The sequence below is a fragment of the Lissotriton vulgaris genome, chromosome 2_1, assembly GCF_964263255.1.
Source record: "Lissotriton vulgaris chromosome 2_1, aLisVul1.2, whole genome shotgun sequence".
In the NCBI taxonomy this organism is placed as follows: Eukaryota; Metazoa; Chordata; class Amphibia; order Caudata; family Salamandridae; genus Lissotriton; species Lissotriton vulgaris.
In genome coordinates, this window is record NC_141687.1 from 581,930,252 (window position 1) to 582,218,609 (window position 288,358).

At 44.8% G+C, this 288,358-nt stretch overlaps 1 protein-coding gene across 1 annotated transcript; it reads right to left on the minus strand.

Annotated features, from left to right (window-relative positions):
* Positions 1-78,120: 78,120 nt before the first annotated feature.
* Positions 78,121-191,845, minus strand: LOC147730776 (uncharacterized). Its single transcript, XM_086954113.1, has 9 exons — positions 189,983-191,845; positions 186,801-189,721; positions 137,025-137,081; positions 129,916-129,972; positions 95,785-95,819; positions 86,414-86,496; positions 78,924-79,238; positions 78,635-78,822; positions 78,121-78,486 (listed from the first exon to the last, which is right to left on the minus strand). Exons 2-9 carry the CDS (start codon positions 188,364-188,366, stop codon positions 78,121-78,123), a joined length of 2,667 nt encoding a protein of 888 aa, XP_086810239.1. The 5' UTR covers positions 188,367-189,721; positions 189,983-191,845.
* Positions 191,846-288,358: the final 96,513 nt, after the last annotated feature.

Consider the following 288,358-nt stretch of genomic DNA (forward strand, 5'->3'; position numbering starts at 1 on the left):
TCTTTGAAATTACCTATTTTAACTTCCATCGGTTCTGTAACTGGGGTACTAATTTGTTTACGAGAAACGCCCACTACTTGGTTCGCTTCTCCCGAGAGAGGTAGGTTTGGAACGTCTGCTGTTCTCACAGTAGAACAGGTAGCACCAATGCCCAATAGAAAGGTGACATCATTTCCTTCAACCTTTCCTTCAATGTATGGACCTGACTGATCTACCGGCAAGGATGCGCCAAGTACGCACTCCTTGTCCTCCCCTCTCAGGCACCGTCAGTATAAGTCTTCATTGAGAAACGTATCACTCAAAAGAAATTGTGATGTCGCTGTGTTTCGTCTATCACTTCACTCCCAATTAACTGTTTCTGGACTAAAGCTTGCTTTTTTCCCAGGATCTGGCATAGGTGCAAGGGGCAACTGGGCTTGTGTTACCTGCTGTTTCTGTTTCTGTGGCACCTCATTCTGCATCCGTGGAATTAAATCGTTAGTGGAGACATTACCATTTTGTACTTCCTTACACTCATTTCTCCAACTTACCACACCCGTGACGGGGAAACTTGTTCTTTGCTTCTTCCCTATTAAACTTTCCTCTGGGCCTACCCCCATTTCCTTCACCTTGCGTCTGGTTATTGTTCGCTTGGCTTAACTGTTATGCCCACATTACCTTTTCCTTTAACTCTGATCATTTATGGTCAAGTTAGTCCTCACAATATTTTGCATATTTAAGGATTTCATCGATTTGTTTAGCCTGCCAACAAATTTTGTGGTCTTTAATCCATTGAGAAATTTCTGGCCTTAATCCTGACACAAATCGATAGATGGAATGCGTCATATCCTTCATATCAATGTTGTCTAAGCCGCTATACTGTTTAAAAACTTGTAACAGTCGTTCATAATATGCATGCACAAATTCACTGTTATTCTGAGTTGTTCTATCTATCCTAGTCCAATCAGTTTCCTTTGCAGGCACCTTTCCTTTGAGGTATAGTATTACCTGGTTATATTTTTTCATATAAATACAAATTATATCCCAGTGCCTAGGAGATAAAGAAAGAACAGGAAGAACTCAAAAACCACAATTCATACACATGACATATAATTTATATGTATGGATTCCCATCACTCACCACGCCTGGTGATTAGCTTCATCATTTGGGTATCCTTTTGTAAAGATTGACATTCTTGCTCCATGGATATTAGAGCTCTAGGATGTCAAAAAGGTATATTTACCAAGGTGAGTAGTGTATTTAAGTAGTAGAGTGTATGGGAACAAAAATTGAAAATGCAGTGCAAAACCAATGAAGTGAAAACTAAAATTGATGCGTAGACATACTTTGAATTGTATCAGTGTACGCTACGATCAAAAGTTAAAAACAGTGTTAAGGACCAGTTTTAACAAATAGCCGTCCTCGACAAAAATGGTCAACATGTTTCAACACTCAACGGAAGATGTAAACCACGTGCTATCATCAGGACCTCTATAGATAATGTAGCTACTGCTATAAGTGTAAACTAGACATAGGGTTTTACTCAAACCAGAAAAGGATACAAAGTGAGACAAGGTTCTCACAATCCAGAATTCTCCATAGGTTCACAAGTGATCTGAAAAGATAAATGGAGTCACAAAATGTGCAGTGGAATCCTAGGATAGAGTCCTCCCGTTCATTCTTTGATTAATGTGTGGTAACAAAGTAAACCATCACACTTACGCCTAAAAGAAATGAGCGAATAAGCCCCATCTTACCTCTTGAATATGGAGGACAAGGCCTCACCCCACCTGGCAACAGCTCAGGATAAAAGAGGCACCACTCTAGAAGGAAAAGTACACCAAACTAAAATTCATGCAGTGTAGCATATAACCTTCAACATTAAGAACAGACTAAAATACCCAGGGTATTAGGTAAAGAGCAATCTCCACTCGTGTATCAACACACCCTCTCTCATATTGAACAACACTAACCCTCAATGAGGGTATTTCTTATAGTGTTTGTACATAGATTTAAACTAATTGTATTATGCTATGGTCACAAGTGTTGTAATAGTGACCATCAAACTCTTTTCTTTTCCTTTAAAGTGTCTCAATAAACATCCCTTCAAAGATGGTAATAATGACATGATGCTAATAGTGTCCATTATTCATAAAACGGCAACAAAGCAAATCGCGAGCCATAGGTAATCTTGTGTACCCTTGGTAGCGATAAAACTAACCAAATGATAATTCTTGACAAACCACCAAATGAGTCGTTAGTAATGGTGCAATAGATATAATCTTAGTTATAAACCCCCTTACAGGATAACTTGTGCTTGTAGGCAGGAAATAGCAATACACATTTAAGCATGAGTTAAGTTAATGGTTCGAGTTAACAGAGAGTGTTCCCGCTCTTACCTCTCCGTCGGTACCTCTGACGGTCTTCAGAGCCGTCGGGGAGGTACTGAACGGAGGAAAAAACACTCAATAAATAGATTCCACTTAACTTGGTAGCCTACTGGTGCCTTCCATGTTGATCGGCGTAGTCCCGGTGGACGCGAGAGTTTGTCCTAGATCTCGCGGGACTATGCCGGCAACTACCGAATAACCTGACAATTCATGGGAAATGCAGTCCCCGAACTCGATATTTGGCGCAAGGCTAAATAAAGGAGACTAAAGGGTAGATGGGCCGTGTACATGTAATATCGTACTCCCCCGGCCCTTGTATAAGTTCAGTGTATCAAAGAGCTCCGTTGTGAAATACAAAAAATTAACGAAGCCATATTTTTAACATATGCCTTGACTCGCAAAGTTTACAGTATTTTCAAGGAATAAATATCACACTCTCCGTACAAATGTTTTGGGTAGGCACAGTGAATTCCGGTCAACAACTCTCTGAGCCCAAAAATTAAAGCAACTCTTCTTGACTATTTTGGGACTGTATTGGCAAGATACTCAAAGGACAACAGCACAGCACTAGAGAGCAAACTTAAACAAAACACAAAGTACAGTGACTTAGGGTGTTATAGAGTGGACCAGGGAATAGAATCATTCAATTCTTGTGTATCACTTTTAAGTCTGAAGACCCACTGTTGTTCCCTCAAAAGTAAGAATTTGGAAACATCAGTGACATGTTGTGGGATAAAGGGTTGTTCTAAAATTGTTCAGAGCATGTCCTCTGGTCTATGATTGAGTTCCAAATAGTGGGCTGTGAGACCGGTTGCTTGTTTTTTGCACTTTATAATGCTCATGTGTTCCATGATCCGCAACTTGACTTTACGTACGGTCATGCCCACATAGTTCAAATTGCAGGGGCATGAAATCAGATACACCTCCTTCTCACTATTGCAGTTAGTCAATCTTTTCTGTATCCATGGACGATCCGTACCTATGTCTATTGTCTTAGTTTTTTTGTTATAGGACACACTTTGCATGCACCACATGGATAATGTCCCTGCAGTGCTGGTGTCGCCCAGATGTTATCTTGGGTCAATGGTTCCGAAGTACGAGGTCTTGTGTGTACTAATTTGTCACGTAAATTACTGCTTCTCTTGAATGCAAAGAGAGGTTCTGGTATGTCTTCCCCTCCGACTTTCAGGATTTTCAAGTGTCGACGGATTGATTTCTTCATGTCGTTAGACACTGTACTATAGGTGTTGACGAATGTCAGTCTCGGGGTTGTATCTTGTTTGGTCTTCTTTTCAAGTAAGCTCTCTCGGTTATTATTGCCAGCACGTTTGACTGCTTGTTTGACCAATTTGCTAGGATAGTCTCTATTTATCAAATTAGATGATAAAGTTCTGGCATGCCTGAGATAACTATCCTTTGTAGAACAGTTCCTGCATATACGCAGGAAATGCCCATAGGGTAAGTTGTCCTTGAGAGCTACAGGGTGGTGACTTTTGTAACTCAACAAGGAGTTTTTGGCCATGGGCTCAGTGTAGACTTCTGTCTCAAGGCCAGCAGGGGAGGCAGTAATCAATAAATCCAGGAAGGGCAACTTATATTTGTCCATCTCTAATGTGAATTTAAGGAAATTATTCCTGCTATTTAGCCAAACTAGGAAATCGTTCACACTGGTGGTATCTCCTCTCCAAATAACTAAAATATAATCGATATACCGCCTCCATAGGCGAATGGAATCTCGATGCGGGTTATTGGAATTAAGAACATGTTCCTGTTCGAAACAGTGAACGTACAAATTAGCCATGCTTGGAGCAAAAATGCTTCCCATACTCGTACCAGATGTTTGGTGGTAGATGGTGTTCTCAAATTTAAAGAAATTCTCTTTCATGGTTATCTGTGCGCATGCCATGATGAAATGAGGCGGTGTGATGGAATCAAGGTTTCGCTGTGACAATAGTGTATTCACAGAATCAAGGGTTTCATCCTGTGGATTCGAGGTGTACAATGACTCCACATCAAACGATACGAGAAGATTTGTATATGCGCACAGATAGCCATGAAAGAGAATTTCTTTAAATTTGAGAACACCATCTAGGTCTGGGATTTAAGTCATTCATTCGTGCATTAGGGAACCTGCTCCTCCTTCAGACTTATCCACTCCGGGATATACTAAGGCCAAAGTTTCACCAGCGAACCCCTTTGCTATCAATCAAGCTCAGAAGAACCTGCTACTCCTTCCGTGTGACCCTTTCTAGGTGATATCACACAAGAAGTTTTGCCAGCGAACTCTTTACTATCATTTATTCACACATTTATACAGAAAACCCTAAATAGTGCTTCCAGTTTTACTTAACCATGCACTAATTTCCTCAAGGTAAGTGACCTCACTGCAGTGTGGCTTCCATTTACCACCCACTATTCTGCCCCCAGGGATTCCAGACAAAACATATAACAGGTGCAAACAAATTTTGGTTAATACAAAAAATCAATACAGCATCAACAGAACCAATGAAATTTCAATAATATTTCAATAATATTACATTTGATCGATCAATAGTACAATCATACCCAACTAACCAACTACCGATCTTTAACTAAACCCTAACCATACTACTGCTAGCAAAAGAATATACTGATAGAGCGCGCAGGTCACCCGACTATAATCTTACCATACTCACCTGGGCCCATAAATCAATAACTCAATAATTTGGTCAGGTAACCTTCGCTCTACTACCAGTCTATTTACCTACAAGGTCCTATACCATTGACTTACCAATCCTTGTCGCTGGTACCTGTAACCTATTGGATCAGAGAGTTAGCATAATAGGAAAAATAACATTTGTACGCATATAATAACCACAGACTCGGGAAAGTTTTAAACTCTTTATCTAAATTTTTTTAATGGTCATGATCCAAAGATTAAACACCAGAAGACTCTCAATAATGAAAATCAGAACCAGAATGTAACTATGCAAATGATGTATTAAACTGATTTCGATCATTTAGTAAATAAGGGAAGGTAAGAAAAAGGGAACATGCTAATCAAAACGATTTGAGCATTTATTCAAAGGGAGGGTAAGAAAAAAAGGAACATGCTATATAATCAAACGATTTGAGCAGTTATTTAAAGGGAGGGTAAGAAAGGGAACGAGTTCATCAAAAACGATTTTGCTAAATATTCTAACCATAGGGTGGGTAAGAAAATGGAACATATATCTAACAGCCAGAACCTCGATTGGGTTATCGATTTCACCGACAAAGTGCTTCGCCAGCACCTCAGCTTCCCGGACCCCAATTGAGTCAGCGAATCTTCTGACAGAGTGCTTCGCAGCCCGTCTGCTCTCGATCACCTTTTGAGTGCGTTGGGTCAGTGACAGGTCAGCTATTTGGACAAGTCGGACACATTAACTAACTAAGTCTACTCTAGTTATACTATTTTCCAGGTCTGTGTACCACCCCCCAATGTTGCAAGTGTAAGGATTCCCTATTTTGATTGGACAAAGAATGAGGAGAGGTCATCACACCACACCAAATTTTGATACCTCAGTGTTGAATATTAATTTAACGTTCCAGCCCATCAATATATTTTCACATGACATCTTTATTCCACCCAACAATGGGGAATTTTAACATTGAATACATTGTTAAGGGTCAGCTTCCCAGGCGCATCTTGGCTGTGACTGTCTTTGGCTCTCATTCAATGACAAATGTTTTGAGCTTCTCTCTGGAGCTTGTCATGCGCAGAAGGACTTTCAAAATGAAGTTATAACGTCTCCCAGGCCCAAATTTATCGTTTCATAAAAGAATAGAAAGAAACAGTTTTAGAACACAGAATAAATGAATACACTGTATACCATGTATCTTGTAGAAGCAATGAATTCCAAGAAAAAGGTATTCCAGTTAATTCAGGTAGTGGGTTTATTCCGTACAAATGAGCACGTCCTAATACATCAGCTGTCTGCAGGAACTGCCTGCCAGTGAATCCACAAGTTCGTATTAGAACACAGAACCTAGCAATTCAAATGAGTACAACTACATGCTTAAAGGGAAATACACATTACAACTATACACAGCTTAAAGGGAAATACAAAATGGTATAATTAAATAACAAAGCACATACTACACATCTCTACTCTATACCCATTAATTTTTATTTACCTATAGCATTAGGATTAGGCAGTACGAACAGCTTAGCAAAAGCAGCAGTGCAAGCTTCTCGCATGTGAGAACATAGAGCAGCCATATTAATACTAGTGCGCAGAAGCAAAAATTCCCTCCAAAGCAAAGAATACGTCATGTCACGTGAGTGTCACATACGCATGCGCAGTAGAAACCCTCGCGTAGCAGTTGCCATTTTAGATGCAAGCGTATTACAGTTAGTAAAACACATAAGCAAGCTTCTCTCGGACACCCATTAGAATTGTGTAATGTAATATTAATAGGACAAACATGTTGATTAGTGTTTTAAAGTCATTCGAGGTTCATGAATACAAGCAAGTTGCTTCACGTGCAAATCCTTGCTCCATAAATATAAGGGAGAGCGGGTGAAGGTAGACTATGGCTTCTTGCAAGTGTAGTTCTACACTTAGCATTTAATAATAAATATTTTATTTCAGGCATGCTGGAAATCCTGGATCCGTAGCATGGTTTGAAATGCCTTTACTGATTGTATACTTGTTTCCTTGAATTATACCATAAAGGAAAGACAGAAGATCTTGACGGGTGAGGAACCCACCTTAGGCCGTAATGAAAATGGTAGTTAGTGCACACATTTGGTATACAAAAAACAAATAAATAATACACAATAAAACAATTGTATTCAATACATACTACTAGTGTTTAATACACTTTTTTTAAAGCAATCATACCATAAATTGTATTGCTTCTCATATCTCATTTTTCATATCAATCATATCAAAATTCAATTCACCCACTGTCTATTAGGTACAGGAGAGAAACATTTGCCACGTGCTGTGATTGAATTGAATTAAATGGATAAATTAAGGTTTACATTTAGCAGAGACCCGTAAGCACATCAGCAGATGCTCAGGTGGGGTGCTTGGCACTCAAAAATCTAATCTGATGCATTTTACCTTTCTCCAGAGTGGTTAACACAGGGAGGGGAGACCTGTTTGATACGATGTTGTGATGCTTTGCAATGATTTGTTCCTTACTGGAACCCATAGCCTGACACTGTGTCATAGAGAATGCTACTATGATGTAGTTAAGAATGTTGGTGGTGGGAGGACAATTGGAGGAGAAGAAGTTGAAGGGATGTAAAGTAGAGGTGGAGGCAGGTTTTATCTCAAAGATTTATTTAAGATAAAGGATAAAACAGGTGGAGCCAGGAAGCACAGCTACACAGTAGATTAGACAGGCTTCAACTGCCTTACATAGAATACGAACTTACAAGGAGCAAGGGCATTCTATAGAATGGCTCACACTAACACGAGCCTTAAAGCAAAACACAGGAAATAAAGTGAAAGCACAACATAACACATCCCCCTCCGTCACAATGAAAAACAAAAGGAACCCCAAGGAAAAAATGACAAGAAAAATAAAGGAAGGAAAAAAACCAAAGTGAAAATAGTGAACTACCTAACGTAATCCTTTAGCCAACCAGGCGAGGCTCTCGTCCTATTGGAAACCTTAACAGCAGGTAAAGTGGGTGCTGAAACTGTGTCACTACTAACAGGAGAGGAACTCACACTGGGGAAGGAAGTCACATTACCACACTTGTAATCGGTGTCAACAAAGCTGGGTTCATGTTCAGCATGGCAAGGTTTATGCAAGGACTCATTGATTTGACAGTCAGGAGAACCGGTTACCACTTCCCCCTCCCTTAATTGAGGAAGAGAAACACCAGGCGCAAGTTGGGATTGTAACTCACTACCTTGAAAGTAATCTTCAACCCAATCAAAATCAGTTTGTCTGCCCCTCACAATCTTGCTCTCATCATGATTCTGACAAATATCCAAAGCCACATCTTTCAGGTTCCAAACTTTACCATCACTTAACCTGACCGAGTTCCTAAGAAACTCAAGAACCTGTTTAGGCGAATCAAATTTATTCTCGCCCTTCAAGACTTTGTAAGGTTTCTTAATCCTAACCCAATCTCCAGCTTTTACAATGACATCTTTTACACTATGACGCTGATCATAGTAAGTCTTACTCCTGCCATGCACCAATTCTAAATTTTTCTTGACCTCCACAGGTGACCATTGTTGGACACTGTCTTTGAATAACCAGCTAGGGTTAAACTTGCACCTGGGTAGTCTACCTCTCATCATCACAAAAGGGGAAACTCCTGTACAATTATTCAAAGTCACTTTGTAAGACCACACAGCCTTTTGTATTTCCAATTTCCAATCCAACCCTTTGTAATTAGCTGCTTGCAAGATGCCTTTAATCACTCTATTGAAACGTTCTACTGTTCCATTCCCGCTTGGATTGTACAATGAGGTCGTTTTGTGTGTAATGCCGCACCTCCCAAAATATTCTTTAGCAACCTTGGACAGAAATTGTACTCCATTGTCCGTTAAAACATTCACAGGTAAACCCTCAACTATAAAGATTTTATCTAAAAACTTTAACACAGCCTGAGTATCCACTTTATCGACAAATTTAACTACAGGCCACTTGGTAAACAGATCAATGGCAACCAATCCATATTCCTTCGGGTCCCCTACAGGACCAAATATGTCCACAGCGATGGTTTCCCAAGGCATGCTAGGAATGAGTCCATCACTCATAGCTGTTCTCAAAGTCCTCAAGGATTTGTCTGCGGAACTGCAAACAGGGCAACCTCTGACAAAAGTCTCTACTTCACTGTCGACTTTTGGCCACCAAAACAAACTTTTAACAGATAACTTAGTCCTTACTATACCAAAATGCCCCTCATGACACAACTGTAGGATCTTTTTCCTTAAACCTGAAGGCGGAACAATCCTGTCCCCTCTCAATAAAACCTCTTTCTCAAATGACAACTCAGATCGTACCTCCCAAAATGGCTTCACAGCGCCAGACAAAAATCTTTCTTTTGGCCAACCATGACAAATAAATTTCGAGACTTCTACTAATTCCTTATCTGCATTATGTTCTCTTAACCAATCCTCCCTGCTAATTGCTGGGAACCCAGAATCGTCTAACGTTCCCCCAAGGATCGTCAACACATTCCTCCAGAGGGGAAGGGAGTCTTGCAGACAATCAGCAACAACATTGTCCTTCCCAGGTACATAAGTGATATTGTATATGTATTCTTTCATGCGCATAGAGATCCTTGCCAACCTAGCAGAAGCAGTTGCAGTGCCATCAGTGGATAAAATGTGGACTAACGGTTTGTGATCAGTCCTGATGTGAACCATTTTCCCCCAAACAAATGCACGAAAATGTTCTAAGGCCCATGCGCAAGCCAAGGCTTCTCTCTCTATAATAGGGTATCTGCTTTCAGCTGGTGACAAGGCCCTAGATGCAAATAAGATGATTCTTTTTTTACCATTCTCTCCAACTTGTGACAAGACCGCGCCCAAACCTTTGTCACTTGCATCAGTTGTCAGAAAACAATCCAAATTAGGGTCAAAACTAGACAAGGCGCTCACTTTCTGCAATTCCCACTTGATTTCAGAAAACTCTTTCTCGCATTCTTTAGTCCATTCAAATTTCACATTTTTCTTTAACAAGGACCTAATGTTATATACCTTTGAAGCAAAGTCCTTGATTAACTTGGCACAATACTCTGCCATTCCCAAAAAGGATTTGATTCCCTCCTTAGAATCGGGTGCAGGCGAGGCAACGATGCTCTCTATTAGCGAAGCTTTTGGCCTGACACCCTCTTCACTAATTATATGACCAAGGTATGAGACACTTCTTTCACCAAATTTGCATTTAGACAATTCAACAGTTAAACCAGCAGAATTAAGTGTGTCAAAAACTTTCCATAGCTTTGCGTCATGATCTTCTTTGTCAGTACCAGCAATTAGAACATCGTCCTGAAAAAACACAAATGCCATCCATATCCCCAAACAATTTGTGCATTAAGCGTTGAAACACAGCCGCGGCTGATGCAAGGCCGAAAGGCATCCTTATAAATTGAAAACAACCAAATGGTGTGATGAAGGCTGTTAGATGCCTCGACTCAGGTTCTAAGACTACCTGGTGGTAGGCAGCCGAAAGGTCTATTGTGGAAAACCAAGTCGCTCCCCTTAAGGAAGAAACCATCTCATTAATTTTGGGCAAGGGGAATCATTCAATCACAATGTTTTGGTTAAGATGGCGTAAATCAATACATAAACGGATTTTGCCGTTGGGCTTCCTCGCTACGACTACTGGACTAATCCACTCCGAAGAGTCTACCTCTTCGATAACACCCTTAGCTAATAGACCCTGAATTTCTTTTTTGACTTCGTCTCTTATCAACAGGGGAATAGGCCTAACCTTATGCACTTTGGGTTGTGCATTCCCTTTGAGCAATATTCTATGCTCAAAACCCTTAAGCTTGCCTAACTGTCCACTTACCACCCTGGTGAACTTACTCTTCAATATATCTTCCAACTTGCTGCACTCATCTAAGACTAGCACCTTCTCCTTGCTATTAGGGTCTAAGATGATGTGAAGATTCTTCTGGTCATACCACCCCAGAACAGAGGGTCCCTTTTTGGCTATGTATAACTTGCCTCTGGTCACCCTACCTTTAAAAATGAAAGTGAGCCATCTGAAACCCAATAGGCCAATTCTTTCACCTGTATAACTCACAGGATTAACATCTGAGGCATTTAACTTGTCACCTATTTTCTGTGTAAAATTTTTCTTCCATATCTCTTCGTTGACAATCGTATATGGAGATCCCGAATCTGCATATACATTAACTTTAACACCACCTAAAGAGACTTCACAGATAGGTTTGCCCTCCATAGCTTCATCAGTAATGTTCAACATGTAATTGCCTCTCACATTCTTTACACAACCATCCTCATCCTCACTACTTTCGTTAACACACGCATCCTCATTCCAGATACACTTGACATTAGTACGCCTGCGGCACATTTTGCTAAAGTGGCCTATAAGACCACAAACACTACACTTTTTCCGTAGGGCAGGGCATGACTTATAGTAAGCCATATGTTCTTTGCTACCACAACGGTAACACCTTCTATCTTCCATCTTGTTATCCATTCCTTGATTCCTGACGGGTTGACCGAAGTTCTTGTTTGGGACTTGCTTATTCTGATATTTTGGTGTTCCTTGAATTTTGAAGACAGCAGATGATGCTTTGTCTGAATCCTTAACAGTATCTTTAACTACAGTGGCGCATCTCCCCGACATTTCCGATTTCCTCATTATTGCAAGTACGTTGTCAAGAGGTGCATCGCCATTTACCCAAAGGCGATCTTGAATCGGAGAATTGTCGTTGTGCATAACTAGTTGGTCTCGAATAAGATCGTCATGCAAGTCCCCAAATTTACAATCAATAGCAAGTTTTTTAAGGTCATCAACCCATTCATCGACCAATTCTTCCTTTTTCTGTTTCCTTTGGAAAAATTTGTGCCTCACTACACCTATACACACTTTAGGTGCGAAATATCTGTCCACATCAGCAATGACATTGTCAAAGTCACTTAAATCAGCATTAGCTAACTTCTGCATCCGTGAATACGTTTTTAATCCTTTGGGTCCTAGAGAATGTAGAGGTATTCTTTTCTTTTGCTCAGGTTTCATTTCAGCATTCTCATCAATGGCACAAATGTAATTATTAAAATATTCTTTCCACTCCACCCACTTCATGTCTGGCTGTGAACCAGTAGCCCAAAAGGGTTGTGGGGGACTAATAACAAAACTTTGTTGAGCCATTTCTTCTTCTGAAACACTTTGGGTTTGATCCCCAGAATCCATATATTGAGAGTACGTAAATAGAAGGCTTTTTCAATAGTACCTTTTAAGTAACAAAATACAAATTATAAAAAACAAGTGCCCCGACAGTCTCACCTGTTTATCCTCACCCTCCTTACTTGAATAACGCGCCGCTGAATACTTATGATAAGCGAGTCTGAAGTTGCATGTGCGCTGGTTCTTTTTTTTTTTTTTTTTTTTTTTTAAAGTTGCCTCGGTGACTGAGGAACCACGAAAGATTTCGCGACCAATCCAAAATGGCCGCTATGCAGGGTCACGCAACGTGACCTTGCGCGATTGCGTCATCACGCGATCAAACAAGAATGCGTGACTGACGTGTGGCATTCAGTGGTCGCGCGTCGGAAGATCGTGCATGGAATCCAACTCACGATCAAAAGATGCCGGCATGCGCCAACAACCGAAACCTCAAAGTAAGTCTTCGTCTTATGAATAAAAGGAAATACGAACCAGGCAATTCCTTGATAGATGCAGAAACGTTGACGGTTCAGAGAGGAGGGAAAAAAAAAAAAAATAATAGTCCATGAATGAATCTCGTTTCTTCTCCCGTGAGTGAAAAAAAATAATCTTCACGAAATTGTATATTGTAGGGTCCTGATCCCGATCGTCGCCAATTGTAAAGTAGAGGTGGAGGCAGGTTTTATCTCAAAGATTTATTTAAGATAAAGGATAAAACAGGTGGAGCCAGGAAGCACAGCTACACAGTAGATTAGACAGGCTTCAACTGCCTTACATAGAATACGAACTTACAAGGAGCAAGGGCATGCTATAGAATGGCTCACACTAACACGAGCCTTAAAGCAAAACACAGGAAATAAAGTGAAAGCACAACATAACAAGGGAGCAGTATGTTTCGTTGCTCTCTAATGGGCCGGGCCTGTAATTGTTAAATAAAGAACTTATGGTTTACCGGAACTCTACGATTTATCTATACAAATTTGGCCCTGGCCACAAACTTGTAACCAGATGTGACATTCTATAAAATGATGGTAATGGCTGACACCTGCGATAGACTGATCCTGGAAATTGTGTTCCAGCACTGAACTCTACTGTATTCTACCTCTTGAAAAACATCAGTGAGCTGCTTTGTACCTGTTTTCTATTACTATATAGTGCCCCACCAAGGGCGCATAACGTTGGTTTACTCACAGAGAGCTTTGGGCATCTTTAAAGCGGTCCTCACCATTAGATTCACCATACAGTGACGTGTTCACTACAAGCACAACGGCTGTGGCTAATCAAGACACACTGCTACATCAGCAGAACAAGCGCAACCAGCTTAGCATAACCGTAAACGTTCATACGGTAGCCATCTTTTATTAGGAAGACCTTCATATGTTTACTAGACACTCTCATAGACCGGATATTTTTGACCCCGATATGCATGCCTTTGCCTACTGTTGAATGGACAACACTTATTTATGTACAGCAATGCACACACCTTTGTCTCTTATTGCAAAGATTTCCATTGCGGTTATAGGCCAGACTCTGCCTATCATTACAGCAATAGGCACACCCTGCTCTATTACATATAGAATTTCAACCTTGGATACAGTGCAGCTATAGGCAAGCTTCTTTCTATTGTTGTAACCCTATTTATAATGTGAGTCTCTAAAAGTTTCTTTATTTTAGTGATTTTAAAAATTGCATTAAACTCTATTTTTTTTGTGGTCAATATATTACAGAGAATAAGGCATCTGCTTACTCAATGAATCTTACGCCACCTCAACCGTTTATACCATCTCACATGGAAAATTCTTTAAAATGGCAAAAGTGATGTCGTTTTTCATTAACTATATTTCCATGTTAGATAAAGATGATGACTTTACTCTACAAAAAAAGAAAACATTATTTTACACTCCCCAGGTCCAGTAGCAGTACATCTATAAAATTGGATTGGAAAACAACCTAGACCAGATGGCCAAGGAGACGTATCATGGGTTAGAAGACATGGACGCATATGATGCGCCAACTGTTTGTGTTGGTATAGATAGACATACATTTTACCACAAGATACATTCTTAAGATGAAACCTTTGAACAATTTGTGTCTGCCTGAGAAAAACAGCCTTGACTTGCCATTTTGGGACACTGCATGATGACATTATCAGGGATCAGATAGTCATGCATGCAGCAAATAGTTCCATAAGGATAATTTATGGGCTAAAGGAGAAGTAGCATTACAGGAACTCATTGAGATTGTGAAATTAGCAGAATTATCGAGAAGAAATGCTAAAGCTGTTTTGGGGAACGTAAGAAAGAACTAGGAAGAGAAGGAACTAAAGATGTAGTTTACAAAAATTCAACCTGGAAAGAAAACATATTTTCAGCAAGAAAACAAATTGACTCACAGTAAAACAGATTATAAGAAAAACCAAGCAGAATAAAATACTGTTTTAAAATGTTCTAGACATTGATATAAAGGACATTCTGTAAAGAGCGGAGGAGGCAGTAAATGTTTTAAATAAGGATTTTTTTAGGTTAAATCCAAGGACCCACTGGAGCACAAACCAAAGCGTCTAGATCAGATCAGCTCCAACCGCTTCTCTGATCTAGAACACAGGTAGCACAACATTCCCCATTACATGAGTAACATTCTCATGACACATAGCAATTCTAAAAGTGACACCACAGATAAGGCAAGGAATGAAAGAATAATATTACCACATGTACCTTTTCCACAGATAAACAAAACAAAATAAAAGAAAATAAAACAAAAGGGAGATAAACAAAACAAAACTAATCCAGAACATAATCGTCAAATCTTTAAGGCAACTTAACACATCTTTTAAGAGAAACATGTGAACCTGGAACAGAAGAGCAAGTACCAGCATCATCGTCAGAAGCAGAAATATCCAAAGTAGGATCAAGCTCTGAACCAGTAGTAATATCAAGACCATCACCAGAAGAAACAAACTGTTCCTTAGGTAAAGGACTATGACAGGAATCATCAAACTAGACATCCTCATCTTCCTTTTTATCAAAAAATATTCTTTGCCAGGTTTCAGAACAACAACAGAACTTTTACTCCACCACCCTCTGCCCTTGAGAAAAACAGTAGAATCAGAAACTTTCTCCACAATAAAGGGCGTACTGAACTTGGACATACCTTTGGGTGTGTGAGAGGGACTAACAATCCTAACCCAATCACCAACTTTTATAATCTTGCCCTTACAATGATGAAAATCATCATGATTAGACTTCCCTGACAATCGTGGAGAAGTGATATTATCCCTAGCTTTAATGACAGAAGACTCAAAACTCTCCGTCAAATTGCTTTTGTTTCTCAATTGAGGCAAAAATAAAGATTTCGCTTGTCTGCCTCTCATAAGACAAAAAGGAGAAACCCCAGTGCCACAGTTAGGAGTCAGATGATAACTCCAAATCTTATCTTTCAAATAGTCAAAAACATCCAGATTACTCTCCAAGGCAGCTTGGATCCCCTCTTTAAAAAATCTGTTGGCCCTCTCTACCTGACCATTGGAACGAGGACTCTAAAGAGGAGCCCTCTTAGTAGACACACCAAACTTTTTGAGAAACATTTCCATTTTGTTCGAGATGAACTGAACACCATTGTCAGACCTGATGGAAATAAGAGCCCCTTCAATCCTGAAAACATGGTCCAGGAAACTAATAACGGCATCAGTACTAGGATGCTCTACAAAAGAATAATGTAACCACTTTGAAAAGTCATCAATGAGAACAATCAAAAACCTACTCTCTCTGCCAAGACAATCATAAGGTCCTGAAAAATCAATGGAAAGTCTTTCCCAAGGACCTGCAGGAGCTTCACAAATAGACAAAGGTTCGGTAGAAACCTTCCAGTGCTTGTCAGACCTAACACACACCGCACAGTTATCAATACATTTCTCAACAGAAGTATCTAAACCAGGCCACCAATAGTGACACTTGAGTAATCTCTTGGTACCTGAAACACCAGGATGCCCAGAATGCGCTAAACTGATAATCTTCTCCCTGAGACTACTTGGTAGAACAAACAACTCATTTCTTAACAAAATTCAATTTTCAATAGATAACTCATTCGCCATCTGAGCAAAACTTCTTAACGAAGATTCAATCCTTTAACAACATAAGATTTAACCTTGGTCAACAAATTATCTCTACTAACATGATCATTCCACTCATTCTCATCTATACCAAAGTTGCTTGATTCCACAGCATCCAAAGCAGCCACAACACACTCATGTTGATCCGTGACCTCATCACAAGAATCGTTCAAAGGAGGCAGCCTCGATAAACAGTCTGCAGCAAAATTCTTTCCACCTGGAATATGCTGAATCTCAAAGTTAAACTCTTGTAGTCTCGCTATTAACCGAACCAACCTGGAAGACGCTCTACCACTCCTCACGCCATCCATCATGTAAACCAACGGCTTATGGTCCGTCACCAAAACGAAAGGCCTACCCCACAAAAAATTCTTCAACTTCTCCACAGCCCATACACAGGCTAAAGCATCCTTCTCTATCGTGCTATAATGGACATCAGCACCTGTGATGGCTCTCGAAATAAAAGAAATAACTCTCTCCTTGCCATTAACCATCTGCGTGAAAACAGCTCCCAAACCAACAGTGCTTGCATCCACAGTCACAAAAGACCTCCCTTCAGGATCAAAAGTTTTAAGACCTGGAGCATTAGCAATAAGCTTAATCACCCCCTGAAAAGCTGAATCATAAACATCCATCCAAACAAATCTTGAACCTTTCTTTAAAAGTTGTCTAAGTGGTTCAACAACCAAAGCATATCCTTTAACAAATTTCGCATAATATTCACTTAACCCAAGAAAGGAGTGTAAAGCATCCTTGTCCTGAGGCTTGCTGGCATTCACTTGAGTGCTAATAATATCTTTTTTAGGGAAAATCCCTTCCTGGGTAATCTTATGACCTAAATAGTCAATTTCCTTAACAAGAAACTTACATTTCTCCTTGCTCACCGTCATGCCTTTGCTGCTTAGAATTTTCAAAACCTTTTCCAAGGTGACATTATGCTCATCAATTGACTTAGCAAAGATTAAGATGTCGTCTTGAAAAGACTGAACACCTTCAACTTCACTAAAAAGGTTTTCAATTAGCTTTTTAAAAACACTGGCAGCAGATGCCAGGCCAAAAGGCATCCTCAAAAATCTAAATAACCCAAACGGAGTTATAAACGCCGTCAGATCTCTAGAATCCTGATCCAGAGTAACTTGATGATAGGCTGCCTTCAAGTCAATAATTGAAAAAAAAATTGGCACCATTAACAGCAGCCAACATTTCTTGTATCCTAGGCAAAGGATAAGTTTCCACCACAATGTTTTTATTGAGAGACGGGAGGTCTACACACAGTCTAATTTCTTGATTCTTTTTAAGGGCAATAACGATAGCCGAAACCCATTCTGAGCTATCAGTAGGCTCTATGATACCTTGAGAACAGAGACCATCCAAATGTGATTTGAGCTTGTCCCTCACACCCAGAGGTACCATACGGACTTTATGTTGCACAGGCAAAGCTCCTTTTTTAAGTTTAATTCTGTGAGAGAAACCTTTGACCACACCTACAACATCCTCAAAAACATTTTTATACTTATTCAAAATGGAAGACAAAGGATATTCCAAAGAAACATTGTTGATAGGCATCTCCCTCAATTGAATAGGATGATCAGATCCTGGACATAAATTAATGCCAAGTTTACCAAGATCATACCACCCAACAATATTTTTCCCATCTATTGCAACATAAATTTTGGTACAAATGATACGGGTCTCAAATTTTAGCGAATCTTCAAAGAAACCTAACATTTTGATATCAAAATTACCAAAAACTTTAGGGTTGATATCAGATTTAGCAAGTTTGACACCTTTCCACTTTTGATAAAAGAATACATCCGATAAGATAGTCACGGGCGAACCAGAGTCAGCCATAGCTTCAAAGGCAATATTACCAACATGAACTATCCCTAAAGAAGCTTTGATTGGAAGAGAAATACTACTTATGTGACTATCAAAGGAGTCATCATAAATAGTGATGACCAAATTCTCTAAATCTTCATCAACATAAGAAACATTACTTACAGCGGAACTAGATTTACCTCCCTTCTTTTGAATCCTACAAGAAGATGCAAGATGGCCAATTTTACCACATTTGGTACATTTTCTTTTAAGAGCAGGACAAACTGGACAGTTCGCCAAATGTGCCTTTGACCCACATCTAAAACAACTCAAAACTCTATTAGTTTGAAAATTACTCTTACTATGTGTTTGTACAGCACAAACAGAGGTGTCATTTGTATTTTTGTTTTCATTAGCAGTAATAATCTTTGAAGACTCAATTGATCCTTCAATCCCTTTGGCCACATCAATAACCTCTGCCAGAGTAGGATTACGACAAGCTAGGAGTCGCTCTTGTACTTTTTTAGCTGCACAATTAAACACAAATTGATCCCTTAAAGCAGTATCAACATAGGCACCAAATTCGCAGTTTGCAGCTAACATCCTCAGAGCTGCTATATAATCCTCAACAGATTCATCTGCAAGCTGTTTTCTCTTATGAAAAGAATGCCTTTCAATCATAACGTTAGGTTCATCTTCAAATTGTTTTTCAAGTCTAGCAACAGCTTCAACAAAAACAGTCCATCCATCACCTCCTTCAATTGGTGGTGCAATGGGCATGAGGTTCTTGAAAATTTCAATAGCAGCTGTGCCCAAATAACTGAAAAGAATGGCTTTCTTCCTCTCAGCAGAAAACTTAGGGGCAGATTTATGAGGCCGTTGCGCCTCTTTGCGCCGCAATTGCGTCACTTTATTTGACGCAACTGCAGCGCAAACAATGCGCCCTATTTACAACGTGACGCATCTAGGAGATGCGGCACGTTGTAAAGCACTGCGCCATAAGGAGGCGTTCCTGCGCAGGGGGTGGCGTTCCTGCGCATGAACGCCTCCTGAAAGTGGCTGAGTGAAATCTATGAGATTTCAATCAGTCACTTTCAGGGCAATGCTGCGTCAAAACCCTGTGCCTGCTTGAAGCAGGCGTAGGTCTTGACGCAGCATTGTGCAGATGGTGTAGCCCCGAGCATTGCTGGAGCTGCGTCGCGCTTGCGACGCAACTCCAGCAATGCGCCACATTTCCGGCACAGATGCGTCACGCATCTGTGCCGTTTTTGCACCATGGTGCGCCGCATTATAAATGCGGCGCACCATGGGTGGCGGAGCTGTGGCGCACGTTAACTGGCGCATCCCTGGGGATGCGCCAGTTAACATAAATCTGCCCCTTAGTACCATCAATAGCAACGATGCAATTTTCAAATGTGTCAAACCATTTTTTCCACCTTAGCTTCGGTTTTCCTGGTATTTGTAAAAATATAGAAGGTTGATTGCAGATTTGAGATGAAGCCATTTCAACCACTTATATAAACAAACCAACAAAACGGAAAATTTTATGTGTGCAGATCACAGTAGCGATAAGACAGCAATATGCACTTCTCAAAATAAATAAAGTGTGCACATCACTGAAGTAAATATCAAAATGCACTTCTCAAAATAAATAAAGTGTGCACATCACTGAAGTAAATAGCAATATGCACTTCTCAAAACAAATAAAGTGTGTACATCACTGAAGTAAATAGAGTATTGAAGAAGGAACTCAGCTTACCACACCTTCACTTTTCGATTTTCAAAATTATTATATTTAAGTAAAAGTGAGCGAATCACTGAATTCGCAGGAAATACTCCTTGAAAATGACTAAACCGCCAGTTGTCACTTGAAAGGCGTGGGAAGTAATTTGCTGTCAACACTGCTCGATAAGCACTTACGCTGCTAACACAGAACAGCTGATCATCTGCGCCGAGACACCACTTGTGGTATTTGTTCGCGCTTTATAAATTTAGAAATAAATAAATAAATAAATAAATCTGAAAATCAATTTCAAAATGGTCGTGAACTTGCGTGCTACGTTGCGTTCCATATGCGTTTCAATAGATAGAAAAGTATTCCTGAAATGACCGTGACGTTGCGTGCTCTAAGCGCTGTGTTTCAGCAAAGCAATGCGTTCCAGTAGTCCGTTGTGAATCACGGACGTCATCAGACTGGAAACGTTCAAGAGCGCGAGCAGACCAACTGACCCAGAGGCACTTCGGGGAAAGTGACTCGAAGTCCTTAAATTAATTTAAAACGACAGTACCTTGGAAGTCTCAAGAAAGCACTAACATCAACAGCTTCACGAACTGCTCCAGATAAAGATCGCACCGTAGGTCCGTTTCCTTTAAATTATTTCAAAGAAGATTTAAAAGACGCTTAGCATCACAGTGGGTCCAATTATTTTTTTAAATGTCCTCGTCGCCATTTTAAAGAGCGGAGGAGGATTTATTTAGGTTAAATGCAAGGACCCACTGGAGCACAAACCAAAGCGTCTAGATCAGATCAGCTCCAACCGCTTCTCTGATCTAGAACACAGGTAACACAACATTCCCCATTACATGAGTAACATTCTCATGACACATAGCAATTCTAAAAGTGACACCACAGATAAGGCAAAGAATGAAAGAATAATATTACCACACATTCTACCAATGACAAAAGATGTTGTGCTCGTAACCAAAGGAGCTCAGGATGCAGAATACTGGGACTTTTTCAGAAAGTATGCAGGAAAATGAGTACTAAGAAGGCATCTGTGCAGGTGTGGGAAGATCGTTCAAACTCTGACTCTCTTGATACAGATTGTGCTGATACATAATATGTTTGTTCTATGTACAGATTCAGAAGTGTTGAATGTTCGCATCAACAGAAAGAAACCTAAATGTGAAATAGAGGGGAGTGACCATTACATTCCCTGCAGTTTAAGGGTCACCCTAAACAATAGTAAAAAGTAAATGTAAATGTAAGGTATTTGTAGAGCACACTGCTACCAAGCGGTTTCGTGGCGCTATTACTCATACTGCTGTGGAACCCTTCCTGCCTTTCCCTGTGAAGTGTCCACTCCTGGGCACCCCCAGGGTGAAGCCATGCATCCTAGCACTGTTGGGGCCGTTGTGGAGATTAAGCAAGCTATTGCCCAGAGTTGCAGTGTGAGACTCATGATTGGAAGAGGCACTGAGGCAAGAATATCAGGTCCGAGGAATTTTTTAGCACAAGACCCGCCGAGGTGGGAATCGAACCCTGGTCCCGGGCCAGACCTCTGCATCAAGGTCTCCCACTCTAACCATTGAGCCACACTTCTCTTACAATAGTAAATGAAGTAATTTGGAATGAAAAGTTTTCTCCTAAAAGCTTCACAGGAGAGCCCACTGTTCTTTTAGGGTATATGAAACTAACATTTGAGTTTTAAAAATGTAAAGCTAAAAGTAAATGATATGTTTCACAAACTGGCCCATCAGTTCTGGGTTGGTAGGATAATGGTGATTTAGGTATTGTTCTTCATCCCAGAAGTTCAGAGCCTTTATTAGTGATTTCTAAAGATGACGTAGATGTGAAAAATATCTAAAAATAATTTTCTTATTTTTTTTTATGGTAATCCTCATATTCCATTGTTGGAAGTCTTGATGGGAAACTGGCCGCCTCTATACAGTTGGTCATCCTGGTCCGGCCCTAATTTTGTTGACCACTAGAAATATAGCAAGCCTGATCCCTCAAGTAGCCACTGCTTTCCCAGTTCAACTCAATTTCTCACCGTGATTGGCGCCCTGTGTTACTTTGAAGGCAAGGGAACCATCAGGGCCCCAGATAAATCATAGGAAAACCATTCACTGGTCTTGCCATGCTACTAAGGCCGCCCAGATCTTGTCAAAACTTGTGGGGTCGCATGCCATGTCAGATTTACTTGTAAAAATAATATGTCTTAAACAGCTTGAAAAGGTAGGGGAGATTGGATCCTTCCAGGCTCTACAGATTTCGCGCCTTGCCAAAAGCATGACATAAAAGACAAATCTCGTACGAGGTTCATTTACATTATAGTCCATGCACAACCCAGAAAGAATGGTTCTTGTATTAAATTCCAGAGATGCTTGAAGGACTTCTTCCAAAAATTCCCGAATCTTTATCCAGTACTCTCTTATCTCTAGGCAGTCCACGAACATATGGACATCGTCCGCAGCAGGATATCTACATCTTGGACAGTGATACTCCGAGTTAGAAAATTTAGCTAATTATTTAGGGGTAATATAAGCGTAATATGGGATATCAAACCTTTTCCTGATGAATACCCAATTTTTTAAGGCTGCCCCCAGAATCTTGAGCCTCACTTTTTAAAAAAACTTAGAATCCTCAAATTTAAAAATAAAAAAATCTTATCCCTGAGGAATGTCTTGCAATAATGCTGAAAAAAGAATGTCTTGGGAGGATAAATCAATTTTACCGGCTAATAATCTGAAATTTTTCAAATGAAATGCATGGCAATACACAAATAAGTCTGGGAGAGCCAACCCCCCTGTTCCTAGGCCTCTCCTAAGCTTTTTGCATGATATTCGTGGAGATTTTGAGTTTTTTGATGGCTGGTGTGTGGAAGGATAGTGGGATAGAATTAAACAAGAACGTTATTTTTGGCAGAATGATCATCCTAATTAGATTGACTCTCCCGAAGATGTTTAAAGGGAGAGATGACCATCTCTGAAGTAGGGCACAAACATCCTTAGAGACTCTATCCAGATTGATTTTTGGTATATCCTCAATCTTTTTGGTCAAATGTACCCCCAGATATCTCATTCTAGTCTTTGACCCTAGAGTCTCTACTTCTTGGTTCCACTCCATAATCTCAGTCTTATCTTTATTGATCGTGTACCCTGAGATCTCACCAAACCCTTCTGCCAAATCTATTAATCTTGGCAGTGCTACAGACGGATTTGAAGTGTACATCAATAAATCATACGTGCATAACGCAAATTTTAATTCCAAATTAGAAATCATAAAGTGCTTAATTAATGGATCAGACCTAAGCAAACAAATGAAAGGCTCTGTATATAAATTAAACAAAATAGGCGACAAAGGACAGCCCTGTCTGGTTCCGCGAGCAATGGGTATCCTATCTGTAAGAGACCCATTAACTAAGATCTTAACACTCGGAGCACAACTAGAGAGACCTTATAGCTGTCGTAAAGTTATTTGGAAGTCCAAAACCCGCCAGTGCTTTCCATAGATATGACCAATCTACTTGGTCAAATGCCTTGGCGGCGTTGACCGCTACCAAAGTCAGAGGCAGTTTTTTATCAATTGCTACATCAATAGCAGCGATTACTTGAAAAGTTAACTCGTTGAGTTGTCTATCAGGGATAAAGCCCCTCTGATCACAATGGATGATGGTTTTGGCTACCCTAGCCAGTCTAGCCGCCAATACTCCCGCGAAAATCTTATAGTCCGAATTCAGTAAAGAAATCGGTCTATATGATTCTATCTTTACCGAGTCCTTATTTGGTTTTATTATTAACGTAACGGTGGCTTCCGACCATGAGTTTGAGGCCTCCTCTCCCCTTAAAAGAATTCCATTAAACAGTGTTGTTAGAGCAGAAATTATTTGATCTAGGACTATCCTATAAAACTCTACGGGAAGCCCATCGGGCCGGCAGCTTTTTCTTTAGCCATTTTCAAAATCTGGGTTCTCATCTCGCCCTCTCTGATCTCAGAAGCAAGAAAGGTTCTATCAACCTCGGGCAGAGTCGGGAGCTGTATCTTATTTAGCCAATTCTCCGCACGCTGCATATAATGAACCAGGTTGGCTTTATAAAGATTTTGCATATAAGACTTAGCCTCTTCTCTGATTAAATCATCATCATAGATGGTAAGGCCTGAGCTAGAAAGAAATAGGCTATTAATCTGATTCCTGGTCTTGTCTGCTCGAGATTTCCATGCGAGTAGGCGGCCGCATTTCTCCCCGTATGAGAAATTTTGGAGCTTACTAGCATCCCATCTATCTTTTAATACCTTGTCTATACTTGCTTGATACTCTGCCTGTAAGGTATCCAGCTCTTTTTGTAAGCGGGGTCTAGTGTCTGACTGATCTACTGATGCTTTCTGAAGCTCCTGTTTTTTTAATTTAATATTCAGGAGACGCTCTTCCTTCTTCTCCCTTATCACCTTATTTCTCCTAATCATCAGGGTGCTCAGAGAACCTCTAACAAAGGCATTAAATGTCTCCCAAATTACCTGTTGACTTGTTGAGCCATTATTAAGCCTGAAAAACTCCTCCGACTGTGTTGCTAAATCTTGCCTGACACCTTCTTGAAGTAATAAGGCTCTATCCAGCATACACCTCCTCTGCTGTATCTTCTGTTTAAAATAAATTACAACTTCGACAATTGAGTGATCAGACAAAATAGTGTGAATATAAGATATAGAGTTGACCGCTGAAAAGAGTAATTGGTCCAGGAGAAAGAAATCAATTATAGAATGACTAGCAGCCCGTCCCGACGTTGTCCGGGTATGAATTGCTGCCGGCCAGTAGTATATTGTTTTGTAGGATTTCATTTTGATAGCATTTCTTATCTGTGACAGGCCGGTGAAACGCTCCGATTCACAGTGCACTGCTGATGCACTTAAGAGTGCGCGCGTTCAGTAGTGTGTGAACTCGAGTTTCCCTACTTTATTTTTCCCTGCAATATTATATAGCGCAAACTCGACAACATGGCATGAGCACAATTTACATTACAGAAGAACACATTCATTTGTGGTAGGCACAGGGAGACAAAGCGATTTGCCAGGAATCACAGGATGTTTACCTGATGCCGAGATTCAAACGTAGCTCCTCAGCTCTAAAGTTTGCAATTCTAGAACTTGTGGCGGGAGGTGTGTCTAAAAGTGTATGTCGGTGCTGGCCATCAATGAGAGAGACCTGTGCGTTTTTCAAATGGGTGGTGAAAAAATATGAGTATGTTGCTGGAGATGTGGGCCGCCGTGCCACCAATGTACTTACCGGGGGATGGTAAACACCCATTATTCCGCAACTTTCTTTCCGCATACCATCACTCCGCATACTTTCATTACGAAAGTACCATGACTCCGCAATGCCATTATAACGCCTGGCATTACATTTTATATGCTTTTACCACGCATACATTTACAACCAAATTCGTTGTAAATGCATGAATGGTAAAAGCATGTTTTTTTTAAATGTTTGGATAAGGTAAGTATGGGTATAGGAGTATATGTTTTGGGGTACTGAGGTATATGTTTTGGGGGTTTGGGTATTTTAAGGGTTCAGATATAGTTTTGGGTTATGGGGTACAGGGGTAGTTTTAGGGTTTAGGGATAGGTATGGGTTTTGGGGTACAGGGGTATTTTTAGGGTTCAGGGCTAGGTTTGGGTTTTGGGGTATAGGGGTATTTTTAGGGTTCAGGGGTAGGTTTGGGTTTTGGGGTACAGGAGTATTTTAAGAGTTCAGGGCTAGGTTTGGGTTTAGGGGTACAGGGGTATTTTAGGGTTCAGGGGTAGGTTTGGGTTTTGGGGTACAGTGGTATTTTTAGGGTTCAGTGCTAGGTTTGGGTTTTGGGGTACAGGGGTATTTTTAGGGTTCTGGGGTAGATTTGGGTTTTGGGGTACAGGGGTATTTTAAGGGTTCAGGGCTAGGTTTGGGTTTTGGGGTACAGGGGTATTTTTAGGGTTCAGGGGTAGGTTTGGGTTTTGAGGTACAGTGGTATTTTTAGGGTTCAGGGGTAGGCTTGTGTTTTGAGGTACAGGGGTATTTATAGTGTTCAGGGCTAGGTTTGGGTTTTGGGGTACAGGGTTATTTTTAAGGTTTAGGGATAGGTTTGGGTTTTGGGGTGCAGGGTATATTTATAGGGTTAAGATGGGTTAGTGTTTAAAGGTGTTGGGGTATTTTAAGGTGTAAGGGTGGGTTATGATTATGGGGTGCATGGGTATTTAAAGGGAGCAGGTTGGGATTAGCACACAATATGAGACATGGCAAGAAGGGCGGAATGTACCACACGCCCCCAGCATTCGTCACGCCCCCAGCACACGCCCACAGCACAACGCAGACACGCCCACAAGGGACTACCTTTCTGGCACGGTTCTTTTACCTTTTAAATGTATATGGTGGGCGTCTGCATTGCCTATGTACTTCTGCTGCAACTGCCCTTTCCAATGCTGTATTGGGTTTTGTGATTGGTGCTGTGGTTTCTGAGATTACCCGCCTCAAAGGTTTGGGCTCTCTCTTTATTATATTAGTATGGATGACCGTATCTTCTACTATAAAAGGAATAATCCTTTTTTCCATCATTTTTAGCTCTCCAGATATCTATGAGGTTAAAATCTTTCAGGGTGTTCTTAAGCTCCGTTCGGGACCTTGGGGGGCCGTAAATCTGACCCTAGAAGTTCGATCTAATTTTTCATCAAATATCATATTGAAATCACCCCCAATATTACTGGTCCTACAGTCTCCAGTAAGCTAGCTTTGAGCTTCATATGGGGCCCTGAAGCATCCTGATTGGGCCCGTAGAACACTGCACATGTGAATGGAGTCTGACCTATAGTTAACAATGCCACCAACCATCTCCCAGAGTGGTCTGTCTCAAATTTCACCAGCCTTATCCCAGCGTTAGCTCTGATCAAAATTGCCGACCCCTTGTGTTACCGCTTTGGTCTGAACAGATGGTCTCTTGAACACACCTACACTTTTCAAATGCAGACTTACACTCCTGCATATCTAGATGTGTTTCCTCAAGAAGGCAGATGTGGGCTCCCGACTTATGCAGATACTCGTTTACCCTGTGCATTTTCCTTCTATCCCTCAAACCGCTGACGTTCAAGCTAATGATTTTTATTTTACATGTCATATTAGCCATATGGACCTTTTGGGTACACCGCTGCCCCGCTTCCATAAAAAAACGTATCTTTCTTCACATGTACATGAGGATTATTTTTCCCCTTTTTTCCCCTAACCCCCAACTAACTACTTTCCTCCCATGAGGAACCCCCCCCCCCATACCTATTTTGGCGATCTTGTCGCCTATTTGGGGCCCCGGTGACCGGTCAGGATTTCCCTCCTCTTATAGTTGGTAAGTAGGCACCTAATATAATCTCTAGTGCATTTGTTTTTTTATTTTTTATTTTTACTACGCTCTATTTTTGATTTGATTTTTTTACTTTGTGTTTTCTTCCCGCCCTATCATATTAGCCCCATGCACCTTCTTTTTTTTTTCCTTATTAATTATTTTCCCTTTTTTCTCCTTATCTTTGTCCTTTAACATTTTATCTTGTGACCCCTTCCTCTCTTCCCCTTTATTACTGTTCAATTTTATATTTTTTAGTAAAAAGGAAAAGTAAACTAGAAAAAGATAAAAAAAACATTGTGATGTCAACAATTTTAAGGGGATAAGCAGAGCTCTACTAAGAACTCTCTCTCATTAGAATTAGAAAGGAGTCTTTGAGGAACATGGCGGCAGGCTGATGTCTGCTGCGGGAGCTCTGGTCCAACGGCGGATTTTCCCTACTGGACACGAAAAATAAATGGCACTGAAACGGTGAGCAGATATAGGAGGCCACTTTAATGTCCTTGTGTTCCTCATGCTAACTTCTTTTTTTGTTTTTTACCTTCTTTTGCTAATGTTTTTCCGCCGAGGGAGTGAAGCTTGACTGGCGTCTGTCCTGCAGTAGGACCCTGCGGGAGCCTGGGAAAGCCTCAGAGTGCCGGAGGGAGAGAAGCGATCTACGCGGCGTACGTCTCCAATGGGCACAGTGTCTATCCCGGCGTTTGTCCAGGTTTTTACGGTAGTGAAGGTGAAGGTAGGATTGGTGGAAGCAGTGGCAGCGGTGAGCGGTGTTGACTTTGATTAAAAGCAGCAGCTTCAGCGAGGATGTTGGGCGAGCCTATGGCAGAGGTTGATACTTGCTAAAATCAGCCTCCGTTCACCCCGCAACTCCACACGGTTGGTAGGGGGGGAGCAGGGCGACAGCCCAAGGGCTGCAGTTAGCCCTATATTTACTGTGGATACAGTGTGTGTGGTTGGTTCTGAGTTTTTTTCTGGTGGCAAAGGAGAACTTAAAGGATTTGAGCGCAATATGATCTTAAAAGATAATGCTGTCCCCTGTGTTCATAAGGTCAGAAACATTCCTATGACTATCAGGGGGGCGGTGTCATCTGAATTAGATAAATCAGTCAAAGCAGGTATAATTGAACAACTGAGTCCTCTGACTGGGTTTCTCCGTTAGTCATGGTACGCCTGGCTAACAATAAACTCAGACTATGTGGGAATCTTAGGGATCTTTAAAACATTTTTTTCAAAGATTTATAAACTTTTATTTCTTGCAATAGATTACCATAAACAAATCTTATTAGGTTGTAAGCGTCCCAACAATAATGCATGACACTGGTACAAAAATCAGGGATGGGACAGATCATCCAAACGACATATCTTAGTGCACAGTCCCCCCATTTAGGTGTCAAACGTCTTACAAGAGCACTGTAGAAGTACACATATTAGCACACCAGGCGTGAGAAAAAAGAGGCTAAGATTAGAGCATTTACCATTTTAGAGTATATGGCATATCAGAAGCAATGTGAAATCTTTGATGACACTCCTAGCTCCCCCTCCTCCTCTCCCATCTCCTTTCCCACCAGATAAGTTTGGTACAGACCCCAAATATCCGTAGGCCGACTCTGTGGGGGAAGAATTGTGCTACAGATATCTGATTGTGTGTTGTAGTAGTATCTTTGTGTCAGGCTTTCAGAGATAGAGCTGGGCCACTGGCCCATTGCATTACTGCCCTACATTTAGCAAAAAGAAGCCCAAGTGCTACCAGTTTCCTCACACCCTTGTTCACCTCCCTGACTAAGCCCAGTAGAGCCAGTAATAGGCCAGGTTCCAATGTATAGTCTGTTTATACCCCCAATTCATGATAAATCTTTGCCCACCGCCATGATATCAGGAAATAGCCATGCTGTATGCAGGAAGCCAGCATCTGGTGCATGGTATTGTAGACATTCTGATGAGTCACGCAGACTGTAGCGGTGCAGTGTCTCAGGTGTATAGCACACACCATTAACGTGTCTGAGTTGATCGCCCCTGTCCTGGCACAGCAATATTGACATGATTTGTCATCTATGATCACCTCAAGATATCTCTGCCAATCGACCCGTGTCCCAAGCATTGCCAGCCGCCTGGCATCCTGTGCAAGAGGATAATGTTTAGTGACTAGCTTTACAGGAATAGTATTTTGTATCAATGGCAAAAATGATGGTGTTGTAATCTTCTATGTCAGCTATGGATTGTAGAGCACTGTGCTTAGTGCGTTCTACATTCCCTGATAGCTGATGGTTCCACTCTCTGGCAGTTGTTTACTGACCAGCCTGAGGGTGAGCCACGCATTTCCACTCGGATGATTCATCTTCAATAAACCTAACAATTTACATTACGAAAGAGTCCTGTCAACTTACCACAGATGGCATCTCTAAAGGCTCCTGCATATCGTCCCACAGGAGGCCTCACAGGGCCTGACGAGCTCTAAAGCTCTAAAGTACTGGAGTCCTGTAAGAACTGTCTGGCCAGTCGCCTCTTGGACAACCGACTCCCATCTGTTAACAACTCCATCACTAACGAAGTCTCCCATCTTGTGTATGTCTAGTGAGTGTAGTGCTTTAGTGACCGCCTTCTCCCTCCCCACGGGCAACCATGAGCACCAGTCAAGCAACATATGAGGTGAGTATAACAGGGACCTGCATCACAAGATTCGGGTCCCAGGTGGGGTCTCGAAAAGGGCGGAGAGGTCCTCACTGAGAAGGTGGGAAGGGATATATCCTCTCTATGTATAACTGGCTTAACAAATAGATATCCCTACTGGAACCAAGATGATTCCTAGTGACAAGGAAGAGAGAAGGGGAAGAAACAATGAATGATAAAGGAGGGGGTGTTCTAAAGTGAAGAAGAACACCTTACAGAGTCTACACCTCACTGATTTAATAATCCGACTTGGTTGAAGGGTAGAAAGGGAGGAAGACCCTTTTGTTATTATAGCCCTCACTCACTCCAATAGGGACATGCTTCATCATCTGGCTCACCCTGGCTCATAAAGGTCAGGGTGGGCGGACCGTATTTCAGGATCACTTATAAAGATATTTTGTATGGGGGCTCCTAAAGTATCCTTTTTTGGTGAAGAGAAAGTGAAGGTTAAAACCTGACTATGGTAGGGTGGGAGGATATGATGTTCCTATGACCCTAACTGAACACCAACATGTTTAAGCCCTTGCTACTGGCCTATTTAACGGTCCCGGGCTTTTGTCAGGGTGGGATGCGAAGAGGTCTAAAAGTGCCATCCGCAAGTTAACCTCTGGCCTTGTCCCCCTGAGCCTCAGGAAAAGGCCAGAGGTACCGACGGACAGAGCGGGACCTCCATTTCCTGAGCTGTGGCCAGGAGAGGTGAGGTTTACTCCCAAGAATCTTTGGGAAAGAATACTTTGGAAAAACTGGAAGTACCGACGCAGTGAGTAACTTGCGGACGGCACTGTATCCAGTATTATAATTTGGTAACATTAATTTTGATTCAATTTTGATTTCAAGTACGTCATTGCAGTAGTGTATCCTAATTGGTCCTGATGAAAGCCTGGTAGGGGAGATGGCAGAAACATGTTGACCATGATATCAACTATATAGGACAGTCATTATTTCAGACTGTTATACACTTTTTCTTTTAATCTTAACACCATGATCTGTCCCTAATAAATATTTTCCCACATCATGGTAGCCAATTTTAACTAGCACTTGGTCTGATCTTTGTTTCACATTTTTCTTCACTCAATTTATTTTCCCACACCATTATACCTCTGGGTCAGATCCATCTCGGGTGGTCTTGGAGAATTGGAGAAAAACACACACTACATCATCAGGTGTGTCTCCTTATCTGGACCATGACCTTACTCAGTCCCAGATGATGAGGCTCCGACATATGGGTGGGCTAATGGGATTCATTTCCTTCCTTTCATACACCTGTATGTTCTAACACTCATGCACTTGCCTCTATCTATTTGCTCAGTCTTCAGTGTTAAACACAGACCGCCACCAGCCTTTATTTCTTGTGACTAGTTTAATTGGGGGTGTAGGCTGGTTTACTGGGTCTTTAAATATAGTTTCCCCTCGAACCCTCCCCAACTTTGTTGTGTTACAATGTGAGAACTTCCCATTTAACCCATGGTTGCTTACCCGCCCAGGCTAATCTAATTACAGTGAATGCAAAGTGGTGAAAAACGTTTTCAGCAAGGTAATAGGAATATTCTGAAACAGGATCAAGAATCTGTGCAGAACTACCATTTTAATCTTAGGAATCTTAACAAAAACATACTAATTGATTATTTTCCTTTACCTAAGATTAGTGCAATGTTAGCTGCAATAAAAAATGTAAAGTTGTTCACAACTACAGGTTTGACTTCAGCGTGCAATAAAAAATGTAAAGTTGTTCACAACTACAGGTTTGACTTCAGCGTATCTCCAGGTGCCCTTGAACCCTGAGAGTCACTGTTTATTGGCATTTATAACATCGTTTGGATGCTATCAGTTAATCAGAGTGCGTTTGGGTAAGCCTTTGTGCCTGCATGTTTAAGTTATTCAAGCATATAAAAAACACAATGTTCTTCCAAGATGACATTTTGAATATGGAGAAAACGAAAAAAGAACATGACACTGCAGTCAAGATAGATCTAAAAATTTTACAAGATAAAGGTTTGACAGCCCTTTTTTATGCTATAATGAATGCTCCTACACCAGTTAACAAGGATGACACAAGAGCTTTCTAAGGGCTAGCAGAATTTTATTTGAAGTTCGTTATGAATTCCTTCAGTAAACCATTTCCCATCAGGCAGCTATTAATGAATGGGTTGGAATTTCTGTTGTGCAAAGAATGTCAAGAAGCATATTTGGAGATTAAGCACCTCATATGCGCGGCTCCAACCTTGCAAGCTTTTGACCCTAAGTTAAGATCAGTCATTACAACTGATGCTAGTTGCGAAGGTTTAGGTGCCATGTTGACACAATTTGATGAAACAAACAGTAAACACATTATTGCATTTGATGCGTGCTCCTTATCTCTCACCTAACAGAAATATTCTGTGATTGAAAGAGAAGCACTTGCATGTACATAGGGGTTTGGCGCACTTTAGAGTTTACATTTGGGGCACAAATGTGAGGCTCCGCAGTGCTCACAAACCCATATCAAAGATTTTAATTAATAAAGGGTTGTGTGACGCATCTCCATGCCTATCCAGTTTGTGTATTAGATTACTGGATTACATACTGGATTACAATTACAGTCTGTGTTATGGTGTTAAGAATAGATTTGTCAATTTTTTAAGCAGAATGCCTATAACTGTAAACACTTTACAAGAGGATGATTTACAAAACAGGTGTGTGGCTGAAGTGGAGGACTACACTGATGGGTTCACGTAAGAGGAATGTTGAAAAGCAATGGATGCAGATGTCAAATTGTAAAAGATTATGATATGGATTCAGGAAGGGTGGCCAAGTAAATGTGGACAAGGAGTTTAGAGTTTATTGGAAGCTGAAGCAGAAACTTTCTATGTAGAACCGCAGGGTGTTGCATTGTGGGCAAATAATTCCCCCAGATTGCCTTACGGACAAATTTCTTAATTTATGTCATAAAGGGCAACTAGGGATCGCAAAAACTAAAACTAAGAGTAGGATTAAATACATGTATTGGTGGCCAGGACTTGATGTGGCTATAGAAAGAATGGGGATGTGTTATATGTAATAACTCTGAAAAGTCACTTGTTACACTTAAATCTCCTTTGTGTCCTTTAAAAACTCCTGATAAACCCTGGGAACAAATTGCATTACATATTCTGGGTCCGTTACAGGATGGTACAGTGGTGAAATATTTAATTTCAAGTCACAACACGGAGGCCAATATTATGCAATGTCTTTTATTGCTAGCTGACACAGCAGCAAACATTCTAATCATGTATAAAGTTCAGGTAGAGGCAGCCATCTTCCTTCTTTTATTGCTGCTGCTCACCAGATAAGTAATCCTTATTTTCTCTCCTCTGAATTATTCTTTATAACTGCCTCTAATGTTAACTAGGATTTATTATATGTATAGTAAATATCTTATTTGACTATTCGCGCTATTTTCTGCTGTTTGTATGCCTGCAAAATGGTGGTTTATTCACTCTAGGGTATTTGCACCTTTTCCCTCTCCCCAAACCTTGAACTGCCCTCTCTTCCTATTTTCTCATTCCCCTGTATGCCAAGACTTTTCCCCTATCTTCTGAGATACCAATTTTCATTATGCCTTCGTCGATTAATAGTTCGTCTTTAAAAGATGCACCGGAGCCTCGCTCTGCCACTCATCTTTCAAAGATGCGCAGGGCCTCGCTTTCACTATCGCAGTCCCGCGTGCACTGCTTATATTACAATGCGGCTCACGTGACCCGCTCTGAGGTTTCTGGTGCAAGCCTACATAAACTTTCATAAATAAACCCTCCTTACCTCACCAAAACTCCCTGGGGCACAATATCCATCTCTCTTCCGGTGCGGCCGCTACCTCCAATGCGACCGCACCCGGATGTGTCTAACTCTAGACCAACAAGGAAGTAAGCCTCGTTTTGGTCTATTAAAGTAAAGATCCCTCCAAAAACATCGGGCACATCATCATACCCTTCATTTGAAGCACAAACAATAGTTTCAACTCCGAAGAGAAGAACTCCTGACTGTAGCTGCCCCCTACTGACAAATTTTTAACCAAATAATTTTAAATAGAAATTTTTAACCCTTTATACTCTCTCTATAGTTAACCTGTACCTAACTGAATGTCTGAGCAACAGTTAGACTCATTAGTTGAGAATAGATTAGAAGAACTGGTAAATAGGGCTTTAGGGAAACTGATGGGGTCACTGGATGACACCATCAAAAAAAATGTGAAACCCTCTCCAATAATTAAACTACTAATCAACCCGGATGCTCTTCCTGGCCTGATAAATCCCAGAGACAAAAAGGCCATCAGGTGTCTACCCTCATAAAAAATCTAAATAATCGAAAGGGGTCATTGAGGGTCTACCGGATGACGCTGGTGATGGACTCAGTGCGCTCAACACTGTGGATGGGCATGAAAGATTCCCGATTGTCCCTATATCCAGCTGATCTGATGACGATCAAACATATGAGCCAGAACTAAATATGTCCTGCTCTTCAGAGTTCAACTCTGACTACGAGAACTCGCCCACAACCACAAAAGGAATATCTGACGAGGCATCAAAAGCCTCTGGGTCTAAGATGGGGATTCTGGACCCACTCGGGGACAACATGTTTGATCCCCTCTTAATAAAACATCCCTTATCACCTGAATGAACCCCATCTCAGCATCTGGCTGATTATATTATCTTCTGGTTGAGAAGGGAGATCCTTAAGGAAGTGAGATCCCGCTTACAATCAGCATGCCCCGACCATCCCTCCCCGATAAAATAATCGTGACACCCGAACTCGACCCAAAGGTGGTGTCATTCATAAATAAAGGAGGAAAAGACCCCAAGAGAGGCCTAGACAGAGGCTTGAAGTCCTGCCAAGATAGACTCCTGGACATTACTGGGCCCCCTCACAAAATATTTTGAAATGGCAGAGACGGCTTACCGAAGCAATTCCCAGGTTGACCCAAAATAACTACAAGAGTGGGCACAGAGAGCTGTTTGCCTCCTTGGCAATGCTAATACAGCCCTTTCTAACTAAAGAAGGAAGTGTATCCTCTTGGAATTGGACCCCAAACTGATTGAACTCGCCAGTAAAGAAGAGGGACCTTCTTCCCAGGGCCATCTTTTTGGGGATGAATTCATAAAAGAGATGGTGAAATACGTGGGGATCTTCAGCTCCATACAGAAGTCCCAAAAGGAAATAAGAAAGGTGTTCCAAGATAGAGTTTTTGCAAGGACCGGGCGAACTAGGGGTTGGTTCCCCGGCCGGGGTACATCTTCCTCTAGACCCTACATACCACGAGACAATAGGTCCTTCCAACCAACCTATGGCTCCTGTTCCAACTTCTACCCCCAAAGGCAGAGAGGTTGCTTCCGGAACCCCAGAGGCAACAGGAGACAGAAAAACTTTTCATCGGGTAAGACATATGAAATACCTTTCAGATTCCCCTATAAAGGTGGGAGGGAGACTTGCCCAATTTTGTGGAAATTTGAACTTAGTGACACAAGACCCTTGGGTGCTACAAACGGTCAGGGAATATTGAATAGAATTCATAGACATACCCTTTCAAGACAAAACCCCAAGAGAAATCAGTGTTTCGCAAGAACACTCAAAATTGGTATCAAAGGAGGTATATGACCTATTTGCCAAGTGTGTCATCAAAGAGGCAACTGATCCAGGGGTTGGCTATATTCTCAAGCCTCACGTTCGGACTATCCTCAGCACCTTGGTGCTGCACAAAGGTACTCCATCCGGCAGTGGTCTGGCTCAGGGCAAAAGGCGTAAGGTTAATTATATAAGTAGAGGACATCCTAATAATGGGTCAGTCTAAGGCCACTGTATCCCTGAACACTCAGTGGGTAATAGAGATCTTAGAAAGTCCTGGTTTTGTAGTAAATCTAAAAAAAAGTCATGCTTAACTCCAGCTCAGGACACTCAGTTCCTGGGATTCATCATAGACACCCTGCACACAGAACTACGCTTACCCAAAGAAAAGCTAAAAAAGTTATGCAAAGAAATCAAAAAGGTCTTATCAGAAAAGATTATTACAGTAAAGAGTTTAGCAAGAATCCTGGGTCTCCTATCCTCAACCATCCAGGCAATATTCCCGGGCCCACTCAACTATCAAGCTCTCCAAAGACTAAAAAAACTGTGCATAAGCCAGTCTTACTCTTAAACCTTGTCCCTAGTTCAGGACTCAAGGGAGGAATTAGATGGTGGCTCAAGAACGCGCAAGCCTGGAATGGGAGGGCAATCTTCGGGGAGGAACCCGAAATGGTGATAGATTTAGATGCAAGCCTAGACGGTTGGGGAGCAAGATGCTGAAACTCTACAACAGGGGGACGTTGGTCAGACCATGAGAGGAACATGCACATCAACTGCTTGGAACTCTTAGCAGGCTCCTTTGCAGTCCACAGTTTTACTCAAGAAAATATAAAATTTTGTATAATGCTTCGCATGGACAACATTTCAGCAATTCAATATGTGAGCAAGATTGGAGGTCCACATTCCAAAGACCTAGCAAACCTAGCAAATGACTTTTGGGGTTATTGTTTGAGCAAAGAGATTTCAGTTGTAGGGGAACATATTCCTGGTTTGAGCAATGGAGTAGCAGACTGGTTCTCCAGGAACTTCAGAGACTACAGCAACTGGAAATTGAACAAGGAGATATTCGTACACATCCAACACATAAGGGGTCCTTTCAACATCGATCTCTTTGCAGACAGATTAAATACTCAACGGACACAGTTTTCCAGCTGGAAACCAGACCCTGAAGCATCTGGGGTGGACGCCTTCCTACAAGACTGGAGAGGTCTATGGACATATGCCTTCCCTCCATTTGTTATACTACCCAGATTCCTCTTACAAACTCTCAGATTCAAGGAAACAGTAGGAGTGGTAACTCCTCTTTGGAGATACCCGGCGTCATTCCCTATAATTCTGGAAATGTCAGTAGACCCAGTGCCCCATTTTGAGACCCTACTTCTAGGCCCTCAACAGGAAATCCACCCTCTGATAGAAGAAGGCTACCTCACACTGATGGCATGGAAGATTTCCAGAGACAATGGGAAATCCCTGGCCTTTCGCCAGATGCTTTCAGAGTCTATACCCGAGTCTTGGGCATCCAGCACGAGAAAAGAAAATACACTGGCATGGAATAAATGGATTTGTTGGTGTGTTCAATGGGGTATCAATCTCATTTCAACTGATGTAGTCCATGTAATAAATTACCTATCAGAATTATTTGAGTCAGGTTTGTCTTATAGGATGGTAAACGTATATAGATCAGTCAGTTCTGCCGGTCACTGCCTGATAGATGGACTACCTGTCGGTTAAAATGCTTTGACAAGAAAGATTATGAGACACATGAGGGTCCTCAAACTACCCATACATAAATACACCTCACTTTGGGATGTTAAATTGATCCTTCAAATTTTAGAAAACTGGGGTGACAATCAATATTAGTCACTTAAAAAACTATCTTACAAGCTCACAACTCTCCTATGTCTGGTTTCATTTAGACGTACATCTGATGTTAGGGCTTTAGATGTCACCAGTAAAGCATACCAACCTGAGGGAGTATGCTTCTATATTAAAAGAAGAACCAAGACTCTTTCCTCAACTATTTTCTACCCTTACTTTCTGGAAACCCAACACTGTGTGTGGTGCAATGCTTGAAAGAATATGAAAGGAAAACCCTTAACCTGAGAAACGACGTCACGCAATTACTAATTTCTCATAAAAGACCTCACAAAGCCGTCCCCCCACCACCTTAGCTAGATGGGTGAAAGATGTCATGAATGAAGGGGGTATGGACACCTCTATTTTTGGAACACAGTCGCTTAGAGGTGCCTCAGCATCCAAAGCATTTGTCTTGAGTGGAAGTTTACAGGACATTTTAAGAGCAGACAATTGGTCAAATGAGAGCATGTTCAAAAGTTGTTACTTTAAACCAATGTCTAATCTAATTGATAATGTGTTGAATGCACTTTGAACTCGCATAATATGGGCCTCCATGTCATGTCATAAAATGTAGATATTCCTTGGTCTGCTGAACAGAAAATCTGGATTTTATTAAGGTCACAAAGGCTAAGATTATCCCACCACTGATACCCACCCTGGTAGAGTAACCTATTTTATACTTTCTTTCAGATTAACGAAGTTTGGATCTGGATTCTTTCTTCTCCTGGATACTTTCATCAGGAATTTGCTTAGATTGAAAGTTTATCTTGTTCGCAGCGCAAAAAAAGAAGGAAGATGGCTGCCTCTCCCTGAACTTTATACATGATTAGAATGTTTCCAAAGTTCTAAATTCTTGTTAATTGTTGCTGCTGTGTGAGCTGACAATAAAAGATACTGCATAATCTTAGCCTCCATGTCCTTAATAAAATCCAGATTTTCTGTTCAGCAGACTGAGGAAAATCTACATTGTTCTAACTGATCATTTTGCTAAATGGCCGGAAATAGAGGTGGTATCTAAGGTGGATGCTCATGCACCAGTGACATTTCTTGACAAAACGTTCCTTAGGGTGGGATTGCCGAAGACGATTCTAACAGATAATGGTTCTCACTTTGTTTCCAATGTTTTTAGAACTTATCTAAATAGGAATGGTATGGTAAAGAGAAGTTCCGCATCCAGCCATAAATTACGCTGTGGAGTGCTTTAATAGAGTTTTAAAAAACACTATACAATTGGCCCAGGAGGCGAATTTAAATTGGATAAAAGAAGTTTGGAGAATGCTTTGAGTGTATTGTGTTACACCTTCCAAATCCACTGGGTTCAGTCCATTAGAGATCATGAGAGGTTGGACACCTTTCATGAAGATTAATTTGGGATGGATGTCCAAGTAAGGCTAGGATCAGTGATTGGATGCCAGAGTCTGTAAAACAGAATTTAGTCAAAGCTCAGAGTGGATAGTGCAAGTGCAAAGAAGCAGATATACACCAAGATGACTGAGCCAGACTTAAAAAAACAGGTATACACAAGAATAATGTAGGATATTCTTTCCAGCCAATGCAGGTGGTGAAGGTATTTTGCATCTCTGTTATGTTGAGTGATGGTAAATTATGGCATTTAAGTTGCATCTCTCCTTACAGAGGAGACAAGAGTAATAGGGAAGTGGAAGTCTCTGATAAGGTTTGGCATTCGAAAAGATATGGTGAGTGGTTGGACGATGTCAAGAATATAGTATATAGTGGGTGGTAATAGTGCAGTAGTGGTTGCTGGAGGAAGTTCTACAGTCCCACATGTAGATTCTGCTTCCACACCGACGGATGTTATCCCTGTACCTGAGACCAACATCCATAGCAAGAACATATCTTCTGCCTGTGAGGGTAGTGGAAGATTAGGTAGACCAGGTAGGAGAATCAATAAACCTGTCAGGTTCAAGGATTAAGTGTGTAAATAACTTATTTTAAGCGAGTACATTTACATGTGTCAATTTGTAATACACATTCTAGTTAAAAGTATTTGCATTGTATATTACAGTATATAGTAATATTTTGCTGCAACATTCCTTATGTTATAGTATAGCAAAACCAAAGGGGATGATGGATTGAGTGTTGAACATTGCAAGCACTCAACCCCAGGTTAACTGATCTGGGTTTAATCCATCATCATCCTTTAGCTCACTATCCCATTTCAGACATGGCCATATGCAAATCAGTCTGACCCTGTGTCTCATGGGAACAGTCCAGCCCGAATTGCCAAGCCATATCTTCCCTGGACTGGAAACAAGCATCCTGGGACCGGTTTCTGACTAAACAGCCGTCATCAGCCAGGCTAGCTTGAATCCAGTGGTAAAGTGAGCAAGGGACCCACGTCTGGGCATACCCTGCCAGCTTAGGGCGAACAAAGCAAAACCAAAGGGGATGATGGACAGAGTGTTGAACATTGCAAGCACTTTCCCCCAGTCAACTGATCTGGGTTTAATCCATCATCATTCTTTGGCTCAATCCGCCACCCAAGTTCAGACATGGCCATATGCAAATCAGTCTGACCCTGTGCCTCATGGGAACAGTCCAGCCTAAACTGCCAAGCCATGTCTTCCCTGGACCAGAAACAAGCATCCTTCGATCTGTTGCCATCTAATCAGCCGTCATCAGCCAGGCTAGCTTAAATCCAGTGGAGTTTGTTCCAGGTTTTGGCCGTTACGTAGGGGAAGGATCTGCCAACCACTCTTTCTCTTGGGGCGTGGAAGGAGATTCGTTAGTTGAGGTATTGGCGTCCGGTGTTATGGAGGGTTTTGTAGGTGTGTGTGAGCAGTTTGAAGGTCATTCTTTTTTCGACGGGGAGCCAGTGGAGGTCGCAGAGGTGTTGGGTGATGTGGTCATGTCGTGGTATGTCGAGGACGAGTTTGGTGTCGGCATTCTGAATGGTCTGGAGTTTGCGGAGGTGTTTTTGGTTGATTCCGGTATAGAGAGTGTTTCCGTAGTCCAGTGAGCTGATGATGAATGCGTGGGTGATGGTCTTCCTGGAGTCTGGGGAGATCCATTTGAAGGTCTTGCGGAGTATGCAGAGGGTGTTAAAGCATGTGGTGGACATGGCGTTGATCTGTCAACGCCATGTCCACCACATGCATGTCCACCCATGGTGAGTCAAGAGTGGAGTATGATGCCGAATTTGCAAGCCTGGTCCATAGTGGTGGGTGGGCGTGTGAGGGTGGGGGGCCACCAGGTGTTATCCCATGTGCAGGGGTGGAGCGGAGGATGAGGATTTCTGTTTTCTCTGAGTTGAGCTTAAGGCAGCTGCTGCTCATCCAAGTTGCGATGTCCTTCATCCCTTCTTGGATACTGCGCCTGGTGATGTAAGGTTCCTTGGTGGGGGAGAGGATGAGCTGGGTGTTGTCGGCATATGAGACTATGTTGAGTCCGTGATTTCTGACAATGGTTGCAAAGGGGGCCATGTAGACATTGAAGAGCGTGGGCCTGACGGCGTATCTTTGGGGTACTTCAAATCTGAGCTCTGTGGGTTCAGAGAGGAAGGGTGGAAGTCCTATACTTTGTGTTCTGTCTGCAAGGAAAGATTGAATGCAGTCTAATGCTGTTCCTTCGATGCCAGTGTTGTGGAGTCTGGCGGCTAGTGTGCGGTGGGAGATGGTGTTGAAGACTGCTGAGAGGTCTAGGAGAATGAGGGATGTTGTGTGACCTTGGTAGAGGAGGGAGCGGATGTCGTCGGTGGCGGTTATGAGGGTGGTCTCTATGCTGTGGATGCTGCAGAATCCAGATTGAGAGGTGTTGAGGATGTTGTTGGTTTCTATGAAGTGCGTTAGCTGGGTGTTGATGACTTTTGCGATGACTTTGGTGGCGAAGGGGAGAAGAGAGATGGGCCTGAAGATTGTGAGGTCTGTCAGGTCTGCAGAAGGAATATTGAGGAAGGTTTTAATGTTGTCGCATTTTCAGTCATCAAGGAATGTGGTGGTGGTCTTGGGGGAGCAGTTGATCATTTGTCATAATTCGGGTACGATAGCGGGCCAGTGGAAGATGTGCATCCGGCAGGGGTCAGTGGGTGCTCCAAAGTGGATGCTTATCATCGTCTTTGAGTTGTCTTCTGTGGTGAGAGGGATCCAGGTGAGGAGGTCCTGCTGGATGGCGTCACTGGTGGAGGATGTTAGGTTGGTGCCATTGTCTTGCTCGTCAATGTTGTTGTAGAGTGCCTTGATCTTGTGGTGGAAGAAGGAGCTGAGTTTGTTGCAGATGTCTTGGGAGGTAGGGATGTCAGAAGGTTTCGCTGTGGTGTCTGGTGAATTCTTGTATGATGGCGAAGAGTTCTTTGGAGTTGTGGGAGTTGGAGTGGATTCTGTCTTTGATGGAGTTTCTCTTTGATGAATTGAGGAGTTGGTGGTGGGCCATGGTGTTGGCCTTGTTAGCGGAGCGTGCTTCAGGGGTTTCGCTGTTTCTTCATGCTTTCTCCAGTCATCGGCAAGAGTGCTTGGATATTCGGAGGTCCATGGTGAACCAGGTGACTTTCGCGTTGTGTCGTTTGGTGGAGTTCTGAAGGAGGGCGAGAGTGTTGGCACAGTTGCTGATCCATTGGTGGGGGTTGTTTGCTGCTGTGGGGTCATCTGCCATAGTGGGGGGAGGATTGCAGCTGAGGGGTGAGGTTATCTTCAATGATTTTGTTCCAGTTTCTGTGTGGGAGGCGTGGTGTGCGCGTGCGTGGTAAGATTCGAGAAGGATAAATGGACGCAGTGGTGGTCTGTCCAGAGGGGTTCAATGGTGTGACTGAAGCGAATGTTGTTTCTTCCGATGAAAATGAGGTCAAGAGTGTGTACTGCTGTGTGTGTGGGGGTGGAGACAAGTTGCTTCAGTCCAATGTTCGTGAGGTTCTCCAGGAGAGCGGTGGTGTTGGGATCGCTGATGTTGTCCAGTTGGAAGTTCATGTCTCTGAGCAGTATGTAGTCCATGGAGGTGAGTGCGTGGGGAGCGATTTAGTCTGCAATGGCATTGTTGAAAGGGGAGCAGGGTCCGGGCGGTCTGTGGGCGAGTGCTCTGAGGAGCATCATTCTGGGTTTGGGCTGGATCTGGAAGTGGATGTGTTCCATGAGGGGCGAGGCGTCATCTGAGTTGGTAGTTGTTAGTCGGAGGGAGCTTTTGTGGATGATGGCGAGGCCTCATCCTTCTGGGCAGTTGGGGCAGTCTTTCCTCAGGAACTTGTATCTGTCTGGGATGGTGGTTGCGATGTCTGGGGTGGAGCCGGCATTGGTTCAGGTCTCTGTGAGGAAGGTGACGCCAGGCAAGTGAGTTTTGAGGAGGTCCCAGAATTCTATGGCGTGTTTGTGCAGTGAGCATAGGTTGCAGCTCACAGGCTGTGTACGTGGGTCGGGTGCGTTGAGGGTGACTGGCTGGGTATGGAGGTGGGGAAGGTGCGCCGGCACTGTGGGCAAGGGAACGGGCCTTAAGAGTTGCTCAGCATCAAGAGCTGGCAGTTGTTGTTGTATCCAGAGTTGAGTGCATGGATAGTGGTGGGATCGTAGCGGCGGGGGCTCGGGGGACCAGGGTCCCTGGCGCTGGTCACGATTGGGTCGCGTACAAGTGCAAACGGACTTGCCTTTGGCATACCAGCGAAGCAGCTGCACAGAAGCCATTAAGTATGGATGAGGGGGACGGTATCAGCTGGAAGGTGGGAGTGGGAACACTCTGGGGATAGGGGCCACGGGGGCAGCAGCAGCAGTGAAAAAGGAAATGCAAAACAGGAAAACAAAAAGAAAAAGATAGAAAAAAAGGCAAATAGGGCAAAACAGGCAACAGGCAAAACAGGCAAATAACTGGAGCGACAGAGAGAGGCAAAAACAGAAAGAGGAAGACTCTAAGGGTGGGCGGAAGTCGCGTAAGGGACTTTTGCGGAGAGGCACGGAGATTGAACCAATCTCCGTGCCTCTCCGCATATTTCTGTTACGCGACGCCCGCCCGCCGCACTCCTCCCACCTGCTTCCCGTCTCCTGCCCGCCTTATTTATAAGCCTAAAATTAAACTTAAATAAAACTTACCTTATTGCGGCTGCATCCTTGCCCATCGCGGCTTTATTTGGAAACTGCGCATGCGCGGGAGCCTGTGCATGCGCATTCCTTACCAGGACTGCGCATGTGCAGGCTCCTGCGCATGCACAGTTTTCAGATGAAGCCGTGATGGGCAAGGATGCGGCCGCAATACGGTACGTTTTATTAAATTTAGGCTTTTAAATATAATTTAAAAAGGCGGGCGGGAGGCGGGCGGCGGGCAGGTGGCCAACTTCCGTTCCACCCCTGAATGTGTGGAGATTGGCCTCAAATCTCTGCCTTCTTTGCGCAAGGGCAGAAAGGCAAATCTCCCCACATTCTGTGAGCAGAACAGAGAAGGACTCCCACCCCTAGAAGATACACACAGAGCGGATTAGCAGAAGAGCAGGCTCTTTCACTAGACCACCAGGGATGAGGTGCAGGCAGGAGCCTGTGAGTGGAGGAGGGCATCAAACACCTTACCTGGATCACCTGAAGGCGCTGGGGGCAGTGCCTTAACGGTGGAGCTGCACGAGAGGGGAGCAGTTACCCTGGCCAGGAAGTCAGAGGTCTTGCTCACCTTGGTACACAGCAGCCACCATTAAATAGGGGTTGGGGAGGGTGAGCAACTGGGAGGTGGGAGCAGGAACATGCTGGTGGGGAGGGGCAGCTGGTGCAGCAGCAGCTGGGAAAAAGGCAACGCAAAACAGGAAAACAAAGAAAAAGACAGAAAAATGGCAAAAAGGCAAAACAGGCAAATAACAGGAGAGACAGAGAAAGGCAAAAACAGAAAGAAGAAGACACACAAAGAGCGGACTAGCAGAAGAGGAGGTTCTTCCTCACCACCAAGGATGAGGCGCAGGCAGGAGCCTGTGGGTGGAGTTCCTTACCTGGATCACCAGAAGGAGCTGGGGACAGTACCTTAATGGTGGAGCTGCGTGAGGATGGAGCAGTTGCCCTGACCAGGTGGTCAAAGGTCTTGCTTATAGAGTGTGGTAGAGTGGTGTAGACTTTTGTTGAGTAGAGTGGGGTAGAGTGGCGTGGCATAGGGTGTTATAGAGTCGAGGAACCACAGTGGAGTAGAGTGGATTAGCGTAGAGTAGAGTGACATACAGGGGAGTGGCGTGGAGTGTTGTAAAGTGGAGTACAGTGGAGTAAAGTGGAGTGGAGTGTTGCAGAGTGGCCCATTGTAGAGTGGAATGGCATACAGTGAAGTGGAGCAGCATGACATAGAGTGAAAAAAAGAGGGTTGTGGAGTTGAGTGGAGTGGCTGAGAGTAGATTGGTGTAGAGTGTCGTAGAGTGGAGTGTCGTTACAGTGTTGTAGAGTTGAGTGGAGTGGAATAGAGTGGACTGGAGTAGAGTATCATACATTGGAGTGGTGTATAGTGAAGTAGAGTGTCAGAGTGGAGTGTTGCGGAGTGTCATGGAAAATATGGCATAGAGTGGCATAAAATGGATTGGTGTAGAGTGGAGTAGAATGGAGTAGAGTGTCGTAGACTGGACTGGAGTAGGTTGTCATTAAGTGGATGGCATAGAGTGTCAGAGTGGAGTGGCATGGAGTGATTTAGAATAGCACAAAGTGGAGTAGCATAGAGTGGCATAGAGTAGAGTAGAGTCTTGAAGAGTGGAGTAGAGTATTTTAGAGCAATTTTGAGTGGAGTGGTGTAGAATGGCATGGAGAGGAGTGACATAATAGAGTGGAATAGAGGGCAGTGGAGTAATTTAAAGTAGAATGTTGTAAAGTGGAGTAGAGTGTCGTAGAGTAGAATGTAGTGGAGTAGACTAGAGAGGAGTAAAGTGGTGAGGTGTGGCATGAACTGTCATAGAGAGCAGTGCTGTAGAGTGGAGTGGTATATAGTGGAGTTGCATAAGGTGGCCTAGAGTGAAGTAGAGATCATAATGTGGGGTAGTGTGTCACAGAGGAATGTGGTATAGAGAGCATTAATGTGGCATGGAGTGGCATAGTCTGGAGTTACTTAGAGTGGAACAGAGTGTCCTAGAATGTTGTGGTGTGGCGTACAGTGCAGTAGTGTTGTAAAGTGTAGTGGCGTGTTGTAGAGTGGAGTGCAGTAGAGAGTCTTGGAGTGGAATGTTGTGGAGTGGAGTGCCATGGAGTGGAGTAGAGGGTTGTAGCCTGGAGTGAAGTAGAGTGGTGCAGAGTTGAGTAGAGTGTCATAGAGTAGAGTGGAGTACAGTGGGGTAGAGTGGAGAGGTTTAGCAAGAGTGTGTGTGTGTGTGTGTGAGAGTGTGCATGTTTGTGTGTGTGTGTGTATCGAATCTAAATAAGTGAAAGCCAAATCCTTCTAAAGCCATCTGTTTTAAGTGCACAGGACGAATTGGTGTATTGAAATAGTTTTCTTTATTAAGTTACAAGGAAGGGCCCCTGTTATGTGCCTGATCTCTGCAACAGCCTACTTCCAATTTCTCAGACTCTACACCACCAGATTCCAGACGTGGAAAGATACTGTCACTGAAAAACATTACAGGTATCCAGGTAACATAACTCTAAACCTAACACATCTCCCTTCGTAAACAACATTTAACATAAACTACAAAAAATATTATATATTACACGATGCTATGTGCACACATAATCCTCCAGTGCACTTGGTCTTATTCTGGTATAAGGGCTCAGCTCCTTACTGCCTTGTGGCACCTCTCTGCCTTTCTCCCTGCACAATCTCGACCACTCTTTGTCTTCTGCTCCAATGCACACAGCTACCTACCTAGTATTCCACCACTTTCCATCTGGCAATTTGATGATTTTTACCCTTCACTTCTTTCACGATCTTCAGGAAAGATAGTTTGGAACTACACTTTCTCTTCAAACAACCCAAACCAACTCTGACCGACATCCCTTTGGGCAATGACTTGTTTATCTCCTTTATTTTTTCATTGTGTCTTAAACTGTACTTGGTCTGATAATCATCGTCCCTCCTATGCACCCCATCATAGTCGATTCGATTAGCTTTATTCAATTTTTAGGTATAAAATCATAAAAGCACATTGCAATATATATACACCATTACATTTCGTTTCATATCACAGTAAGTAACATTATAGCATAAAAACATTAAAAGAGATCAGGTACCAAATAGATAGTCTGGATATTAATATCCCTCACCCCGGAGCCATTTCAGCCCAGCCAAAGGTTACTCTCTTCCTTAATCTTGTATGGGGGTGGAGTGATTCTCTGGGATAAAATTCAGATAGTCCCCAGGTGTGTATAGGTCCATCTCCTATCTGCGGTTTCCAGGTCTGGAGGTATGGGACAACATTGCTATTTCTAAACTTTATCAACACCAGATCGCCAGATCTCTCTTTTCGAAGCGGTCCTAGCTATCCCACCCTTCTAACACATTGTATTCTACCGTCGATGTCGGAGGGCAGGGGTCTATTCTTTGTTAACCAAAACAGTGCCTTATTTCTTAGCTCCTGTTGACTTTCAGTTTTTCCATTTGTAAGTTCAGGCACTCCAGAAAGGACGCACACAAACGGAGCAGCCTCCGGTGGTAAATGGATGTGATTTGATTTTCGTGGCATATTCCCTGTATTGGAAAGTGTTCCTTTAGATGGTATAGTTACTTTGTTCAGCCCAGTTTCAAGGGAAGAGCTATGAGTTGTTATTAGTTTGGCGGGCACTTTCTGGGTGGGTGGAGTTAGCATACCTTCGACTGCCTGTCGGGGTTGATTAATATACTTTGGGGAGTTGTTAAAGGCACTACAATGTTGCATAAGGGCTGTAAATGATTGGAGCCTGCCATACTTTTTAGGAGTAGCGAGTTTGTCTTGGTCATTTCCTCTATTGCCACAATCCTATCCCCAAGATTGTTCATTCTTTCTATCAGGGGGTGTATCACAGAGTTGATCATAGTTTGTAACTGGGTCAACAGGGTTGGTAAAGTTGGGGGTGCAGGGACTAACAGTTTCACGGGATCCTTGCATGTTTCCGGTGTAAGAGTGATAGGCAGTGGAGGGCTCAAAGACACTTTTTGGTGCTTTACTTGGCTGCCTGTGTGTTTTTCCACGGGTCGTTTTCCTTTACCAGAAAGGTCCGAGAGGGACGTTATAGGGTTCTTGTTGCCTGTAGCAGGTGGACAGATGGAAGTACCCAAGAGATTTCCATGTGGTGGGGACAATGCACTGGACTGTGGGCTTGTGATGTCTGTAAGGCAAATGGATGCATTAATTTGCTCAGATGCCGACTTGACAGCAACATACCTGGATTTGCATAGACTATTAAGTTCCTCCAGGAGTGATAGGTTTTGTAGTGCGGCGACTGACTGTGGGGGGGTGAAATCACTGTTGGAACAGTCAGTAGACAGTCATTTTCGTTCACAGGTTGGTGGGCAGTAGGTGGTGTTGTCTTGGTTAGGTAGTGGACCATCGTCCCCTTAGCCATGTCCCTTGTCAGAGTAGAATTTTTTCGGCCCCCCTTAGATGACATGATGTAAGTAGTAGCGGGCACCTACAGGGACAGGGAATGTCTCAAAAACAAGTTCTTTTACCTCTTTTCCCTGCACGGCCAGTGGGGGTGGCCCGTCCCGGCCACTTCTGACCTATGATGGCCTTAGATGGTCCCGCCCTTGTCCCGGGCTTTTCCCGGCACTGCCCGCGCGCGTCCCGCAGGGCGGGAGGTGTTCCTCGCCGTTGTTTTTGCAATTGCCGTTCCCCTCACGGCATCTCCCCGGTCAGAATGTCAGCTGCCGTTGCCCTCACGGCGGGTAAGTATGCAGATGAGGTGTGCCCCTGAGCGCTCGGCGCTCCTCGCTTATCAGGCGCCTCCGGGCGCGAAGGTGGCGTCAGGGATGCGACTCGGCCGCCGGGGCACCTGGGGGTTGTGGTTCAGACCCCCAATGGCTGTAGGCGATGTGGGAGGCCGCCGTTCCCCTCATGGCGTCTCCCCGGTCAGAATGTCAGCTGCCGTTGCCCTCACGGCGGGTAAGTATGCAGATGAGGTGTCCCCCTGAGCGCTCGGCGCTCCTCGCTTATCAGGCGCCTCCGGGCGCAAAGGTGGCGTCAGGGACACGACTCGGCCGCCGGGGCACCTGGGGGTTGTGGTTCAGACCCCCCAATGGCTCTAGGCGATGTGGGAGGCCGCCGTTCCCCTCACGGCATCTCCCCGGTCAGAATGTCAGCTGCCGTTGCCCTCACAGCGGGTAAGTATTCAGATGAGGTCATCCTTGTGGCTCGGCCTTCCTTTCCGCCGACTGCAGAGGCTCTCTGCTGCTGCCCACGGACGTGGCCTGCCCCTGTAGCGAAGACTACAGACTCAGGGTGAGAGCGCTGCCTCTCTGGTGTTTGCTGGTGGGGTAGGGGGCCCGCGGGCTGTTCCGCCCAGCCCAGAGTGCCGCGTTTTGGGTGCCAACTTTGTGGTGTCTCCCGGTTTGCTGGCTGCCACCGGCGTGAGCACCTGGGCCTGGCAAGGTGAGCAGAGCTCCCCCCGCGGTTCCCTGCCGGCTTTGCCTCTGTCTGGCGGGTGCGCTCTCCTCCCCTCCGGTTACTGATTTGCCTCGTTGTGCGGGCGCTGCCCGCGGACTGCTTTGCCACCACCGGGCCCTGGTGTATTGTTGGGCCCCGGATCACTGTGTTGACGTGCCCGGGCTCAGCCGCTGACTCACACCTGCCCATTCTTGCCCGGGGGGTGCCGTGGGGGCCTGGATTGCCCGCCCCTGTATCCACACACAGGTGCGGTGCTCCTTGAGGTGCCCCGATCTCACTGCTGCTGGGCGCTGTGGCCCCTTCGCGATTCGGAGGACGACGCGGGGGTCGGGCATTCTGCTCCTGCACAAACACAACAACTTTGGCCTCCATGGGTGTGCTGCTCAACGTGGCGCTCCTCCCTTGATGCTGCCGGGTGCTGTGGCCCTCCTGCACTGTGTGGGGGGCCTTCAGTCCCCGGGGCCCACCTGCTATGACTCCCTGTGACTGCTGGTTCCTTCTCAGCCTGGGCTGACCCCTCATGGAATGTGGTACACCCGGCACAAATCCTCCTCACCGGACTCTGTGGCCTGTGGTGGTGTCTTGGGGCAAGCGGGGAGGCCTTTCTGGACCGTCCCCTCAATTGTTTTGATTGCCTGTCTGGCTGCATTTTTTCCAGCCTCCGCTCCCGTGACCTCCCTGGTCTGAGGCTCCGCCTGTAGACTGCCTGTCAAGTACCTGGAGGGGTCTCCGCTTGCTTGTCCACCTGCCAGTCACTGTGGAGACTCTGCTGGTCCCTCTGTCATCTTCTCCACAAGGGTCCACTGCTGCCTCCACTGCTCAGGGGCGGGTCTCTCTGCGGGCTCTGGCGGCCTTGAGTGTGGTGATCCCGGCTGAATCTTCATAGACTCACATTGTCAGTGGCTGGCGGCTGAAGACTTCTGATCTGGGTAAACTGCCTCCTGCCCCGTTTGGGCCGCACTCCCTCCGACTGGGCCCCTCATCATGGGGAAATCGGATTCTAAGCAGCCCAAGATTGCTGTTGACCTATGACGGTCTGCTAGGCAGGACACTGCTGGATCGGAGGGTGCCGGCTTTGCTGCCACCATGGATGCCCTCCTGAATCAAGAGGATGACCTCAAGGCAATCATGCTGGATGTTAAATCTACAGTGACCGGTATTGCGACTCAGCTGGACCAACTCTCTGCCAGCCTGGACACGGTCAAGGCCCGCGTGGACTCCCGCGACAATCGGTTGCGCCACGTCGAGTTCAGGGTGTCAGACGTCGAGTTCAGGGTGTCAGACGCCGAGGATGCAGCCACCCAGGACGGTCAAAAATTACTTCAGATGGACAAGATCCTAGCGGTCATCCGGGAAAAGAATGAGGATTTGGAGGCCCACTTCTGCAGGAGTAACTTCCGCATCACGGGACTTCCGGGGTCCACCAACATTTCCAGGATGGAGGACTTTGTGGAGCAGCTTGCCAGGGAGCTCTTCGGTGATGTCCTCTCCCCGGTGTTTATCGTTGAGGGGGCACACATGTCTCTGGGTCCGCGTCCTGGTCCCGGGCTTCCTCCTCCCCAATCATTGCCAAAATTCTGAATTACCGGGATAGGGATGCCATACTCCGTACTGCATGAGACAAGGGAACCATCAACAACCAAGGCAACACACTTTCCTTTTATTCGGATTATACCCTCACTGTTCAGGCTGCCTGAAGAGAATTCCTCCCCGTCAAGCGCATCCTGCAGAAGCATAAAGTTTCATACTCCCTGGCCTATCCTGCGAAACTGAGAGTCCTTCAGGGCGCCAAGACACTGGTCTTTCCTGATCTGGAAGCTGCCCTGGCTTTTACCAAGAAACTGGACAAGGAGGCCTGCTCCTCCCCTCCTCAATCTCAGCTTGATGACGCTGACCGCCTCAGTGACAACGATTGACTGTGCAGACTTTATTGTTTCAGTAACCTCTTTTTTCCGGAGTGATTCCTGATTTGATTCAAGTGTGGCCACCCTGCTTCATAGTGGGGGTGTTCGCCTAGCCCTGCCATGCCCCCACGGGATGATTCCCTTTTCTCCTGATGTTCCTCCCTCTCCCAGTTGTGGGTCCCTGTAGTGGGGCGGGTGGGTTGCCCAGCCTATTTTGGGGGTTGGAGTGTGTGTGGGGTGTCTGGGTTTTCTGTGTCTGGGTTGGTTCGGTTGGGACGGGGTGGGGGTTTCTCCTTGGGGTTCTTTGCTCCTTTATTCGGACGGTGGCTTTAGTTTGCCACTTTATGCTTGATGTGTTTTATTTTCACTAGTCATGCTCTCGACACTGCACTGTGCACCACGCCTTGTTTTGACTCAAGTCTACTGTTATTCACATGCTATGTTTATGTTGCTCCTTTGATCCTTCTCCCTGCTTGCTGGGTGTCCTCACTGGGTTGGGGATCAAGGGGTGCTGCCTCTGCTCACTACACCTCAGAGCCACTTCCCTCAGTTTGACGCTTGCGCACCTCCTACCGAATTGCCCTTCTGGGGGATGTCCTCACTACATCCGCCTGTAGCACCCACATCTCGCAACTCCTGGGACCACCTCCCCATGACTGACACTGTATGCTGGACTTGGAATGTTTGGGGTCTGAACGATCACCGTAAGGCAAGATTGATTCACTCCCACTTACAGCGACACAGGGTTGAGATTTGCCTCCTACAGGAGACGCACCTGATGCCAAATTCCCTCACTAGACTACGGGCACGCCACTAGGAGGAGTCACACTCCTCTTCCTACTCCTTTTACGCAAGGGGTGTCTCTATTCTCATATGAAGGGGGCTCCCTTGGCACACCGCACATGTACATATCGATCCCGGAGGTCGGTATGTCATACTTTATGGTTCGCTGCTGGCACAGTCCTTTATGATCGGCACGGTATACAACCCCAATTCTGACGACCCAGATTTTGCCCATCACGTGTGGCACCTCATGTCCGCTTGTGGACCTATGGCTGTCGTTTGGGGAGGGGACATCAACGTCTCCCTATCTGCATCACTTGATCGGTCTGGTTCGTACATGTCTTACCCGTGTACCACTTCAGCTCTCCTGTCTATTCTAACAAACAACTCTCTGTACGACGCCTGGAGACACCTTCAGACGGATACACGTGAGGGAACCTGTGTTACAAGGGCTAGGGGCTGTTGGTGAGGCATTGATTTCTGGCTGTTCTCTCCGGACGTCCTGACTTGGCGTATCGACGCCGCTCATATGACACGTACCTTTTCCGACCACGCGCCCGTCCGGCTCCGCGTCCGTCTTTCTCATTCCCCGCAATGGGCATTTACGTGGCGTCTCCCCCAATGCTCTCCGGGACACTGTCTTCTGTGCGGGCATTCAAACTGTCATCACTAATTACTTTGAGTTGAATCAGGGATCTGTAGATTCCGCGTCTGTCCTCTGGGAAGGTTTTAAGGCCGTCATACGGGGTGAATATATTTCCAAGCAGGCGGGTGTTCTTCGTTCCATCCGCTCCACATTATGCAAGCTCAAGAAGGACATAAAAGACCTTGATGATGCTCAAGCAGCACACCCTAGTCTCGATATGCTAGCCCAAATACGTCAGAAACACACAGAGTTCTCAGAGGAGGCGAACCGCGAGCTCTCCTTCTTGGGTAGGGAGGGCCTGGCCCACCATTTTGGTGAAGGTGACCGCCCGGGACGTTCTTTAGCCAATCTCCTTCGCCCTGCTTCCTTCGTCACGGCTCTAAGTGATGGGGATTCATCCAGAACCACCTCCCCTGAGGAGATTAAGACCTGCTTTCTGGACTTTTATTCACAGTTATACTCTGCCGGCACCTCCCCATCGCGGGAAGACTTTGATCAATATTTTGAGTCCATCTCGTAGGTCCGGCTTGTAGACTATCACCAGAAATTAGTGGATGGACCTTTCACCGGGGAGGAAATACTTGCCGCCATCAGCAGCCATCCTACCAAAAGGCCCCTGGCCTTGATGGCTTACCTGCCTCATTCTATGAAACGTATGCGGACCTCCTAGAGCCCCACTTGGCTGCTATGTATAACAAATCCTTTGATAATGGTGCTTTCCCCCAGTCTCTCCGTGAAGCCATGATAACGTTGCTTTTCAAACCTGACAAATCGGCTGACCGTCCCGACTCCTACCGCCCCCTCTCTTTAATAAATATTGATAATAAAATTTTCGCTGATCGCCTCCCAACTTTTGTTGCTCATGCCTCTCATTGCTCTTCCGGACCAGTCTGGCTTTATTCCAGGTAGAGCTACCTCGCACAATCTCTGCACAATTTTTTCAGTCCTCCGCCAAATCAATCCCGGCCTCCCTGCTATGGCAGCCTTGCTGGACGCCACAAAGGCGTTTGACACAATGGAATAGCCTTTCCTCTTCTACCTCTTGTCATGCATGGACTTCAGTGAGATGTTCATACGCAAGATCATGCTCCTTTACACCAACCCTTCGGCGCGCCTCCTTATTAATGTCTAGGTTTCTGACCCTATCAGTATCAATCAGGGTATCCGGCAGGGATGCCCACTATCGTCAATGCTTTTTGCCGTTGCGATGGAGCCCCTGATCTCCAGACTCCCTCAGCACCACACCCACAGGGAATCGGTTTCTCGGCCCGTTCTCTCCTCGTATCCATGTACGCAGACGAGGTCACCTTATATGTCCGCAACCCACGGAACAACCTTAGCCCTCTCGTTCAGGAAATCATTCGCTTTGGTGGACTTTCCGGGATTCAAGTAAATTGGAGCAAGTCTGTGTTATTCCCCTTGACCAATGCCACCCTGCAACTCATTCCTGACTTCCCATTTATGTGGGCCTCGGGGCCCACGCACTATCTTGGCATTTGGCTAAGTAGGGATCTGGACGAACTATGGAAATCCAACTTCGGTTGTGCAGTCGATTGGTTGGAATCAGAGATCCAGACCTGGAGCCGGCTTCCTCTTTCTCTGGCAGGTCGTATCGCAATCGCCAAAATGGTGGTTCTGCCGGAATTTCTATATTTGTTCTTGAATGTTCCAATTCCCCTTACCACTCAATTTTTTCGTAAATTGCGCTCCCTCATCATTTCGCTCATCTGGGCAGATAAACAGCCAAGAGTGGCTTACGATATCCTTAATCTCCCCATGTCTGTCAGGGGATAGAGGCTCCTGATTTCAAGATCTATGCCCTGTGCGCTCAGGCCAGCTTCCTACACTTTTGGTTTCATCCCACCCTCTATCTACCCCACGTGGCCGTTGAGACGGACATTGCTTCTCCTTGGCCTTTGTCCACGGCATTGTTTGCACCGGCGGTGCGCCAGCGGGTGGAGGTGGACACAGTCGAGACCTTGCAATGGGCCTAGTCCGGCCTTCGCCAAATCTCTAATCTTCCCCTTATCTCTGCCAATGCAGTGCCAATAGTGAATCACCCGGATTTTCCCCCGCTCCAGGCCCCAGGCATATCTAAACATGTGACGCATTTGGGATTGCAGACTGTTGCAGACCTCTACCCTGGCAACATTTTTTACTCCCCTCCCGCCTCCTCAGACCCGTTGGATACGCTTCTGTATTATCAGCTATGTGCTATTTGTCAGAAGCTGCACTCCACATTTCCTCAGCCTCCCCTCACCATGCAGGCTCTTGACTTTATGTACACATCCCCATCCCCACATAAACTAGTGACCAAACTGTATGCGTTTACTCTAACGTCCACCTCTATTTCTACTGATCGGGAGCGCAAAGCTTGGAGCGCGAATCTGGGTATGGACATTGCACAGGCGGACTGGCTATACTGCTGTAACCAGACAAAGAATCTGTCGCCAAATTATCGGCTCCGTCTAATACATTTTAAGTTTCTGCACAGGCTATACCACACCCCTGCTCAGTTACACAAACTAGGGCTCATCCCAACTGACACTTGCATCCTCTGTGCTGCTCCTGCGGCGGACATCGCACATTTAGCGTGGCTATGCCCTAAGGTCTCTGAATTCTGGCTGGCAGTGTGCTCCATCGTTTCAGACATCACTGGTGCTGTTTTGCACCCGGAACTCCACCCCCCGTGCTTGCTTGGCTATGTTAAATTCTGCCCGGATGCTTCTTGACGCTTAATTGCAATGTTACTAATCTTGGCCAGGCGTAGGGTGGTGATGTGCTGGGGCCGCAGGCCTGCTCCTAGGGTCAAGAGCTGGCTGGAGGACCCCTCTCGGTGTGAGACTCTGTTATCGGAGTTCTGGGACTTACTGCCCGCTAGGTCCTGTTCAGTAGACATTTGGGTCCCCATGATCACTTATCTCCACTCACGTACCCCCCCCCCCCAAGTGGAACTGCCTCACCCGCGCTCCCCGCCGGCCCTGTGCCCGCGGCGGCCGCCGGTGCTGGCCGGTGACTGCTCCCCTCTTCCTTACTGGCCGCGCTGCCTTATGTGGCTTAACATTGCTGTTATGACTGTTATGTTCATGTTTTTTTTCAAGGTGCAGTCAAATTGTACCCTAATGTCTAACTTGATCTATACTGTGTTCATCTGTGCTGCTTTGTTGCACGATGCAATGTGTATATATTTCAGTGCCTCAATAAAGGTTTTTGAAACAAACATTTTTTTTAAAACTTTGCAAGGACCAACTCTTTCCATCCAGACAGGAATCACTGCCATACATAGCACCCTGGCCATCAGCAGACAAAACAAGATCTCCAACATGTGTTGCTGGAAATAGCTAGTTGAATAATATCCCCCAACACACAGTTGAAGCATTCCACTAAACCATTTCCCCATGGATGATAAACAGCTGTTTTGCAATGGTTAATTTCCCATCTTTCGAGAAAAGAGCTGAACTCCAGAGACACAAATTAGGGACCATTGCCTGTTAGGATTACTGCTTGGCACCATTCCTTTTTCAAAATATCATCACAGAAGGCCATTATGTTGCTGGATTTCACTTCAATAACAAATTCCACCTATTTTGAAAAATAATCCATCAAGACAATGCCGTACTTCTCACTTCCTACCAACCCTTCAAATGGCCCACAAATTTCCATCGCCACTTTCTCCCATGCACATTCCGGCAATGCCATAGTGCTGATCTGGGTCACTTGCATAACATGCGACTTTTCACTATACGCCCAAGTAATACAATCTCGGACATGTCTCTAAATCTGCTAATCCATGCCCGGCCACCAGAAATCGACTCTGGCTTCCCTCTTCATTGCAGACCTACCTCCATGTCACTCATAAAGTAACATTAGCAATCTTTTGCTCAACTCAACAGGTACCACCAGTCTTTCATTTCTTCTTACAATGCCATCCACAAATTATACCTCTTACCAGACATGTTTGAACATTTCGGGGCCTTCACCACTCTTCCATCTGCATGCATCGGTAGAGCTGTAATTAACTCACCCAAACTGGCATCTTTCGACACGGTTTCTAACCATTGTACCTTTCCAGTGGCTCCACTGAAATCAGATACTTCAGCTACCATCCACTCATCATCATCCTCAACTTCATTCCCACCTTCAATCAGCTACATGAGCATCCAGTCAGCATTTACATTCCTCACACCCAGCACATATTTCACGGGGAAAACATACTCTTGGAGACGGTACAAACACTTTGCAATGCGGGGTGTGGCTTTTCTTGCCCCGGCCTTGGGAAAAAGTTCAACTAACGGTTGCACACAAACCTTCACTCCCTATACAAATATTCAGAAGTCTTGCACCCCAACCAGCATGCATACGACTCTTTCTCCACAACCAAATACGTTCTCTCCGCACCTTTCAAAGAGCATGAAGCAAATGCCACCACTCTCTCCTTACATTTACTAAGCTGCATTAAAAGTGCCCCAACCCACAATTGCTGGCATCCGTAACAATGATCGTCTTGTCATAAGGGTAAAAATGTTTCAGGGAGCAGCTCTCACAATAGCCTCTCTTACCCTGTCAAAGGCTTATTGGCACTTCTCAGACCAACAAAACTTCACTCTCTTCTTTATTAATTCACGCAAAGCGTGAACAATATTTGTAAAATGGTGAAAAACCTTTGCGTAGAACTCGGCAAGACCAAGGGAAGATATTAATTGATCCCTGTCTTGCGTAGCAGGCACCTTTTCAACCACCTCTGCCAGACTCAGCTTAGATTTCCCACCCTCACAAGACAAAGTGTGTCCTGAATTCTCAACTTCTTGTATGCTAAATTTACACTTTTCCAGCCCTATTGTGAGTATAGCCTCCTCCAACTTCCCCAACACCTCGCTCAAAGTCTCATCATGTTCTTCTTTGTCCTTTCCCTAAACTAGCACATCATCCTGGAACACCAGGACCCTTGATATATCTTTCAACACACCTTGCTTAACCCTTTGGAAAACTGCAGACGCAGAAGCTAAGCCAATGGGCATGGGGATGAGTTGAAATGCTCCTTAAGGTGTTATAAAACATGTCAAGTGTCTGGAGCCCTCCTGTAAGCGTACACGATGGTAAGCATTAGATAGGTTTTGTGTAGTGGAATATCTACCCCCTTTCACCCTTGTCAGCAATTCACCAATCTGGGGCAGAGGATGGAGATCTATCCAAATGCCATGGTTGAGGTCCCTAAGGCCTACACACAGGCGGATTTTACCATTGGGCTTCCTAGCAATTGGAATTCGACTAAGTCATTCTGAGGCTTCAATGGGTTCAATCACCCTTCATCACATAGCCTCCTTTAACTCCTCCTTCAACAAAACCCTTAGAGCCAACAGGACATTTCTCACCTTATGCACTTTAGATATTGCCCCTTCCTTCAACACAATCCGGTGACTGAACTTTTTCAAACAGCCTAACTTTTTTCTGAACATTTTGGGAAACTTCCTGACCCATATGCCTGTATTTTGTGAAATAGTCAACAAAACCTGTTTAGGATGATCGGGATTCAACATCATTCCCAATGCCAGCTGCACTTTCCACCTCAACAAAGATCTGGCCTTCTTCAATACATAAACTATTCCTTGGGCAGATCTGTTTTGGAAATTCATCTAGGTAATTACATATCCTACTAGAGGTAATTTTCCACCCAATTATCTTTCAGGATGTACATCAATAGGCAATAACCTCCCCAATTGTAACCTTTCCCATGTGGTTCTGTCAATCAAAGTGAACAGAGAACATGAATCCGCCCACATTTGCACTGTGTCAGGAATCAGGTCAGTGTTATCTCCCTCATGAAGAGTAGGGAAGATAAGAGCAGGAAAAGAAGAACAAACGTATTAGTGAAACCCACATGGGTAAATATCTGGAGGGAAGTTTAGGAGAAGAATTAGCCTGACAGGTATTCCAAGATGGCCGCTATGTTTACCTTCTATTTGTTAAGTTTTTTAAGTCTCACAATGTTTGAGACAATTTGACATTAGTGCGTGCGTTCTACTGCGCACTTCAATTAGGTTTTGTTACGTGAAGTAAATTTTTTGCTGTTACTCCGCTAACTGAGTTTTTAGAGGTAACGGTGACCATCTAAGTATTAGCGTTTACTTCGGGAGTTTTTAGGAGAACTCCGATTGGCAGTTTACCACTGTTGCTGCCAGAAATATCTGATCAGAGAATCCGACATTCAATACATTAGCGCTACTTCATAAGTTCATAGTAGAACTCCGTTCGGCAGTTCACTACAGTAGCTGCCAGAAACAACTCCTCAGAGTATAGCTCGTTATTTCAATTGCTTCTTAGTGAGCTCCCTTCACTTCAGCTCCACAGTTACGTCGCGCTGAGACATCCTTCTCCTTCTCTGTCGTGGCACTCCAGAGTCACTGCAGCTTGGTTCCAGAAGTTGGCAGAGCACCCTGTAAGAAGTAAGGAAGGCTACAAATACCATGAGGTGACTTTCAGACTTCAAATTAAAGTAAGACTTTCATTTCATCTTAATCAGAAATCTGTCTCTTGGTGAACTAACTGAAGCTCCGCAGTCAGAGCGTTTGCCTCAACAGTTGCTTGCCCATTCCTTCCTGAGCATTTCTCCCTTTCCTTTCCTTCCTTCTTTCGCTGCATTGATCCTTTTTGCACCCTCTTTTCTACAAGTCAGTTACAAGATTCAGCCAAAGGATTCATCATCTGAGAGCAAGGCACCAGCATTTCAAGGAGCATATTGACTATTTACTATTTGAACTGAAAACCTAATTCAAGACTCTGTTGATTCTGTATCCAGTTCTCATTTAAATATTCATTGGATGTTGTTCTAAAATACAAGAGAAAAACTCTCCAACTAGACCCTGGTAGGGAATAGAGTAATTGTGTATTGAGGAGAAGAGCGAATCACGTTATAGACATTGATATGTGTATTTATTGTAGAAGTGATCTATGTCCTGTTTCTTTTCTTCCCTGTGTGCATTAGGAACTCTCCCTCTTGGAGCCAGAATCATTCCTTAAATACAGAACGTCCAATAGAAGGTTCACTCGTGGTAGAGGGTGCCAAAGGTCCTGGAGGAGTCTCTTCTTTCGTCCCATTCCCCTTTCCCCCATACTTGTAAGGATCATTGTGTAACTTGACGGGAAGTACCAGTAGGTGAGCATTGGGCGACAGCATCATTCTGCTTCCATGGAATACAAGGTACTTGACACACCACTTTCCCATTTATGCACACAACACATTTCGGTGGATGATATGCTATCTCCTCAGACTTGGACTCACCTACTACCAGCACCTCTATGCCATTAATATCACTTTCACTTAAATTGTACCGCTGATGTGTCTGTCCATCATCATTATGTTAATATGCGCTGTCCCCAAGTGGGGAGGCGTCTCCCAGTCGCACCCTGTAATGGAATATTCAATAAATTCGTACAAATTGTTTGTTAATTCTAGTTTCGACTAAACTCTTTATTTATCATTGTTCTGTACTTCAATTCATTGAATTGTTACTTTCTTCAGTAACATCCTTTTTGCACATCAATTTGAGCCCAATGCATTTTGGGCATTATCCTTCGTCACAGAACTTATTGAAATCTCTGCTATGACTTTCAAAAATTGAAGTGCTCCAATTTCCCACAGTTTCTTCCTGCACCTTGTTTCTCCCAACACCACCAGGTGCAGGGAGAAACATAGGGAAATTGTAGCACTTCAATTTTCGAAACTCAAGATTTAACAAACTGGGAGCAGGCACTGCAGTGGCTGGCCTGAGTTCTCGCTTTAAGGCTACTTGTGTGGGTGGCACAATTAGTGCTGCAGGCCCAGTAGTAGCATTTGCATTACCATCCCTGGCACACATAGTGCACTTTACTAGATAGGCAAAAATACCAATTATGGACAACCAATTACCATTACACTTTACACAGGGAGCACTTGCACTTTGACACTGATCAGCAGTGGCAAAGTGCCCAAAACATCTAAGTTGCCAATACCATGTCAGAAAAAAGTTATCGGGGTAAAGCAAAAAGTTTAGGGAACTTTAGCCAAAAAGGGCCAAGTCCAACATCTAATGATTATCTTTTGCAAAATAAAATTTACACCCATGTTCAGCTGAAGTGGGCACGACAGAATTTCTGTTGTTGTGGGCTTCGTTTTCAAACTTTGATTGATTCCTTATCATAACCAATGAAATAACAGTGTTAGAATGTTATAATTCTATGCTCTAACTATAACTCTTATCTAGATGTAAGTATTAATATGGCTGAGATACCCGCCACCCCCTCTCAACACAATCCCCAAAGGAGGGAAACCGGAAACAGTTCTTGAAGTTTTTGGAAGAGGGAGGGAGTGACCCTCCCCGGCCGTATTTATTAAAACAAAAAATTAAACGTTAAACAGTTTCATATTAATGTACAATTTCATAACCACATTGCGATGTTTGGCTAACCTTAACAGATTCTCTAATACAGAGGTTCTCCTAGCCGAACTAACAACCTACAAAACATTTTCTTGAAATAATGAAATTGTACATCCTAACGTTTAAGGGCCAACGGCAAGGTCGTAACCGGTGTCAAGATCCCTAACCAGAAATACCCCCCCCACTTGGGAGGGGCGACAGCACTGAGGCGTACCCCAAGTGCAACTACCAATTTCCCTTGACTTGACGGGGGCCCCAATAAACTCGACGCCACTTAAAGGTCGTTCGAGGACTCGTGTGAGTATCTAGAAGGTAGCGTAGACCTCCCCCCAAACCCCACACAACTTACCACATCTGCCGTCGCAGACGTCACTGGCCCCGGGAAATTCCCCAGGAGGGGGCTGTAACCCCTCCTACACAGGAAGGGGCCTTGACCGCCTTTCCTTTCCTTCCGGCGGCCTCTCCTTAGACAGGACCGCCTCCCCGTTGAGGGGCCAAAGGCCACCTCTCCCGAGCGCTCCCATCCGTGTTGGGTGACGCCCACTCATAGGGATCTTCCAATTACTGCTCACCGATCATGACCTTACCGCCCGACCAAAATAAATACGACAATGCTAACTAAACCAACAATACATTGGCCACTATGACCAGAATAAGCATGCTTATAAACGGACACTAAAAACCGAATATCTTTAATCACAAAACATACATAGAATCAACCAACTTTATTACACACTCAATATCAACGTGATAATACCACAACCTGTAAACGAAAATAGAATTATCGATCTATTTTAAATCAACATGCTGTCCTTAGGGGCTGGTGGGTGGGTTCAAAATTGGCTCTTCGTTCCGTCTCGAGCTCACGTGCAGCGAGGAGGTGCAGCTTCAGAGCACAGGAACAAGAGGATGTCTTCCGGTCTTGCGTCCCTTTTTATCCGTCTTCAGTGCGGGCGTAAACCCGCCCCTTCCTGCCCCGAGGGCGTGGCCAGCTGCGTCAGTGTCTAGGCCAGCCCACTCTAGGGCGGGAAAGAGCGCGCCCCGGCTACGCCGCTTCGGGCATACCAGCCGAGACGCGCCTCCCACCCAAAATGGCTTCCCGGGGGGATCGAGGTACTCTGCCATAAGTTCGGGGGGACCGAGTGGTCGCCCCTTTCCATATGGCTGAGATACCCGCCACCCCCTCTCAACACAATCCCCAAAGGAGGGAAACCGGAAACAGTTCTTGAAGTTTTTGGAAGAGGGAGGGAGTGACCCTCCCCGGCCGTATTTATTAAAACAAAAAATTAAACGTTAAACAGTTTCATATTAATGTACAATTTCATAACCACATTGCGATGTTTGGCTAACCTTAACAGATTCTCTAATACAGAGGTTCTGCTAGCCGAACTAACAACCTACAAAACATTTTCTTGAAATAATGAAATTGTACATCCTAACGTTTAAGGGCCAACGGCAAGGTCGTAACCGGTGTCAAGATCCCTAACCAGAAATACCCCCCCCACTTGGGAGGGGCGACAGCACTGAGGCGTACCCCAAGTGCAACTACCAATTTCCCTTGACTTGACGGGGGCCCCAATAAACTCGACGCCACTTAAAGGTCGTTCGAGGACTCGTGTGAGTATCTAGAAGGTAGCGTAGACCTCCCCCCAAACCCCACACAACTTACCACATCTGCCGTCGCAGACGTCACTGGCCCCGGGAAATTCCCCAGGAGGGGGCTGTAACCCCTCCTACACAGGAAGGGGCCTTGACCGCCTTTCCTTTCCTTCCGGCGGCCTCTCCTTAGACAGGACCGCCTCCCCGTTGAGGGGCCAAAGGCCACCTCTCCCGAGCGCTCCCATCCGTGTTGGGTGACGCCCACTCATAGGGATCTTCCAATTACTGCTCACCGATCATGACCTTACCGCCACAGGTCCGGATAGTTGACCGGCTATCCGGACCCCCCACAAAGCTCCTACCTAAAGGTCATGCTTTAACGTTTTTAACCATGCTAAGAAGTCTCCTATGAGTAACTCATTCCCCACCCGAGACAAATGCACACCATCCCCCGAATACATACTGTCATCATTAATACAGCCATGCGAAATAGAATGCAATGTCCCGGAACGGAACAACCTACTCACTTTGTTATTAAGCTTTCTAACAGACTGATTCAAAGCAGGAATAGAAATAGCCCCCCGCCACACCTTTCATGGGATCATATGGGACCACGCAATTGTGCACCCCGGAACTCTCCTCGCCAACCAACTTACAGTGGAAAGCATTGCCTCCAGGAGAAGTCGTCTACCGGTGGTGACCAAATCATTGCCCCCTAAATGCACTATGACTATAGACGGCGGTGACCTCGTCCGCCCTAACAAATCCTCAAAATATGCTTGAAACTGGTCAATACAGAGACCGCCTCTTCCGTAGAAGGACACCCTGTACCCGTATTCCCCAGCTACGTGAATCATGTCACCTGCTTTGAATACGTCCGCGGCACGCCTCACGTATGAGTGGCCCACGACCCACACCTCCTTTTTCACAGCCGGTGATGTCTGACCGCTGGCCCGGTGTTGGGTCGACTGCATAGTCCGCCCCGCCTCGTAGGCTTGCGCAACTGAAAACCAAACAAAAACAAGAGGCGTGAGTACGTCATTACAGCTTTACAACATGTGCAACCGCACATACCTCTTATAACAATTGGAGGACCAACGCCCCACTCGTTTCACTTGTTCAACATTAAGACCCCTGGCTGTAGCTTCCGTAGCAGCCCCTATCCGAAAGGAATGGGTCCCAAACTCGCCCGGGTTCAAGCCCGCAGCGGCAATTGACATCGCAAGCACCCGCTGAAACTGAAACTTCGTCAGTGGGGTGGCGTCCGCGTGTCTCAACAAGGTCCCCCCCCATAATGCCACCCTTCGTGCTAGGTAATCTTCTAAACACTTTACCGGGCACATGGAGGACCCGGGAATCCTGCGTATGATTATGCAGTCACCCATCCCGTCTTGATCGGTCTTGGACCTGACAAAGGAGACCGTCATTGCCTCTCCTCCGATCTGAACGTGTTCTTGGCACAAACCCCCTGTCACATCCTGTTTGTTCCTTGCCACCAGTTCGCTTACTCGCATCGCCCCGTGAAATGCTAGCGTAAAAGCGGCTCGGAACAACACCGCCTCAAACTGAGATGAACATGTGACAGGGAGTGTAGCCAACAACTGGGCCAACCTATCCAAACCTATCGGGCGCCTCTCATCTACTCTGCGACCCTCAAGGCGTTGCCACCCACGCAGCGCTTTCTGTACAACGAAAGACGCTGTCGGGTCCTGGATACTATGAGCCCTGGCAACAAAGGAAATAGCAGCACGATGCCTCTGGGCCGTAGCCACAGATTTCCCAGCCCTTCGTAAGGACATCAGAAAATTCACTACCCATTCCTCGTGGCCCCAAAGCCTCTCTCTATCAGTCCCCAAAAAGGCTAAATAGGACCTAAACGCCCCTTCATATGCTTTCCTCGTCCGTGGTGCTAGACTCTCTCCCACGAGGTGACGAAGTTCGGGGCACCGAGAGACCAGAGAGCTTCGGGGAAGGGTGCCGGCTCTGGGTCCGCTGAGGGAAGGAAACCCGAGAAAGCCTGCATATGAAAACGAGACAGTGCATCAGCCGCCTGATTCAGTACCCCTGGGACATGTTTTGCTCTGAACAGCACATTCAGTTGCATACACAGTAAAACAATTTCTTTGAGCAGTCTTAAAATCAGTTTACATCGTGCTGCCTGACTATTGATGCACTCGACCACGGTCATATTGTCAGACCAAATTATCACAGAGTGATCTTTGAACCCTTCTGGCCAGGTTCTCAGGGCCACCAAAATGGGAAAAAGTTCCAGGAAAGCAATATTACTTGTCAGACCATTGTCATGCCACCATGTCGGCCACCTTTGTGCCGACCATTTTGTGCCGAAGATGGCACCAAAACCTATGCTACCTGCAGAATCTGTCCATAGCCCCAGCTCTTCAGAGGATACGGCTGGTTTGTTCCAGATGACTCGACCATTAAAGTCCGCCAGAAATGCTAACCAAATACGCACGTCCTGGCGGACCTCAGCCGATAGTCTCGTGCGATGATGGCCCTCCTTTAGGCCGACCATAGCTTGGGCGATTGAACGAGAAAAGGGGCGGGCCATCGGTATAACTCTCAGGGCAAAATTCAACTGTCCCACCAACTGCTGTAACTGATGCAGCGTAACTTTAGATCCATTTAGACACACTTGCAGGGCTGCCCTGAACTTCCACACTTTGTCAGGTGGCAAACGAAAACAACCTTCTCTGGAGTCTAACTCGATCCCCAGAAACTCGAGGCAAGTCGCAGGACCCACCGTCTTACCTGGTGCCAATGGCACACCAAACTGCTTCATTAATACACAAAATTCGGCCAAGGCCCGGCCACATTCGAGATCCCCGGCTGCCCCAAGGAACAGAAAATCATCAAGGTAATGCATGACATGTTGGAAACCCGTCTTCTTTGTGAAAACCCATTGTAGAAAACGACTGAATTTCTCGAAATAAGCACAAGATATAGAGCACCCCATCGGCATACACTTATCCATGTAATAATAACCCTGAAACATAAAACCTAGGAGACGCTGATCGTCCGGGTGTACCGGGAGCAACCGGAACGCTGACTCGATATCTGACTTCGCCATCAGCGCCCCGGGCCCCAGGCGATTCAAAATGGCTACGGCCTCATCGAAGGATGCGTACCGCACCGAACACACTTCTGGGTCTATTGCATCGTTTACAGAAAGACCACGTGGAGCTGACAAATTATGAATCAGTCGAAACTCACCCGGGTCCTTCTTGGGGACCACCCCTAAAGGAGAACAAACAAAATTCAGTACCGGGGGTACACTAAATGGGCCGGCGACCCGACCTCGAGTAACCTCTTTCCGGATCTTTTCCTGAACCACGGTCGTATGTTGCAGGACGGAAAGTTGATTTGTACACTTCTCCACGCCCTGAAAGTCCCCTACCGGGATGCGGAAACCATTCGAAAATCCGTTCCGCAGCACCCCAGCAGAAGTACGATCCGGGTATTCACTGAGCCAGGGAATCATCGCCAAGGTATCAATCGGGGTAGGTAAAGGCGCCCCTCGGACTACGTTAGACCTGTTTGGCGCCTCCTCTCCCCCCGTTATCACCCGTTTTGGCTCTGCACGTGGACTCAGGATGGGACGACCCGCACCCACTACATTCATGTTTAAATTTACACGATCCCTGGGGCCTGGTACATTTACCTTTGTTGAAATTGAAGCAGAACCCCCTTTTTCCTGTATTGCCGGCAGGTCTCGAGTAATCGTCGGTACTCGTACCTGACCGAAAGGGCGTCCCCCCATAATGGCGGGAGGATTCGCCAACATTACTTCCTACCAATGGCATTTTCAACATACCTGTCTCCTTCATTTTATCCCATGTCAAAGAATCATAACAATCCCAGGTTAAGCTTTTATTATGCTCTTTTGCCTTTCTAAAAAGATTATCATAACAGAACCAATGGTTACCCTGGTGCGATGTCGAGTACCCCATGATTCTTGACTGATAGGTCGGCAACTCGGAAAGCAACTCGGGCCTACGTTCCCCCAAGATTGACGTAAAAATTCCCCATGCATTGCCCCAATTGCCGATAGTCTCCTTTACTTTAAAGGCGGCCATTTTTGCACGCCAAACACTCGGATGCATAAGATCTTTCTGACCCTTAACATGCTCCACCTCATAATGATCAACAAGCAACGAGAAGATGTTCACGTACTCCCCCGCCCAAATCTTCTCCTTAATTGCCAAAGGCACATGTTGACCCAACCTTTCTCTACGAGAGGGTGCTGACTCATCCCTCGCAATCGGCAATGGCCGCTTACCTGCACCGGACGCTGCATCTGCGGTCGCAATCGTCCCTTGCGGCCTGTCAACAACTGCAACCGGCGCGGACGCCTTGGCTGCATCCCGTTTCTCGCGTAATTGCTTCATCAGCGCCTGGGCCTCGGCAGCCATGGCGCCCTCACTACTGTCGCCCAACCACGCTGCAAGTTGTGCTGCCAGCTCGGGCGGCATATCCTCGTTGGACACCGGGGTGACCACCACAGGAATCGGATTCCCCTCCACTGGTACTGGGGTTGGCGCTTCGAGCGGGGTACAGGGAACCGGGGCGTCTCCCCCAGCTGGTCCCCTCCTTGGCCTCTTGGCTCTTCCTCCCGGAGCTGCTCCAGCCGACGGACGCTCCGGCCCCCCTTCCCCGTCTCTCTCTGCTACCCGCTTCTTCAGTTCAGTCATCTCCTTCATGAGGACCCGAACCATCTGTTCGGTCGTCATTCTCTTTCCGCCTTTCTTGGGCATTTCTCCGACAGAGTATCTGTAAGACAAAAAGAAAGATTGCAACGTTCAAAATTGGCTCTTCGTTCCGTCTCGAGCTCACGTGCAGCGAGGAGGTGCAGCTTCAGAGCACAGGAACAAGAGGATGTCTTCCGGTCTTGCGTCCCTTTTTATCCGTCTTCAGTGCGGGCGTAAACCCGCCCCTGCCTGCCCCGAGGGCGTGGCCAGCCGCGTCAGTGTCTAGGCCAGCCCACTCTAGGGCGGGAAAGAGCGCGCCCCGGCTACGCCGCTTCGGGCATACCAGCCGAGACGCGCCTCCCGCCCAAAATGGCTTCCCGGGGGGATCGAGGTACTCTGCCATAAGTTCGGGGGGACCGAGTGGTCGCCCCTTTCCATACTCCTTGCATAAATTTCATTTTTTCGTATTGAAATGAGTTCCTTGTGAACAAATGTATGTTGGCTGATCATCTATACCCAGTTCACAGGGACATATGGGTCGCTCTTGTTTTTGTTAAAGTAGAGAACCTTTAAGGCCTCAGCTTATGTTAACTTTCACAAAGAAATATGCCAAGTAATACAGTGTAACTAAGAATACATCCGGGACTAACTAGCTAATCAAATTGGCTAGTCGCTGAAGATGAGCTTACAGAATCCTAGATGCACATAAGCAAAACAAAACAACAAACACGATGTACACCAGGCATGCCTATCGCCAATGCAGCAGAACCAAAATATATACTTTCACCTTTGCCACAAAGTACCTTAGAGCGATGGTATAACTTTGTAGGAAGCAATGATAGGTGGTGTGCCCAGCACTGAGTATGGAATTCACATAATATATCTATCTTGATGTACGGCTGTCACTATTTGCAGCTCTCCCCATGTACTCTGGAATTTTTCCTGGTTCAAAATGGAGTGACCCCTACGAGCAGCGTGATTGTTGGAAGATGCCACCACACTTCAACTTAGCCTCCGTAGCTTCCTCTTGTGCTACACCTCCACCTCAGCAACCCCATAGTCAGAGTTGCACGTCAGCACTTAACACTGGAAAGATGATTCCGGACACGGGCCAAAGATCGCGGTCTTCAAAATTCAAATGGCGCAGCCTACCAGCGTTCACTTCAATACCGTGTGATGATGAAAAAGAAAAAAACACACTTGACCAAAATTTGTCTGCAATCTGTGGTCTCAGCTGCACCTAGTACAAGCTCCCCTCATGTTGTACTGGGTTAGCACCTCACCCAGGAAGCACCCACAAAGAAAGGGGAAAAATGGATAGCAAACTATGTATCCTCCACAGCTCCATGAATAAATCCTTAAAAACACACTACACAATAACCAGAGGCAGTAATTCAGTAAAGATTCTGTTAAAACTCCCCTTACAAAGTTATTGTATAACCGACTCTATGTTCAAAAATAAATCTTTACCACATAGCATCCTGCCCATTCCTGATGAAGGATCCCATCCTGTGCCGCAACTTTTAAGTATACAAGACGCAGTGGTATATAGAAATAGTCCTCTTAATTAAGTTACAAGGAACAGCCCCTGGTCTGTTCCTGATCTCTGTAACAGCCTTCTTCGAACTTCTCAGAATACACACCACTGGATTCCAGAAGTGGAAGCATACTGTCATTGCAGAACATCACTAGTATCCAGGTAACATAACTCTAAACCTAACAGTCTGGACAGAGACCAGCAGGCAAAATGAAGCTAGCGCAGCTGTGCATTGACCAATGAAAACAAAAGAAATGAGATTAATAAAGATCGCAACCAATAGTAAGTAATGGATGGGATTGATGGGGCCGGGTTCCCTATTGTCAATATACTCTGGATCCCCCTGTCAATGGCTCGTTTGTACCTGCTTAGAAGTGTAGAGGGAACAAATAGCTCATCACATCAGATTCACAAACACAATAGTTCATCACTCTGAAGAATCACAGACTCCAGGTTCTCGGTTAGAAGGTTTATACCAAAGCCAAAAAACCCTTGACATACAAGCACCTCAAGATGAGGTTGTAGAAATACATTTGAACTAACACACAGCCAAACCTACGGGCGATGTTCAATCTCTGGATTGTGAAAAGAATGACGAATTCCAGAACCAGAATGCAGGCAATGAGTGCCCCCACGCATTCCACAGACAACTTCAGAAAAAGGTGTCAAACAGATAGTTTCAGTTATTTGGGTATCACACTGGGATCACGGTTAGAATGGAAACCACACATGACTTATTTAACCACCAAACATGCACAGTTGGCTGGTGTCCTACTGAGAGAGTTAAAATCCTCAGCCACACAACCAATAGCCCCAGCCCTTAAAATATACGATACAAAAGTTAGGGCCTCAATGCTGCATGGGGCTGAACTGTGGGGGGTTTCTGACGTCACAGCCTTGACTAATGCACAAAACAAATTCTTGCGGTGCCTAACAAGGCTCCCGCAATCTACACCATTGGTACCTTTGTACATGGATCTGGGATGTCGGAAAATACAGGACATATCTAGCTTTAGACCTATCGCATATTGGAGGAGGCTAAGGGGTAACACCCGAGCTTTCTCATTATGCTTTAGCGCTTCTAGAAACCAGAAACATGGATTCAGGGGGTAAAATACTATGGTTCAGACAGGTCAAGTCGCTTTTTAAAGCCCTGGGAATGATGGAATTATGGGAAAATCCTTCAGAAAATATCTTCCCCTCTCAAAAGACCTTAAAAGAGTTGTACTGGGCGTACATAACCCAAAGGGAGTTTCAGAAACATACTGATCCATCACTCACCAGGGCCTTTCTGGAACAAAAACACACTCCTGTTTACGAGCGATATTGGGACCTCATTACCATCCCAAATTATAGGAAACTTTTCCATCAATACAGGGTGGGAACCCTTCCTATCAATACATTTACTAGCAAATGCTCGAGTAACAAAGATCACCATCTGTGTCCTTTTTGTGTAGCCCAATCTGAAAGTCTAGCTAATGTTTTGTTTACATGCCCAGCATACAAAGCCCCGCGCCATAAATGGATTAGACCAATCTGCATACAGAAAGGCATCCAAAGAGGCACTGCGGCACTAAGAATTGTTAAAACAGATTGCATTGATAGCATGGTAATTGCACTTGCAAAATATTTAAAATGGATGTGGTCAATACACCGGGATAAATTGAAATTACTGTAGTCTGCATTATTTTACTTTAATCTGGCTCCAAAACCTAAAAAATTTATGAAAAGTAAAAATGGTACTAAATTTTAATGGATTTTATATTTACACAGTATTTATTTTTTTAAATGGTTGTGTTGTAACACCCTGTACATGGCATCGATTGGATAGATTATTTAATGAATTTTCCCTGTAAACTGTGAACATTGGATATAACAAGTATGAAATGTTGTTTTTTACTTTTTTTATTGTGTTGTCTTTTATGACTAATTGTCGAAATAAAGACTTATTTGACTTGACTTGATTAGTCTTCATTCAAGGTACGTAAGTAAAAACCATAGTCTCTTCCTACACTACCACTAACGTGACATCCCTACTCAGCGCGTGAAGACTTCCTAATAAGTATACTCAAGTTGAATAGGTCAAGTAGCCTAAAGCTACAGAGCTCATTCTTCTCTCTCCATCGATCTCCTCTCCTCTCCTAACTCATCTCCTACCCCAGGGCACTGCTCCTAATTCCAACACCAAAATTATAAGACACACCCATTTCACATCATACAATCGCCTCATCCAGCAGGACACCTCCTCGTAGGTGATTTTCCATTTAGTTTCGATAGTCCCAACCTCTTGCTCGATGACCTTGATTCACAGGCCTTCTCCAGTGAGAAAGAACAATGTACAAATGTATCCGGTCCTCCCTGAGCCTAACTCCCAAAAAAAGTGTTATTCTAACTAACAGCGATGAATTTCTCTACATGCAGCAGAAACATGAGAAAAAAGCCTCCACATACACATAAACATTAAGAGCAAACTCCTTCTAAGAGAGCCGGGGAAATACACATGAGGCCTACTGAAAGTCGGCTAACATAAGAATCACCGTGGAACATCATTAAGGATGCATATATGCAGAAATTAATATGGTACACATTTAAATCAATGCATTACATTTCAGTAAACTACTTCTCATTATTCATTTATAAGCGGGCATTCGAATTTTCTCCATTTAGAACACAATTACCTTGTTAATTTCTCAACATGACACGAAATATCTCTATCACTTCAGTTATCACGTTATTACATTTCACATTCTAACGACCAAATGTTAACACAATAAAAGCATGTGCAAACTACTCCTGATTATGATGAACCCCATACAAATGAAAGAGCGCTCTATCAGGCTCAAAGGGTTCCCTTAGGCAAGCTCTAAAAAGTGACCCACCTTTGCAAATCAAAGAATTTAGAACTTGTATAGACACACTGTATAATGTTTTGCAAGTCATGGGAAGCTGCATTCATTTGTGCTTGATGCAGGCAATTTTTGTGGTAGTATGAATGAATGAATGAAAATGTATTTATATAGCGCCTAGCTACCCGGAGGCCTCGTATCGCTGAAATGAAAAGAAGAACAGAATAGGGTCAGTCCACTGTGCTATAGTAGCAATCCAAACAAATGGGTTTGTAAAAGTTTACGGAAGACCAACAGATTGTTGTTTCCCCGTAGGGCCTGGGGAAGGGAATTCCAGATCTTTGCGGCAGTGAATGAGAAGGAGCGTCCGCCCCATCTTACTTTCCTCATTTTCTTGGTGGCAGCCAAGTGTAAAGAGCTAGAGCGTAAAGTTCTATGGGGAAGATATGGAGTTATTAAAGAATGCATGATCGGTGGACCAGTTTTCCACATGGCCTTGTGTGCAAGACACATAGCCTTAAACTGTATCCTGGCTGAGATCGGAAGCCAGTGGAGTTGCCTCAGTGCTGGTCTTGCAGATTGCCATCGTGGGATTTGAAGGAGCAACCATGCTGCACAGTTCTGGGTTACTTGCAGTTTGTTAATAGTGGCCTGAGGAGCTCTGAGATACAAAACATTCCCATAATCCAGGCGAGACAGTATAAGCGCTTGAGCCATTATCCATAACCATAAGGAAGGAGAGGGATGATTTTGCGTCGCATTCTCATCAATCCGTAACAGGTCGCTGAAAGTGAGGTTGCCTGGTGTGTGAAATTCAGAGAGCTGTCAAGCCACATGCCGAGGCTTTTTATCTGTGGTTTTGGGGAGGGTGCAGGGCCCAGACATGCCGGCCACAAGGAGACAGGGACAGTGGTTGATGTATTGCCCAGCAACATGATTTCTGTTTTGCCTCCATTGAGCCTAAGGTAGGAGCGCTCCATCCATCTGGCCACTGCCTCTAGGCAAGGGGCCAGGGAGCTTGACAACCCCTCAGGGTGGTGTAAAGACACCACTAACTGGTTGTCGCCTGCATAGCTGACAATCTTAATGCCAAACGGATGGACGACCCCCGCCAAAGGCCTCATGTAGATATTAAAGAGCGTGGGGCTCAGGGCCGAGCCTTGTGGAACCCCACAGCGCAGGGGCAGTCTTGAGGACACCACATCCCCCTCGAAAACCTGAAAACAGCGGTCGGGTATCAGGGAAATAAACACACACAAAAAAAACCTGTCAACCAGAACATAAAACAGGCACACAAACAGCTCAAAAAACACGGCTCACGCACTGACATATCAAACCAACCCTTTCCGGCAGTGCCGGATTATTTTATAGACCTGTCTGATCATGGCGCTTTCTTTTCTGGCGCAGTGTGATACGGCTCTGCCTGGTAAAGTGTCTCGCCTAAACCGTCACAGAGTGTTATACGGCCCGGCCGGCCTCCTGTGTACTCATACATTAAACTGTTGCGTGGTATTAGAGGAATCTGCCTAGCATGGACTCTCATGTGAAACCATCATACAGCGTTAGAGGCTTAGCTTATGCGTAGCTTCAAATAGAATGAAAACAATGCTACACGACATTGCCTTGTCTCGTCTCTCGTTTGAAGCTACTGTAGCCTAGCTGCCTGTTCAAGTTAGACTGCTGCATCATGTCATAGGCCGTGCTTGCTCTGCGCTATCATAACAGTACTACAGGTGGTAAGGGCTGCACAGGTGGTTAGGGTCCCCTCATGCGTGCTCTCTAGTTTACACTGCGACACCATGTCATGCTTTTAATGTTGTGAGAATGTCAGAGGCGGCCTCTTCAGACTGCCCCCTGCTCGTGGTGTTACAGTGACAGAAGCTCGTGGACTAAAAAGATGCAGCTGTTGCTTCTCCCCCAGGGGGTTTGTTCTGTTTACCTGCGCTCATTTGCATAAATAATGAGCTGGCAATTAGCTGATTTGCCAACCAGTCCTGCAGCTGTCCCTCGCCACCGAAGAGAGGCCGGCTTCCATCAGCGCAGATTTGGCACCACAGCTGGGCGCAGTGTGAGGGGCCGGAGAAAAACTGGCGCGTGCCCTCTCTCTTGCACGCAGGAGACGAGGGCATGGCCGGTAGTGGAGCGCCGTGGGCTGCAGGTCAGGCGAGAAAAGTGGAGAAGAGAACGAAAATACAGCGAAATAAGAAGAGGCGATAGAGAGAAGCAGGAAAAGGAGAAACCGTCCTGAACACAGTGGTACCGGTGAGCGGAGCTCCCAACAGGCTAGAAACCCTTCAGGGGATGAGGTGGAAAGAGAGGAAAAGATATTAATAAGGAAGAGACGACAATTATAGCAAGACAGGGAAGGAGGGAAGATGGATTTGTGGTTACGAAGGTCAGGTGCCCAATGTCACACATTAGCCCTCCAGCTTGTCTTTTTTTTTAACAGCACTTTGTATGCTGGGGTTTTTGAATAATGGTGACAATATTGAAAGAAAAACTGCACGCCAGAAAGCGCAATTTGCTGTTTGGAAAAAGCATGGACAGGATGAATGAGTCACATTTGACTTGCAGCTATGAGTGGAGGGAAGGAGAGTGGGAAGATAACAAGGGAGATCGAAAATAGGGGGCACAGAGAAAGACTTCGCAGGGGCATTACAGGAGACTGGTTAGAAAGAGTCGCATGGGGAAGAAAATCATTACACTATTTATAAAGTATGTGACTTGCACCCGTTATGTAGGTTTCTGCTTGTTTCTCATGTCTCATTTGTTTTGGATTCTGTGGACCTAGATTGCTGGTATTTTTGGACTTGTTGGTTGTGAGTGTGCTCTCTGCCCCTCAGTGCACGTGCCTTTTCAGCTACAAGATGGGACATAATTGGAGGAGACCAACATGGCATATTTAGTCGATAGGTAAATCTATGTTTAACCTGCACAAAAACCTATGCAAAGTTCATACATGTAAACTGCCTAGGCTGTCCTGTTTTCAATGTTTATTTATTGCAGATTTCAGTGGTGTTTTCACAGTATTTTCCAAACCGTTTGGGATCAGTGCCTATAAGGGTTTATTCAGCTGCCTAACCCCAAAAATAAAATAAAAACCTGTGGTTTTTTTCAGTGTTTCCAAAACATGTTTTTTGCAGTGATCGGTATAAAGCGCACATTTGATTTAAAGGAGAAGTAATGAGTGGTATGTAGCATCTTCTAAATGGCAGTGCATCCAATGGATTTATGTTACACTGTTTTAAGCAACGGAAGTCTATATATTGCACTCTCACCCACACTCATATCTTATTAACCTCTTTCACATCTCTTAATTTCTCACATGAACTCTATCAGGACACTGTATGGTTTATATGACTATTAATGGATATAAAAATGTAGATTTTCCTAGTTATTATGACGGAAAGTCTTAATTTTTATTAAAGACACGGAGGCGAGTGTTATGCTTTCTAATCGTGCATTTATTGCAATAGCAGCCAGAAAGAGAATAAACTACAGTTCCCAGAGGGCCAGGGAACAACTGGGCCATGGGAACGTGAAAAAACAAGAATACAGTAACCAATAAGCATTAAGTAAATAGATAAGAGGCCATACTGACTGCACAGCGTCCTCTTTTTGCTGACGAGCTGGTCAGATAAAGTCATTGAACAAGGGAAAAATAGACATAACAATAGAAACAGCCAGAGTCCAGGAGCAGATATCTTGAATCACAGGGAGCCAAGGCCAAAATCCAACTTGAGCATCTGGAGAAGGATCCGGGAGAGCCGAGGAAGTCCACAAGGGTGAAGCACGAAGACGATGGAGGGAAGACCTCTTATGATGAAGCAGGTGGCAAGGCCGGATTCGCTGTAGGGAGGGAGAACACAAATTAGAAGTGTAGAGGCGGGATAATACTCGCCTCCGTGTCCTTAATAAAATTAAGACTTTCCGTCATAATAACTAGGAAAATCTACATTTTATGACAAGACCGGAGGCTCTTATTATGCTTGTTCAAAGCATATTAATAACATCAGAAGCAACAGAATGAATAGGCTTACAGTAGAACATGCGGAAGATATTGTCATTGGACCAATCAGCTGATCTCAGAATGTCCTCCAAGCGGGAACCGGACCAAAAGGCCTTGGAGGCCATGGCTCCCCTGGCCGAATGCGCTCCGAGAACAGAGACGTCAATACCGGCAAGAGACATAACCCAACTAACCCACCTGGCGAGGGTAGGGGAAGAGACAGGAAGGTGGGGCTTGCAGAAGGAAATAAGCAGTTGGGAGCAAGAGGACGTTCTGAGATTAGCGGTCTTTTGTTCATACACTTTCAAACATTGTCCCACACAAAGTTGAGGTTGATCAGGAAAATAAGGATAAAACACTGAATCCAAGTTGGTTTTTGTTCTCCTGCGAATCTGGAACAGAACACCTGTAGGGGAAAATTGTCTAGAAGAAATATCTAAAGCTCTGACATCAGAAACTCTTTTGATAGAAATCAAACAAAGTAACATAGTTAGCTTGGCAGATAACATTTTGAGAGATAAACTAGAATTAGCAGGCCAATTCATGAACAGTTTAAGAACAACAGAAACATCCCATAAATAGTTATACTTAGCCAACGGAGGTTTAGCACATCGAACACCCTTGAGGAGTCGGCAGATTAGGGGATGGGCACCAACTGGTTTGCCATCGATTTGAACATGGTTGAGGGAAATCGCGGAGCGATAAAGGTTGATGGTACAATAGGCCTTACCTGAGCTGGACTCAGAGGCCAAGAAGTTGATTACAAAACTTAGAGGGGTTGAAAGGGGATCGACATCCCTTGCCAAACACCAGCTTGCCGAAAGAGACCAGGCGGATTTGTATGCTTTAGAGGTGCCAGGGGCCCAGGCCTGATTGATGAAGAGAGCAGCCTCTTGTGAAATGAGGATGTTAGGAGGGAGAGGCCGGAAACTTTCCAGGCCGACAGGGTCAAGGAGTTGTCCAGAATGAGACTGTGATGGAGGCCTTGGGGATTGAGAAGCAGGTCGTCGAAAGAAGGAATCAGAACCGGAAAGTCCGTTGCCATCTCCAACAAGGAGGGAAACCATATTTGGGCCTGCCAAAAGGGGGCAATCAGAACCAGAGAAGTGGACTGGCGTCGAACTTGGGACAGAACCCTGCTGATCATCAGGAAGGGAGGAAAAGCATAATTGAGGTAATGAGACTAGTCCTGGAGGAATGCATCTGTAGCGAGGGCCAGAGGATCCGGCCGCCAACTGAAGAACTGGGGTAATTGACAGTTGAGGCGGGAAGCAAAAAGATCTATAGAGAAAGGACCCCATTTGCGAGAAAGAGAGAGAAAAACTGAGAGACAAAGCTTCCAATCGCTGGAATCGTGGAGAAACCTGGAGTGCCAATCTGCTACCAGATTGAAACATTGTCCATGCGGAGAAGGATGGAACATTTGATTCTGTCTTTGGAAAGGCTTTGGATCGCAAAGGAACCTGCAAGCATCTCTAAACAGTTGATGTGCAACTTGGACTCCTCGGCGGACCATGTACCTCCAGTCGAGATTGGTCCACATCGGGCGCCCCAACCCGACAGGCTTGCATCGGATTCTAATACAAGATCTGGGGCAGTAGCGAAGATAGTGCGCCCGTTTCACGCATCTAAATGGTCTATCCACCATTGAAACTCTGTGCGGGATTCTTGGTCTAGGGCGACAAGATCTGCGTAGGCAAGGCCTTGACGAAGATGCCTAATTTTTAGGCGCTGGAGAGCGCGATAATGGAGGGGACCTGGGAATATGGCCTGGATGGAGGAGGAAAGAAGGCCGACAATCCTGGCCAGAGACCTGAGGGACAGAAGAGATGACTGAAGGACGGAGGCAATCTCCGCTTTGATTCTGGAAACCTTGGAAAGAGGCAGGAGGAGGGAAGCGGCCACCGAGTCCACCAGGAAACCAAGAAACTCCAAGTTCTGAGACGGAGTCAAGGATGACTTCTCCGTGTTGACAAGAAAACCCAAGTCCAGGAGAAGGGATTGAGTCGTTTGAAGATCTGACAGGAGAGAAAGTCTGTCGGAATTCAGGATCAGAATATCGTCTAGGTAGATGATAGGTCTGATTCCGAGAGCGCGGAGAAAGGCAACCACTGGTTTCAACAGCTTTGTGAAACACCATGGAGCGGAAGAAAGACCAAAGGGGAGAGAGGTAAAACAATAGGTCACTCCGGACCACTGAAACTGGAGAAACTTCCAATGGGACTGGTGGATAGGAACTGTGAGATATGCATCCTAAAGGTCCAAACGAACCATCCAATCTTTTGGACGAAGAGTATCTCTTAAATGGAGAATAGTCTCCATTTTGAAGTGACGATAAATTACAAACTCGTTGAACCACTTGAGGTTGACAACAGGACGCAGTTTTTTGTTTTTCTTTTGAACAAGAAAAATGGAGCTTAGAAAGCCGGAGGAGTCGAAGGGAAAAATCTGAATGGCCTGTTTTTGGAGAAGAGAAAGAATCTTGGTAGAGATGAGATTGGCCATATGGGAGGAGAAAACCAGGGGGTGGGAGGGAGGACTGGAGAGGAGGAGAAGAAAACTCTATGAGGTAGCCTTGAACAGTTCTGAGAACCCAAGGGTCTGAACTTATGGTGCGCCATTTTGCCAGAAACAGTTTTAGACGGCCCCCTACAGGAGGGGAAGAAGAAAGGCTTACCTTGTTGGGCGGAGTTGGAGTTACGATAGGTCTTTTGACCTCTACCTCGGAAGCCACGGCCTGGTTGTGGGTAGAACTGAGGCTTGTATTCTTGGGAGGAGTTGAAGGAGCCTCTGGAGCCTTGATTGTAGGGACGGCCGGAAGAGCGACCCCTGCCTCGTCCGGTCCATCCAAAAACACGAGGGGCAAAAACGTTCTTAATAGATTGCTAAGCCTTGTCAAGGGAGGCAAAGGTTGAAACGAGCCTGCTAAGGTCACGGACCAAGTTGTCGCCGAATAGGAGACCATTTGCTTTGGGACCAGGATCCATGGGGGCGAGATTGGCAAGTTTGGGATCCAGCTTAATCAAAAGTCCCTTACGTCGTTCATGGGTAATGGCAGAATTGGCATTGCCTAAGAGACAGAAAGCCCGTTGGGCCCACATGGAGATGTCTTCTGCAGAGAGATCTAAACCTTCAAGGTGGGCGGATTCTGCCATGTCCAAAATACGGGCCAGAGGACCCACCACATCCAATACCTTGTCCTGACAGGAGGACCACGCCTTGTCTACCCCTTTGCGGGGGTCCTTGCCAAACTTGGAGAAGAAGGAGAGGAGGGATTGATCGATAGAAGGAATGGGTGATTTTGTCGGGCAAAGATGGTTTGGGACACTCAGATTTGAGTCTAGACCGCACAGCGGTCTCCAGAGGAAGGCGCAAACGGGCCGAAATATATTCGCTCACATGGTGTGACGGAAGCCATTCAGTTGAATTGGGGTGGCGGATGGAGGAGGGGTCGAACATGGGGAGACCCTCAGAGTCATAAACCGGCTCAAACGTAAAGGCATCAGACTTAGAAAGTTTGGGAGGGGAAGGGGGGTCAGCAATATCAAATACATCAAATAGGTCATCTGTATCAGCCATATCATCGTCTGTGTCCAAGACGGTGGAAATAACCAATTTTTTGATTGGTGACTCTGCGTGCTTAGTCTTTTGCTTTTTCTTGCCTCTGAACCAACAAACCCCTCCTTACTAGGAGGCCTGGGAGGCACAATGTCCTCAGTCACATGCGAGAAAGACTCGCCCATCAACAAAGACGACTTTTTGGAAGCATGCACAGAAGCAGAGCGGTCCACCTTACGTTTTCTGCTATCCCCCGCAGAATGGGCCAGTGCCTTGGACAGAAGGCTTTGCATGGAGTTCTCCATGGACTTAGACATACGTTTCATGGACAATTCCACAGCATTCTCCACAGAATTATTGATAAAATTACTTAAGTCCTGCTTAAATGACCCACTGTCCTCCTTTGAGGGGACTTCCTCTGAGGAACTATCACGTTCCATGAAAACTGTGGAAGGAGACATAATAGAGGCAGGAAAGGGTTAACTGAGAAGGGGAAAGCACTGTGGGCGTGTGCGGGGCGGGCTCGAAACGAGCGTAGGAAGAAAGAGAACACCAAACCGGGCCGAGGCAGGAGCTCCAAAGCTTCGTGAGGAAGACAGCAACGGAGGTAAACATACGTGCGAGCGGCGCGAGGAGACAGAGCCGGATGATACCACCGGCACTGCGAGGGGGGGAGGGGAAACAGCTGACAGACCGAGAGCGGTCAGGAACTGAAGCGTGAGTAGCGGGAAAGGCAAGCGCGCCGCAGCGCGAAGGGAAGAAACGCTGTAAAGCGCAAAACCACAGCAAACAGAATAAAAAAGAATACCACAACAGTAATATAATTAAAACTGTGAGCAAAGATAAGAGAGCACTTATCTGACTGCGAGCAGGAAGAAAAGAGGGAAGCTGCGCAGTCAGTATGGCCTATTAGTGGAGAAGTGTGGCTCAATGGTTAGAGCGGCAGACCTTGATGCAGAGTGCTGGCCAGGGACCAGGGTTCGATTCCCGCCTCGGCGGGATCGGGCTTAAATTCCTCTGACTGGATATTCACGCCTCAGTGCTGAATCTAAGCATGGGCCCCACGCTGCAACTCTGGGCAATAGCTTGCTTAGTCTCCACAACGGCCCCCGATACACAAGGGATGCCTGGTTTCACCATGGGATGCCCAGGAGTGGACACCTCACAAGGAAAAGCCAGGAGGGGTTCCCTTGTGGTAGGAGTACAAGCGCCGGGATACTTACGGGTGACTGTTCGCGCTATACAAATACAACACATTTACATTTACATTATCTATTCACTTGATGCTTATTGGTTACTGCATTCTCGTTTTTTCATGGTCCCATGGCCCAGTTGTTGCCTGGACCTCTGGGAACTGTAGTTTATTCTCTTTCTGGCTGCTATTGCAATAAATACAAGATTAGAAAGCATAATAGGAGCCTCCAGTCTTGTCATAAAATGTAAGAGTGCTGTATTCAAAAGGTGTAACAAAAAAATTCTGGACACTGATGGGGGCCCTTCACCTTCTCTTTTTTGAATAAAATAACATTGTAGGGGCGGTCAACCCAGCCTGTGGTGTTTGGCAGGTGTCCTGCTGTCAATACTGACTTGTTGGGAAAAGGGGCTGATGTATCAAAGTAGTTTACTCATTCTGTGTGTGCAAAAGAGTTAAACAGTGCCAAAAGATCAAATATGATTGTAATATTAGTAGATTCGTTACAGTGTATAAAATAACTAAATCAGACTGTAAACATTCTTCTCAACCCTGCACTTTTTCTCCAAGCACAAAAAACTGGAGGAAACAAAAGGAAGAAGAAACAATATTTTAATGCTATCCCTAAACAACAAAACTCATGGGCAATAATTCTAGACTAGTCTGTCCGCTGTTATCTTGTATAACAAAGCCATATTGTGTCGACCCCTTCAAAAAGAAATAAAAATGGCCCATTCTCTTTCACTTTCTTATCAATGAATGGCATTGGTTGTACGGGTGTGTAGCAGTGCTTATTTGTTTACACTGATGAGGGTAATTTCCTTTTCAGTAGGGTTTCATCAGGTATTATTGGTTTAAACCTACAAAGGGTAGCCCAAAATGTTTGACTCTGGGCCAGTCTCCTAGTAGAACAGGGGCTGGCTACACCTTTTAATTCATAACAAGAAAAACCAGGCTAAAAAACACATACCACCTATACATAATTTCAATCAAATGGGTATCATGACTCACTCCTTGGCAAGGCTATCCTCATTTATCTAGTCATGCCCAACCATATGGGTTAGTCATTGTTAAAAGATAATCAACCACCCAGTTCCGGGTACAGGCCCATTGACCAACAGTCTCAAAATGGGCTTATCAATTATAATAAAGAAAAAATGTGAGGTGGGTAAGAAAGTGCCTTGCATAACCACCATCGATGGAGCTACTGGTTGGTACTCACCAGTTTGCTCACTGTGTCATCAGCAGCACTTTCTTGACAGAAAAAGAACATATCCTAACTCAAAAACTAATCTGAGTAAAAGGTGTGTAAATGAAGGTGGTATCTATCCACCATCTAAGCCCCATAATGTAACAAAAGGGGAACTAAACACCCCAAACATTAAAATAGAGACGTGAACATCTATCCCACATATGTTGAATTTTAAACTAGAATTCACACTCAATTAAAAAGACGGCATATATAGACTATTTTACCTGAACTGCCGACATGTTTCATTGCCCTTACAATTCGCGGCAATTTCATCAGGGCACGGACACATCCCCACCTCGAAAAACGCACTGGACAAGTGGTTGCCAGCTGGACTCCTACCAGCAACTCACTGGGGAGGACCCGATTGATAACTACCCCCACAACTCAGTACAGCCAAGAATAAACACCGCCATGCTGGGTGCTCGCGTTTCACTGCTCGGACAATTTTCCCTTGCCAAGTGAGAGGTATGCCACTGTCTTGCTTATTTCATAACTCATGGTTTATAAGTTTGCTTATGAGACATAGTTCTATTTGTTTGTCTAGTTTGATTTGTTTACAGATTATAGGACGGTGGTTCTGTGAAGATCTGATGCTTCTGTTGGCACCATTGCGAATCAGTTACTCACGCATCTTCTCTTTTGCCCTCCTCCATTTTCCACTGGTTCCTAATTCCGGTGTTAACTTACATTATCTGCATTGGAATGGGTGGATGCTCAGGACGATCAGCTATAAACTTTAAGGAAATACATCTTCTAAAACAAATTCTGACATGCAGTGTGCCTTCACACCACCATTAAAGGCATTTAAAACCATAGCATAAGGGCTGATCAGCAGGACTCTAGCAATGTTAGGCCCAGTTATATAAAGTTTAAATGTGGAACATAAAAGTTGTGCTGCCTTACATGTTTGTGCAGTCACAGTGATCAAGATCACTTTTTATTGCTTTCCTTGTACTTGCTTTCTGTGGTAAAGGCAGTGCAATGATTCAGACAACTCCTTGTACACATAAGGTTTATTCGTACCAAAACAACTCCTATTGCTACTGCACTTGCATCCACCATAACGATGGTTCTCAACTCAGCTTGAAACGGTACCAATACATCTGCCTTGGCAATCTCATTCCTCATTACGGAAAAGGTTGTTTGCTTTGAATCACATCACACAAATTTCCTACCTTTCCTCAGTAATTGCAGCTGCTAAATTGCATTTTTGCACTGTGTAACCACTAAAATTAAATTGGGAACTGTTTTTAGAACTTCTTTTAAAATATACCTTTTTTATCAGTTTTAGAGCGGGCCCGCTGTGCTTTTGGGTCAGCGCTCAAATTTCTTCTTCCTTGGGTATAAAAATCATGCAGCTGCGACGCAGCGGGCGCGCCAAAGACAAGCTTGACTGCGCCCATCCGTGCAACGGCAGAAAACAGCACCAACCATGCTGCTGGATTTGGATTTAACAATGCGGCCAACGTTGGTTATCGATATACGAGCAAACAACTACAGGCCATAGGTGAGTTGGGAGGTGGGGGCGGCGAGTACAAACCGGCAGAGGTGGTTGGACCGGTAGCGGACGTGGCAAGAGGGAATACCCTTATGTGTGGCCTGCTCAATGTAAGATCCTTGCCAAAGCACTATTTGGAGATCCAAATATTGCTGGAAACACATAATATGAATGCTCTTTTTATGACTGAGACATGGATGCTCTCTGGGTCCAATCTAAAGCTGGGGCTGACTTGCCCACCGGGATATAAAGCATTTCATCTGCCACGACTGAGCGGTAGAGGAGGCAGGGTTGGGATTATTTTTAAAGAGAAATGGGACATCACCTCAATGGATATTGATGAGGTGAAGGGCACTGAACTACTAGGATTTGTGCTCAAAGACCTTAAAGGACATGCGCTGACCGGCATAGTTTGTTATAGGCCTCCTGGAGCAGCCAGTGCTCAACAACAGCTGGAGTTAACTGATGTTTTCAGTAATATGGCGCTTACGTACACTAGACTAATGACTTTGTGGGACTTCAATTGGTGGCCTAATGAAAGCTTGGACTCGGGCTATTAAAGTCTACTCCTGGCGTGTGAGAACCTTATCTACAACAATGGGTCACTGAGTCCACGTATAGGGAAGGGCATGTATTGGACTTAATTTTCTCTGGAAAAAAAGTCATAGGAATGGAAAATGTCCTGCTTGTGGGCTGGTCTGACCATTATCTGATTAAATTCTGGCTGTATGACCCTAGGTTGAACATTTCAACCAATAATGTGACAAAGAACTATCAAGGTAGGGACTGGAATGGATTTTTGGAAAGGGCAACATTATCTGTACTCTTCACTGATGGAACTTTTGATGCAGACAAGCAGGTGGATGTGAACCATGCGGTTTTCTGCGACCAGATTAGCGCTAGGCTTGATCAGATAGCGCCTCTAAAAATCGTACAAAAATCAGGTAGAACCTCAACCCCGTGGTACAACAAAAAACTGAGAAATTTGAAAAAGGGCTGTAAGTAGGCTGTGTGGAAGTTGAAGAAGGCATATGCAGATGAGGATAAAAGCGCCTGGAAGGCGACAATAGCTAACTATATGAAAGAAATTTCCACAGCAAAAGCGGAGTACTTTGCAGATACTATGCTGAAGTCACCCAATAGTACTAGGAGTATCTTCAAAATAGTGAATGATATCTCCAGTCCTGATTGTACAAAAAATTAGATTCATCCTACACAATATCGCTGGGAAAGTCTAGCTGCTTTCTTTGAGGATAAGATTAGTAAAATCATCAATGGGCTGCAAGTGGGGAATACGTTTAACAAAGAGGCCAGGCGGTCATCACCGAATCAGAAGGAAGAACAGGTAGGAATGGTTAATTCTGGCACTTTAGATTATTTTGAGATACCTTCGAAGGAGGATTTCAACAAAGTAGCCCTTAGTGTCTCCTACGGCTCTCATTTGTATCCACTACCACATAAAATATGGAAAGCATTGGGTTTAGAACTCTTCCCGATACTCCGGCTGATCTGCAGCTAATCTTTGAGTAGTGGGATAGTACCGACCTACTGGAAACAAGCAATAGTAACACCATTTTTGAAAAACGCCACGCTCGATCCAGCATGCCCAAAAAATTATCGACCCATTTCCCTTATACCCTATCCGGTGAAGATAATAGAGCGACTGGTTAGTAGGACACTCTCCCAGTTTTTAGAAGCTAATAACAAACTAGAGGACGTGTAATTGGCTTCCATCCAGGACACGGGACAGAGACTGCCTTAGTGATTGCCCTGGACAATGTTCGAATGCAAGCGGACAGAGGGCAATCAGCTATACTGATTCTGTTGGACCTGTCCGCCGCATTCGAAACGGTTAACCACGAGGTCTTAGTGGCTAAGCTTACAGGAGTTGGGGTGGAGGGTACTGCATTGAAGTGGTTTCAGTCTTACTTGGCTGATAGATGATTGGCAGTAGCTCTCCCCCCTTACCAATTAGGATTCACCAATATCCAGCCTGGTGTCCCTCAGGGGTCCGCGGTTCGTCCAATTTTGTTCAATACATATATGAGGCTGCTGATTGATGTTATTAGGTCACATATTATTATTATTTTTTTTTAAACCTTTATTTTCATTTTTGCAGCAATACATTTGTGGGGCTACAACCACAGGGGCCAGCCGTCACTAAATGAAACAGAAACTTGGTATTGCATAAATACACAGCTCTTCAGTCGACAGCCCGGGGACCTGGCAGCGATTCAGCATACAGTTCGTGTGAATCATAGGCTATTGCACAGGATGAGGTTAAGGTTTTACATTTTAAATATAAACAATAAATAAACCAAAACTAAGTCACATATTATTGATCTTGTAAACTATGCAGATGACACACAGCTTATCTTGTCATTGGAAGGAAACAACTCCATGTTACTGGAAGATTTCCATGCCTGTATGCAGGACACTGCACAATGGTTAAAAAACAATTATTTACAATTCAATGGCGATAAGACAGAGAACTTGTGCTGTGCAGCTGGGAAAGTTCTGTCTGTACTTCCAATGGGGTTCTGGCCTATTCCTATGGCACCACTGGTAGCCTCTGAGATGGTGTGTAACTTGGAAGTTAGTCTCGATAACAAGCTGAGTCTAGAGACTCAAGTGAACAAAATGGTTGGGAGATACTTCTCTCTTATTAGAGTGCTTCAGAAGGTCCTTCCTCTGTTGCCAACACAGGCCAGAGCACTGATAGTTAGGAGTTTCATCCTGAGCCGACTGGACTATTGCAATGCTTTGCTGCTGGAGTCCCCAAGGTATTTGACTGGGAGACTCGAGAGGATTCAGATAATGGCAGCCAAGTTAGCTCTAGCAAGTTCATGATACTCATCAGCTTCTCAGGCCCACTGGCTTCCAGTACTACAGAGGATACAATTTAAGTCGCTCTGCATTGTTTTTAAAGCCCTGCATGGCCTTAGGCGCACACCATTTCAGAACAAATTTGAATGTTATGCTCACTCCAGCAGTCTTCGTCCCTCTTCAGCTAAACTGGTGAGAGTGCCCAGGCTCAGAAGGAAAAAATCAGGAGGAAGGACCTTTAGTATTGCAGTGGTACAGCGCTGGAATAGGCTTCCAATCGACCTTAGACAGATGGAAAACCTGCTGCAGTTTAGGGAGAAATTAAAGACCTGGCTCTTTCCCAGAGTATAATGCTAGTTCTTACATTTTTACTGGAATTTTGTCCCTCTTTTAGCACCTGTGATCGGTAGGGAACACGTACCTTAGCGCCAGGATACCTGTAGGGTCACAGTGCACTTTATAAGTTCTGATAATAATAACAACAATAACAATTCTCTTTAACCCCTTCGATGCTCATGACGGAACGGTTCCGTCATGAGCGTCGGTTGGCCTGTGCTCATGACGGAACCGTTCCATCATGAGCCCGTTGGCTCATTAGAACCCTCAGCAGAGCTGCGTTAGAATTCGCGCCACGCTGAAGGTGTTAAGGCTCTGTCTTGTGGGCAAAGTCCTTCACACATTTTGAATAGTATTCCACAAGATCTATGAATGATCTGAGGGTATCTCTATCATATGAGATTTTAGAGTTCACAATGGCACTCACCAAATTTACTTTCGGTTTCCTATCATCCCTGGTTATCAAGTAGCATAAATGCTCTGTCTCCTGAACAAAAAACACACACTTTTCTTTACGTGAGGTCAAACCAGCACATCCAATCCGTGTCAACATCTCATTCAACACTTTGTTGGGTTCCGTAACATCTTCACCAAACACCCTAAGAAAGTTGGAAGCATAACAAAAGATGAGTTTACACTAATGTTCCTCTGTGGTTAGACCAGTGTCAGTAATTTTTATAAGTAAAACACACAATAGTGTTGGACCAAGAATTTCAGCGAGAACAGAAACCTCAATAGTATGCGCATCACTGAAGATAAGGTAAAGGATAATTTGAAGCAGGACACGACAAGAACAAAGTGTGCATATCACTGAGTATAACTCAAACTATTCAAATTAAGCTGCCCAAGTGTCCAGGATATGCTAGGCAATAAATGTCCTTAAAACTGAAAACATCCTTGTGAGAAGAGAAGATGACTCCACCTCCACATAACCTCTACTGATAATACTGTTCCAGTCGAGTAAATAGGTCACACCTTCTAACAGCGAGTTGCAGTGCTCCGGCTTGTTGCGCTCAATTGAAGGAGACTGGCTATGTTCTTGTGGGTAAGATGTAATGCCTGAATCGTATTAAACATCTCAGGAAACTGCTTGCACTGGAATTCTTTAGTGCAGACAGGCAGGCAAAGAGTGGAATGCAAGAGACGCGCATTGCTCACTGTGCGACCTTAAAATAATGATGCATCACAGTATCCCTGAAATGCCTGTTCCATGCTGCATGGTCCCAATGAATACTGTGTAATGGTCTAACCAAAATGGCTGTAGTGCCGGCAGGTTGAAAAGGGACCTGGGAGTTAGGTCATTCAATGACCAAGCTATATTGCGCACTTTGCTCTTTTGGTACATACTGGTTATTATCTCTGATTTGGCACTGTATGCTGCTGCTTTTAATGAAGTTTCAGCCCTAGATAGAAATAAAAAAAATCGGGTGGATAAATATGTGAATACCATCCGGGCAGCAATTGGTCTCTCAAATGAGTTTGTTGGTCCCCAGCCCCTGCATACAAAGGACCAAATAAAACTCCAATACTGGTCATGGGTAGAGCAGACTAATTATTTGGTAGCCTAACTGATGTTTTTTTGAACATTAAATCTGTTAAATGTCTTGAGAGCGACTTTGATATTATCAAGGAGCCTGGGGACAGGAAACTGGATAGTCAGTTTCGATACGGCTGTTTACCTATTAATGCTTTTATCAATTCTTGACAGAACAACAACAGCCAGCCTAAGGGCTATCCCTCGCGTTCAAATCGAAACGAAACCATTGGCCATGTATTCTTTGCATGTCCTGCGTATGCAAGACCAAAAAGGAACTGGTTGGCTCCTGTATGTAGTCTGTTGGGGACCCACAGACATTATGAAGCTCTACGTATTATAAAATCAGATGCAACACCATTATTTATGTGTGCAGTCGCTAAATTTCTTGGCCAGTTTTGGGCTATTAGGCGGAGGCTACTGACTACCACCTCAAATGCTATGATTCAAATGTAGGAAAATATTATGACCTGAGGGTGTTTCATTTCCCAAGATAATGTCTACAAAATCTGGTTTTAAGTACTTCTAATGTGTTTTATTGTTCTTACTCTTAATGTATAAGACGCAAAGGGGCCGCAATGAACAATATAGAGTTGTTGGGCTTTACAGAATAACAACTGTAACAATAGTTATTTAAACGATTGCACTTGCACTTTAGTTTTTTTCTTAGCCATTTTTAATAGTGATTTTAAATAGTGAGTTATGTTCCTTGTTGATCTTTTTTGTGTTTATAGGACTGTATTTTAGGAATATTGATTCCTTAGAATCTGGTGTACAGAATTTTTTTTGTACTAATTCTATTTCGACCACTATTGATAAGGAACTTTGGGGGTCAGTCCGCCTGCCCACCATCCTATCGGGAAAGGGGACCGTCTGCAATAAGGACGGGGGTCTTGTGGGGGAAATTAGGATGGGCCTGCCACAGTGGCGGGCGCATCCTGCATTCCTGTCTTTGTGGCGGGCGGTGCACTGCCCGCCACAATGCCAGGAAGGCATGTTGTGCTCTTCCATGCACAACATGTCAGGCACTGCGCGGTGCCTTCCATGTTGTGCATGGAACTGCAAAGGGGTACCATAGGTACCCCCCATGTGCACCCCGGCACCCCAGAGTCCCTGGGGGCCCGCAGCGGACCCCCGCAGTCTATTCCCGCAATACTTTCCATGGCTGCAATGCTGCCATGGAAAGGCATGTTACCGCACCCATGGTAATATGGCTGGCGGCGTCTAACAGACACCGCCACCATATTAAACTCTTTTCCGCCCAGTCAACGAGTTGACCGGGTGGAAAAGCGCCAGACGGTGTTTCTGTCCGCTGCGGTCTTCCCTGCCATAGTAATATGGTGGGGGGGGGGAGAAATGGGTGGAGGGCGGGGTCGGATTTTGGGCAGATCGCCACCGCCATGCGGGCGGTGGCGATCCGCCCATGATCCTAATTTGCCCCTATATGTTTGTACCTTTTATGGTATTATAAGCCGAAATAAAGATTTTATGAATTTATTATCCGAGTATGGGCCACTCAAGTTGAACCCTCACCGAAACACATGCAAGTCTTATATTCTTTCCCTATGAGCGTTAAGAGCGTACCGTCTCATGTGAAATTTACCGCTCTCTGTAGCTTTTTGTTTAAAGTGTTCTGAGTACACAAAACTCTGCTGACCACACAATATTCACCTATCTTACCTGTCGCTGTATCAATTTGACTCGTAGAAGGTAAAATCACAGCAGAACCGGATCAGGTACACACACAAAGTTGGATGGAAATAGCCAAAATCATTGCACCGCTTAGCTTGTGGCTGGGTATGACTCTCTCTGCTCCTTCTAGATACCTGGCACATCTTTCTGCAATTGGTGCCAATAGTGTAATGAGTCAGACCACTCCTTGTACACATAAGGTTTATTCGTACAGAGAGAAATACAAGCCACAGTCGTGCCATTCACAGCTAGCCACCAACTGTCAAATCCCAGAACCCTCAACCTAATTAGAACTCGTCAGTGTCATAATAGAATCAGCCTAGCTAAGGCTGCCTAAGTACATCATAACAGCCAGCAATATGTATACAAGCATACTCGGCTATACCGGGCTAGGATGAAAAGAGAGATATAATCCTTACAACATTTTACCAATGAGCGGAAATCTAATTTGTTGGCAAACAAATATTGTAAACATATATTACACACATTTGTCATAGAAAATATGTGCACATGAAGATAGAAAGAGTTTATTAACAAAATAAAAATAAATTACCTGTGAATCACAGATTCAGTCATCCAGGGATCACCCAGAAAATTGTAATGGAGCAAACTTAGTAGGCAAAGGCAAGGCACAAATTTGTAGCATTCTACCTACAGGCTTTCAGTGAGGAACACATGACTCCTTAAAACAAAGAGAGAGAATATGCAGATGCCTCAGCCTGCTATCATGAGAAAAGTATAAGACAGCCTTCAGTTGTAGCACGAATGTCAACTGTTTCAGCTGAGCAAGCTAATCAGTACCTTCTTGTCTCCAGAGTAAAGATGTTAAATAGAGTCCTGAAAAGTCTTAAACTTTCACTTCTTTGCAGTATAGTCAGCATGAGCAAGAAAAAAAGTCTACACCGGTTACAGCTATGTTAAGGCAATACTGCCATTTAAAACATTTTTTGTAGCAAAGTTGCTAATTTCTGCCTCATGCTGTGGAGACCCAAAACCAGGATTTCCAGGCAGGGTTCTCTACTAGTGTCCGTAACCAGATTTACATCCTCTGACCCCTCTTAGAGCTCTGCCCACAAATGTATGAAGTTTAGTTATTAACGGACAGATGTATCAAGGCTTTTGCGACTCGCAAAGGCCGAAATTCGCAGAATTTCGGCCTTTGCGACTCGCAAACTGCCTTTTAACATGATTTGGTATGTATTAAAAAATCGCAATTTAAGGAATCGCAAAAAATTGCGATTCCTTATTTTGCCATAGCATTTAAGGAATCACAATTTTTGCGATTCCTTAAATGATATGTATGTAACATTTTGAAATTGCAAATTTGTGTTAAGAAATCACAAATTACCACCAACTTGTAGTTGGTGGTAATTTGCGATTTCTTTTAAAAATTCCCTATTTGGCATTTGTGAGGGTGGCATGTGACACACATACAGCCCATTGGGCATGTATGTGTGCCACATGCACACACATTGAAATTTCAGGAGTGCAGCAGGGTGTCTTTGAGACACCCCTGCACCCTTGAAATAATTCTCAAATTGCGATTAGCAAATTGCGAATTTGCAATTTGAGAATTATTGCACTATCATTCCTATGGGCCTCCTGGCCCATAGGAATGCATTGGAAATTATTCTTTATTTGTGAATTCGCAAAATGCGAATTCGCAAATAAAGAATATTAAGGAATCGCTAAAAAATAGCAATTTTGTACATACATTCCATTTTGCGAATTCTAAATAGCGATTCTCAAAAAAATCGCTATTTAGAAATCGCAAAACGGAATCTTGATACATCTGCCCCCAAGTCCATTGGCTTGTTCTGTTCCCTGCTTCCAATGTTCAGCCCATGTACAGAAGCTGCTCACGTCTCATATAGTCTTATTTTTCACAATAACATTTCTCTTGTGAACTTTTGTTTGCACATATTTGCATGCGCCACAATGTTGGATTAGTTTCTCTGAAACTGCTTTGCTCACACATCTAGCTTCACACATTATCACGATGCCTCAAACATCACGTACAAGGCCTCTTTACGCACCAAGTACAAATGTCGTTCTATCTTCATCCATGGGGTGACGAGCTATCTACATATCCATAACAAAACGAATCTAAAACATACATCACAAGGCTGCCTTCAATTATAAATAATGAGCATTTCAATAGATTAGCAGAGGAGGCACTTCAGCTGACACCAAGGGTCCCTGCATGCTGAGACTTCACCACTCAGTGGTCTGACATCTTGTGAGGAGTGGCCAGTTCGTGATCCAGGCGGATTCCTTCATTCTTTCCTACCAGGTAATGAGGTTGGATCGTCCCTATGGTAGATTCTGTCTCTACACCTACAGACACTCTAGGTAAACCAAGAGAAGGATTTGCATAGTAGATTACATAGCCTGATTACTGCTCTGTTTATATGTCTGCATATATACACTGTTTTAGCACCATGGTAGAACTGTGTCTCCTAATAATGCTTTTGGTGCTTGCATCACTTTCATCTCCTTCTTTCTACTAATTATTGCAGCACATGTATTCCATAGAAGAATAATGTTGGTTCAATAAATATATTGAAAATGTCCCAATGTGTGTTCTATTTCTCTGAGCACGAGTGACTGATCAAAAAGTTCTGATCCTTTGCCATGATTCCTGAATGGTCTGGGTTGTCATGTTCAATGGTTTCCAGAAACCATTTGCTACCTAGTAAGGTTAGGAGGGGCTTACGGTGGCACTGTGAGCTAGCTGGTCTCATGGCCAACATTTCCTACGGGGGTATACGGAATCAGTCTAGACACCTCACCCAAAGTTTATGTTGTCCAAACAAACTTGCAGGTCTTACGGATGGAGGACAATGGTCAAGGGTATGGAGGACAAGACAAGTATAATTACTAGACTTTAAATCCTCATGAAAAACCATCATGTACTATGCACTATTTGTGAGGAGAAGAAGAAAAGTAAAAAACATTTTCTTATTCTCTTTTAAAAGGTAAGAAACACTGGGAACCAACCTTTGAAGAAAAGATTCCGATAGACCCAATGGCCCTTTTCACCTAGGTGGTACAATAGGAAGAAAAATGGTTTAATTAGGTTTTTCTCTAGTTGTGAGAAACATGTACCTAATTACAATGGGCAAGATCATAGGTGAGCGTTTAGAGCCAACACAGCTGAATTGGCCTGAGTCACCCTTCTGCTACCGTGAAAAACTGAGACAATAGTGTTTTTTTGGCACCCGCTTAGTCATACGTCTGAGAAACTGCTTAGAAATGAGGAAAGAGCAGCATGGGCACTTTACGTAGTCTCTAACAACCACTTCTGCGTAACCCTTCTAAACTTTTAAAATAACGAATTATGCTCCAATCACAATATTTAAAATCTCACAAATATTTAATAACATATCAGTCACATTGCACTGTTATGTGTTATTTTGCAACGGTAGGCATTCCATGGGTGGTGCCAAGGCATTCCCATGAATCCACCCATGTATTCTGATGCAAATCCATATTCACAAAGTGTTGTGACAAGGGCTTACGCCAAAACGGTGCCCCTTCCTGAGGCTGGTGTAATGAGGAGAATCATCTTTATTTTTCCTCATTAGTTCCTCTGCATGTGGGCTGCATTCTGCAAAGAGAAAAAAACCTCCAAGTATATATTTTGTTGTGGAGGAAGGCCTTCCTGCACAAAAACGATCCTGACCATAACGCTGACACCCTTGCACTATGGCGCATGGGTGCCTACATTGGTACTAGGTATCCCAAAGTGCAGCAGCACAAGGAAACAGAGGAACTGTGTCATTTCTTTAAACACATGGCGCTGTTTCTCAGGTGACAAAGTGCAGCATAACAATTTTGTTTACCACAATGCATTGCAACAATAAGCCTTTTACAGCCTGATTCATCAAGGTGAGTATTTGCTATTCCTTAATAGCGATTATTAAGAAATCGCTGTTAAGGAATAGCAAAATGCTATTCACCAAGAAATCGCTAGATAAATTGCGATTTCTAAGAATTCCTTAATTGCGATTAGCAAATTGCTAATCGCAATTAAGGAATATCTCCCCATTCATTAGCGATTCGCATATTGAAATTGCGATTTCAAGGGTGCAGGGGTGTCCAAAGGACACCCTGTAGCACCCCTTAAATGTATGCTACATTGGTGTTGCGCACACACATGTCCCAAGGACATGTGTGTGTGTAACATGAAACTTAGAAAAATGCATTTAAATGCATTTTTCTAAGTTTCCGCTATTTACCACGAGGTTTGACCTCGCGGTAAATAGCGGGACATTTTTGCGAATTCGCAATTTAAAAATGTTATTCCTCGCAAATATGCGAATTCTTAAATAGCGATTTTTGCATTTGGGATGATGAATCCCAAATGCAAAAATACCGCTCGCAAAGGGCCAGATTTTTGCGACCGGATTTAACAATGATGAATCAGGCTGTTAGTGACCAGTGTACCAAAAAACTAGCTAATCTTCCCCAACAGAAGCAGTCCTTGAATGGACTCAACTTTGCTATGTTTTAGAATTCACACACAGTGGCAGTAGTAGACTTGGAAAACTACAACGGTCTCAGGTTTCTAACCATACTTCTCGCAAACAAACAATGAAAAGATGATGGGATGAATGCTTGCAAACAGTGTAACCACTTTTAATCCCTTGGTGTAAGGTTCCAAACCATCGTTTTCCCCCCACTGTGCCACTCTAGGCAAAGGACATGATTTAGGTTTTAGAGAACTGAGTAAAGGCAGACATGGTGGCGGAGGACATTGTTGTCTTTACTTAGCCTTCCAAATTTAGAGATATCATCAGCTCAGCTGACATATATATTAACTGGCAGAAACCACCGCCATGATGGTTCCTTTCAATGTTCAACAGACGCATCTGTCAAAGACAAACTTCCAAAGCAAGAGGTTTAAAAATGTAAATAACATTTTTTTTTAACTAATGACCATTCAACACCAGTTTTCTCCCATGGTATAGTAGTCATTTTTCTTGTTTTACTGTTCCAGGATATATCTGGTGGTGATAGTAAAAAGAAAAGTCGTCTGAGGTCCCCTCTACATTGAATGGCCAATAGATGGCTTACTCCTTACGGCCCCTACTCTTCCGTGCCATCAAAAGAAGATTTACATTGACAGAGCAAATTTTACTCTATTGGCCTAAAACGTGCAGTCATCCAGACACAAAATCGAGTGGGTGGACATCGACTTTTGCGGAGTGGGTACTCTGTCGCAAAAGAGTTCCTGTCTGTCAAACTGTAAATCTGCCCCAGAGGCCCACCTCGACTGTCTCCCTTTGAAATCTATGGCCTAGTTTTCCCAAAAGTGTCCGTAAGGAATTAGGGGTGTTTGGAGCACAAGACTGAAGAACAGCATTTTTTGCTACAAATTCGGACATTTGTGATCGATTCCGCTGTTTGAAATTGTGACATTTTCTGAGGTATGTTTTTTTGTCACAGTTTAACACGAATGTGCATCAACAACTTAGTGGCAGTCTTTGGGAAAGCACAACCACTATTATACAATAAATCCATATATTAGAATTGTATTAATTCAACAAAGTATGTTAATATTTCTCCTCCATACCATATTGTTGCTTCTTTCCTATGCTGTTGTATTCATTAAAATGCCTACATTTTAAATAACTATTTTGGGGATCATATTGTATTGATTTGTATACCTTACTATGTAGTACCGCTCTTCTTTCCCTGATACACTGTGACTGAGGAACGCCTATGCTTTTGTCTCAAGTTTCCAAGAGTAAGCCCCAGATCACAACATAACCTATTGTCAGTCAATGAAAACCTTTACTTAGGATGCAAACCCATAAAACATAGATACAAAGTTAAATAAATAATACAGATAAGATAAACATAAAAAATGCATAAAACAAAATGCTGCTTTATAAAGTATAAAACTGCAACATATAAAAAGTAAGATCCACTTTAAATATTATTCATCCTGTTACCAATAAGTAGCTATATCTACATTTCCAGACCAGTAACAAATAGGGAGAAACAGCAAAAACTATCTTTCTGGCAGCCACAGCCCGTGGAGGGAGTTTCGTTGGGGCGGAGAGGCGGGTGGGGGAGGAGGAGGGTGGGGGTGCTAAAAAACCGGAATATGGATAATTGGAGGTAAGTAAACAATTTAATTAATAAAACAAATTTTGTAGCGCGCCCTGCATCGCAAAATGCGATGCAGCCCTTGCTACGAAATTAGTTTTATTAATTAAATGTACTATTCGGGGGGTTCGAGGCCAACGGAAGTCCGGGGATCGCTACGCTCCGGGGCCTTACTTAAATATGCAGGGTGGACCGCGGCAGTCCCTGAAGCCTTGGTGGTCCTAGGCAGGGCCTCATTGGTTCTGTATTCACACGGGCTGTACTCATGGTGTTATAAAGTGATACCCTCATAAAACCCTTGCAGTTGTAGAATTATCCAGGCTTCATTTGTGTAATAGTCAGTTCGATTATGTTTCGTAGGTGCACCGCTAAATTACAAGTGTTTGCCCTCATAATCTCCTATAAATAGACCATTTTTCACAGTAAACTTTAGACAAGTATTGTCAGAAAAAGAAGACCTATACACTCAGATATTTATTGGAAAGAACACAAATAAAAAGAAACGTACGTTTATTCGAACAAACAACAGTATAACATAAAATACCTGGGTTGGACTCCTGTGGAAGCAGTGTTCAAAACCTGCAAGACAAAAATGAAATATAAGTATGTGTGAAATGTGGAAGAGGTAAAGAAAGGTAGTTCGAATGAAAGGACGACACTGAGAATGGGAAGGAGTGGGAGTGGGTGGAAGAGACAAGGGGAGGGAGAGTCAAAAGAACAGAGGGAGGAGGAGACAGAGCGTTAAACACTGAGACTGTACCCAGCCTCCTGTTTAACCTCCTGTCATCTGTTTGTCTAGAACGCTGGGGTCCACAGCAAAGAGTGTGATCCAGCAAGTCCTTAAAATGAAACATATGAATGAGGCCAGAGATTACATTATTAGCTACGGGAAAATCGCTTGCCTGCACCTGTGCACCCAGGGTGCTGCACCCCAGCCCCTTCCCCCGCACTGTGCTCAATTGTAGGTCCTGCGCACCGAGGCTTCGCTGCTCACCTGCCACCACCAGGTTGTCCTATGAAGTCCCGGTGCAAGCTCCAAGTCCAGGGTGCCTCTGTAAGGTTGGTACAGCAGGTCCCCGGTTGGGGATGGTGTCTTGATTCCACAATGAAAGGCGTCAGAATTCCCAGGGCATCATCGCGCGGTGAGCTGTAGGGCAGCGCTGCCGCTGGCTCAGGCCTCCAGTACGGTCCAGCAGGTCTTTAAAATGAGACAGAGATGAGACTGAATCAGGTCAGAGATCATTTCATTACGCACTGCAACATCGCTTGTTCGCACCAGCACAGCCAGGGTGTTGCCCCCCACCCCTCCCGCCGCACCCCGCTCAATTGGAGCTCCTGTGCACCCAGGCCCCACCGATCACCTGCTGTCATTGTTGTGTGAGCAAACACTACGGGCAGTAGTGCTCACAATTCAGATGAAGTGGTGATTGCAGGATTGTGTACCCCTCATTGATCCGTTTCGAAGACGACGGGCATTAGGGCTCACAATTTAGAGCCAATGTTGATTGCCAGGATGGTGTACAACTCTTGAATCCCATTTTTTATTGTGCATTGTGATATTCGAGGTAGATGCAGCCATATCACCTGAGGCAGTGTGGAAGAAGTGGGACATGTGGCGTTGTCATTATCCTATTTATACATACGCAAAGTGGGCTGGCCTTGCGAACGCCAGGCCAGTGTAGGGGTGTGAATAATTATTCCAGGGACATGGGCGTTGTTCAGTTGCTGCCTGGCCAGGAAGTGTACTTATGTGTGTTTCTTTTGTGTTGATTTCGCAGAATGCGCAATTTACATTAATGTAGCATGTGTCGGGAGGGCGGCAAGTATCGCTAATGAGATGCCGTTCGAAAAGATTGAATGGCGAACATCACATGTCCTGGTCAGGGTTGTGGATATGCACATACACGCACCTCAATGGTGTTGGGTATTATTGAAAGTGTTGGTATCGCGAAGCATACACATGTGAAAGTGCTCGGTTGGAGGGAGGATCAGCAGTGAGGCTACGTCATACACAATGATAACGCTCATTACAGTCAAGCAATGCATATCAAACATGAATCTAAAAGTCTCACATATCACACACTACTATTCTGGTAAAGCCTGACAACAGAGCGTACAGCAAAGAGAAATCTACACATTGCCGTTTACTGTTTATCACATGTGATCTAGGATGTGCACTCTGCCCGTGGCTTCTGATACTTCTTAGAGCCACCAGTACCCAGGCCGAAAGGGAGCACAATAATGTGCACACACACACACACACACCAGGGGCATCGTGTAACACACATTTGTTTTATGATGTAACGTTTGAGATTCATGGCCATCACACGTGGAAGGCTAATGTATAGACTATGAATATTGATCAAGATGATCGTTGCATGTTGTGTGTAGTATAAGATATGTGTATACAGGAAAAAGTTTTCAAAAAAGCTCTCTAAGCAGAAGAGGTGTCTCTCATCAAACGCCGTAGAGAGAATGACTAAAATGGGTGCGGTCTTCTAACTGTTACAATGGGGAATGTTATAAACAAATCAAATGCTTTGTTTTAAGGTCACATGGCAATCGCGCACCGAGGGCGCAAGGAGGCCGCACTCGACGCAATTTTGACAAAATATATTTATCATTATATAAGTTTGTTACAGTAGAAATATATAAATGTTAAAATATTTTAGATTATTCTTGCTCTCATATACACTTTAAAGTGAGTTAGATATACTTTAGAGACAAAAAAAATTAGGGAATGGCTTACCCGGTGCGACACGGTACGTGTGTGATGTAACACAGGGCCTGGCAGAGTGTACTCGTCGCATACGCAACACGCAGCCGCCGCGACCCCATATTTACATGACGTAACGTGTGGTTTGGTACTGGGTACCCGTCGGATACCAAAGTAGCAGCTGGGGCGACTTCATGCGTACATGATGTTACGCGGGACGTGGTGCCACAAACTCGTCGGATACGAAATTCACATGATTTACGAGTTTAGCAATATGGTGGATCGGATTTGCGTGCTGATGGAGATTGGTACGCAACCGGTATGGGAGTGCAGTTTTCTAAAAAAAAAACAATATATACATATTTTTGGGGGAAGATATAAAACATTACATAATTTTTAAAGTAAAAAAAAAGTATAATAATGTTCCAAAATTTTATTTAAAGTAACAGAAAAAATAAAGGTTTTATAAACATTAAAATATGAAATTAACATTGAAAAAACCTTCAAAATTCACTGAAAAAAAATAGGTTTTACAGACGTTATAGTTTGGAATTAGCATTTTAAAAACCTTTGAAATTCACTGAAAAAAACAGGTTTCAGGGATGTTATAGTTAGTTGGACATTTGACTCATATAAAACCAGAGAAATTTGCCTGTTATAGTTAGTTAAGCTAACTATAACTTGCGCTCCCGCAACGCTCTGCTGATGATGTCAAATATTACATAACTCATGACATGGTCAGTGAGATCACTGATTACATCCCAAGTGGCATCACTGATGACATCACTCATGACATTATCCACATGACCATCCGATGCACATACTGATGATCTAATATAAACTTTGATACACCCATTCTAAAATGCTGAGTACTATTTTTGAAACCATACACACAAGAATGCCATATACTACATAACACCCACTATTTCCTCGGTCTACACACACATCCAGTCACTTATACTTCTAGCTACTCTTCAATACAGGACTGTAATATGCACTCATACATCTATACATGCAGTCAACCTCTGCCACTCCTCCATGGAATTACTCACACACCTAGTCATTAAAGCAAAGAATCAATCACACACCCATTTACTCATGTATACAGTTATACACAACAACTTCGTTATTTTCAGGCATACCACATCACTTATTTATACAGATACTAACACGTATTTACTGTCTTATAAAATCACTGATAGAAGCAGACACTTATTTATACACACACTCTCCAAATAACATAGTCTCACGTATACTCATTTATATACTCCAACACTCACATATAGTGCCTTAAAACATATGTAGTTAGTCACAGATATACTACTGAGACATTCATTCACTCACCAACACACCCATACACACACTAACTCATCCTTGCAGTCCTTCCCAGATGTACTTTTTAATCCATACAACCACTGAATCACCCACTCAGACATCTATGCACAGACTCACACATTCCCCATGCACCCACCCACACAGACACTCAGGGACCCATACAGATACTCAGACAACAAATCAATAACCTTTATAGACACTCATGTAGCTAGTCAGCAACCCATGCAGTTGCTCACACACCAACGGAAAGACTAGTATAGACTTTTACACAGATTAGTTACTAACCGATGTATTCAGTAAGACACGTTCAATCACTCACTTATACAGTCAGTCACGCACGGATCACTGAAATAATATAGACTGCCAAAATATCGACCTGCAAAAATATCATTGCCAAAATATCGACAGACAAAATATCGACTTATTATCTACAAACAGGTAAGTACAAAAATATCGAGTTTAAAATATCGACTGTTAAAAATATAGACTGTCAAAATATCGATTTTTTTATGTCTTTAAAATAAGTTAAAACTATTATAATATTACATATATTTAATATAAGCATTGTTAAAATTATTCAATAAATGTAACATAATTACATAATTAATGTAAATTTAAAAATTAATAATAATAATACATATATATATATATAAATACATGTTATTAATAAAACATATAGAATATATTTACCGTGGCATAGCAAAAGGTTTAAATTTAATGTAACCACTCCAGGGGGTGCTACAGTAGAGAAAGCGTACGCCTGTACCCCAAAAACCCAAAACTGACCCTGAACCCTAAAAATATCCCTGTACCCCAAAAACCCAAAACTGACCCTGAACCCTAAAAATACCCCTTTCCCCAAAAACTGAAAACTGACCCTGAACCCTAAAAATACCCCTTTACCCAAAAACTGAAAACTGACCCTGAACCCTAAAAATACCCCTTTACCCAAAAACTGAAAACTGACCCTGAACCCTAAAATACCCCTTTACCCAAAAACTGAAAACTGACCCTGAACCCTAAAAATACCCCTTTACCCAAGAACTGAAAACTGACCCTGAACCCTAAAAATACCCCTTTACCCAAAAACTGAAAACTGACCCTGAACCCTAAAAATACCCCTTTACCCAAAAACTGAAAACTGACCCTGAACCCTAAAAATACCCCTTTACCCAAAAACGTATTATTTATTTTAAATTAATTACCAATTATATTTTAATTATTTACCAATTATTATTTAATTAACAATTAGATTAAATTTACATAATTAATTAATTATAATAAAATTACTTCCCACCCAATTCCCCTATAAACACACAACCCGCTACAGAAAATAAATTACAAAATATTAATTATTTATCAATTATTTATTTTAAATTAATTACCAATTATATTTTAATTATTTTCAAATTATTATTTAATTAACAATTAGATTAAATGTACATAATTAATTAATTATAATTAAATTACTTCCCACCCTATTCCCCTATAAACCCACAACCCGCTACAGATTTATATTACTCAAATATTATTAAATATTAATAACTTACCTTATTTTCGATATTTTTGTAGTCTATATTTTTTCTAGTCTATATTAGGTCTAGTCTATATTTTTGATTCGATATTTTTGCTATTCTAGTCGATATTAGTCGATATTTTTGTTGTCTATATTTTGTCTAGTCGATATTTTGTCCAGTCTATATTTTTTCATCGATATTTTGTCCAATCGATATTTTGGAATCGATATTATGTCTGTTTACCGTCACGCACATATGAAATTATTCCTTTAGGCATTTGTAAATACATTCATTCTTCAGTACACCTTGGCGTATATATATATAAAACATATTAAACCTTTAAAGTAACGAACATTCACTGGATGATGTCATGAGTGATGTCATCAGTGATGTCATTTGAGATGTCATCAGTGATGTCACTGACCATGTTATGAGTGATGTAATATGTGACATCATAAGCAGTGCATTGTGGGCGCGTGAGTTATAGTTAGCTCAACTATCTATAAAAGGCGAATTTCTCTGGTTTTATATGAGTCAACTATAACTATACCGCCCCTGAAACCTGTGTTTTTTTCAGTGAATGTATGTATATATATTTCCTTTAAAACAATTAATAAAATATTAATTCAACTTTTACTTTATAATTTTATAAATATATAAAAATTTACAAAGAAATATATATATATATATATTTACATACACTTATAACATAAAATCTCATTAAAAAACATTATATTATAAATTAAAACATTAAAATAGTTAATAGTCTTTAAAATTCAATTTTGCACTCCATTGAGTGCAACAGTAGGGAAAGTGTTGGATAGGGGAGGGGAAAAAATTACTATTCCCAATCCATTGAGTGCAACATTAGGGAAAGTATTGGATAGCGGTGGGGTAAAAATTACTATCCACACTCCAGTGGTTGCAACAGTAGGGAAAGTGCTGGATAGCGGAAAGGTAAAACTTACTATTCCCACTCCAGTGAGTGCAACAGCAGGGAAAGTGTTGGAAAGCGGAGAGGTAAAACTTAATATTCCCACTCTATTAAGAATAATAGTAAAGAAAATGTTGGGTAGCAGAGGGGTAAAAAATACTATTCCCACTCCATTGAGTGCAACAATAGGGAAAGTGTTGGGTAACGGAGGGTGAAAATTACTATTCCCGTTCCAGTGGGTGCAACAGTAGGGAAAGTATTGGGTAGCAGAGGGGTAAAACTTACTATTCCCACTCCAGGGAGTGCACCAGTAGAAAAAGTGCTGGATAGCAAAGGGATAAAACGTATTATTCCCACTCCAGTCACTACAATAGTAAAGAAAATGTTGGATAGTGGAGGGGTAACATTTACTGTTCCCACTCCAGTGAGTGTAACAGTAGGAAATGTGTTGGATAGCGAAGGGGTAAAACTTAATATTTCCACTCCAATTGGTGCAACAGTAGGGAAAATGTTGGATAGCAGAGGGGTAGAAATTACTATTCCCACACCAGTGAGTGCAACCGAACGGAACGTGTTGGATAGCTGAGAGATAAAAATGACTATTCCCACTCCAGTGGGTGCAACAGTGGGGAAAGTGTTGGATAGGGGATTGGTAAAAATTACTATTCCCAATCCAGTGGGTGCAACAGTAGAGAAAGTGTTGGATAGCAGAGAGGTAAAAATTATTATTCCCACTCCAGTGAGTGCAACAGTAGGGATAGTGTTGAATAGGGGAGGGGTAAAAATTACTATTCCCACTCCAGTCGGTGCAACAGTAGGGGAAGTGTTGGATAGCGGAGGGGTGAACATTTTTAGTCCCACTTCAGTGAATGCAACAGTAGGGAAGTGTTGGATAGCAGCGGGGTAAAATTGCTATTCCCACTCCAATGAATGCAGCAGTACGAAAAATGTTGGCTAGTGGAGGGTGCGAAAATACTATTCCCACTTCAGTGAGTGCAACAGTAGGGAAAGTGTTGGATAGGGGAGAGGTAAAAATCACTATTCCCACTCCAGTGGGTGCATCAGGAGAGAAAGTGTTGGATAGCGGATGGGTAGAAATTACTATTCCCAGTCCCTTGGGTGCAACAGTAAGGAAAGTGTTGGATAGCGGAGAGGAAAAAATGTCTATTCCCACTCCAGTCGGTGCAACAGTAGGGAAAGTGCTGGATAGCGGAGAGGTCAAAATTACTATTCCCTCTCCAGTGAGTGCAAGAGTAGGGAAAGTGTTGGATAGCGGATGGGTAAAAATTACTATTCCCACTCCAGTGGGTGCAACAGTAGGAAAAGTGTTGGATAGCGGCGGGGTGAAACCTAATATTCCCACTCCAGTCAGTGCAACAGTAGGGAAAGTGTTGGATAGCTGAGGGGTGAACATTACTATTCCTACTCCAGTGGGTGAAACAGTAGGAAAAGTATTGGGTAGCGAAGGGGTCAAACTTACTATTCCCACTCCAGTGAGAGCAACAGTAGGAAAAATGCTGGATAGCAGAGGGAGAAAACGCATTATTCCAACTCCAGTCACTACAATAGTAAAGAAAATATTGGATAGCGGAGGAGTAAAATGTACTGTTCCCACTCCAGTGAGTGCAACCGTAAGGAAAGTGTTGGATAGCTGAGACGTAAAAATTACTATTCCCACTCTAGTCGGTGCAACAGTAGGGGACGTGTTGGTTAACGGAGGGGTGAACATTTCTATTCCCACTCCTGTGAGTGCAACAGTAGGGAAAGTGTTGTATAGCAGAGGGGTAGAAATTACTATTCCCACTCCAATGAGTGTAACAGTAGGAAAAGTGTTGGATAGCAGAGGGTTCGAAAATACTATTCGCACTCCAGTGAGTGCAACAGTAGTGAAAGTGTTGGATAGCGGAGAGGTCAAAATTACTATTCCCACTCCAGTGGGTGCAACAGTAGAGAAAGTGTTGGATAGCGGATGGGTAGAAATTTCTATTCCCACACACTTGGGTGCAACAGTAAGGAAACTATTGGATAGCGGAGAGGTAAAAATTACTATTCCCACTCCAGTCGGTGCAACAGTAGGGAAAGAGTTGGATAGCATATGGGTAAAAACTACTATTCCCACTCCAGTGAGAGCAACAGCAGGGAAAGTGTTGGATAGCGGAGGGGTCAAAATTACTATTCCCACTCCAATGAGTGCAAGAGTAAGAAAAGTGTTGGATAGTGGAGGGGTAGAAAATACTATTCCCCCTCCAGTGAGTGCAACAGTAGGGAAAGTGTTGGATAGCTGAGGGGTGAACATTACTATTCCTACTCCAGTGGGTGCAACAGTAGGGAAAGTGTTGGATAGCGGAGAGGTCAAAATTACTATTCCCTGTCCAGTGGGTGCAACAGTAGAGAAAGTGTTGGATAGCGGATGGGTAAAAAGTACTAATCCCACTCTAGTCGGTGCAACAGTAGGGAAAGTGTTGGATAGGGTAGGGGTAAAAAATGTTATTCCCACTCCAGTCGGTGCGACAGTTGGGAAAGTGTTGGATAGCGGAGGGGTAAAAATTACTATTCCCACTCCAGTGAGTGCAACAGTACGGAAAGTGTTGTATAGCGGAGGGGTAAAACATAATATTCCCACTCCAGTGAGTGCAAAAGTAGGGAAAGTGTTGGATAGCAGAGGGGTAAAAATTACTATTCCCACTTCAGTTTGTGCAACAGTATGGAAAGTGTTGCATAGCGGAGGGGTAACCATTAATATTTCCACTGGAATCAGTTACAAATTAAAAGCAATTAAATTAACAACAACAAAACAAAAGATTTTAAAAACAAAAAATAAAACATATATAAACGTTTTAAATATTACAAAAGATAGAAACAGATTGGAAGTTTAAAAAGATCTAACAAATACCTAGAAAGATTATTTTTAAAACTTCTAAAATAATTGAAAAACAAAAAACTTCTTTTTAATAGAAATTGTTTATGAACAAAAACATTACTTAAATGTATAGTTTTTAGTTCCCACCCTAAAACACCACACAATTCAAAATCCACATAAATTTTGTTTTAAATGTACCTCCATAATTAAAATATTTAATTATCAATTAAACAAATGTAATTAAAAAATTGAACAAATAAAAATGTATTTATTCTCGATATATTACCCCTATAGAAACAAAACACACACACAAAATAACAATAAACACTTACCATAAATAGAAGGAAGAAAGTAACGTTTTTAAGAGGAAGGGTTTAGCACAATATGGGAACCTTTAATCCTTAAAAGCTTGTCTAAAACCTTCAGCCAATACACAGAGTGTGCCCGCTCAGCTGAGGCGGATAGTCCTTCCCACTTCAGACGCTGTAAAAAGTGTGAGTAGGGCTGTCTGAGAAAGTACAACTGAACTACTCAGGTTTGTTAGAACTGGCTATTTCTGGTAGGCTAAGGCTGACGCCAAAGCCAGGCAGAAACCACCATTCTAGTCAGGGCAAGGAAGTCACACGCCAAGATAACTCCTGCTCACCCCCTTGGTAGCTTGGCACAAGCAGTAAGGCTAAACTCGGAGGCAATGTGTAAAGCATTTGCGCCAGCGCACAACAGCAACAACATACTAGGCACACCACAAAAGAGACTCCACACAAGGTTATTATAAAAATAACTTTTGTATTGTAAAAACACATCAGATAAAATCACACATATACATAGTGCCTACTGGCACGGGCAATATTCACATGGGATTATTTACAAGACAGGGCCACATGGGCCACTGTCAGATTCAGATATAGTTCTTCTAGAATAAGAAATAATAAACATAAAATGGTAATCACAAAGATCACAACCAGTATCCACTGGTAACAGGAACCAGGACCTTACTAGGACCACCTGTACTAAAAAGGACAACCACCTAAGAATAACATACATTTAGGGGTACACCAGAACACATTACCCATGATGCATGTACCACATTCAGAGGAGTAATAAAGAGAAACACATGATGCCTAAAACATTCAGAGGTGTTAAGAATAAAGCACATGATGCAATAAAATACATTCAGGGGTGCAGCGCAAGAAGACACATGATGACTAAACATTCAGAGGTGCAGCGCATGGAAAGAAAGACACATGATGCCTAAAAACATTCAGAGGTGCCAGAACAACACAATAGCGCAAAAACACACAGTAGGCAATCACTATTAAAAACATAGGAATCACATTGCGCATAACTTACATATGCCACCACCTGTGGCAGTGCCTAGGCCAACTGGCCTTGATGGGGCAAGGATGCCCTGTGTCCAATGTCAGGGCGCGCTGCCATGCAGCGCCAGTCCAAAAGTACCAAAAGCCTAAACGTGGCAGCTACCCACAAAGTGCTGGGCAGCTGGGGAACAACCAAACTGCGCCAGAGCCCTCACTGGCCCTTAGGCGCCAACTGCGCCACTGCTGGAGCCACACAGGCTCTGGGCATATCGCACATGCAACAGACGTTGGAGCTCTCAGGCTCTAAAAACAATGGTGCCCCCATGAGCCTCACCGGACTCTAACCCTCACACTCGGAGGCAGGAGGGGGCGGGCACCGGCAATGTGCCCCTCTATCTAATGTGGCCCTCTCTGGAGCCAAACAGGCTCTCAAACAAATTAGGGCCCCTCTGAGCCTTTCTGGGCTCATACATGTTGGGGCAACCCACTGCCAGCTGGGGCCGCCCTGACTCAGCCTAGAGCCTCTCGCAGGCTCTGCAACCACGGTGGGGCGACCCACTGCCATTCGGGGCCGCCCTTCCTCAGTGCCTCGACCGGCACCAACCGCAGCCACACTGAGCCCCCCCCCCAGCCCTGCCGACTCACCGGGCTCTCAGGGGCGGGCTCCTCCGGGCGGCGGCTTTTCTTCGCTCGCGGTGGGGGCAGACACCGACAATGTGCCTCGCGCCCCCTCCGCAAGTCTCTGCCTGCCGCTCCTCTCCTCACTCGGGGAGCTTCACAGGCAGTGGGGGCGGGCACCGACAATGTGCCCCGCGCCCCCTCCTTTCTCTCCTCACGATTCACCCGGTCCCCCATCTCAGGACCGGGACGTCCCGCGTCGTCTCTCGGCCGCCATCCTTCCTCTTCTCTCCGCCTCACAGGCTGCGGGGCGGGACTTCCGGCCGGCCGCGCTGCAATTGGCCGGCCGGCCGAGCACTTCCGGGTCGCCGCGGGCAGCGCGGCGGCCCAATTCAGGCAGGCAGGCGGGCAGGCATTAAAAATATCAGCGTGGGCAGCCGAAGTTAAATAAAATTAAAAATAAGTGAGGTGGGCACTCGCAAAGTAAATAATCAAATAAACGGGGTGGCACCCGCCAATCCTCACGCAAAATGCGGGCAACGAAACGCTCGAAATGCAGCCAGGAGCGCTCTCAAGCGCTAGGATCACAGCACAGCGCTCCCAGACGCCAAAGGTCCCCAGAGCAGACCCCTACAGCAAGAAGGGTCCACAGAAAGCGCTCTCTGCAGGAAAATGCAGCTTCTCCATGCTGAAAAGGTCCCAGAGATTTCCAGGAGGCAAAGCAAAGTCCCCCTATCAGCCCAGCCAAGGCAGAGGGGTACCCCAGGAGTCCAGGAAAGTCCATCAGAGGTCCAGGGGATGGGCAGGGCCCAGGGATTCCCCTGAGCCCCAGCAGCAGCATGCCCCTGGCAGATTCAAGTTAGAAACAAGAACATTTTGGAAGGGGACACAGCCCCTTCTTATACAGTGAAAAGTCTTTGAAGTCCTTTGAAGTCCTTTGAAGCAGGCAGTGTGAGAACCAGCTGGAACTGGTTATAGGGAAGTCCCTTCAGTATCAGGGACAGAGGTGACAGTCGCCCAGCGGGAGGTGGAGCCAGCTTTGTAGTTAGGCAGGCACAGCCCTTCACTATCAGGTGCCATCTCCTCCCACTTCCCTGGCAGCAGATGCTGCCTTTCATCCATGGGCTGACTCAGACAACCTCCTGGGCTCTCCAGCCCCTGTCATCCTCAAACCAGACAGTCAATCAACAAGCAGGCCCAGGCACTCTGGACCAGGCTCACCAGCCAATCACACGCCAGCACCAACTTACACAAATATGCCAACTTCCAAAAGTAGTACTTCTAGACTAGACACAGTCATGCCGCATATATCATTTTGCAGCATTCATTCTCACGAGTTCATACATACCAAACTCGCCCCTGCACTCCCTACACATCAGGAACTACCATGGGCATACATATTCCCCATTCATTCCAATGGGAGGGCAGGTCACTCACCATACATACACAGAGAGCTCCAGCACTTTACACTGTACCACAGTGAAAAAGTGCGCAGAGGCCTAAAATCACCAACACCAGGTTCCATAAACAGGCTAGGAAAAAGCAAAAAGTCTAGGGGTGAACCTGCCCAACGGGCCGGGTCCAACACAACCCCCTTCCAGCCAAAACGCAGGGTAGACCAATCACTCCACTGATGGGCTTCCTTGCTTTGGGCGACAAAACACAGACACGGACCCGCACAGCAGGGACACCTTCCGGTTCTACGCCACTCTGAACCCACCTGGTTACCTCCAAACAATAACTCTCTGACACAACTAGGATACCCCACTGGTACTCACTAGTCATCCACAGCCAAGACCATCCAAATATCTCAGGTCCTAACCAATCCACAGGGCGGGGGGCAGTAACCCCTGGCACACAATAGCCATTCTCCACTCTCTCTCTCTCTCAGTGTAGCTACAACTACCACTGATCCAACAACCTAGGGACCATACCCTCAGGCTGACCAAAGGTCACGGGCAAGAATGCCCCACCCTACCTTTACTTCTGGGTTTCCGCACCCTCACAGAGAAGCACTCACCAGAACACAATTCTCCTACCAGATCAGGACCTCACTCCATTACTGGTCTACCACCTGGAAACTATTCCACTTCTGAGGTACAAAGCACACAGCACAGTTCCTCTTCAAGCAGGTGGGGGGACACAGCACACAGCAAAGTCCCCTTTCCTCTACCTTAGTGGAAACAACAAACTGCAGGTGAGCCCCAGAACACACAGCAAGGGCAGCCCCCTCAGTCCCTTCAGCTGATCCACTTTGGCAGAGATTCCTCTTGACCTAGAAGTTTCCTAATCTCCCAACCTAAGATCTAAACCCTCAGGTTGCACCGGGATCAGAAGTAAGGACACCGTCCCTCTGCACCCCCTTCCAGTTCCATGACTACAGGCCCAGTATGTCTCAGGCTAGACAGAGCACCCGCCAGCGGCGTATCAGCGACACACTCTCCTCCAGTACTCCTTCCAGGTCAGGCCGCAACCCCAACCTGGCTTTCCCCCCTCCTTGGGGAACGACCTCCAGAGGCCCCACAAATGGTCGAGCACTCTAGACGGTCAAATGCTCAGTGAGCCAGGACTTCTGCACCCTCCACTAGGAGCGGTACTGCCCAACACTAGGACCGCCGGAGTTGTGGTGACAGACACTCCCCGTCCTCTAGACACAGGAAGATCCTCCTCAAATGACCTGGCGCTCCCTTAGGGAACCCTCCAGGCCATGAGATAGGGTTTCGGGCCAACGTGGGACACACCGTCCCACACTCACTCCGCCTCCACTGAGACAGGGCGTGAGCCCCTACACCCCTACCATCCTACTGGGACCTAGCTGGGTTACACATGAACCTCTTCCCCTTCACAGGATCATCAGATACACAAGCCACTCCTTTTAGAATCACTTCCTAATGCCTCTGCAAGACATCTAGCACACCGCCATACATCCACCTTCTTGTCCAATGCCTCTGCAGGACCTCCTGCACACCACCAGAGGTACACCTCACGTGCAAGCTCCTTAAAAAAACCTCACACCAACTCCTCCAGTTCAAGATACCACTCATCCGCACACTCCCCCTCCAGACTGGTGAGACAGTTCCTCACTACCTCTGACTCACAACCTGTACCCCCCTTACTGAGTACCAGGCACCATACTCTGGGAACTGGGAATGGGACTTCACGCACACTGGACCCATCTAAGCTGCCACCACTGGATCCTACCACACTGGGGAATCCAGACACACACACTACACTCAGGGAACAACCACCCTCCTGAGCTAGCCATTTCTCCTCCACACCCCTTCTCTCTCCTATCTACCCACACACACACATGGGGACAGGAACAGGGATTGGGCACTGGACCCAGCAAGGGATTCCTAAGCTATGGGAACCTCCCCCTCTACTGGCGTCCCACCCTGTCACTTTCTCTCATCTGCCACTAAACATAAAGCTCAGGAACTCATTTGAAAATGACACTCTAGAGGAAAAACAAAAATCAAAAACAATAATCCCAAACATGTGACTATCTGAAAAAAATTGCAGAGTTTTGTAAAGTAGCCAGTTGTCGCTGTGGCACTGCGCAAACACAAGTCCAAATCCGCACCGCTGACCAACAATGTTACAACTGGCTATTTCTGGTAGGCTAAGGCTGACGCCAAAGCCAGGCAGAAACCACCATTCTAGTCAGGGCAAGGAAGTCACACGCCAAGATAACCCCTGCTCACCCCCTTGGTAGTTTGGCACAAGCAGTAAGGCTAAACTCGGAGGCAATGTGTAAAGCATTTGCGCCAGCGCACAACAGCAACAACATACTAGGCACGCCACAAAAGAGAGTCCACACAAGGTTATTATAAAAATAACTTTTGTATTGTAAAAACACATCAGATAAAATCACACATATACATAGTGCCAACATGCGGGCAATATTCACATGGGATTATTTACAAGACAGGGCCACATGGGCCACTGTCAGATTCTGATATAGTACTTCTAGAATAAGAAATAATAAACATATGTTTGATGTTTTGTGGTTTTTATATAGCGCTCTGTCACTCCAGGGAGCATCCTGGTGCTTTATCTTCATTGCTGACCGGTAATATGATGTTTCGACTGTGTTTGGGACGTTTGAGTATAATCAGACCAAAGTTTTACATTTGGATTCTGAGAGTCCGTATATCCAAGTTTTTAAAGATTTTTTGAAAGTCTGTTCTGATGATATTAGACAAAGGTCTGTAGGGAGTGTGTTCCAGGCCTTGGCCCCAAGAACTGCCAATGATTTTCCCCCCTTGGTGGTGAGTTTAAACTTGGGGACAATGATCAAATTGGCTGTGGCTGATCTAAGTTCTCTCGAGGGATAATACCTGTGGAATCTGTCATTTAGGTATTTTGGGCCCTGTTTGTGAAAACACCTAAATGTGATCACAATGATTTTAAATAAGATCCGCTTCTGAATAGGAAGCCAATGCAGCTTGTTCAGGGCAGCTGATGCTGATGATCTTCTGGGCAACCTCAGGACCAATCTCGCTGCCGCGTTTTGAATAGTCTGTAGTTTATGTAAGGTAGATTTTGTTACTCCAGCATACAGACTATTACAGTAGTCAATTTTGGATGTTATTAAGGCAACTGCTACTGTTCGGCGGGTGGGCAATGGTAGATAGTCAAAGAATTTGCGTAACCCTTTCATGATGTTAAAGCAGGCAGCTGCTATTTCTTTGGATTGTTGCTTAAAAGAAAGCAAGTTATCAAATTTTATGCCCAGATTTCGAGTGGCATTGATGGTGTCTGGGGGAGCTTCCGCATCGGGTGGCCAACAGGTGAGTGGGGAAAATAAGTTATTTTTCCCAAATGGTATGATCTCTGTCTTTGCAGAGTGGCATTTCAGATGGTTTTCGTGCATCCACTTAAAGGTTGCCGTCAGACACTCTTTTAGGTCTCGCTCTGCTTTGGCTATATCTTTGTACAGAATCAGGACCAGTTGGGTGTCGTCGGCGTATGCGACCGTATTCACATTGAAGGACGCAATAAGACTGATCAGGGGAGCCATATACAAATTAAATAAGATAGGGCTCAGACTGGAGCCCTGAGGTACCCCTGAGCCAATCTCCTTCTCCTTTGAATAGAATTGTCCTAACCTGATGATTTGTTTTCTGTTTAACAAAAAGTTTGTAAACCAGTTCAACACGGTGCCCCCTATACCTGCCTCTGCTAGGCGATGTAATAATATGGTATGGGACACCGTGTCGAAAGCTGCCGATAAGTCAAGGAGGACAAGGACAGCCCTGCCCCCCTGGTCTAGTGCAGTTCTTATGGTTTCTGTTGTAAATACAGAGCTGATTCAGTAGAATGTTTAGCTCTGAAACCAGCCTGGTTTGGATGTAGAATGTTATTTGTTTCCAGGAACGTTGTTAACTGTCTGTTGACCAGGGTTTCAGTGCATTTACACAATGCAGGGAGTTGGGAGATCGGTCGTAGATTAGTTAGGAGAGATGGGTCATGTAAAGTCTTTTTTTGTAATGGCTTTACAATGGCTGTTTTCCACGCATTGGGGACTTCTCCAGATTGAAGTGAGGCGTTAATGATGTCATTTATCATGGGGCTTACGTCCTCTTTAATAGCCTGGATTAGTGAGTGAGGGCAGGGGTCAAGTGGCGATCCAGCTTTGATTTTTGATAGAACTTTCAGAGTGTCTGCTTTCTCAATCGAGTCAAAAGTATTCCATCTAACTGTTATCCCATGGTTACTTTCTTGCAAATTATGTTCTTTGTTTTCCGTAATAGCAGGGAAATTTTTGGTGATGTTTACAATTTTTTGTTCAAAGTAGTCTGCAATGTCATTACAGAAACTTTGTGATGGTGGTATCTCGTGAGATAGTATTTTTGGGTTTCTAAAACTTGTGACTATACGGAAAATTTCTTTTTGGTCATTCTGTGAAGTTTCTATTTTTTTGGTAAAATAAGTTGTTTTGGTTTTTTTTATAAGTGCGTGGTAGTTCTGCCTGGCGGTTTTAAAGTTGACCTGATCTTCCTCGTCATATTGTTTGCGCCATTTGCGTTCGAGTCTACGAACTGTGCGTCGTGTGCCTTTCAGTTCTTCTGTGAACCAGGGAGCTGATGTTTTCCCCTGTTTAGATGTGGATTTTTTATTGTTTCTTCCTGACGTCAATTTCTCACCTATGGTTCTCATCCATTTATCATAATTAAGATTGTCAATGGTAACGTTTCCTACTGTCTCTGGTTTATTCTCTCTGACCCAGTCTTGTAGGTTCGGGTGCTCAATGATTTTGGTCCAGCAAGGAGTTGGCTTCTCATCTCTGAATTTATCTGGTTTTGCCATTTTCATTTCCTCCGTTTTAAGGTGAAATGTAATGAAATTATGATCTGTCCACGTTTGGGGTAGGGGCGTAGAGACATTTATTGACTTCAAATTCGTGCAGATACAATCCAACACATGGCCCGCTGTGTGTGTGGGCTCCTTTGTAAGAATTGTGAGCCCCAACACATGCATGATGTCTTTAAAATGTAGTGCGTTTGTATCATTTGCGCAATCGAGATGGAGATTTAAGTCTCCCATTAAGGTGAAGTTAGCGGCCTTGAGTGTTATATTTGTGAGTGCTTCTCCTAGACGTTCTAAAAAGTGGCTGCCTTGTCCTGGTGGGCGGTAGATTAGTGCCCCTGAAAAGGTAAAAGAGTTGTGTGCTTTTAAATTAAAAGCTAAACATTCTGCATCTTTTATTTCCGGTAATTCCTGAATATTACATGTGAGGGTTTCTCTATGAATAATAGCGATCCCTCCCCCCCCTTTGTATAGTTCTATCCATTCTCTGTATCGTGTATCCAGGTGGGAGTGCACATACAATGTCGGGGTTTGACCAGTTTTTTAACCATGTCTCCGTGACCATGAGACAGTCCAAATTGTTTTCTATAATCAGATCGTATATGTGTAGAGCATTTTTACACATGGAGCGTGAGTTTATTAGTCCTCCCTTAATAGATTTATAAGTAATTTTCGGAATATATTTTACGTAAGTTTGTAATGTTTGTTTACATGTGATACATGAGATTGGTCCTAGCCAACTGTCTACTGATATTGCATGGTGACATTGTTTGCTGTCGGGTTTTAAAGATAATAGCTTTTCTCTGGTTAACTGACCTGTATGCATTTTATGGTGAGTGGCGCAAGGCCCACAGCCCCTCAGCCCGTCCTTAGCGCGGACGGGCGCAGACGGGCTGACTCTGGCGTGACTCCGGCGCTGGCGAGGCGCGTCCACTGCACGCGTCTGCTGTCGCGGAGATAGTCCGTATCCTTTTGTAGGGATGGCTAGAGCGCTGACCCAGCTGCCGCCTCCCACTCAAGATGTCTGCCGTGTATATTCTTCCCTTCTGCTTCGGTAAACAGCCCTGAAATCGGCTGTAACCAACGAAAGTGCAGGGGGAGTGATTATAGGGGCGGGGTGAGTGCAGTTACTATCACAGTGCTTTTCACGAGAAAAATGCAAATTTTAAAATATCGGCGTCTAAAATTACAAGTAATGTTCATGTACACTACGCTATCAGTCAGCGTCAAATGCACACAAATTAGCACAACAGTTAGGCTTATCTGCTTCTACCTCCCGGCTCAGGCCTCAGGAGGGGTCCAAAAGTTACACAGGTAAAAGCGGTATCAGCGCAATGAAATCTAAAATGGTAATCACAAAGATCACAACCAGTATCCATTGGTAACAGGAACTAGGACCTTACTAGGACCACCTGTACTAAAAAGGACAACCACCTAAGAATAACATACATTTAGGGGTACACCAGAACACATTACCCATGATGCATGAACCTCATTCAGAGGAGTAATAAAGAGAAACACATGATGCCTAAAACATTCAGAGGTGTTAAGAATAAAGCACATGATGCAATAAAATACATTCAGGGGTGCAGCGCAAGAAGACACATGATGACTAAACATTCAGAGGTGCAGCGCATGGAAAGAAAGACACATGATGCCTAAAAACATTCAGAGGTGCCAGAACAACACAATAGCGCAAAACACACAGTAGGCAATCACTATTAAAAACATAGGAATCACATTGCGCATAACTTACATATGCCACCACCTGTGGCAGTCCCTAGGCCAACTGGCCTTGATGGGGCAAGGATGCCCTGTGTCCAATGTCAGGGTGCGCTGCCATGCAGCGCCAGTCCAAAAGTACCAAAAGCCTAAACGTGGCAGCTGCCCACAAAGTGCTGGGCAGCTGGGGAACAACCAAACTGCGCCAGGGCCCTCACTGGCCCTTAGGCACCAACTGCGCCACTGCTGGAGCCACACAGGCTCTGGGCATATCGCACATGCCCCAGACGTTGGAGCTCTCAGGCTCTAAAAACAATGGTGCCCCCATGAGCCTCACCGGACTCTAACCCTCACACTCGGAGGCAGGAGGGGGTGGGCACCGGCAATGTGGCCCGACGCCCCCTCTATCTAATGTGGCCTTCTCTGGAGCCAAACAGGCTCTCAAACAAATTAGGGCCCCTCTGAGCCTTTCCGGGCTCATACATGTTGGGGCAACCCACTGCCAGCTGGGGCTGCCCTGACTCAGCCTAGAGCCTCTCGCGGGCTCTGCAACCACGGTGGGGCGACCCACTGCCATTCGGGCCGCCCTTCCTCAGTGCCTCGACCGGCACCAACCGCAGCCACACAGAGCCCCCCAGCCCTGCGGACTCACCGGGCTCTCAGGGGCGGGCTCCTCCGGGCGGCGGCTCTCCTTCGCTCGCGGTGGGGGCAGGCACCGACAATGTGCCTCGCGCCCCCTCCGCAAGTCTCTGCCTGCCGCTCCTCTCCTCACTCGGGGAGCTTCACTGGCGGTGGGGGCGGGCACCGACAATGTGCCCCGCGCCCCCTCCGTTCTCTCCTCACGATTCACCCGGTCCCCCATCTCGGGACCGGAACGTCCCGCGTCGTCTCTCGGCCACCATCCTTCCTCTTCTCTCCGCCTCACAGGCTGCGGGGCGGGACTTCCGGCCGGCCGCGCTGCAATTGGCCGGCCGGCCGAGCACTTCCGGGTCGCCGCGGGCAGCGCGGCGGCCCGATTCAGGCAGGCAGGCGGGCAGGCATTAAAAATATCGGCGTGGGCAGCCGAAGTTAAATAAAATTAAAAATAAGCGAGGTGGGCACTTGCAAAGTAAATAATCAAATAAGCGGGGTGGCACCCGCCAATCCTCACGCAAAATGCGTGCAACGAAACGCTCAAAATGCAGCCAGGAGCGCTCTCAAGCGCTAGGATCACAGCACAGCGCTCCCAGATGCCAAAGGTCCCCAGAGCAGACCCCTACAGCAAGAAGGGTCCACAGAAAGCGCTCTCTGCAGGAAAATGCAGCTTCTCCGTGCTGAAAAGGTCCCAGAGATTCCCAGGAGGCAAAGCAAAGTCCCCCCATCAGCCCAGCCAAGGCAGAGGGGTCCCCCAGGAGTCCAGGAAAGTCCATCAGAGGTCCAGGTGATGGGCAGGGCCCAGGGATTCCCCTGAGCCCCAGCAGCAGCATGCCCCTGGCAGATTCAATTTAGAAACAAGAACATTTTGGAAGGGGACACAGCCCCTTCTTATACAGTGAAAAGTCTTTGAAGTCCTTTGAAGTCCTTTGAAGCAGGCAGTGTGAGAACCAGCTAGAACTGGTTATAGGGAAGTCCCTTCAGTATCAGGGACAGAGGTGACAGTCGCCCAGCGGGAGGTGGAGCCAGCTTTGTAGTTAGGCAGGCACAGCCCTTCACTATCAGGTGCCATCTCCTCCCACTTCCCTGGCAGCAGATGCTGCCTTTCATCCATGGGCTGACTCAGACAACCTCCTGGGCTCTCCAGCCCCTGTCATCCTCAAACCAGACAGTCAATCCACAAGCAGGCCCAGGCACTCTGGGCCAGGCTCACCAGCCAATCACACGCCAGCACCAACTTACACAAATATGCCAACTTCCAAAAGTAGTACTTCTAGACTAGACACAGTCATGCCGCATATATCATTTTGCAGCATTCATTCTCACGAGTTCATACATACCAAACTCGCCCCTGCACTCCCCACACATCAAGAACTACCATGGGCATACAACATATTCCCCGTTCATTCCTATGGGAGGGCAGGTCACTCACCATACATACACAGAGAGCTCTAGCACTTTACACTGTACCACAGTGAAAAAGTGCGCAGAGGCCTAAAATCACCAACACCAGGTTCCATAAACAGGCTAGGAAAAAGCAAAAAGTCTAGGGGTGAACCTGCCCAACGGGCCGGGTCCAACAAGGTTTAACTGTTAATATGAGAACCAAACCAATGTTGTCGTGTAGTTCCTAGGAATCCTCCAGGACCTGCGCGTTTTGGATGACCTATACTGCGGGCTTGGTATGCAGACAGACACTGGACACCCCCACAGAATGAGTCAGCCATTAGACCTGCTAGCTCTACAGTGCCACTACCACCCCCCTGTATTCTACAGAGGTATATGTAGTTTCTGGCAACCACTGAACAAGATAACCCTGATTCCTCAGGTATCGTAGAAACAATAAGGTATCTTTTGATCAGTCACTCGTGCTTGCTTTTCTTTTCTGCAGAGTACACATAGAATGACGATTGGAACAGTTGCAAAAATTATTTATTGGTCAAGCGTCAGTCTAGTATGAAACATGTTAGCTGGGACAATCAAAAGACAGGAGCAGACAAATGTAATTGCTAGTAATAATATCGTGAAAAGTAGATACATTTTTACCATAGTGCTAATAGGATGAATAAAAACCTATTATATAAAAAAATAGCATTGGGGTACTCCTACGATATGTAGCTTACCTAAATGTACCTAACCTAGATATGTTAGTGAATCTTGAATATGTAAATGTCAGGATAGATACTAATGGAGCCAAGAACCCCCCGAGGAGGTACTAACCCCTCACCTGATGGTTCTGAATGAAGGACTCAGTCTCTGCCTCAAGGATGGCACCCCTCAAGGGATACTAATATCAACAAAAGGGGGGAGAGAGAGAGTATTCCTTTGGAATGGATTCGTTCTCCCTAAGATATACACTTTTAACAAGAGGAATCCATTGGGAGGTGGGAAAAAGGTGCCCCTACTGTGGTTGGGAACACACTTGTTGTTTTTGGGTACCCCTGACACACCAACAGGCCCCTTGGTGTCATGCTTCATCATCGGGGTCCTTACATCCCTCTACGGGATGCGGCGTGCTGCGACCGACGGTTACGTGGGAGCACTGATTTGACTATGTGTGGTGTTGGTGAGGGGGAGTTTAAGTGAGTGTAGTGGTGGGGTTTAAATAGTGAGTGGGATTTAAAAAGTGCGTGGCTCGTGGGGTAGCAAAAAAACTTTAATTGGCCCCCGGGCTTGTACTAATAAAAAGGAGTTGGAGGTGTTGGCGTTAATAATGTGCACCACCTCCTGTGTGTGTCAACATGTTTCGATGTAAAAACATCTTCTTCAGGACTGGGGTACACAAATCCCCACCTTACTCACGTTTTTCTATTTCAGCTTTTTAGTTTACTAAAAAAAGTTAAATTTATAAGTGCAGGTGTATCAATGTACCTACAGAACAACCGCTATTTAGCTGCCCGCGTGAGGGGCAGCGAAGAGGGATTCTCCTGATAGACTCACAGCAAGGAAGCACGAGTAACCCCTACGTTATCACGGACTCATGGAGTAACAAACTCCAATCTCAAAACAGTCAGCTAAATAGCGGTTGTTCTGTAGGACCAACACCACCTAAGGCCCAAAACCGCCACTGCCATCCCAGACGGCTAAAAGATAGAGAGAAAGGACTCCCTGTACCACCCAGTAGGCGGACTCGCCATCGCACACAAGACCTCCAACTCTCCACATACAGCACGAGCGACCCCCATTCCAACACAGAACACCTCCAATTCCAGATCCAGAATAACCCCAGGACCACACTACGTGGCACCCTCATCTACAGACCGCCAGGACCTCGCACCCAGCCCACAACCACTATCGCTGAGCTCCCGCACCCCACGCCATCACCTCCACGGACTACATTCCACTCGAGGACCTGAACTTTCACCTCGACAACAGCAACGACCCCAACTTCACCACTCTCCTCGCCAACCTAGGACTGAAACAGGTGGTCAACACGCCCACCCACAGAGCGTGTCACACCCTCGACCCCATCTTCGCGGGAGGATCAAACATCAGTTTCAGCCACACCACCCAGCCCGCCTGGATGGACCACCACTGCGTCCATTTCACCTTCAACTCCTCCACCGCGCCCAAGTCAGCCCGCGCCCACCACGACGGAACTAGAACAAGGTCACAGCAGAACTCATCAACTCCACCCTCCTCCAAGACCCCCCGTGACCACGACTGACACCAACGCAGGGTCGCCTGCAGCACTAACAAGGTGGCACCCCTTTGCCACACTGCCAAAAAATACCCTTCAAAGGCCCCCTGGTTCACCACGGAACTACAAGAAGCGAGACGCTCCTGCAGACGTCTAGAGAAATCCTGGCGAAACCAGAAAATTACAGAAGCACGGAACAACCACAGGAGTGCCCTAAAGTAATACCACCAATGAATAAGAGACACCAAACGGACCTTCATAAGAGACAAAGTCCAAACCAACGCGACCAACACCAATGTCATTCAACAGTTCAGAAGACCCACCTGCGAGGCAACAGACACCACACCCTCCCAGGTATTCTGCAATAAGCTCAGCTCCTACTACCATCTGAGATCAAGGCCCTCTACGACATCTTCAGCGATCAAGCGCCAGACAACACCCTCCTACCTACTGGCGCCAATAAGCCTACCATCACCTCCTGGGACCCAGCTACCATCGAGCAAATCACCGCGACCATGAAGGATACTAACTCAGGAACCCCAAAGGACCCCTGCCCACCCAATTTCTTCCAAAGGGCCGTCGCTGCCATCACACCCGAACTACGACGGATGATCAACACCTCCCTCAGATCCGTCACCTGCCCTGATGACTGAAAATGGGCGCAGGTGAAACCTCTCCTCAAGAAACCTACTCCAGACCCAACTGACCTAAAAATCTACCGACCCATCTCTCTCCTCCCCTTCGCAGCCAAAGTCACCAAGAGACTCGTGAACGCCCAGCTGACTGCCTTCATTGAAGAGAACTCCATCCTAGATACCTCCCAGTCGGGTTTCGGTAGCAACCACAGCACTGAGACCGCCCTGCTTGCCGCCACGGACAACATCCGCAGACTACTAGACCAGGGACATACAGCAGCCCTCTCAACAGCCTTCGACACTGTCTCACATTGCATGCTCGCAGCCAGAAGCCACGACGCAGGGATACAATGAGCCGCCCTAGACTGGATCCAATCCTTCCTCTTCAGAAGAACCCAGAGAATCAGACTCCCTCCCTTCCTCTCCAAACCAACTGACATCAACAGCGGAGTACCCCAAGGATCATCGCTCAGCCCGACGTTCTTCAACATCTACATGGCCCCTCTTGCCGCCATCTTCAGACAGCAGGGGCTCAGCATTGTATCCTACACCGAGGACACCCAGCTCATCCTCCCACTCACATAGAATCCCAAAGACACCTGAATCTGCTTCCAGGAAGGAATGAAGAACGTGGCAACCTGGATGAAGGACAGCTGCCTGAAGCTCAACTCAGAGAAGACCAAAGTCCTCATCCTCGCATCCCCCACCTCTGCCTGGGACAACACCTGGTGGTCTCCCGCCCTCAGAAACCCACCAACCCCGACAGATTACGCTCGGAAATTCAGACTCATCCTTGACTCCTCCCTCTCCATGACACCAGATAAATGCCGTCCGGCCACCTGTTTCAAGTGCCTTTGCATTCTCCATAAGGACTTCAAATGGATTCCCCCGAAAGCAGAAAGACTGTCACCCATGCACACATAACCAGCAGACTGGACTACGGCAACACCCTCTACGCTGGAGTCAACAGAACCCTTCTACACAAACTCCAAACCATCCGGAACGCCACAGCCAGACTCATCCTTGGGACACCGCATCATGAGCACACGACCCAGCACCTACGAGGCCTCCACTGGCTACCCATCCAAAAGAGGATCACCTTTAAGCTCCTCACTCACGCCTACAAATCTCTCAACAACATCGGTCCCAAATACCTCAACAACAGAGTATCATTCCACGTACCCAAGAGGAACCACCGCTCCGCCGACCTTTCCCTGGCAGAGGTCCCCCACATCCGCAGACACCGAACCGGCGGGAAAGCCTTCTCCTACATCGCAGCCATGACGTGGAACGAGCTCCCTATTAACATCAGATGCTCCCTGACCCTACACACATTCAGGAAGGACCTCAATACCTGGCTCTTCAACTGGTCCGGAGCCGCTTCCCCTTACCCCCCAGTGCCTTGAGACCCTCACGGGTAAGTAGCACGCTCTAAAACACCTGATTGATTGATTGATCGATAGACCTATAGAATGAAGGGTTTAAAAAATGATGCATTCAAACCAAGGCTGCCCTGTTATATCAGGTATCTATTGACTACTGTTTGCGGCATGAAATGCAGCAGAAAGGCCCAAAAGAACAAACCTGATGCAATATCATTTTTTATCAATGAATGAAGTAACAGAAAAGGCGATGCTGTCCTGATGGTCTTAACCCATACCTTTAAAGCGGAACCGGTGACCTTTGTAGAGCTGCTCAGAATTTACTGTTGGATTACAAATCAGGCTCTCTATTTACTCTTATTAAAGATTTCATATTCTAATACATATAGAAAGCAATGTGTTTGTATTTTTTTTCAAACTGAAAAACAGAACCAGGTGTCTTTTTTTAGGTGACTCACCATGATGTCAGTCATGACTGCCAGGCTAATATCTGTGCAAATTGATGGCACACAGTAAAAAAAAAAGTGTCCAGTTTCCTTAAATACCAGTAGATGGGCACATTTGTCATTTATTGCAACATTTCATTGCAAATAGCTGCTTACAATGATAAAATCTTTCAGGTTTTGATGCCTCTAGCAGGAGCAGCCCGGGTCTAGAGACCTACCCACACATCTAGCGCTCCAGCGGCAGCATCTAGCGCTCCAGCGGCAGCGCAGAACAGCTGTTCCGCGCTGCTGCTGGAGCGCTAGACGTGTGGGTAGGTCTCTAGACCCGGGCTGCTCCTGTTAGAGGCATCATACCTCACTAAGCAGCCCCACGGGAACAGACTGCGGGGCCCACTAGGGACACTCCTGGGGTCACCCTGATAGAGCAGGACCTTCTGGCCTGCCTCCCTACTGACCCAGAGAGGTTGTATTTTTCATCTTTATTTATCTGTTCTATTCACCGTGTAGTACCGAGCACTTTTAGGTCCTGAAGAATTGCCAGTTAGGCAAGAAACATGTCGACCACTCTAGAGGGTTGAGGTTATGTTATGTTATGTTATAAACCGTTTTGTAGCGCGCTCTGCTACTTGTGAGTATCCTGGCGCGGGGAGGGATCAAAGCGGCATAAAACAAGACAGAGAGAGCATCCTCCTAACCTGCATTCAGACAAAAAGGTGGGTTTTCAGATGTTTTTTAAAAGCAGTCACTGTCGGTATGGAGCGAAGATGGAGAGGGAGGGCATTCCAGGCCCGAGCCGCCACCACCGACAGTGACATACCACCCAGTCTGGCGCGTTTGAAGCGGGGAAGAGACATTTTGAACAATGAGGCAGATCTCAGGGTGCGTGCCGGGATGTACTTGGTGAATCTTCTCTTCAAATAGGAGGGGCCTTGGTCATGAATTGCGCGAAACGCCAGCACCAAGGCTTTAAACCAAATGCGTTGTATTACTGGGAGCCAGTGAAGCGAGCGCAACTCCGTGCGCACGCTCTTCCACCTAGGAATGTTAAATAATAGGCGTACAACCGCATTCTGGACAATTTGGAGGCGATTGACAAGGTGTGCCGGAATGCCACTAAACAGTGCATTTGCATAGTCAAGGCGGGCCAGTATGAGAGCCCTGGCAACCGACTCTCTGGCCTCCCTGGGGAGCAGGGGGAAAAATTTACGGAGCATTTTCAGAGTGGCAAAACAAGTGCCGGTGAGTTTTTTGATGTGATACTCAAATCTGAGATCCTCCGTAAACCAAATACCCAGATTTTTTGCAGGTCTCCCCATCTCTGTTGGGCCAGGAATGTTTGGGGGCCAGAGTGTGCTCTTGAATGAGGGGGGAAAGGAGCCGTAAAAAAGCACCTCGGACTTGTCCTCATTGCACTTCAGCTGGGCCTGAGTTAACCAGCGAAATACTGAGGACAGACATAGATGTACAATAGATGTGTCCAGGTTGTCATCAGGCCAGGTAAACAACAGCTGGGTGTCATCAGCATACCCGACAATTTTAGCCCCGAACTGTTCAGCCAAGTATACCAGAGGAGTAATGTATACATTGAACAGAAGGGGGCTAAGTGTGGACCCCTGCGGGACCCCCGTAAGCAAAGGTCTTTGCTCCGAAGCATACGGAGGCATCCAAACTTGCTGGGTCCTATCTGATAGAAAAGAAGAAAGCCAATCAAGCACCACTCCCCCAATACCAATGTCTGACAGCCGGCCAAGAAGGAGATCATAGGGGACAGTATCGAAGGCGGCAGAGAGGTCCAATAAAATTAGGACCGCTCTGCCACCTCCATCAAGACACTCCCGGATGGCTTCAGACATCTCCACCAGGGCCGTCTCGGTGCTATAAGCGGCCCGAAAGCCCGATTGGGCCGGGTGGAGGGCATTAGATGTTTCCACGAAGCTCTCCATTTGTAGAAGAGCAGCCTTCTCACAAATTTTTGTGAGAGCAGGCAAGAGGGAGATGGGTCGATAGTTACCCGGGACCGACACATCTAGTCCTGGTTTTTTCAGGAGTGGAAGGAGTTTAGCGTGTTTCCAAACCTGGGGGACCACGCCAGCGGTCAAAGAAAGATTCACCAATTGCGTGATCTCACTACAAACAGTCTCCGCCACCTCCGAGAGCACTCGGGCAGGGCATGGGTCGACAGGGGAGCCCGATTTAAGGGACTGGAGAAGACGAAGAACATCCACTTCCAAAACCTGTGCAAAGGTGGTAAGTTGGTGCACAGGGAGTGCGGGAGAGGGTGAGCAGGGATCGGCCACAGAGCGATCAGCGGAAAGTGCCTCTAAAAGGCCACGCTGGATCTTCGCTATTTTAGTTATAAAAAAAGTGGACAGCTCCTCACACCATTGTGCAGAGGACGGGAGGGCCATGGCTTCCGCCACAGGGGACACAAAGCTTTTGACGATAGCAAAGATCTCTCTGCTGTTATTGTTGGCCTTGTTAATGCGCCCGGCATAATAGAGACCTTTAGCGACCCTAATGGCTCCATAATAGTTTTTTTGTGCAAGTCGAAGGGCGGATTTAGCCTCGGGGCTATACTCTCTCCTCCATAGGCGTTCTAGTTTCTTACAGCCCTGCTTCAGCTCTCTTAGTTCTGGGGAGAACCAGGGTTGGGAGGGCGCGCGTCTGGCTCTGGTCAGCACTGTGTGTTTAGTAGAGGCAGTCGCTGCCTGCCCTATCCATTCATTGAACTCCCCTACTACATCGTCCAAACATCCCTTGAGATGTGGGCGAGTGTTAGACAGGGCAAGTCTGAACGCAGGTATATTAATTTTTTGACGATGGCATGTGGGGGGCGGGGGGCTGGACTCTGCCAACTCCCAGCTAAACCTGACCAGGTCATGATCCGACCAGGATGTTTTTTCCACCAACACTGGCTGGATGGGGAAATTCGTACATACCAGGTCAAGTAAATGGCCACCCACATGCGTAGGCCCCGACACCCATTGAACTAGCTGGGCGGGCTCCAGAATTTCCCCGAGCCTACGAGCTTCAGGGGAATCAGGGGTATCCATGTGAACATTTAGGTCCCCAACCAAAAGAAACTTAGGAAAGCCTAGTGCCCGTGGGACTAAGTGTTCTTCTAGAGAGTTGAGGAATTGGGTGGCTGAGCCTGGGGGCCTGTAGATCAAAGATCCACCTAAGGTGAAGTGGGGAGAGGTTTTGATGGAGAAATGGAGCACCTTGCCCCCAAAATTCTCAGTAATGGGCTCAGTTTCAAAGCTCCATCCCTCCTTGAACACCACAGCTAGTCCGCCCCCTCTACCCAGGGGGCGGTCCGCTCTAGCTATCTTAAACCCCCTGGGGATCGCGAGTTCAACGCTAGGAGCGGAGGTGCAGGTCAGCCAAGTCTCCGTAAGGAACAACAGCTCCAGTTGGCCATCTGAAAGTAGTTCGAAGATATCAGCCGCATGCTTCACTGCCGATCTGGCATTAATCAGTCCCGCCCTGATGTTGGTAATGGCGGCATTACTGGCTGAACGTGTAGCGAGAGAGGGTTGGGGCTGGAATGCACACGTAGTACATCTTCCCAGAGCATTAGCTAGGTTTGCTCGCGTGCACGGCGAGTCCTTGCTATGAGGGGCAAGTCTCAGGAGATCCGCGCGAGAGTATTGCAGCAGCGCTGAGCTAACCAGCGCAAAAGGAGGCCGGGCAGGGTGACTGGCCCTGGGCCCGTCCGGGGCACGGACGGGCACAGACGGGCCCTCCTTTGGCGCTCCTTCGGCGCGCAGTCGGCGTGCCCGCTGCGCGCGACCGCTGCGCGCTCGAGGGCACATCGCTATTTAAAGGCCAAGCCCCTCCCCGAGCTGGACCGCTAACTCGAGTCCAGCCGGGAACCGGGACTACCAAAATGGCGCCCGACCTGGCCCTCCACTACAATCGGCACTGTCAAGCCGCGGTGGACCGGGGCCCAGGGGGACCGGTAAAACGCTCACGCACACAGCGGAACAGCAGGTAGGGGTTTAAAACACACACAGCACAAATTATCAATCAATTGGGGGTGTTTTAAAAAAGATTAAAAATCAGGATAAAAGTCCAGCGTGAGGCGCGTGACAGAAGAGAATTCTCTCGCAGTCTGCCACACAGATCCGAGCGCTCTAGCAAGGTGCTGCCACCACCCTGAGCAAACGCGCAGTCACACCAGCCCCTATACTATTTAAAGGCCAAGCCCCTCCCCGAGCTGGACCGCTAACTCGAGTCCAGCCGGGAACCGGGACTACCAAAATGGCGCCCGACCTGGCCCTCCACTACAATCGGCACTGTCAAGCCGCGGTGGACCGGGGCCCAGGGGGACCGGTAAAACGCTCACGCACACAGCGGAACAGCAGGTAGGGGTTTAAAACACACACAGCACAAATTATCAATCAATTGGGGGTGTTTTAAAAAAGATTAAAAATCAGGATAAAAGTCCAGCGTGAGGCGCGTGACAGAAGAGAATTCTCTCGCAGTCTGCCACACAGATCCGAGCGCTCTAGCAAGGTGCTGCCACCACCCTGAGCAAACGCGCAGTCACACCAGCCCCTATACTATTTAAAGGCCAAGCCCCTCCCCGAGCTGGACCGCTAACTCGAGTCCAGCCGGGAACCGGGACTACCAAAATGGCGCCCGACCTGGCCCTCCACTACAATCGGCACTGTCAAGCCGCGGTGGACCGGGGCCCAGGGGGACCGGTAAAACGCTCACGCACACAGCGGAACAGCAGGTAGGGGTTTAAAACACACACAGCACAAATTATCAATCAATTGGGGGTGTTTTAAAAAAGATTAAAAATCAGGATAAAAGTCCAGCGTGAGGCGCATGACAGAAGAGAATTCTCTCGCAGTCTGCCACACAGATCCGAGCGCTCTAGCAAGGTGCTGCCACCACCCTGAGCAAACGCGCAGTCACACCAGCCCCTATACTATTTAAAGGCCAAGCCCCTCCCCGAGCTGGACCGCTAACTCGAGTCCAGCCGGGAACCGGGACTACCAAAATGGCGCCCGACCTGGCCCTCCACTACAATCGGCACTGTCAAGCCGCGGTGGACCGGGGCCCAGGGGGACCGGTAAAACGCTCACGCACACAGCGGAACAGCAGGTAGGGGTTTAAAACACACACAGCACAAATTATCAATCAATTGGGGGTGTTTTAAAAAAGATTAAAAATCAGGATAAAAGTCCAGCGTGAGGCGCGTGACAGAAGAGAATTCTCTCGCAGTCTGCCACACAGATCCGAGCGCTCTAGCAAGGTGCTGCCACCACCCTGAGCAAACGCGCAGTCACACCAGCCCCTATACTATTTAAAGGCCAAGCCCCTCCCCGAGCTGGACCGCTAACTCGAGTCCAGCCGGGAACCGGGACTACCAAAATGGCGCCCGACCTGGCCCTCCACTACAATCGGCACTGTCAAGCCGCGGTGGACCGGGGCCCAGGGGGACCGGTAAAACGCTCACGCACACAGCGGAACAGCAGGCAGCCCACTGTGCCCCTTACAGTCCCTATCTCCCCTCCCACCCTTTTAACCTAGAGAGCCAGCCACGCGAATAAAAGTATTTGTGGACTGACGCACCTAATTTTAAATGACCCCACCTTCATGACTACACTTTCACCAGACCCCTCACATGCACTCAACCATTGGCTGGAACAAAAGAACTCCAACAAAGAGCGCCTCTTCGGCGCCCGTCGGACATTGCAGCGCCAGTCTGACGAGGAGCAGGAGACCAATGATGAAGCATGACATCTAATTAACTGTATGTGTGATGTCTTCTAGTTCCAATAAGGGAACACTTGTTCCCTGCCTTTGCTCTCCTCCCTTAGACACACACATTGTTATTACGCCCCGGGGAACTTTGTACCTTTGTGATATATGGTTGACTGGACATGTACACTGGACCCCGTTAAATATCGTCCTCTTGAGGTTCCCATTTTTGTATTGAATTTGAAAAGTGAATACTCAAGTCTCTTTTAAATAGATGTGAAAATATACTAGTTACAAGTTGATGATGAGCAAAAAATAAGTAAGGAAAAATCGATATGGGGATGTGACAAAAAAAAATTTGATGAAATCAAGAGCTCTAATTGCAAGATTGTAAACTGCAAAAGATCTGTTTATAGTCTGAATGATAAATGTCCAGAAGTGGTTATGTGTTTATGAGAGAAGTAAAGAGAAGTCTATGTGATTAAACATACTTCATTAATGATTAATGATTGCAATTCTACATCTGTTTACAATCTCCAAGTGTTTGAATATTGGTTTGATAGCTGCATACGTGTTGATCCAGGAAGCATAATATTTCAATGCACAAAGTCTAAGACATAATTATATTAATGTGGAGTAAAATCTCTGATAGGAGCTTTCCAGATAGAAAGCAGCTAATCAATCAATTAATCAATCAATCATAAGATTTGTAAAGCGCACTACTCACCCATGAGGGTCTCAAGGCGCTGGGGGGTGGGGAATGCTGCTACTGCTCGAAAAGCCAGGCCTTGAGGAGTTTTCTGAAGGTCAGCAGGTTTTGGGTCTGCTGCAGGTGGGTGGGGAGAGTATTCCAGGTCTTGGCGGCAAGGTGGGAGAATGATCTGCCGCCGGGGGTTGCTCTTCGGATGCGGAGGACTGTGGAGAGGACGAGGTCGGCGGAGAGGAGCTGGCGGGTCGAGGTGCAGAAGCTGAGTCGTCTGTTGAGGTAAGCTTGTCCAGTGTTGTGGAGTGCCTTGTGTGCGTGGGTGAGGAGTTTGAAGGTTATCCTCTTGTTGAAGGGGAGCCAGTGCAGGTCTCTCAGGTAGGGTGTGATGTGGCTGTGGTGAGGGATGTTGAGGATCAGGCGTTTAGAGGCGTTCTGGATGAGTTGCAGCCGTCTCAGGAGTTTGGCCGAGGCTCCTGCGTAGAGGGCGTTTCTGTAGTCCAGTCTGCTGCTGACGAGGGCCTGGGTGACCGTTCTTCTCGTTTTGGTGGGGATCCACTTGTAGATCCTGCGAAGCATGCGGAGGATGTTGAAGAAGGAGGATGAGATAGCATTGAGTCATGGAGAGGGTGGAGGCGAGGATGACCCCTAGGTTGCATGCGTTGTCTGTGGGTGTTGGGGATGTTCCCAGTGCGGTCAGCCACCAGGAGTCATTCCGAGCCGAGGGGGTGGAACCGAGGATGAGGACCGCTGTCTAGTCTGAGTTCAGCTTCGGTCGGCTGTTCAGCAATTCGGCATTCATTCCTTCACGGAGGTTGGTTTTAGTGGTGATGTGGAGTCTCTGGTGAGGTAGAGGATTAGCTTGGTGTCGTCGGCATAGAAGATCATGTTGAAGTTGTGCCCATCGGGCGACATGGACAAGTGGTGCAATGTAGATGTCGAACAGCGTTGGGCTGAGGGATGAGCCCTGGGGTACGCCGCAGTAGATTTCGGTGACTTCGGACCGGAAGGGGGTAAGGCCGACGCTCTGTGTTCTGCTGGTGAGGAAGGAGGTGGTCCAGTCCAGGACCTTCTCATGGATCCCGGCGTCGTGGAGGCGTGTTCATAGTGTATGGTGGCAGACCGTATCGAAGGCGGCTGACAGGTCCAGAAGGATGAGGGCCGCTGTTTCTCAGTTGTCTAGCAGGGTCCTGATGTCAGTGATGGCGGCGATGAGGGTAGTTTCGTTGCTGTGGTTGCTGCGGAACCCGGATTGGGAGGAGTCCAGGATGCTGTTCTCCTCGAGGTAGCGGGTTAGTTGTTTGTTGGCAGTCTTCTCGATGACCTTCGCCGGGAACGGGAGCAGGGAGATGGTCCGGAAATTCTTGAGATCCTTCGCGTCCGCCTTGGGTTTTTTGAGTAAGGCGTTGATTTCAGCGTGCTTCCAGCTCTCCAGGAAGGTTGCTGTCTCAAAGGAGATGTTGATGACTTTTCGGAGATGGGGTGCAATGGCTGTGCTGGCTTTTTTGACGATGTGGTGAGGGGATGGGTCTGACAGAGATCTGGAGTGGATGGTGTTGATGGTCTTGAGAGTGTCGTCATCGGTGATGTTGGTCCAGGCGAGCAGGTGGTTGGTGCGGATGGCAGTCGTGGAGGTGGAGGTCTCGGTGGTTGTCGGGGTGGTTGATGTGTTGAAGCTGTCGTGGATGTCTACGATCTTGCGGTAGAAGAAGGTGGCCAGCGAGTCGCACAGATCTTGTGAAGGTGGTGTTGGAGCTGGGGTTGATAGTTCCTTCACAATGTTGAAGAGCTCTTTGCTGTTGTGTGTGTTGTCGTCTAGGCGGTCTTTGAAGGAGCCCCTTTTGGCGGATCTGATGAGGTGATGGTGTCTGCGGGTGGCATTCTTGTGGGCTGCGTAGTTGGCCGGTATTTGTTCACAAAGCCAGTACTTCTCCAGCTTTCAGCAGGAACGTTAGGAGGAGTGGCTATGATTTCCGAGTTTCTCCACTTGAATTTGCTCATTAGTGCACATCAGGCATCAATGGACCTTTATTAGAAGATGTAAGAGTTCTAAAGTGGTGTTACCTTGTCACAGGGGTATGGAGGATGTGTTTTGTGAAGTAGTTAGCTTTACAAAGGCTTTTTAAAATTCTGATGGTCATTTCATTCAACCCAGTGAAGATTGCAGCATGTTTGGCCCTGCTCTTACCCTAATGTCAGAATCTTCACCTGCGTGCAGCTTGGTCAGACATTCGTTATCGTTATACTAGAAATATAAAAACAGATAATTTGTACAAGGCTGTTAATCTAATCTCTCATAGCTACATGTTTATTTACTATATGCTCCTTGTCTGCCACAGTAATATACTTTTCAACGTATAATGAGACTTTATCAACAGGGCAAGACTAGTTTAAAATTAGGAAGATTAGAGAAAATGATTTGCTTCCTACTTTAACTGAAATGAACCGTGCAATGCTGCATCCACAGTTCTACCTCTTTGAAGAAGACACAGATGATGTTCGCCCTAATAAAAATGCACATTGTATGAGCTCATAACTGGAACTTTTGGTTTTATCTGTCAATCAAAGCTATCCGGGATTTGACATGAATATTATTTTGACAAGCTGAAAAAAAGATAAACATTGAAGACTCCTCCCCCTTTGTGCGTGCATTTTGAATGTAGAGCAGAACGCTACTTGAAGGTTAGACAGATGGAAGGAAAAGCCTCTGAGAGGTCAGTCTTCCCCTCGTGCCATGGCATATCCTTCAGGATGTCCAGCAAGATTTGATGATTCACTATATCTAAGTTCACAGATAGCTCTTGCAAAACCAGAAGTGAGAAGAACGTAGTCCATAAATGAGGCTGTCCCATTTTGGGTAAAGATTGATACTGAATGAAATTAAATTAAACTTTTATAGAGCGCAAACTGTCGCTCCCAAGGGGGCCTCCTGGCACTACCAGATAACGTGCTACAGCAGATATTGATTAGGCACTAAATAAGTGCAAGACATGATTGGTCAGCTGTTCCATACAACCATGTTTTTAGTGCCTTTCTGAACTGTTCTTCCATATCTATTGATCTTAACATACGAGGCATGAGATTCCAGGCCTTGGCCCCTAACACAGTCGCCGACTTCCCTCCCCTTGTTTTAAGTTTGAAGTCATGTATTTTAAGGAGGTTAGAGGAGGTAGATCTAAGTGTCCTCCTTGTCGTGTAAGGCCTAAATCTTGCAGAAAGTTAAACTGGGCTTAATTGGTACACAGCTCTGAAGATTGTAAGGAGAAATTTAAATAAGATTCTTGTGTGGAGCGGGAGCCAATGAAGGCTTTTCAGAGCAGCGGATGCTGACGCCCTGCGAGGGAGTTTCAATACCAGTCTGGCTGCTGCATGTTGAACCACCTGCAGTTTCTTCAGGGTAGATTTGTTGACCCCTACTAGGAGGCTATTGCAGTAGTCTAAACAAGAAAGTATTAAGGCCACTGCCACCGTTTTCCTGGCCTCGAGCGGCAGAAAGGCAAATCATTTTCTCAAGGCCCTGATTAGGCCGAAACAAGTATCCGCCACCTTTAATGCGTGGGGTTTAAATGAGAGAGAGAGGCTCCAAACCATACCCCCAGGTTTTTTGCCACTTCCACAGAAGTTTCATGCCTAATCAAGTAGTTGATTCCAGGAAGGTAATTGCACCCAGGTTATTACTACATTCAAGATGTTGGTTAATATCTCCTAACAAGGTACAATTAGAATATCTAAAGAGGGTTTGACTAAGAGTGTCCCCTAGTGTGTCCAGTAAGGTGTTGCTATTGCCTGGGGGATGGTAAACAAGTATTCCCAAGAATGAGGATGCTCCGTTAATGGTACAGCAGAAACCCAGACTTTCTTCTCCCTTGAGTTCATGAAGGCTAAACGTTTTCCATTGGAGCGTATCTCTATGGATAATGGCCACTTCCCCCACCTACCATTCTCCTGGTCTTTCCTACAGATGGCAAAGTTGGGGGGCAGGTCTGCTACAATATGCGGATTGCAGTCCTCTGTTAACCAAGTTTCCGTAATTCATAGAAAGTCTAACTTGTTATGTATGATTAGCTCTCTGATGTTGGACACATGTTTCACAAAGGAGCGTGCAATAATCAGTGCAGTTTGGCAAATACCTCCTTTATGTTTTATCCTGTTATGATTAAATGCAACCGTTGGTATCTGTGCTTGGCATTTCCAGCAGGCAACAGGGTCCCTGATTTTATCTGCCTCCAGAAGATGTCCGCAAGGTTTTTTTGTGTTCAGCTGTTTAAGAAAGTGTAATGTACATACTTTATTTATTTTCAAACCTGCAGCATGGCTGGCGCTGGACGCGTTCCGGACGCGGACGGGCGCAGAAGCGTCAGCGCCATTTCCTGCTTTTAAGTGTGAAACCAGAGGTCTTGAGGAAAGACTAGACCGTTTCCCCTCAATGATGGTGCCCGTCACTAGCCAGGCGGAAGTGAGGGAAAGTATAGCGTTGAGACTCCCTCCACACAAACAGCAGAAGCTGCGGTGGACCGGGGAGCAGACGCAAAAGGCAAAAGTATTTACAAGGTGAGAAATGGTTCTATAAATGCCCCTTATAGTGCCTCAATGATAAAGAAATTCGATGCGGTAGAATTTTTACCTGTGCAATGTGGCGATATATTAAAATGCCTAAAGCAATACGGAGACAAAGTAAATATTAGGGCCCGATTGATTTTAGGTTTTCAAATGATTATGCTCATCAAGATAGTTCTGCAATTTCATATTAAAAGGTTTTTTGGGTTTTCATTTGGCTATTTTAGGAAGCGGTACATTGATCCACTTTTCAATTATGTGAGAACACTGCCTTCCTGGAAGGATTAATTTACTGTGGTCGGTGGCAAAGCAGCAGCAGCACAGGAGCAGTCCAAAAGCAAGAGTAGCCCAGGGACTTAACTGTTATCAGCAATTAAATGACTTCTTCCATTGTCATTTGTGTAACATTGCGTTTTATGATATCAGTGGGTTCCTGGAGAGAGGTTGTCTGAGTCTATGTATCCTAGTTCCTCTATTGAGAGCAATGACCTTAATACTGTCTTATAGTAGAGTGTTTGGAATTGGAAAGTTCAACCATTTTGTTTTGTATTCGGTGTTAAGACATGAGCTAGCCCTGTCACTAGAATGAGGCAATAGTTAACCACTGACAGTGTAAAAAAGTTCTGAAGATGTATTATTTGTTGACATAATTTTGATAATCCAAAACTTAGGTTTGGCTTCAATCATTGATTGATATTGGAAATCTAGACCATCTTTACAGACTTTTTTGCAGCTGACAAGGACTCCCTCTTGACTGTCACAAATCTACAAATAGATACTTAGCTGACATCAATGTATTTACTACAACATAAAACATACAACAAAATGTGTGAAGTATTGCATGGTCACAACCTCCTTTCCAACCCTTCAGGAAGCTGGGCAAGCATTTATTTCTGCTTAAAATAAATTAAAAGTAAAGAATTAAAAAAAAAGGCTTCCTGCACAATTTATCTTCAGGAACACCTTCATTTTTAAAGTCATTTAGCTCTAAACATGCAAAAATATGGGAAACTCTCTATAGAATTAAAAAATGTGGATTTTATTAACAGTAGCGTTTCACCTACATAAGATTATATCACTGCATTGAAAGGGTAGTAAGACAGAGGCACGCATGGCTAAACCACGTGTGGCTCTACTTTGCTGCCCATACTACGAATGCGTCTGAACGCATTCTTTTACCATGCATGCCTTTTCCACGCAATATCTTGGTACAGGCATGAGTGGTATAGGGATGTGTGGTAAAGATCACACCCTATGCCATCTGCCCTTAGCCCTAACATCGACCCTGCCTCTCCCCAAGCCCTAAAAAATACCCAACCCCACACAGAATCTAAAAACAAACCCAACCAGAGCCCTAAAAACGTCTCTGACTCGTCTGAGCCCGTGAAATTATCCTAACCCACCCAAGGCCTAAAAACAACCTTGACCACTTTCAGCACTGAAAGCAACCCTGACCCCCAGTCCTAACAACAAACACGCCCCCCAGCCCTGAAGGCAACCCTGAATCCTAACAACTACCAGCAACCCTTAAAAAACTATCCCACCCCCGAAACTCAGCTACAGCCCCACTTACCAGTCCACTCCTCTCTCAATCCTTCCTAATACTGGGCCCGCCCACCTCAGCATCTAGACCATGTATTGCCTTAACCACACATATTTCTTAACCACTCGCTGAAATGGTACACGTAGCTCTGCCCGCATTGTTCATGCCATTTCTCCATTGAAAGGCATTCATTAGAAGAAATAATTTTTAATCATGAATTTAGAAACATTCAGGCCCCCCTCCTCCCAACAATTCGATTAGTGAATCAAGAGGTGTCATTTGTCAGGTGCACCCAACTGTGTGGTCTAGTTTCTTATTATAATTGGAGTGACAATATAGTTTATAAAATGAAAAACAAGACACGGTTTTGTACAGCACACATCCTGAACTCATGTATTCAAAGCACTCTCATATTTGGTGATAAAGAAAAAGGAGACAGTGAAATAAAATAATTAACTATGATCAATGAATTTAGTAAAGTGGGAAAGCCGGAATTGATTCCAGGCTTTCTGGTTTCACATTGTGCAATTAAGCCACTAGGGGCCGTATGTATCATCAACCAGTTTTGCGATTCTCAAATAGCGATTTTTAAGAAATCGCTATTTGAGAATCGCAAATAGGTATGTATGTACAAAATCGATTTTTTTTTGCGATTTCTTAAAATTCCTTAATTGCGATTAGCAAATTGCGAATCGCAATTAAGGAATACTTTCCCATTCTTACCTATGGGCCAGGAGGCCCATAGGAATGAATGGGAAGTTATTCTCAATTTGCGATTCGCAATTTGCGAATCGCAAATTGAGAATAATTTCAAGGGTGCAGGGGTGTCCAAAGGAAACCCTGTTGCACCCCTGAAATATGCATGGGTGCACATGGCACTTTTAAAAATGCAAAAATGTGCATTTTACATGGAATTCGCAACTTACCACCAACTAGAAGTTGGTGGTAATTTCCGATTCCTTATGGACATTTTGCACATTTTTTTTGCTTCATACATTGCATTTAAGGAATCGCAAAATTTGCGATTCCTTAAATGCAATTGCAAAATAAGGAATCGCTAATTTTGCGATTCCTTGTTTTGCACCACATTTTGCTACATACATACCATTTACCAAATTTGCATTCGCAAAGGACAAAATTCTGCGAATTTCGGCCTTTGCGAATGTGAATTTGCTTGATACATATGGCCCTTGATGGCTATCTCTTTCCTTCTTAAGTTTTACACCAAAAGTCAATACATAGGGCCAGATGTAGGTGGCCAAATACCGGTCGGTAACGGCCGATTTTGGCCGTTACCAACCGGTATTTGGAGTTTGAGGTGTAGGGGGCCTGAATATTACCGATTCTGTAAATTTACTGAATCTGTAAATTTACCGATTCTGTAAAATACTGAATCTGTAAATTTACTGAATCGTTAAATTTACCGATTCTGTAAAATACAGAATTGGTAAATTTACCGAATCAGTAAATCTAGATGTAGATGGCACTGAAAATAGTGCCACAGGCCCTTAAGAATTCGTTATTTACCACAAAATAATATTTCGTGGTAAATAACGAATTCCAGTGTACATGCACATATGTGCATGTATACCTGTGCCATGTGGCACACACACATGCCCTAAGGGCATGTATGTGTGTCACATGGAACACAAGCCAGAATCAGGGGTGCAACAGGGTGTCAAAGTGACACCCTGTCCCCCTTGACAATTCGGTAATTTTACCGAATCGGTATTTACCCCAGGCCCATAGGAATCAATGGCAATTACCGAATCGGTAAATACTGATTCGGTAATTACCGAATCTTAACGATTCGGTAAATGTTACCGAATATTTACCTACATGGCATTTACCGATTCGTAAATGTCGAATCGGTAAAATTCGGTATTTACGAATCAGTAAATGCCATTTACCTACATCTGGCCCTTAGTCTTTAATTCTTGGCACATGAGGTTAGAGCGTGGGTGGGAGACAAAGCCACATGAAAGCTCAGTTTGTTGTCCACACTATGCATATGCATATGCTATACCTCATGTTACACCACCCCTACCCACACCCTGCTGGTAACGATAAAGCCCTCAGGCATGCCACAGAGCATAATGTTCGGCCCCTTGGAAAATCTTTGCGCATAGCCATGCTCTATATGCTCTATAACATCTCGGTGCAATTACTAGTGGCTCCAATACATTATAGGACATTCAACTATTCACGGGTATTTGTGGTTTTGTGTCAGTGTGTATAAAGTGTGTGTACATGTCCCCTAGAGATTGTATATGTATAGGTGTGCTACTAGTGGCTATACATTTTTATGTATTAACACTAGTGTGACTATATTTCTCTGTTCCCTGTGGCTGTCACACAATTGTGCTCCTATTACTTGACCTGTATTTATCTCTTCTCTAGCCTGTTCATTCAGCATATTTGTGTTTCCATCAGTCTGTTGACATTGCACTGAGTGCCCTTGATAGTGAGCTGCGCGAGATTACAGACCAATGTGATTCCTCAAGTCAGTTACAGGTGGCCATGGGTTACAAAGGCAGCATCAGGAACAGAAGCAAATTGGCCTCTAAAAGCACTCTTCACTTTTTGAAGCTTCAACTCATTCAACAACTCTTCACTAGTAGATGGGAGGTTTCTGGACGTCTTAGAGTGCCATTAGGAGTCAATCATGAAAGGTCATCTGGGATCAAAGATGTGTGTGATGTCACTTCTGCTCCAACCCCATTCATTTTAATGCTTATATCGGTGGCCTACTATATAGATTCCCTGCGAAGAGCCTGAGGGTGGTCAAAACCCAGATCTATTTTTGTAGCACACGCCAGCAGGAGCCAGCCCCAGAGACTATGCCGCGCTTGGGAGGAGCAGCCATTTATTGCTGCAGACGGTGAGAAAGAACTCCTGCATACCTGCCAACATTTCTATTTTGCTATGAGGGATGTGGTTTCAGCAGCTCATGCTGAGAAGCTGCGACAATTCTATACTCATAGGGAACCAAAGGAATGTTTGCATGCCATGAAGGAATAAAATATAACTGAATGTTTATGAAGATCATATCAACTAGTTCTAAAGTGGTGTTACCTTGTCACAGGGATACGGAGGACGTGTTTTGTGAAGTGGTTGGCTTTACAAAGGCTTTTAAATTTCAGATGGTACTTAATTCAACCCAGTGAAGATTGCAGCATGTTTGGCCCCGCTCTTACCCTAATGTCAGAATCTTCACCTGCGTGCAGCTTGGTCAGACATTCGTTATCATTAACCTAGAAATATGAAGACAGATACTTTGGACAAGGCTGTTAATCTAATCGCTCAGAGCTAGATGTTTATTTACTATATGCTCCTTGTCTGCCACAGTAATATATTTTTCAACGTATAATGAGACTGTATCAACAGAGCAAGACTGGTTTAAAATGAGGGAGATTGGAGAAAAATGATTTGCTTCCTACTTTAACAGAAATTAACCTTGTCATGCTGCATCCACAGTTCTACCTCCTTGAAGAAGACACAGAGATGATGTTCGCCATAATTAAAATGCACATTGTATGAGCCCATAACTGAAACTTTTGGTTTTCTCTGTCAATCAACGGTATCCGGGACTTTGACATGAAAATTATTTTGGCAAAGTGAAAAAGGATGAACATTGTAGACTCCTCCCCCTATGTGCGTGCATTTTGAATGTAGAGGAAAAGGCCTTGCAGAACGCTGCTTGAAGGTTAGACAGATGGAAGGAAAAGCCTCTGAGAGGTCAGTCTTCCCCTCGTGCCATGGCATATCCTTCAGGATGTCCAGCAAGATTTGATGATTCACTATATCTAAGTTGACAGATAGCTCTTGGAAGCCAGAAGTGAGAAGAACGTACTCCATAAATAAGGCTGCTCCATTTCGAGTAAAGATTGATACTGAATTAAATGAAATTAAATTAAACTTTTATAGAGCGCACACTGGTGCTCCCAAGGTAGCCTCCTGGCGCTACCAGATAACGTGCTACAGCAGATGTTGATTAGGCACTAAATAAGTGCGAGACGTGATTGTTCAGCTGTTCCATACAACCATGTTTTTAGTGCCTTTCTGAACTGTTCTTCTGAATCTATTGATCTTAACATACAAGGCATGAGATTCCAGACCTTTGCCCCTAACAGAGTCGCCGACTTCCCTCCCCTTGTTTTAAGTTTGAAGTCAGGTATTTAGGAGAGCGCAATTTGAATAAAACGTATATCTGCATCATATTTACAAGCCTGTGGCGTAACGTTGCCCTATGTAACTTAAGGAGTGAGAAAATGTATCTGTATTTACTCTAGAGTGTTTATTAGAATTAGCAAAGCTCGTATACATAGTGGGCTAATGTAGAAATGTGTGAAAATGCTTAGGAACATTAGAACGTACTAAACAGAATTCATGTATGCAGTTACTAAACGAAGAAAGAGATGAAATGTACAATGAAGAAACGTGCAGACCACATGGCATTGTATAAGAACGCAATTATACCATTGTATCTTTCATGTAGCGTGGATTCGATATTATTCAATGATTTGCTTACTTATATATATGTGCGTTAAAAGCAATATTTTTATAGAAGTGTACTGTAGGATTTTAGAGTGGTGTGTTAACATGTTATTTTAAGCTAAAGAAGTAAGAGTTCACAAAGTGCAGTCCACTGCATATAATTTAGTGGGCTTGGAGAGATAGGGGGATAGTTTTGATCTGCACGTGCGAGCCAAGAGTCAAAAGTCTCGTTAAATTAAATTGCCAATGCTGGTCGAAGTTTTACGGCCTAGTGAGATAAGGGAAGCTTGGAATTTGGGGCCCTGTTTCGAAGTGTCTGTTTCCAGGTGCGAGGGGGGTACCAATCACAAATGTAATGAATAGAGCTCTGTTTGAGGAGATAGGCTCAGGTCCGGAGGAGTTGACCGGAATGTCATGGGGGTACCAGCACGATGGAGACGGCGCCTGGGAAGCAAGGTCAACTTAACAGACGATTCAAAGAAACGAAACTATGGAAAAAACCAGAAGCAGGACCACGTGAAATGTGTACGTGGTGGGCGTCTCAAAGGGGCGTTCCACCCATACTGTGATTTTGTATTAGGGACAGCACCCCGGGGGGAAGGCAGAGCAGATGGCTTGAGGACTCTTAGAGAGCAGATGGGTAGGCAGAAAGGGTACTGCTATGCGATATAGGTTTCCATCTGAGACTAAGAGAGTTTGCGCTTCTTCGGAAGTCAAACGGCTGACACCTTTTTAGGTAAAGAACTTGCTGAGTAGGGATGTCATCTAGTATAGAGTAGGGACAGTTTAACCTGTTTCATTTACCTTCTGTAAATGACGCTTCAGATCCACCTTGTGTCAATGATATTCAACTTATTGATTTTAGAATTAGTTTTGATTGTTTTCTTCAGTAGATTGAGGTTTTTTAGGGAATTCATGTTCCTTCTTGTACCTGTATACCTGTTGAACCTTATATTGAGGTGTTTGTACTTGCAATTGATCTTGGTTTTATAATAAACCTTTAAACTTTTACAGTTGTAAGTGGTTCTTTAGAGTTGCGTCAGTTTATGGGGTTGATTTAACCTATGTGGGTTTGCCTTTTACTCAATGACAGTCAATAATCGATCCAAAAAGGGACAAATGAGATAGGTATCTAGGCGATCAGATAAAAGATCAAAATCTCATTTCCCGCAGTTGGTAGCAGAGAAAGATGGTTGGCTTCTTGAGGAAGGCGACCTAGGTTAGGTCTAGATTACCCCAAGGCCCCTAGTCATCGACGACCAGAAGAAGAGCTACTTGCCGAAGAAGGTGCTGACGGTGCGAGAGAGAAAAAGCAGCAGAGTCGGTCGAGAGTGAGTATAAGGGTCATGCGTTGCCAGATTGCGGTGTTTTGTGTTGTACCTGTGTTGTAATGTCAAGCGGAGTTGAATGCCTGTAGCGTGATTGTGAGACGGTTGTGAGCGCGCGCAACCGGTGAAAATCTTAAGTCCAGAGAAGGGCTTGAGTGGTTCGGGTGTATCGGACATCCAGAGTAATTGTCTACCGTTGTGAAGGGGGTCATGAGGTACCATTGATCGCCGGTAGGACCGTGATAGGGGGAACGTAAGAGTGAGTGTATGAGTAACGGACGCTGGTCGGACATTTACTGTGTGTAAGCAACCTATCAGTTAAGGCGATCGTCTGAACGTTGTGAAAGACGTTTCGTCAGTTGAGGTGACAATTACAGTTAGACTGTGGACGTACAGTCAAGAAAAGTGATCGCTTGGGCGGAAGTAGTCATTTTTCGGTGTATGAATGGGACGCATGCATGACCGGGAGACGAGCTGAGAAAGGAGGGGAACTGCTGCAAAGGGGACGAGTGACGTCAGAGCGAGCCGCACTTGGATAGGCTGGTTGGTGTAGAGCCGTGCTGGGATAGGCTGGTCAGCGAGAACCGTGCTAGGATAGGTTGAACAGCGAGAGCCGCGCAGGGATTGGTGGTTCGCCATCGGGAAGTAAATAAGGAAGGGAATTAAGGAAATCGTACAGTCTTGAAAATGAAGTGTTTTAAATGTCTAAGGGCGATCTTTAAGAGAGACAGAGGGAACTCATATGCGGGGGAAGAGGCCCCACCGGAGGGCACACCAGCTTATTATATGGCTGTGAATGTTGGGTTACACCCGATACTGTGGATCTCCGAGTGGAGCAAGTTAACAGAGGGAAACGAGGAACTGACGTTCCCGAGATACGGGACGTTTAGGTTAGAAGCATTGAATCAACTGAAAGCGGTAATGCTCGCAACGAGACCTCTACCCAGGCCAACACAGTTCGAAGCCCTCAATGCATGGTTCAGGGCGGCGTACGACCGGAGCCTGAACAGGCGCCAGGAAAGAGTGAGACGATCGGTAAGAGCAGTACAGGATGCTAAATGGGATGATGAGGCTAAAAAGTGGAGAGTACAGAGAATAGACGCAGACAAGCTGTACCCAGTGCTAGAGGTCACAGGAGAAAGGAAACCTCCAGACGAGGATGAGGAGAGCGAGACGGATGATAGTCTGATAGATAGGCTATTATCAGACAGACCACCTCCGTACAACAGAGAAGCAGAACGTCCCGAACTCCAGCAGGGGGACGGGGCTGGGAAGGGGGAATATAGACCGCTCCCCATAACAGATTGGGAACCTAAGAAAGGCGAGGAGATACCTCAACCTAGTCCAGTACAGAGAGTAGTCGGAAGGTTTGTGGTACAGAAGGTGCCGGAAACGGAGTGTGCAAGGTCGTATCAACTGCCGGACACTCTACAAGTACCTGTTACCATAGGCCCTGTAGTGTCCATCTACAACCCAGAGAGAGCACAGGAGGAGGAACAGGCATGTTGGGACAGGGAAAGAGCAGAGATGGAAAGTAGGAACAATACGATTAATTCCCAAAGGCAGTTGCTAGGACCAAGGGGTCGGAGTACCCCATTGGATACAGAAACGGATCCCTTAATAGAGCAAGGGGGTCAGAATGGACAGATGGATCTGAGGGGACCAAAACCGAAATCCTTTAAGGAGTTAAGGGAGTACTTGAAAGAATGGGATGCTGCTGTAGAGACTCAGAATAAAAGAATAGAAACGGAAGCCGAATGGAGAGGCCAAGATAACAGGATCCTCTCTCACTGCGGAGCTGGCGAAAGCAGTCCGGAGTGGGAGGGAGGGAGTCAAGAAAGTAGAAGAGATACTTGCCATATCATCAGTGGCAATAGACAGATGTGTGAAGACAAGAATGCAGGATGGGGGGGGTGCCTCGCCCCATCCTTAGTGAGGGAGAACGAAGAACACAGGAGTACCGAAATAGTTACAGATGCACTCACCATGCACCAGGCGAAAATGTGCAACATTGGGGTCGCGGGAGTATGGGGAGTCACGAAGGGTCTCAACATGTGTCCGGTGATCACGGACGGGATCGCGGAAACATGGAGAGCTGTGAGGGACCTTATCGTTTACTGAGTGACACCAGACAGCAAGCGACTTGCGGTGATCTAGAACGTAACGGGGGATCCTATCTTGCGTCTAGAGAGTCAGAGCCGAAGAGTCAGAACGGAGTGGTGGGAAATAGGACATTGTTTCACCATACACCTAGGGAAGATGGAAAGGCTTGGGATTTAGAAAGGTGGGAACAAAGGGAATCAAGGAGGACTCCTCATAGCTCACCTGTGCCTAGACGTAGGACTCGGAGTTGGGACGAGAGGGATGTGAACGGACCACCTAGGGGTGAGATACTGAGAGCTGAGGTAAAGGCAAAAAGACTCGATGTAACCAGTCTAAAATCAGATCTAGATGAAATAATAGACGGCACACTGCCAATGGAAAGGATTGACCTTTACGAGCAAGATGAGGTACTGTTTATGGCAAAGGATGTTACTCGGAAGGCAAGGTCAGTACATGAAAAATTATCTGAGTTGGCAACCAGGTATATGATAGACTTATCAAGAACAAAAGCCTTACAGGGTAACCATAGGCTGAATTGCACGGATCAGGACCTAGATGAACGAAGGACGATTGGGTTGAAAATACACATAAAGGAACTGATCCTGGGTATAAGAACGTGGAGGGACTTGGATAAATGGGAGGAAAGATGGTCCAAAAGGGGAACCGTCAGAAGGAGTACAATTGGAATGTCCCCAGAGGGAGGGCCACCGCGGATGGAAGCTTTCCCTTTGTGAGAAATCGCGAATGGAAACTACGTGCATGTGCCCTGGAGTAGGGGGGATCTAGCGGCATTTACCAATTCCTTCCCTAAGCTAAGGGAGAATCCCGTAGAGTGGTACAAACAGGTAGAGAGGTTCATGAAGATCTCTAAAGTGCTGTGGGTCGATTTGAACACCCTGTTTGACATTGTAGTACCAGGGGATTTGTGGACGGCATGTAAGCTCAGTGTTGAATGGCCCATTTGTGAACCGGATAGGGATGCCCTGACGAATGGGCCATCAGAGAAAGTCATGGAGAAGTATGAGAGGGTAATGGCGTGGTTGAAAGAGAAGGTGCCATTGCAGGACATAGACTGGGTTAAAATAGATCGAACTACTCAGGAACCTAAAGAGACTGTCCACGAGTATTATGAGAGATTACTGAGGGCTTTCAAACAGTACAGTGGGTTGGATGTAATGGATCCTAAAGACATAGGACAGTTTGTGTCGAAGTTCGTTCTGGGGTTGAGACCTGACATCAGCTTAATGATCCAACAGCATTTGATTTGTTGGCAAAACAAACCCTTAGATGAAATCCTGAGGTATGCAAGGTACTGCAGCGATGAAATAGACTCGAAAGCAAAGAAACTTAAGGAGAAGCTGATGTTGGTACAGATGCAGTCAGCTGGAAAGGGTGGACAGCGACAACAGGGAACCGGAACTCTAGGGAAAAAGCAGAATAGTCAAAGTAAAGACGATGAGGAAAAACAGAGACCTAGGGTAGATATCGCGACACTAAAAAAGACGACGAGGTGCCACCAGTGTAACGAGGTGGGACATTGGAAACGCGAGTGTCCCTATAATGTCGAGACGGGGGAATTAGAACCGGAGGAGGACGATGTTCAGAACAGTCTGGTGAAGGGAACAGCGATACCAAAGGGAAAGTTTATCAAAGGGGGGACTCAGACTCCTCGAGCTCAGTTCCCTCAACCGCCTCGTATTGGAAATGGAGGGAAAACCTAAAGACAACTGCCACTGTTCGTAGGAGGAGAGGAATGCTACTACGTTGATCCCCTTACGGGACAACGAGTGAATAGAGAGGAAGACTGTATCTTAGGGGCAGCCTTAGAGGTAGACCAGAGGGGACCATACGTGGAGGCTGAAGTGGCAGGGTGTCCTACGACCTTTCTAGTGGATACAGGGGCCACTCGATCCACTCTAAGATCGGCGGTGGTCCCAGGTCTGCCAATGTCGGGAGAGACGATCCAGGTGGTAGGAGTCGCAAATAGGAGAATGACGAATCCTCTGACAGAACCAGTGTCGGTGAAAATAGGGAAATACAGTGATGAGCACCAGTTTGTGATTTGTGATTCCAGTCCTGTGTGTCTGTTGGGAAGAGATCTGTTATGCAAACTAAATTGTACAATATATTGCACACCTCAAGGAGTAGAAGTGCAAACTAACGATGATGATGCTGATTTTAAGGTTGCAAACTCACAGGTATGCGTGGAGCTATACCCTACCTTAACGGTGGAGGAGCTTCCATGGGACTTGAGAGGTGCGGTGTCACCTGAGGTGTGGGATTTCACTGGAGAAGAAATAGGACTGATCAAAGGGGTAGAGCCAGTAAAGATCATGGTAAAACCGAATGCCGAATATCCAAGAACACCCCAATACAAGTTGACCCCGGAGACGATTGCAGGAATAAAGCCTGTGATCGAATCTATGATTAAACAGGGAATACTGAAGGAGATCGTGGGAAGTCCATGTAACTCCCCGATTATGGGCTTGCAGAAGCCTAGTGGGAAATACAGAATAGTGCAAGATCTTCGAAAGATTAATAATATAGTTGTTTCATGTTGTCCAGTGGTACCGAATCCATCAGTGATACTGTTTCAGATACCATTCCAAGCTGAATGGTTCACCGTGATAGACCTGTGCCAGGCCTTCTTTTCAATCCCCTTAGATGAGGAAAGCCAATATCTTTTCGCTTTTAAGCTGAAAAATCGCGTTTTAACATGGTGTCGTATTCCCCAGGGGTATACAGAAAGCCCATCGATTTTTAACCAGCTACTAAAGAAAAATCTTGAAAGTCTAGTACTGCCCATGAACTCGGTTCTGGTCCAGTACATAGACGACCTACTTGTGGCGTCAGAAACTGAGGAAGCTTGCAAAATAGACACAATCACCTTACTGAATCACTTGGCCGAGAACGGACACAAGGTGTCTCCAAGTAAACTGCAGTATTGTTTGACAGAAGTGCAGTACTTGGGCCACAGGATTGAAAAGGGAAAACGGAAGGTGTCTCCAGACAGGATAGAGGCGATCATGAAAATGAGTGCGCCCACTACACAAAGAGAAGTCAGGATGTTCCTAGGAATGGTCGGTTATTGCCGGCAGTGGATAGCCAACTTTTCACTGAAGGCAAAACCTTTACAAAAACTGACGCACAAGGGGGTGAGCGATCCGGTACCATGGGACAAAGATTGTTTGATGGCGTTTTTGCAACTGAGGGAGGACTTGTGTCGTGCCCCGGCTTTGGGAATGCCTGATTACGAAAAACCATTCTTACTTTACTGTTGTGAAAGGGAAGGTTATGCTTTGTCAGTTTTGGCCCAGATACACGGAAATGCCCGTAGACCAGTTGCATACTTCTCGGCTACCTTAGATCCAGTAGCCGCAGCGTTGCCCGGATGTCTCAAATCCGTTGCTGCAACGGGTATCAGCATTGAAAGATGTGAGAATGTTGTGATGGGACACCAGTTAGTGGTGTATGTGCCGCATTCTGTTGAACTGTTGATGACCAGGACCAAGACACAGCATCTGACAAACAGCAGGCTCACGAGCTATGAGCAGGTCATTTTGGCTGCCGAGAACGTGACTCTCAAGAGATGCTCTGTTTTGAATCCTGCCACTTTAATGCCACTTCCAAATGATGTTGATGATGAGATATGTACAGATCATGACTGCCTTGATGTGACTGAACTATGCACCAAACCAAGACCAGATATCGTAGATGAGCCATTGACCGACCCTGATGAAATATTCTTTGTTGATGGTTCATGTGTAAGAGACGATATTGGTCAGCTGAGAGCAGCATATGCGGTTTGTACCATTACCGGAGTTGTGGAAGCCGCCTGCCTGGAAGGAGTACATTCCGCTCAGGTAGCCGAAATCGTTGCTTTGACCCGTGCCTGTTTGGCAGGCAATAAAATTTGAGTCACCATTTACACCGATAGCCAGTATGGTTTCGGGGTAGTTCATGACTATGGGCAGTTATGGTCTCAGAGAGGTTACATGACCTCTTCAGGTTCTCCTATTAGGAATGGAGAGTTTGTGAGATTGTTGTTAGAAGCACTACAAGGTGCAGCAGCTATTGCAGTTGTTAAATGTGCCGCGCACACAAAAAATACTGACTTTGTGTCGCAAGGCAATAGGTATGCTGATGAAGTCGCACGTTACTGTGCGGAACAGGGGTATTCTCTCACGGAGGTAGAAGTGGGGGGAATACAGGAAAGGACTGAATTGACTATGTTGCTAGAAACTGTAGACATGTGGGATGAATTGAAATGTATCCAAGAGAATGCACCTGATTTTGAGAAAAAGGCATGGGAGACAGCAGGTTGTACCAAGAGTGAGATGGATTTTTGGATCTCTGCAGATGGGAGGGCAGTGTTACCCAACGAACTCGTTAGTCCTATGGCAAGGAGATTGCATGGGCCAGCACACATAGGTAGAGATGCCATGGTGAGGGTATTCAGACAAACGTGGTACAACCCGAAGTTTAGAGTAGCGGCAGAAGCAGTATGTCAGCGTTGTGTGATCTGTCAGCAACTGAATGTAGGAAAGAGAACACCAGTCACATTGAGTCACATAGGGAGGTCTGGAGGGCCATTCAATAGAATGCAACTAGATTTTATTGAAATGCCCAAGTGCAATCGCCTCAGATACGTCCTAGTGATTGTCTGTATATTCTCCAGATGGGTTGAGGCTTACCCCACACGTAGGTGCGACACACTTACAGTAGCAAAGCTATTGCTTAGAGAACTGATACCACGATTCCGGGTGCCGGCCTCTTTGGAATCGGATAGAGGAACACAGCGAAATAGTAAAAATGCTGTGTTCAGCCCTAAGTATAGACCAGAAGCTCCACTGTAGCTATCGACCAGAAGCTTCGGGGATTGTAGAGCAAATCAACAGCACCATTAAATCCCGACTTGCCAAAGTTTGTTCCTCGACATCCTTGAGCTGGCCTGATGCACTTCCACTCGTCCTTATGAGTATACGTAGCACACCGGATAGAAGGACAGGTCTTTCCCCACATGAGGTGCTAATGGGGAGGGCTATGAGACTGCCATCAGTTCCAACTGCAGCACTGTTGAACATCACAGATGATTTGATCCTGGACTATTGCAAGGGACTATCTGACGCCATTCATTCTGTGTCCCTTCAGGTGCAGGCTGCAGAGGTTCCATCAGCTCAGGACCTGTGCCATGACCTGTGTCCGGGGGACTGGGTCCTGGTGAAGAAACACGTCAGGAAGAACTGTCTAGACGTGCGCTGGCGTGGACCATTCCAAGTCATATTGGTCACGAACACGGCAGTAAAGTGTGGAGGCTTGCCCAACTGGATCCACGCCTCACACACCCGAAGAGTTCCAGCACCTCTGGAAGAAACAGCTCCTCTCTCGGATGAAAATCCAGCTGAAAGCGGAGAAGCCATAGAGGGGACAAGTCAAGCTGTAGAGGTGCCAGAAGAGGCTGAGAGCGTGTCTGACCAGGCTGAGGATGGTCAATATACCAGTGAGACTGAAGCCGCCTCAGAAGGAGAAAGCAGCTGGGAGTTCGAGTCAGACCCTGACCAAGCTGTAAGTGGTCAAGAGACGAGTGCAAGAACAAGGAGCAGGAGGACAAGGAGTGGAGAAGCTAGCTGGCCGGAAAAAAGGAGAAGGTCAAGCCTGAGAGCAAATCCAGAAAGAACCCTTGTCCCGATTTCTGAAGACTCAGATCTAGACGAAGGTGCAGCGGACTCAGGCTCCGAGAGTCCGAGAAGATCAAGGAGGGTACGTGTGCCCTGCAGAAGATACGCCACCCCTGAGTGGACCTACCTAGCAACAGATGTCTTGGGGACAGAGATCCGGGAGGGTGAGGGAAGTGCAGGTGACCAATCTCGATCCAATTGTAACGGTGGAAGTACGGCTGTTGACACCTGGAATCGAAACTGAAGGGTTACTGACATTCACACTCCCCGTTCCCCTGTACCTAAGTCGGATCAAGGACCTGGTGCTGAATCGATTAGAATTCCCAACCTTGGGTCATCCAGTACCAGAGCACGAGGAGAAAATTCTTCGCTTAGAATTGTTGGAATATGCTATTAGAGCTGCTGGCACCAGAATTATTGTAGATACTTAAAGAACTTTGTAATCAAACCAGATAGAAGGAAGATAACCTAGTGCCTAGTGGAAAGAAGAAGAAAATTAGGGATTTCATTTAGAGGACGGAGAAGGGTTAGGGCTGTCTGATGCAGAGAAAATAAGACTTTGTTGAAAAGAGACTTTGTTGGTTAAGAGTGCTTCACAGGCTGAGAAATCAATGTGAGCCAAGTGAAGACCACGAAAGGACTTTGTTCTTGAAAAGAAAAAGCTACGCTGTCTGATAAAATGGAGACCGGCAGTCCGACCCGTAGAGCCAAATGCATAATAGGCACACTTATAGCAGTAGTAATTTCTCTCATAATCATAATCATAGTAGTTACCGTATCATACATGGTGGGACATGCAAGTGTAATTGAGACAACAGATGTAAAGCCTGTAACGACTTTGAAACCTGCTCTTGCTGGAAAGAAAGAGGAGAGCAATATGATACGTGAAAAGGCGTTACTGGCAGATGAAGCCCGTAGGTTACACATAGATGAGTCGCAGGGAAATTTTAGGACAAACGCATATGCCAAATTATTGTACGAGTATATTGATGCCATGGAGGCCAAAGATTGTTATGTCTGCATGCAATTGCCGGCTTCCGTTGATGAAGGCATCAGGTATCATCATCTTCCATTGACATACGGGATAACATGTAGTTTATTGCTCAGTATATTTTATGGTCGAGAGGGGTTTGAGTACTACTTTTCAAATTATGATTCGGTACTGCCCGAAGTCCCGAATTATAAGCAAATGAATAAGTGGGACTATTACAAGAAGGAAGATAGATTAGCAAAATTCTTTCTTCCTTGGGACACATTAGATACTTCATATGCACGCCGAAATAATCTAACTTGTAAGGTGTCAGAGATTGAGAAAAAGTTTATTGGACAAGTTGATGACCGTTACAGGAGGCAGAAGATTTTGAAAATGTCAGGACAATGGAAAACAGATTGGACCGAAGAGGAAAAGGCACACAAAAGGAAGGGTAGTAATGGTCCAATAGCGTTGGATCGAACAGAGAAAGGAAAGTTATGTCTGACCCGAAGCAAAACGTACTATGAGAGTGTATTTGTAGGTGAAGTTAGTTGTGAACATGCCTTTCGGTTAGAATATTATACGAAAGATTTCATGAAAGGGATGCAGGTGATTCCTAATGTATATTTTGTATGTGGAAGAAATGCCTATGTAAAATTGCCTGACAATTGGTATGGTTCATGTTATTTGGCAATTGTCTTCCCCAAAATATACCATGCAAAGGATTTAGAGATCATAGAGGGAAAGGCTTCGGCAAGAGGGAAAAGAGATGTAGGAGATGCTGAAGTGGTTGGAGATGTATTTGGAGCCATGTTTCCTCTTTTAGGGTTGATACTTAATGATGTCAAGATCAGGAGATTAGCTACAGTTGTAGATAGATTGTCTGCCAGTACTGCAAGGTCATTGATGCTAGTGGAAGGAGAGATGCAATCGATTGGGGCAATGGTTCTTCAGAACCGTCTTGCTTTAGACGTTTTGCTAGCAAAAGAAGGCGGAGTCAGTAAGGCTTTGAAGGTCCAGGAATGTTGCACTTACATTCCAGACAATTCAAAACCTCTTGAGAAGGTTATACAGAATATTACTAAGATACATCAAGAAATTGAAGATTTGACAAAGGTAAATGTTTGGGAAAAAGTAGGTCATGGAATGGGTAAAGTTGGAGGTTGGTTTGCCAATCTCGGGAAAAGTTTTGTTTGGTATATCCTGAAGCCTATCTTCATAATACTGATTTGCATAATCATATTGTGGGGTTTAGTGAAACTGTACAAATGGTATAGATCAAACCGGTTGCAAAGGTCTATGAGAGAGCAAGAAAGGAGATTAGCTGCTTTGCAAGATCATCAATATAGAAGCTTGAGAGCTCTAGAAACGATAAAAAGGGGGAGCCTTGCAACCAGTTCTGTGTAAATATTCAAATTGAGGTGTTAGTGATGACCCCTAGAGGTCATCAAAGGGGGGAACTGAGAGAGCGCAATTTGAATAAAACGTATATCTGCATCATATTTACAAGCCTGTGGCGTAACGTTGGCCTATGTAACTTAAGGAGTGAGAAAATGTATCTGTATTTACTCTAGAGTGTTTATTAGAATTAGCAAAGCTCGTATACATAGTGGGCTAATGTAGAAATGTGTGAAAATGCTTAGGAACATTAGAACGTGCTAAACAGAATTCATGTATGCAGTTACTAAACGAAGAAAGAGATGAAATGTACAATGAAGAAACGTGCAGACCACATGGCATTGTATAAGAACGCAATTATACCATTGTATCTTTCATGTAGCGTGGATTCGATATTATTCAATGATTTGCTTACTTATATATATGTGTGTTAAAAGCAATATTTTTATAGAAGTGTACTGTAGGATTTTAGAGTGGTGTGTTAACATGTTATTTTAAGCTAAAGAAGTAAGAGTTCACAAAGTGCAGTCCACTGCATATAATTTAGTGGGCTTGGAGAGATAGGGGGATAGCTTTGATCTGCACGTGCGAGTCAAGAGTCAAAAGTCTCGTTAAATTAAATTGCCAATGCTGGTCGAAGTTTTACGGCCTAGTGAGATAAGGGAAGCTTGGAATTTGGGGCCCTGTTTCGAAGTGTCTGTTTCCAGGTGCGAGGGGGGTACCAATCACAAATGTAATGAATAGAGCTCTGTTTGAGGAGATAGGCTCGGGTCCGGAGGAGTTGACCGGAATGTCATGGGGGTACCAGCACGATGGAGACGGCGCCTGGGAAGCAAGGTCAACTTAACAGACGATTCAAAGAAACGAAACTATGGAAAAAACCAGAAGCAGGACCACGTGAAATGTGTACGTGGTGGGCGTCTCAAAGGGGCGTTCCACCCATACTGTGATTTTGTATTAGGGACAGCACCCCGGGGGGAAGGCAGAGCAGATGGCTTGAGGACCCTTAGAGAGCGGATGGGTAGGCAGAAAGGGTACTGCTATGCGATATAGGTTTCCATCTGAGACTAAGAGAGTTTGCGCTTCTTCGGAAGTCAAACGGCTGACACCTTTTTAGGTAAAGAACTTGCTGAGTAGGGATGTCATCTAGTATAGAGTAGGGACAGTTTAACCTGTTTCATTTCCCTTCTGTAAATGACGCTTCAGATCCACCTTGTGTCAATGATATTCAACTTATTGATTTTAGAATTAGTTTTGATTGTTTTCTTCAGTAGATTGAGGTTTTTTAGGGAATTCATGTTCCTTCTTGTACCTGTATACCTGTTGAACCTTATATTGAGGTGTTTGTACTTGCAATTGATCTTGGTTTTATAATAAACCTTTAAACTTTTACAGTTGTAAGTGGTTCTTTAGAGTTGCGTCAGTTTATGGGGTTGATTTAACCTATGTGGGTTTGCCTTTTACTCAATGACAGTCAATAATCGATCCAAAAAGGGAAAAATGAGATAGGTATCTAGGCGATCAGATAAAAGATCAAAATCTCATTTCCCGCATATTTTAGGGAGGTTAGAGGAGGTAGATCTAAGTGTTCTCCTTGTTGTGTAAGGCCTAAATCTTGCAGAAAGGTAAACTGGGCCTAATCGGTGCACAGCTCAGAAGACTGTAAGGAGAAGTTTGAATAAGATTATTTTGTGGAGCGGGAGCCAATGAAGACTTTTCAGAGCAGCTGATGCTGACGCCCTGCGAGGGAGTATCAATACCAGTCTTGCTGCTGCGTGTTGAACCACCTGCAGTTTCTTCAGGGTAGATTTATTGACCCCTACTAAGAGGCTATTGCAGTAGTCTAAACGAGAAATTATTAAGGCCACTGCCACCTTTTTCCTGGCCTCGAGCGGCAGAAAAGCAAAGAATTTTCTCAAGGTCCTGATTAGGCCGAAACAAGTACCCGTCACCTTTAATGCGTGGGGTTTGAATGAGAGAGAGGCGTCAAACCATACCTCCAGGTTTTTTGCCACTTCCACAGAAGGTGGAGGGGATGCTGCTTCTGTGGGCCACCAATTTGTGGGTTGGAAGGGGTTATTTTTCCCAATTAATAGGATTTCTATTTTATCCGTATTACAATGGAGATGGTTTTTTTTCATCCATTTGATGACCGCAGTGAGACAGGATTTGAAATGTTCCTCTGCCTCTGTAGAGTTTTTTCAAGAGTCAGGATCAGCTGGGTGTCGTCAGCATAGGAGGTTGTTTCGATTCCGTTCGATGAAATAAGATCAATAAGCTGTGCCATTTTAATATTGAAGAGCAGGGGGCTAAGTGATCCACCCTGAGGGACACCCGTTGTGATGGTCCGCTATGAGGAGAGAAAAGTGCCCAGGGAGATAACTTGCCCACGGTTGGACAGGAACGATGTAATCCATGCTAAAGCCATATTGGGTTAGCCGCAAGATTTGAGTCTGGTTAGCAAGATGTTATGGGAGATAGTATCAAACGCGGCAGATAGATCTAAAAGAATCAGTACTGCCTTCTTGCCACTGTCTATGAGAAATTTCAAGGTATCCGATGTTTCCAACAGTGCAGATTCGGTCGAATGCGTTGAACGGTAGCCAGATTGACGGGGATGCAAAATCTGTGGTGTTTCCGCAAACCTGGAAAGTTCCTTGTGAACCATTCACTCGGTAATCTTCCCTAGGACCGGCAAAAGGGATATGGGACTATAATTGGAAAGATTAGTGGAGTCGATATTGAATTTTTTCTTCATAGGGTTTACAATAGCAAATTTACATTCATCCGGCACTATCCCAGAGGATAGGGAGGAGTTCACAATGTCATTAACCACAGGGTTCACTACATTAATGATCTGGTGTAATATAGTTGGAGGCCAAGCATCCAGTGGAGAGCCTGACTTGCAGGCCAGGATGGCATCATGTGTCTGACCTAGAGTGACAGTTTGAAATGTTTGAAAGACTGGCTTCTCCTGTCTGTGATCTTGCTCATGTTCACTGGTAAGTTCAGGAACATTTGAAAGTTCAAAATCCAATTGTATGTTTTTGATATTTTCTTCAGAAAATGTTGCAATGTAGTCGCAGAGCATCTGAGAGGGTGGGATTTCTGTATGCAGTGCTTTAGGATCAATAAGCGATTTTACAATTTCAAAGATCTATTTTTGATTTTGTTTAGCCATGGCTATTCTGCTGCAGAAGTACTCTTTTTTGGCTGTTTTACTGGCCAGATGATATAGTTTCCTATATGTTTTGAAGATTTGTAAATTTGCTGCCTCATAACTCCTTCTCCGCTTCCGTTCTAGTTGTTTTCAGAACAGATCTTGCTGCGGTAGCTCATTTGTAAACCAAGGGTCATTATGTACTTTCCTATGGCCCTTTCTGTTGAAAGGCTTTTAGGGACTTAATTGCACACTTACGGTCCTCGTCCAGTTATGGAAGCGGTGAGAGTCTTCTACTGGATCACCTGTTAGAATAGGTATCTTATTTTGTGCAATTGTTAATAAACTGGGATTGTCAGAAAGCAGATGACATTTACGTCCTGGCGGCTCGGTGGTCTTGCTTCTGGCTACCTGTTCTGACTTAGGCGTTGGGATGGTCAGTTGAATATAATAATGATCTGACCAGGCCTGCGGGATGGGGTACTCTACCTGAATCGAGGTGAGATTGGAACACACTACATCTATTGTGTGTCCTGCTCTATGTGTCGGCCCTTGAAATAATTGCTTCATGCCCAATGAAGTATTTGATTCCACGAAGGTAATTGCACCCGGGTTATTACTACATTCAAGATGTAGGTTAATATCTCCTAACAAGGTACAATTAGCATATCTAAGGAGGGCTTGACCAATAGTGTCCACTATTGTGTCCAGAAAGGTGTTGCTATTGCCTGGGGGACGGTAAACTAGTATTTCCGAGAATGAGGATGCTCCGTTAATGGTACAGCAGAAACCCAGACTTTCGGCTACCTTGAGTTCATGAAGGCTAAAAGTTTTCCATTGGAGTGTATCTCTATGGATAATGGCCACTCCCGACCCCCTACCAATCTCCTGGTCTTTCCTGCAGATGGTAAAGTTGGGGGCAGGGCTGCTATAATAGCCGGATTGCAGTCCTCTGTTAACCAAGTTACCGTAATGCATAGAAGGTCTAACTCATTATGTATGATTAGCTCTCTAATGTTGGACACGTGTTTCACAAAGGAGCGTGCATTAATCAGACCCCCTTTCAGTGCAGTTTGGTAAATACCTCCTTTATGTTTTATCCTGGTATGATTAAATGCAACCGTTGGTATCTATGATTGGCATTTCCAGCAGGCAATAGGGTTCCTGATGTTATCTACTTCCAGAAGATATCCGCAAGGTTTTTTTGTGTTGAGCTGTTTAAGAAAGTGTGATGTAAGTACTTTATTTATTTTCAAACATGCAGCATGGCTGGTGCTGGACGCATTCCGGACGCGGACGGGCGCAGAAGGGCTTGCCTTTGGCACGCCGCCGGTGCACCCGCTGTGCGGTCCGCTGCACGTCAGCGCCATTTCCTGCTTTTAAGGGTGTAGCCAGAGGTCTTGAGGAATGACTAGACCATCTCCCCTCAAAGTTGGCGCCCGTCACTGGCCAGGCGGAAGTTAGGAAAAGTATTGCGTCGATACTCACTCCACACAAACAGCAGAAGCTGTGGTAGACCGGGGAGCAGACGCAAAAGGCTTAAGTATTTACAAGGTGAGAAACAGTTCTATAAATGCCCCTTATAGTGCCTCAATGATGAAGAAATTCAATGCAGTAAAATTTTGCCTGTGCAATGCGGTGATGTATTAAAATGCCTAAAGCAATACTGAGAGTTATTTACTAGGTCCAGATTGATTCTAGGTTTTCAAATTGTTAAGCTCATCAATATAGTTCTGCAATTTCATATTAAAAGGCTTTTTGGCCTTTCATTTGGCTATTTTAGGAAGAGGTACAATGATCACCTTTTCAATGATGTGAGAACACTGCCTTCCTGGAAGGATTCATTTACTGTGGTTAGTGGCAAAGCAAAGCAGCAGCACAGGAGCAGTCCAAAAGCATGAGTAGCCCAGGGATTGAACTGTTATCAGCAATTAACACCTTGGCTGCTGTGCATTTTCCCCTCCTGTGCTGATTTATGGTGAACTCCTCTATTCATGACGAGCTCAGCTCGTCATCAGCATAGCTCAACTGTGCCTCATGACGAGCTGAGCTCGTCATGAGCATGGAAGGGGTTAAATGACTTGTTCCATTGTTATTTGTGGAACATTGTGTTTTATGATATCAGTGGGTTCCTGGAGAGAGGTTGTCTGAGTCTATGTATCCTAGTTCCTCTATTGAGAGCATTAACTTTAATACTGTCTTATAGTAAAGTATTTGGAATTGGAAAGTTCAGCCATTTTGTTTTGCATTCGGTGTTAAGACATGAGCTAGCCCTGTCACTAGAATGAGGCAATAGTTAACCACTGAGAGTTTAAAAAAGTTCTGAAGATGTATTATTTGTTAACACAATTTTGATAGTCCAAAACTTAGGTTTGGCTTCAATCATTGATTGATATTGGAAATCTAGACCATCTTTACAAACTTTTTTACAGCTGACAAGGACTCCCTCTTTGTAAAAGAAAATAGGAGGTTCCCCTGTAATTACTAGCAGGGAGGGGGATATTGACATAGAAAAAGAATTAGAGTCCCTGTCTTTACCGTAGCAGACAAGGATTTCTGAAACATTACTAATAGACGGGGTCTGGCTAGGTATTTATCACCTTAACAGTACAAAACAGTAACACAAGCAAGGCAGAGTGACTAAACCAAAGTGGATACAACTAGAACCATTAATGAATATACCAGGCAAACAGTGTTTATCGAATTAAAAATGATCATGTAGTTTATTCTTTACCTCCCAAATGGGTTACAATCTAAAACATAAAAAAACACAAATTTAAAAGACCACCAGCGGTGGTATTGCAGTATATACAGTCAAAGTTAAAACAGTCGACGCAGCGTTTCGGTGCTTTTTGAATCTTGACACCTTCTTCAGGACATTTATAACATTTGACTCCGTATCTGTATTTCAAGTAGGAAAAGCTTTTCAATTGCTTTCCAATATGTTGTGCACCTCTCAGGTGTTTAGTATTTCTTGAGCTTGAATATCAACAATAAAATCTTCTATACACACGGAGGGGCCACCGTTAATAGAGGGAGTAGCTTCTTTGGGTCTTTATACCTGCTTTGATATTAGGTGAATCTTTTAATCAGTTGGTTTGATGGTATTTAGTAATCCAAAACATCTCTCTGCACGAAGACGAGAGCACGGAGGAGCAGGGAGGCCGCATTTTTACTATAAGATATCCTCTTCTATCTATCAAGAGATGTTTTGGATTACTAAATACCATCAAACCAACTGATTAAAAGATTCACCTAATATCAAAGCAGGTATAAAGACCCAAAGAAGCTACTCCCTCTATTAACGGTGGCCCCTCCGTGTGTATAGAAGATTTTATTGTTGATATTCAAGCTCAAGAAATACTAAACACCTGAGAGGTGCACAACATATTGGAAAGCAATTGAAAAGCTTTTCCTACTTGAAATACAGATACGGAGTCAAATGTTATAAATGTCCTGAAGAAGGTGTCAAGATTCAAAAAGCACCGAAACGCTGCGTCGACTGTTTTAACTTTGACTGTATATACTGCAATACCACCGCTGGTGGTCTTTTAAATTTGCACGAAGACAAGAGCACGGAGGAGCAGGGAGGCCGCATTTTCACTATAAGATATCCTCTTCTATCTATCAAGAGATGTTTTGGATTACTAAATACCATCAAACCAACTGATTAAAAGATTCACCTAAATTTGTGTTTTTTTATGTTTTAGATTGTAACCCATTTGGGAGGTAAAGAATAAACTACATGATCATTTTTAATTCGATAAACACTGTTTGCCTGGTATATTCATTAATGGTTCTAGTTGTATCCACTTTGGTTTAGTCACTCTGCCTTGCTTGTGTTACTGATTTGTACTGTTAAGGTGATAAATACCTAGCCAGACCCAGTCTATTAGTAATGTTTCAGAAATCCCAGTCTGCTACGGTAAAGACAGGGACTCTAATTCTTTTTCTATAAGGACTCCCTCTTGACTGTCACAAATCTACAAATAGATACTTAGCTGACATCAGTGTATTTACTACTACATAAAACTACCCCAAAACCTCCTTTCTAACCCTTCCGCATATTGGAAATGGTTGGAGATTCACTACAGCAAGAAAATTCCCTTTTAGGGTGGGAAGGGGATTTAAATAGCCTAAATCTTTGAGGATATATGCAAAACATTTTCTCCACTGGAATTTTTTTTAGCCCTTGGAGAAAAAAAGAAGTAAAAAGAAAAAAATATTGCAATTGCACATATATGGTTGCCTTTTACCAATGTGTAATTATGCCCTTCACACAATTCCACTTTGGGGAATTAGCAAGATTTAGAAAGTGAGGTAATTTACTCAATAGTACATCTGGAAAGCTGTGGCTGGAGCGCCATTCCAGTGCCTGGGAAAAAAACATAAATCTCCACCGTGCATAGGATTAATTTTGAGGACATAGTGTTACGATTTCCTTTCTGAACGTAGTCCTATATTTCCTTTTCTCTGTAGGAAAGCTAGACTTGATCTGTCTGGATCTGGAACTAACAATCACTTGTCATATTCAGAGAGCTGAGTCGTACATTTCGTCCGCCATGAGGTACCACATAGTAATCTCTAACAGGGATTCTCAAAGTACGGCCCAGGGGCTAAAAGAGGCCCTCATGGAAAGGGGCGACCACTCGGTCCCCCCGAACGTATGGATGGGTGCCCCGATCCCCCCGGGAAACCATTTTGGGCGGGTGGCGTGGCTCGGTTGGTATGCCCAAAGTGGCGTAGCCGGGGCGCGCCCTTTCCCGCCCAGGAGGGGTTGTCCTAGACACCCGCACGGAAGACCGCGCCCTGTGGGCGTACCTGAGGAGGGTCCCCGCCCTCCCGCAGACGGATAAATAGAGCGGGAATCCGAAGAAGCGTCCTCTTGTTCCTGTGCTCTGAAGGCTACACCACTCGTCGCTCGTGAGCCCTCGACGGAACAAGCGGCAATTTTGAGAACTTGAAATCTTGTTTTTTCTCTTTCAGTTATCAAGAGTTCGAAGGATCTGGGTCCTCGTTGATCGACTTGAGCGTAGTAAAGGAAGCTATGGCCGGCAAAAAAGCGGGAAAGAGCTCCGAGCTGGAGAAGGTACTGCGCACCTTGTCGAACCGAATGGCAATCATGGACCGAAAACTCGGTAAAGTAGATTCGATCGGTCGAGGTTTGGCCGAAGTTAAAAAGCAGTTAGCGGCCCAGAACACCCCCCCAGGCCACCCTAAGAAGGTAATAGGCCCGGCCTTGCTGGGAGTGGTCCCTGAGGGTAGGGGGAAGCGTATTAAGAGGAGGGCGGTTTCCGGGGGGGATCCGGTTCCTGAGGTGCCCCCATCTGCCCCCATCACGCCGGCGGACATCCCGGTACCGGTCCTGTGGTAATCACCCCGGTTAATGATAATCAAATGCCCCCGGAACTGGCCATTCAGTTAGCGGCAGTGTTACCCTGGCTCAAGAAGAAAGCGGGGGGGGGCAGTGGCCGCGGGGGACCCGCCGAGGAGGCTAGATTAATAATCGAGCAGTTACGGCAGTCGAGAGAAGCCGGGACGGCGAATGTTCCTTTTGTTCCCCCACAGGTAGAGCCAGGAGTACCAACGGTTAGCCGGGAAAAGGCAGCAGACACGGCGGTTGAACCCGGTAAGCAACCATTGCCAATGGCAGGGGAAGGTTCATTACCTTCAAGGAGCGAAAGGGTGGCCCAGCACATCCCAGCGGCCACAAAGGAAATGATATGGGGGGAAAAGTATGTGAATATGTTTTCATTGTTGACTGACCATCGCGAGATGGAATATGCAAAATCCCAGAAAGATCTATGGCACCCCAGTGTATGGCGGGCCAAGATGGCGGAATTTAGGGTTGATGAGACCGTAGCGAACTGGGTGAAGGCCTTTTCGATATTTACGGCAGTCATGGGTGAACGAAAGCCAGAAGTGATGACCGAGTTGTCTTGTTACCAAAATAGGTTTATGGATTTTTATACCATGTATGGGGGGGACGAGTGGAAAGGATATGACATGAAATTCCGAAAAGCGAAAGAGTTTGATGCAACTTTGACCTGGGACTGCCTCGACTCGGTGTCATGGCACAAGTAGCTCTTGCCTGGTGCGGCGGGTACGTCCTTGCCGGGCGGGAAACGGGCCGGGTCAGTTTGCCAAAAGCCTGCGTTGCCCTTTCGAGCAGGCGCCGGTGGGGAATTTCAGCCCAAGACCGGCGGAAATGGCGGCAAGCGGGGGGTTTGTTGGGGCTTCAATAGAGGCAACTGTAACAGGCCCCAGGGAACATGTAGGTTCAGGCATGCGTGTGCGGGCTGTGGGAACTCCTCACACCCGGAGAGTAGCTGTAGATCAAAGAACAGCGGAACGGGAGGAAAAGGGGGGTCTAAGCAAGAGTAAGGTGATGCTTGGGAACTGCTTGCCTACACCTGTCGACATCATGGCTCTGACTGCTTGGTTAAACAAATACCCTGATCATGTATCCGCCAGGGTTTTGAGGAAAGGATTCCTATATGGCTTCAACATCCCGGCGGGGGATTTTCGGGGGGATTCCTTTTGTAAAAATCAGTTATCTGTCCAACATAACCCAAGCGTAGCAGCAAAGAAAATTTCCAAAGAAGTCTTGGGGCGGGTGGCGGGGCCTTTTCAATGCCCGCCAGTGGCAGATTTTGTGTGTTCACCACTAGGAGTGGTTCCAAAGAAAGACCCAGGGGAGTTTAGACTCTTTCACAACTGGTCTGCCCCAAGGGGATCCTCGGTGAACGAAGCCATTAACCCGGATATTTGTTCGGTTCGGTACGCATCGTTCGACGATGCCATTGCCATATTAAATCATCTGGGCCCCGGAGCACTGATGGCGAAATCGGACATCGAATCGGCATTCAGGTTGCTCCCGGTACACCCGCGGGACCAGCGATTGCTAGGTTTTGCGTTTCAAGGGAGTTATTACATGGATAAATGCATGCCTATGGGTTGCTCCATTTCTTGTGCCTATTTTGAAATGTTCAGCTGTTTTTTAAAGTGTGCATTCACTGAGGCCACAGGGCATAGGCACGTTATGCACTATCTAGATGACTTCCTGTTCTTGGGAGCAGCCGGCAATAAAAAATGTGCGCAGGCGCTGCAGGACTTCTGCATCCTCATCCTCATGCGGAAATTCTGAGTCCCATTGGCACCAGGTAAGACGGTTGGACCATCTACTTCACTGGAGTTTCTGGGAATTGAGCTCGATTCTGTGGAAGGATGTTTCCGTTTACCAAGGAAAAAGGTGGCCAAGTTTAGGGCTTCCTTAACACAATGCCTGGGCAAAGAAAAAGTGACCCTGCACCAGTTACAACAAACAGTGGGTCAGCTTAACTTTGCCTTAAGGGTGATACCAATGGCCCGCCCCTTCTCACGCTCTAGTGCACAAGCTATGGTTGGCCTCAAGGAGGGACACCACCGTACAAGACTGTCGGCAGAGGTTCGCCAGGATATGCGCATTTGGTTGGCATTTCTGGCGGACTTCAACGGTCGAGTTGTGTGGAACAAACCGCCAGCATCATCGGATGAACTAGGTTTGTGGACCGATTCAGCTGGGAGCGTGGGATTTGGCGCCATCTTTGGTAACCGATGGTCGGCGCAAGTATGGCCGACGTGGTGGCACTCCAGCGGTTTAACAGGTAACATTGGGTTCTTGGAGCTATTTCCCATTTGGGTTGCTCTGATGGCATGGCCAGACGTCTTTAGGGACCGATCAGTGGTGTTTTGGTCCGACAATATGACTGTGGTTGAGTGCATTAATCAGCAGGCAGCCCGCTGCAAGTGGATCTGGAGATTGTTAAAAGAAATTGTTTTACGTTGCATGAAATTGAATGTACAATTCAGGGCAAAACATGTGCCAGGTGTACTGAATAATGCAGCTGATGCACTCGCTCGTTCACACATGCAGGCTTTCAGGGGCTATCTACCCACAGCGGACCTAGTGGCGGCACCGTTCCCCGAAGCGCTATGGCTAATCGGTGCCCCGGATTACAAGACCTCGTGGCAGCCAGCTTAGCTCCCAGGACAAGGAAGGCTTACGAAGGAGCGTTTCGTTCCTACTGCACATTTTTGGGTCCGACAGGGAGACAGAACTGGGGTCAAGAGGAATCCTTCCTGGGGTTCCTGGTAGCGCTGCACAGAGAAGGCCGATCAGCGGCAACGGCCAATAGACATAGGGCGGCCATTTCGTTCATGGCACAGCTGCACGGCATAAGTGACCCGACGGGTTCTTTTCTGGTTAGGAAGGAACTCCGCGGCTGGCAATGCCTCGAGGGTCGCAAGCAAGATACGAGGCGCCCGATTGGCTTAGACAGATTGTCTCTGCTGTTAGCAAAGCTGGATGAGACGTGCTCCTCCCCTTTCGAAGAAGTTCTGTTCCGGGCAACCTTCGCCTTGGCATTCCATGGGGCTATGCGGGTAAGCGAACTCGTGGCAAGGAACAAGAAGGATACGGAGGGAGGCTTGTGCAGGGATCACGTACAAATAAGGGGTGATTCGATGGTAATCTCAGACCAGGAAGCTATGGGAGATAGTGTTGACGTGCAGCGCGCACGAGGGTCCCCCACCTGTCCGATAAAGTGTTTAGAGGAATACTTGGCACAGAGGACGCCTACATGGGGGGGGAGCCTGGTTAGGCACAATGATGGCACCCCACTGACGAGATTTCAGTTTCAGAGGGTGCTAGCGCTGACAATCGCTGCCGCGGGCATAGACCCGTGCGATTTTGGGACCCACTCATTTAGGATAGGGGCTGCTACTGAGGCTACGGCCCAGGGTCAGAGCGCGGAGGAAGTAAAACAGCTGGGCCGTTGGTCCTCGAATTGCTTCAAAAGGTATGTGCGATTGCACATGTTGTAAAAGTCAATTGACATGCACTCACGCTTCTTGTCTTTTGTTTGAATTACAGTTTCGCAAGCCTGTCACGCGGGGCGGAATTGGGAGTCGACCCAACACCAGGAGACCAGCGGTCGAGGATCACCGACTGGAGAGAGAGTGGTATGGGTCGTGGGCCACTCATATGTGAGGCGCGTCGGAGACGTATTCAAGGCAGGTGACGGGATTCACGCATCTGGGGAATACGGGTACAGAGTGACCTTTCATGGGAAGGGCGGCCTCTGTTTTGACCAATTTCAATCGTTTTTGGAGGATCTTTTAGGGCGGCAAAGGTCACCGCCATCTGTAGTCATAGTACACCTGGGGGGCAATGACTTAGTGAAGCTTGGAAGACGAGTGTTATTAGAACACATACTGTCAGCAGTTAGCTGGTTGGCTAAGGTGCACGATTGCCTGGTCACACATGATCCCCAGGAAGATTTGGCGGGGGGGGTCTCTCAGTGTCAGCGTTGAACCACTCAGTGAAGAGGGTCAACAATAAAATTGGGAAATTGTTTCGCTCAGCGCAATTGCATAGCATTCCTCACGGGTGTATTCGGGGTGATCATATGTATCTAAATGATGGGGTTCACCTGTCCAGGGAGGGGAATGATTTACTCATAGGAGACTTCATAGCATGGTTAAGGGGTTTGAGGAAGCATTACCTTTAGGAGGAGTGGGGGGTCCGGATAGTCGGTCAACTATCCGGCCTGTGGCGGTAAGGTCATGATCGGTGAGCAGTAATTTCAAGGTCCCTAGAGGGAGGCGCCACCCAGAATGGATGGGAGCGCCCGGGGGGTGGCGGCCATTGGCCCCTTCCACGGGGAGGCGGCACCCACTAAGGATGGGTCGCCTAGGGGGAGACGGCCATAGGCCCCTCCCAGGGGGGAGACGGCTAGATGCCCCTCCTACGAATTTCCCAGGCCGGATATCCGCTCTGGCGGAAGAGAGTGTGGGGATGGGGGGGAGTCCACGCTGTCCTTCCTACAGATACCTCACACGGGAACTCGGACGGCCTTTAAGATGGCGTCGAGTGAAAGGGGGCCCCCACGACAAGGGAAGTTACAGTTGGCAATGAGGGTAAAATCCTCTGCGCATGCACCACTCACACCGTGAGGGCGGGATTTTGGTAGTAGGGATCTGACACCGGTTAAGACCTTGCCGTTGGCCCTTAATGCTAGGATGTACAATTTTAATTTAGAATGTATGCATTTTCAGGATGCTAGACTCGGCTAGGAAACCTTTGTATTAGAGATCTGTTAAGGTTAGCCAAAGAACATGTCTTCATCAAAATGTAATAAAAGTAAAATTGTACATAATTCATGAAACGTTTTATTTAATGTTTTAAATTTTGTTTCATATTTTAATAAATACGGCCGGGGGGGTAACTCCCCCCCGCCTTCCAAAAAGCTCAAACCTGTGTCTGTCTCCTCCCATGGGGAATTGGTGTTGGGAGGGGGTGGCGGGCATCCCGGCCATATGGAAATGGGCGACCACTCGGTCCCCCCGAACGTATGGGTGGGTGCCCCGATCCCCCCGGGAAACCATTTTGGGCGGGAGGCGTGGCTCGGCTGGTATGCCCAAAGTGGCGTAGCCGGGGCGCGCCCTTTCCTGCCCAGGAGGGGTTGTCCTAGACACCCGCACGGAAGACCACGCCCTGTGGGCGTACCTGAGGAGGGTCCCCGCCCTCCCGCAGACGGATAAATAGAGCGGGAATCCGAAGAAGCGTCCTCTTGTTCCTGTGCTCTGAAGGCTGCACCACTCGTCGCTCGTGAGCCCTCGACGGAGCAAGCGGCAATTTTGACCCACCCACCAGCCCCTATTGCAATGTTTGTTTGAATAAAGTTGTGGATGTTATCTGATCGTATTAAAGAGATACAGTCACGTCTTCAGTAGTTATATATGCCTTGGATTAAAAGATGTGTATAGGCCTTCTTTCCTTTGTAGAAAAGTAAGGGAGTGTTTCATATAATAATGTTGTCTTCTGCTTTAGGACATTTTTCCCTTTGTAGAATGATAAAGGTGATGACTCGTCAATGCTATGTCAGAATTTTCTTCCCTTAGTAGGTAAAACAACTGTCGTATTTATTTTTTGGTCGGGCGGTAAGGTCATGATCGGTGAGCAGTAATTTCAAGGTCCCTAGTGGGGGGCGCCACCCAGAATGGATGGGAGCGCCCGGGGGAGGCGGCCATTGGCCCCTTCCACGGGGAGGCGGCACCCACTAAGGATGGGTCGCCTAGGGGGAGACGGCCATAGGCCCCTCCCAGGGGGGAGACGGCTAGATGCCCCTCCTACGAATTTCCCGGGGGCCGGATATCCGCTCTGGCGGAAGAGAGTGTGGGGATGGGGGGGGGGGCCACGCTGTCCTTCCTACAGATACCTCACACGGGAACTCGGACGACCTTTAAGATGGCGTCGAGTGAAAGGGGGCCCCCACGACAAGGGAAGTTACAGTTGGCAATGAGGGTAAAGTCCTCTGCGCATGCGCCACTCACACCGTGAGGGCGGGATTTTGGTAGTAGGGATCTGACACCGGTTAAGACCTTGCCGTTGGCACTGCACTGGCACTGCAAAAATGAGTAAATGGAGGGGGGTAGATGGAACTCTAGATGATTTTATTATAAGAGCCGAATCAGTGCTTATACATCAGATACTGGCAACCAAAAGAAGACTGTTGTTAGATCTTGTCCCGCTCCAACCGCGTTTGTCACCTGGGGGTACTCAGGACCTAATTCCTTCTGACACTTTAATATCGTCTATTGTGCCTTTAAGTTCTGATATAGTACTTACACGCACACCGTCTTTATCCCCTCCGGCTACCCAGGATCCAAGCGCTCCTGCTAGTAATGCACGAGGGACTTCGAGCAAGACAGCCAGAGGGTGGACACTGGCTTCTTCTGCATTTGGGGGGAAGAAAAATGGAGCCAATTTAAACCAGCCAAAGACCAGACAACTAAGAAAAGACTTCAATACAGGCATCTTGTGTAGTAGTGTTGGTAGTAGTGGCAGCAGGACAGTTGAAGCTCTGTCGTCCAACTCGATTTCCACTCAGACAGAAGATCTTCTTGAAAATGGCTCTAATGCAGTCGATATGGGCATTAACATTTTAGATACTTTGATTTTAAGGATTTGAGTCCAGATTGGATGACCTGATGGAGATTTTTGTTAAAAAACTTGATGTATTATGGAAGAAAATGCCTAAAACAAATACTGTGGCGGCTAGTACAATTGGGGGCGGGGCGGGGCCGGGATATTGTTTTGCATCCAGCTTTGAATCCTGTATCGAATGGTCAAATTAATTGTAATAGTGCATCACAATTCCGAAGCACAGTTGACCTCATGGCGCCCCTTCAAGCTGCTTTCTGTGAATCATGTGGGAATAGGGGGGCAATGCCAGTAATAAGTGATGACCCTATCAATAGAAGCAGTAGGTTGACAATGGGGAAGGATGGTATGGGCAATCAGAAGGGGGGCAACAACCAGGGCAACAATCAAGATAGGCCGTCTAAGCAGGGCTCAACGGCAGTTAATGGCACTAATGACAGGAACAAAGATTCTAGTAAATCTGGTACTAATTTTAATTCAGATGTTCTACATCTCCCACCAGACTCCACCCCATATGTGCTTGTTTTAACCGGCATCCCTGCGCTTAGAGAGGGACAGAGTGAGCCCTGGTCTGATCTCCAAAACAAGTCGGTAGACTGGCTTCATAAACACAAACATTTCGATCCATGTAGGACGAAGGAAATAATTATGGCCAGGAGAGTAGGGTGGGATGGACCATCAAACAAATGCATAGATGGGGCTTGTATTGTTTTAAACTTTAGAAGACCACAACAGGTCCGTCAACTACTATCTATTAGAGATCAATCATTTACCCCCCTGACTAACATTAGCATACTTCCCCTGGGTTATTTCTACAAGCCAACCTTAACCCCAAATAGAAGCATTGAAACAGCTATGCCCCTATCAAACGAATATCATGTCCTTTCTAGTCTGGATACACAAGATTGACCATTAGACATGGTATCCGATATACAAGTCAATGATATGTCAACCCTAGACGTACCGATTAGACCTGATTGCTCCCCAGAGAGGATAAACACATTAAAAAGTTGCAATGGAGCAACCTTGAATGTATTGAGCTGGAATGTTGCAGGGTTACATTCAAAACTTGATAACATAGATTGAATAAATAAGATTAGGGAATATGATATTGTCATGTTCGAGGAAACCTGGGCCACGGAAGAACAATACATCGAGGGGTTCCATTGTTTTAGTGTGACATCACAAACACCTAGGATGGGGAGACCATCAGGAGGGTTGTTTATAGGGATTAATGTGGCTGCTGTGGGAAGCTTCAAGATAATTCCATCCTGCAGTTTAGATTATCAGGTAGTGCTTTATAAAAGAGGGATTCACTTCCATCTGATAAATTTTTATAATAATGATTTTCAGTCAGTTCCAAACAAATGTTTTATTAAGCTCTTTGATTTTTTTTCAGATTTGGATACCCAGTCCAATAATCGGGACCCTCTGGGTTTTTTATTGTGGGGCAATTTCAATGCTAAAATTCTTGACACGCAACCTGAAAAGGGAATGGCTTATCATGGCCAATCGATCAGTAGAGGCAGAGAACTCGGCCGGTTTATAAGATCCCATAATCTGTCCAACGTTATGGACCTGGTTGCAGGGTCAACCACGACTAATCATCCAACTTATAGGGGAAGGGGCTGTAGTTCTATCATAGATTTTAACTTTGTATGCCCTCTGATAGAAAAACAGTTAGTATCTGCCGAAGTTGTACTTTCCAACTTTGGAGACCATAATCCCATTAAGATATCGATAAATACTGCCCGTAGGCCGATTTTTCAGATTGAATGTGGGGCTACAAATTTAATGGTGTCTACAGATAACTTAAGATTGTGTTGGAAGGGGGCTGATAACTTCGATATATTTAGAAGATTGGCAAGGGACAAAATGCCCCTTATTGATTCCTGCCTCTCAATACAATTACCATCAGCACAGATAATTAAGTATTTTGGTAAGCTCTGTCAGACGATCAAAATCCTCCTCTCCAGACCCTCTCCCCAAACAGCACCCACCCCTAGATGGTTCAACCATTAATGCACACAAGCAAATATGAAATTACGTAGGGTACTTTCAGCCACTCCGAGGTGTACAACAGAAGTTAAACTGGTCAGAAAGAAGTATAATGAGGTGATCAGAGATAGGAAGAAGGACCTCCTGGGTGAACGCTGGGACAAATTGTCTGAGGCTGCTAGCCAGAAAAAGGGCAACATTTTTTGGGCAGCAGTAAGGGACCTTCGTTCCATGGGCCAGTCCTTAACGCCAATTAGCTGTAACATCTCCAGTGATGCATGGGTTGAACACTTTTCAGGAATATATAGCTCACCACTTCCATGCGAGGCAACCTTTACCCCAGGTAGCCCGGTACCCATAGAAATAAGTGTTTTAGAAGTTGTAGAAGCCATCAATCAGAGCCTAGGTAACAAGGCGCCGGGTCCAGACGGCCTCCTTATTGATTTATTCAAGTGGAACCCAGATTTCTGAGCTTCTTTACTTTTGAACGTTTTTAACAATTTAACTTTGACAAAAATACCCGAGACATGGGCCAGAAGTATAAAAGTCCCGATTTTTAAGAAGGGAGATAGATCTCTTCTGTGCAATTATAGACCTATTTCTCTAATAGACAACACCCTTAAAATCTTGGGAAGAGTTTTGTACAACAACATTTTGGGATGGACAGAAGCAAATGCCATCTTGGATCCATGCCAGCTGGGTTTTAGGTGCAAGGTTGGAACCATAGAACAATGTCTCAACCTAAATTTAATTGTCGGGAAATATACTATCGCATGGAGGACCCCATTTATATGGCTTTTCTGGGTCTGTCCACCGCTTTTGACCTAGTGAATAGGTCAAAGCTGTGTGCAATCCGTCTGGCAGGAGGGTTGGATGAAGCATTGGTAAATTTTTTTGCATATTTACATAGAGACCTACAGGCTCAGGTAAGAATTGGCATGGGAGGAGAGGTTTCAGGGACCATTGATATTGGCAGGGGGTCAGACAAGGTTGTGTACTGCCCCCCCTCCTTTTTATCATATATATTAATGGGCTGAATAGCTCCTTGAAAATGGCTACTCGAGATGTTCCATACGTTAATAATAAGCCCATCCCGTGCTTCTTTATGCAGATGATGCAGTTCTTATAGTGCACACTCCAAATTCCCTGTGTCTTCTTGTTCAATATTTTAACAACTATATGAAGGAGTTAGATCTGCGGGTACATTTTAAGAAATCTTTTTTAATGAGTAGTGGCCCAGGGAAGCATGAAATAGGCTCAATCACAATAGATAGCCAAAAACGGACCCCTGTAAGATCTTTTTTTTACTTAGGGTTTGCATTTGCTGCGACGGCTCCTGGAGTGAGCATCTAGCTCACGCCAGTAGCAAGTTCTCAAAGGCCACCAATTCAATTTTAAGCCTACCCTGCCCTAAGACCACGGGGCTCTTTTAGCAGTCCAGAAAATATACAAACTCCAGTGTGCTCCGGTGGCCACATATGGCGCCTAGATTTGGGCAATAGTTAATTGCTCAGCTATCCAGCAGGAAGAAAATAGGTTCTGCAGGAAATTACTGAGCACCCCAATCTCAACACCCCAATATATATGTCACAAGGAGCTCAATATAAATTTTATAACTGATTTTATCCGTGCACAACCGGCACTTATGTGGCTATCAGTGTGGAAGAACGAAGCAGCATCTTTAACACAGCAGATTATTATGGATTGTTTACATTGCGATAAAGGCTGAGAAATCCCATGGCAAAGTGGTGTGCTCCAAAGTTTGCGCAGTGTAAAAAGAGAAAATGTCTTCCTGGACCTAACATTAGCAGAATCAGTTCCAAAAAAGGAACTGCGGAATGCCATGTACTCCCTATATAACAAAGAGCGGGATGTGGTGGAGTCCAGAAAAACATTTGTACGCAACTACATAGCCATCGAACAGCACTGTTATCCGCTTCATATGTATTTGTCCTTGTCGATGAGTCGTTGGAAAAGGAGCCTCTTGTTTCGATTAAGAGCTGGCACAATCCGATTTGCACTTTGTTTTCCACTGGGTTATAGCGCAAATTTAAGTAAAATGTGTGCTCTTGTGACAGAAGGAGTGAGCAAACTATTATGCACTTTATATTTTTCTGTAAATATTATCTTAAATATTCTAGGCAGTTTTTATACCCATATTTTAACAAGAGAAGACCAATTACTTTGGATGTAGAGTATCGTTGCATTTTAGATTTAGACGATGTTGAATAGATTTTCTGCACTGGTATTTTTCTTAAAGCTGCAATAAGGGCACATAGGTTTATGATGGATCCTTGATCATATATGGCACAACTTGAGAATTGTTTTATTAACCATATGTTAAAATGATGGCTGTTTCTGCACGAGGCACTTTAGATATATGTATATGTAATTTTAATCTTTATATCAAATATTGTGATGAATTTAGTTTTTGTGCTTTTATGGGTACTATCATAACCGAATAAAGTTGAACTGAACTGAACTGAAAGTAAAGAATGAAAAAAGGCTTCCTGCACAATTTATCTTCAGGAGCACCTTCATTTTTAAAGACATTTAGCACTAAACATGCAAAAATATGGGAAACTCTCTATAGAATTCAAAAATGTTTTTTTTTTTTAACAGTAGCGTTTCACCTGAGTACATAAGATTATATCACTGCATTGAAAGGGTAGTAAGACAAAGGCACACATGGCTAAACCATGTGTGGCTCTACTTTGCTGCCTATACTATGAATGCATCTGAACACATTCTTTTACCATGCATGCCTTTACTACACAATATCTTGATACAGGCATGAGTGGTATAGGGATGTGTGGTAAAGATCACACCCTATGCCATCTGCCCTTAGCCCTAACAATGACCCAGGCCCTACCCAAGCCCTAAAAAGTACCCAACCCCACCCAGAACCTAAAAACGAACCCATCCGGAGCCCTAAAAACGTCTCTGATTCGCCTGAGCCCGGGAAATTATCCTAACCCACCCAAGGCCTAAAAACAACCTTGACAACTTTCAGTACTGAAAGCAACCCTGACCTCCAGTCCTAACAACAACTCCGCCTCCAGCCCTGAAGGCAACCCTAAATCCTAACAACTACCAGCAACCCTTAAAAACTATCCCACCCCCGAAATTCGGCTACAGCCCCACTTACCAGTCCACTCGTCTCTCAATCCTTCCTAATACTGGGCCCGCCCACCTCAGCATCTAGAGCATTAATTGCCTTAACCACGCATATTCCTCAAGCATGGTTGCACTTACTTTGAAATGGTACACGTAGCTCTGCCCGCATTGTTCATGCCAATTCTCCATTGAAAGGCATTCATTAGAAGTAATATTTTCAATCATGAATTTAGAAACATTCAGGCCCCCCTCCTCACAACAATTCCATTAGTGAATCAAGAGGTGTCATTTGTCAAGTGCGCCCAACTGTGTGGTCTAGTTTCCTATTATAATTGGAGTGACAATATAGTTTATGAAATGAAACACAAGACAAGGTTCTGTACAGGACATATCCTGAACTCATGTATTCAAAGTACTCTCATATGTGGTAACAAAGAAAAAGGAGGTAGTGAAATAAAATAATTAACTATGATCAATAAATTTGGTAAAGTGGGGAAGCGAGAATTGATTCCAGGCTTTTTGGTTTCACATTGTGCAATTAAGCCACTAGATGAATATCTTTTTCCTTCTTAAGTTTTACACCAAAAGTTAATACTTTGGGGCCCATTACGATGTCGGGCGGATCGCCACTGCCATGGTGGCGTTGGCGATCCGCCCGACATGAATGTCCGCTCGCCACCATTTCCCCCCCGCCATATTACTATGGCGGGGGGGACAGCGGCGGACGTAAACACCGTCCGCCGCTTTTCCGCCCCGGTACAAAAGGGGGTGGTGATGGACGGAGCATCTGAATCAAACAAACACTCACACTCAGTCAAAAGATCTGGGTTTAATCCATCAGCGTTCTTTAGCCCACTCTGCCACCCCAGTTCAGACATGGCTATATGCAAATCAGTCTGACCCTGTGCCTCATGGGAACAGTAAAGCCCGAACTGCCAAGCCATGTCTTCCCTGGACCAGAAATAAGCTTCCGAGGACCGGTTTCTGGCATTCCAGCCATCTTCAGCCCGGCTTGCTTGAATCCAGTTGCAAAGTGAGCAAGGGACTCACGTCTGAGCATACCCTGCCACACTTATGGCGGCCAAAAGCAGTACAAAAGGGGGTGGTGATGGACGGAGCACCTGAATCAATCAAACACTCACACCCAGTCAAAAGATCTGGGTTTAATCCATCACCTTTCTTTAGCCCACTCTGCCACCCCAGTTAAGACATGGCTATATGCAAATCAGTCTGACCCTGTGCCTCATGGGAACAGTCCAGCCTGAACTGCCAAGCCATGTCTTCCCTGGACCGGAAACAAGCTTCAACAGTCTCACCCTGTGCCTCATGGGAACAGTCCAGCCCGAACTGCCAAGCCATGTCTTCCCTGGACCGGAAACAAGCTTTTCCGCCCCGGTCGACTTGCGGCCGGGCGGAAAATGTTTATTATGGTGGCGGTGTCTATGAGACACTGCCAGCCATATTATGATGGGCTTCCTGACATGCTTTTCCGTGGCGGCAATGTCGCCATGGAAAGGCATGCGGAGACTCCCTGCGGGGGCACGTTGCAGACCCCCTGGGAGTCCGGGGGGTGGGGGGTGCACCCCCCCGCATTTCAAAGTGCAACATGGCAGGCACCGCGGTGCCTGTCATGTTGTGCTTTGAAATTTCACAACATGCATTTTTACCATGGCGGCGGGCGGCGCTTTCTGCACCGCCCGACGTAATGGAAAAAATACAGGATGCGCCCGCCAGTGGGCGGTCCCGTTTTGCACGAGGATAGCGGGCAGGCAAATTCCGGAGATTACAGACCAATGTGATTCCTCAAGTCAGTTACAGGTGGCCATGGGTTACAAAGGGCGCATCACGAAGAGAAGCAAATTGGCCTCTAAAAGCACTGTTCACTTTTTGAAGCTTCAACTCATTCAACAACTCTTCACCAGTAGATGGGAGGTTACTGGACGTCTTAGAGTGCCATTAGGAGTCAATCCTGAAAGGTCATCTAGGGTCAAAGTGTGTGCGATGTCACTTCTGCTCCAGCCCCATTAATTTTAATGCTTATATCGGTGGCACATACATGATGCACTGCAAAGAGCCTGAGGGTGGTCAACACCCAGATCTATTTTCGTAGCACACGCCAGCAGGAGCCAGCCCCAGGGACTATGCCGCGCCTGAGTGGAGCAGCCATTTATTGCTGCAGACGGTGAGAAAGAACTCGTGCACACCTGCCAACATTTCTATTTTGCTATGAGGGATGCGGTTTCAGCAGCTCATCCTGAGAAGCTGCGACAATTCTGTACTAAAAGGGAACCAAAGGAATGTTTGCATGCCATGAAGGAGTAGAATAAAACTGAATGTTTATGAAGATCATATCAACTATTTTGTTTTCAAACAACGATCCAGGCTTGGATTAAACTGGAATAGAGGAGTGGCATTCTGCTGAGCATTTAAACAGAAACTAAACAGAAATGTCTAATTTCAAAGTACTTCTGGCATAATTAAATTGTGAAAACTGGTTTGCTCTTCTATATATTTAACAGAGGAAGTATATTTATTTAGAGAGGAAAACAAGTGCAAGTGTCTTCCTTTCAGCAATCCTAAATTGCAAAAATAGTCAAACATTGTGCTAAAATAATTTGTTCCGTATATCTAACCAGAATATTACACATGTCAACAATCAGTCAATCTTTCATCCATAGACATCTATGAATATCACCTGCAATACCTCTAAATTCATAATAAGATTTGGTTTTGATCACAACTATTTTTATATGAAGTCAAAGACAACACTGATTATTGTGCTAGGGAATACTATGGAATTGTTCACCAGGCCATTGTCATTTGCTGTCACACTATGCACGACCGAAAGTTCAATATAATTTTGCTCATGGATGTCAGAGAAGTCTACTCAGTGTCACAAAATCCTACGCACTAGTGTCAGACAATATTAGTAATGGCTGCCTCAGCTCGCAAATTTGCAATGTGGACAAAGTAGGGACTTAGGTGGTTGGTTCCGATATATGGGATGCGGTCTAGTCTTTTGGCTGCGTCTTGTGCATCAGGATGCCACACCCAGAAACTACACTTGAATACAGCTGCATTATCTGATGCAGTGGATTAAAAAACCTGATTCTGGGAGGACCACAGTGCCTGTCTCCAAGCATCAGCAACATAGGCTTCGACCACTGAAGAATTCTCAATTGATGAAGTACTAATCTTAATAAAGAAACTGAAAAATAACAAGGCTCCAGGAAAAGATAGAATAGCCAACCAAGCAATCAAGATGCTCCCAAATGCAGCAGTGGATCGTCTTGCTGAGATTTTAAATGCATTTATCCGGCACTAGTACTTCTCTAAAGCCGGAAAGCCGGAAAAGAAGCAAAAGTTGTTGTATTCTTCATGGCTGGAAAATCACTAAGAGATCCTGAAAACTACCAGCCTATAAGTCTGCTATCTGGCCTATCAAAACTCTTCAAAAAGGTATTTCCTACCCATCTCAGCAACCTTTCATCAAGCGAAAATCTTCCCTCCAAAGAACAGTTTGGGTTCTGGAAAGAGCACTCAACAAATCATCAACTTCTCAGAGTTGTAGGCATTATTGGCCATCGATGTAACATGTTCAAGTCAACTGGAGTAGTCTTCCTGTAGGTAGCCAAAGCATTTCATGGCGCATGTCATAGACGACTGATCTGCAAGCTTGTGAAGCTCAAGTTTATAAGCTGCCTGTTAATGTTAAACCTGCTGGCTAGCTACCTAGCTGAACGCATCTTTCATGTGGTGATACGGGAGAAATGTCCAACAGTATGCCCTATTCTTGCTGGAGTGCCTCAAGGATCAATTTTTGACCATTTCTCTTTAATATATTTACAAATGATATCCCCACAGACTTAAACAAAACAGATCTTACTCTTTACGCCAAAGAAGTTGCAGTCATCTCCTAATTTTTCATTGAAAAGGAAGTGGCTAAGCTCCTTGCAACCTCACTCAGCAGACTCTCCGGATGGTACAGTGACTCCCCGATAACCTTCAACACAAGCAAAACCACAACAACATTATTTACCAGCAAGCAGATCAAAAACATCCACAGATCCACCTAAATAGAGAGGAGATAATGTGGGAAAATAACAGCTCTTGCCCTGCATAGGGGGTGACACTTTACTTCAAACTCAGCTGGGAAAACCACATTCAGAAAACTTGTCAGAAAGCAGCAACCAAACTAGCTTCATTTTACCCTCTTCTGAGGATTAAGTTGATGCCTAAGCTGATTAAGATGCTAGCAGTCAACACAAATATTCGACCAACAATCACATATACTTCACTGGTATGGAGTGGTTGCCAGCTGAAGTATCGGAAGGCCCTGCACACACTACAGAGCAAGGCCTTCTGGATGGCAGCAGGTGGTTTGCGCTTCACAAGAACAGCAAACGTCCACAGGGATCTATGAATTGAGATGTTGGATGACCGTCTCTGCAAACTCAATGAGAAATTCTGATCAAAAGGAAAACTCACTGAACAAGAAACATACTGACATGTTTGCAAACCCTTTTGATTCGTATCTGTGGCCCATCCCAGCACTGACTATGTGAACCAACTTCACCTGTAACAATGTGTCACAGATCAATAAGAAAACAAAATGTCAACTTAATAATTCGAAGTGTATGTGAAGTAATGAGGGTTCCACTTCGGTATCCAAAACACAGAACTGTCCGAAGGAATTCGACAGCCAGAGAAGAAGACAATGGGCCCGATTTACAGAACTAGCTTAAGACAAAATCCTAAACTTACTACCATTTTGGTATTCACAGAAGGCACTTACTCATTTAGGTATTCACAGAAGGCACTTACTAATTTCGGTATTCACAGAAGTTAGAGTCCTAGTTTTAGGACTCCTAAATGCCTTCTGTGAATGCCGAAAGTCTTTAAGTTAGGACTTTTTCTTAGTTTAGGAGTAGTAAAGTTAGTACTTCTAAACTGAGAAAAATCCTAACTTTAAGACTTTTGGTATTCACAGAAGGCATTTAGGAGTCCTAAAGTTAGGACTCCTAACTTCGGTGAATACCAAAATGAGTAAGTGCCTTCTGTGAATACCAAAATGGGTAAGTGCCTTCTGAAAATACCAAATTGATAGTAAGTTTAGGATTTTGTCTTATTAGTTCTGGGAATCGGGCTCAATGATGCCTGATATTGTTTATACAACCAGGACCTGATTCACAAAGGGTCTCCACACTTGTGGTGGTAGCCCCACAGTCATGGGGGATTCTCTGTACTCGAGTGCAGAGAAGTCCTCATGACTACAGGGCCTCCGCCATGAATGCGGAGGCCCTTTGTGAATCAGGCCCTGAGTCTTTGGCTTACCTGATGTCTCTTCTGCTAACCAGTATTTTCCCAGCTTTGTCTTGGAAGTAGGTGTCCCGACTCGGACTTTCTTGGGGTGGTTCTTGACCTGCATTCAAAAGTCAGAATGCATCAAAGGAACCTGCAACAACAAGAGTTTGAGAGCACTTACCAACAGATGACTGCTAAACAGAGGTGGGAAGGCATGCTGTAGAATTGTTGTTTGTATTTGTATTTACTGTACTGAATATTTCTCTCATGTTCATCCGTATCTTGATTTTTGGAACTTCTTGAAACTTAAGAAACATCATATATTTGTATTGGGTGTAGTGCCTTTTTTCGTAATAAAACTATTGACTTCATTTCCTATTAAGGGAATTCCCAGACGTGGGTACTGTGATCACCGTACCACTAGATTCAAGGAACTTTAGCTGGTGATGGGTGATACCCTGAAAATAGTCCAGGGATGCTTGTTTACAGTCCAGGGAGGACATGGCCACGCAGTTTGTGCTGAACTGTTCCCATGGGAAGCAGGGCCAAGACTGATTTGCATATGATTGGGTCCAAACTGGGATGGCGTGGTGAGCAAAACAACGATGGACGAAACCCAGATTTGTGACTGGGGGCAAATGTTTGATTTGTTCAGCATTTCGTCAATCCTTTGTTCTTTTTGCTTTCCTTCTCTGTTAGGACATTTAAGACTTTTACTTTGATTTTCCTCTAATCTGCTCTACAATTAAGTGATTGTCTAAAGAGAAGGCTGGGAAACTTACTAGGAGTGACTAAACAATTGCAAACACTGATTGTTAAGTACAATTTCCAGAGAGATATCAGGTAATCCAGGGGGGACAATAGAAGAACATTCCAAAATCAAATATTGTATAATTAAAAGTTCCATTTAATTTCAATGCATATTCTTTCCTATGAATGTTTCAAAAGGCTCATCTCTGCCCCCTTCCTGTGAGTTGAAACCAAGGTGAGAAAGAAGCAAGTTGTAGGTAAGCACTGAGAAAAAGGGTGAGTGTTAGTTTGTATCAGATTTTGCTGATATTTGCACTCTGTCTTTTGTTTTGTTAGTTGTAGATGGATGTTTCCTTGCCAGTACCTAGAGAGGAAGTTACAAGGGACATATTCTAAAGGCTACTTATGCCAAGGTACCAGGCAATTCAATTCAAATCAATTTATTTATTAAAGTGTTGGAACTCCAATGAGGTCCACTTAAAAATTACACACCAATTAATACATAAATTGCAATAAAACCATGTGGTAATACAGTGGAAACAAGACAGTAAAAAATGTCAACATATAACAGTTTCAAGGGATAAAAGTTTGGGATTTAGCAGCCAGCAATGAGTAAACAGAGCATATCCAGAGTTGTGCAAAGAGCAATTAGAAAGCAACCGAAACAACGTAAAGCACTTTCAAGAAGCAAAGTTTGGAATTAGCAGCAAACAATGAGAGAACAGAGCATATCCTGAACTGTGCCAATAACAGATAAAAGCAGCCTAATCATGTGCAAGTTTACTATTCGGGATAGAAAATTGAGCAAGCAACAGCCTATAAAATAAGGACCAAATAGTGTAAAATACATTTGTAATCGAGAGAGGATAAAATGACTAAAGAGAAGGTCAGGCTAAACACAGGACATTGGTGCACATGCACCAAATAGTCAATAGCGATTCTTTACTTGCGATTTTTAAGGAATCACAATGAAAGAATTGCTATTGCCTATGCATGTAGGAATCACCCAAAAAATTACGATTCCTACACATTCCTTAATTGCGACTCACAAATTGTTAGTCGGTATTAAGGAATTGATTCCCATTCATTCCTGTGGTTCTATAGGCCCACAGGACGAATGTGAATTGCATACGCAATTTGAGAATACCCAATAGGTACTCGCAAATTGCGCATGCAATTTCAAGGGTGCCTAAAAGGCACCCTGCTGTACCCCTGAAATTTCAATGTATCCACATGTTGCGCACACACATGCAACTTAGTGCATGTGATAGAGCGCGCAGTTCACCCGGGTCACCGAGGTTACCAATTTCTTACACGCACTGGGCCCTGGCGTGCATCCGTACCAACAATGACTTGCGTGAACCGGGTGAAATCCTACACGCTGCTATGAGCAATTAAAGTTTAACTTCACGCCTCTGCTGACCATGTACCTGACTTACCACAGGCACATTACTCTTGACAGACCAGGAGCTAGCAGGGAATAGGTGACAGGGGACCTAGAAAATACACTTTATAATCAGAACATACTTATCCACGACTTTTTTTGTAAAATGACCACAGACACCTGATGAGTTTAAACTTTTATATAAAGATTTCAAAGAAAATATGCCAAAGCAAAAAGCGATATGCAAAGTAATACATCAATCATTAAGATCAGAACCACAATATAGCTGTGAATTAGAGCAAGTACCATTTGAGTATATGGGAACACTAAAGGTAAAATATTAAGAACAGAACTAGTTCACCGCAACTTTATACTAGAACATGGGATATGAATGGGACCTAAAACATGTACTTAACCTCGACTATTTAGGCTATTCTTGCTAAGTTCACTGCAATTATACTAAAGGAAAGGGAAAAATAGGAACATACTAATAAATTCGATAGTTCAACAATGTTCTAAAGGAAGGGAGAGATGTGGAACAAGTCTAATAAGCAATTGCAGATATGATTGGCATTTCATGAAACAATATCACAGGCAAGACTGCTTTATTTAAGAAAGGAGAGTAAAGGAATGAGACTGAGAGAGAAGAGAGAGAACTATGGGAAAACGCAAACCCACAGCTTATATTTACCTAGATAGGAGTGAGGACTAACCCTGGCCACGGGTCAGTTTGGAAAGACGGGGACAAGGACCCTCAAGGATTGGAATACCAGAATGCGAGCAGGTACAGCTCAAGGACAGTTCAGGACAGGATACCCCTCAGGTTTGGGTCAAGACTGGGCCTCCCAGGGTACGACCAACACCTACAGCTTCGGATGCAACGCCTGCGTTACCCCTCTCCTGCAAGTAATCCGCCACCAACCCCGATTGGGTTTTCGAATTTCCCCAGCAAAGTGCTTCGCCAGCACTTAGGACTATTTCCACCCCTTAGGAGTTTGTGGAAAGTATGGACAAAGTGCTCCGCAGCACTCTCAGATTGAGCACCTATAGAGTTCGTAGGGTCAGTGACAGGTCTGCTACTCGGACAAGTCGGACAATTTTCCTAAGCTAAACTAGGGCAGATATACTGTTTGGGGACCCTTAGACCACCCACTAATGTTGCAAGTGACAATTTCCCACATTACGATTGGTCAGGAGAGGAGATGTGATCATTGTCACCTCCTAAAATTCAGTGTTCCCATCATGCATATTAATTTTTCCCTACCCGCCCCTTGGGTTCACGTTCCCAGGCATAAGAATACAGCAAAACAGTATAGTTCATAGTAGGTAGCAACAGTATTGCATCTTTCCAAGGTAAGATTTGGTCTCTCAGAGAAGTTTCTCAGGCGCATTGTGCTTCAGGAGCCAGCTGGCTTGTTTCAGCTTCTGCGCAGTAGAGTTTCTCCTCGGTCACATGTTGGTGCCCAGCAGAGCCTCAAGTATGGCTCCGCTCCAGATTTTCCCAGCCCCAGAGAAGCGGTACATGAAAAGTAAGCGAGAACAAATTAGAATCATACATAAAACTGATCACACTGTATACCAGGGTAGATTTTACTACATCCCTTACTTTATAATATCTATAGCATTACAGTTTAGTGCGAAAAGACAGATAGGCTGAAGCAGCTGTAGCAAGCACAGTGCGTGGTGAAAGACAAGCGGCCATGTTGGCAACAGTGCGCATGAGCAACTTATTCCCTCCAGAATGCGAGTGCGTCACATCACATGGGTATGACCGACGCATGCGCAGACTGAATTTCAGCGAAGCGGCCATTTCTTTAGTGCAAGCTTTGTTAGTATGAAAAGACACACAAGCAAGCATCCTGGGGACACCCGTGTATTGGGGAAAACGCTGAACAACTGACGAACAACTGGATTAATATGATTATACATTAGACGAGGTTCTTGAATGAGAGCAAGTCGCTTTACGTGCGAATCCTTGCTCCATCAATCCCCTCTTTGATGATATTTACTATCATCACCACATAATGGAAACAGATGCCAACCTTTTCATTCATCCACATCACTCATCTGTATTTCAACAAACTTATTGTTGATTTTTCTTTCAGCTTCTCTATGAGAGTGGTGATTTTTCACCTTTTTGTAGACCTCATTCCTTAATTCTTCTAATTTTAATTCATCAATATTTCTCTTCACCCCCCTCTTATTTACTTGGTACTTCTTTTTGCACTTCTGACATTTGCAGCAGATGAAGATGATCAATACAACCACACCTATTACAACTATTGGCATCAGTATTTCCCATAAAATATTTCTACCTAGGTTAGAAAACCAACTACCTATAGAGGAGAGCCCTCCAGTCAGTCTCGTCCAAGCACTGTCAACCTCCAATGGTTTGAGTTCTTTTTCCAAATTAGTTATGTTCTTCACATATTGCTTTAATTCGATACTTTTATCAGGAATGTAGGTGCAACAATGTTGCGCCTTCAGCATTCTACAGACTCCGCCCTCTTTTGCCAATAAGGTGTCAAGAGCAAGGCGATTCTGCAAAACCATTGATCTGATCGCAACCATTTCGGTATTGACCAGCAGGAATCCAGCAGCAGTGTCCGTGGATAACCGGTCCACAACTGTAGACAATTTGCAGATTCTATGAGTATTTAGAACTACCCCCATTCCAGGTATCAGTGCACTAAAAATGTCACCTAAAATTTCACCTACACTCTCACGTTTACTACGCACTAAGCCATTAATATCATTATCGCTTCCAGCTGCATTATTCACATGGTATATTTTTGGGAAAACAATGCCAAAGTAGCAGCTTCCATACCAGTGATCCGGCAATTTGAAATAAGCCTTGTTCCCACATATATAATATATTCCGGGAAACACAGGTTCTGACCCATTTTTGAAACCCCAACCTCCAATTACCTTGTAATTATGTTCACACTCGCTGGAACCGATGAATACATTGTTATAGTACTCTGTCTTTTCCCTATGGATACAAAGTTTCCCCTTTCGTTCAAAATCCAGCAACAAGGCAGGATTAGCTTCGCCTTGTGAGGTGTTATCCATGTGTTCAGCCCACCTAGGGACTCTATCCTTTTCGTCGTTTGCTTTCTTCTGGAACTTTTCTCTCCTTCTGTCTGCCATTTTTATGAACATCTTTTCCTGCTCTTGCAGAGAACAGGTCAGATTAGCTTGTCTTGCTTCGTCTAAATCTATGTTACCTATAGTCAGGAAATATTCTCCCATATAACGGGTCACCTCGCTCCTAATATGTACAAGGTTCAGGTGTCCTCTAATAGGAAGTTCAGAAAAGATTACGTCAACATTCGAATAGTAGTACTGTAAAGTGCTCCTATAAAACAAGCTAGCTAATATACTACAGGAAATTCCATATGTTAACGGTAGATGGTGATATGTCACGCCTTCGGCTACAGAGGTGGGTAGCTTCATGCAGACATAGCAGTCTTCTATTTCCATAGCCTCTACGTAACAAGTTAGCAAAAACATTTAAATGCGTCCGGTTTTTCATTTTGTGAAAGTGTAGTCCATCCTCATCTGATGCTTCTAAATTAGGTCGTGTGTGTGTCAGACTCACTGGCTTGTCACGTCTTTCTAAGCTTCGTGGTGTTTCTGCAGTCTGTGCAGCCCCTACGTCTATTGCTTCTGGTTCAGTAGGGGACAAGTTAGGATTTTTACTTATCATAAAAGGTAAGAAAATTGTTAGTCCTATCCACATTACTATTAGCATAGCTATACTACATAAGCATATTTTACAGCAGGTTTTGCAACACCCAAATCTGGACCTTCCAGTGACAGTCGAATCAGACATTTTAGCTTACAGGTGGCTTTTGCTATTCCTCTTCGCTTCTTTGTACCAAAGGCTCACTTCGGGGCTTTCTCAAGGAGGGTCTTCGTCAGAACTCCGATCAGTGATGGACTCTTCGTCACTCTTGCCACTGTGGTGGGGCTCATCAATTTCTTCCAACACCAAGTAAGTCCATTCAGGGCTCCGATACAGTCGGTTCTGCTTCTTTACTCTGTCGCTCTTTCTCAGAGACTTGCCTCGGGCTGCCTTTCTTTCACTTTCAGCCCTTTTTCTGTCTTTCAGTTTTTCTTCGACTGTCTTTAATCTGAGCCTCAGTCTTTTGACGTATCGGGGTGCACTTCCGTCTCTCTGTGCCTTCCAGTAGTCGAGGAAACTTGGCCTTCCTCGTGCACTCTTTTTATTTCACTTTGTTGTGGCACCTCTGTTTCCCTACCTGTCTGACTAGTTCCAGGTCTTTCATCTATTTCTTCTGCTTGGTCCCTAATCTGATTCTGTTCAGGTTCGAATCGCACTTGCCTTTTGTTTTCGGGTGACTTTATTTCTGTTGCCTGAACACGTTGGTCTATTTCTATCTGTTCCTGTTCATGCTCTTCGATGTCTTTGTTCTCTTCCGCATGAACGTCAGCTTTATTCACTATCTGTCCCTTTCCAGACTCCGGAGTTTCAGGAGGAGTCTCGATGCCTTGATCTGACCCTACTTGGCCTATTTCCTGATCAGGTGTGATGTGAGTCTCGCCGCCCTGACCTTCTTCTTCTATTTCTAGCTCACCTGGACTATCCCACTCACTGTCTAGGTAGGAATATTTTCTGGTTCGTATTGGATCATGAACCTGATCGTCGGCGGGGAACCAATCAACGTCTCGACTTGTGCTCGGCAGTTCGATGTCAGCTAGCTCCGGACTCTCCTCCTCGGGGGCCTCTTCAGCTGCGCTGCCTTCAGCTCCAGTCGCGTTTTCTCCAGTTACCCGCTTCGTGTGACTGGCGTGGATCCACTTCGGTACACCAGCACACTTTACAGCAGTTGTAGTGACGAGGATCACTTGTCTCGGCTTTCCCCACTTCGGTTTCAGGCAACTCTTCCGGGTGTGTTTCTTTAGCACCACCCAATCTCCTGGTTGCAGTTTATGTGCTGGAGTCTTTGGCCATTCGTCAGCTGTCTCTCCAATCTGGTGAGAGAGAGAACGCACTTGGTCACCCAGCTGCTTGCAGTATTCTAATACCATATCATCAGAAATGCTTAGCAGTTTGTGTCCGGGTACCCATGCCTGCCGCATCACTCTTCCCATTAACACTTCATGGGGGCTCAGGCCAGTTTTTCGGTTTGGGATACTTCTCAAACTCATCAGCACAAGGGGTAAAGCTTCTATCCAGTTCATCCTTGTGGAATCACACATTTTTGCAAATCTGGACTTCAGGGTGCCATTTATTTGCTCCACTACCCCAGAAGCCTCTGGACGGTAGGCACAATGCAGTCTTTGCTTCATTTTAAATGCTGCACAGAGTTCCTCTAGGACATCGTTGGCAAAATGCCCACCTTGGTCTGTTTCGATTGTCTCAGGAATTCCGTATCTGGGTATCAACTCCATGAACAATAATTTGGCTGTAGTTAGGGCATCATTTTTCTTTGCTGGATAGGCCTCCACCCACCGGGAGAATAGGCAGACTATGACTAAGATGTACCTATACCCTTTGCACATGGGCATTGTTATAAAGTCTGCCTGCATTCTGACAAAGGGACCTACTGCCTTTCCAATAGTACTCTGTTCTACTACAGTCCTTTTTCCCGCATTGAATTGCTGACACACTAGGCACCTCTGGCAAAGCCTTTCCGCTTGGTTCCTGAATTTTGAATTACAGAACACCTTGTCAAACACCCGACACATTGCGTCCCTTCCCATATGTGTTGGTTCATGTATCATCCTGATCATGGGGTCTATCAAGCTGTCAGGCAGCACAGGCACCCCAGCCGAGTTTACCACTACACCATCATCTCTCAATTTGCATCCATCTACTGACCACCTGCCTTTTTCTTGCCTGTCTGTTGCCTGTTGCAAATCTTTTAATTCTTCCCAAGTTAACACATTCTCAAACAACATAAGTTGGCAGCTGGTTCCACCCCACAACCCAATTTGGAGGGACATTTGGTATCGGGCACAAAATTGGGCAATTTGGTCAGCGTATCTATTGCCGGCTGGCACATCATCATTCCCTGATCTGTGAGCCGCACACTTGACCACAGCCAATTCTTTGGGCAATTGGATAGCTTCCAGTAAGTTATGTACCACCTTTCCATTTCTGATAGGAGTACCTGAGGAAGTCATGAATTCTCTTTGCAACCACAATTGGCCGAAGTCATGAACAACCCCGTAACAATACTGGCTGTCGGTGTAAACAGTTATTCTTTTGTTCTTACCCCTCTTACATGCTCTGGTTAGCGCAATGAGTTCTGCCACTTGTGCAGACTTCACTTCGCATAGGTAAGATGCTTCTATGGTGTGCGTCAATGTGACCACAGCATATGCAGCACACAGTCCTCCACTTTCATGTCTTAAACACGAGCCATCTACAAAGATGGTAAGATCTCCATCAAGTAAAGCTATCTCGCGGATGTCAGGACGGGGCTTAGTACTGAATTCGGTTAAATCGATGCAATTATGTTCTCCTTCCTCTTCAATCTCTACATCCAGAGGAACAGGTAACAGTGTCGCAGGGTTTAGGACGTTGCACCGGGAAATGGTTACATTTTCAGCACCAATCAAAATTCTCTCATACTTAGTCAGCCGACTAGGTGTGAGGTACTGGGTCTTAGTTCTAGTCAGTAGGATTACAACAGAATGAGGAACATATACAGTGACATGATGTCCCATGACAATGTTCTCACTCTGTTCCAGACTGACGCAAGTAGCAGCCACTGCTTTCAGGCATCCAGGTAATCCAGCAGCCACCGGATCTAGGGTGGCCGAAAAATAGGCCACCGGACGTCTGACCAGTCCATGCTCCTGGGTCAGGACTGAAAGAGCACAATTTTCCCTAGTGTCACAGAATAGTTCAAAGGACTTGGAATAATCAGGCATACCCAATGCAGGAGCGGTACATAGACAGTTTCGCAATGTTACCCAAGCGTTCATGCTCTCACTGTCCCAACTGACGGGGTCTTCCACTCCTTTCTTGGTCATTTTTATTAAAGGTTTTGCTAGAGCTGCAAATCCTACAATCCATTGCCTGCAGTAACCCACAACTCCTAGGAACATTCTCACCTCTTTCTGAGTTCTGGGTAATTCCATTGCTTTAATTATTTTGATCCTCTCGGTAGTGACTTTCCTGATTCCTTTTTCTATCTGGTGCCCCAGATACTTCACTGAGTTCTTACAAAACTGTAATTTGTCAGGCGACACTTTATGTCCTCCCTTTCCTAGGTGATTCAGCAAGGCAATTGTGTCGGTGACACAGTCCGTCTGGGTTTTAGATGCCACTAATAGGTCATCTATGTATTGCACCAAAACAGACTCTCTCGGCAGCACTAGAGTTTCAAGGCATTTCTTTAGTATCTGGTTGAAAATCGATGGACTTTCGGTGTACCCCTGAGGGACACGATTCCAGACATAGATATGGCTGTCAAATTCAAAACTAAAAAGGAACTTGCTTTCTGGATGCAATGGGATGGAAAAGAATGCATGGCACAGGTCGATGACAGTGAACCATTCTGCATTCCATGGAATCTGATATATTATCACTGCAGGGTTGGGCACAACAGGACAGCAAGGCACAACAATTTGGTTTACCTTGCGCAAATCTTGCACTACCCGGTACTTTCCACTAGGCTTTTTGATCCCAATGATAGGTGAATTACAGGGACTGCTCATCACTTCCTCTATTATTTCTGCTTCGAGCAGCCTGGTAATCTCAATTGCGACGCCTGCTTTCACTTCTGCACTCATTTTGTACTGTCTGGTTCTGGGGTACACAGCATTCGTTTTTATGGTTATTTTAATTGGGTCCACATTTGCCATTAAGCCTACATCCTTTCCTGTGAAATCCCACACTTCTGGTACTACTCTTAACTGGAGCTCTTCAGGTAAATCCTCAACTGACAAGGGTTTAATATCAGAATCTTGTCTGACCAACATCAGTTTGTACAAACCATCTTCATCGGGGGTCTGAATTTCGACGCCTTTTGGTGTGCAATAGATGGTACAGTTCATCTTACACAACAAATCACGTCCTAACAGGTTCACAGGACTGGAATCACAGACCACAAATCTGTGCATTTCTTTGAAATTTCCTATAGAAATTTCCATTGGTTCAGTTACTGGAGTACTTATTATTTGATTGGAGACACCCACTACTTGGATCGCTTCTCCTGAGAGGGGTAGGTTAGGAACATCCACTGTTCTTACAGTGGATCTGGTAGCACCAGTGTCCAACAGAAAGGTGACGTCTTTTCCTTCAACCTTTCCTTCAATGTATGGTCCAGTCTGGTCTACCGGTAAGGAGGCGCCAAGCACGCACTCCTGGTCCTCCCCTCTCAGGCCCCGTCAATCTTGATCTTCACAGAGGAAGGAATCATTTAACAAATACTGTGGAATGACGGCATTTCTTTCATTCTCGACTTCCCATACTTCCGCCCTCTCATTCTGCTGACCCTGATTCTTAAAATTTTGTCTAGGAGCGCGAGGTACTGGAGGTAATTTTACCTGTTGCTGGTTCTTCCTTGTCCCCTCTTTCTGCACCTGTGGATTTAAACCATTTACAGGGGCATTACCGGCCTGCAGGTGTGGACACTCGTCTCTCCAATGCCCTATCTGGCCGCACCCGTGGCAAGGAAACTTCTTCATAGCCTCTTCCCGACTCAATTTTGCTCGGGGCTTCCCTCCTCCCCCAGCATTGGTACTTTGGGTATTATTATTAGAATTCAATTTACTTAACTGCTTTTCTTGCTGTTCGGCCAACTTCACTTGTGCCCACATTACTTTCTCCTTGAGAGCTTTCTTTTTATTTTCAATTTCATCTTCGCAATACTTGGCATATTTTAAGACATCGTCTATAGGTTTTCCCTGCCAACTGATTTTATTGTCTCGAATCCATTGGGATATTTCAGGCCTTAATCCTAGCACAAATCTGTAACTGAAATGGGTCATGTCCTTCATGTCCACATTATCGATTCCACTGTAAGTCTTAAACACTTGCAGCAACCTTTCATAAAAGGCGTGGACAGATTCATCACGCTCTTGGGTAGTTCTATCTATCCGGGTCCAATCTGTTTCCTTTGCGGGTACCTTTTTCTTGAGGTGTTGTATGACTTGCTCATACTTCCTCATTACTTCAGGTGCGGGAGCTCCTGTTTTCTCGTCTCTCGCAAATTCCTCACTAGGCCAATCAATCTCAATTTTGCAATCGGTCCATAAATCTACAGGAACTACAATGTCGAAAAACCCATCCAGGTCTTTCAGGAGACATTTCTGAACCTTGATGAAGCGCTCAACCTGTCGGTACCAATTGACTGGTTTCTCTCGGAGTTTAGGGAAATCATTGGTAAAGGACACAATATCCTGTCGGGACCAGGGGACATGGACATATTTCCCCCCGGGGACCTCTCTCATGGGACACAATTTTTCTGTGGGTGTTACTTCTTTTAGCACATATTCTGAAACCTGAGACTTAGCTCTACTGTCTTCCTTTTTCTTTGCCCACCGGGTCTTCCACTTTCCTACATCCCCCCATTTCTGTAAGAGTTTCAGTAATTCCTTTATCTGGATCTGTTTTCCCATCACATTCAAGCTTTCTAAGTCTTTGTCTGAAAAGTCTACTCTGTAGGGTTTCTGAAGAATTTTGGAGCGACTGATATCTATCCCCATTTCTGTGGCAGTGTCCATTAATCTTTCATGGAGCAATCTAGTGTTTCGGGTAAGGTTTTTACTGATGAACAGTAACTCTTCTTCACTGAAGGAGTTCAGGCGTTCCACTCCCACATTTCCAGCCATCATCTCTTCTATTTCTATTCTCAATTTGTATATTTCTAATGCTTTGGGTTGGGGAGTGGTCTCTTTCTCCAGCTCTTTGGTCCATCTGTCTAATTCTTCTGGGGATACTACTGTGGCACTTCTAACTCCAGACGTGCTTTCAATCAGAACCTCCTTTGTCTTATTCTGACTTCTGGATCCTGACATGCTAGTTCTGGTTTCCCTGATGGGCATATCCATCAGAACCACTGATTCGCATTCACTTTCTTGATCATCATCTATGAGCATTTCTTTTCTCCGGAGTGGAATGCTAGGAGTTGGCATAATTGGGGTGATAACAGGGGGACGAGGACTAGCCAGGCCATCCCTATACAGGGGAATAGCAGGACCAATAGTTACTGGAATAGTCAGGGAATCCGGATGGGGATGAATCTGGGCTATGGTTCGAACTAAATCATCTCGCTGTCTAGCCAGGGCTTCTTTCTCTTTTTCTCGTAAAGCCTTTTCTGCGGAATTGTCATGCAATACTTGAGGTACCAAGGGAGGATAAATACTTGGAGCAGTCGGAGTGACCAATCGAGGTGGACCTTCTCCAAACGGCTGATAATTTGGGACCGTAGATCTAGGTCTGCAAAACCCATCCCCGTTACTGGTTTTACTATCTGTACCCGTTCCATCTGTATCACTATCCCTCCGACATCTGGGATACTTTGAAAAGGGGTTTGGTGATTGCACAGGTTCTGATTCTGCAACATAGGGAGGTGGGTTTTTCATTAACAAATCTTCTAGGTGCTCATCCTCTGAGTCCCCTACGGGCATGATATGATGGGTCTTTTCTTTACTTTTTCCTTTCTTTTCTTCTAATACCCCCATCATTGGAAACAATCCCTCTGTCATCATGTTTTGTCTCCACTGTTTCATCTTCTGCTCTTTGGTTTGCGCTTGCACCCTCGGATACCATTTACTTAATCCCTTGTCCATCCGGGGTCTATCTCTTTCTAGAGCCTCAATCTCCCATTCTTCCAGGGCTTCGTACTGGGTCAATCTAGGTCTGGGGTGTAATTCATTCATGCGGGTCCTCAAGTTAAACAGGATCCGACCATTAAATGTACCTTCAATAGGGAATGCTAGGACTCCGTCATCTGCAGTATACTTTGCCCAGTTTTCTAACCATACACAGGTATGATACCTTTGTCAAACATCATGAAAGAGGCAGGAGTATTTGGTGGGGGAATGAGCACGCCTTCCCTCGTTCTAATGGGCTTGTCTGTTTTAAAAAAAATTTTTACTTTGTCAGTAAATGACATTTTCCTTTTTATTCCATACATCATGTGCGGTCTACCTCGTAAAATCTGATCCTTATGAAATCCTAGGTACTTTGGATTCGGTATAAAATCGGGATACCACATACAACTTTCCAGACTCGCTTCTAACTCGGCCTGATTAATTTTGTTTACCTTTGTGCTTCCAATGCTAGCGCAACTTCTATTACGTAGTAACCAATCAACTCAGTGAATACAAGAAATTCTTAACCAATGGGTGCGCGGCCTTTTCGCAAGACAGAGTCTCACGCTTCGGCACTCACCCCTCCTTCACAAATTCGGCTTCACTATACACCCGCGGTTTTGACCAATACCAGCGCGGCGCGTAGTGACGTCAGAGCAGTCTTCCGACCGACTCCCTCCTTCACAAGGTAACGGAAACTTTTTACTTTCCCTAAAGTGCGAATGCAAATCTTAGTCAACAACACGCAACGTTTGCCACTGTGTCTGAGTGTTCTAAACAGATAGAAAAATTCTCTTTCGCTACTAGTAAACCACTTCTGTCTACTTTTCATTCACTCGGGGTAGACTTCTTTGCCTAACCTCTCATACGCGTAAAATAGAACCTGTTATTCCCCTGACTCATCCACTTCTTCCTGGGATATATACTAAGTCAGGCTTTCACCAGCGGACTAATTTACTTACCATTCAAGCCTCGGAGACCCGACTACTCCTTCCATATGCGACCCTTACTAGGTGATATCGCAATGAAAGTTTTATAAAAGGACTCGTAGCTATCATTTACTCAGATACAAAAGGTCCTAATTAGTGCTTCCAGTTATTCCTAACCCTGCACTAATGACTCAACCAAGTGACTTCAGCAGCTAACCGGATTCTGCTCACCGTTAGCTATAATACCTCCCCGAGGATTCGGACTACACTGAACACTTACAAACAATACTTTTGTTAATATTGCATACAACACTTATAGCAGCAATGCAAAATTCATATACATAGACACATATATATCCTTAAAACATTTCAAAATCTTTGAATCAATGTAATAAAAAATCAGCAGCATAGAAATTTCAGCAGCACATCTTATTTTCACGGTTTATTTATCAGCTATCCTGTCTACCTAATTTAACTAGTCCTAACCATCCTCTGGTTACCAGAAAATTACTGATAGAGCGCGCAGTTCACCCGGGTCACCGAGGTTACCAATTTCTTACACGCACTGGGCCCTGGCGTGCATCCGTACCAACAATGACTTGCGTGAACCGGGTGAAATCCTACACGCTGCTATGAGCAATTAAAGTTTAACTTCACGCCTCTGCTGACCATGTACCTGACTTACCACAGGCACATTACTCTTGACAGACCAGGAGCTAGCAGGGAATAGGTGACAGGGGACCTAGAAAATACACTTTATAATCAGAACATACTTATCCACGACTTTTTTTGTAAAATGACCACAGACACCTGATGAGTTTAAACTTTTATATAAAGATTTCAAAGAAAATATGCCAAAGCAAAAAGCGATATGCAAAGTAATACATCAATCATTAAGATCAGAACCACAATATAGCTGTGAATTAGAGCAAGTACCATTTGAGTATATGGGAACACTAAAGGTAAAATATTAAGAACAGAACTAGTTCACCGCAACTTTATACTAGAACATGGGATGTGAATGGGACCTAAAACATGTACTTAACCTCGACTATTTAGGCTATTCTTGCTAAGTTCACTGCAATTATACTAAAGGAAAGGGAAAAATAGGAACATACTAATAAATTCGATAGTTCAACAATGTTCTAAAGGAAGGGAGAGATGTGGAACAAGTCTAATAAGCAATTGCAGATATGATTGGCATTTCATGAAACAATATCACAGGCAAGACTGCTTTATTTAAGAAAGGAGAGTAAAGGAATGAGACTGAGAGAGAAGAGAGAGAACTATGGGAAAACGCAAACCCACAGCTTATATTTACCTAGATAGGAGTGAGGACTAACCCTGGCCACGGGTCAGTTTGGAAAGACGGGGACAAGGACCCTCAAGGATTGGAATACCAGAATGCGAGCAGGTACAGCTCAAGGACAGTTCAGGACAGGATACCCCTCAGGTTTGGGTCAAGACTGGGCCTCCCAGGGTACGACCAACACCTACAGCTTCGGATGCAACGCCTGCGTTACCCCTCTCCTGCAAGTAATCCGCCACCAACCCCGATTGGGTTTTCGAATTTCCCCAGCAAAGTGCTTCGCCAGCACTTAGGACTATTTCCACCCCTTAGGAGTTTGTGGAAAGTATGGACAGAGTGCTCCGCAGCACTCTCAGATTGAGCACCTATAGAGTTCGTAGGGTCAGTGACAGGTCTGCTACTCGGACAAGTCGGACAATTTTCCTAAGCTAAACTAGGGCAGATATACTGTTTGGGGACCCTTAGACCCCCCACTAATGTTGCAAGTGACAATTTCCCACATTACGATTGGTCAGGAGAGGAGATGTGATCATTGTCACCTCCTAAAATTCAGTGTTCCCATCATGCATATTAATTTTTCCCTACCCGCCCCTTGGGTTCACGTTCCCAGGCATAAGAATACAGCAAAACAGTATAGTTCATAGTAGGTAGCAACAGTATTGCATCTTTCCAAGGTAAGATTTGGTCTCTCAGAGAAGTTTCTCAGGCGCATTGTGCTTCAGGAGCCAGCTGGCTTGTTTCAGCTTCTGCGCAGTAGAGTTTCTCCTCGGTCACATGTTGGTGCCCAGCAGAGCCTCAAGTATGGCTCCGCTCCCGATTTTCCCAGCCCCAGAGACGCGGTACATGAAAAGTAAGCGAGAACAAATTAGAATCATACATAAAACTGATCACACTGTATACCAGGGTAGATTTTACTACATCCCTTACTTTATAATATCTATAGCATTACAGTTTAGTGCGAAAAGACAGATAGGCTGAAGCAGCTGTAGCAAGCACAGTGCGTGGTGAAAGACAAGCGGCCATGTTGGCAACAGTGCGCATGAGCAACTTATTCCCTCCAGAATGCGAGTGCGTCACATCACATGGGTATGACCGACGCATGTGCAGACTGAATTTCAGCGAAGCGGCCATTTCTTTAGTGCAAGCTTTGTTAGTATGAAAAGACACACAAGCAAGCATCCTGGGGACACCCGCGTATTGGGGAAAACGCTGAACAACTGACGAACAACTGGATTAATATGATTATACATTAGACGAGGTTCTTGAATGAGAGCAAGTCGCTTTACGTGCGAATCCTTGCTCCATCACATGCACCTTAGTGCATTTTTCAAAGAAATCACAAATTTCAATCAACTTTAGATTGACGGTAATTTGCAATTTCTATTTGCGAAATGGCAAATTTGTATTGTTTAATGCATTGCATTTAAGGAATAGCAATTTGTGATTCCTTAAATGCAATCGCGATTTAAGTAATCACTAATTTTGCTTTTACTTAAATTGTGATTTTTGCATTTAGGATCATGCAGCCCTAATGCAAAAATACAGGTCGCAAAGGGGCAAATTCTGCTAATCTGCCCGTTTGCAACCGGTTTTTATTTTGATGCATGTGGCCCATTATTTCTTTACTCCAATCCACTTCCCTTTTCCCCAAGGCACTGGCTTGGCCGGGATCATAGACAGTATACAACCTATGGCAGTGTTGAGAATAAGCTTCTTTGACTGTATCTCGCTGCTACACAATCGCATGACCAAGAAACAGGTTAGTACTCATGTGTTACAATGTTAACTAATGAGATACAAAATATTCCTCATCAATATTACTAAATATAGTCCAAGAGCTCCCGCAGATGTCACAGTAGCAGCTGGTGAACTTTACATTTGAGAGGATAAAAATACCAAGCTTGTATTATACAGAGTTATAGAGGTTTGCTCACCCAACTCACACAACTACTGACAATATCATATCTGGTTGTCTTGGTTGGGAATAGCTGATTCACCTTGGTCATGGTTGCTGACAGGCCTTGTTCATGGCTGTTGCTTGGAATTGAACCTTATGGACTGTTTTCGAAAATGGATTAACTTCTTATGTAGTTCCCCTATTAGGCGCTTCCTCCAAATAGCAGACACACAATTAACACACCATTTTGGCACTGTTTTATTTGCAGTGCACAGTGAAACAATTATTATTTTGTTTTGTAGTTTATAAACTTCTAGGAACTAGTACCAGGCGAAGTGTCAAATTCACTACACCTAGAGGAGATTGTGGTAGTGCTGTAGTACTCTACCAGGATACTCAATCAGTCCTGGACTTACAGAATTTATACTGCACTCAGTATTTAGCTTGACAGTTTGGTTCATTTTTATAAGTACCCTTGTAAATACGACTCAGTTAGAGTTTCAAAGCCACCTGGCTTCTACAGTTATGAACCAACTTACCAAAACAAGCAGCAAAGACAGTCAGGTAGTGACCTATGTACCTCCCAAGACCTCCTTGGAGATAATGCATATCAGGTAGCAATCATTCCGGCCACAAACTACAGATTTATTATGAATGAGTTCTGTACCCTATTTCACCAAAAGATGGACACCCAGAAGATGTCCACACTATGTATTTTTAAAAAGCTTTACTAAATATTAAAGCCCAGTTCTGGTGCAGATTATATGAATGAGTGTTAATAAATATAAGCAAGCCCAAAAAGCACTTCGACATGCAATATTCATCGAGAAAAAGAAACGCTCCGAACAGTTCTGGCTAAAATTGATATATACGCAAGTAAAAATTATAACCCAAAATCCTTCTGGTCACTTGTTAATTCCAAAACACACAAACAAGGAGGACAATGTAGCGGTAACATCTCCAAAGCTGAATGGGTATCCTATCTAACAACTCATTTTGATGATCCAGTAAAAGATGTCCCATTGGCCAGACCACTAGCCACGGCTCTACAATCCAACTCATGCCAATCATTAGGCATAATGGATGCAAAGACACTATTAAACCACGCTGAATTAAACACAATGACTCCATTGACAACTCTGGGAATCATTACGGAAAAAACGGCTCAAATTATAACTGAGGGCCACTCAGATATAGCTCCAGGGCCAAATGGTCTACCCCAGCCTCTGTTTAAACAGGATACAGAATTTTGGGCCAATCAATTGGCACCTCTTTTTTCCTATTGCCGGATCAACTCGGTATTGCCAGAATCGTGGTAAGGTGCCATTATACATTTAATTTATAAAGGTGGTAAGAGATCAGACTTGAAAAACTACAGGATGATCGCCATACTGGACGTGGAATCGAAATACTATGCTAAGCTGCTCCTTCAAGACCTGGGGTCCTGGGCTGCAAAAAATCATCTCATACCCTTCAACCAGACTGGATTTGTGCAAAAACCAGGCACCATTACAAACTTGCTCACAATTTCAGTTCTTTTGGATAAAGTGGCAGCCTGAGGAACGTTAAAACATGGCGGTTTCGTTGGCTTTAAGGCTGCTTTTGACCGCGTACTTCGAAGCCGATTATGGCTCAAATTGCGGAAATGGGGGATCCCCCAGCGCTACTACAAGCCATAATCACGCTACACACTAACACATGGGTCCGTATAAAACTTGGGGATGGATCATACATCTCAAGGAAAATACAAACAACCCGCAGAGTGAAACAAGGGTGTGTGCTGGCACCCCTTCTCTTCAACCTTTTCATCTCTGATTTGTAAGAGTCGCTTGACGAAGTTAATTCTCAGCATCCAAAACTTGCTGGGACAAAAGTTAGTAATCTACTATATGCGGATGATGTGGTCCTACTAAGTCATACCAGGGTTGGTTTGCAGAGACTACTTGATCGGCAAAGACAAGGGCAATCACCTTTGGGCAAAGGAAATATCAAGGTTGGGGTCGGCAATACAATGGTAAAAACGTTGACAGAACCCTTTCTTACAAGTACCTGGGGATTCACTTGGACAGAAGGGGAACATTCTATAAACATAGAGATGAGGTAGAAGCCAAAGCCCTGACAATTCAGGTGGCTTTTAAGACTCTTGCAAGGCAACTGTCTGGCCCCAGTCTAACTCCACTCATAACTGTTGTGAAGGCAACAATCATCAATTTGCTCACCTACAGCCAGAAGATTATGCAAGGGAAATACAACAGCCACGTGCACAAAATAATAACAAGAACATTTAAACAGGTGCTGGGCTTACCAAAATCTTTATCTCTTGCTCAAATACGTCTTGAGTTTGGTCTTCAAGACCATCAAGCAGTAGGGCATGGAGCGTACATCAGGCTGTGCAATAAGTTGCGTACCTCCAGAGAAGGAAGCCTTGAGGCCCTTTTGTGGGTGTAAATCTCAGCTGGTCAACTTCGCAGTTTATACCGGCACCATCTGCAAGATTCTTTAAAACTCCTTGATATCGAAGAAATCTGGACCTCTAATCCATCTCAGCAGGCACTTAACATTCATATCAAAAGACTCGTCCGCCTCTGGTCCTTTCATTCGGATAGAGCCCAACTGGTGCAACGTAAGCACGCGTGGACAATTGTATAAGGATTTAAGCCACGGATTATGGCACCCCATCTGTCACGTACCTACGCTGTGCTGTGGAAAAAAAGATTTGTGGCCCTCAGAATGGCTGAATGGCCATTCCTAGATCATTTACCAAAATTCCAACTTACCGTGCATGGGCTGCGGGAGTAGCACAGAAACAATTGAGCACGTGGTATGTCTTTGTCCTGCAGTCCATGACAATGGAAAGATCTTGTTAAAGAGCGAATGGAACAAACTCGCCATTCGCACGTACCAGCAAGCTATCCTTGCATCAAGGAACCCGGACAATCCACAGCTTAATATCCGGTTCACCAAGTTTGTCACAGGAACAGCAAGAAAATGTATGAACAGTGAGAGCCAGCAAGTCATCAACAGTTAATTATTAAAGGACAGATTAAGCACTACGTTGTCCTATTGATTTGCACACTCCTCCGCGCCACTCAAGAGTAGCAGACTATGGCCTCTGGTGTACAGACTATAATTCTTTCTTGTGTACCCCTGGAACTTTCAAATTATTTTATGCAGGGATTTTATTATATAAATGGAATTGCATTACCATGAACTTCACCACAAATATGGAAATACAATGCCAGTGTTATTAATGATGGCCTTCTAATAACTAATGTCTGCCTGTGACCCTGGCAGATTATAAAATCAGAATGTATAATTATGGTTTTTAACTGCCTTTTCTTTCTTTTGTTAAAAAATAGAGGGTCGTTCTGTCTAGATGAGTTAATACTTTTTATTATTACAAAAAATAGATTTTTAGGATTTGAAATTATTTTCTGATGAACTTTATCTTTTTACTCGTTGTGATGGTACAAATCTAAATATCTTAATAACCATTCTTAATATACGTTTTTTATTATGGATACATGTTTCCCATTGTAATGATTTTTATTATTCAAACAATAAAGTATTTCGAGTGTTATTGAGAAAATAGAAACAATGGTGAAAAGCAAAAATGTGATACATGTAAAAAAGAGAAAAATAACAATATATCAGATGGTGATCACTGAGGCAAATCATTGATTGGTGGGATCTACGTATCAGAACATCTCCCTTCTTAGCCTCTAGCTAATATCTGTATTAGTGCCGAAAATGCCTTACAAATATGTTTCCTTGCTGACGTTTTAACATATGTACCTTTCACTCATCGGCAGCAGGGAGTGAGGTATATAACTGCCTTTGCTTTGGTATGCTTTTTGGAGAAAACAAAATGTATCACAAGCTTGCACCAGTGCATGATTTTCAAGCAGATTTCTTGCAGATTTTCTGACCCTCAGAAATCTGAAGATCCTATTTCTCAAAATGTCCAAGCATCCAACGTAAATGCAATTTCTCAGCATTATTCTGAGAAAAACAGACCTTGTAACCCGTGATGCAATGTATGAAGAAAAAAATTGGGAATTTTTCCTCGCACAACTGTCCAAATGTACTGGGATTTATAAATCAAGCTATTAAATACAGAACATATGAGCTAATGATGCATTATGAAATCATACTTAGTTATCACACTATATAATTGATACAAGCAATGAAATAATGATCAAAATCATGCATTTGTAATGAATAGATGAATGCCACGAGGGGCTCAAAAGCAGAAAAGATGAAAAGCACAAGACAAGCTGAACTACAATAAGTGTATATATGGGCTATTAGGTGACCAACTTGACAAAAATGACTTGGCCTTTGTTCAACAATGGAGGAGTCTTTGGAGATGTTTGTAATACACATGTGGCGGCGATGCAACTGGTTTCATCTGCACCTTATTCAGTTGCGCCATACAGAAGTTACTGCCTCACTTGGTCTCTTCTCCACAAGAAGAAAGTGTAGTTGCTATCTTTATATGTTCATGTTATGACCTCGTCTGTGGCTCTTCATTTTTACATCAGCTATGCACACTCTGCAGCAGTCTATTAGGTAGTGCTGGATCCTCTCTGTAATGTCAGGTAGAGACATCCTAATTATGCTGGCCTCTCTGTAACCAAAGACTACTACCAGCAGTACAGTGTTTCTGTACCTATGTTTTAGAATCCTGACTTACAAGACCCTCTGTATTTGGCTTGGAGTCTTAAATCAAGCAATATTTAATCTCACTGATCCTTTTCAAAGAGCTTTCCCATTTTCTTAAAGAGACCTCACCTTTACAGACTCCTTCAGGTACAGATGGCAGCATTCTGGCATTACAATACTTTATCAGCTCCTCACAAGCTGGAAGCCCTTAGTCTAGGAATTTGCTAGCTGGATGCCACAACAGAAACCACAAAGTGATGAAAGTACCCAGCGTAGTAGTGGCAATTTGACCAGAAGTGTCATTTTGAGACCCTGTATAGTAAGTGTGACCTTGTCATTGAGTACTGATCCAATGTTGTGGTTATCTGGCCATCTCTATTCAGCTGAATTTCCACCTAGCCCAGAAATACAACCAAAATGTCAGCGACGGCTCATGGAGGGAGTTACGGTGGGGCAGGAGGGCGGGGAGGGGGAGGGGCAGGGCGGAGGTTGCTAAAAACCGGCATATGGATAATTGCAGGTAAGTAAACAATTTAATTAATAAAACGAATTTCGTAGTGCGCCTTGCATCGCAAAATGCAATGCAGTGCGAGCTACGAAATTCGTTTTATTAATTAAATTGTTTACTTACCTGCAATTATCCATATGCCGGTTTTTAGCAACCTCCGCCCTGCCCCTCCCCCTCCCCGCCCTCCTGCCCCACCGTAACTCCCTCCACGAGCCGTCGCTGCAAAATGTAATGGTTCTGCCAAATGCTCCACCCTCCTCAAACATTTACAGCTCCACTGAATTCCTTGACCAAGAGCTCCCACTCAGTTTATAGCGTCATGGATACCTTGTCACATGCTCTGATTAATTAATTAATTCCTCGCCTTTGGGCCCAAGATATTTTCAAAACATTCAGCTTCCCAAATGCATCTCTCTCTTTGTGATGCTGTTCATCTTCTTGAAGTTTGCACGGACAGTCTCAGGTAGTGGAATACTATTTTAATATAGCATTAGAGTACGAAGTAACGGGCTTTATCGGCCATTAAAGGCCCGCTCCAGCATTGGGAGCGGACCTTTAATGGCCGGCAGAGCCGGCTACGAAGGTGCTAAGGCTATTAGAACATCCCGCTCCAGAGGACAGAATTTTCCAATTTGTAAAAACAAAGGCCTCTCGAAGCTCGAGGGGGTTTAAATCCCCTTGGGCTCCGAGAGACCTATGTTCGCAGCAACAGCTGTTAAAAAAAAAAGATTGGAATGTTGCTCTCTGGGCTTCTACCAGCCAGTAAAAGCCTGGAGCACTCCATTGTCTTGAATGGAGCGATCAACATTCCAATGTTCGAATAGTTCTTATAGTCCTCCTTGATTGAGAGATTTTTGCTTGACAGAACAGGCTAAGACAGAAAGTAACTTTTTAAGGTGCACCCAAACTCCCATTTAAGGTGGACCCTCTTCAACAGATATTCATTTGCCTTCATTGCCTGGGTCCCACTAAGAGTCCCATGTTGTCACCCTGTCATGTTTTTTTTCTGCACAGGCCTTCTCAAAACAATGTAATTGTCTCCTGCTTTAGTGGAAACTGTGGTAAGTCAAGGAATCACCAGAACGTAGAGAAGTCTTTATGAAAAATGACTTATTTTTTTAACACAACTTCAGCCACAGCAAGGAGCAGCATGACCATCAGGATCCCAATCAGAACTGACAGCAGTTGATCGAATCCCCAAGGAAGCACACTAAAACAAACCCATTACATCACCTGCCCCAACACAAAAGAAAAAACTAAATAACAATCAGTATTAACTAAAACCCTTAAAAGTGGAAGGAAGCTTTTTACTGCAACATCCCCATACAGTTTTATCCAAATTACCATTCAACACTCCACTAACAGGATCCCCATTAGACAAACTCACATTCACACTCCTGGGAACACTCAAATCCTTATCCTGTAACCAATAAATCCACTCCAAACCGTGTGAACCCCTACTTGCCTTCTTATCTCTAATCAATTCTGCCAGACCTTCCTCAACTTAACTAGCTGTCTTTTGTTCTACCAACCAATGCCCTCCAAGAATACAGCTCCTTTGCTGACTATACATACTAGCACAGGATCAGAAAATAGAGACTCGCCGTTTCTAACCTTAAACGTTTTTTTGAATAAAACCCAGTCCCCTTCATCAATTTCCAAATCATTTCCAAATCACCAAGGGAACCTCTCCTGTCAAACCTTTTCTTCATCTCTGACTGTTTTTCTTTGACTACTTTAGACAAACCAACTGGATCGATACCCACAGACAACTTACTGTCCAGCCATGATGGTAATAAAACAGAGTTCACTTTTCTACCCCTAAGCAATTCAAAAGGGGCAATTCCAGGAGTACAGTGTGGAGAGGTATTGTAATTCCACACATTTACTTTCCTTAAGAACTTTATTGCCTCGCTCCACCAGACCGCTCTGGTGGAGGAGAATACCTTGCCACTTTCAAATGCTTGACATCATGAGATTCCAAAAATGTACACATTTTATATAACACAAAGTGAGTTCCGTTATCTGTGACTAATGCTTTAGGTGCTCCTTCCAACAAAAACAGTTTTTTTAAGAAATCAATAGTGTTATCAGTATTGGGGCAATCCACAAATTAATATTACATCCACTTATTTCTTCAGATATACGAAGAACAACGCGCCACCGCAATGAGCAATCCGCTGTATGAACAGTTGATCCTCGCTGTCACAACATCTAACGCCTATCCCCAAAGAAAGATGGCTGCCTTGTGTCCACACGTAGCATCAGAACGTTACTCAAAACGTCTGACGAAGAAATCAGTATCACATCAGAAGAGTTCCAATCATGCGCTGACCGTGCACATTGGCCTCAGCGCGAGCGAGCGCACGAGCCACAAACGGTTGCTAGAAACAATCGAGCTAAATGCGCCCGCAATTTAAAAATGAATCCTCCTGGATTTTTTCAGATATACGAAGAACAATGCGCCACAGTCAGAAATACCATTCCACCTGTAACGTAGAAGCTCAAAGAAGCAGTGATGAGTGGATTCTGCTGCGTGGGCTTCTTCTTCTGGCTGAAGTTGTCTCACAATCGTCGCCATATGTGGTAAGTCAAGGATCACCAGAATGTAGAAGAGTCTTTATGGAAAATTACTTCTTTATTGAATAAAACTTAGGCTGCGGCAAGGAGCGGCGCGACTCTCGGGATCCCCATCAGAACTGACAGCTGTTGATCGAATCCCCCAGGATGCACACTCTAAGAGCGCAGCCACCAGAACATAAAAGTAATGACATTCCAAACCACAATAATATAAACCCATTACAGAGACTTGTATCAAATTGTTAAAAGAGTTATTATTTTGTTTCCCTCTCATTTTTGTTTTGTATTTTAAATAATAAATGTACTTTTTATAAACTCTGGTCATCGAACCTTAAATATTTTGGGGCCTTATTGAAGTTTGGTGAGTGCACTTCCAGCTGACCAAGTCAGTGCAATCCCTTGCATCTGCACCTCTACTGGAGGACCGCCTGCCTTAGTTCGAGATTTTAGTCTTCTGGTAGAGTTTTTGGAGAAAATCTAGACTTAAAGATATCGGGAGAAACCGATATTGTGAATGAAATTTTGTAACATACAAATATTGTGATGCAAGACTATCGTACACATCAATATTGTTTTTTTAAGGTTAGTAATATTTTTCTAAATAATATTGATGTTTTTAATATTGTTTTCAAAAATATAATGGCTTCAAATATTGTTTTTAAATTATTGTGTATTCGTTGATATATTAATGTTAAGTGTTACTATTGTATATATCATTTTTATTAATATTTTTAAATGTATCTTGTGATTTTAATTGATTTCGATTTTTTTATTTCATTTAAGTGTCATAGTGGTTTGTTGGGTTCATGTAATTCATGGAATACTTCTTTATTTTACTAATATTATATTTGCAGTCTGCTAGGTTTGTAAGAGTCTAGGCTGCTATGTTAATTTTGTAAGATTTAGTTAACAATTATATATTAATTAATAATTAATTAATTAATTTTAAATATGTAACATTTTGAATTTATTTTAGTTATATTTTAGGTGTGGTCTGCTATGTATGTAGGGGTAGAGTGTGGGTATCTGATTAATAATGGATAATTCATTATTTTATGAAGTAGTAAGTATGGAAATTGATTTTTTTACACATAGATATTTTTTATGTCAATAATTTTTATATTAAGAGTTTAATATTTTTTCTACATTCATAGTGATATTTATATATGTAATGTGCTTGTAGTCAAGTACTTTCCCTACTCTTGTTTAGACTGCAGTATAAATAGTAGTATTAAAATCTTTGCAGTTCAACACTTTGCCTACTGTTGCCCTGTTTGGAGAAAAAATAGTAAATGTAACCCCTCAGAAGTCCAACATTTTCCCTACTGTACTGTTGTGTAAAGTGGGAATAGTAAAGTTAACCCCTCCAAAGCCCAACACTTTCCCTATGGTTGCACAGATTGGAGTGGGGTAGTAAATGTTACCCCTTCAAAGTCCAACACTCTCTACGTTTGTGTTGTTCTAAGGGGGAATAGTAAATTTAACTATGAAGTCCAATGCTTTCCATACTGTTGAACAGACTGGAGTGGGTATAATAAATTTCACCATCCTGAAATCCATCGCTTTCTGTACTGTTTTACAGACTGAAGTAAAAATTGTCAGTCAGTCATATGGCACTTGTATAGAGCGGCTTGTCACCTGTGAGGGTACCCAGTCGCTGGGCTGATGGTTTCAGTCAAAGAGTCAGGTCTTGAGCTTCTTCCTGTCAGCGAGGTTGCTGTTTGAAGGTGGTAGGGCGTGCAAGTGATGGAGCAATTACTCATAGAAAACAGACTTGGTCTGAAGAAATCCTCTAATTTAACTCCTTAACATGATTATTAATTGCGTATTGTGTAAAACTAATATACACGACATAAAAAAGAGGGTTAATGAAGCTTGCGTATGTGTTTGGTAATATGAATACCTCGAGTGGCTTTCTAAAATGGCTGCAAACAGGAAATCTTTATTGCGCATGCGTCACCTGCATCTACGCAGTATGACGAGCTATTGCTTGGAGGGAATTCTTGCGCATGGGCAGAAGGTACTAATATGGAGTCTTGAAGACTCATGTGCTTTGCATCTGCCTGCTTGAAACTAAATTGAGTGAATTTACTAATACCAATGCAGGGGAAGTATTAATAATTAAAGGGGATTAGAGTAGTGAGTGGTGGAGTACAGTGAAACCATTTATTCTTGAAAGTAACATCTGTCTTTCTAACTTAATTATTAGTGCGTATTTGGGCCTTTTGGGTATGTCTGGAGTGTGCTTCCCGTGTTTAATGTAACTGGTGATTAATAACCTTCTCACAAAATGTACTGAGACTCTCTGGTGTTCCTTTCCTGCAATACGTACTGTATGCAAAAATCTGAATTGTCTTTGTTATTGATACCCAGTGGGACATTGTTTCTTTATATATGGAGTGAGCTTTGTCACATGGGTTTAGCGCATGGCAAGTGGAAGTCAGCCCGGAAGGATGACGTGTGGTCCAAGAAGAGTGCAAGGCCACAGCCTGCCTGAAGCCTCAGAAACCGGCAGTACAAAACCTGAATGAATAAGACCATAAAATAAAGTTAAACATTTGTATCGGATGTAATGTAAATGTGGGTGGGAAAATAAAGCATGAATAAAAATTAAGGGGATGGGTTTATTAACAAAGGGCTAACTGAAAAGAGTGATATGTATAGTATTATGATCTTCCCCCTTTGCCTGACCAATCAGAGTTATTATTTTACGATATTGAAACATTAATGGGAGGTACACGATAAACGAAAAGGTATAATTGAGGTCGTAGCGAGTGATGCCGATGAAGAACTGAATGCAGAGCTTAATATACTAAATTATTAGGATTAGAAAGAAAATCGCTGAAGAATCTCGAGGAGGAAGAGGGTATCAGAGAGGGGTGCGGTGTGACCGTTGGTGTTAGAGAGGTCGTCTATCCTGTCCTGAATCCTGTCCTGAAGTTTTTGTCTCCTGAACTATCCCACGGGAACCCTACCAGCCCTTTGGCCAGGGGGTTGGCTTTCACACCATCCTATGTAACTATCAATTTCGCGAGTTTGCAGATGTTCTTTTCTCTCTGTCCTCTCCTTTCTTAGCATAAGTCATTGCAAGTTTGAAGTATATGTTGATGATTTGGTTAATTGAACCTCCTCCCCTATGAGAAATGGTGAATGTGCTGTACTTCGAAGTGGTTCACATACAAATAATTTAGATAAAGATTTAAAGCTTTCCAGAGTCTGTAATTATTTAATCTAAAGTATAAAGGTTAGAATTTAGTTAATTTTCACCATCAATTAGTTCCACTAATGGTCCATCGACCAGAGGAAATAACTTTTTGATCAGTGGAAGATTAGTTCGGAGAAGAATATAATTAATCTTGAAGTATGGAAAACATGTGCTTGTGTGTTTATGGGCCCAGGTGAGTATATGGTATTGGAGTATCTGTTGCTGGTACCCCGCTGGATCAGTTTTTTGGTAGCAGAGCTATGGTTATTATTGACTAGTTTTGTGATAAATATTGTTTTTCGATTATTGATTTATATTTAACAAAAAAGTTAGTGTCGTCTGGAAAAGTTCTCTGTGAATGAATAGCGGGTGATGATCGAAGCAACGCTGCAGTGAGGATACTCGTCTGTTGGAATAGCACTGAGAAGCTGGGCTGGGCTGGCAGTTTTTAAATTAGGGACTATTTTGTATAAAAGTCGAGTGGGAGTGATAGCAGAATGTTCGCTGGTGAAACTTTGGTCTTATATCACCTAGTAAGGGTAACACTGAAGGAGTAACAGGTTCTCTCAAGCTTGGATGAAGGGTAAAATAGAGATTTTTACTAGTAGTAAGAGAAGAAGCAATTCAGAGAATCCAGAATAAATCAAAGATCTATTCTTTGTTTTAGTGGAACAGGCAGAGTAGCAAATGTTTTTATGTTGTTACTAACAGATTTTACTTTAAGGAAAATTTTAAAAAAACGTTTTCGTCTTATCTTGTGAAGGCAGGGTCAGTCGCCGGAGTAGTACTGACATCACAGGGAGCCGCTCTGGGATTGATTAAAGCAGCGGGCGTGAGACAGAAACAGATTGTAAAAGAGGGGTCAGTAGTAAGGAATTAAACTGACGTCACAAAAAGGCCTCACTAGTATTGGTTAGCTAATCAGTGAAAGCCTAAAAGTTGATTGGACATTAAATGGAAGATGTATTAGCATTGGTTAAAAGAAAATTTATATGTCCAATTCTGATTTGACCGTGGGTATGGATCATACTGACAAGAGAGTTCAAGATTTTGTAGAGTATTCTTTTACACATCGTGTATCCAAAATGTATATAGGAAAATGATAGATGTCATTAATAAAGAAAATTAATACTTTCCTTAAGAAAGATAAACCTGTGATGACTAGAGAGGGAATTCTTATCCCACTGCCGAAAATGCCTACTTATTTTCTGATGATGGAGAGAGGATATCATACTTGTGTGTGGTTGGAGAATTGGATAGAATATACCAAAGGTGATGGAGTTCTAGCTTTCCCAGAAAATGGTCTTGTTATTCCATTATATGGAGATAAAATAAATTGTACAAAACCCCAAGCTGTGACAATTCCTTTGAATAATCCTAGAATGGAAGTAGTAATAATTGTTCATCAAGCCAGTATGTGTGATTCAGTCATATCATTAACGGACCTTCCGATAAGAGAATCTGTAAGTTAAACTCCAAAAAGAGTTACACCCAGTAGTTCAAAAGAGAAAAGATCTGTGGTACCCTCAGAAACTAGCAGTTCAGCAACAGTAACCCCAGAAGATTTGTAGAGATGTGCACAGGGGATATAAAAGCAAAGTACACCCCCAAAGCTTTTAGATATTCACAAGCTAAAAGTAAAATTCGAAGAGATGATAGATGGAAATGTGGGAATAGACAGGTTGAATCATTGCAATGAAGAAGAACTGTTGTTTGTGTGTAAGAGTATAACTATCAATGCAATAGTTTGTCATTTACAAATTATTTTGCTAGATTATAGAGAGAAACCAGTTGAATGGTACACACAAGTTGAAAGATTTGTGAAAGTTTCAAAGGTTTTGTTAAAAGATTTGGATGGTATGTTTGACCTAGTGGTACCCACTGATTTGTGGACAGAATGCAAGATTACCATAGATTGGCCAAGTGAGGAATATGCAAGGGACTCGAAAACAAGAGCACCCTCAGATGAGGTGATGAAGAAATACCATCAAGTTATTACTTTTCTGAAAGGGAAAATCCCACTCAAAGAAACAGATTGGGTAAAGATAGATAGAACAACTCAAGAACCAAACAAGTCTATGCATGTGTATTATGAGCAATTAATACAGGTGTTTAAGCAGTATCGTGGATTCGAGAACATTGGCGTTAAGGATATGGGACATTTTGTGTATGGTCTGTAACCGGAGATTAGTCAGTTGACTCAGCAGCACATGTTATGCTGGCAGGGAAAGCCAATAGATGACATCTTGAAATACGCAAAATATTGTGGGGATTATATTGTGGCTTGGCAAAGATAGTTAAAAGAAAAGATGATGTGGGCACAAGTAAAATTGGCAGAACAGCAGGAAATTAAATTGAATGGTCAAGCTGACAGTCAGATGAGAGAACAAATACAGAATGATCAGACGGCGAATGGCGGTAAATTGAGAGGATGAATGAACAGAGAAGATACAAAGAAGAAGTTTCCTTGTCATGCATGCGGAAAGCTTGGACATTGGAAGAACGAGTGTGAGAGTATTCAAATAATAATGGGCCAAATCAAACTTTTAATCCACAGACACAGAATGAAGTGCTTATGAATCAGCCACAGCAGGTAGTTAATCCACAGTGTCAGGTGCCACCAGCTCCTATGCCAAATTTTGTGAACCATCGCATGAAGCGGTTTATAGAACAATCCTAAGGTGAGGGCAAATATTTGGTAACCTAGTGAGGGTGCAATAGGAAACTGCAGAAGCAGATACCCCGCTAGTCTATGGTTATCAAATCTACTGCAATACATTCCTCTACTATGGGTTTAGGTGGTGGTCCTACCCATGCAACTCTTCTTGCCATCAGGATATGGTTACCTAAATGATAATCAGCACCTCTGAACTTTGTGAGCCAGTGTAGAACTTTCCCTGTTAATTGGTCCATACTCTAGTCTCACTCTGCTGCTGTAACTTGGTAACAGTAGCCAAAATGAAGACGTATAGGCATGCTGCGGGGGGAGACCCAGGACCCAAGCCCTCTTTGCCTCAAGACCCATGTGTTGTCCCCTTATTTAATTACCCACTGTGCAAGTACACCCTACCCACCTCTCTGTGCCAATGTTCATGGGTTTTATCACTTGGTGAGAATACATGATCCACAGGTACAGGGTTAACAGTCTGGGGTGGATTAGGTTGTGCATGGTTAGGAACGAGATGTCTAGAAAAAAGATTTATGCTATTCCTCTTAAGTAAAAGTCAGGTAAGGGAAATATAGACCAACCTGACCAGAGTGGTTCAAAGTTGGGAATCCATTTCATTTGATTATAATGCCCTCACATACCCTGTCGGGTGTCATGCTTCATCATCGGGCTGCTCCTCGTTGGTTCTGTGGTGCAATTCCTGACGGGCTCCCTATAGTAGGGGCACTTTAGCTGAGATCTTTTTCCAACAGCCGTTTGATGAAATGGGGTTGAGGGATCTAGTGTGTGTATATGAATGTGTGTTTCAAGTGTGTTTGGTGATTCTAAAATAGGGTTGGGAGTACCCACGACAACAACTTTAATCAAGGGCTCTCCTACCCTAATTAAAAACAAAGGATATAAGGCGCTAGGCTGAGGTAATGTCTTAGGTTATGGCGCTCTTATATGTGATAGGTCAACATGTTTCTCGCCAATTGAATAATCTGCGGGCGATTCGTCAGGACCAAACAAGGGGATATACTATCTACAACTAAAAAGACTTCACGTAGGGCATCTATGCTGGACCTGGCTAAAAGCTCTTTGTCCCCACTTTGATTATTAGGAAGGAGCTGTGCCTGCAATACTGTGAGTGAGAGGATCCTTCCTCCCTGCTGCCTCAAAAGGCTTGTAAATCTTTGGTCTGCTGTTGTTGGCCGGTGTTATGTGGGAGTGGCTGCGTATCCCCACACCCTACCCTCGCCCTGGCCTTGTTACATAATAATAGTGTTTGCTATGGAGTCTGGATTGGGCTGTGGCAAATCTGCCTTTTTGCGTAGGGAAAGTTGCTAGTTTCAGAGTAGGCTATGAATGGGCCCCCACCAGAGGTGTTAACTCCAGCAGTTCTCTACTTTTCCCAAATCATACGTCTGCAGGTTGTCCACTCACCAAGTTAGATCCCTTGTAACTTCCCACAAGGACTCTAGCTTACTAGCCAAATCCTTCAATCAGCAACTGTGAACTGATATTGGCAGGAAGGTACTTTCTTTGCTGGCATGTTAATCTGCCAGAGCTGATGCTGACTAACCTATTTATCTAAGTATCCTGCAGAGTAGATGGGGATTCCCAAGAAGATAACTCCCAGTTTCCCCTTTGAACTCTTGCCACCGCTATAGTGAAACACCAAAGAAACAAGCAGTGGCAAAGCCAATAGGTTTAGTCTATGACAGACTTAGTGGCACTGTCAATGTTTTTTAAAGATATTACACAGCAGTCAGGGCTGCTATGCAATATAGCTATTTACTTTAAGCCATGTTGCACAGCAGTGTGGGCTGCTGTGCAATATTCCTTAAAACAGTGTGGGGGAAATTTGGGATTGGCAATTAACAAGAGGAAGGAGGCTGGTGTTCATAGAATGTGTGGAGGGAGGTGGTAGTGTGGGTTAAACAGAATGGACAGCAGGAGGAGGGTGGGTTATGAAGATCAGACGTGGGGGAAGATGAATGCCATGGAGAGCAGAAGCCGAGCAGGGGTTGAGGTTGCCTCAATGGAGAATAGAAGGTGGGCGGGGAAGATTAACACCACAGACAGTGGGTGGAGGGCAAGGGTGAAAGAGAGGGGGTGCTGAGTCATCTAGTCTATAAGAGTGCGTGCTCAAAGTAGAAAAAAAAGAAATCTGCAGGAGCCTGCAGCCAGTTGAAGGACAAAGGCCACAGTAAGCTGTACTTGATCGATGCTCTATGGCAGGGATGAAGACTGAAGACCAGGAGGAAGCCATAGTCGATAAGAAGGTGCTAATTTATAGGAAGCAAAGAAATGAGAGTGACGTGGGAGCTGATGAATGATAGGTAAAGGTAACTAATGGGTGGGCTCTAAGCCCCTTTTAAGAATTTCTCTGTGCAAGAGATTTCACTAGCACTATGGAGGTGAAACCTAAAAAGGGATAAGAAAGATGAATAGAGAAAGAAACAAGTTGGCAAGAAAGAGGATATTGAAGGGGAAATATGGTAGGACCCCCTCCCTAAACACGCCAGAGAATGTTGTTTCCAGAAAAAAAGAAGTATTTATTTTCTATGGTTTATTTCTTGAGTGCCTTTCAGAAACTCATGGACGACAAGTCACTTGGGGGGAAAGTCTTTCAAAACATTTTGCTGAAAAATGCACCACTTGGCTTTTTAAAAAAAAACAATATTCTAAGGAGGAGACCACACCCTTAGCCCCAAAACTCCCCTTCAGGACATTACTAAAGAAGGGCATATTCACTTGCTTCACCCACTCGGTGCATTAAAGGTATGGTTTAAGGGCAAATATTTCAATTTTCTGGCTCTTTCCTTGGGAAGGGTAATAGGCAAGAAGAAATCTTTGGCAAAAGACAGTAGACTAGGTCAAAATACCTTGCTTGGATAAGGAAAGGGGACAGACTGCAGACCAGGAACAAGAGACTGAGACTCAAGCGTGGGCAGTTAGTGACAAAGCACAGTCAACAGACCTAGACAACACCCAGTGAAAAGCCACAAAAAGGGTTAAAGAACTGTTGCAAGGGCCACAGACAGGTAGGGGCATAAGATGGTAAGTACGCAACAGACCACATTTTCTAGTGGGTCCAGGAACCTCAGTAAATGTGCATTTTCTCTAAGCATGGGCGAATTTTGCGAATCTCGCGTTCGCGAATTTTGCGGATTTGCGAACTCGCAATCCGCAAAATCCGCGAATTCTCGCGAATTTGCGGATTTTTTTTGTGTTCGCACGGGTTTCCGCCAGTTCGCGAGGGTTTTGTACAATTTCGCAAACGCGAACTTACCTGTCGGGTCGCAAGTTTTGCGAACTTGTTGTTTCTACGTGTCCAGCCTGTTTGGGACACTCTTCTTCATCACTGCCACTCTCTGTCACCACTGCCACTCTCTGACTACTCATGCCACCCTCTGGCCGACCCATGCCACCCTCTGTTTCATCACAGCACCCTCTGGTTGTCCAGTCAGTGTACATTATTGTGGCAAAGCAAAGCACACCTTCCCTGCCTCAAGTGACCTGAATTAATTTGGGGCTGATTAATGTGTCACAGAATATTTTTTTAGCTGGCACCTGCTTCCTTAGTGCTTCCTGATTAGTGATCTTTTGCACTTGCTAAGTGCTTTCATTGTTGCAAAATTAGTTACAACACCTGCCCTGCCCCAACTGACAATAATGAATTAGGGGCTGATTAATGGATTTGAACTTCCAGCCTGGCTCCTGCTTGTCTCCCTTAGCTGTAATTCAGGACCTTTGTGGCATATGTGTAACTATTATGAGGTTCAGAGCAGGGTCACATAATAGTTGCAACTGGCAACTGAACTCTGGAGGGGCCCCTCAGGAAGCACTACAGGAAATGGCTACTAATGATGAGCCTGAACTTTTGAACCTGGTAAGTAGTTTCAGTTTTGCTAAGATCGTATTTCTGCAATTTAGCGCTTATTCGCGGGGCGCGAAGTTGTACTGGGAAGCCGCGAACTCACGCGAACAGTGATAGCAAGCCATAAAATCCGCTGCTCGCGGATTTGCGGATTTTGCGGGAGATTCGCGAATCTTGCGGATTGCGAATTTACCGAAAATCCGCAAAATCCGCGAGCGAAACGGATTTTCCGCCCATGCTTAATTTTCTCTACACTTGGGTCCTCCCAGCCCTCTGCTAGCAAGCTTGCTTACTCTGCTTCTTTTGCTCCCACCTACAAAAATTAAATTGCACAACATCTTGCTAGGGCATCTTGTGAGGGTGTCAGTCACCTTCATATGTGGTAAGTTCATTGGTATTCTTCTATTCTAGTATACCCTCTATGCATGAGGGTGCTGGAGTCATCCAATACGTTGAATAGCTAGTTATGCTTAAGATGCTTTCCGGGCCACTTAAACTCAGGAAATGGAAGAAATACCTTTTGCCCCATATTTTAGGATTGTGCTCAGGCAACCCTATAACAGACCTTCTACAGAGTCTAAGCAAAGCTGTTTATCCTAGGCTTGTTATTAAAGCTTGTGTATATCCTGTGAGAGTCGTTTCTCACCGCAAACTCCTTTCCTTCTTTTGTCCGTCCGAACATTCCTATTTAACTAAACCCAAAGGACGAGCTCAAAGGTTTTCTGGGTGAATTTCCGTCAATCAAGCTTCAGAAAGGGGTGATTGCATGTGGTTGCTGAATCCCTGGTAGTACCACTAACCCACTCACACACACTTTTGGTTTGAGGTGATGAATAGCAGAGGTGTTATTTAGCTCTGCACGAGCTTTATATTATTTTTTCGCTTGCTTCACACAGAAATTTGCGCTGACAGCAATGAGCTTCTCTTGGGACCATACTCAACAGAAGTAGCAAGGCATTCTTAGGCATCTCAATTATTCAGACATTAGCTTCTACCACAGAGCCGCTGATGCTTTGTACCTCCAGGCATTTCTCCTTCAATTTATTGGACCTATTCAGTTTATTATCTGGAAGGAACCTCGGCTACTGGGATCTTTTCCAGAGGAATCTTCCCATGCTGGTTCTCCTTCCAAATTATCATGTTTTCTTTGCAGGATTTCCCACCATGCTCCGTAATTTGGAGCTCAATGCACCATAAGAACCCAGGCCCTTATCTTTCAATCGTTTGTTTCATCCACCCCCTGAACAAGAGCTGTCAACAGCTAAGGAGTGGTCATCTCTGTAGATAAAACTAACATTTTCAGGGATAGCTTTTTAAGGTGTGAGCATACACAGGCCTTCCTTCTAAAATAAATTTCCTCCTGCAATTCCCCTTTCAGGGTTGGTTGTTCATCCACACCTACAGGCTAGCAAATTTCAAATGCATCAGCATCCCATTCTTAAAGTGCATAGGTCTGCACTTATTGGTTCAAATTTTCATTGAGACACAATCTTCTCCCAGCTGTCTCCTGTCTGCACTCACGTTACAGGCCTGCTATGTTGGGGGAGTCAACAATGGCCTCTGAAAATGATGAAATTTCAAGCATATACTATTAGCTGAAAACTGCCTAAAACAGCACACACGCCAGGACAGTGGTGTGTAAACATTTGAGTTCTGTGGGCCCACACTTAGCCATTAATAGAATCCGGGGACCCCTACGGAGTCATTATTGGGATTTAGGGACCCCAGCCTAAGCATTTCATTAGTTGCATACAATAAGTATTGTTTGTAACCATCACACCTATAAGTTTTGTTTGTTGTTGTATTAATTTTATAACTACACTTTATAGAAGGGTTTTTCTTTCTTTATTCTTGTTGTGCTCTTCGGTCACATTCTTTTATTGTGTGCTGGTTTTAATTTATATGTAATTATCACTTCTTTACCATGCAGAATGTCACGGCTCCACCATTTTTTGAACCTGGTGATCCTCCCATAACTTGGCTTAAGTGGAAGATGGTTTTTGCCCATTATGCCAGGGTATGTGGTACATCGTTGAGTGCTGAGAGAAAGTCTTCTTTGTTCATGCACTGTCTAAGTTTGAAGGGACAAGACGTTTTTGAGAATCTTCCTGATTTGTCAGATGCTGATGGAAACTCACTTATTGAATAAGAGATTTGTATAAAAAAGATGGATCTGCATTATCTTCCTAAACTGAGTATGGTTTTGGAACGTTTCCATTTTGAGAAGAGGATGCAGAGGCAGGACGAAACAGTGCAACAGTATATTACTGCTCTTCGTAAACTGGCTTCTACGTGCTCTTTTGCTGGTGCCTTGGATGAGCGGTTAAGAGACCAGCTTATGCTTGGGTCTTCTCTTGAAAAGGCAAAGCTCGGGCCACTTCAACCCACCTGCAATTTCGAAAACTTATAAAAACCTGGCTGTTTGCGTCTATTTAACACACTCTCTGTCGTACTAGCCTCTGGCATGTCTGCAAGCGCTGGGACGCCCCGTTGCTGGGGTAGCCATGCGCTATACAAGATTCCATAACATAACATAACAAAGGACAATCTGTGGCAAAAAGACAATCCCACACTTCAGGAAGTAATTACTGCACATAAATTGCATGAACATTCTAACGTGTTCTGAGGTTATTCGTAAAAACAGCTCTGATAAGAAAAAGGGGTCCACTGAGGTAAAGAGATAAAAACATCCTCAGCTTCTACTTCCCAAAAGGCTGCTCTTCCTGAGGTAGAAAACTCTGGTAGTAACAAAGGTACACATTCGAATTCCAAGTTCTCTAAATGTCAGGTGCTTTAGGTGTGGCAACTTAGGTCATTTAGCCAATGCCAAGGATTGTCCTCGATGGAAGACAACTTGTTCCATTTGTAAAAGAAAAGGGCATTTCTCAAAATGTTGCAAGTCAAATAAGGCTCAGAAGAAGGTGAGACAAGTGGATATTTATGATCAGGGGCAAGATGAATCTTTGGTGTGTCAAATAAATGCTGTTGGTATGGATGGTCCTATGGAGAAGGTGTTGATTGATGAATGCCCGATGGACATGTTGTTTGATTCAGGTGCGAAAATTACCTTGATACCAGATTCTTCTTTCAGAAGAATCTACGAAATAAAGTTAGACTCCTCAAGCCGGATATAATTCCCAGAGGGTATGGCGGTCAGATCATAAACCTGTTAGGGTGTTTTATGGGCACAATTGATTTCAAGGGAAGAGTTACTGCTGGGAAAATCTATGTTTCAATGAAGGGAAATTCCCTCATCAGTTGGGCGCATCAGAAAGATCTTGGTGTTTATCTTGACCCCAACCAAGTTTCATCTGTGTGTTTGAGGGATCTTCCTCCTGGTGTGGCAGTAGTTTCAGATCACAATGATTGGGCAAAGAAATTCCCAAGTGTCTTTACTAAGGATCTTGGGTGTCTTAAAAAGTACTTGCACCTCATCAAATTGAAGAAGGACTCGGTTCCCAAAGTAGCTAAAGTCAGAAATGTTCCACTCTTGGTTCGAGATAAAATGAAAGCTGAGTTAGATAAACTGATAACCAATCGCGTTATAGAAGAGGTCGAGGGTACAGAATGGGTTTCTCCGGTCGCCATGGTCCCCAAGGCCAATGGTGAGGCAACGTAATGTATTGATTTGAGGGAGCTGAACAAAGCTGTAATAGTTGATCATTATACACTTCCCAATATAACTGAAATGATGTCTTTTTTCAGTGGGGCCACACACTTCTCCTCGTTGGATCTCTCCTCTGTCAACCATCAGGTCAGGTTACACCCATCTTGTCAAGATTTCATGACCTTCATCACTCCCTTTGGTACCTTTAGGTTTCTCAGGATGCCTTTTGGTCTGATATCAGCGGCTTCAGTTTTTCAGAGGGTGATGTAGGGCATCTTGGTTGGCCTCCAGGGTATTAAAGTTTATCGGGATGATATTTTGGTACATGGAGTAACCCGGAAGGGACATGATGACAGAGTGTGTGAGGTTTTAAATAGATTACAAGATGAGGGGCTCACCCTTAGACTAGATAAATGTAAACTTGGTGTAGAAACTATAGAATATATTGGGCATCTTGTTTCTGGGTCTAGTATCAAACCCAAACCATCGTTGGTGGAGGCTATCTCTAACCTTAAATATCCAAGCAGTAAGGATGAGTTTGTCAAGTTTTTGGGCATGTGTAACGCCCTGAACGTCTCAGGATTGTTTAACAGACACGATAATGAGGACGCAACCACTTGTGAAGGGTTAGTTATTTTAATGAAGGCAAAAATAATACAAAGAGTAAACAAAAGTTATAGTCACTGGAATCCTCCAGGCTAAGTACGTTACCAGCCCACAGCACGGATGGTCCTAACCGTCCTCTGCATATACGCCGATCCCGGCGTATGCCAACAGAGGGCAGAAATGAAATGGCCGACAATGCCAATCGGTAGGCTGTGAGGGGCACGAAGTGTGTTGGGGAGAATCGAGGAGTCAGGGAAACACCCAGCCGGGGTCTCTACCTGAAGGGAGCAGCCGCTCAACCTCTTCCTCAGACTGCACCGGGACGCGGAGTCACCTCCTGGTGATGCGTCACCGATACCCCAATCAAAAGCAAGAAGACTGAACCGAGAGCAGCCGCTCGATCGATCCTGTGGACTTTTGAGTCTGTAACGCGGCAAACACCTCCTGGTGTGCGATACAGCTGGCAGTCCCTGTATCTCTGGTCGGGCTGGGAGTTACGACTCCAACCAGCAAAAGCGCCACTGCGCTTTGACTCAGCCGAGTCAAAAAGCGAAGCTCAATGGTTGACCGGTAGAGCTTCCGGGTCCTTCACAGGTGACGATGGGGCAAGACACGGCCCAGGGAGTAACGACTCGACCTACCTCCGTTCTTGCCTTACTGGAGCACCACTCCGGAACACTGCTCTTCACGAAGCAGGTACATCGGTGTAAACACAATATCCGACAGCGTTGTAACTCCCGGTTCCTCCCTTTATAGGGCGTGTTTTCCTTGAGTTATGTAACAGCTCTCCTGTTTACATAAGGGCGTGTTTTCCTTGAGTTATGTAACAGCTCTCCTGTTTACATAACCTCTCAACCGCTAAGCATCCTGTGAGATGTAGTCCGTTTTCGCTGGTTACCGTTTTCCTCCCCTCGCATGACAGGAATTCTTGACAGTACATCCTCCCTCTCAGCTGCTCCCCACGGGGCCAGCGCTGGCAGGAAAACACCGATGGAACAAGGAGACCAAGCGCGGAGCATGAACCCCTTCAGCCGGTTCCCATGATTGCTCCTCCGGGCCATAGCCTTTCCACGCAACTAGGTACCACAGCTTCCCCCTGCGCCATTTGGACGCCCGTATGCCCGACACTTCATACTCCACCTCCGACTCCACGCATACCGGCCTAGGTGTCCCAGACGGCTTGGAGGGTGCTGGTTTGAGCAAGGATACATGAAAGAAAGGGTGTATCCACAATGACTGGGGCAAGCACACCTTCACGTTCACGGGACCCATACACTTGGTAATTCGATAGGGGCCCATGTACTTGGGATGGAACACACTGTTCTTTCGAAACCTCATGTTTCTTGTGGATATCGAGACGTAGTCTCCAGTGCGGTACAGTGGCCCGGGCCTTCTCTTCCTGTCTGCCGCAGCCTTGTATCTTCTCTTGGCCTCTATTAGGACAGCCCTTGAGCGCATCAACGTGTCTTTTATGTGTGCCACCCTGTCCGCTGTGGCGGGAATCCTGTCCTCTCTGAACGGATGTAGAAATGGCAAGAACCTGGGATGTTGGCCATAGTTGCTATAGAACGGAGATGACTGTGTGGAGCTGTGAGTGGCGTTGTTGTAGGCTATCTCTGCAACCCATAGCAAGTCGACCCATTCTTCCCTGCCCTGGTCCACAAAACATCGCAGATACTGTTTGAGCGTTTGGTTCAGGCGCTCGGTTTGGCCGTCCGTTTGAGGGTGGTAGCTGGTGGACAGGGCGGTCTTAACATGCAGCGCAGTGCACCAAGTCTTCCAGAATTGCGCAGTAAACTGCGACCCCCGGTCCGACACGATCACCCCAGGTAATCCATGCAGTCGGACCACATTCTTTAGGAGTAGTGACGCCAATTACCCGGCCGTAGGGACTCTCTTGCAGGGGATGAAGTGCCCCATTTTCGTCAAGTAATCCACCACCACCAGTATTGCCGTCATCCCCTGGTCTACCGGTAGGCCCACCACGAAGTCCAGTGATATGCTATCCCATGGTCTATCCGGGGTTGGAAGTGGATGTAAGAGCCCTTGGGTTCGGCCATGGTCGGCCTTCATGGTAGCACACGTAGGACACTCCTGTCCCCACCTCCTGACATCCACTCTCATGGTTGGCCACCAGAAATGCCGTCCCATGCTAGCCACCGTTTTTTCAAAGCCCAAATGACCTGGGCATGGAGAGTCATGGCACCAGATGAATGCTTGTTTCCTTAGCCTAGGCGTTGGTATCAATAGGCACCTGCCCCTCAGGGGTATCCCGTCCTTCAGCTGCCATTCTCTGTGACTGAGGAGCCACCTCCGCCATGCGAATGACCTGATCCCTCTCTTTATTCCCCTCAGGAAAGTATCCGGTTGGATAACCCCCAATACCATCCTCGGGGAAATGATGGAATGCTCGGTCGCAGGCAATGGTTCCTTAACTGCAGATTGACGGGACAGGGCGTCCGCCTTCCGGTTTTCCGTCCCCGGCCGATATGTGATGCGGAAGTTGAACCCCGCAAAGAAGATCATCCACCGCAGCTGCCTGGGAGAAAGGTGTCTTGTGGCCGTCATGAACTGTAGGTTCCGATGGTCCGTGTACACCGATACCACATGTCTTGCCCCCATCAACCAATGCCTCCATTCGGTGAAGGCGTCCTTGATTGCGAGAAGCTCTTTCTCCGCAATATGGTAGTTGCGTTCGGCGTCGTTGAGTTTGCGGGACATGTACGCAACGGGATGAAGCACCCCTGTGTCGTGGTTGCGTTGGGACAAGATAGCCCCCAGCGCCACATCCGATGCGTCCGCTTCCACCACGTAGGGGAGATCCGGATCGGGGTGAGCCAACACCGGCGCCTTACCAAAGGCGCTTTTCAGGGCCTCAAAGGCTGTGTTCGCTTCAGGGGACCAGACAAACTCCTTGGACTTCCTCAGTAGCTGTGTGATTGGGGCCACCAATCCTGAAAATCCATCTATAAACCGCCTGTAAAAGTTGGCGAAGCCAATGAAACTTTGGACGTCCTTCACGCTTTGGGGCACCGGCCATTCTTTCACCGCCTTGATCTTTCGTTCCGCCATCTCCTGTCCCTCTGGACTCAGCATCACTCCGAGGAATTCCACGGATGTGACGTGGAAGTCACACTTGCTGAGTTTACAAAACAGCATGTTTTCCCTCAGCTTTTGGAGCACAGCTTTGACGTGGTGTACGTGCTCCTCCACACTGGACGAATAGATGAGGATGTCGTCGATATATACGACCACGTAGATATCCAACTCCTCTCTGAATACCTCATTCAGAAAGTACTGAAAGGCTGCCGGGCGTTGCACAGACCGAACGGCATGACGAGGTACTCAAAAAGGCCGAACCTGGTCTTAAAGGCGGTCTTCCACTCGTCTCCGTCCCTCATGCGTACCAGATGGTATGCCCCTTTCAAATCCAACTTGGTGTAGATACGAGCTTTCTTGACCTGTTCCAGAAGTACACTGATGAGAGGCAAGGGGTACCGATTTTTTATGGTTATCGCATTCAATGCCCTAAAGTCCACACAGGCTCTCAGCTCCCCATTAGCCTTCAGGATGAAGAAGAGTGGCGAGGCGGCCGGAGACTTGGACGAATCCTAGCTTGAGGAGTTTATCCAGGTACCCCCGGAGATGCACGTTTTCAGGCTCCGTCAGGGCATACAGCCTGCCGCTGGGAACGCTGGCCCCTGGCACCAGGTCGATCTGGCAGTCAAACTGTCTATGTGATGGTAGCACTTCCGCCTTCACCTCATCAAATACATCCTCAAAACTGTGATAAGCCTGGGGGAGAGCCACATCTTTTTCTGCCGCTGTAGCCACCGTCTGACTCCCGCTCTCATCTGCGTCAAGGGATTCCGTTCGTATTCCACAATGCAGGGTGCAATACGGTGACGTCATTTCGATGCAATGTGTTAGCCAATCCACAGAAGGGTTGTGTTTCTGTAGCCACGGCAATCCCAATATGACGCCATATTGGGGCGCTCGGATGATGTTAAAATCGATTTGTTCCAAATGGTTTCTCCCATATCACATCGGAAGGACCCCCGTGTGCTGCCCGATGGGCCCCGTCACCAATCGCCTTCTGTCTACAGCATAGACGTCTTCGGGTACAGCTTTGGGAAGAAGCACTAGCCCTAGCCTGCATGCCTCGTTGTGGTCCATAAACATGCCAGTGGCCCCTGAATCCACCATGGCCACAATGGGTATCCACTGGTCATGCACTCCCACGTGCACCGTGAGAAACAGGTGTCGTTGTCCCTTAGTGACCGAGTTGGAAAGTGAAGGGATGGATGAGTGACTCCGAGATGCCCCTTCTTTGATCTGGGAGTCCTCTAGTTTTCCGCCGATATGTCCACCACGGCTGTTACCGACCGGTTGGCCCGATAACGTGACGTCTTCGGTTTGGCAGGGCATTCACGTACGTAGTGGCCTTTTTTGCCACAATATAGGCACAATCCTTGTTTACGGCGTGACTCTTTCTCCGTGGCTGTGAGGCTCGCTCGTATTGCGCCGATGTCCATGGGTTCTCCCTTGGATGCGGTGGAAGTTTCAGGACTTCCCACCGTCACATAGGATGGAAGGGATTTTCCTTTTCTCCCATGATCCCCCTTTCTTTCACTTAGCCTATGTTCCAGCCGTAATACCAGGTTGATAAGGCCCTCACATGTCTTGGGTTGAGGGTCAATATGAGCCACGGCGTCCTTGAGCTCATCGCACAGCCCTTGATGGAAGAGCGCCGTCTGTTTAGCAACAGGCCACTTGGTTTCCGCAACCAGCCTTCGGAACGCGTTGAGATACTGTACCAGGTCGTTGGATCCCTGTCTCAACTCAAGCATTTCACGGTCCGCCGTGTACGAGTCAGCCCTTCTGTCGAATACCTTCAGGAATTCCTCGCGAAAAGCACCCCAATCACATAAGATGGGATCGTCCCTGCTCACCAGAGGTACGGCCCATTGTGCCGCGTTTCCAGCCAAATAGGAAATAAGGAAAGCCACACGAGCCTGACTCGTGGGGAACGCCTTTGGTTTGCACGATAAATGTAGCGCCACTTGTGTGAGGAATACCTGCACTGTGTTAGGATCCCCACTGTACCTCTCTGGTGTTGCCAAGGGGATGGCTACCGGCATTTCCACTACTACCGCAGGGGTCTGGTTCTTGAGGGAGGTGCTGGGCGTGAGCGGGTCCAATTGGATAGCATCCAGTCTGGCTTTTACATCGGCTGTTTCTTGCCTAGAGGCAGCCAATTCAACTTGCACGGTCGCTAAAGCAGCCAGCACATCATCAAGTGTTGCCATGTCTGTTATCGACCGGGAGACAGTTAGTGTTATTAAGGTCGGATATTGTGTAACGACCTGAACGTCTCAGGATCGTTTAACAGACACGATAATGAGGACGCAACCACTTGTGAAGGGTTAGTTATTTTAATGAAGGCAAAAATAATACAAAGAGTAAACAAAAGTTATAGTCACTGGAATCCTCCAGGCTAAGTACGTTACCAGCCCACAGCACGAATGGTCCTAACCGTCCTCTGCATATACGCCGATCCCGGCGTATGCCAACAGAGGGCAGAAATGAAATGGCCGACAATGCCAATCGGTAGGCTGTGAGGGGCACGAAGAGTGTTGGGGAGAATCGATGAGTCAGGGAAACACCCAGCCGGGGTCTCTACCTGAAGGGAGCAGCCGCTCAACCTCTTCCTCAGACTGCACCGGGACGCGGAGTCACCTCCTGGTGATTCGTCACCGATACCCCAATCAAAAGCAAGAAGACTGAACCGAGAGCAGCCGCTCGATCGATCCTGTGGACTTCCGAGTCTGTAACGCGGCAAACACCTCCTGGTGTGCGTTACAGCTGGCAGTCCCTGTATCTCTGGTCGGGCTGGGAGTTACGACTCCAACCAGCAAAAGCGCCACAGCGCTTTGACTCAGCCGAGTCAAAAAGCGAAGCTCAATGGTTGACCGGTAGAGCTTCCGGGTCCTTCACAGGTGACGATGGGGCAAGACACGGCCCAGGGAGTAACGACTCGACCTACCTCCGTTCTTGCCTTACTGGAGCACCACTCCGGAACACTGCTCTTCACGAAGCAGGTACGTCGGTGTAAACACAATATCCGACAGCGTTGTACCTCCCGGTTCCTCCCTTTATTATGCGTGTTTTCCTTGAGTTATACATAACCTCTCAACAGCTAAGCATCCTGGGAGATGTAGTCCGTTTTCGCTGGTTACCGTTTTCCTCCCCTTGCATGACAGGAATTCTTGACAGCATGGTTGATTTCTACAATAAATTTGTTCCTGGGTTTGCCCAGAAAACAGAGAGGATGAGAATGTTGTTGAAGAAAGGGAGAGGAATTTATTTGGGACAAAGGCTGTTGTGCCGAGTATGATCATATCAAAAGTTGTCTTAATCATGCTCAAGATCTGGCAAGTTTTGACCCCACCAAGGACTCATACATTATGGCAGATGCCAGTTGTAAAGGTATTGGGGCTGTTCTGTTACAAAAAGGGGAGAAGGTAGACAACACCATTCTGTTTATTTCTAGGCCACTAAAAGGGGCAGAGTGCAATTACTCAGTAGTGGAAAAGGGAGCTCAAGCGGTTTACTGGGCTGTTCACAAACTTAAAAAAATTGTGTGAGGTAAAAGGTTTTCTATCATCTCGGACCATAAACCTCTTAAAGAGGTGTTTGAAAAAAAGGGGATTGATTGCATTTCACATAGGATAAGGAAGTGGGTTGTTGCTTTACAAGACTTCGAATTCAGTGTTTTCTATTTGACTGGTTCCAGCAATATTTTGGCTGACTGTTTGTCCAGGCTTTCTGGAGAGTGTCTCTGTGAACAAAATGATGATTCTTGTTTTTGTAATAAGGACTCTTTGGAGGAATTCAAAGTATGCGCAGTTACGGAGGGTGTTATTACAGAGGGTGAGTGGTCTACTGAGTTAAGCTCTTACTCAGATCTCCAGCAAATTATTGGGTTTGTACGTGATGGTTGGTGTGAAAAGAAGGACTGTAATGAGGAGATTAAAGGTTTCTGGAGTGTGAAGGATCAATTTCTTTACTTTAAGGTCTGTTAGTGAGGGGAAGTAGACTTGTTCCTCCTGAGAAACTGAGGTCCATTATTATTGATAATGCCCATTCTAGTCATATGGGTATTGCCAAAACCTAAGCGAGAGTTAGGGAAGTCTATTGGTGGCCCGCTATGGACACTCGAATTGAGAGATTGGTGCGTGATTGTGCGCAGTGCTCGGTTAGTGATAAAATATTGAAATGCAGGACTCAGCCCATGGTAATCAGGAAACAATCTACTGGTCCTTGGGTAGACATTTCTTTGGACATTATGGTTCCTGTCAAAGTCAAAAGTCAAGACAAATATGTTCTTTTATGTGTAGACATGTTTTCTAGATGGCCTTTTATCAAGATTGTGCATCGTGTGGATTCTGCTTCTGTGGTCTCTTTTCTCGATGATTTGTTTGCCAATGAAGGTTTGCCAAACTCTGTGCTAACGTACTATGGGGTGCAATTCACTTCTGGTCTGGTTGAGTGTCTTCTGAGTGAGAGGAGCATTGTCCACAAGCGTGCTTCTGTGTATCATCCAGAAAGCAATGGAATTGTCGAGAGATTTATCCTTAAGGAAACTATGCAGTTGGCTCTTGTTTCCAGATGCGATTGGGAGGAGGCCATCAAGAAAAAGGTTTGTGAGTATAGGTTCACTGTGCATTCTTCTACAGGTGTCACACCTTTTGCTTTGTTTAAGGGAAGGTCAGCTTGCACTCCCCTCAAACCCTCTTGGGTTTATTCAAAACTCGGTGATGCTGCAGGTCCTAGCAACAACACTACTTGTTGGAAAGAAAAAGAGTTGGAAAGGATGGATAAACGGAAGTGTGAGTATGATGTGAGGAAGGCTGTAAAGAGAACTGTTGTGTGTGTGGGAGATATGGTGAGGATTAAGCTGCCTGAGAGGAAATTTGGGGTCTCCAAGTTTAGTCAGCCTATAAAAGTTATCAAGCTTTTAGGTAATGCTGTTAGGACACAGGATCATAAGGTTTGGAACCTCAATAGGATTGCTGTTTGTCGTTCTAATAATATTGAAGATGGTGTTTCTTCTCCTTTCACTTCTTCGTCTGCTGGTCATGTGAGAAGATCTGCAAGCAAGATATCTACTCCTGCTCATTTAAAAGATTTTGTTTTGTCTTAATTTACTTTGCTTTGGGTTTTATGCTTGTTGTGGTTGATAATAGGGAGGTGTTGTGGTATCCTTCATTAAGCACAATCTCATTCATGTGTTAATCTACTGTGCTACTTGCATGTGCATGTGGTTCTAGTGTAGAATGCATTTAGCGTAGAAGGTTTGGCCTCAAACTAAAGTCAGTTGTATGCTGGACTTTGGCAGATGAGGTCTTTGGCTTAGAGTTCACAATACTCTCTTACCAACTTCATCTTTGGCTGCCTTCTCATCTGTTCATCCTCCATACTACACCATGTTATTTAATTCTCAAACAAACCTAAAAAAATGTCTATTTTTTTATTTTAATAGGAAGGTTGGAGCTTTACTAAATGTAATTGAGGTCACCAGTTATTCATACCACATTCTGTTTGATGTACATGCACTGCACTCAACAATCATTATGAAGATTCCAAATTCATTTTAGTCTCAAATTTCAAATTCCTTAACATTTGCAGACTGTTTAAACAATTTCAATTTTCAGTTTTATTTATTTATTTCTATGCAGTTGTTTAATCTGTTAATATGTAATTTTCTAAGCATTTGCAAACTCCCAGAGTTCCCCGGACCACAAGTTAAGAACCACTGAGCTAGAGAGTAGCGTGAGTTTGGGCACAGATCACCACTGTCATTTTGGTGCTTATCAACAACATATTCCTCAGTTATGCATATCACTGCCAGATTGTCAATACATTTGGTTGTCTCCAAGAATTTATGCTCCATCTACTTCTCTGGACATCAACAGGTCCTTCTCCACCAAAATCTCTCAGATGCATTTTGTGACCCCCTCTAGGATCAGCTGTCATCTGGCAGGATCCCTATTCCCCTCTCACTCTTCGAAACTGCATGCTCTCTCAAGCTTTGCTCCTGCCTCTGGCGCTTTCTACAGCAATTCATTTGTGCGGATGCCATTGCAACATGGTTATTCAGGAGATTACTAAGGGAATGGCAGCTCGCCCATTTAAAACTACACTAGCAATACTAAGGTACTACTTTCGGGGTTTATACAAACCCTCGCTCTTATTTTGCAATGCAAATTAAATAGTCATATGGGTTCCTTGAAATCAGCTTCGGTCTACGTGTCTCTTAGGGTATCTGCAGGACCTGTGCTCACAGAAGCATATCATCCCATTAGACTTCTTCCTGTGATTTTATTCATTCATCACCACGCTCTTTTCTACGATTTGGGTAAGCAGTCAGACATGCGTCTGGGGTCTTTCCATAATTCAGCCCCCATTAGAACTCCTTACCTAGATTCTCCCCCTGTTTTTAGGATAGTATGTCCTATGTGTCCTTTCTTCATTAATGGCTGTGCCTTGCCACTATATACATCGCACGCACATGTCATTTTCTACCCATACATCAGTTTTGTATTGTTGGCAACGTTTACCTTCACAGGACCGTGTAGAGTAACTAGGACGTGCTTATATTTGGGCTACGAGCTTCGCTGATAAGACTCACGTCTTACGCATTGTGACATCCTTATTCGGTAAGATAGTTCTGACACTCGTTCCTCATATCAACAACTGCATGGTCATGTCACTGATGGTCGATGCACCCCTCTCGCAAATTCAGAGTTCTCTTTTACCAGCTTGTAAAAACACCATAGCTTGGCACAAAGATTTCACTTCTACTCTTTTGGGCCTTTCTTTGTGCATACCATCCAGCCGCACACTCATTTTATCTTTGTATAGCATTTCTTCTCTCTTATTCATGGTCTTTCACTTTCTTCTTCATGCTCTTAAGTAGTCTTTTTAGCGAGATGAAATATTCATTGGTAGTTTCTCTTGGCTCCAAAATGTGGACAATATATAAAATGATGTAATTATGTATATATGCCTGTATATAGAGTAGTGACATTATGACACTTGGTTGAGATAATATTTTTGTCTTTCCAGAAACATTTATTGGAGGTGGCTCTCCTGAGGAAGGCAGGTTATTGCTGAAACGCACGTTGAGACATCTTGGAAACCAACCTACTATTATACTAATCCATGAGATTCTACGTTTCAAATATCATTATGTTTTGTATTGTGGTCAGACATCCAATCAATTCAATATGCTGACAATGTGCGTAAAAAATCTCAGAGTGAGGTATGCATGAATGGATGATTGATTGCAGCTAGTATATTGTGTAAATAGTCATTTTTCTGTAACAAAATGCACATGAAGCTTTAAAATTTTAATGAATTTATTTTATAATTAACAATTTTGTATTTTACCATATCTTGTGTCACTACTATTATCTAAACAAACGTGTTTTAGTATTGTTGTTGAAGTAGCCCTACGAATTTCATAGCATGTATTTCCCTGCCTAGGTGTACTTCACATTAGTATCAGGGGGCCCCTTGTATTTACGCTAATTGCAACATGGTTATTCAGGAGATTACTTCTTGGGTATTGACCGCGCTACCTTAAACCTGAGGGAGTAGGGGCTGTTGCAGCACATATAACACTTTTGACTAGAGGAGTGTTTTATTCTTGTTTATTTTGTTCTTTGTTTCTTTAAGAGAATATATATGAGCATTCTATTATGGGAGCTGGTGGGAGGAGTTGGAGATAGTGCCTGCCAGGAGTTTCAAGAGGTGGATACCGTTCCACTTAAGTTGACTTTCAGCCTTTTATGCATGTACTCCTCATTACAAATTTGGAGAAAAATGGTACTCATGGTGCCCTGTGAAAGATCAAACCCTAAAATTTGCAGGGGATTTGCAAGGATGGTAACAGTTGTATTTAGTTTTGACAACGGGCAGGTGCTACATGTATGCGGACTGTTGGATTTAATGATGGTTATTATGCAATTGCACATCAGTTTGAGCTTGATATGTCTCTTGTTCAACTAATTAATCTACGCTGCTTAGGTACTTTTGTGAGCGTAGCTTCTATCTCCCAGCTGCCCTGTTGTACATCAACCATCTCACACATTCCTTTGACACCGCCTTCGTTATGACCTGGCATTGGTTCATTGGTTCTATCAATCTACCAAGCAGTAGAACAAGCATAGGATAACACCACCCTGTCCCCTCCAAACCTCTCCCAGACAAGGCAGTTTTCTTCAGGAGAGACTTACACTTGCATCCTATTTTCCAATTTCAACCACTTTAAGAAAGATGCATCACTCAAATGATTGGGGCAGTCTTCCAGGTGCCCCAGAATACAACTAAAACAGACTAAACAAATGTGAAGACATTTTAAAATGGAAAGATGTGCCTGTGAAGTTGTTATAGAAAATTGCCCATAGTTCTTATCAGAAGAGTTTGAAACTTTCCTGGAACTTGAGGGTATTAGGCACCACAGGACGGCATTACATCATCCTCGTGAGAAGAGGTTGGTTGAGCGATTTAATAGAGTGCTAAGCGAATGTGTACGGTTGGCTGGGCGATGTGGATTGGGCTGTATGCAAGACATAAAAACAGGCATGGAACATGCAGGTGAGAGCGGGCGGCAGGGTGAGAAGAGTCACAAAAGGCCACAAGGTAAACTTATATTAAAAAAAAAAAACGCTTATCATGCGCTTGCCGCATCTCCGAGTTGGCCTGTATAAAAACTGTGGTGGAGTTACAGGACCATACCACATTCTGTAGCTGGGGAGGCCTAATTTCTTTGTTGCAGGAAAGGGTGCCTTGCTCTGCGGTCTTACCCACATGGATATGAAAAGAAAATTGAGGTTTCTTTAACAAAAGCACATGTCTAAGAGGGTTAGGTGCAAAAAAGATCAGAATTTTCATAGGAATATTGACAAACTTAGGCAGGAAACCTGGAAGTTTAAGGAGGAAGAGCATACGACCGTGTGTGCAGGAGTTGGTGGTAGGAGGGGAATGTCTGGGTGGTGTAAAAAGTGGTTCCTAACATTTTGACTTCTGAGGACCACCACTTAATCATAACTGGAATCTGGAGACCCCCAATGAATGATTATTGGAATCCAGGGACACCTACTGAACCATTAATCCCATTAATCAAAGAAATGCCTATGCACACACCAGAATTATCATAAACATTAATAAACAAATCATACAAGTAGTAATGCAATGTACAAGACAGCTTAAGTACTCCAATATAAAAAAAACAGTTGTTGCAGTGATTTCTGATTGTTTAATCATTCCATAGCCAGCCGACACGTGTTTTGTTGCATTGATTTAGTACTCACGCGACTCATCAGGGCTGGGAAAGATACAAAATATGTACAATAGAACATCTGACATAATGTAAAGTTTTACAATGTACAATTGTAGCATCCATACATTTGTGCAGTCCAAAACGTATGTGTGCACCCGGTGCATGGACCGTCCGGTGTATGGATAGGATCCGTAACCAGGGATCCCAATTACAAACCATCTGTTCTTACATGCATAGAAGAGATGTGACAAACATGTCTATTGACTCGCAAGTATTGTTAAGATTATCCATGAAAAAGTAGACGTGATAGTGTAGCGAGGTGTGTAAAAGTGCCCGGCAATTCATACAGGTGGTTATTCCGTGTCTAAAAGTGTTTAACGTGCACGTGCTACTGAACCATTATTGGAATCGGAGGACTACAGCCTGAGAAATTCTAATGATTTGAATACCAAAAATATATACAAAAGTACAGAAAGAAGCATTCATGATACAAGTGCAAAAATGATGAAATATGTTATTTAATTCACAAAAGTATAACAAAATTAAAGTTTTACTGGAAATATTGGAGTTTGTTTTTGTTGTATCCAAGGAAGGACAGGAGAAGGAGGTAAACTTAAGGATTAGGTTTAATTAGGAGTTTCAAGTACAGCATAAGATTCATCAGAGTGCACATCCAAGAAGCTCCAGTCTTCAACTGAAGATCAGGAGAGTAACATTCTACAATAACCTAGCAACCAGGTGCTAGGAAGCAAGTACATGAAGAGCATGAACAATAAGGAAACATAGGATGGGAAACATAGGAAAAATAACATAAGATAGGATATAACACACCTCCTTCCCCATAATTATAAAACAAAACAAAGTGGAGCCAAAAACAAAAACAATAATTAGGAACAGAGCAACATATCAAGTAATGTAATCATTCAAATATTTGGGAGTAAACTTAATTCTAGAAGACTTTAAACAAGAAGCAGAGACCTCAGAAGGATCTGAGGAAAACTGAGGTACATTTACAGGAATAGTGTTGACATCATCAGAAGTCACTAAAGGAGGAGTAGATTGGAGAACCCCTTCCTGATGGACATTAGAATTATCAAGTAAAGAAATGTCTCCATCAAGTAAACTTGGGCTACAAGACGGAAAATTGTCGGGAAACACATTATTAGAGGCAACTGTATTCGGAATGACATTGGACCCTGAAACATCAGTAGGAGCAACATCCGAGCCCTTTAATTTTGAAACGGCTCTTTTACTCCACCACTTACCACCAGTGACTTTGACAGCATGTTTGCCGATCTGAACAATAGATGTCTCCGGATAAAATTTTGAACCCTTGGTCTTACATGGTCTACGAATTCTAACCTTATCACCAATGTTAAAAGAAACATCTTTTACATGTTTGTCCAAATCATACCTGATCTTGGACTTGAGTTGAGAAGATGCAACCTTGTCTTTGACATGATCAAGATCAACAACACTTTTACCTTGAGCAGTTTTGCTAACAACCCAACCAGGTGACAATTCATTAAAGGATTGTCTCCCTCTTAACAAGAGGAAAGGTGTCACCCCAGTGGTTGAATGTGGTGTGTTGTTGTATGACCAAACCCTGTCGCAGACAACATCTTGAACACCAAGATTGGATGAAGTAGCTAATTGGACTGCATCCTTGAGGATACGATTGGCTCTCTCTACTAAACCGTTACCCTGTGGAGAGTACAATGCAGTGGTAAGATGTTTAATGGCAAAATTATCCAAAAAACTGTTCATCTCATGAGATACAAATTGTACCCCATTATCTGAAACTAAGAATTTGGGAATTCCTTCGGACTGGAAAAGTTTCTTAAGGCATTTTATGACGTTATAGGTATTGGGTTCTTTTAAAAATTCACAGGCAAGCCACTTGGAGTGATAATCTACAATGGTAAGTATAAACCTAAAACCCTGGTTTAACCCACCAATAGGCCCTAGAAAATCCATACCCAATTTTTCCCAAGGACTATCAGGGAAAGCAACAGGACACAAGGGTTTGTTAACAGTCCGTAAAGATTTCTCAGCATGAGAGCACTCGCTACAGCCATTTAAAAAGGTATCCACACAGATGTCCATCCCTGGCCACCAATAATGAAGCCTCAATCTTTTTTTAGTGCTTGTAATCCCACCATGACCTTTGTGGGCAATTTCAATGATCTTATTTCGAATAGAAAGGGGAGGAATGAGGGAAACACCTCTCAAGAGTAAATCACCCTCCAAACTTAATTCATCTCTGATTTTAGAGAAAGGAAGAAGGTCCTTGTCAACAAGATTCTCTCTCGGCCAACCTTCAGCAATATACTTTCTTAGAGTGTGAAACGAAGAATCCTGCAAAGACTCTTTAATCCAAACAGGCTCAGAAATCACATCCTTAGCTAGAACAAGTCCATCAAGAAGGTTGACAACTACCTCTTTGTCATCAAGAATTGGCGAAAACTTCAATGAATTCGAAGGACACCTAGACAAAAAATCAGCCGTGAAGTTCTTCCCACCAGGGATATGCCTCATAACGAAATTGAAGTCATAAAGCTTTGAAAGAAGACGGCTTAATCTAGGGCTAGCATTCCTTAAACCCTTGTCATTCCAGATGAAAATCAATGGCTTATGATCTGAAACCAACACAAATTCACGGCCCCAAACATATGTGGAAAAATGTCTAACTCCCCAAACGCAAGCTAAGGCTTCCTTTTCGATGGTACTATAATTTCTTTCAGAAGAGGACAATTGACGGGATGCAAAGGCAACAACATTTTCAATCCCACCATCAGCTTGACTAAGTACAGCACCTAAACCGGTATTACTAGCATCCACTGTAATAAATGAGAGAGAGTTCCCATCAAAAGGTTTGAGAGCTGGGGCATGTATAATCAATTCCTTTAAGGAATTAAAAGCCAGTTTATGTACTTCATCCCACACGAATTTAACATTATTCCTAGTAAGTGACCTCAAGGGCTCACTAACATGTGCAAAATTCTGTACAAATCTGGAGTAAAATTCACTCAAACCCAGAAAAGATCTTAATTGGTCTTTGTTACTGGGTTGAGCACAATCACGAATGCCTTGTAAAAGATCATGTTTTGGAGCAATGCCTTTGTGAGAGATGGTATGGCCAAGATATTCAACCTCGCTAAGGAGAAATTTGCATTTCTGTTTTTTAACGGTCATGCCATGGTCACTTAAGATACCAATAACTTGATCAAGTTTAACAAGATGTTCTTCCACAGTGTTAGTAGAAATCAAAATGTCGTCTTGGTAGGCTAAGACGTCACGAACTTCTCCAAATAATTGGAACATTAGTTTCTGAAAAACTGAAGCCGCCGAGGCAAGACCAAAAGGAAGCCTCAGATATCTAAAAAGACCAAAAGGGGTGTTGAAAGCAGTTAAGTCTTTAGACTCTTCACATAATTCTATCTGGTGATAAGCTGCTCGTAGGTCTATGGTAGAGAAAACCTTTGTGCCCCTTAATTGAGCCAACATATCTTGAATACGTGGGAGAGGAAAACAATCTACCTGAATGTTTTTGTTTAGGGCTCTTAGGTCTACACATAGCCTGAGTTCATCACAGTTCTTCTTAAGTGCGACTACAATTGGGGAAACCCACAACGAAGAGTTGATGTTTTCAATAACTCCCTCTTTACTCAGTTGTTGAAGATGAGTCTTCAGCCTTTCCATAATACTCAGTGGAACATGTCTTACTTTATGAATCACTGGAACAGCATCAGGCTTCAAAATGATTTTGTGTTCGAAGCCTTTGACTGAACCAAGATTGTCAGAAAAAACATTGTTGTATTTATTTATAATGTTTTCTAAAGAAAGTTCCTGAGTAGTCAGAGCATTAATTGTAGTAGAACGGTCTAAAGAAATAGGATTTCTGGTACCAGGTCTTAATACTAAAGGAAATTTACCTTGATCTTTCCAACCTAAAACATTATAACCTTTTTTAGATACGTAAATTTTGGCCTGAATAGAACGATCTTCAAATGTTAAGCTGTCGTTAAAGAAACCCAGCAAATCAATAACCTTGTCATTGAATGCAACAGTACGTATATCAGGGGGAAGAAGTAAATTCTCATCCCAATGTTTAAGAAATAAGAAATCTGCAATAATGGTGATAGGGGATCCCGAATCTACGGTAACCTTGACTAAAATCCCACCAATTTTTAGATCACACACTGGATCATAGATAGAAGGATCATCATGAACATCTATCATGTCTACAGACAACAAAATTTTTTTTACAATCTGTTCTTCACATGAATTAGAATTATCAGGATCCGAAATTTCAAGGTACATTGTTTTGGATTTAAATTTGCAAACTGTTGCAAAATGGCCAATCTTTTTGCAAGTAGTGCATTGTTTCTTCAAGGCAGGACAAGAAGTTGAATTAGCAAGGTGTAATTTTGATCCACACCTATAACAAGTGGGAGGTTTATCAGACTTTTTCCATTCAAGTTTTGGAGGTTGGCTACGTTGAGAATTCTTTGAGGAAGTAGATTTTACCAAATCTACATGTGTAGGTTTATTATTACCTAATTCTTTGGAAGCGAAAGCAGATCTTTCTATACCTCTAGCTAATTCCAAAGTTTCTTGTAAGGAAGGGTTACGACAACATAAAATTCTTTCCTGAACTTTGTTATTAAAACAATTTACAACAATCTGATCCCTGAGATATTGATCAATAGGGCCTTCAAATTCACAAGTTGCAGCCAAAATTCTTAATTCAGCTAAAAATATATCAATTTTCTCATATTCCCTTTGTTTGCGTGTGTAAAATCTATGTCGTTCGACAATTACACTTGGTTCATCCTTAAAATATTTTTCTAAACGGATAATAGCTTCAGTGTACTCATTCCAATCATCTGAGGGAGGTCTAACAATAGGGGGTTGATGATCAAAGATCCTTTGACCCTCAGCACCCAAGGCACTGTATAACATAGCATTTTTCCTTTCAGCAGAAAATTTCACAGCATCTATAGCAATTATATAGCTATTAAAGGCTTTGAACCAATGGGACCATTTTATTTTTGGAGTACCCGGTTCTGGAAGGAAGGAAGAAGGAAGAACTGCAGTCTGTTGTGCCATCCTAGATAAATAAATGACAGTGTCAAATAATAAATAATTAAACAAGAAAGTTAACTGTAATAAATATGAAAAGTAACTCCAAAGTTAACTGTGAGTATGAAACATATAAATTACACAAGAAAATTCAAAGTATGAAGTCAACTGTGTGTATCAGTGTAGAAGATACACATTGTAATAGTCTGGTATCAGCTGTGTGTATCAGCGAGAATAACACATGTTGTGGTAATTATGCAATGTCAGCTGTGTGTATCAGCGTAGTGAACACACGTTGTGGAAGAAAAAGTACAAAGAGTAATGAAAGCTGTGTGTGTCAGCGTTGTTGACACACGTTGCAAATGAGCAGAAACTAATGTGAACACTCAGTCTTATGGCTGAGTGTATCAGCGTAGAAAATAAACAAGTAAATTACCTCGTATGAAGAGGAAACATCGAGACTCGTAACGATAATTTTGTGTTTGTTGTCGCTAAGCAACCCAAAATGGCCGCTACGCTGTGCGTGAAGACGTATCCAGACGTCAATCGGAGGTGACGTACTTTGTTGTCAAAAGCAGATGGAAGCCGAAGACGAAAATGCAGCGCGTGTTGCCGTTCTCGTGTTGGTCAAACCGCCAGTAAGGTGAGAATGGCGATTTTTGAACGGGAGAAAGTTCTAAGCAGGTAGAGACAAATGTAGAGATTGATTAAGTGTCAGATTGATTAAGTGTCAGAATGGAATTTTTTAAACAGGAATCACTGTAGTTATCTTTAGTGAGCGCTGAATGATTTATATGGAGTAAAAGCGCTTTGAAGTGATCATTAGGGGAATAGATAAAATCGGGGAGCAGCCGCTGGTGCAATCATGACACAATGAGAAACAGGCGCTGGTGCTATCAAATCACAGATAAAAGAAAAGTATCTTACTTTAGGTGGAATCAATGTTGATTCTTGAAGAAGTTCAATTTGAAGCAAATTGGTAGAGGATGTAGATTCATAGAAGAAAGTTAACGATGAGCATCTGAAGTCTGATGAGATCTGTTAAAATTGAAAATTTGAGCGTAGGTTCGTAGGTAATGCTGACTTGACCACCTCGTCGCCAATTTATGTTGTATCCAAGGAAGGACAGGAGAAGGAGGTAAACTTAAGGATTAGGTTTAATTAGGAGTTTCAAGTACAGCATAAGATTCATCAGAGTGCACATCCAAGAAGCTCCAGTCTTCAACTGAAGATCAGGAGAGTAACATTCTACAATAACCTAGCAACCAGGTGCTAGGAAGCAAGTACATGAAGAGCATGAACAATAAGGAAACATAGGATGGGAAACATAGGAAAAATAACATAAGATAGGATATAACAGTTTTACATTTCTTTATTTGTTCTACAGTGCATATCAATAACAATACCAATGACAGTTTTGGGGGATGTCCAGCTGTCCTTACCATACACATTGGAGTGACAGTGTCATAGCCTACCCTCACCAACAGCCTAGTGTGCAGCAGTATTTAGTTCTTAAGAACACTACTGCACATATGTAGGATGTCATAAAGGGTGTCAGTGTGCCTTTGAGGAAATTTTCAGTTGAGACTGGCATCCAGAAACATCTGCCCACCATTGATGTCCTTCTCGTCTGCATGAGGGTAGTAGTATTGTTTGATTGGGTTTAGGGATTACCCTATAGTGGGGGACCAGGCGTGGAGTACCCAGAGGGCCCCGACGCAGCTCACATTCAGTGGCTGTTAATGGTGGTACTTGCCGATGTATAAACATTGACTGACTTTAGAGTCTACAGAAGGTCATGGTCGCACAATCCCTCTTGCTGTGGTGGCTTCTGCCAGGCATTATAGTATTGAGTTGAGTCAGGGTGATCATGTGCCATTTTTCATCTCCAAATTGCTAATGTATATGTCCCAATTCATATCCCTGGTTCCGTGTATGAGTCCCCATGAGGATGTCTGGCTCAGCTTTTGCGCATTTCAACAAGGTGGAGAGCCAGCATTGCATATCAGGGGTTGTGTGGGATTTTCAGGACATCACTATTTGTCATTTAAACAGTATAAAGGCTAAGTCAATGAATCTGTATAAGTACTTATGTCTCTTACCTGGGTATTAGACCAAGCAAGCATCATTCCGGCGTAGTCAGGACCATGCTTTCAACCAAGGCAGAAGTGATTCCGGTGATCTCCCCGCAGGATCCTCTCACCACTGGAAATTTCCACGCCATGTAAAAAAAAAAACAATTAGGTATTCTGCATCTAGGGCATTCAGGGGATGGTGCTGGGAACATGTTTTTTATGCGCCTCAGTGTGAGGTACACGTGATGCAAATTTTTAAATTGTGTGTGGTTTATGTGAGACCTCCTTTACATGTTGTAGGGCTCAGGTCCAGAGATTGTCTGTAAACTATGTCTGGAGGTCCATCGTCCAGCGTTCTCTGGCCCTGGTGTCTGCCTTGCGATGGTGGGACAGTAAAGCACTATATAGGTCAGTTATAGTTTTTCATGAGCCTCTGTGTGATAGTGTTGTGAGCGGTAGTGGTGACGTTGGTGATTCGGTTCTGCTCTGTCCCCACAGTGTGGTAATCGCATTATGACGTGGTATGTCAGAAAGTGTTCTGCCATTATAACATAGGTGTCCCTGACCTTATGGAAGGACTGTGGAAGGTCACCATGAAGAGATCCCCTGTCCTTTCAATTCCTGCATCTCTCCAGGGCACCATATCATGGTGTTGGGTAGCCTCTTGCCAATTGCCAGATGGGGAATATGTGATGAGTATAGGTGGTTGAGGACTTTTGTAGTGTACATATTTATGCCAACAGTGGGGTGCTACTCTCATATGGTTTGTCTCATTTTTGGTTATGTGCCCTTGGATGAGATAGCCAGATGTATATGTTTTTCTTGTTAAGTACTCATTGGAGGTCCATTTGTCTGGGTGGGGGCTTTCCCTAACCAGAGCTGCAGCCACTGTAGTTGAGCTGCTGCATAGTACAGCTTGTAGATTGGGTCACCAAGACACCCCTAAATAAGCGCCCATTGTAGTTTATGGAGTGCCAAATGTCTTCTGTCTGTGCTCCATATCAGCTCAGAGAAGAGTCTGTGTAGATCCCTGAGGAAGTGTGTGGGGAGAGTAAGTGGTAGTGCAGGAAAGAAATACTGTAGTCGTGGCAGGATGAACATCTTGGAGATTGCTACTCAGCCCAGAGGAGATAGCATAGTGACATTCAAAATGGGAGTCACCTGCATATCGAGCCCAGTGCCCTAAATACATTTCCATCTATAAGATCCTTCTCCAAATGGTAGATCTGTATGCCCAGGTATTTGAGCATGTCATGGTGCCATTCAAGACTGGACTGGTGCAAGGCCCCGCTATTATGCTCAGGGACTGTGTAAGAGGGGAACAGGCAAGACTTATACCAGTTTACCTTGAGACCCAACATGGTCCCAAATTCGTCCAATGTTTCCCTCAGCACCGAGGGTCTCATTTACAAACAAAATGGCGCGGCGCCGCAAACCATTTAGCAGCTCCGAGGTGGCGTCATTTTAAAACCACAGGGATGCATTGTATTATCAAGAATACATATGCGGAATCACGGATCACTCCCCTCTTTGGCTTACAATTGATGTGCAGCTGGGAACTGAGGGCCGGGTTACTCCAATTAACCCCTGGCATCTACGTAATCCGAAAACTAGGGCTGAGGTGGTTAAATGTATGGATCATTACTCCCTCTGCCCAAACAACCCTAAACCATGCCACTACAATTACATATGACTCCCAAACTCTGATTACACTTATGCCGCCCATCCACGACGGCTGCCTACACTCTATTGCACTTGGCAACTCTATCAACGCATGTACCCACTGCAGCTATCGACCCACGTGTCAGGCAAATAACTTACAACCCGCTAAAACATATCAAATGTATTTGCTAAATTGCCGCTCGCTCACTAAACATGCGGTCCAAATGTCGCTTCTTGTAGAGGACATCAGCCCTGATGCCATTTTTCTTACAGAAACATGGCTCAAAGAGGCATCAGACCCTGATATCACCTCCCTTTTGCAACAGGGATATCTATTACAAAGAGTCGACAGGCCGAAAGGCAGAGGAGGGGGAAAACCAATACCAATGTAGGATTAACGCAGGTTCAATATCAAACTGCGAAAGCATGCAATTCGCCCTTGACCTTTCTCCTACGGCAACCTTTTCAGGTATACTTATCTACCGCCCCCCAAACCAAATGGGAGATTTTCTTGACTCCCTACAACTTAAAGTCGCTGACTTAGTTGTTACTAGCCCATACCTTACCATATTAGGTGATGTCAATATCCACCTGGACAATCCAGATGACCCCTCAACCAAAGCCTTGCTAGAGAATCTGGAAGCTATCCAACTCACTCAGAAGGGTTTCGAACCCACACATGAGAAAGGCCATCTTCTGGACGGAGTGTTCAGCAACGACCACAAACTAGTAGTAGGGACCCCTATGGCCCTCACATGGTCTGACCACTATTTGGTCCCCTTACGGTGGCAACACACCGCCTCTGTCCCACTACCCCCACGTACATCGCTTCAGGGGAGAGAATGGACTAAGCTCTCTGTTGACAGGTGGACAGATGCTCTACTTACCAACATCCCACAAGCTAAGGATGACCCAACAGTATTGTATGACAACTATTCCCAATGGATCTCCAAGGCCCTTGATTCTGTGCTACCACAGACAACCCTTAGGGAAAAAACTAAATCAAAGGTATCACCTTGGTACACTCCCAAACTTAAAGAAATGAAAAAACACTGCAGGAAGCTAGAAAGGACCTGGAGGGCCTCTCGTAGCAGTTCAGCTAAAACAAACCATCATGACGCCATAAGAGAATATAAAGCTGAAATTAACTCAACCAAGGCCCGCTTCTTTGAAGACAAAATTAACAATGCTCATAACTGTCCCAGAGAAATATTTCAAATCGCAAAATCTTTAATTGACACCCCACCCGTCCCCTTGGACCCCAGTAAAGCACAATTCAGATGCAATAATCAAGCGGAATATTTTTACAAAAAAATACAATCAATTTCATCGGCATTTGTCGCTCCAGATTCAGCTGACCTTGAAGCAACCAAGCCACCTGGCATTACACCCTATAGACTAGTAGAGTTCTCCCCAGTAGGAGCGGACGCTCTGGAACAAATCATGAAAAAAGTTAAATCTGGATCCCCAAGTGATCCTGCACCTCCATGCCATCTAATAAAGATTACAGACACAATACGGCCAGTTATCCTTAACATCCTTAATAACTCCATCACTACTGGCATAGTCCCTACGGCCTGGAAGAAAGCCCAAGTACGGGCTCTTCTGAAAAAACCCTCCTTGGATCCAGATAACATGGCCAATTACCGTCCAATATCCCTGCTCCCCTGGGTCAGCAAACTGCTCGAGAGACATATCAATATATCTCTCACTCAATACCTAGAATCAAACAGTATACTTCACGATTCCCAGGCAGGATTCCGCCCCAAATTGGGAACGGAAGCGGCCCTTCTGACAGTGACTGAGTTAGCCAGGAAACAGATGGACTTAGGCGGCACTACAGCAATTATTCTGCTTGATCTTAGTGCCGCCTTCGACACTGTAAATACCATCATCCTCATCCATCGTCTTAAGCAAATAGGAGTATCAGGAACAGCCATTCGTTGGCTACAATCCTTCCTAGAAAATCGCTCTTTTCGAGTAGTTGAGGGCACCACGCAATCCAGTACTTGGCCTCTCGATCAGGGTGTGCCTCAGGGCTCGTCCCTGAGCCCCACCCTTTTTAACATATATATGCTCCCCTTGGCAGACATCGTCCACTCATTTGGCCTAGAATTAGTCACATACGCCGACGACACGCAATTGATCGTCTCCGTGAACCAAACTATTGCCTCCTCGTCTAATCTTGAGAATTGTTTAGTGGCAGTCAATAAATGGATGGCCAGCTCCCACCTAAAGCTTAATGGGGATAAAACGGAGCTTATGATTCTTGGAAACCCAAACATCCCCTGCCCACTATCTAACTGGCCCCCATGCATGGGTACCCAGCCTCAGCCCAAACCCCAAATAAAGAGCCTGGGCATTTGGCTTGATGCCAATCTTAACTTCAACCACCAAGCAACGAGCGTATCTGCCACCTGTTTTGGCTTGATGCGCATGCTCAGAAAAGTACTACCACTTCTCCCCCCACAAGCCCGCAGGATCATGGTGCAAGCAATTATTCTATCCCGTTTAGATTACGGGAATGCGTTGTACCTGGGGGCTCCGGCCACTACAACAAAGAAACTCCAGGTCACGCAAAACGCAGCAGCCCGTCTCCTGCTGGGCCTTAACAGACGGGACTCAGGGACTGCTGCTCTAAAAAAACTCCATTGGCTACCCATCAAGGCTAGAACACTTTTTAAATCAATGTGCTTTATGCACAGGGCCATGTGGAATGAAGCACCAGCAATGATCTGCTCGCTGGCTACTCCATATCTTCACCATAGGTCACTGCGCTCCAGCGCAGCCTTTCTGGCCACTGAGAACAAAATCAAACGTGCCAGATGGGGAGGACGTTCCTTTTCCTGGAATGCGGCTAAGGCATGGAACTCTCTGCCTGTCTCCCTGCGTGGTGAGCCTAATCTCCTAAAATTCCGGAAAGAGTTAAAAACCCTTCTTTTCATGTAAATCTCACCACCTTCACTTGCCCCCCAGTTACACTCAGCGCTACGAGGCCTCCGGGTTGTCTGCGCTTAATAAAATCCAATTAATATAATATAATAATAATTACTTTGCCGAGAACGTGGGGTCTGTGTCCTCCTCCATCTCCTTGTGGGAGGCCTACAAGATTGTTATCCGGGGTCAAACCCTGTCCCTGATTGCTAGCGCGAAGAAAAGCAAGAACGAGGAAGTGGTGTGTTTGGAGAATGAAATCACAGCTTTGGAAGAAGAGTTGGAATCTGGGGTTACATCTGAGGGGTTGCATGTTTTGGCCCTTCAACAGGCCGATTACAGAGCTCTGGTGACGGATGCGGCCAGTAGGATGAGTCGTGAGCAGCAGGGGCGTTTGTATGATGTTGGTGAAAAGGTGGGGAAGTTGATTCCGTGGTTGGATAAGAGAGAAAGGTTGAATCGGGTGGTGCCTGTTGTGGAAAGAGAGGACGGTGAGCGGGTACTCAGCACTTTCAGAAGGTCTACGCGCCGGTCTCGGACAGGCGGGAGGAGGATTCACATTTGCTACTTAGGGGTATCACGTCGCCTAGCCTATCAGAGTCAGACAGGGAGCTTATGGAGGTGGATTTTTCCACTGATGAAATAGCGCTCGCTATCCGCTCCCTTCGCTCGGGGAAGGCCTCCGGCCCGAATGGTATCCCGATAGAGCTGTACAAATTGTGTCCAGACAAGAAGGCGCCGCACCTTCGCCAAATGTTTCTGGAATCGCGAGATCTTGAACCCTTTCCCGGGATCAGAGACTGGCGTCCATTGTAGTCATCCACAAAGACGGGAAGCCCCGTGACCAATGTTCGTCATACAGGCCGATCTCGCTTTTGAACGTTGAGCCCAAACTTTTTGCAAAACTTTTGGCAAATCGTCTGATTACAGTGATCAGTGATTTGATACACCCAGATCAGTCTGGGTTCATTCCTCATCGCAATACTGCTCTCAATCTTCGCCGCCTTCATGGCGTACTGGCAAGGGCGGGGTCACTTCGTGAGCCGGACATCTTGGTTTCTTTGGATGCCTCGATGGCCTTCGACACGATAGAATGGCCGTATTTGTGGGCGGCCCTCGCAAAATTTGGTTTTGGCCCAAATCTTATCGGGTGGGTTAGACTTCTTTATGAACAACCACTGGCCCAAGTAGTGGTCAATGGTAGGGCCTCGAAGCCTTTCGTCCTCGGAAGAGGCACACAACAGGGCTGCCCGTTGTCATCGCTCCTCTTTGCGCTCGCTCTTGAACCCCTTGCCGCGTGGCTTCGGTGGGAGCCATCGCTTAAAGGCATTAGTTGGTCCTCTGATTTTGAGGACCGTATATCGTTGTACGCTGATGATATTTTGTTATACCTCACTTCCCCTCGTAAGTCATTAGAAGTGTTGTTTGACGTGTTAAGCTCCTTCGGGAGGAACTCTGGCTTGACTATCAATTGGGCCAAGTCCTGCATCTACTCGCTTACTGAAGAACTGCCCCTGTTGCCCCGTGTCTGTCCGATACCGGTATCGCGCGACGGCTTTAAGTATTTGGGGATTTACATTTCCTTGGACTCAGCCGTATGGTATGAGAGGAATTTGCTTCCGCCACTCCGCCGGCTTCGACCGGACGTCACGGCGTGGTGTGGTTTGCCACTGTCCCCGGTAGGGAGAGCGGCCATCTTTAAGATGATTTCTCTCCCCCGATTCCTGTACGCCCTCCAAAATACGCTTGACTTGGTGCCTGACAGTTATTTCCGTGAGATCGAGGGCCTCCAGAGGAAGCTGGTGTGGGGCGGGCGACCTCGCATTGCACTGGCGAAATTGACTCTGACCTGGTACGACGGCGGCATAGCGCAGCCCGATATAAAACGATACTACTGGGCATCCCAACTGAGTGCAGTCAAACATGCAATGTATGGTCCGGTCCCGAATTCGGCATTCGGGATGGATAAATGGCAGCTACCGAGAGGCGATTATAATAGGGCGCTCTACTCTAGATCCGCTAGGAAAAATCTTACTGGACCCACTGGGGTTGCGGTACGAGTGTTGGGTAGTGCGACTGCTGCCACGGGATGGACGGACAAGCTGACCAGAGCCACCCCGCTTTATGCGGTGGAGAGACTGGGCAGTCTTTGGATGACAAAGGGATTTGACAAATGGGATCTTATTGGCATCAAGGATAGGATCAAAACCTTCACGGAACTCCAACGAGAATATACACTGAGCGATAGGGAGCACTTCCGTTATATGCAGATTCGTCATGCACTTGAATTGGTCTTCCCAGCCGGTACCGCTATCCCAGAGTCCTCTCCCCTGGAAGACAGAGTGCTTGACGGGTATGTCACTGATAGTACCATCTCTCTCATCTATAAAAAGCTTATCAATAACCGCTCGGATCTTCTTGTACAGCTTTGTGGGGCCTGGACCGGTGATGGGCTGGAGTTGGATGATGAAGATTGGCAGGCAGAGATATCATCCCCTAAGGAAGTCGTGATTCCGACGCGTCTCCGGGTGGTGCAATTGAAGATTTTACACCGCGTGTATGTCACGGGTCCACGCCTGATGAGTATGGGTTACTCTATGGATGGGTTGTGTAGACGCGGCTGCGGTATGCTTGCTACTTTTCTCCATATTTTGTGGGAATGTCCGGACGTTGTGGTATACTGGAGACGTGTGCATGCTGTTATGGAAGAGGTTACGGGTGTTTCATTATTGCCTGAGGCCAGAAGGTGCCTGTTGAACGTTTGGGAGCCGAATGATTACAGCGTTGCACAGACTCAATGGGCCACCCTCGGCAACATGATAGCGAAAAGAGACATAGCCCAGCTGTGGGGGTCTCAAAGGGAACCTCTGGTTTCAACATGGAAGGAAAACATGTACTGGTGCATGTTTAGAGAAAAAACTGTATACATCTCCCGTGGTAGGCCCAAAAAATGGGGGAGGTTATGGGGTCAATGGAATTTGTATCGTGGAGAGATCTGCACCCCCCTTTTGTAGAAACCACTGATATTCCTCTGTCCCCGTGACCGAGCATTCCACACATCCATATCCTATTGTATATGGCTTGCTTGCGTACTCTCGACCCCCCCTTCCCTCCTTGAGACTCCTTATCCTTTCTCACATCAGCTTTTTAGCTGGGTCGCTCCCCTGCTATCTGAGACAGCCACTTATATTATAGATATTACCTCGGATTTTTGTTGGTATGTTTGTTTTTGAAAAATGTAAAATGTGAAACCTTTCCTTTATCCTCTTACCATCACAAGATCATCGCATTGGCATATAATATCACTGCCAGACCCACGGGTTGTCAGCTGATGAGCTGTGTACTATTTTTGATTTCGATATTTACTGCTACTGACCGGCCCCAGTGGTTGTAGGTCTGTATTTGTATTACTTTTCTTGTAATAAAGGTTTTAAAAAAAAAGAATACATATGCTTTACTCTGTGCTGGCACAACATTGGCTGCCATGCGCCAGGGCAGGCACACTTACATCATGTTGCCAGGGTGCCTGCATTGTGGGGATGATTGTTTTTGTGCACAAAAACAATCATTGATGGCATTTTCCTCTTTCTATGCAAGCTACAGAAAGAGGAAAAACGAGGAGAAATAAAAGTATTTCTCCTCATTGCACCACTCCTTGGGGAGACATAGGATTCTGATGCATTCCCAGCTTTAACAAACGTTGTAAATCTGGGAATCGGTCAGTTTCCATGGATGTTGAGTTGGAACATCCACAGCAAAATCCATGGAATTCCCCTTTTACGCAGAGTAATGCGTGAAAGGGGCCCATATTTGCAAGGCCATGAAAAGTCATACAGGGTGACTTTATATCAGGGGTCTCCAAACCGGTCCTGGAGGGCAGGATCCATGCCAGATTTTTGAAATAACTACATGTATCTCAATGGGGATATTTTTTAAAAATCTGGCATGGATCCGGCCCTCCAGGACCGGTTTGGAGACCCCTGCTTTATATGGCCTTGTAAATATGGGTAGTTTCACTGTGCTGCCTTTGCATCAAAAAAAAGTGATGCACCAGTGGCACAATGGCCTTGTAAATGTAGACCTGAGAGTGTAGTACTCGCTTGGTGTAGGTAAAAAGTTGTGTTGAATACATATACAGAGATTATATGGCGCCCTTCGTGAGCTATCATTCCCCTTTGCTGTTTCCGCAATCGCAGTTTGCAGGCCAGTGACTCCATTGTGAGAGCAAATATCAGGAACAGTGGGCAACCCTGCCTGATGTCCCTTTGTACATCAAAATATTGGAGATCAACTGCCCCGTCTTGACTCTTGGTTTCGAGCTCCTATATAAAGCACATATCCAGCTGAGGCATCCCGGTCCTATGTCCACCGCTTTCAATGTCGCAAATAAGTAATTCCATCCTGAGGTAATGAATGCTTTTTGTATGTCAAGCAATACTGCCACTTGTTCACCTGTGTTGCTTGGGTCGGCTCTCATCAGCCGGAGTAATCGAGAGGAAGGTGTTGCATTCTGGCATAAACCCATTTTGGTCAGTATGTACTAGAGTGCTGATAATGAGGAACAATCTATTTGCCAGCACATTCCGTAGTATCTTATAGTCTAGGATTAAGAGTGATAATGGCCTGTATGAGTGAACATCGAGTAGATCATGGATTGGTTTGGGGAGTACTACTATCTGTGGCTCACAGATATTCTCTGAGAGCTGACCTCTTTCCTTTGCTACGTTGTAGACTTCCAGTAGTTTCAGGGAGTAGGATGCGCAGCATAGTATTCTATGGGAAGGCCTTCCTGGGGTTTTATTTCAGGATATATGGTTGATGGGCTATGGATCTCTTCAATTTGGAGTGGTTCTAATTCCGCTCTCTGGATCGCATTCAGGCAGGGGAGGAGGAGCTCATGTAGCTACTCCTTAAGCCTATCTATGGTGGGGCTGTGTATTCCACAAATAGGGATCAATAGTTGTCCATGAAGGCAGTATAATGTCTGGTTGTGTATTGATCACAGTGATGTCATCTAACTTAGTCATCTCTATCGGTGGACGTAGCTACTCCTTAAGCCTATCTGTGGTGGGGCTGTGTATTCCACAAATTGGGATCAATAGTTGTCCATGAAGGCGGTATAATGTCCGGTTGTGTATTGATCACAGTGATGTCATCTAACTTAGTCATCCCTAACGGTGGACGTGCTTGCTCACCACATACCAGCCATGCCAGCAGCTCGCCCGGGCATTCCCTCTCCATTGAGGTGGGCGAGGCGTTGCCTATACTTATGCTTCCCCAGGCGTGCTTCTAGGGCTCTGTGATCTTTCCTCAGCTGTCAAAGCTGGTCCACCTTTTTAGCCTGCTGCGGTATCTCGGTCTCGAGCTGTCTCAACCCATGTTCCATGTTTAGGAGTTCGCTGTGTAAGCTCTGATGCCCCCCTCCCCCCACGTAACGGCGATACAATACCCTCATGTTCAGCTAATGTCCTTCCCACCCAAGGGTAAACAGCCTTTACATCATGGTCAAAACACCGCGGTGCCATTGCGACGCGTCTTTTACAACGCAAGTCGTTACCAGGACTTGCGCTGGCGGGCGCTCTAGACTAAGGAATAGTAGATTTACTATTCCAACACCTTCCCTACTGTACGTAGGCTGGAGTTGGAATAGTAAATCTTACTATTCCTAAGTCCAGCACCCTACAGCGCAAGTCGTGGTAACAACTTGCGTTGTAAAAGATGTGTTGTGATGTACCACAATCTTTTGGATCGCATTGTAACATCATACAACCCACTCAAGTGCTCTATCAGGGTGGTGACAGTATTGTGTTTGTCGTATTCGGTAATTTGTGTTGACAGGGCTTCCCAGAAAGGTGAGTCCTGGAGTGCACCTGGCTGGACGTTCCAGGTCATATATTAGGGTGTACTCTCCACCAACATATCATCATTTATAATGGGCAGTAGTTCAAGAGGGTGCGCAGCAAATATTCCGTCCTTAATATTCGTGGGCCTAAAGGTTTACTGCAAAGGAAAAGATACAACCTGGTGTTAAATACATAGACCAGGGAATAAAAGAAGTGCTCTCTACTATCAGGATGTTGTAAGTGCCATGTGTCATACACTCTCCTATTGTCCATCCATCTCTGAAAATAGTGTGTCATCTGCAACAGGCGGTCCCATCTAGTGGAAGTGCGGAGTGGTCTCTGGAAATGTCCGGGACACAATTAAAGTCTCAGCCCCATATGCCTGGAGTGTGCAGATCTAGGAAGAGAGCCGGGGTTCCGTGGTCCTGAAAAGAGGAGTGATTCATGTTTGGGGCATAAATAGCTAGCAACGTGAGGGGAACACCATACAAACATCCCTCCACCACTACCTACTTACACTGTGTGTCTACTTTGTGTGTTTCCCTTACAAATGGCACTCCCCGGGCAATCCACATCAAAATCTCTGCTGTATATCTGTTGCCTCCATTTTGCAAGGAAATTTTGTAATTCAGCCTGCGTCAGGTGGGTCTCTTGTAGGAAAGCTATGTGTGTGTGGCAGCGTTTCAGATACATGTGGACTCCGTACAGCTTTGTGACCATACCCCTTTACTTCCATGTCAGTAGAGTATAGTGTTGGGTGGTGTAGCTCATGGGTCTACCCATTGGTATTGTCTGTTTTGCAATCGTAGATCTCGTCCTACGGTCCAGAAGCCCCGTTTCCCTACTGTTCCGGTTCCTCACAAGCGCCCGTCAATGTTTGTGTGCATGATATTGTGTTGTGACGGGTCATATGATTGTGTGTGTAAGTGTCTCCAACTATGTAACAACAATGTTAACAGCATTTGTAACCACCCCACTGTCTGTGCAGCCACAGGGTACCCAGCCATATCATTTCAGCGTAAGAACAATAGCTATAGGAATACAAAAAGCAAAGTACATGTCCATTTTGGTAAAAATGGGTGTGTGGTGGTCCCTTCTCTATATCTCACGGTTGTGCGGGCCTTTAACAGTGATCTTGGTGCCTGGCCCATCCAGTCTGCCCACACCCCACCCGCGGAGGCCACAAGGTGTCCCAAGTACCTACATTTGATCAACCCTCATCGTGGAACTCACAGCCAAGGGAAAGTACAGCCTATAACAACAGGTAATCCGCTTATCTTGATGTCAGCTCTGGTCTGAGAGGCAGGGGCAGTGGTTCCATTGGTATCTGAGCTAGTGTCCAAGACGTGATTCTACTGCAAAGCCATGAAAGAGATTTGGGGCTGGTGTAGACCGTCTGCCACCACTTGTGTTTGTTCCTTAGCTGACTCTTTGTTGCAGGGGCGGCTTTGAGCCTTCCTGTGCCTCCTGCATCTCTTTCTTGGGTTCAGCCAATCTCCAGTATGCTGGTCAGTAGTTGAGGGCACCGCTATGCCCTTAACATGTTGCCAGATCCAGGCATTATCAAGAGGGACAAGAAATTAGTGGATTTGCCTTCCATCACCGTGAGTGTATTGGGCTAGTGGAGTGCATACTTCAGGCCTAGACCACATAGGTGTTGTTTGACCATTGCGTAGGAGTTGCAGAGGTGCTGCACTTCTGCAGTGAAATCCAGATAAGCGGTGGTGGTGCTACCCTCAAAGTGCCAGGGGCCTTTCATACGAAACAGGCTCTGTCCCTGTAATTAAGTCATTTCACAATCACAGTTCTCAGTTGGGCCTCGGGTGGTGGAGATCTCCCGGGTAGGCGATGTGCTTTTTATATGGAGAAGAATGTATATACCTTGCCAGCCAGCACCGCGGATATCAGTCAGTTTTTGGGGAAGAGTGCCATATTTGCGCACTCTCAGCACTCCGGAAAACCCAAAAATCAGACATTATCACACCTCGAGCTGCCTTCTGTGTCCTATGCCTTCTGCTGTACAAGAGTTATCTCAGTCCTCATGTCTTTCAATTGGGTTTGGGTTCTTGCAGTGTGGGGCACATCGAGGTTAATGTGGATTCAGCTTCGTCCACTCGCTCCGCCAGCTTCCCGTAGTCATCTCAGAGCAGGTTCACATCCAAGTAGACAGCCTCTATTTTGTATTTTAGTGTCCAGGTTTGCCTGCAATATCCTGTCTAATTGGCCAGAGTGTTTATCAAGGGTGGCCTTGATGTGGCAGGTGCACCACCACCTGGTGTGTGGACAGTGGAATGCTCTTTTGAATCATCATTGGGTGGGATTGGATTTTTGGCAGGCTTGGGGTTTAACATCTTACCTGACATACCCCAGATGGTATACTCCTGGGGTGCCATTCTCAGTTCCCCTTTGGATCTCAAGCTATGTCCCAGAGTGATATAGCAGTGGGCTTGTACGTGGTTCCCAACAAGCCTGCAAAGCGTGGTCCAGGAGTGATATGGTATGACCTTCCCCTATAGAAGATGCATTGGAAGAGGCCCCAGTTCAGCTCCATTAATGGGATGAGGGCAGTATTGGGGCATCACTTACTGCAGCTGAGTTTGGGATGCCAATGGATCATGATCAGGTGGATCACCAGGGCACGTGGATCCTCTTGCTACTCTTCCCCAGGCTCAGAAACTCACCGCTCTTTGCTACTGTGCCGGTAGCAGGTTCTCGGTCTCCCCCTCGTACACCATGGGTTCCAAACTGGGAGTTTGCAGGCACCAGTTTGGCCACGCTTTGCTTGCAGGAGGTATTGACAATTGGTTTCGGCCCGACACCATGACAGCTGTGCCACGGATCTGGCGCAGAATGCCTGTAGTACATATATCACTCAAGTTATTGTACTAGTCTTTACAGAATGTTACTCGCATGCCATGTATTCCACCAGAATGCACTTCCACTTCTGTCCCATGTTTGTTCTCAACTAGGCGTTCTGTTCTAAGGCAGTTACTTGTAGCCTCTGCCTAGAAGAGTCTGCTCTTGTCGCTCCTGCACTTGAAACAAAGGACTCCTGAACTTACCTGGTGTCTCCTGCAGTCCTTCTTCTACTACAATGCCCCCTGTGGCGTTAACCTTCCTTGCCTCTTCAGGGGCAGGGTGCAACACTCCAGCAATCTGGCCCAGCCTTAGCTCGGGCCACACTTGGTCTTCTCTGCAGTGTACATTCCACTAGGGTGGCAGTAGGCTGCCTGCGCCTAAGGTCTCCATCACTTAGTCCGAGTCACCCCGCCCCCCACTCCGCTGGTCTTCAGTCACAACACTGTCTCCACCAGCTAGTCTGTCTGCATCCACTCCAGATGCGCTGTGGATGAATGCCATGATGTATAATCGAGCCTTTCGGTGTCCCCTCTCAAGTACAGCAGCAGGGTCATGAGTAAGTGTGTGTTTCACCTACTTGGAGAGAGGGGGGGTCATCCGCATTCCAGTGGGTGCCACCAGTCCGAGTCACTAGGGGTAAAGAAGGATTATGGTCATGTCCTGGAAGGAGGGCAAGTAAGCACGTGTGCCTTGGTCGCCATCTTGGCCACGGCCCTCAGGTTGGAGCTTTTCTAAATTCAGGCAAGGCCACCCACCATTGTATATTCTGTTTGATGCACCAGCATTGATGACACAAATCAATCTGAGGATACCTACTTACTTTTTAGCCTCCAATTTCACATTCCTAACACATTTAGAAAATATTTGACATTTTTCAATTTTCAATGTTGCTTTTTCATTTGTATACACGTTATTAAGCTGCTAATGTTATATCATTTCTATGCAGTCACAGACCCCCGTGTTGGTGTCACGGATCCCCAAGGGGCCATGGCCCACAGGTTAAGAATCGCTCGTCTAATACAAACAAAGTGGTTGAGGTTAAGAGGAGTTGTTGGAAGAAAAGAATGCCCTTGGGATTGGATGATTATGTATACGATTAGCTAGGACTACTCTTTGGCCTCATATGTGCCTTAAAATATCTCTTAATACATTCCGAAGTGGGTTTTATTCTGTATTCTTTTTTCTCCAGTTTTGCCTCCATCCAACATTCCCCGACCTTTCCGTCTACTCCCCAATGTTCTTGCATCATGTTTGTGGCGTTCTTTCTGTTGTATTGTTGAAACCTTTGGGAATAGGGGATGTGTTATATTCTGGTTTACTTTGTTTTACCTTTGTCTCTTTAAGAGAATGAATATGAGAGTTCTAGAAGAAGATCTGGGGGTGGAGGGGTAGTGGTGAGGGGTGCATGTGAAGGTGGTGCCTGCCAGGGGTGGCATGCTGTGGACTTCGCTCCCAGTATTAGTGACTTTCAACCTTTTCTTGTAGGCTCCTCGTTAAAACAGAGACGTTGTGATTGTTCTCTGTGTCCTCAGAAGCCTCAGTTGATATTTACTGCTGTCACATTATGGGGATGGAGTTGAAGTAATGGCCTCTTGCCAATGTCAGTCTTTCACCATATCACCCACTGATTAGGAGACGCTGTCGCTTCAGGGTAAAAGGCGAATAAGGGGAACTCAGAGAGTAGTTTTCAACTCTCACAGTAATGCCGTGTTTCTCAAGCAGGCATAACATATGTAATCATTTACCACTCAAATACTTTCCCTTCAGCCACCGTCAAACCCTCTGTTGTGTTTTTTCGCAAGCTTAAGAGTAGATTGTTCTTGTCACTGATGGCCTTGGGTCTTGCAATTTATAGCTGCTTTGCAAACCTTGTTTGAGCAGCCTTCTCCTGCTATTTCTGTTTTTTTTGGGTTGTATTTTCATCAGTTTCTGTTCTGTCTTGAACTGCATGTGACATCAACTTTGAAAGAAAATGCTTTAACCAGACTTCTGGACGGACCGGTAGCTGCTGACTGCAATCAGTCATATAGAAATCTGTGAAGACAGGTCTGTAAATGGGATAAAAAATGTGGGGTCTCTCTAAACAAGTAATATATATTTATTTGATTCCCATAAGAGACCAACTAAATCGCTGACATGCATTGCCTTAACATTTTTAACACTCATTGTTCGTAAATCAATCCATGTTTTTGGCATTAATATTTTTAAGGTCATGGAGATAGGGCCAGTTTTAATGTCATACAGTAGATAACTGTCTATTGTAAACACATGTCTCTTGCGCTTTACTCAGATATTTGGAACATCTTCACAAGGGAACAAGAACCCTGGTCTGCTCATCTTTTAGATCAATTTCGCAAGGGTACAAACGCAGCAGCTCCACTTCGAACGGAGCCAGCAGACGTGCAGCTAGGGCCTGGGGTGTCACACTAGGGAGTGAGTGGGGAGCATTGCAAGGGGCCTCAGCATAATATACATAACAGAAGATTAGCATTCTAACACTTACCATTACCGAGAACAAGGCACCACCACATGTATACTTGCATCCACTCCTACGCGTGATGAGTGGTAAAGGGTGGGAATGATGCCTGTGAATGACGGACGGCTGCTCTCACGCAGGGACGGAGACTCCAACGCCTGAAACCATGATGCTGAAAGCGTCACTGGCCTATAGTGGATATTGCAATAGACTGCCATAGACTACAATGGCTACTGGGATTTAGAACAGTAAGCCATGCGTCACAGTTCAGAAAGTTGATTTACTGACTGGCTTCCTTCTCCGGCTTCAGAGTGATTTGGGGCAGGCAGCCTGGGACAGACAGCCCAGACTTAAATACAGCAATATGTGTAGAGATACAATCATATCTCTACATAAATCAAACTATTTCATATTTGTACAGGAATGTGTAGGAATTCCAGGGGGTGCAGCCCCAGAGCCCTAATGCATAAACCGCCCCTGGCCAGGCTATGTATGTAGTCTCATGTACCTGTGGTTGTCTTTGGCACTGGTTGCATACACTGTCCCTACCTGTCTCTGGTCCTTGTTTGTGGTTTGTTTTCTTTCTTTGTGTCAATGGCCTCTGGCTGCATTCACCTGCCCACCTGTCTCTGCTTGTAGTATTTTGTCCCTGAAATGTCCTTGGCCTTTGGTTGCAAATGCTTGCAGGACGTACCTCTGGTCTTGTCTGTAGCTTCTCCTCTCTATAAGTTTCTTTGGTCTCTGTCTTCATACACTTGCCCAGCTAGTCCCTGTTCCCAGAGCCTTTTGTAGCCATCATTCTCCGCGGCCTCTGACTACATTTTCTTGCCTGGCGTGTTCCCCTCTGTTCAATATTGTTCCTGTAAGTGCCCCTGGCTTGTGGCTGCCTTTGCTTGCCCTACTTTTTTTCTGATTCAGAAAAAGGGGTGGTGATGAACAGAGTGTCTGAATTGAGCAGACCACTCTTACCCAGTCCAAAGATCAGGGCTTGATCCATCACCGTTATTTATCTCACTGCCCCATCCCAGCTCAGAACCTGGCTATATGCAAATCAGTCTGTCCCTGGCCCAGTGCATCATGGGAACAGGGCAGACTAAACTACCAAGCCAATTCTTCACCAGAAAGGAGACAAGCTACCGGGGACCGGTTTCTGGCATTTCAGCCGTCTTCGGCCCGGCTTGCTTGAATCCTGATGGAGCAGTGAGAAAGGGACTCATGTCTGAGTATACCCTGCCACACCTATAGTGGCCAAAAACGATTCAGAAAAAGGGGTGGTGATGAACAGAGTGTCTGAATTGAGCAGACCACTCTTACCCAGTCCAAAGATCAGGGCTTGATCCATCACCGTTATTTATCTCACTGCCCCATCCCAGCTCAGAACCTGGCTATATGCAAATCAGTCTGTCCCTGGCCCAGTGCATCATGGGAACAGGGCAGACTAAACTACCAAGCCAATTCTTCACCAGAAAGGAGACAAGCTACCGGGGACCGGTTTCTGGCATTTCCGCCGTCTTCGGCCCGGCTTGCTTGATATCTGATGGAGCAATGAGAAAGGGAACTCATGTCTATGTATACCCTGCCACACCTATAGTGGCCAAAAACGATTCAGAAAAAGGGGTGGTGATGAACAGAGTGTCTGAATTGAGCAGACCACTCTTACCCAGTCCTAAGATCAGGGCTTGATCCATCACCGTTATTTATCTCACTGCCCCATCCCAGCTCTGAACCTGGCTATATGCAAATCAGTCTGTCCCTGGCCCAGTGCATCATGGGAACAGGGCAGACTAAACTACCAAGCCAATTCTTCACCAGAAAGGAGACAAGCTACCGGGGACCGGTTTCTGGCATTTCAGCCGTCTTCTACTTTTTTTCTGGTCTCTGTCTGTAGTTTCTTGTACCTGCCAGTATTCCCAGTTAACAGGTGAATTCCCTTGCCCGACCTGTCCCTTGTACCCACTTCTAATCACTTACATGTGTTGTTGCCCATGTCTCTGTTCATAACTGCTCGTTCAACAAACCCCTGCCTGTAAACTCTTGGTTCTGTCAGCGGCCCTGGCTGCATTCAGTTTATCATGCTGCTGTCCCTGGTCCGCATGTGCTCTCTTGCCTCAGTCTTCATTCCATGCCTCTTCCGGACTCACTCCTTTTACCCCTTCCCTATACTATCACCTAGGTTAAATCAAAATGCCTAAGAGCTTAACCAAGAGTTCAATTTTACTTACCCCTTACAAATTTGCCATGTTACACAGATTAAACAGCAAAGAAGAGGAGATCCTAACCAGCACCACTCCATGGTGTCCAACCCAAGAGGGGACCCAGGCTGGTGCCAAAGTAACTGGTAATTTGTGATTCCCAATCCCAAATGAAAGTTTTTAACCTTTTTAATGTAAACCTTGTGCAAAATCCAAACCTGATGGTTTTATTCTAATTAACCTACAGGCGCGATATCACTTTCCCTGCCCCCGTCCTGAAGAAGACCCGCCAAAGACCCACAACTAAGGCATCAATAGGGTCGAAACGTCGACAAAATACCATTAGGACCAATCATTCAAGTCCGGCGTAACATAGCTAACTAATATAGCGTGTTGGGTTTGAGAATTATTGAATGAGAGATTGGCTTTCTAGTTGCTTTCCCCCTAATACTCCCCATTCACATGTATATAAGTCACTAATTGTTTTGTCACTCAGTCACAATATTTCACTCTATGTCACAATTTTCACTGATTTGAATTGATGCACCGTAAATAATGTCATGCATAATCTAAGGAGTCAGTTAAAAACAAAAAGATAAATCATGAATGAGAAATAATTCACTGATTAACACCTTAGCTGCGTGTAAACATTTCTCCCCAGTGCTGCGCTGTCCATTAGAACTAGTGCTGAATGGACGTTCAATGGTCGTGCGCAGCACTGGGGAGGTAGCGCTGCTGACGACCATTGGCCGTCAGCAGCACTTAAGGGGTTAAAAACATGTTCTGACCCTTCCTTTGTTTGGTTTGCACTTAATGATTTAATCTAGAGTCATAATAAGTAAACACTATTATGCCGTAATTATGTTTTGAGATACGCACAGTATTTGAAGCAATTTTGTACATACCTGACAGGACCATTGTTGAGTGTTCAAACAGGACACTCAGACCAATCAGGATGCTGCTTCTACAGCGTCCTGATTGGCTAGGAGAGCCCAGAAGCCTGAGTATTTCTGGTGCTGTAGCAGACTTGAAGAGGACCGAGGAAAGGTGGTGGCAGCAGCGCAGCGGCGAAGGAAAACGTGTTTTTTCCCCAAATCCATTTCCAACACTCACTCCTTCCTCGTCCCCCCTCCCGCCTCACCACTCCTGTTCTGAGGCAGCCGCCAATGCTCCTGTGAGCTGCTTTGCACAGCCCAAACCTCATAATGGGTGGCCTGAATCTCTGACAGAATATCGAGAGAAAGGATATCGACAGACAAAATATCGACGCTGGAATATTGAAGGCAATTATATCGACACCCTATCTACAACATGGTAAGTACAAAAATATCGAAACTAAAATATCGATGTTAAAAATATCGTAATTAAAAATATTGGGTTTTTTTGTTATTAAAAAAAGAAATATAAAGTAAATAATACTTTTATATAATTTAAAGTTATGTAAAAATATTTTAGAATGTTTAAAATGAATAAATAATACATATTGTTGAACTTTTAATTAAAATTAAACATAGAATATGTAATATACATTTAATTATTATAATATTTATTATTTTTTTAATTAATTTAAAAATATTAACAAATACTATAAATTAAAAATACATCAACACTCATAAAATAATAAAATAAATAATAATAAATATGTATATTTAATACATACAAACAATAAAATATACTTTCAATATTTAAAAAAATAATTAAACACAGCATTATGTAACATAATAAAAATATTATAAAATACATAAATAAATATAAATTATATTGGATAGCGTAAGGCTAAAAATTACTATTCAAACTCCATAGGGTGCAACAGTGTTGAATAGCAGATAGGTAAAAATTACTATTCCTACTCCAAAGGGTGCGACAGTAGGGAAAGCGTTGGACAGTGTAGGGGGTAAAATTACTATTCCCACTCCAGAGAGTGCAACAGTAGGGAAAGCGTTGGATAGCGGGTGGGTAAAAATTACTATTCCCACCCCAGTGAGTGCAACAGTAGGTAAAGCGTTGGATAGCGTACCGAGTAAAAATTGCTATTCCCACTCCAGTGGGTGCAACAGTAGGGAAAGTGTTGGATAGCGGGTAGGTAAAAATGACTATTCCCACTCCAATGAGTGCAACAGTAGGGAAAGCGTTGGATAGCGTAAGGGTAAAAATTACTATTCCGACTCCAAAGGGTGCTACAGTAGGGAAAGCATTGGATAGTCTAGGGAGAATAATTACTATTCACACTCCAGAGAGTGCAACAGTAGAGAAAACATTGGATAGCAGGTGTGTAAAAATAACTATTCCCACTCCAGAGAGTGCAACAGTAGGGAAAGCGTTGGATAGCAGCTGGGTAAAAATTACTATTCCCACTCCAGTGAGTGCAACAGTAGGGAAAGCGTTGGATAGCGTAAGAGTATAAATTACTATTCCAACTCCAGTGAGTGAAACAGTAGGGAAAGCGTTGGATAGCGTAAGGGTAAAAATTACTATTCCAACTCCAAAGGGTGCAACAGTAGGGAAAGCGTTGGATAGTGTCAGGAGTAAAATTACTATTCCCACTCCAGAGAGTGCAACAGTAGGGAAAGCGTTGGATAGCGGGTGGGTAAAAATTACTATTCCCACTCCAGTGAGTGCAACAGTAGGGAAAGCATTGGATAGCGTACGGGTAAAAATTACTATTCGCACTCCAGTGGGTGCAACAGTAGTAAAGGTGTTGGATAGCGGGTAGGTAAAAATGACTATTCCCACTCCAATGAGTGCAACATTAGGGAAAGCATTGGCTAGCGTAAGGGTAAAAATTATTATTCCAACACCAAAGGGTGCAACAGTAGGGAACGCATTGGATAGCGTAGGTTGAATAATTACTATTCACACTCCAGAGAGTGCAACAGTAGAGAAAACATTGGATAACGGGTGGGTAAAAATAACTATTCCCACTCCAGAGAGTGCAACAGTAGGGAAAGCGTTGGATAGCGTAAGGGTAAAAATTACTATTCCAACTCCAAAGGGTGCAACAGTAGGGAAAGGTTTGGATAGTGTAAGGGGTAAGCATGGGCGGAAAATCCGTTCCGCTTGCGGATTTTGCGGATTTTCGGTAAATTCGCAATCCGCGAACGCTCGCGAATTTACCAAAAATCCGCAAATTCGCGCGCAGCTGATTTGTTTTTCTTGGTGATACAATTTTGCGGCGTGCGGTGTAAGTTCGCAATTGCGAACATGTAGGTGCGGCGGGCAGCAACAATCTCGCACTCGCGAAATTACAAAAATTGCAATTCTGCACAAGAAATCTACTAGCAAGCAGCATAGACCTTCTGAAAATGATGATTTTTATCAGAATAACTCCTCAGGTTGACATTTGCCTGCACTTTTTTGGATTTGAGGCCTTTTGATTTTCTTTGGATAACTTTTGGATTAGAAATCAACTTTCTCATATAAGTTTGTTTGGGGCATTACAGTTGCTGTAATGCTGTTCTGCAGAAAAACGAGTTTTGCAAAAGTGAAAGCATTCAGCAGGTTCAAAAGTTCAAACTCATCATTAGTAACCATTCCCTGTAGTGCTTCCTGACAAGGGCCCCTCCAGAGTTCAGTTGCTAGTTGCAACAATTGTATGACCCTGCTCTGACCCTCACAGCAGGCTCATAGAATAGCTACAAGTAGGCCACAAAGGTCCTGGAAAAAAAAATTGCACTGCAACAGAAAGCAAATTACAGATAAGGAAGCAGGTGCCAGACTGGAATTTTAAAACAGTAATACATTAATAAATCAACCCCAAATTAATTCATGTCAGTTGAAGCAGGCAGGTGTGCTTGCTTTTTCCCCCCATAATCTACAGTGATGATGAACCAGAGGGTGGCATTGATGTACCAGAGGGTGGCATTGATGTACCAGAGGGTGGCATGGGTGAAACAGAGGGTGGCAGGGGTGAAACAGAGGGTGCTGGGAACCTGTGAATATGAACCAGACGTAGAAACAACATAATCGCAACCGTTGCGAGCTGACATGTAAGTTCGCAATTGCAAACTGGTACAAAACCCTCGCGAACTGGCAGAAATCCTTGCGAACTGGCAGAAATCCTTGCGAACACAAAAAAAAAATCTGCAAATTCTCGAGAATTCCCGGATTTTGTGGATTGCGAGTTCGCAAATTCGCAAAATTCACGAACGCCAGATTCTCAAAATTCGCCCATGCCTAGTAAGGGGTACAATTACTATTCCCACTCCAGAGAGTGCAACAGTAGGGAAAGCGTTGGATAGCGGGTGGGTAAAAAGTACTATTCCCACTCCAGTGAGTGCAACAGTAGGGAAAGCGTTGGATAGCGTACGGGTAAAAATTACTATTCCCACTCCAGTGGGTGCAACAGTAGGGAAAGCGTTGTATAGCGGGTAGGTAAAAATTACGATTCCCACTCCAATGAGTGAAACAGTAGGGAATGCGTTGGATAGTGTAGGGGGTAAAATTACTATTCCCACTCCAGAGAGTGCAACAGTAGGGAAAGCTTTGGATAGCGTAGGGGGAAAAATTACTATTCCAACTCCAAATGGTGCAACCGTAGGGAAAGCGTTTTATAACATATTTTTATTTTAACATACTTCGAATAATGTTTATATTTGAAATAATGTATAATACATTTTTTAAATACATCAACATCAATAAAAAACAAGTAATAATTACTAAAACCAATTACATTTTAATAATTAATTGACAATAAATTAACAACAAACACCAATAAATAATAATTATTAAATATTACTCCCAAAATAATACATATTAAATAATACATTATTTATCATAACTATACAATATTATTTAAATTTAAATCAATATTAAAAATTAAAATACATTATACAAATTAATATTTTTTAAAACAAATGTTTAACAATTAATGAATTAATTGTTCTAGTTATTAAAAAATTATTACAAATTACAAATATTAATTGACAATTAAAAAAAATATTATCTATTAAAATAATTAATTACCAATTAATACTTATTTAATACTTTAATTATCCATAACTAAAAATGTATAAATAATTAAATATTTACAATAAAATTACTTTCCACCCAATACCCCTATAAACCCACAACAAGCACAGGTACTAAAACATAACATTTAATTAAAATTAACATTAATTACCAATTAAATAATTAATTTATCAATTAAAATAATTAATTGCCAATTAATAATTAATTACAAAATAAATTATACATAAATACATTTTTTATTAATTATAATTAAATTACTTCCCACCCTATTCCCCTATAAACCCACAACCCTCTCCGGTACTAAAACATAACATTTAATTAAAAATAGCATTAATTACCAATTAAATAATCAATTGATCAATTAAAATAATTAATTGCCAATTAATAATTAATTACAAAATAAATTATACGTAAAAAAATATTTTATTAATTACAATTAAATTACTTCCCACCCTATTCCCCTATAAACACACAACCCGCTCCGGTACTAAAACATATAATTTACTTATAAATAAATGTATTAATATATCAAATTAATACTCATATAATATAAATTATTTTAAATACTTAACTAAAACATATAACACATACATAATAAAAAACAAAACAATAATACAAATATAGATATTAGTGCCATCGAAATTAGTTACATCGATATATATGCTATCGATATTACTAACTTCGATATTACTTACATCGATATAAAGAATTTCGATATTACTCACCTTAGGGTCGATATTCTGTCCAACGATATTCTTTTTAAGTTCAAGAAAATTTTATTTGATAATGACAAGAGAAAAACCAGGTGTCAAAACAAAGTACAGTGGAATATAAACTTGAAGACTATGAGGAGAATAAAACAAGCATACAAATGCAAATATTATGAGAAGGTAAATCTGGGTAATGGAGGAAAGGAAAAAGAAAAGGTAAAAGAAAAGCATGTTAAACAGCAAACATAGTAAGCATGAAAATATTCGAAAGGAATAAGAAGATGGTACAATGAAGAAAAATGGAATGCATTGACCAATTAAGGAGGTTTGAGGACTTCCTGTTGCGAAGGTGGTGGATGGAACAAACGCTTAGGACATGAGTCCAAATAAAGCGTGACAGGGAACCATAAGTCCATGCGTTTTGCAGCCATGCATGTTGGAAAAACATAAGCAGTGTCAAGTCTATGATTGTGGCAGACATTAAACCACCACGCCTTGAAGGAAATATTGGAGAAGTCTTTCCAATTAACCGTTATTTGCTGGAAAGCAGCAGCCAGTAGTAAATCAACAATCTGAGGCTTTAGATCAACATTGTCCCAGCAAGGGGAAAGGCTGCCCAGGAAGATGTGTATGTGAGAAAAGGGGATACAAGTATGAAAAATCAGATTAATTTGAGCCCAGACCTATAGCCAAAAACCATGAACAGGAGTACATAAAAATAACATGTGAAACAAAGTAGCTTGTGGTGATAAACAAGACCAGCATGTGTGCGGAGTGTTTGGAAAGCGTTTGTGAAGGTCAAAGGAAGTAAAAAGAAGTCTGTTGTAAATAAAAAACAAAGTCTGTGTAAGAGTTGCCGCTCTTGAGAATTTACGGATCTTGATCCAGATTTTGTCCCAAAATGAAACTGACCAGGACACAGACAAGTGGTGTTCCCAACGTTCCCCCACCTTGGATTTAGGTCTGTCAGATTCACCGTTGTGGAGGTATTTGTAGATAGCAGCATCTTTTGGTGCAGTGCGTAAAAAGGAGTGGAGTGAGGAAAGGAGAGTGGGTGAAGCAGGAGGAGGACAGGGCTGAGAAAGCCGATTAAAGTTTGTTAGGACTGTGTCTTTAAGCAACTGACAGTTGCGAGCAAAGGAGGTAGGTAAGTCATAAAGGGAGCGAAGAGTAGTGAAAGGTAAGAAAGAGGATTGAGAAAAGAGTTTGGAAATCCACAACAGACCCCTGCAATGCCATGTTTTCCAAAAGAAGGGTCTGTTACGGATAAGCAGAGCAGTATTATGCCAGATGGGGGAGGAAAGAAAATTAGCAATGGTTGTGGGAGGGGGATGGGAAGAAGATAGGAGCAATTTAGTAGTGAATTTATGAATAGGAGTGGAAATAGAAGAGGGTTTACGAGAGAAGGAAAGGTATTCGGCAAAGGAAAAGGGAGAAAGAAGAAGGCGTTCAAATTTAGTCCATAAAGGACAGGGAGTGCTAGGGTCCTGTAGCCAAAAGGAGGCTTGTCGCAATTGAAACGCTTTATGGTAAGCAGGAAAGTCAGGGAAGTTAACCCCACCCTCAGACTTAGGACGAATCAGTCGAGCTAAGATCATTCGAGGCTTCTTTTTATTCCAAAGGAAGGACGTTAGAGTGGAGTTAATCTTTTTAAAAAATTTAGAAGGGATGGGGACTGGAATATTAGAGAGAGTATAAAGGACAATGGGAGACAACATTATTTTAATAGTGTCAAGGCGACCCCACCAGGATAGGTAAAGAGGGTGCCATTTGGACGTGAGATCCGCTTACTTTTGGATGCATTTAGACATACAAAGGGAAACAGTATCTGGGATGGTAGGAGTGATATACAACCCAAGGTATTAAAAAATTGGAGGGCTTCCAAGTAAAATTAGATGCGGCAAAATCAGGCTTAAATGTAAATTTTGTCAAGGGTAGGATCTCACATTTATCGTTGTTAAGCTTATATCCAGATATTTGGGAAAAGGCCGGCACTTCAGTCAGGAAGGCGGGAATCGAAACAGTGGGATTGGACACAAAGAGGAGGATGTCATCCGCATATGCGGCTAATTTGATGTGGGAATCCGATATTTGGAAACCTTGGATAGAGGGATTTTGACGAAGTTTAGAAAGGAAAGGTTCTAAGGCCAAATTAAAAAGAAAGGGAGATAAGGGGCATCCTTGACGAACACCTCTTTTCAAATAAAAAAAAGAGGATATTTGACCATTGGCACAAACCGCTGCACGCGGGTTGGAATAAAGTAATGAAATTAGAGAAATGAAATTAGGGCCAAAACCAAACCAACGAAGGGTATGAAAGAGATAAGTCCATTCAACTCTATCAAACGCTTTTTCAGCGTCCAGGGCAATGGCCGCAAGGGAATGGGATAAAAGGCGATATTTAGAGAGAATATTAAAGAGGAGTCTAGTGTTATCAGTAATGAAGCGACTCTTGACAAAGCCCGACTGTTCCTCACCCAGAAGGTCTGGGAGAAGAAGATCAAGACGTGCCGCGAGAGACTTCGCAAATATTTTATAATCAATATTAACCAAGGAGATTGGTCTGTAATTTTTACAATGTTGAGGATCCTTCCCCTCCCTGGGTATGAGGCAGATATGTGCATCAGAGAAAGAGCCTGAGGAGGAACCTGAGGTGAGGAAAGCGCCAATAAGGGAATGAAGTTTTGGGATGAGAAGTTTTGAAAAGTGAAGAAAAAATTCTACAGTAAAGCCGTCTGGCCCAGGAGCCTTATCTTTTTGGAGAGTCTGAAGTGCCGTGAGCAGTTCTTATTCGGATATGTCAAGCTCTAAGTGAGAAAGGTCAAGTGGGAAGTGGGCTGGTTTTTGAATAGTAGAGAAAAAATGGTCTAAGGATTGAGAAGAGGGCTGGGTTTCAGAGGAGTATAGAGTTTTGTAAAAGGAAGAAAACTCAGTAAGAATATCTGCGTCTGTGTGTTTGAGAGTGGAGTTAGTGTCGTAGATTGATTCAATATTCAACTTATTTTGCTTAACTTTTAGATAATTAGCTAATATCTTACCAGCCTTATTTTTGCCCCCATAGAACTTGGCACTTGATTTCAATAGATACAAGGATGCATCGTCCGTGGATTTTTTGTTAAATTTCATTTTAGCGTTAATCAAGGCAGTTAAACTTTCCTGTGAACGGGAAGTAAAATAAGAATGCTCCAATTTCTTAATATCCAAAAGGATAGCCGTTGTGAAGCTGCGAACAGCTTTTCGTTTTTTTGCAACAAAGCCAATTATGAAGTATCTTGCTGCAGCTTTAAAGGCCTCCCAAATGGTGTGCTTGGGGACGGAGGAATTGTCATTGAAGGAAAAAAATTCATCTGAGAAGGCAGTGAAGGAGGTGGTGAATTTAGGGTCTAAGAGAAGAGAGTTATTAAAACGCCAACGTTTGGGGCCAACTGATTTGGGTAAAATATCCAATTGAACTAAAGTGAGGGCATGGTCGGAGAGTAAAATCGGACCAATTTCAGCATGGGTGAGAGTTTGGACAATGTTGTGGGTAACAAAAATGTAATCGATCCGGGATTGGGAGTGATGACATGGAGAATAAAAAGTAAATTCTTGAAGCTCTGGGTTACATAAGCGCCAAGCATCAGTAAGTTTATGCTGGGAGATAGCTTGAGAAAAGGATTTATGTGACTTATTAGGAATGAAGTGTGCCTTGGAATTTCTATCCAAAAAGGGGTCTAGGGGCTGGTTGCAGTCTCCTGCTAAAATAAAATTATCATCAATAAATCTGGTAATATGCTGGGAAAATGAATGCCAAAAAGTAGGATCACCAGTAGTAGGGGCATAAACATTTAGAAGAGAAATTGGAACATTCTTAATAGAGAGCTTAGCATACGTCCAACGACCATCAGCATCCGATTCCTGAGCGAGCAAAGAGTGAGAGAGAGCTTTGTGACAGAGAATGGCCACACCATTACGCTTGCCATCCCCAGGGGAATAGTAAACATCACCCACCCAACTTCTCTTCAGTTTAACAGATTCTTCAGCAGATAAATTGGTTTCTTGTAAAAAAGCAATATCCACATTTAAACGTGCAAGGTGGCATAAAATTCTCTGTCGTTTGATGGGAGAATTAATGCCCTTGACATTCCATGTAATTACTTTCAATGACATATCACATAAGAAAAGAAGAAAATATCAACATGAAGAAAAAAGATGTAAGAAGAACCCAGAGGGGAAGAGAAATCAAAAAGAGTAGGAAAATCTATAAGAGGCAATACAATATAACATTGAAAAGGAGGATGAGGAATATGGAAAAAGAGTAAAAAAGTGGTAGTTAAAACCCGTTGAATTGAAAAACAAGAGGAGGTAATACAAATAAAAGAGAAAGAGATCGGAAGGAATTTATAGCAGAAGAATTGTCAAAAAACAGAAGAGGAAGACACCTGTGGAACAAGGGAAACCAGTGAAGATGAGAGGAAAAAAGATACAAAATGGGAAGCGAACAGCAGGGAAAAAAGGGAGAACATACTTACGGAGGGCAGAGCTGGGGAGGGATGATCACCGGGGAGAGGAGATGAGTAGAAAGGAGTGAGGGGGGAGCGCCAACTAGAGGAGGCAGAACATCCAACGCAAGCGAACCAACAAGTCGAGGGGAAAACACAATATAAATTGTAAAACCTGCAAGGAAGGATAAAAAAAAGGGAACAATGAGTTCAAAAAAGAAAAATAAACAAAACAAAGGTAAGTGGTAAAAAAGGGTACAAAATACACTAGTGAACATTACATATCCATATGACAGGGACGTAAGAAAATGAGCGAGAATTAAAAAAGGAGCATAGGAACTGAAGACGCTGGAAAACCTAGCAAAGGCAACACAAGGGAACAAAAGAGATTCAAAAAGAGTCAAGCAAAGAGATAAGATAAGTAAATAGATAAATAAATGAAAGGGAGAAAAAGATGCGGGGAAACATGAGAAATGCAAACAGGGAAACAACTAGTGGTAATTACGCTAACTGATTAGGGAAGCATGACAATGGCACATGAGAGTCATGGAGGAAAAGCTGATGAGGAACTGGAAAGGTCCATCTCAGATGTTTGCGCAGAGTTCAGGAAACTCCGGAGGCGAACAGGATCTTCATAGGTTGTTGTTTTGTTGTTGTGAGTAACTCTGAACAGGCAAGGATGGAAAAGGCCATACCTGGCTCCAATAGAACGAAGCTCTGGTCGCATATCCAAGAAGGCTTTACGGCGGTTGGCTGTAGCTCTGGCGTAATCCTGAGAGAAAAAGAGAGTGGAACCTGACCATGTAAGACGAGGAGAGGCACGGGCCGCTGAAAGGACTTTGAGAAGATCTGTGTATTCTAGAAAATACATGATAATTCCTCTTGGTCGTGAAGAAGTGGAGGAAGTTGAAGACAAGCGGCCAAACCTGTGTGCTCGTTGGATGTTGAGCGTGGTACCTTCGGGTAAATGAAGAAGTTTAGGTAAGAATGACTTAAAGAAAGCAATGGGATCATTCCCCCCGCAGTTCTCCGCCAAGCCGTAGAGTCGAAGGTTGTTGCGTCTATTGCGGTTCTCAAGCTCCTCAACCTGTTTCTGGAGAGAGGAAATCTGCGACTGCATGTGGGTTACCTCGGAAGAAGACTCTTGAAGAGAAGATATAGAACGTTCCACTGTAGTGACTCTTGTATCCATCTGTGACCAGTTGTCTGTCAGAGCTTGCAGCTTGGAATTGGTTTCCTCCATGAAAGGTCGGAGAGCGCGTATCTCCTCCAGCAACAGCTCCATGGATACAGCCGAGGTGGAACCTGTCGGTGATGGAGGATCCTTTTTGAGGCGTTTCGATGTAACCTTTCCTGAAGGTTGAACTGGATGTTCCGCGTTGGACTGCGACATTTGGACAGCAAGTTCCTTAGACGTTTCCAGATGCGCCAATGCAGAGAAGACTTTAGAATTTTTGATGAAAACACATTTTGGGGTTTTGGACATACGTGCAGCTGCACGCCTCTCCATAGAATATGAGTCACCCCCAGATAGAGAAGTGAAGGTAAGTTAGCAACAGGAGAATTTCATGCGTGACTGCGAGAATGAGCACCCTAACCAGCAGAGATAGATAGGCGCCAAGGAATATAGGCTGAGGAAAGTTTCCTGTTCACCACCTGAGAACGTCACAGGGTCTCATGAAGGTACAAAATAACAGCTATGCACCTATGCCAAAAAGCCCTTACACTGGAGAGCGAAGCGTAAAATAACCATGTCGATGGGGTACACAGAATGGCGTGTGATGGTGAAGGGAAAGCCCATCAGGAAAGGCAAATCCTCATGGTAGGAGAGGGCAGCTTGAGGCAAATGCACCAGTCAGAAAAACATATAGGTGGAGCAAGGAACCACCAAGATGCATAGAGTCCAGATGTGGAAATCACAAGGAAATTGCATTACAGCCAGTAGGTAGCAAACACAAGTGGCATGTGTAGACAGTCTGCATGAGGGAAACGCTCCACATAAAAGAAAATGGCCGCCAAAATTGTAATGTTGGTGAGGAAACCCCACGGAGGTTAGCGCAGGCAAATTAAAGGCAGCAGCAGGCTGAAATTAAGGAAATTAGCTCACCATGAGCAATTGCCGATGACAGGAGCGCTGTAGGCAGCAAACAGCATCCATGACGAGGTGCGCGCTGAGACGCGCGATGAAAAACAAAATGGCGGTCGCGGCCGCCAGAGAGCCGCGGCCGCTCAGAGACGCGCTGGAAAATGCATCAAAATGCCGAGACTCTGCTTCAACCTGCAAGGGTTACATTCCCCTCACGTTCCGACGTCGGAAGATACTCCTGGCAGGCAGCGGTGGTGTGCGGGAAAGAACGAATCCCCCTTACGACTTGGAGCGCTCACATCGGAGCCGCCGACCTCTTCGGGCGCTAAGCCACGCCCCCGTCCAACGATATTCTTGACATCGATATTCTGCACCTTCGAAATTTAAAACACAATATTTTGGTAAGTCGAAATTTACAACTCGATATTTTGACTGTGTACCGGGTGGCCTAGCTTGATGTGCTCAACTGCTAGTAGGTTGCACACCTGCAAAATGGCTCCTCATGATGAATACTCAATGAATTATGTAAAATGAATGGGTTCTGTTTTTGCTTTTTATGCCATCGCTCTACCAAAGTTACCTAAACATACATATCACATTAAAACACCCTGGTTTCCAAAAAATGGAAATATGTTTTCTACTTGACTAATTAAAAAATCAAAATGAATTCTGTCTGCTTAATAAAGCTATTTAAAACACAAAATAGTAAGAAGGTACTTAGCTGTCAAGAAGCAGCAAAGAAAAGAAGCAGTTCTGCGACGTTTTAGGGGTTTTATGGACTTCTTGTTCAAGTTCTGGAACTGCTTGATGTGATTTGCTGGGATTTGCATTGCTGCAGGAAGTAGCGAATAAAGTATACCTGCATAATGACAGTCCCCAGTCACTCTCGACATAAAATCTGTAATGTGTGCATGGAGTCACATTCTTTCAAGTGTAGGGAGCCGGGACTGAGCTGCTGGAACTGGCTGCACCTTACCCCGTCCCTCTGTTGCACCATACTCAGTTCGACTGCGAATTGAATGACCCAGCTGTGGCACACACCTTTGTCTGGCTCCTTTATAGCACAAGCTTTCCAACACTGTCCACACAAACTCCCCTACCCCTGCCCATAACCATCACAGGTACAGGCCTGAAGACCCTGAAGACTCACTCACAGGATCAAGTGATGGGGTCTTTCTCACAGGTGGAGAATCTGGTGGCTCCTAGGGGAGCAGACCCCAGAGCCTGTTTATCAGGGGAAGGCAATCGAAGGTGTCTCACAAGTCCACGGGATTTCTCTGAGGTAAACGGGTTCCACAAAGTGTACCTTTCTTCACATTTATTAGCACACCACAGCATCTATACAGTCTGCACCAAATACTGTGGAGTTTGTTCTACAAGCTGCTCTGAACAATAGAAACAAAACAAATTAAAATACCATATGAAGTGAAGTAGAAAGATTTATTTAATGGGAAAGGTGACACAAAATTATAACTACTGAATATTATAATCAAAGGTTATAAATATCTTATATTTAACCCAAAAAGATATGATGTAGTCCCAGACAGCCATTTGTCGACGGCAAAACTGTCAAGATGATAACCACCAGAACGCAGGATGGCACCTTGCCCCGAGATGCATCAAGCACCTACCCTGCGAATTCTAATTAGCGAAAAATACCGAATCGCTAATTAGAATTCGCAGATTGGGATGCATCATCAAAATCGCAAAAAAAAATGCGATTCGCAATCGCCCGCAATCGCCGTATGCGAATTTTCAAAAATCGCTATTAATTCGCAGAATCGACTGTTTCCCAACCCCAAATTGCGATTTCACAATTACCGAAATCGCAAATAGCGATCTTGCAAATTGTGAGATCGCAAAAATGGGAAGTCACATTTTGAGCACAATGATGACATCACAACCAGGAAGTAGGTAGCTCCATTACTCATTTGGAACACAGAGCTGAAGAGAGGAGGAGGCACAACACTGAGCTCCAGGAGAAACACCCTGCGGCCCCAAGACAGGACATACATTGCAACCACAATGTCCCAGGATTCAGAAGGATACAGTGAAACTGGCAGGAAGTGGAGCTGGAGTACCTGATTGAGGGAGTCAGCAAGGACCATGACAAGCTTTTTGGAAAGCTTTCCAAGAAGGTGCCCGAAGCTGACTAAAGGCACATCTGGCTGCGTATCAGGGCAAAGGTCAACGCCGTAGGAGTGACACAGCAGTCAATCGATGACCTCAAGAAGAGGTGGTATGACCTCAGAAGCCTTGCCAAGGAGCGCATTGCAGAGAGGCTGGGGGAGAGAGTGGCCACGGGAGGAGGAGAACCCACAGTTGCCGCAAACACACCACTTGAGGACTTGGTTGAGGATACCATCAACCCTGCCGCCTGCGTGGAGATCACTTAGATGGACACCTCCCGATCCACACATCAATCACAAGGTAAGAGCCATGCAACTGCGATCCCGTCCCTTAACAATGCCCATGCCCCCAGCGCTAGCCATTTGAAAACCCTAGTAATGCAGTCCCTGCCCATCAGAAACGCCCCATTGCATTGTGGGACCTGTATTGTGACAATGTGCCCTGTTAGCCACACACAGCCAGAACTGCCAAGTGAAACATAACCCTAAAGCCAGTCAGGGAATGCAAGGCTGCATGTATGCTGCTACATCCCAGGTGCCAGAATCATATCATTAATCATGCTCCCATTCACATCATAGGTGCTGCAGATGCAGAGACCTCAGATAGCGAGGCACTCCATATTGAGGAGACTCCAGAGGAGACGGAGGGAGAGAGCCATCCATCCTCAGAACCTGGACCGTCACATACACCTCCACCAGTAGCAGCACCTTCCCAAATGCACAGGGTCACCCCTGCAGCCACAGGTGGAGTTCAGCCAACCCAGGCATCACGCATGGCAGTGGAACAGACCCCACCACCACCCAGGAGGCAGACACGCCGCACAGCCACTGTGCTGTCCCAGGCAAGCAGCCGGTTGAGGCAGCAGCGCACCGTGGCCATACGAGCAGAAACAGAACAACAGGACCAAGATCTAGGGATAGGTATCGAAGCCCGGATGCTAGCTGTGCACCGCAAGCAGGCACAGCACAATGCAGCCATGCAGCCATGCAGCTGTACAAAACTGCAGGCAATTTAAACCATCTTACAGGAAGCGTGCAGGAGCTAACAGCTGCAGTCAAAGAAAGCAACCAACTGATGGTCGCGCAGCAGGACATCATCGGCCGACGCCACCGCCAGCTGCTGACCCAGCTATCTGCATATACCCAGTCGAACCACCAGATAGGGAATGCCACATCACAACTTTTGCGCAGGTCCCTGGCAATGCAGATTAAAATGGTACAATGCTGCCAAGATGTAGCAAGGGCCCTGGAGCACGTTACCACTGCAGTACAAAACCAACAGGTGTGTGGCCATGGCCGTGCAAGGGGGGTGGGGGAGGGGGTGATGATGCCAGTGGGGGCACATCGAGCCTGAGCAGCGTGTCTTTGCCGGTGCAACCAGTACCAGGCCCAGTGCTGAATCCCGGACAGACACTCCCACCATGGAGTTGGAGAGGCGACAGGGTGCGTCCGGCAGGAGGCGCCAGTGACTGACTGAAAATTACCAGCAGTGCCATGGTGATGTAACCATGCACGCCTGCTCTGCATACAAGAGCCTGTATGACGCAATACATTTGTGATATTGTTTGAAAATTCAAAACACTTGTAGAGCTTCTTGTACATAAGAATAAGAATGTATTTTGAACACAAATCTTCCTCATGTCATTAATTCATGTGGCATGCATGAGTGCAGTGTTGTGTGAGGGGTATGGGTGCACTAGAAATCTCGCACGGAGCCTCTCCCCGGACAACAGGTTCATTGCGGGCCCAGTGACATCGCGCAAGTGCACATGGTCCTGGCCCCCGGCTGAGCTCCATGCTGAGTTGTTCGCTAAAATCAGGTGTACAACTCGAGAGGAAACACCTCTTGCACATATAAGCACCGTAGCATGTGCTTTACACCCAGGGCACTGACAAACTCATACTAACCACTGTAACACCCTACACATATAAGGTCCTGACGAAAGCCAGTAGACGAAAAGGCCTGGCTGAAACTAGTTGACCGCACAGGACGTCGGAGGCCATAAGCCTACTGTGCACGTCCGATAGCCTTTGCTTTTATTGACTGCCTGGGGCCCACCATTAAAACAGTCTTTGGAACACCAGGACAGCATTTTAAACCTCACTCAGAGCACACTCACAGCACCCTCACAAACCAAAAAATCCGCACCGCAGTAATTTGGCGTCGAAGCACACCTGAGGTACACTCGGTACCTCGTGTGGGGCCCGATGATGAACCATGCCATCAACTAGGTTCGTGGGTGAGGGCATTCATAAAACCAAATGGTTTTCCTCCACCCGCAGACATACAAACAATTTAAACCAGAGCTAGTTCTCATTGACTGCTAACAAATAAACTGGGGAAACGGACTTGCCTCTCTAGTTCTCCTCTCTCCTTTTGATTACAGCATGCACTAGAAATAGTTCAGTGTGATGCTGTTCCAGCGCCTTAGTCCTTCAGCAGGATTCTCCCCGCGTGCAGATGCACATGTGCAGGTGGAAGGATGCCCCCCTCCAACTCACTACCAGACACCTCCACAGGGATCCCCCGCTTGGTGGGAATATTGTGGAGTATGGCACACACAGCCACGATGCGCCAGCACACCTCAGGCTGGTATTTGAGGGCCAGGCCAGTCGGCTCTTTAACATCCAAAATGTCCGCTCAATTACATTTCTTGTGTGTATGTGCGCAGCATTGTAACGCTGTTACTGTGGTGTAGCAGGGTTGAGGTATGGGGTGAGGAGGTATTCACGGAGGCCGTAGGTGCTGTAACCTGAAGGATAGGAGCAGAGGGTCAGTGCCTTTTATGCAGAGTTACATGGTCTTAACATACTGAATGTGGGCATGTGTACTTACCTAGGAGATGTCCTTCGCCAAAGTCACCCCTGGCCAAGCGGGTGTGTATGCCGCTGTGCCGGAAGATGAACGAATTATGCATGCTCCCCGGGTATTGGGCCACAATGTCGATGATGATGAGCTTCGCATTGCAGACCATCTGGATGTTGAGTGAATGGTAGGACTTGCGGTTCCGGTACATGTATTCTGTCTCTGCGGGTGGACAGATGTGGATGTGGGTACAGTCAATGCAGCCAATGACATGGGGGAATTGGGCAGTGTGATAGAAGTCCAGTTTTGTTTGGGTTAAGTCCTGTTGGGTTGTTGGGAAGGCTATGTAGTGGTGTATCAGGCTCAGCATGGCGTCCAGGAAACGCCGTAGGCAGCGTGACAGTGTGCTCTGGGATATCCCCCCTGCATATGCAACTATCCCCTGGAAGCTTCCGGAGGCCAGGAGGTGCAGGCAGCACAGGACCTGGACATCAGTGGGCACGGCATTGGTCCTCCTTGTTGGGTGCTGCATCAGGGGGTCAAGGTCTCTGATGAGCTTAGTTATCATTGCCCCATTCAACCTGTATTTGGAGTAGATCTCCTCTACAGTGGGGCCCAGGAGTGTAAGCCGCAGCCGTAAGATATGCTCCTGGATCCTGCGTCGGTTCCGGGCTGCAGCCTGGAGCCTCAGCCGTCTTGCCACGATGTAGAGACCTGGCATTGTGACTTTCCTCATGCTCCTACTGTGTCTTCTTAAGTGTGTTTGATTTACCCTGCACCTGCTTCTTGTTTGAATTATTTTTTTTTTTTTTACAATTGAACTTCATGGTTACCACCTGGTTTGGCTTCTCCTTAAATTGCGACTCGCTTTTTGCGATTTTGGTGTGTTTCGCTATTTTCGATTTATGATGAATTGGATTAGCGATTTATTTGCGAATTCGCAATGTAATTCGCAGAAAATGTGGGTAATCGCTGTTAAGGAATTCCAATGGGGGTTCCACATTGGTTTTGCGAATTCACTATTTCATGCTTTTTTGGTTGATGAATTGCGGGAGCGGAAATTGCTATCGCAATAACTGTTTCACAGCTATTGCGATCGCAATTTTGCTTGATGAATCTATGCCTAAGTCTTTTATCAGCGACTGTCAGAGAGGTCCTGACCAGCAGACAGGTGGTGAAGGGGAGAGTCAGCCTCTGTGGTTTAAAATGAATTGCCAGTGCAATTGTGTGCAGAATGTTCTCTTTACGTTATATTCGTGTGGTTTGCTTAATTGAGAACTGGTCCCTGGGCACCAGCTCAGGGGCACACACTGCTCAAAGCTGTTCTCTTCTTGGCACTATATCACAGGACTTTTTCAGGATGCCATGCCGCTGCGTCCCGCCGGTGGCTGTATGTCACTGACAGCCTCCTGCAGCTGGTTGCATGTCACTAAGAGCCTCCTGCAGCTGGTTGTATGTCACAAAGAGCCTCCTGCAGCTGGTTGTATGTCTCTAAGAGCCTACTGCAGCTTGTTACAGGTCACTAAGAGCCTCCTGGAGCTTGCTGTATGTCACTGACTAATTATAAACAATTGGTTCATTCGGGTGAACTATGTATTTCTTCACTTGTATTCACATTTCACACAATATATGTGTTAGACCTGACATCATTGGCCTGAGTCTCTCCTCCATTTTTTCTGTTTGCCTCCTCTGTTTACAATGTTTTTGCTGGTATATTGCTTTGGGCACTGTGCCACTGCTAATCAGTTTCGCAGTGCAAGTGCTCCCTATGTTAAATCACTGTATTGATTGAATTCCATGTTTGGCTTATTTGGTTTACTGTCAGTCCCTAGTCTAGTGCACGAGGAGTGCCGGGGCTGGTAAATACAAATGCTGCTAGTGGACTTGCAGCACGTGTTGTGCCACCCACACGAGCGGCCTAGTAAAAGTATGTCTAAAGGTCTGCCATTGCTAGACCTACGTGCAGTCTTGTACTGTCACGCGGACTGCGCAAGTACGGCAGCTGGCTGTATGTCACTGACAAATTATAAACAATTGGTTCATTCGGGTGCACTATGTATTTCTTCACTTGTATTCACATTTCACACAATATATGCAATCATTGAGAAATGAGTAGATCAAACGCAATTTCAAAAGAAGGGGAATCCAAACCAGCTGTAGTATTTGCAAGATACTTTATAAATTATATTCATGTATACGTACTTTCATTTCAACAGTATAGATGGCTGTCAACTTTATACAGTGTTGTGCAATGTGAAAATTGTGACAATTGGTGCTCAGTGTAATTGCGTGCAAGTGCAATATACAATATATACAGATGCAAATATCCGGTGACAGGGAGAGGACAGGGAGAGGAATGGGAAAGGGGAGCGTGACCAATATTATTATACAATTGCTAAGAGTGTTCTGTAAACCAAAATAGTCAGTTTCATATACAAAATCCTTAGAAAGATGGTCCAATGTTATGTTTTGACGACGTTTTAACCCTAAGGTAGCGCTCTTGGGGCGTCTGCGTGGGTCTTCATCAGGACTGAGTGTGGGGGGTGGCAGCCTAATGGTTAAAAAGTGACTGTCAGGTTTGGATTGACAATCATTAGATCATTTTAATACATTGGGTGCATAATGCTGGCAACTCACCTCCAAGTAGACCCAGCCGGACATTCCTAAGAGTGTTACAATGTTCTAATTTGCCTTACTGTCCAGGTTCTTAGGGATACTGGGTCACCCCATAGCTACTTGACTTGTATGTCACTGACAGCCTCCTGCAGCTGGTTGCAGGCCACTAAGAGCCTCCCGCAGCTGGTTGCAGGTCACTAAGAGCCAGGGCCGGACTGAGACCAGCAACCAGCCCTGGCAGGTTGCTTCTCCACCGGCCCAGGTAACGGGAGGGGAGGGGGTTGTTACCGGCAAAGCGCTGCTACCGATTTTGCGGCGCTGCTAAAAAAACGGCACTCTGTAAGAAAAGCGGCCCCCTGCGGAAACAAAACCGGCCCCCACCCCTCCAGCCCACCGGGGAAATGCCCGATGCCCGCAAATGCCAGTCCGGGCCTGCTAAGAGCCTCCCGCAGCTGGTTGTAGGTGTCTGACAGCCTCCTGCAGCTGGTTGCAGGGCACTAACAGCGACCTGCAGCTAGTTTCAGGTCACTAACAGCCTCCTGCAGCCGGTTGCGGGTCACTAAGAGCCTACTGCAGCTGGTTGTATCTAACTAAGAGTCTCCTGCAGCTGGTTGTATGTCACTAAGAGCCTCCTGCCGCTTGTTGCAGGTCACTAAGAGCCTCCTGCAGCTGGCTGTATGTCACTGACAGCCCTCTGCAGCTGGTTGCAGGCCACTAAGAGCCTCCCACAGCTGGTTGTACGTCATTAACAGCCTCCTGCAGCTGGTTGTATGTCACTAACAGCCTCCTCCAGCTGGTTGAAGGTCACTAAGAGCCTTCGCAGCTGGTTGTATGTCATAAACAACCTCCTGCAGCTGGTTGCAGGTCACTAAGAGCCTCCTGCAGCTGGTTGAATGTCACTAAAAGACTCCTGCAGCTGTTTGTATGTCCTTAAGAGCCTCCTGCAGCTTTTTGCAGGTCACTAAAAGCCTCCTGCAGCTGGCTGTTTGTCACTGACAGCCTCCTGCAGCTGGTTGCAGGCCACTAAGAGCCTCCCGCAGCTGGTTGTTTGTCATTAACAGCCTCCTGCAGCTGGGTGCAGGTCACTAACAGCCTTCTGCAGCTGGTTGCAGGTCACTAAGAGCCTCCCACAGCTGGCTGTAGGTCACTAACAGCCTCCTGCAGCTGGTTGCAGGTCACTAAGAGCCTCCTGCAACTGGTTGTATGTCACTGACAGCCTCCTGCAGCTGGTTGTAGGTCACAAAGAGTCTCCTGCAGCTGGTTGTATGTCACTAACAGCCTCCTGCAGCTAGTTACAGGTCACTAACAGCCCCCTGCAGCTGGTTGCAGGCCACTAAGAGCCTCCTGCAGCTGGTTGTATGTCACTAAGAGCCTCCTGCAATTGGTTGCAGGTCACTAAGAGCCTCCTGCAGCTGGCTGTATGTCACTGGCTGCCCCCTGCAGCTGGTTGCAGGTCACTAAGAGCCTCCCGCAGCTGGTTGTATGTCATTAACAGCCTCCTGAAGCTGCTTGTGTGTCACTAACAGCCTCCTGCAGCTAGTTGCAGGTCAGTAAGAGCCTCCCGCATCTGGTTGTATGTCACCAACAGCCTCCTATAGCTAGTTGCAGGTCACTAAGAGCCTCCTGCAGCTGGTTGCAGGTCACTAAGAGCCTCCTGCAGCTGGTTGTATGCCACTAAGATCATCCTGCAGCTTGTTGCAGGTCACTAAGAGACTCCTGCAGCTGGTTGTATGTCCCCAAGAGCCTCCTGCAGCTTGTTGCAGGTCACTAAGAGCCTCCTGCAGCTGGTTGTATGTCACTGACAGCCTCCGGCAGCTCGTTGCAGGCCACTAAGAGCTTCCCGCAGCTGGTTGCAGGTCACCAAGAGCCTCCCGCAGCTGGTTGTAGGTCCCTGACAGCCTCCTGCAGCTGGTTGCAGGTCACTAGAAGCCTCCCGCAGCTGGTTGTATGTCACTAAAAGCCTCCTGCAGCTAGTTGCAGGTCACTAACAGCCCCCTACAGCTGGTTGCAGGTCACTAAGTGCCTCCTGCAGCTGGTTGTATCTAGCTAAGAGCCTCCTGCAGCTGGTTGTATGTCGCTAAGAGCCCCCTGCAGCTTGTTGAAGGTCACTAAGAGCCTCCTGCAGCTGGTTGCAGGTCACTAAGAGCCTCCTGCAGCTGGTTGTATATCACTAAGAGCCTCCTGCAGCTGGTGTATGCCACTAAGAGCCTCCTGCAGCTGATTGAATGTCACTAAGAGACTCTTGCAGCTGGTTGTATGTCCCTAAGAGCCTCCTGCAGCTTGTTGCAGGTCACTAAGAGCCCTCTGCAACTGTTTGCAGGTCACTAAGAGCCTCCCGCAGCTGGCTGTAGGTCACTAAGAGCCTCCTGCAGCTGGCTGTAGGTCATGACAGCCTCCTGCAGCTGGTTGCAGGTCACTAAGAGCCTCCCGCAGCTGGTTGTATGTCACTGACAGCCTCCTGCAGCTGGTTGTAGGTCACTAACAGCCTCTTGCAGCTGGTTGTATGTCACTGACAGCCTCCTGCAGCTGGTGGTATGTCACTAACAGCCTCCTGCAGCTAGCTGCAGGTCACTAACAGCCCCCTGCAGCTGGTTGCAGGTCACTAAGAGCCTCCTGCAGCTGGTTGTATGTCACTAAGAGCCTCCTGCAGTTTGTTGCAGGTCACTAAGAACCTCCTTCAGCTGGCTGTATGTCACTAGCAGCCCCCTGCAGCTAGTTGCAGGTCACTAAGAGCCTCCCGCAGCTGGTTGTATGTCATTAACAGCCTCCTGCAGCTGGTTGTATGTCACCAACAGCCTCCTGCAGCTGGTTGCAGGTCACTTAAAGCTTCCTGCAGCTGGTTGTAGGTCCCTGACAGCCTCCTGCAGCTGGTTGCAGGTCACTAAGAGCCTCCCGCAGCTGGTTGTTTGTCACTAGCAGCCTCCTGCAGCTACTTGCAGGTCACTAACAGCCCCCTGCAGCTGGTTGCAGGTCACTAAGAGCCTCCTGCAGCTGGTTGTATGTCACTAAGAGCCTCCTGCAGCTGGTTGTATGTCACTAAGAGCCTCCTGCAGCTTGTTGCAGGTCACTAAGAGCTTCCTGCAGCTGGTTGCAGGTCACTAAGAGCCTCCTTCGGCTGGTTGAATGTCACTAAGAGCCGCCTGCAGCTGGTCGTATGCCACTTAGAGCCTCCTGCAGCTGGTTGAATGTCACTAAGAGACTCCTGCAGCTTTTTGTATGTCCCTAAGAGCCTCCTGCAGCTTGTTGCAGGTCACTAAGAGCCTCCTGCAGCTGGCTGTATGTCACTGACAGCCTTCTGCAGCTGGTTGTAGGCCACTAAGAGCCTCCCACAGCTGGTTGGTTGTCACTAACAGCCTCCTGCAGCTAGTTGCAGGTCACTAAGAGCCTCCAGCAGCTGGCTGTATGTCACTGACAGCCTCCTGTAGCTGGTTGCAGGTCACTAAGAGCCTTCCGCAGCTGGTGGTATGTCACTGACAGCCTCCTGCAGCTGGCTGTAGGTCACTAAGAGCCTCCACCAGCTAGTTGTATGTCACAAATAGCCTCCTGCAGCTAGTTGCAGGTCACTAACAGCCCCCTGCAGCTGGTTGCAGGTCACTAAGAGCTTCCTGCAGCTGGCTGTATGTCACTGGCATCCCCCATGCAGCTGGTTGCAGGTCACTAAGAGCCTCCCACAGCGGGTTGTATGTCATTAACAGCCTCCTGCAGCTGGTTGTATGTCACTAACAGCCTCCTGCAGCTGGTTGCAGGTCACTAAGAGCCTCCGGCAGCTGGTTGTATATCACTGACATCCTCCTCCAGCTGGTTGCAGGTCACTAAGAGCCTCCGCAGCTGGTTGTATGTCACTAACAGCCTCCTGCAGCTAGTTGCAGGTCACTGAGAGCCTCCTGCAGCTGGTTGCAGGTCACTAAGAGCCTCCTGCAGCTGGTTGTATGTCACTGACATCCTCCTCCAGCTGGTTGCAGGTCACTAAGAGCCTCCGCAGATGGTTGTATGTCACTAACAGCCTCCTGCAGCTTGTTGCAGGTCACTAAGAGCCTGCTGCAGCTGTCTGTATGTCACTGACAGCACCCTGCAGCTGGTTGCAGGCCGCTAAGAGCCTCCTGCAGCTGGTTGTTTGTCATTAACAGCCTCCTGCAGCTGGTTGTTTGTCATTAACAGCCTCCTGCAGCAGGTTGCAGGTCACTAAGAGCCTCTTGCAGCTAGTTGTAAGTCACTGACAGCCTCCTGCAGCTGGTTGCAGGTCACTAAGAGCCTCCTGCAGCTGGTTGTATGCCACTAACAGCCTCCTGCAGCTAGTTGCAGGTCACTAATAGCCCCCTGAAGCTGGTTGCAGGTCACTAAGAGCCTCCAGCAGTTGGTTGTATGTTACTAAGAGCCTCCTGCAGCCGGTTGCAGGTCACTAAGAGCCTTCCACAGTTGGTTGTATGTCACTAACATACTCCTGCAGCTGGTTGCAGGTCACTAACAGCCTCCCGCAGCTGGTTGTATGTCACTAACAGCCTCCTGCAGCTGATTCTATGTCACTATCAGCCTTATGCAGTTGGTGTATGTCACTATGAGCCTCATGCTGTTGGTAGTAAACCACTATTTGCCTCATGTAGCTGCTGAATATCACTATCGGCCTCCAGAAGCTTTTTTATGTAACAACCACCTGATGCTGAAGCATGTTACTGTTGGCTTCTTGCAGTTGGTTGGATGTCACTCAGAGCCTCCTGCAGCTAGTTGAAGGTCACTAACAGTCTCATGGAGCTGGATCTATGTCACTATCAGCCTACTACAGCTGGTGCAAGTCATAGCCTTCTGCAGCTCGTGCAAGTCCCTACCAGCCTACTGTAGCAGGTTTTATATCCCTATCAACCTCCCTCAGCTGGTGGATGTACCAAACTCCTTCGGCTGTTGTAGGTCTCTATCAGCCTCCTGAAGCTGGTTGCAGGTCACTAAGAGCCTCCAGCAGCTGGCTGTAGGTCACTGAAAGTCTCCTGCAGCTGGTTGCAGGTCACTAAGAGCCTCCAACAGCTGGTTGTATGTCACTGACAGCCTCCTGCAGCTGGTTGTATGGCTCTTTATCCTCCTAAAGGTGATACATCTAACAGCCTCATGCTGCTGGTGTATGTCACCACCCACCCTCTTGCAGTTGGTTGTATGTCACTAACAGCCTTCTGCAGCTCTTTGTATGTCACTATAACCCTCCTACGGCTGTTTGTTTGTCAATAATAGTCCGCTACTGCTAGTGTATGTAATAGCCTCCTGCAGCTATTTTGATGTCACAAAAAACCTTGTTTCAGTGGTGTATGTCTCTATCAGCCTCCTGCAGCTGGTGTATTTAACAGCTTGCTGCAGCTGGCGTATTGATGTAAAGTCCCTAAAGTCTGACTCCAACTTGCAAAGTCCTGGACTCCATCTTGAGTAACGGAGACCCCCATCTTCCCTCTTTCAAAAAATAGAAGTCGCCATCTTCCCAAATGTATGCTGAATCACTGTCATGTCTGCTATTAGACACAGATGTTGCCTGACCATATCTTTCTAAGAACTGTGAAAGCGTCAAGCCCTTAGATGGATGACACAGATACAGCCATCAATGCAACATTTGTCTTATTCACATGTCTATTCTGCATCATGTGAAGGCTGATTAAAAATGAATACTGACATTTAACCCCTTCGGTGCTGGTGACGAAACCACTCCGTCACCAGCCACGGACGGAGCTGTGTTAATGACGGAGTGGTTCCGTCACGGCCCGGCCTCCGCGCCTGCGCGGTAGCGATTTCGCACCTGCGCTGAGCGTTCTATTGAGTGGGCGGGGCCGTGACAGAACCACTCTGTCACAAGAACAGCGCGCCCGAGGCTCGTGAAGGAATGGTTCCGACACGAGCATGGTAGCGTCGCGTGGGCTCCCCTCCCCCCCTAGCTTTGCTGCGGAATTACCGTCGCAGCCAAGGAGTTAATAACCAAAATAGTGTAGTCAGAAGGTCAGAAATTCCAATATCTGATAAGGTTTTGTATATAAGAAAGACCACTTGACCAGTTGTCAGGAGCGGTCCTTCACCCAGATTATTGCCCGAGATCCTGCTAGAGACAGTCTCACCTACTGCCCGCACACTTCGCGGATGCTACATCTTGCCTGATGCTGATAACGCTGAATTGAATTAGTTTGATTTGATGGATTTGGCAATTTATAAAGCGCAAACAAATGCCCAAAAGCATAAAGCATCTAATGCAGGTAGTCTACAGATGAGGGTGAGAACAACATCCCTGAGCTAAAAGGGACATTACAAGTCAAAAAGGAATTCTGGAGGAAGACTGGCTGACTGCTACTGCAGAGTGTGTTTGCCCTTCGCGGGGAACACTATCTGCGTGCCTCAGGTATGCAATGCATCTCGTCTCCCTAAGAAACTCCAGATTGCAAGTTGCTCTACCTTCCATGCTCTCACAGTATAGCTTATAAAAGTAGACATTAGGGTGTTAGGTTCTAGATTATATTTTAATGACATTTTAAACAAGGCTAAAAACGTTGGTTTTATTATCCTTTTATTCTTTTTGTTTTTATAATCTTTTTTGGGGGGGGTTTCAAAGTATTTTATTAGTTTTAGACAAAAGAATACAATAGCATTCTGTCACAGGGTTAGTCAACAGTAGTATGTATGCATTGGTTATATGTACTTTATGGTCAGATATCTGTTTTAGCTAATCCCCTCTTACATAGACTTGCCAGGAAATTTAGGCAAAGACTGATAGAAAGAGACAGACAGGAAAGAAAGAGGTAAGAGGAAGGCATGAGAAACGTTCTGTAGGTCTGAGTCTAATAGGGGTTTTAGTCATGTGGCATATCTGACACCTCACCAGCTGACCTATGGCGGGAGAGGTGGTCAAACAGGACAGTCCAACCGTCCAACAGCCCCTCACTCTGTCCTCCCCCATCGGGGAGGGGAGGAGGGAACCAGACTGGCTTCAAGGGGGTTCGTAAGAGTCTAAGTACACATCGAGTGACTTCCACATCCCCTTGGACGCTGGTCTCCAGGGCGAGTTCTGCAACGCAATGTTATCCACGCCTCTGAGGTACGTCACCCAGTTGAGCCAGCCCTTGTATGAGGTCTTAGTTGTCTCCTTCCAATTGGTGAGGACCATTTTCACTGCCACAGTGAGAATCAGGTCCAGTAGGTCTTTATCATGCTCTGTTTGTAGTGCTGTGGTCATGAATGCAGTGACGAGGGAGGAGAATGTGTGTGCAGTGTGCAGCCCAGTATGTTATTTATGAACCCAAAGCTATTCTCTCAGATTCTGTGTAGTTGTTTTAGATGTACTGAAAAACAAATTGTTCTTGTAATAATAAATACTTTTTACGTCAAATGGTTCTTTTTTCTTAGTACAGTGTGTGTGATACTGAGAGTATTGAAATAAGGTTTGTTTCTGTTTACACTTTGCCCTAATTCCTTTATTCGATTGTTAGTAACCCAAAAGCAATACTGCAATGTCAATCACACACTGAATAGTATTTTGCAGTTCTACAATAACCTTTTTCACATTTATCGCTGGTGAATTGAATCAAGTTCAACCGTGTCACCCGTGGGTGGGAAAGCACACCTTGTAGAGTTATGCCCAATTCGTAACTTACGTAACAGTTGACGTGAAACGTGGGACATCTTACAGTTAAGCCTTGAGTAGTTTTTACTTATCACACACACCTGAACCATTATTACATCATTAAAGAGACGTCCATAGTAATCATGGTAACCTTCTATTGGAGATGAAGGAGCACCTATTTCCGTAGGTTCACCAAGCATGCCTCAGAACAGGTTATACTCCATTCTGTGGGTTTTCTAATTCTTTAATTCCATATTTCAAATGTAATCTATTTATCACGGCAGCACCTATTGTTATAGTGGTGAATTGCAGTGAAGCAGTTACTCAACATCTCTAATCTTGAGGTGTTCCCAATGAGGAGGGGGCAGATACGTTGGTAATAGCTGCACACTAAGCGTATGCCTTTGAGACTTTTTAATCCTGAGTGAAGTTTAAGCCTATTTATGCTGCCTCAGGGTATTTTCAAGAATATACAGCGGTAGACACACCAGCACACTATAGGGCTTACCAAGATTTGGAAATCCCTTTAACTAATCAGGAACACCACATTTGTTGTTGTTGTGAATTGCTGCATTAGCAAAAACATGTCCCTTTGGGGTCTCTGAGCAATGACGGGCCTATGTGGCCAGTTTTGGCTTGTTACATGCCTGTTCCTCACCCTGACAAATTACCCCATGTGGAGGTAGCAGGGGTATTGAATTACACAGTCACCTTATACAGGAGACTTGTACAGTTTGTACAACGAACTTTGAGCTCCAGACCTGCTGTTGCAGACGGCCTGCTGATCCTGCAGAAATACAAACCACTAGTCCATAGACAATGAATGCTATCATGGGAAAAGCACCTGTGAAGCATAATATATAGCTTTCTGAATTGCTCATTAGACCAACCAGTTAGAAGCAGTGTGTCCTTACACTACCCCCAAGATAAACACAGGATATTGACTATGTGTCTTCCTCTTGGGATGGTGCCTCCAGTATAGGAGTGAAACTCCTTGGGAAGCATCTTTGCTTGAAAATAAACCAGTATGCATGGTTCACCTCTATTGGCAGTCCTCCCTGATTGTACTGTGACAGCCACAACATGAACAAGCAGCAGAACTTGCTCTGCATTTTGAAATGAAGTTAATGGGGAATTCTCTTCAGTCTCCTCTATTATCCTAAGCAACATAAAGAGAGAGGCTTCAGTTCTGGCTATAGATTAGAAACTGGAAGCAGTTTCGGTTCAAGACCGTGAATAGGATCTACAAAAAATAACTGTTGAAGTTTATACCTCTGTAGGTAGAGAGTCCTTTGGTACTCGGCTTGTTAAGCCACATTTAAACCCTATAAATGATGCTGAAGGTTCCATTAAGGAGAAATCTGCATTGTAAGAGAATAAAAACAAAAAGACAAAGATAATAGACGGATTGGATCACCTGCTTCTTGGGAATTTGGCAGAGGTGGTTATAACTTAAGAGACTGCAAGAAAATCATAAAACTGCACTGTTATCAGTACTGAGAGATAAACCTATTCTTGAAAAAGCAAGGGCCTACCCAAATGAAGTAGGACATTTTAGACCAATCTCCTAACTCCCTTATTTTGGGAAGGTAATGGGAACATTGATGAATATACAACTTTCAACATACTTAGAAAGCCAACAACTGCTTGACCCTTCTCAGTCAGGTTTTAGGGCTGGACACAGCACAAAAGCAACATTATTGGGAGTATTGGGCAACATAAGACTTTCTCTCGATGAGGGACACTCGGCAATGCTGGTCCTATTGGATTTCCCAGCTGGTTTCGACACCATCTCCCAAATAATCCTAGTAAAAAGGTTAGAAGTGATTGATGTCGGATGAAAAGCCCTCAGCTGGCTAAAGAACGTCCCGAGGGGAAGGCACTCTCAGTACAACTAGAATCGTATGTCTCAAGAACCATATCCTTGGACAAGGGAGCACCACGGGGATCGGCGTTGAGCCCCACTCTTTTTATGTTATATGTTGCACCACTTGCACAAGTAATAACATCATTTGGATTTGATGTCATCTCATATGCATATGACACACAGCTGGTCAGAACTATAGGAACTAAGCTGGCAGAAAGTAAAATAAGATTTAGAGACTGCATAAATCATAACGCCAACTGGGTGCAGCAGAACTGCCTACACCTTAATGCAAGTAAAACAGAGGTGGTACTATTTGGGAAAGCACATGAAATCTTGTCATACAACTGGTGGCCTCTAAGTCTCGGCCCTATCCCCATCCCAAAAGCAACATTAAAGAATCTGGGAATAATAGTCGATAACAAATTGTCAATGAAGGACCATGTAAACTACATTTAGATACCTGTTTTGCAATCATATGTGCCCTACGGAAAGTATTTCAATGGATTCCATTGGGATCAAGAAAATCCCTTGTCCAGGAATTTATTATTAGTTGCCTGGACTTTGGAAATGCTTTAGTGGCCTCCATTATTGAAGAGCTATATGCCAGGCTCCAGTTGGAACAAAGCACCACAGCCCGTCTAGTACTTCATTTCCCCCCACTATCATCATGAGGCCCCATCTCAAGAAACCTACACTGGCTACCAATAAGAAAACAAACACATTTCAAACTCGTCTGCCTGACACACAAATCTCTATATGAAAATGGTCGCCAATACTTACAGAGGAAACATAATTAGTATGCACCAATAAATGACCTGTGGGATGCATCTGTTACTCCCCTCATGGTGCCCGCACCGCCAGAATTGACGGAAGATCATTTCTTGAAAATATTTAGCCCCCAATACTAGAATCAGTTTCCCATACAGCTCTGGGCCTGTACCGACCACAGACACTTCCAACAAGTTTAAGCTATTGGCATTGTAAATGGCAATGCCTTTTATTTATCTTTTTAAAAAGAAACAAAAATAAAAGGTATTGTTATTTGCGATGCCTATAGCTCAAACTTGTGTCAATGCGAGACCTATGTAATTATCAAGAAGGAATTGCTTAGTTGTGAGAGGCGACTCAACAGAGAAACGTTTGTGGGCAAACCATTTGGTTTGATCATGAAGCCCTCACCCACCAACCAAGTTGATGGCATGCCTCATCATCGGGCCCACCACAGTGACACCGAATGTGTCCCGGGTGTGCTGCGACGCCTGGTTACAGCGGAGCTGGTATGATTTCTGAGTGTGCAGTGTCGTGGGTAAGTTAAGTGAAAGTTAAAAGCTATACAGTGGGTCCCAGTACCCGAGGGTAAAGAAAGATTTTAATCACTGGGCCCCTGTTAGCCTTTAAAAGGCAGACAGACGTGCTGGAGTACGGATTATGACCTCCTACATCCTATGTGGTCTACATGTTTCAGCCAGGCCTTTATCTTTTAAACTGGCTTTCCTCAGTACCAAAGAGTATGTGATGGTGAAATAAATTATACTTAATTTAAGTGGTAGTGTTTGTGGAAAAAATGTGTAGCACTCGCTAAGGTGCGGTATGTGTTAGAGGGGGGTTCCCTCTTGCTTTACTGTACACATAACATATAAGACACAGACAAACGTACAGGGTAGAGTCAATTAGCATTTTTAGCTAGGAACACAACATATTGCCGAATTCTAAGGTGTGTGCACGACCTAGATTCGACTAAAACGTGTTCATACTAGAAGTATGACAGAAGTGGGTTTTAGCGTAAACCGGTTGTTTTGTGGTGGGCTAAACAGCGAAATATTGCGAGGTGAGGTACATGAAAGTATTTTACATTATCCTCACACTGGCTTGTTGCTGTTAAAGCCTTCTTGGGTCACCTGGCAGAGAAAAAGACCCTGAATTTTCATTCGGGAAGGGGAGAAGGGGAGAAATATGGGACTCCTTTTGCCCCCAGCGTGGCGGGACTATACTTCCACCATTTCAAACAGACCCAAATTGAGGCACCCAAAAACCCCTTCTCAACCAACATCAAGACCTGGCGTCGCTATATCGACGACATCTTCATAATATGGGAGGGGAACAAGGAGTCACTTGATAATTTCCTCACATGGATAAACAGCTGTGACACATATCTCTGCTTCACGTGCACAAGCAGTCCAACCGAACTGGCGTTTCAGGACTTAAACATCAAAGCGGAACAAGGGGGTCTAACAACGACCCCATACTACAAATCCACAGCAAGCAACTCTCTGCTCAAGTTCGACAGCTTCCACCTTAGACCCCTAAGGGAGAACTTACCCTATGGGCAGTTCTTGCACATCCGGCGTAACTGCAGCAACATCAAGGACTACAAACTGCAATCAACAGCCCTAGCCAACAAACTGGAGGACCAAGACTATCCCACAAGAATCATCTCAAAAACATGCAAAAGGGCACGCAACCAAAATAGAGAAGCACTACTGGAAACAAACATTAAACCACCAGAAACACCAGTGGTCACCTGTGTAACCACATACAACACAGCCTCAAACCAAGTATCTAATATCATTCGCAAAAACTGGAAAATTATCAACTCGGGAACCAGGAACTGGGAAAAGCCCCGTTTTGCGTATAAAAGATCCAAGAACCTAAAAGACCAATTGGTCTCAACAAGACCCAGGGTGAACAACCAACCCACAGAGAACACGATCCTCAATACATGGGGCCTACCTTAAAATAACTGGCCACCAGCCTTGCAACAACTGCAGCGTATGCCACCTTACGTCACAATCCAAAACACTCTCTTTAGAAACTGGCAAAACTTGGACACAACGCCAGTTTACTAACTGCAATTCATCAAATTTGGTGTACTTAATACCTTGCAAATGTGGACTAAGGTACATAGGCATGACTACTAGAAAAATCAAGACAAGAATTACGGAACACAGGAGCACCATCCGATGCGGCAAGAACATAAGCAAACTTACTGAACATTTCGTTGCCAATAACCATACCCCAAATGACTTCACCTGGACTGTCATTGAACAGTTTAGCGTGACCAAGTCTAATGAGAAAACCCTTTTGACCAAGGAACAGCGCTGGATATATCGCCTGTCCACCCATATAGAGGGGGCTGAATGATTCCATCTCATGGAATTCACTTGTCACATGAGACAGTATAACACACTGAACTCTGCCTGTTGACACACACAAAGGAAATGTGCCCGTACTTCCCTAAACTGCAGGGCTACGACCCACATTCCTAATATATATGTATTCTCCCTGAGCCATAATTCATAATACATATATATGTACCCCCCTTGAGCCTTTGACTGACTGACCATGCCAGTTTTAGTCAGACTAAGCTCGCAATCTCATGAGCTGAATCACCACGTGACACCCAATCCCCACAGCACCAACGAGAATAGACACCGATTCCTCTCACATGCGCTGTTTATGGCAATTCCAACGAGTCAGGACTTTCCTAATTACATGACAATGAACCGTATCCCCGTAATGTTTTCCCCGTATCCCAGCCCCTTAGTAACATTTATTTATTTACTTTACTGTAAGGTCAGCAACGCGCATGCGCTTGTGTGTTCAACAACTTTGTGAAACCCAACCCTACTGCACTTGCGCCAGAACACACTGGTTCCACCCATATGCGCTGCAACCAGATGACTCGGCAAACACAGCGAGTCTGCACCATCTTCTATTTTCACCACGCTACAGGTGGAAATCGTTAAGCGGGCTATTTAAACCCTGCTAGCAGCCCGACCCAGTCCCTCGGGACACCGCAGAAGGGCAACAGGTCCAAGGAGGATCCAGACCGACAATTTCGTGAGTAACCCCATTGCTACAGCGACGATCTGGGTAAGCAGTAGGCTTTTTCTCCTCACAGGTCTGGTCCTAATTTCTCCCCTTCTCCCCCTTCCCGAATGAAAATTCAGGGTCTTTTTCTCTGCCAGGTGACTCAAGGAAGCTTTAACAGCAACAAGCCAGTGTGAGGATAATGTAAAATACTTTCATGTACCTCACCTCGCAATATGTCGCTGTTTAGCCCACCACAAAACAACCGGTTTACGCTAAAACCCACTTCTGTCATACTTCTAGTGTGACCACGTTTTAGTCGAATCTAGGTCGTGCACACACCATAAAATTCGGCAATATGTTGTGTTCCTAGCTAAAAATTCTAATTGACTCTACCCTGTACGTTTGTCTGTGTCTTATATGTTATGTGTACAGTAAAGCAAGAGGGAACCTCCCTCTAACACATACCGCACCTTAGCGAGTGCGACACATTTTTTTCACAAACACTACCACTTAAATTAAGTATAATTTATTTCACCATCACATACTCTTTGGTACTGAGGAAAGCCAGTTTAAAAGATAAAGGCCTGGCTGAAACATGTGGACCACATAGGACGTAGGAGGTCATAAACCATACTCCAGCACGTCCGTCTGCCTTTTAGACGCTAACAGGGGCCCAGTGATTAAAATCTTTCTTTACCCTCGGGTACTGGGACCCACTGTATAGCTTTTAACTTTCACTTAACTTACCCACGACACAGCACACTCAGCAATCATACCAGCTCCGCTGTAACAAGGCGTTGCAGCACACCCGGGACACATTCGGTGCCACTGTGGTGGGCCCGATGATGAAGCATGCCACCAACTAGGTTGGTGGGTGAGGGCTTCATGATCAAACCAAATGGTTTGCCCACAAACGTTTCTCTGTTGAGTCGCCTTTCACAACTAAGCTAGTCCTTGTTGATAATTACATATAACCCCGGGGATATGGACAAGCTTATCTAGTCCTCTCTCTCCCTCTTGATTTGACAATGCGAGACCTATTGCATTGTAAATGCTTGTTTTTTTTCTAATCAACCTATTTCCGGAGCTTTAAATGTGCAGGTGCTATCAGGTACTCAGTACCTGCACTTCTTATCTTCGGTAGGGATAGATAGCACTGGTACTTCTCAGCACTGCTCAAATGCTTTTAATGGGAGAGCCCCGGCACTTTTCACATAAGCAAGCACCTGAGGGCATGTCTATATTTCTATATCAAGCACTGCATGTTCCAATAGCTGATGGTCCTTGCTAGTTTTGTAGCTGAGTAGATATTAGCCAGTTGAACTTTCTCTTTAATTATGATAAAATTGCATTCAAGGGAGCCATGCATTTACTTTAAAATAACTGACGTAAGCAACGTAGTGTGTTTAGTCCTAGGAGAGTTACATTGGTGCAGCCTACGGGTGTAAAAGAGGTAGCTTTGAAAGTCTTCTTACAAGGGAGCTCTGATGGTCAGGCTATCACGAACAACCTTCAAACTTGTTTACTTTTTTTACATCCTGTTACATAACTGCGAAGAAAAACATAACATTTCCAGTTGAGAAAAAACATATTTTACTTTGATGTTGCCTTCCAGAACTGCGGCTTGCCATGCAGTATTTTAAAATTGAACCGGTTGCGGATGAGTGAAGTCTGCGCTAAGGTCATCATGAGCTGAAGTTATAAGGCCACAGCACATGCAGCACAATTCTAAGAAGCCCAGGAATTACATGCACAGTAAGGTAGTCCCCGCATTCACATCAGCTTGAGATTATTTGAATATCTCGCGCTGGTGCGTTGACTGGGAGATAAAAAATAACGATAGGTGCGAGGGGGCGCGCGCAACAGCGAGCCATGTGGTTTCAATTATCGCACCCGTGTCTGGGCACGATAATTGAAACCACATGGCGGCCGTGCGGGTAATTACCACCAATAGGCAATGGGCAGAGCAATGCGCCTGCCTTTGGCTAATTGCGTGCTGTCTTTGTTAAAAAAACGCACGCAAAGGCCAATAGCGTGTGCCAAAAAGAATAGCACACGCACTAGCGTGTGTGATTCTTAGGTTAATATTCTAAAGCCCTTACATGAGTCTTCGCCAGAACAGCACATGCGCCCTGTTACAGGCTCGTCCTAAAAAGCTCTAAAAACCTGGATGTTCTAATCAATTGCAAAATCATTGTTAATATTTGTTGGAAATCTTGCAACAGCGTCATGTGACCCTCTCAGGGCCATATGACTACACTTAACAAGACTCAATTAATAATAATAATCGTGATAGTCACTCTTCACGTTCTTAACAGGCCACTCAAGGTAAAGGAAGAGAAAGGGGGAGCCTATCCGAGTACTGAAGAAAAGAAGAATACAGTAGGAAAAGTAAAGGAGGAAGTGAGACTGGTGCCAGCGTAAAAAAGAAGGGAAAGGATTGGACCCTAAAATCCCAGTAAGAAAGGACAAGGTGGCAGGACTTTCTAAAAAACATGCCGATTCACCTTCAAGTCCTTCTGCGCAACAGGTCTTGGGTGAGGGTGCCTCTAGACAGTGCAGCAGAAGACACAATAGTACATCAGATGCTACAGAGATTTCTGGACGTGAATCCAGCTGATTCTGTCCATCAACTATGGTTTTTGCATTTGTCACCCCGAGTGGGATGGGTATGCTCAGATGTGAGTCCCATGCCCTCCACACCACTGGATTCAAGCAAGCCGGGCTGAAGACGGCTGGAATGCCAGAAACTGGTCCTCGGAAGCTTCTTTCCCGTCCAGAGATGGCATGGCTTGGCAGTTCAGGCTGGACTGTTCCCATGAGGCATAGGGTCAGACTGATTTGCATATGGCCATGTCTGAACTTGGGTGGTGTGGAGTGCAAAAAAACGATGGATTTAGGCCCAGATCTCTGTACTGGGGTGAATGTATGACATTGTTCTGCATTCTGTCCATCAACTGTGGTTTTTGCATTTGTCACCCCGAGTGGGATGGGTATGCTCAGACGTGAGTTTCCATGCACTCCACACCACTGGATTCAAGCAAGCCGGGCTGAAGACGGCTGGAATCCCAGAAACCGGTCCTCGGATGCTTGTTTCCGGTCCAGGGATGGCATGGCTTGGCAGTTCGGGCTGGACTGTTCCCATGAGGCACAGGGTCAGACTGATTTGCATATGGCCATGTCTGAACTGGGGTGGTGTGGAGTGCAAAAAATGATGGATCTTAGCCCAGATCTCTGTACTGGGTTGAATGTATGACATTGTTCGGCATTCTGTCCATCAACTGTGGTTTTTGCATTCGTCACCCCGAGTGGGATGGGTATGCTCAGACGTGAGTCCCATGCACTCCACACCACTGGATTCAAGCAAGCCGGGCTGAAGACGGCTGGAATGCCAGAAACCGGTCCTCGGAAGCTTGTTTCCGGTACAGGGATGGCCTGGCTTGGCAGTTCGGGTTGTACTGTTCCCATGAGGCACAGGGTCAGACTGATTTGCATATGGCCATGTCTGAAGTGGGGTGGTGTGGAATGCAAAAAAACGATGGATTTAGGCTCAAATCTCTGTACTGGGGTGAATGTATGACATTGTTCTGCATTCTGTCCATCAACTGTGGTTTTTGCATGTATCAAGGCATCAGAGCACCATGACTTTCACTTATGAATACACCTTTTTACCCATCTCTAATCCAGAT

What these genes read in the sequence shown, in the direction of transcription:
- LOC147730776 (XM_086954113.1), bottom strand. Translation starts at nt 188,366, where the DNA reads ATGAATGAATTACACCCCAGACCTAGATTGACCCAGTACGAAGCCCTG. An exon ending in GTGAAGATTCTGACATTAGG is followed by an intron (nt 95,820 to 129,915) that starts GTAAGAGCAGGG and finishes TTTGTCTTGCAG; the next exon opens with GTTTTGAACACTGCTTCCAC. An exon ending in ATGTGCTGGTTTGACCTCAC is followed by an intron (nt 79,239 to 86,413) that starts GTAAAGAAAAGT and finishes CTCCTTCCACAG; the next exon opens with TTTTCATGGAACGTGATAGT.